Genomic DNA, 288,358 nt, shown 5'->3' on the forward strand with positions numbered 1-288,358 from the left:
TTTTTAGATGTGACTGACATTTAAATCTCTGAGTAAAGCAGATGACCCTCCCTAGTGTGAGTGGCCTCATCTAATCAGTTGAAGCCTTTCATAGAAAAACCGAGGTTCCCCTCACTCCTAAGAGGAAGGAACTCTGCCTCCAGACTGCCTTCTGGCTCAAGACAACATCAGCTCTTGCTGGAATTTCCAGTCTGCCCTGCAAGCTGCCGGTTCCCACTATTGTGTGAGCCAATTCCTGAAAGTAAATCTTTATCTCTATTTCTATTTCTGTCTCTGTCTCTATTGTCTCTATCCCTATCTCTATCTCTATCTCTCCTCTTTGGTTCTGTTTCCTGGGAGAACCCTGACTAATACACTTGGAGGAGGTGACAGAGATGAAGGGCCAGTCTGCTAGCTCTACCGCGGTGGAGATGGAAGTAACAATACTGGGTAACAATAGCCTTCATATAGAAGGAGAGAAGGAAGAGGCTAAGTCGGTTCCCAGGTTCCTATGTGGGTGACCGCAATAAGGACGACAGATACAGTACCAGATATCTCCATGAGAAAACAGAGCACGTGCTCGTCGTCTTTGGAAGATGCCATTCCCTGATCTCCCACGTGCAGCTCTGTTCCAGTGCATGAGATCCACCCCGTGTATTTCACACATTGGTTGCCTGGGACAAGTAATTTGGTTATTTGCTGGCTTAGTCATTCATTAAATGCATGCTTATTAAGTGTGTACTGTGTTAGGTACTATCACAGGCTTGGGAGAAACAATGGTGAATGAAAGCTGAGATGGCTTCTTTCATGATGTTTTCAATCTAATTCAGAGAGATGTGACAAACAAACACAACACAAACAAAGGGAACAGTCCCAGGTAGTGATATGTGCAGCCCAAACAGTGAAACAGGGCAGTGTGATGGAGGTGCAGGGAGTAGGTGCTGCCTGACATGGCCACTCACATTGAATATGCCAGGACCCCCATTCCAGCATCACATATGGTCTAAGTGTGGGGGAACATTGACCTGTCCTGTGTGTGACCAGCTGGAATGAAAGGAAAGAGCCCCAGGTTTATATGACAAGTTACTAAAGGGGAACCTGAGCCCAGGACAAATGTCTGTGATGAACACCTTCTTCCTCTCTTAGTCTATTCAGGCTAAAATACCACAGGCTGGGCAACTTAGAAATACAAACTTTTTTTCTTACCCATTCTGGAAGCTGGGTGCCGGCAGATTTGTTGTTTGGTGAGGGCCTGCTTCCTGGTTCCTAGACGGTGTCTTCTAATGGTGTACAAATGTGGTGGAAGGAGTGAGGGTTCTCTCTTGAGCCTCTTTTATAAGGGCACTCATCCCATTCATGGGAGCTCCACCCTTATGACCTAATCACCTCCCAAAGACCCTGCTCCCTAATATCATCGCCCTGGGGGTTAGGATTTCAACATGTGAATCTGCAGGGGACATAAACATGCAGGCCATAGCTGTTCTCCATGTTGATGGGTAATGGGCAGTCACTGAATGAGTCTCTGTGAGGCAGTGGAGGGGGAGCTGGATGGCAAGGCCCAGGCCCGGGCTGAGTCTACAAAGAGCAGCATAGGGATCTGCCAGGAGACAGAAGCTCTTTGGGGTGAAGGTGATGCCTATTCGTTGTTGTGTTTCCAGCAGCGACACAGCATTTGGCACATGGCAAGTCCTCTGTAAATACTGGTTGATGAATTAAGGAATCCCTTGGCTGAAGGTGGAGGGGGCCGGCTACTGCAGGACCAGGGAGCCTTTGCATTTTGGATGATTTCTTCATACTTGGGAGAAGTATTTTCCTCCTTCCATAAGACAAGTCCCAGAGCCTCCCAGGTAGGAAGGACTGTCTGGCCAAATGACTCTGACTTTGTCTTTTTTATTTCAACACTTGCTACTTGCTGTCCCCTGGAGGACTACAATTCACTTTAATGCTCCCACTGAAGTGAGGCCAGCCAGTCCTTCCCATCTGGGAGGCTTTCCTTAGGTTTGCCACCTTAGCACAGCTGAGATGGCCTGGGAATTTAGGAAGACTTCTTTAACTGCGAAGGGAGTGGAAAAGACGACTAAGCCAAGAGCATGCATGAGGAATAAAAGCTGTCAGGTTTCTGCTGTCTGGTTTTCTCATCTTTCTATAATTTTCTGGCTTTGGTGCACCACGCTATGCAGAAAGAACCCCAAAAGATGAGTACAGTTTTCCAGACAACCTGACTCAGCCCTAGGCCCATCTTCACAAATAGGGAACAAATCTTACTTCCCTTCCACACTGAAACGGGTATTTGCCATTAAGAAAAGATCACCGGATTCAACAAATCAAAGTATAGGGCACTCAGTTAAATTTGAATTTCATGTAAATAACACAAAATTCTTTGATATAAGTATGTCCCAAATATTGCAAGTTCCAAATGTGGCATGAGGCATACGTATCTTAAAAATGATTTGCTGTTTATCTGAAATTCAAATTTGACTGGGAGTCTTGTATTTTATCTGGCAACCCAAGGAAAAGATTTGAACCCTGCCACTAGGATAGGGCCTTTCCACTCAGGGCTCATCCCGGGTTCCTGCCTGAGGCCTCCACATCTCCCTCCAGGGTTTGGTGGAACTTTTATAACTGTTCCAATAAGCGACTTCTCCCTTGACTGGACACCCTACCCACCTCCATGCCTACACGCGCAGGGGTCCTCGCCTGTCTGGACAGAATCTCAATATCTGAATCATGCATGGAGCATACCGGCCACACAACAGGAATTACACACTTTGCCACAGTTTATCTGGTCAGCGTAGAAGAGCTTCGTATTTTTCTTTGGGAACACAAAGCTCAGTTCCCCCAGTGACCATGCTGAAAAATCCCAAGGACAGTAAGCTTCATGACAGATACAGTGGCTATTCAGAGGAGAACACGTCAATTTCTCTTACATATCAGAGGATTAAATAGTCAGCCAACCCTAAGACATGCCCAGGAGCTATTTTCAGCTCTGTTTTAACCTGTTGAGCTCCAAATAGAAACTTCTATATTTTTATCTTATGTTACGCTTCCTTTGAGGGAGTCAGTCTAAAGGGTAGTGAGGTTAAAAAGGAATAACTAACAACTTTCAAAAAAACAATCTAAAATAAGCACCTGTGTGGCGATTATAAAAATACACAAATTTCCTTTGCCTCTAGTGGTCATGTTGAAGCCCACACATTTGTGATGTGCATTGAGCCACACAGTTCTTTTCCATTTGCCCTTTTAGGTCAGATCTGCTAGATTTCCTCCCTCCGCCTCACATGATCAATGCAGGATTTCTTGCTTTCTCTTGTTGAAGCAGAGTGATAATACTGTTTAACCCTTGATTCAAATATCCTGGGTAATGGCCACATGCCCCGTAAGAAAATACGTCCAAAGATTAGCTGGAAGTCCCGGGCCTGCTTCTCTTACTAACTCTGGCTGTCTCAGTAGTGTTTCCAAGTGTCTCTAGTTACCTCCCTTTCTCCTTTGCTTAAGTGGGCACGAGATTTTGAATTCCTTAATAGATTTTAAGTTCAGCAAGAACAAGGACCTTGCCTTGTTCACTGTTCTATTGGTTTGCTAGGGCTACCATATGAAATATCACACACTAAGTGGCCTAAGCAACAGAAATTTATTTTCTCCTAGTTCTCATAGTTCTGGGGGCTGGAAGGCCAAGATCAAGGTGTTGGCAGGTTTGGTTTGTGCTGAGGCCTCTCTCCTTGGCTTGCAGGTGGCCACCTTCTTTCTGTGTCCTCACGTGGTCTTTCCTCAGTGCACGAGCCCTTGAGTGTTTTGTCTGTAAAATTTCCTCTTCTTAAAAGGACACCAGTCAGTTGGATTAGGGCCCATGCTAACAATCTTATTTAACTTAATCGCCTTAAAATTTTATTATTATTATTATTATTATTATTATTTTAGAGACATGGCCTTGCTCTGTCACCCAGACTGGAGTGCAGTGGTGCAATTATGGCTCACTGCAACCTTGAACTCCTGGGCGCAAGTGATCTTCCCACTCCAACCTCCGGAGTAGCTGGGACTACAGGTGTGCATCACCACATCTGGCTAATTTATAAATTTTTTGCAGAGACAGGGTCTCACTGTGTTGTCTAGGCTGGTTTTAAACTCCTGGCCTCAAGTGATCCTCTTGCTTTGGCCTCCCTAAGTGCTGAGCCACTGCACCCAGGCCTTAGTCACGTTTCCAAAGGTCCTACTCCAGATATGGTCACATTTTGAGGTTCTAAGGGTTAGGGCTTCAATATATGAATTTCAGAGGACATGTAATTCAGCCCATAACAGTCACCATTAGTCCAATAACTAATGTAGTGCCTGGTACATGATAGATGATACATCTTTTTGTACTCATTTGTTGAATGAGTTCAAAAACTTTGATAATGTCATTGGTGAGGCACATTTACTTAGAGTTTCTTGTTAAGCCAGAGCATCGGGTTTTTAAGCTTCTTTCCTTCCTACACAGCTTAGTGGTCATCCGTTGTGTCGTGGAAAGTCATCTGGCCATGTATATAACTTGTATGACACCCTCCCTTCCACAGAGGATGCTGCATAGTAAGTGTGTGCCTCACACTCGCAGGCAGAGAGCCTGTCCTGTCCACGTCGTTGCCACCTGCCCTATATGCAGCAGGCTGCGATGGCGACCCAGGCTCCCAGCTGTCATTCTCCAGCCCTCCTTTTGGCAAATGCTTGACATGCATCTCCACATTTCCTTTATTTCCTTCAAATTGGGAAGAAAAAAAAATAGAATCTGTCAAAGATCTCCTGCTACTTGTGTGGGGAGAAGGGGAGCCTCAACAACTTACCCATTGTCTAGGCGTTGCTCTACCAGTCTTTCAGGAAAAAGAAAAAAAAAAGCCCCAAAACTTTGATCCCTGGGGAGGTGAAGCGGAAGTTGATCTTCACCATTAAATTTTTTTATAGATAGCAAAGTCCATGCTTCCACCTGCATCCAAAGCACAGAGGCAGCTGGCAGAACAAAGCACCAGAGAAAAATAGCTGACCAGAATCTCTTAAATTGCCTGTGTACAGGTGCAGCTTGTTTTTCATCTTGGTGGCAGCCACTAGTGATTGACAATGTTTTACCCAGAGGACTTAACCCTTTTTTTGCCTAGAAGAGCCAAAGAGACAAGTCTCATGGTTTAGAAAACAGTTCATACCCCTCTGTAGGTTCTAAGCAATTCAGCCCAAAGGCATGGGAACTGTACTTCGAACTAATGCCACCTGCAACAAAAGAAGGAATGACACGATGTCAAAGTTTAAAAAAATATGTTGCTAGGTCTCTCCAGCTTTGAAGCCAAGGCTGGGGCATGTCTTATTTTTTTAATCAATAGATAGATGGAGACGGCATGTGATGAATGCGCCTCTGGAATGGGATGCGTTACAAGTTGAACTCTCTGGGTGTTGAGTAAGTCTTAAGCTGCCTGTCCCAGAAAACCAATCCCTTTATGCCCTCAGCTTTTTTTTTTTTTTTTTTGGATTACCATTAAACAAGTTATTTTAGATGATAGACAAGCAGTAGAGAGGAGACAACATCGTGCAGCCTAGTTTAAAAACCTCCAAAGACAGAGAACTGGGCAGCTTCACTGGTCCTGAGCTGGTTTGGTTGTGTTTCCCACAGGACTCCCATTGCATCTCACCTGGGTTACTTTTCATAGTTGTGTGCAAGGACATTTGCCATGGGGGAGTCCCCCACCCAAGTGGTTGCATTTGTGTGGAGACCAGACAGACAGGACTATAGGTAGAATGCTCTCTGGCAGTTTTGAGGGAGCGTTCATGGAGGAATGAATTGGGAGATTACACTGGGATGTGGGCAATCTTTATCAAAGGAAGAAGCAAAAACTGTGAGTACTGCAGGAATAGCTCTCAGGACCATCACAAGAGTTAACCATTTGGAAAGAAGCTAAGCGCAAGGGAGGAATAACCTCCTAAACTCTGAGCCCTCCTAGGGAGAGAAGGGAAGTTGGTAACTGGTGATTATAAGCTAGCACTTCAAGGGAAGGCCTCAGAGCTGTTGGGGGGTGGGGGGTGGGGTGCTCCTCAGCAGGGTCCTGAGGCAAGGCAAAGAGCTTGCTTTAAAAATATATATATTACTTTTTTTAGAGACAGGGTCTTGCTGTGTTGCCCAGGCTAGACTGCAGTAATGCAATCAGGGCTTGACTTCTCTTTATTTACATCAAAATTCAAGTCTGCAGCCCTGACCTCCCGAGCTCAAGTGACCCTCCCACCTCAGCCCCCCTGAGTAGCTGGGACTACAGGCATGTACCACCATGCCCAGCTAATTTACTTTATTTGTAATTTAATTTTTGTAGGGATGGAGGGGGGGAGGTCTCTGTATATTGCCCAGGCTGGCTTCGAACTCCTGACCTCAAGCGATCCTCCTGTCTTGGCTTCTCAATGTGTTGGGATTACAGGTGTGAGCCGCAGTGCCCAACCAAGAGCTTGTTAATGAAGTGTTAGTATTGTGGATCCCACGGCTTCTCATTCTGGTAGCTGCATTGTAAATCACCTTCTCTCAGCACAAGGAACACTACAGATGACCATTCTTGGTGATGAACATGCCCGAAACATACCGTAATACAAGCACAGAGCATGAGCTCAATAACTCACAGCCATGGAGCAGTGTTTTGGCTTCTGAATGGAAAAAATGACATGTACACAACTCTGATACTTCCTTAGAGAGGCTTAGTAAAATCACCACACTTGCCCAGCCAGGGAGCTCCCCACTCTGTGTCTTTGGCTTTGACATGGCCTTTGAAATGAGTCCATGCTAGGTTGAAGGCATCTGTCTAGATGTTCAGGTCTCCATACTCACACCTGTTAACCTGGCAGTAAAATAATCAGAGGAACTCTGTGGCCTGGAAAGCAATCCATCTCATTGATAAATCAAACCTTTTGTATGAATCTTGATGAAACTGTGTGGTCAAAAGTGATTGAATTTAAACATTTTGAATTTTCATGAATTGTTTTGATCTTAGACATAGATCACAACTGTTAGTGATTGTGCATGAAATAAACTACCAGGATTATGTGGGAATCATAGCCTTGGCACCATGGTGGTAATCCACATGAGGCAGACGCTTGGATGCAGGTCAACTTCATCAGAACAATAGGTGCTGTCAACCAGACAGAGATACTGTAAGGAGGAGCCTCAGACATGCTACAAGCCGAGGTCAGGAGATGCACCTCCTCCCCGTCGGAGTCGAGGGTAGGCATATCTGCACCATGCCTGTGCGTCCATCCAATTCACAGAAGCTGCATGAATGGTAAGAAGATCTCTTTAAGTTCTGCTTCAATATTTATCCCCTTCACTTGTACTGCTGTCACCACTACAAGCTGGAAGCAGAGAACTCCCAGGCCCAGAGAGGCCCATGGGGACACTGAGAGCTGCTGATTTTCTTTTCCCTTTGGCCATTTTATGAGGGAGACACCACGCACATTCTAACAGATTTGTGCACAAGGGATTATAGCATGCTCTATATTCTTGGCCTTGAAAATTTTTTTTTTAAGTTTGTAAAGGTAATTATGATTGTTTACAGTACTGAGGGCAAACCCCACCCTGGGCTCCAGGCCAGGGGCTCTGGGAGTTGAGTGTAGTGGGGTGAGCCAAGTCCAAGACAAAAGCACAATTATGCTCATCTAAAAACCCACACTGGTGGTAGGGGGATGAAGGAAACACCCACACAAATGGGAGGTGTGTGGAGGGAGGGGCTTCCTTTGAAGTTTTGCATAAATCGTGTAAATGTTTTTCCTATAGAGCTGGGAATGAAGATTCTTGGTTTTCATCCTGGATCTCTTATTGAGTATTGAGCTGTGCCATAAGGAAATGGGCTTCCTTCTTACTTGATTTGCCAATGTTTAAAACTGAACTTTAAAGAAAATAATTCTGGAAGACTTAAGAGGAAAACAGGACACCTTGTACAAGGTTTCATAAGGCTTTCTTAATTTTTTTGGCAGAAAGAAACTGAAGTCAGCCCTGGTGCAGTGGCTGACACCTGTAATCCCAGCACTTTGGGAGGCCGAGGTGGGCAGATCACCTGAGGTCAGGAGTTTGAGACCAGCCTGACCAACATAGTGAAACCCCGTCTCTACTAAAAATACAAAACAAAAACAAGACAAAAACAATTAGCTGGGCGTGGTGGTGCGCACCTGTAATCCCAGCTACTCAGGAGGCTGAGGCAGGAGAATTGCTCACACCCAGGAGGCGGAGGTTGCAGTGAGCGGAGATCGCACCACTGTACTGCAGCCTGGGCAACAGAGTGAGACTCTGACTCAGAAAAAAAAAAGTACTCAAGTCAGACACCAAAAGACTCTCTTTTTTAAGCCCATCTCCCTTCTTTCTGATCCAGGTCCATTTTCTACTTATGAAAGTTTAAACACCACGGGGTGAAAAATTGTTACTACAGTCTATTGGGTTCTCTGGGTCAGGAAATAGTTAGCAAATACTCAACTACTTGCATACGTTACCTTCCTGTTAACTCTGCTGTACTTTTTCTGCCTGCCAGGATTAAGGCCAGATGATTATTTGTCCTAATGTTATGAATCATTGACAAGAAAAGCTTGTAATGGCAGTGTTGACATGACTTTACATCCATTGGCACCACAAGGTAACCAGGAGCAATCAGTGACAGGGAAAACTGGAACATATTGTGGGGGAAGCCGGGGCGGGGCCCCCTCCCTGGCCTCAGAATGGCTGGAGCAGGAATTCCTCGCTACCTGCTTCAGTTCCCAAAAGGCAGGCTCTAGAGATTTGGTACCATAGTTCAGGAGAACAACCACAGGGAGAAGAATTTTCCCCTTTAGTCCAGGAGGAATACGATTTTTAGGAAACAGATGCAGAAACCTGGCGTTGGCTCACAGCGGCCTTCGTGAAGCCAAGGGCCAGGTTTCGGGGCATTGGCCTGCCCTTCATTGCTGCACACACCCAGATGCACACACCTGAGAGAACCTGAGCAATTGGCTCTGTACGCCCAGCTCTCCACTGCCTGGCAGCAAAGAGGAAAGGGGAATTACAGGCAGGCTTGACTCGAAACACTGCTCTGGCCCCACCTGAATTCCAGGTGCCCCAGGGAGTCCCTTCAACCACCTGGAATTTAGGCTGTTTCAAGGTACAGATGCAGTGTGTGTTTGTCTTGCTTTTGTTTGCACCTTCTACCAGCTGGAAGCCAGAAGGTGTGGGGCTCTGCAAACAATTTTGATGTAAATAAAGAGAATGTAAGAATTAAAAAGACACCTTGCAGCTGAGCCCAGGGCGGAGGGGCGGGGGTACAGGCTGAGAGAGGAGGGAGGTGGAAAGCGGGGAGGAGTGGAAATAGATTTCCTCTAGGAAATAGAAATAGACACAGGGCCAATGTGGGATGATGTGATCCTGTTGCATATTTTCCATATGTTAATATCCCTCCATACGATTCCTCCTCAGACTGGTTATTGATAGATAGAAAATAAGCCTGTGGGCCTAGATCTGCCTCTGCTCTTTATTTATTGAATGTGCCTACTATGTGCCAGCACTAAGGTAAGCACTGGGAATAAATGTGAAAACACATTATCATGCGACAGACAGCAAATTAACACCTACAATGACGCTGATTATGGTGCAACAAGGGCTGCGAGTGACAAAGGGCCATCTCTGTCTCCTTAGGACAGTGTAGGAACATGCCAAGAAGGAAGATCTTTCACAAGGACCTCTCCTTTCATCCCAAAGCAACCCTAATAGTCATAATTCTCACAAGGGTGTGGAACGCATTGGGGATGGTCTTCTATTCATCATTCTTTTTGGACTAGGATAACTTCTCTGTATCACACACATTTTGGGAAAAAAAAGTTTACTCAAATGTTAAAGGTTTTTTTGTTTTTGTTTTTTTCTTTGTTACCCAGGCTGGAGTACAGTAGCACAATCACAGCTCACGGCAGCCTCGACCTTCTAGGCTCCAAGCGATCCTCCCATTTCAGCCTCCCAAGTAGCTGGGACCACAGGCACATGCCACTATGCCTGGCTAATTTTTTTGTATTTTTTTGTAGAGACGGGGTTTCACCATGTTGCCCAGGCTGGTCTCAAACTCCTGGGCTTAAGCGATCAGCCCGCTTTGGCCTCCCAAACTGTTAAGATTACAGGCGTGAGCCACTGTGCCTGGCCTAAATGTTAAAGGTTGATGTAAATATGTAAATATTTCCGAGCAATATGCAACCTTAAGATCATTTTGATCAACCTATTTTGTTGAAGATTGTTTTGTAAAAGGTATTAGAAATTTGGAAAATATTAAATGTTTAGCTTTCCTCACTTTTTTTCTTTTTCTTTTTCTTCCTTTTTTCTTTTTTTTTTTTTTTTTTTAGAGACAGGGTCTCACTGTTACCCAGGCTGGGGTGCAGTGGTGCGATCATGGTTCACTTCAGCCTCATTCTCCTGGGCTCAAGCAATCCTCCCACCTCAGCCTCCCGAGAATCTGGAACTACAGGCGTGTGCCACCACGCCTGGCTATTTTATTTCTTATTTTTTGTGGAGACGAGGTCTCACTGTGTTGTGTAGGCTGGTCTGGATCTTACTCATTTTTTAATAATAAAAAGTTACTTTTTGTCAACTGTGAGTGGAAGAAGCATTTAAAAGAAGCTAGTTCATTTTAAAAGAAATACAGTGTATAGTTTGGCACACTCAAGGGCAGTAACCTAATGATTAAGAGGGAAATTTTGGAGTCAGACATCCCAGAAATCTGATCCTGACACCCCAACTTAAAAGCTGTGTGATCTCAGACATATTGTTTAACCTTTCTGAGCTTTAGGGTTTCTGTTTTGTTTTTAAATGGAAGTAGTAATATCTACCTTGTAAGTTTATTCTGAATATTAAATGAGATAGTGCATATAACTTTCCTAACAAGAATCCTAGTTTACCTAGTGTGTGCTCAGCAGATGCTAGCTATTATTAAAATTAGTCTATAATTATGAATAATTTAACAATAAACACTTTTTCTTTTCCTGATAAATTATGACTCTGTACATAGAACAAAGTAAATTGGAATAATGGCAATTATTTTGTGAACTTAATAGCTGCAGCCTACTAAAGTGGTTAAATAAATTTTTGAGCAGAGTGATGTGGTATCACTAAGAGTAATTTATTTATTTTATTTTATTTTATTATATATATTTTTTGAGACAGAGTCTCCCTCTGTTGCCCAGGCTGGAATGCAGTGGTGCGGTCTCGGCTCACTGCAACCTCCACCTCCTGGGTTTAAGCAATTCTCCTGCCTCAGCCTCCCGAGTAGCTGGGATGACAGATGCTCACCACTGCAACTGGCTGATTTTTGTATTTTTAGTAGAGACAGGGTTTTGCCATGTTGGCCAGGCTGGTCTCGAATTCCTAGCCTCAAGTAATCTGCCTGCCTCGGCCTCCCAAAGTGCTGGGATTACAGGCGAGAGCCACCACACTTGGCTAAGAGTGACTTATTTAATATGATAAATGCCAAAATTACATTTCTCTGGCTGTGTAGACACAGTGGGTGCCATAGTGAGGTTACCCACAATGGCCTCCATTCTTAAGGAGCTGACCAGACTAACATTTATACTTAGAAGTGTAGTTACACAAATCCTCGAAGGAGTATAAACTCAAAAGTTGAAGGCACATCAAGAGTAAATTAAAGGTGTTCAGCAGCATTGCTGTCAGTCGCATAGAAACCCGAGTGACAGTGCCCTGACCATGCGCAGATGCAGCTGAACCAAACCAGTGCCAGAGGACGCTGAGCTCCATGTCTTTCCTCCAGCCAGTCAGTGTGAGCGTGACTTCTATACCTCTGCCTCGTGGTCGTCAGGGTGCTCTTGAAACTTTTTTTTTTTTTCCTTTAGATGGAGTCTCGCTCTGTCGCCCAGGCTGGAAGTTCAGTGGCGTGATCTCACTGTAACTTCCGCCTCCTGGGTTCAAGTGATTCTTCTGCCTCAGCCTCCTGAGTAGCTGGGACTACAGGTGCACGCCACCACGCCTGGCTAATTTTTGTATTTTTGGTAGAGATGGGGTTTCACCATGTTGGTCAGGCTGGTCTCGAACTCCTGACCTCGTGATCTGCCTGCCTCTGCCTCCCAAAGTGTTGGGATTACAGGCGTGAGCCACTACATCTGGCCAAAACTTTTATTGTCAACACTGCTGGGCTGGATATTGGGCTTGCATGTTGAACAAAGAGTTGTTTGAAGCTTTTAGATTTTTTTTTTTAAGATTATAAAAATATGGGTGATGCAAAGGACTAGGTTCACTTAATGGCACAAAGACTAACCTGAGGAATCCTTATCGTTGTGAATCCTTATCGTTGGATGATCAGACTGAGCCACAGTGATGCTCTGGACTTTTGTTTATGAATCTAGGAATTTTTTCTCTCAGATAACTATTGAAATTGTAAAGAAAAAAGTGACCAAGATATCAGATTCACAGGCAACAAGGTTTAGATATACAAATTTTTAGAAGTCTTTCGAAGGCTATTTACCCACAGATGAATGAGAATGCAAAATATGATGCAAAGCAGATTTAACCTTCTGGCTAATTTGCCTCAATAAAAAAAGTTAAAGACATAAAAGGAAGATTACATCCACATTTTAAGATTGTGTCTTTATGTAAATAAAAAGTTACTCAGCATGCACTTCAGGCATGAGTAAAGGTCTCCAAGTTCACAGCGTGGAAGGGACTTCCATCTGGGATTCCCCAGCATCAGGAGCAGACTGAGACGGTGATCAGTAGTCGTGTTAATGGTTAAATTTTGAGTTCAGTGAGTGCTACTGGCTGAAGTCAGGCAGAGAAGAAGAAAAAAGGGAGCCAGAAATGAGAAAAAAAGAGAGTGTGATATAGGGAAGAGAGAATGAAAAAGGAAAGAAGACAGCTGTGACCACGGGAAGCTATGGTAGAATGACTAATGAAATATTTTTAGATTTCTCCATAAATTCCCTATTCTTGCTGGGCATTTAGAATTTTAAAAAGATTATATTCCATTTGAGAACATTCTGTGATACTGAGCAATTATAAGAATTGTCTCAGGCAGAAAAGATATATTGAATAATACATGTTGATTGACAGATGGAGAATATTAGTAGATTGTTATTTCAGCCTTTCTATTGTGATCCACACCCAGGTCCGAACAGCATTTTCAGCCTCCTACTGTGTGCCAAGTCAGTGGCTGGTGTCATGCATACAAAGATGTGCATGATAGCATTTCTAACTTTTGTGAGCTTACAATCTATAGGTATGTCAGTTTCAATGTTCTGTGCTAATGTCTTGATAGGCATTAGGTGTAGGGCATAATGAGAACACTGGGAGGTAACTCACCCAACGTTAACAGATCAGGAAAGGAATCTTAGTGCCTGTGACATTTGAGATGAAACCAGCATGGCAATACCCAGGAAAGGCACTGGGAAAAAACTGTTTTCAAGTAGCAAGAACTCAAGGGCTTGGAGTGTCAATGGTCATCGAAGGGAAGTAGTATGGTCCTGCTGCCATGTGAGCAGAGGACTTCCACAGCAAGCCAATGAACCTGGAAAAGCCACAGGAGCGGATCCTGGAGGCTTTTGTCCGCTCTGCCGAGCTGCTTGCGCTTTTTCAGCTGAGATTGGGCGCGTTCAGGGTGGTATGGCTGTAAACGATACTTGGACTTTTACAGGTATCAACCAAGTTTCTTAATTTTTCTGTCACTTCCAAGGTGACTGAATTTCATTTGTGGTATCAGAGGGCACAAAAATAGATGTATAGGAATTATTCTAGGCAAACAGGAAGATCTCAATGGATTTAGGATAATGGATGGGGCTTCAGTGTGGAGTTTTAAGGAGGCTGTGGTGTGGTCAGGCTTGCATTTCATGAAGTGGTCTGTGGTACTTCCAAGCTGGTGAGTTGATCTAATGAAGCTTTAGGTCAAATGGAAATATATTACCCCTTAATAGAAAACACAATTTATTTGCATTTGAACAATAACTATTGGATTTGAATATACAATGCATTAAATGATTTTTGTTTGGCTCATAAAAAGGTTTTGAAAAAGGAATTCTGGTCTTTTCTGCATATCTCTTTTTCCCATCTACAAAACATAATTAAAAAAAAACCTCAAATGCTCTTATTTGATACAAAAACATAAACTGTGGAAAGGACACCCTATTTCATAAATGGTGCTGGAAAAACTGGATAGCCACGTGTAGAAGAATGAAACTGGATCCATATCTCTCACCTTATACAAAAATCTACTCAAGGTGGATCAAAGATTTAAATCTAAGACCTGAAACCATAAAAATTATAGAAGATAATCTTGGAAAAACTCTTCTGGACATTGGCCTAGGTAAAGAATTCATGACTCAAACCCCGAAAGCAAATGCAGCAAAACAAAAATAAATAGGACCTGATTAAATTAAAAAGCTTCTGCACAGCAAAAGAAATAATCATCAGAGTAAACAAACAATGCACAGAATGGGAGGAAATATTTGCAAATTATGCACCTAACAAAGGACTAGTATCCAGAATCTACAAGGAATTCAAACAAATCAGCAAGAAAAAAAAATCCCGTCAAAAAGTAGGCAAATGACCTACATAGACATTTCTCAAAAGAAGATATACAAATTGCCAGCAAACATAAATAAATGCTCAACATCACTAAACATCAGGGAAATGTAAGTTAAAACCACAATGAGATATCACCTTACTCCTGCAAGAATGGCCATTATTACACTTGATCTTAGCCAAAAGGCTGAGAAGCGATAAGAATGGCCATCATTAAAGTCAGAAAACAATAGACGTTGCCGTGGATGTGGTGAAAAGGTAACAGTTTTACACTGTTGGTGGGAATGTAAATTAGTACAACCTCTATGGATAACAATATGGAGATTCCTTAAAGAACTAAACGTAGATCTACCAGCAACCCCACTACTGGCTATCTACCCAAAGGAAAATAAGTCACTAAATGAAAAAACACACGTACACACGTTTATTGCAGCACAATTCACAGCTTCAAAGATATAGAACCAACCTAAGTGGCCATCAACCAATGAGTGGATAAAGAAAATGTGGCATGTTGGGCTGGGTGTGGTGGCTCACACCTGTAATCTCAGCACTTTGGGAGGCCAAGGTGGGTGATTCACCTGAGGTCAAGAGTTCGAGACCAGCCTGGCCAACATGGTGAAACCTCATCTCTATTAAAAATACAAAAAAAAAAAAAAAAAAATTAGCCAGGCATGGTGGCAGGCGCCTGTAATCCCAGCTGCTCTGGAGGCTGAGGTAGAAGAATCGCTTGAATCAGGGAGGCGGAGGTTGCAGTGAGCCGAGATCGTGCCACTGCATTCCAGCTTGGGCAACAAGAGCGAAACTCTGTCTCAAAAACAAAACAAAACAAAACAACACAAACAACAAAAAAAGGAAATGTGGCATATATACACCATGGAATACTAGTCAGTCATAAACAGGGACAAAATAATGTCTTTTGCAGCAACTTGGATAGTGCTGAAGGCCATGATTCTAAGTGAAGTAACTCAGGGATGGAAAACCAAATACCATACGTTCTCACTTATAAGTGGGAGCTAAGCTATGAGGACATAAGGACATATAGTGATATATTGTCTTTGGAGGCTCAGAAGGCGGAAGGTGGGAGGAGGGGTGTGGGATAAAAAACTATATACGGGGTACAACATACACTACTTGGGTGATGGGTACACTAAAATCTCAGACTTCATCGCTATATAATTAATCCATGTAACCAAAAACCACTTGTACTCTAAAAGCTATTGAAATAAAAAATATTTTTAAAAATCCTCTTATTTGATCTGTGTTGGGATTTCATATTTTAGGTTCTTGCATAAAAATAAAATACACAAACAGAGAATTGCAGCAAAAACACAAACATAAATGACTACAGGAAGAGACCGTAAGTTGATTCCAAAAAACATGTATCTAAATTAGCCTTACTAATTCATAGTTGTGTCTTACACAGGGAACACAGATTGGCTTGTCTTATAATTTATTTCCACATTTCTCAGATGTCAGTAAAGAATTTTCCTGTTTGGAAAAACACAGCACTGGGCAGAGGGCACCTGGGTTCTGATCAATGGTTGTTGGTCTAGTCATTTGACTTCTTTGTAACTGGTTTTTAAAAGTGGGAGAATAATGCTTTTTTTGTCTACTAAAGATTGTTAACGAGGCTCAAGTTTGGTACAGTATGGAGTTCCTCTGACAGCCACTGCAGGGTGACAGCAGCCAAAATAAATATGTGACAATTTCAAGGTGAAACAGAGTAAAAGAGCCAAGGCTCCTGGTTCAAGTGTCAACAAACGGGCATTCAGCAATTAAGCTGTTGAGTAAGTGAATGTGTACACATTCACATTTTGACATACACATACATTAAAACACATATTTAAGTGTTAAAATTATTGAGGATCCTAAATTATAAAAATATATTTGGGAAAGTAGTCCTTAATTCCAGCTACTGGTAGGTAAATAGAATTAGTCACACTATCTGTATCCAGTTGTCAATATAGTCAAAAAATGAAAATAAATGGTGGGGAGGGTAAGAGGAGGGAGAGCATCAGGGCAAATAGCTAATGCATGCAGGGCTTAAAACCTAGATGACGGGTTGATAGGTGCAGCAAACCACCATGGCACACGTATAGCTATGTAACAAACCTACATGTTCTGCACATGCATCCTGGAACTTAAAGTAAAATAAAAAACCTAACATCCTCCCGCCATGTGTGCATAGAAATGTCATTTCTCCTGACTCTGTGATGCCACCTTGCTTACATTTTTTACCTACTTTTACCCTCATTTATTCAAACTCATCATTTGTAATAACCTGGTTTTATTTTTTATTTTTTTAAATTTTCTTTTTTTCTTTCTTTTGAGATGGAGTCTCATTCTGTCACCCAGGCTGGAGTGCAGTGGTGCGATCTTGGCTCACTGCAACCTCCGCCTCCTGGGTTCACGCGATTCTCCTGCCTCAGCCTCCTGAGTAGCTGGGATTACAGGCACACACCACCACGCCCGGCTGATTTTTTGTGTATTTTTGGTAGAGACAGGGTTTCACTATGTTGACCAGACTGGTCTTGAACTCCTGACCTCGTGATCCACCCGCGTCGGCCTCCCAAAGTGCTGAGATTACAGGCGTGAGCCATCGTGCCCGGCCTATAATAACCTGGTTTTAAATGGGGATTTATCAGAACATAGACCATGTTCTATGAGGGATATTCAGTTTTAGTTGTGTAGAAGGTTGAGCAAATACAGGACTTTTCAGCATTAGGATTTGATGATGCCGCTTTAGGTGAGAATGTTCCCTAAACAGCAGTAGTTGGCAGGAGGAGGCAGGGTGCTGCCACTGGTGTCTGTGGTCCTGGACAAGTCACTTTTGTGAAAGAAGGGTCTTCGTTCTCATGTTTTTGGGCACACCCTCCACCTGATTTCCCAACTGTGACATGGAATAGCTCTGGAGGGGGACCTTCTGCTGGAGGAAGCGGGAGGGCACACAAGCTTCTCCTCCATGGTCTCTCATTCAGGTTTCCCTTGAGTCACTCAGTTTGGGGATCTGCTGGATGCTTTTCTTTTAAAACTTAAGCCCAAGCAACAAACCTCTTAGGTCTTCCGAGACAGGATCCATTTCCAATAGTAAGCATAAAGAAAGAAAATACAAAACACACAACTAGTCAAGTGTTTACGATTAACCTGCAGTAAGCAGGCTGGGACCACTTGAGGCCCCTTGCCCAGCTTCTCACCTCTTTCCCACTGAGCAGGACTCATTCTCCATCACCTGGGACCTTTCCCCAACATTTTTTCCCTCTCACTGAAATGTCCAGATTTAAGGTTCTCAGACCCCCTTGACTCCACTTATTTGTAGACTGAGAAAGTGATCTTCCCTAGGAAATGGGCAAGGCTGTGGACCGTCGTACAATATAGGTCTTACTTTTCATGGAAGTATCTTCACTTCACTCCTGGAGCAAGAAGCCTCGTTTACTACACAGCTCCATCCTTAGCGTCAGTCACTATCTCACCTGCATCAAATTACACACATCAAGTCAAGAGCGGCTCTTTCTTTCACACCGATATGAACCAACAAATAACATATTGTTAGATAGGATCTATTTTGGCCAAAAACCCCATAAGCTTTACATTTTCTTCTTTCTCTGGATTGGATGGGGTTGGAGCAGGAATAATTTCTGTATTATTTGTACTTTTAAGTTTGCAAATGGCAGGACTGCAGCTTCCAGAAGAGGCTGGCACACAGAAGCTGGTCTTGTGAGCTTGGCTTACAGGAAAAGAATGTGTTCGAGAGACAACCAAGAGAGAACGGATCTTCAAATCTTCCAGGAAAGAATCCATCCTATCTAGCCCGAGGGACACATGCATGGGAAGCGCTGATCAAACTGTATCGTTCCCCTTCCCAGGACTGTCCCTCTTCAGGAAAAGACCACACATGGCAGAGAAAAGACTGAACTCATGATTTCAGTCTGGGATATTTTCCATATTCTATATATTGTTATTTTGAAATTCAAAAATTACAATCTGTCCTTGGCTACAGGGTACTCTAAATTTAACAGCCCTATATTCATGTATGAAAGCAAAAAAAAAAAAATCTACCTTCACTTTAACTTGACTACAGGATCTCTAACAACTATAGTATAACAGTCTGTCGCAAGTGTATTGGATGTTTCAGTTTGCCAGACCTGTCATGATAAATTAATTACAGGATGTTGCAGAAATGGCAAAGCTCCAGCAGCATCTTGCATAGTTTAATATAGACCCATTTCCCCATTTCAATGTATTTGTGGTTAGATAAATCCTCAGAAATTTACAGCTGCTATAGACTAGTTTATTATGTACTCTGCCTGCACACATGATAAGTATAAGAATTCGATGTGCTTAAAGTGCATAGATTTTACTGATATTTCTTTACCACCATGGAAATATTTAGTTGCTAAAAGTAGCTTCAGTAGACACTACTGAACATTAACTTTTGTATAATAGGCAGGGATGGTTAAACACATTATTGTGCTTAACTTTTATTAAAGAATCATAGTTCAGGAAAAGTTATGTGGAGCATTTATACAGAATGGCCCTGTGAACAAATTTAAGACCAAAAAAACCTTAACTACTGATTCTCAGCTGAAAACATCGAAAAACCAAACTGAAGCTACCAAACTTTTCTCCAGGGAACCTTCTTCCTTTAGTCTTGTGACCTCTTTGCGCAAGCTTCAGTTGCTTATTTTTGCTCTGGCAGCAAGTTATGTTCCTCAACTTCTTGCTTTTTCCTCCTTTCAGACTATTTTTTTCTTATCTTCACTAACATCTCCACTCCAAGCAATGTTAAGAAATCATCCTTTGATTGGCAATATTTGAGTTTACTTATATAAATGTTTTATAAGGAAACCATTCTTAAATTTTCTTCTATTCTTTCATTGGGCTCAAATGATTTTTATGAAGAAATGAACTACAATGAGTAAAAATCATATTGTTTAGTACTTTTAGAAATAACACTGAAGTATATATTGGAGCATTTTGACCTAAGCGATAAGAGGTAGAACATGAATTATGTGTGGTGTACATATCCCTTTTTTTTAGACTGAGGAGAAACTAAAATTGTTGATTCTTAGCAAGCACTAGCCTCCCTGGCTTTTTGAGATGAAAATAACCCATCTATAATCAGTATGAATTTGAGGTGTTAGAAGAGCAACTTTAGAAAACACACTGCTCACAACATATGCTTGATGTAGATTTGAAGGGGATCATTAGAAAAATAGCATTCTTTGTGTTTACAAAACAAATGTTTTTGTTATCCAGTTCCCGCCTTAGCTTAAAGTATTTCCTATTCACCTTAATAATTAGAGCAGAAGGATATGAAGAATGAAGTGCCTCATTACCAAGTTTGCTTCCTGGGCCTCGGCAGAGAGTAGCTGTCTGCTTTTGCCTAGTTAGTCCATTGTTAACCCTAAATGATGCTGACATTCAATTCTCCTGCATATAATTGTGTCCATCCATAGAATGAGTTCTCCAGTCAACACAGCCTTTTGATTGACATGCTTCTTGATGTTTTTATTATCTCATATATGACTGGAATGGCGCCTTTTCGGTTTCTTGAATAAAATGTTACTGTACATGTAATTAGTTTGATTCTATAGAATCTGTTTCTTAAGGAAACATAATTATAGTATGGAGTAAAGATTTACTAAAATAATTATCTGATAAACAAATGATCAGTTTTTTTTAAAAAAAGTTCACTCAGATATATTTTATTTTATTTAGGTCACTGTTGAATGACAAACATTTGAGATGTTTCTAGTCCCTGAGTGTGGTCATAGGCACATGCCAACTGCTTCCTTACTCTTGTGTGTGCTGTCATGTCCAAATAGCAGCATTTTCCTCTCCACAGCAACTGAGATCCAGTACTTTACAGATCACCCAGTGGAGTCTGATATCTCCATTTGCAACTAGCAGTGGCTGGAGTTGTGCAGTTGGAGAAGTTACTTAACCTTCAGAACTTGGTTTCCTTAGTTGTAGAGTAGGGAAGATTTTATCCATCTCATGGATTTGATGTGAAGAGTAAATGAGGTCATGTACATAATAAAGTGAAGATTTGGGGACTATTTTCGGTACAGTTCAATTAAATAGAAACGAACAAATATATAGCTTAAAACATTTGGATTGCTTGAAAGTGTTTCCATAATTCACTAAACAGATATGGCCATCAGATGGAAATCATTTGAATACATATAAAAGTGTAAGGTCACAAACTTTTGTTATAGTTTCTAGAACTTCCTAACTCTTAAAAATATTTGTGGCTAAATATATGACTAAAGTGACAACATGTCACATGAAGTTATAAAATGGTAAGTTATTTCTCAAATACGGTCTTGCTGAGCCTCCTAAAGAAAAGATATCTTTCTTTAATTAAATTCTTCTATAATTTAAAGATAATATTAAGGTCAAGTATTCATTTGTATGTGACAGAAACCCTGCACAATATTTCAGAAGTACCAAGTGTTAGCCATTTAAAAGCACTGATTTCATTTAAAATATGCATTTTAAACATAAATTTGCATTCACTGTGTAAAATACTTCATGTTTTAAATCTTTTAAAAACTTGATTTTTATTCTAGCTTTCCAAGTCCTATACATAGTATCATTTCAATACTGAAGAAACATTAATCTTCAAGACAGAGTTGGATCAATAATTGGGCAATGCATTTCTAACAATAGTATAAAAATATTATTTAGATATAGAAGAAGATAGTGTCAAATTGTTACTTGTTTGGAGAAAAGAGATGACACGGGATAAAAGTCAATACTTTCAGAATAAAGATAAAACTAACCCAATTTGTTATAAGGAAATGTTTAATGCTGTACATCATGAAATGGATTCTGGTGTCTGATTTTCTGCTTGATTATCAGCTGGATCTATTGCTTGGAGGGCACTGTCATGATCTCCCCCACCTCATCTCATCTCAGATTGTGTGGTAAAGACCTTTTATTAATCTATTCATGAACATAACCCTAGTCTTACTTTGTCAGCAAGACAAAGGGGAAAAGGACTGGGCTTTCAGTAGAGCCAAATTTTCCTGGTGTTTGCTTCAACTGCTATTTTTGTCTTTAGTAGTTGCAATATAAAAATAACCCTTTATTTTTCATATAAACATCAAGATCTTAGCAAATGCTTAGCTCCCCCTATTTTTCATTCATCTTAAATTATTTCTAAACCTGTTGAAATTCTTGGTGATTCAATCAGAAAATCAACACATATCTGAAAATTATTAGCTGAAACTGCAGAGAAACAGATATTTTTATTTTTAAATTATCAAGTGCATTCACAAGACAGAAAAAAACAAGCTTGTACAAGAGTGACTCAAGCTGGCTGGGCCCAGCTGTACCTGACGCACAGACTTATGCATCCAGAACAATGAAAACTCAGTGCCATCAGAACAGACTTTTGGGCGGATGGCTGTAGGCTTCACCAGTTATCGGTGCCACTCAACACTTTCAAAAATGCCTTTTTTTAAAGTTCTACACAGCGGGACATGTTTACCAATTTTTATGCCTCTACATGTGCAGGGATAAGAGCCAAATATATTTTTATCAGAAGATATTTCACACTGGGTATACATCTGGGCAAAATTTACACCTCAGTGCCCAACATTGTTTTTCTCACTTCTTATTTTAATGGAATTGACTGTCTAATTTGGATAAGTCTTTCTAATTTTATATTAGTTTTCACTTTCTTGGGGTTAAATATTTTATCAGCAGATCTTATCACACAGTTGAGAAAGGAGTCAAGAAAAGAACAAAAAATGAATATCCCATTATAATATCAAACTTCAAAACATATAGTCTATAATAATGACACTATTATTCTGGAACTTAGAAATAAATAATGCAATATAATAATGTAAAAATATTAAGATTAAAATAAATATTAAACAATGTAAGTCTACAAAATAGGTATGTGCTTAAATATGAAATGCCTTTTTTAAAAAGTAAAGACATTTGGAACACTGTTGCCAGTGCAGCCAAAAATCACTTTTAGTTTAGGTCTATGAAGTTACCTATATGATTTGTTTTTAAGAAACACAAAATTTTAATTAGAAAGTAAATTGTTTTCTTTTAATGCCTTTGTTACTGAGACCGTTTTGAATATGCCATATTCTAAAGCTGCTTATCTTTTTTGTTTTTTGGAGACAGAGTCTTGCTCTGTCCCCCAGGCTGGAGTGCAATGGCGTGATCTTGGCTCACTGCAACCTCTGCCTCCCGGGTCAAGCGATTCTCCTGCCTCAGTAGATGGGATTACAGGGTGCCTGCCATGACACCTGGCTGATTTTTGTATTTTTAGTAGAGATGGGGTTTCACCATGTTGGCCAGGCTGGTGTTGAACTCCTGACCTTAGGTGATCCACCTGCCTCAGCCTCCCAAAGTGCTAGGATTACAGGCGTGAGGCACCGTGCCCAGTCAGCTGCTTATCTTTTAAATAAAGTGAATTTCAAAAACAGATACTTCATATTCTGGGCATAACATCACACATATAACCACATTACCAATATAATAATATTAAATGATTACTTAACAGACATCCTAACAATGCAAACACCTTTTATTCACATTTGCTGAGTAGCAGTTACAGTGTTTTCTTCATTAGTTTTCCAACACTGGTAATGTAATTATGATGCAATTACTAACAATATAAGTACCAATACTTTGACCAACAACAATCACAATGGTTTATAACAACTGAACTCAAAGGCCACATTGATTTTTCCACCCACAACTTGATTCTGATTTTTCTAGAGTCATTCATAAGAACAAGAAGTAGTGGATCCTTTCTTCCTTCTTAGTATCTGAAAATTCTGAACTCCGAAGAGAAATTCCATTTGGCTTAATTTGTCATTTTCACCTCTGTGCATTTGGGCATCTCTTAACTTTTCTTCAATTCTTTACTGGAAAGAAAAATACACAAAATGTACTAAATAAACTTGAATAATGTCTTCTGACTACAACCAAATCTTAGTGTGCTCAGGCAACAGCACAGGTAATAAAGGACACTGTGTAAAACACAAACACATACAAACACAATCAAAAAAGACCAAAATACTAATTTCCTATCTTCTAGTTTGCCTCTCAAACATTGTTAGCATCTTTTTGTATCATTAGCAATTGTTTAAGGCCTGCTCCTGCATTGACAGGTTAATGTAAGCAAGAAAGAAATAAAATTCCCAAATATAGACACTAAAAACTCCAAACCATAAGTAACTTCCAGAAATGAAGAGCAGGCAATCAGAGTATATGAAATTCTTCATTCAATGGGAAAAAAGGTCCTCATGGATGATGTTCAGGGTTAGTGATTCAGAAGGACATAGATAATTTTATTAAATAGCGTTCTTTCATTTAGTCTATGGCTATGCCTACTTTTATATAATTAGGTTACTACATTTTTCAAATCAATTAAAAAATGGGTTGTCTCATTTTTTATCAAGATAGCAACAATTAAGCATCTAGATGTGGCTTTGATGTAAAACAAATTATACAATTCATAAAAATCAAGAACCAATATGCAGATGAAACAAGAAGTTGCTTCCTTAGAGAGCATGTAGTATTTGCACTACAACCAGTGTGAGATAAACTAGTGGGGCTAAACCTATCATTTTTTAATGCAATCATTCATACAGCGTTGATAAGGACTTACACAAAAAGGTTACTGTCCTTCTTCTAAAGAGAAAGGCTTAACACCTGGTTGTCCTTAGAAAACACACAGTAGTTTCAGAACGATGGCAAATCTGGTTAAGGTAGCAGTCAACTCCATCGACCACTCCTGAGAAAAGTGACAGCTGGCACACTGTGGCAAGAAAGGGCTACGGCTAACCATTCCTGAAGGGCTTTCCCTGGGGGCACAGGAGGTGTAGGGGACACCTGTGCTTTAAGGAACAGGCCCAATCTTAAATCAATGGTCACACTATCTTTTCATATAAAACACATTTACACATGAGGGGCAAAAAATTCTTTATCACTTGATGTTTCTTGATTTTAAATTTGTTAAACAGAGCTACTCCAGGTAAGCTTGTATCATATATAGAAGCCCAAACATACGTTCCAGTGAAGCTCATGAAGTTGAGTATAAAAATGGTACGGATACGGCATGCCAAGGTATAATACCACTAGGGGCAAAAAAAAGTCTCCCTGTACATATACAGAAAAAGTACGTAAAACTCTCACCAAATTAGGATCTGATAAAAATGGAAAAGAAAGTAGTTTCAATGAAGGCTGGGCTAAAGTCACAGAGAGACATATAAACTTCTGCAAAAGGCAGTGAGGAGGGTAAAGGATCTTACAGGAAGAATAAGGCAAAACAACGTGAGAGGAAGAGTTCACGGTAGTGGGAGGACAAAAAAGAAGAAGAAAAACAAAAAAGGGAAGGGGGAGAAGGGGAGAAGAACAGCTGGAAATTAGTGAGATGGACCCTGCACGTGCAGAAGATGTAGGACAAGTGAAATCAATCAGGTGGTGACTGCACTGTGAGAAGTAAACAGAGAAGCCAGAAGGACCTTCAGGAGAAGAACCCAAAGAGAAATTCAACTCGAAAAATCTAAAGTAGGCAGCAAAGATAACATCTTTGAGGGAAATGATTCAGACTCAGAAGAGGAAGAAACACACTGGATAGAGAATGACAAAGATGGCGCATAAAAGGGAGAAAAGAGACAGAATAAAGATGGTCAAGTGCACCCTTTGGACATCGGCAGCTCCCTCCTGACGATGGGAAGAAAATCAAGAGTGGCACACTGGCTTGATGAACGCTAACAGCAAAGGGACCTGAAAGCTAGGAGACAGCAGGGATGTGCTGAAAGAGGGAGGAGAAGACATCTAACCAAAAGACAAGAATAAATGCAAAGCCATTCCTTCTCTACCTTCTCATAAAGTATCTCTGTAATCTAACAGAGGAGGAAAGTAACAAACCAAAGGCCTTTTTAAAGGCTCTTGTGATGAAAAGAGAAAGAAACATTCTTCTTAGCAAGCTTATGAAAACAAGTATGAAACTAGGTTAGGGTTTGTGTGCATGTTATATCTGGGGAATAAGATTCATAAAAATACTGGGCCATGGCTGGGCATGGTGGCTCATGCCTGTCATCCCAGCATTTTCGGAGGCTGAGGCGGGCGATCACTTGAGGTCAGGAGTTCGAGACCAGCCTGGCCAACTGGTGAAACCCGATCTCTACTAAAATACAAAAATTAGCCAGGTGTGGTGGTGGGTGCCTGTAATCTCAGCTACTCAGGAGGCTGAGGCAGGAGAATCACTTGAATCCAGGAGGTGGAGGTTACAGTGAGCCAAGATCGCACCACTGCAGTCCAGCCTGGGCAACACAGCAAGACTCCCTCTCAAAAAAACAAAAACAAAACACAACAAAAAACCTGGACCTTACCCCACAAGACATTCAATCCAATAGATCTTTCCTGAAGGTTTACTTCTGTGGCAAGACACCAGGCTAAGTGCAGGGGAGGAAAAAAATGTGAGTATGTATTAAATAATAGCCCCTGACTGGAAGCACTGGCCCTCTAATCAGAGTTAATATACAAAGCAATGTGTAAGAGAAACAGCCCTGAACTTGGGGCAAGAAGATTAATTCCTAGTTCAGGTACTTTGTAGCTGTAACTTTGAAACCTTGGTTTCTTTAAATGTAGAAACAACAGGCTGTATTAGAAAATTTCTAAAAATTACATTCATTTTGAAAGAAATGATCAAGTAGGAAATATACAGTAAGTAGATAAATTAGAAAACACACAAAGTTAAAATAGAAGAAAAAAATTACCATAATCTTACTACTCAGATAATTATTGATGTCTTTTGATGTATATTATATAAACTATCTTATAATCATTTTTTAGTTAAAAATCCTAAACATCTTTTCACATCCATAAAAATACTTCCATAATATGATGAATAACCATATGATATTGTTATATAAATATTTCATATTTTAATCAACCCTTTATTTTAAAAACACTGCTCGAAGGAGTAGCCTTTTAACTAAATCTCTCCATGTATACTTGAATACTTTCCTATAAGAGATTCCTTGAAGTTGAACTGTCAGGTCAAAGAGATGCACATTTTGAAAACAAAACAAAACAAAACAAAAAAACAAACGCCAACATATTACCTAATTATACTTCACAAAGAATGGATCAATCTTATAGCATTACCAGCAGTGTAAGTGGGAATCCACATCCCATTTTCTCATCAATACTAGTTATGTATCATAAGTTTGAAACTTGTCATTTTGAAAGGGTAAAATACCATCTCATTTTATTGTTTTAATTTTCATTAATTTGATCAATGGATGGTAAACATTTTTCATATGTCTGTTGCCATTTATATTTATCCCTTTAAGAATCCTTTAAGAATGTCTTGTGTATATCTTTGTCCCGTTTTTCTACTGGTGTATTTTTTTTTCTTGTTGAAAAAGCTCCTCTTAGAGCTTTTGATTTGTTAAGGGTATTACTCCTGGCCAGGCACGGTGGCTCACGCCTGTAATCTCAGCACTTTGGGAGGCTGAGACAGGTGGATGGCTTGAGGTCAGGAGTTCAAGACTAGCCTGGGCAACATGGCAAAACCCTGACTCTACTAAAATATAAAAATTAGCTGGGTGTGGTGACACGTGCCTGTAGTCCCAGCTACTCGGGAGGCTGAGGCAGGAGAATCACTTGAACCCAGGAGGTGGAGATTGCAGTGAGCTGAGATTGCACCACTGCATTCAAGGCTGGGTGACAGAGCAAGAGGTCTCAAAAAAAAAAAAAAAAAAAAAAAAAAAGAGTATTGCTCTTCTATGGGTAAATCTCTTCCATCCCAGGTTATTGTTCATTTAAAAATTCTATGACTTTTTTCCTTTTTGACCTGCATAATTTTAAAGTTTCCATTATTTAAAAATCTGTTTTATAATGTTTTCCAATTCTGGTATCAAGGTTAAAAATCATTCCTTAGCCCATGATTATATAACTATGCATCTATATGCTTCTGTACAATTAGATTTTAGTTTTCCACAATGGAAAAATAAAAATATGAAAATTTTGAATCTAGTTCCTACAAAATGACAAATTCATAAACGTGGACATGAACAGCTTTGTAACATTTCACTTTCAACAGAAACTTAACTTCTACTTAATAGAGAAAAAGCCTTCTGGCAGGCCTTTCCTATACCCCAACCCCTACCATCCAAACACATTTTCCCACTGGCGTGTCTCGGTGGAAAAAGTGGCCCACTCTTGAGCTGTAATCCTCTGGAGTGCCTTAGGCCCCCAGGGACTATCACTCTGCTCCGACACTGCAGATGGCTCCTTCTCAAGTGGCTCTTTCCTCTCAGTTTGTAAATATTCTTGTCATTCCCCTCTTTATAAAGATCTTGTCTATACCCTGTGTTTTCCACTAGTTACTGCCTAGCTTTTTCTTTCCTTTAAATTCCAGCTTCTAAAGAGAATAAGACTATTCTTACAGTCTTTTTCCCTTTGGGCTGGACACAATCTGATTTATGCTTCCGAGTTTCTCCATCAAAACTATCTTCTCCAAGGTCGCAAATGGCCTCCCGGTTACAGATCCCAAATGGGACTTGTCAGTCCTTATTTTACTTGCCTCTCTCTGGTATTTGTCCTTGCTGACCATGCTTTCCTAAATCTTTTCCTGTTGACAACATAGCGCAACTTTCTATTGGTTTTCCCCTTACCTCTATTAGAGTGACTTTTCGGCCTGCTTGCTTGTTCTTCCTCATCTGTGTATCCATTATGTGTCCTTGGTCCTCATGGCTCTGTTGTTTGCTCATTTCAGAACTATAGGAGGGAAAGATCAGAAACAAGGAGCCAGTAAAAGAGAGCTGAGCTAAAAGCTCAGATGAGGCTTAGATCTAGGGACGTGGCAGTGGAAATAAAAACGGGGATAAATGTGAGGATATGACAGAGAAAAACATCCGGCAGAACTAATGAGTATACACGGGGTTGAGAGACAGGGAATTGCTTAAAATAACGTAAACAGACAAACCTTTGGCTGGCTGGGCTCCTTCTTAGCCATGATAAAGGGACAAGAATAAAATAAATGTCAAAATATTAAACTATTATCTGTGGACTTACAGAATAAAATAAATTTCATCTGTCTCAGAAAAATATTAGTTGCCTGGGAAAAATCAGAAAGTTCTATCAACTTAGGTGGAAACACACACACACACACACACACACACACACACACACACAAAAGTATAGGACATTCATTCATGACAAGAAAAGAAATGAAGGAAGTTTATATATAAGAAAGCTGTAACATCCTGATCTGTGGAATGAGCAATGTAGCTTTCCAAATGATTCAATGGCAATAGCAAAATATAAAACACATGTTTTGTGGATGAGTGTGTAGTAATGCACTTTACATTAGGAGAAAGAAAACACAAAAACAATGAAAAAAAAAGGAAAATTGAAGAATGGAACAGAGTATCTTCTCTCTAAGTTGTCTAGGAATGGTGAGAAACACCACAGAGGAGCTTGAAAAAGATGCAAGAATTTCAAAATCAGGTATTACATAGGACTGAATAGAGATTCTTGTGAACCAAATGATATTTCCCCAAAATTCACATGTTGACACCTGAACTCCTAACGTAACTGTATTTGGAGACAGGGGCTTCTAGGGAGATAACTAAGGTTAAATGGGGTCAGAAGAGTGGGGTTCTAATCTAATAAGGCTAGAGGTCTTAGAAGATGGAAAGATGAAACCAGAGCGTGCTCTTTTCACACAGAGAAGAGGCCATGTGAGGACAAAACGAGAAGGCAGCCATCTCCAAGCCAGGGAGAGAGGCCTCACGGGAAACCAATCCTGCTGGCACCTTGATCTTGGGACTTCTAGCCTCCAGAACTGTGTGAAAATAAGTTTCTGTAGTTTAAGCAATGAAGTCTGTGGTATTCTCTGTGGCACCCTGAATAGACTAATAAAGAAATGTGTAAGTAAGTGAAATGAAGTCAGATGACTGAGAATGAAAAGGTCAGAAATTACAAAGAAGAAAGGACAGTAAATTTAGATAGAATGATAAAAGAACAAAGGAAAGGTTAAGTTCTGAAAAAAAGCACTGATAACACACAATCTTAATCTTTCTGAAGTGTACCCTTTTGGCCTTATTTCCAAGGAATCTACATTCTAGACTGATAAGGTGAATAAGGGAAGCAAGCCAAAGATAATACAGCAGAGAGTGATACAATGGACTGTGGCAAACTGGAGAATGGACAACTCATCTAAAGGAGGCAGTCCATCTCAGCTCATTGATGGATGTCATCAAAGAGTGTAGAGCTGTGGTCCAGAACTCTGGATTATTTTCAAGAAGTCAGAAATTTGTATTTCTTTTAGGTGAAATATTTAAATATCTGGGCAGCTAATTACACACACACACACACACACACACACACAAACATACACATGAGACCCCATGGATACTTGCTGGTCTGAGGGTACCCCAGGCACTGCCATACTTTTGTGCCTCAGCTCCTGACTTCTAGGCCCTATTCTTCTTGTTTACCCCTTCGTGTCTATATGGTCTTAAATTCTGTCTTCATCTTTGGCTTTCTCTGACCACTAAAGCCCACTCTAGGAAGATCAGATTGCAGTGATCCTCTTTCTTCTTTTATCTCTCACAGTCTATACACAATCTATCAAAGAGCTACCTTGAAAATACATAGAACATCTAGACCTGTGCTTGTAGCCCAGATAGAGTAGGAGGAACCACATTTACCTCTTGTCTAAAACAACAACAACAACAACAACAACAAACCTGAACAAAATACATGAAACAACAATTTTCAAGATACTGAGCCACAGACGATGAAGATCTGCAAAAGGTCCCCCTCAAGTATCCAGCAGTGAACTGATGAGTGCACACATCTGGGAAAATTACTTGAGGCCCGTAACAGTGTTTATTCCCACTAGCAATGAACAGAACTGTTCCTGAGGAAGCCCAGACATTGGCCTTACTAGACAAAGACTTAAAATCCATAATTAAAAATGTGTTCAAAGAACTAAAGGAAACATGTATAAAGAACTAACGTATGAGCAATGTCTCACTAAATAGAGAATATGAATAAAGAAATAGAAATTACACAAGGAGGAAGTAATACTAAATCTACACAAACTATTCTAGAAAATTGAAGAGGTGGGAATTCTTCCCAACTTGTTCCATGAAGCCAGCATTATCTCCTTACCAAAATCCGCTTAAGATGTTACAAAAAAAATTACACACCCATATTTCTCATGAACGAAATGCAAGAAGTTCTAAAGGAAATTTTAGCAAATCAAATTCAACAAGCGTTATCTTTTATAAAAAAGATAACACGCCACTAAGTAGGGTTTATCCGAGGAACGCGAAGTTGGTTTAACATTTGAATATCAATGTAACTCACCATATTAAGAAATTTAAAAACAAAAACCATAGATTACTTAACCAATGCAAAAACATGTTTGAGAAATCAAACATCTATTCCTGACAAAAACTCTTAGGAAAGGGAAACTACCTAATAAAGGGCATTTATAAAAAACCTAGAATAACATCATACTTCATGGTAAAAGATCAAATGCTCCTATTCATTTCCCACATGATCAGGAACAAGACAAGAGTGTCTATTCTGACTAGTTTTATTCAACATTGTATTAGAGGTTCTACCCAGTGCAACAGGGCAAAAAAAAAAAAAAAAAAAAAAAAAAAAAAAAAAGACAGAAAGAAAAGGCACCCAGATTGTGAAGAAAGAAAACTGTCTTTTATTTGCATGATTGTCTGTCTACATAGAATATCTCGTGGAATCTACTAAAAGCTATTACAACTAACATGTGAGTTTAGCAGGTTGGCATAAAACAAGATTGACATACAATAATCAGTAGTATTTCTATAAACTAGCAACAAATACCTGTAAATTGAAACTTAAAAACAATACCATTTACATATGAAATATGTAGGAATAAATCAACCAAAGACCTATACACTGTATGTCCAAGACCTATACATTGAAAACTAAAAAACGTTACCAAGAGAAATTAAAGAAGTTGTAAATAAATGCAAAGATATATCATGTTAATGACTCAGATGATTGAATATTGTTAAAATGTCAATTCTCCCCAAATTAGTATCTGGATTAAATGCAATATCAATTGGAATATGCTATAGAAATTGATAAGCTAATTCTAAAATTCACGTGGAAATGGAAAGAACCCTAAATATTAAATAGCCAAACCAACTTTGAAAAGGACAAAGTTGGAGGACTAATACTACCTGATTTCAAGACATACTACAAAACTACTCAGTAATTAAAATAATGTGGTAGTAGCATAAAGATAGAGGAATAGAAAAATAATTGGCTGGGTGCCTTGGCTCACACCTGTAATCCCAGCACTTGGGGAGGCTGAGGCGGGTGGATCACTTGAGGCCAGGAGTTTGAGACCAGCCTGGCCAACACAGGGAAACCCCATCTCTACTAAAAATACAATAAATTAGCTGGGTGTGGTGGTGTGCACCTGTAATCCCAGCTACTCAGGAGGCTGAGGCAGAAGAATCACCTGAACCCGGGAGGCGGAGGTTGCAGCGAGCCGAGATCGTGCCATTGCACTCCAGCCCAGGTGACAGTGCAAGACTCCATCTCAAAAAAACAAAACAAAACAAAACAAAACAAAACAAAAAACCCAACATTAGCTTGTGTAGTGGTGTACACTACTTGGGTGGCTGAGGCAGGAGAACTGCTTGAACCCTGGAGGCAGAGGTTGCAGTGAGCCAAGATCACGCCATTGCACTCCAGCCTGGATGACAAAGGGAGATTCTGCCTCAAAATGAACAAACAAACAACCCTCCCCAAAAAACACCCAAAAGAGAAATAGAAAAATAATAGACCATAAACTGACCCACATATATATTAAGAGCTGATTTCAACAAAGGTGCAAAGGCCATTCAGTTGAGACAGAGTTGTTTTTCAACAAATGATGCTGGAACAACAGGATATCCAAATGTAAGAAAAAAAAAGAAAAAAATAAACTCTGATCCAAAACTCACATCACATATCACACATACAAACTAACTGAAAACAGTTCATAGTCTTAAATAAAAAATTATAAAACTTCTACAAGAAAATATAAGAGAAAACTTTAGTGGCTTTGGGTTGGCAGAGGTTTCTTAGATATTATACTAAAGCATCATTTGTAAAAGAAAAATTTGATAAATGGGACTTCAACAAAGTAAAAAACAGTTTGCTCTTCAAAAGTCACTGCTAAAAGAATAAAAAGGCAAAACACAGATTAGGAAAAATATTTGAAAATCACATAGTTGATAAAGAACATATTTAGAATATATAAATGACTCTTAAAATTTAATAAAACAAATAACCTATTACAAATGAGCAAAAGATTTGAACAGAAATTTCACCAAAGAAGATGCATGCATGGAAGGTAAGCACATCAAAGGATGCTTAACATCATTAGTTGTTGGGGATATGCAAAATCAAACCACAATGATATATCTCTACATGTATTGGAATGGCTAAATTAGAAGGACTGACCATATCAAGTATTGGTGAGGAAGCAGAACTCATACATGTTGGTAGGACTGTAAAAAGATACAATCATATGGAAAACAATTTGGCAGTTTCTTAAAAAGTTAACCATAAACCAACTATATAATCCAGCCATTCTACTCCAAGGTGTCACCCAAGAAAAATGAAAGCATAACCTTCTTCAATGTCTCTTTCAGTGATACGATGTTAAACAAACAAAAAAACCCCATGTTCATACAAAGACTTGTATATAAATGTTGATATTAGCTTTATTTGTACTAGCCACAAAAACTTGTACATAAATGTTGACATTAACTTTATTTGTAGTAGCCACAAAGTGGAAATGATTCAAAGGTCCATCAACAAAGGTACATGAATAAACAAACTGTGGTATTTAAAACTCTAGACAGTGAGAGAAAGTAGATCAGTGATTATCAGGGGATGCGGCTCAGGGAAGGGAAGAAAGATGTAGGAGGGCAAAATTACAAAAGAGCATCAGAAGTCTTGGAGAGATGGGTATGCTCATTACCTTAATTGTGGTGATGGTTCATGGGTATTTACCCATGTCGAAACTTAAACTGTTTATTTTATTTTATTTTATTCTTTTATTTTTTTGAGATGGAGTCTCACTCTGTCTCCTGGGCTGGAGTGCAGTGGCACGATCTCGGCTCACTGCAATCTCCACCTCCCGGGTTCAAGCGATTCTCCTGCCTCAGCCTCCTGAGGAGCTGGGATTACAGGCGCCTGCCACCACGTCCGGCTAATTTTTTTGTATTTTTAGTAGAGACAAGGTTTCACCATGTTGGCCAGGCTCGTCTCGAACTCCTGACCTCAGATGATCCGTTTGCCTCGGCCTCCCAAAGGATTACAGGCATGAGCCACCGCGCCCGGCCGCAATTTATTTTTTATCAAGTGTATCTCTTTGTAAGTTAGAAATATATATGCATACATAAAATCTGACCTCTTTTCACTAACTTCATTGCTCCCACTTTTTTCCAAGGCACCACCACCAACTCTCACCTGGATAATTTCAATATTATTTTAACTGGTCTCTCTGATTCAACCCTTGTCCATTAATGTCTATTCTTATCTTAAATGTCAGAGGGATTCTGTTAAATTGTTAGGTCACTTCCTGTGTTTAATAGCTTCCTACTTCACTTGGTGTAAAAGCCAGAAGTCTTATAATAGTATATAAGGTCTTGTTACTGTCTCTGATTTTATCCAATCTCTCCCACTTGCTTACTCTACTCTAAAAAGCCTAATTTCCTTACTTTTCTTTGAGGGTAACAGGTATGCTTCTGCTTCAGGGCCCACTGCACTTGTCTTCTACATACTCACATTACTCAATTCCCTGCCTCCTTCCACTTTTCTCAGGCCTTCTCTCATGCCCCGATTTACAACTGCAACCTTCATGTCTCCTTTCCTTTCCCCTACCCATGCTTTATTTTTCTCCATAGTGTAGCATACATCTGGTATAATTAGACATTTTACTTATTTTGCATATAGGTAAATAAAATGTTAGCTCCTTATAGCAGGGATTTTTATCTGTTTACTGCTGTATCCTCAGTGCCTAGAATACTATGTGTGACATTGTAGGTGCTCAGCAAATCTATATTTAGCAAATGACTATTATGTGTCTGTCTTCCTTGCCACAATGGGCACTTCCACAATGTACAAGTTGTGTATCATATCATTCATCACTGCATTTCAGTGCCTAGTATAGCACCTACAACAGAGAGCAGATGATCACATTTTCCCAATTGGACTGATGCTCACAAATGAACTACTGACACCTTGAAAGGCTAATCCTGATCCTTCCTCTTTATGGCAGTAGCATCGAGGTCTAGGACAAGACCAAATTCTTGATACAGACAAATAATGTTTGCTCAGGCTCATGTAAAATGCTGGGCAAATACAGCAAGACATGTCTCCTAGCCCCACCTTCCAATCATCAGATGCCCTCAAAATACTCACATTGCATTCTTCTAGAGCCACAATCTCTATCCTGTTTTTTTCTCCCACGGCAATTCCCCAACTCCAAGACACTAATCAGTCAGTCTCCTCCCACTCTCTCCCCTCTCTTCATAGCTGTATGCTCCTTTAGACTAGTTCTTTCCCACATCACATCCAAATGCCCTCCCCATGAGGCAGACAAAAGCTCAAGCCTTACCTTCATCTAAAGGCCTTCTCTAGCTATGCATATTCCTCCTGCCTTCTCATTCAGCTCTCTTCTGTAATTACAATTTGCATCACATCATTTTGCACCTAATTATATAATTGGTTGCCTTCTAAATGCTTCTTATTTCTATTTCCTCATCTGACCTGTAATGCTTCTTTAATCTCTCAATGCATCTAGCTCACTGCTGAGCACACTGAGGTCACACACATGACAACAAATGCCTTTAATTTTAGAAATTGGGGGTGGGATGAGGGTTAAAAAGAGGCAGAAAACGGATAATAAAAGTAAAAATTTAGAAGAAAAGTGGCAAGTAGCAGGATTATTTTAGAAAAAAAATGTGGACTATAAACTACCTCCTCATAAAGAGAAATGAAAGAGCCTGGAATGGTTATTATAAAGATGGAAAAAAATATACAGTGGAGTGACAGGATGCTTGGAATTGACATTTATAGCTGCACCATATTAAGAAGAGATTTCATTCATTTAGTTCAGATTTCAGGGTTTATAAGTAGAAGACTTTAATATGATTAACTATATGAATTAACCTCTCTCTGAACAAAGCTGTTAATGAAATAAAGGATGCTATGTTAAAAAAAAACCCAACAAAATTCAATACAGGCTATATTAGTAACTATGGAACATTAATACTACTTGTCAAGGATGACAGCATATCTATAGCAGCCTCATTATCAACTCTGACTTAGGCAGCAGATAATATATGAAGAACATCACGGGACATGCGGTACAAAATGTAGAAGTTTAAGATTTTCAGGAAAATACCTTTGTTAAATTAACTGATAGAAGTTTCTTCTAGATACCTTAAAAAAGAGAATGTAACTTTACTAAAATGTGTATAAGTTGCTTGCACAGAAGCGACTGACATTTCTCAAAAAAAAAAACAACAAAAAAACAAGACAAGAAATTCAAGTGGAAAGTAATAAGAGGCTGTCTATGTGGCTCATTTACATATACTGGTCAACCAACTAATAAGCAAAAGTTACAAACTGAAAGGCAGGGCTGCAACGAAACAAAAAATTAGCCTCTGTCCATTTACTTGGGTGGTACAAGAAACTCATTTAGGTAAATCAAAGAAATGACTTCTTTGTACGTGCTGGGCTCTAGTGTTTCCACCATCAACTCGCCTACAGTTTTCAAGTCATGAGAAATCTATCTTAATTCATCCTTACTTCTAAGAAATTGTAAGTAGGGAAAGTCCAAAAGCTTTAGATGAACTTGGGCATTTAGACATATCTGAACTTCTCATGAAAATTTTTATTTTCAGAAGCATCTTCAAAAAGAGAAGCTGAGCTATACTGACATCCTTTAGAAGCTGAGATGTTTGTGAGGTTTTATCGAGCTTTAATCTGGAGGGCATGACATGGATCTTTGCATCTCGTGAAAACTGGTATGAAATGTAGACCGAGTGAGGAGTATGTAGGAGACATTTTTTCATTTGCATAATATTAAGTAAACAGTTCTAAAAATTTTTATGAAATATGTTCAAAGACACCAAGATGTTCAAAGACATCTCATGATGTGTTAAACATGGTCATTTTTTTTTGGTTGTTGAAACAGTCTGTCCTTATTGTTTCTAGTGTATTTTGTTGTTGAGTATACGCTCCTTAGGGTCAGTGACTGTTTATCTACTATTATGTAAAATTTTAAATGTCCAGAGACTGAAACAAAAAACATATCTGACTGATAACAGTAAAACAAGAAACTATAAAACCTGGAGAGATTATAGAAAGAATTTCTAAGGTATCTTCTAGATCATGATTCTGTGACTCTTAAAAATTACATTTGTCTTTCATCTGTACAATGAACTACTGTCTTGTTAGATGCTGCATGATTTTATTAGACAATTCCTATAAATAACTGTCATCTGAATCAGAATTTTTGTACTGGAAGAGACATATTAATTCTTCAAATTGCCAAAGCATATAGCAGGGTTAACTTGAACAAATATTTTCCCCAAGGAAGCTCAGCAGGGATTGTCTGTGTGCATGTGTGAGTAAGCAAGCACCCAGCAATGTATGTGGGGGTGGTGGTGATGGGATGGGAGGGTATGATAGCTAAGCTGTTCAAGGCTGTCACACTTCTGTTATATTTTGTTAATAATGTAATTTGAATATAAAGTTTGGACATAGGTCCAAAAGATAATCTAAAATGATAAAAATTGAGAAATATTTTGGGAATGTTTTGATGTAAAATTTTTTTTTGAGGCAAAAGAGTGACTTTTGATGGGTACATTAAGTGACATGGCAAGTACTAATTAAAAATATAAAAACTTTCCAGAGTTCTTTTAAAATAAATACTTCAAAATAAATTACCCAAATACATTAAGCATTTATAGAAAATATATAATGACAATGTTCTGCTTATTAGCTTTTTTCTTAATGCTTCAAAAAAGGCATTCATAATTTTACTTTTAACACATCATTCACTTGTTTTCAGTTAACGTTATTTCAAAATAGTACTCAAATAAAAATAAATGACAAAATAGGTCCTCTAAAGTTTTGTGTGATACTAGTTTAATAGGATTTCTTATAACTTTGTAATAATACACATTCTCAGAGTCCAACTATTAAAATATTAATAGTTTAAACAGCCGGGCACGGTGGCTCATGCCTGTAATTCCAGTACTTTGGGAGGCCGAGGCAGATGGATCACCTGAGGTCAGGAGTTCAAGATCAGCCTGGCCAACATGGTGAAACCCTGTCTCTACTAAAAATACAAAAATTAGCTGGGTGCGGAGGTGCGTGCCTGTAATCCCAGCTACTTGGGAGGCTGAGGCAGGAGAATTGCTTGAGCCCAGGAGGTGGAGGTTGCAGTGAGCTGAGATTGTGCCACTGCACTCCAGCCTGGGTGACAGAGCAAGACTCCGTCTTCAAAAAAAAAAAAAAAAAAAAAAAAATTCGTAAGCTAAACTCCTTTAAAATCAACTATCTGAAATTTAACTTATAGTTTGATAATGTTGTAAAAATAAGAAATGGAGAAATTATCCTTAAAAGAAAACCCCAACCATTTATCACTGCAAATTATTTTGAAGAAGTTGCTTACTGTGTCATAGATTCTGAGCCTAGTCTGAAGTCCTGGGACTTGTTCTTATTGATTGATTGCTGTGGAAGAAGAGGAAAAACAAGTAGTAAGTAAAAAATTAGAAAAGACAACACAGTCAATATTCACATGCTGAAAACCCACCAACTTCCTGAATGGGGAGAGAATATGCCTGTTCTGAACAGGAATATCTATGCCCGTCCTGAACATATATTGTCTATCAGGACAATATATTTGCTCCCATGAAAAACCAAGGAAGTAGTTCTCCAGAGAGTTTAAGCACTCTTTATAAGTAAAGTCAGCTTTCAGGTATGTGACCAAAAAAAAAAAAAAAAAAAAAAAATCAGTTGTGAATCAGTTTAAATTAATCTCCCAATACAATGTGGTGTATTACTTAAGCTCTAAATATATCTTTTAGCCTGCATCTTTCCTTCATATTCTTTATAGTATACTCTATATTTTCATAGTAATACGCATTGATCTGTATGCAAGAGTTTGAATTTGAAAGCTCTTTAAATCTACAAAATGTGTTCAGTATATCTTGTTTTATTAATGGCACCTTCGTGAGAAAAACAATAAGCACTTTCAAGGGTACCAAATTATACCCTGAGCATTGGATACTTCCTTTAGAATCTGAAACATTAACTTCATATTAAAGTATACTGTGGGAAATTGAGTTTGATATGATATATAATATTCTATAAATCAACCTAATGTTGCTATAAAATGAATTGCAATTTTTTTGAGATAATCACATTATGGAAAGGATCCATTTAACACTCACAAAGAAAGTGTGAATTGTTACTATGTTGAAGTTCAATAATATACAAATGAAAGAGATATACCATATGTTCCTAATTATTTCAGTAATCCAGAAAACATAAAAACAAAATGAAATGAAAGAAAAGGAATACAACCTTCTCTTTCAGTCTTGTTTGAGTAACTGCTTTCCCAGTGTTATCTCTACTGAAGCTTGTTTGGCCTTTTTAGATTTCCTTCTTCACAATCAGATTTCTGCAAGATCATTCTTCAGCAAGATTTGGCACTATCTTTAAACAAGCATTACTTTTCTTATAGATTTAAAGAGGATATTATGCTTTTCTGGACCATAATTATATGATTATTACTGCTAGCTGTAGAGCTTTAAGTCAAGCATAATAAAAACAAGAATTAAAGAGCAAGGAGACTTTGTGGTGAAAGGTGAATGTTGCAACAGGTGACCCATTTGGTAGAACAACAAAAGAACCCATGACATCTTAATTTTTCTCCACCAGTGGAATTGCTCTGACTCAGTTAAAACGTGTTTGGGAAAAAAGTACATACACACGGGAAATTTCAGATTCAACTACTAATTCAGACTGCCCTCATCCAATAGAGCAATAAGCAAAGAAAATCATCAAAACCTCAGAAAGCACCATCATAACAGAAATTATCCTGTTTCTTTCCAGACTTGTGAAATAAATTCTAAACACAGCAATCAAATTAAATGTGAAATGTTTTATTCTTTTATTTTTTTTTAAGAGATTGGGTCATGCTTTGTTGCTCAGGCTGGAGTACAGTGGCATGATCATAGCTCACTGCAGGCTTGAACTCCTGGGCTCAAGCAATCCTCCCGCCTCAGCCTTCTGAGTTGCTGGGATTACAGGTGTGCGCCTCCATGTCCAGCTATTCTTTACAAGGTCTCGGTATCATTTTTCTCTCTTTGCCCATGGCAAGACCAGCATCTTACCATCAATATAGGTATATATGAAACTTGATAAAACTTTTCAAAAAATAACTCAACATAAGGGCTCTAATCAGAAATTCTCATCAATTTGAACCTATTCCAGAGGTTGAGGGGAGAGAAGTCATACTGAACTATATACCAGTGTTAAGCCAATGTTACTTTTAATTATTTTTTGTTATCCTGAAAAATGAATAACAATATGTTGCCATGTGCAGGTCTTGCCAATTCTGCTAAGTCTGTTCATGTGAAATGGATGCTGTGATATCCTCAGAAAGTTTGTCTTAGGTATGTTAAACATGGTCCCTGCCATCTTTTCTACCGTGTATTCCTATCACTGGCATACCCAAATCCTTTTTAATGATGCAGAGGCAGCTTAGCCTGTGTTCAAATTATATGACTCCTAAGTTAATAGGGGGTCCACATTACAAAGTTTACCACTTACTTGAAAAGGACACTTACTTAACTAAGACCAATATTTGACTTCTAAACACCTTTACTCACTCATTCCTTGGTCTCAGCAGCAGCATGTCATATAGGTAGTTACTCATGGAGGCAGAAGCAGGGGGAAGAAGGAGGTGTCTCTGTGAGCTGTTTTGTTTTATTTTACCTTTAAACAAAAACGCCCCCAAGGCTGGTGTGCAATCAGCCTGCAAATACCCTCCACCATCGACAAGGCCAAAGAACATGACTGCCCTTCTTTCCACACACACTTGTCAGAAAGTTGTTTTATGACTTTGTTTCCTCTTCATGGATGTCATTGATTTAGAGAGGAGGGGATGAAGAGAGGAAAAACGAGCAAAGCAAAAGTGATGAGTGAAAGGACCAGAATCTACGGACTTGTGCTTTCCAAACCCTCACAACTTGTTAGTGATGCTTTTAAATTTAAATGCAATGATAGTTAACATAAAATAAATGATTAATGGAATGATTAAATGCTTCCAACTGATTATGTGGAAATTTATAGGGAAGAAAACAACTCATAGACAGCTTTGTAAAAGAGAAAGGGGCTATGCAAACAATTCCCCCAAATATTTTTATAAACTTGAAGAATGAATATAAAATTAGGTTAATGTTCAATTAATGTATGTTACATCTAGCACACAATATTTAAATAAGGCAAATTTATGATATAGTATAGTTCTATTTTTACATGCGGCTTATATACCTCATGATAGATATACCTTTTCCATATAATTTCATAGTTTGTTTATATCTACTTTGTAGGAGTTTTTAAAAAAGGGATGCAAAAGAGGAAAAACTACTAAGGTTGGTGGTTCAATTCTTGTCTTGGTTCTGTCATTAACTCTATGTGGCCTGAGTAAACCACTTACCCTCTCTTGGGGTCTTTTTTTTTTTCTCACTTGAAAAGTAGATGAGGGTTCAAAATAAAAACATAAGCATCATAGCACCATTCTCTTATTTTACAGACCAGGAATTGGAGGCCCAGAGTTACCAAGGTTATAGAAGTAGTCTGAAGGTTATACTAGTGTTTTTCAAACTGATTTTCAATACAATTTTATTCAAAAGGCTCATGTATAAATATGTGAAAGAAGAATTACTCTGGGTGAAACTAGGTTTGCATGGCCTGGCATCCTCTGCTTCCCAACCCTATGCCCCCAGATCCCTGAGGAATAGGGCTCTGTAAATGATAGTTTACAAACTACTGGAGTATACAAGCTCTAAACAAGACTAGAAAGGTTTCTTTTATTGCTACAACTCTATTTCCAGGAGCACAATTTTAGGATTTTAAATATTCACATAAGTTTGAAGTTTTCTTTGACTGTAGAATGTATGTATGTATATATTTGTTTATTCACTTACTTTCTAATTTGAGACAGGATCTCGCTCTGTCACTCAGGCTGGAGTGCAGTGGCGTGATCATAGCTCACTATGGCCTTGACCTCCTGGGCTCAGGCCAACCTGTGGGCTCAGGCCAACCTGTGGCCTCAGTCTCTTGAGTAGCTGGGACTACAGGTGTATGCCATCATGTCTGACTAATTTTTTTGATTTTTTAGTAGAGATGAGGTTTCACTATATTGTCCAGGTTAGCTTTAAACTCCTGGCCTCAAGCAATCCTCCTGCCCCAGCTTCCCAAAGTGCTAGAATTATGGGCATGAGCCACCGAGCCCGGCCTGATTTCAGAATTACTGATAATGTATCTGGTTTACTTGATGTTAAATCCTCCAATTATAATGCTCTTCCTTAAGGGAAAAAATTCTTCTGTATTAAGATGCAGTTTCTAGAAGCATACTGTAACAAAAAGTGAAGACCACCAGGTGTGGTGGCTCACACCTGTAATCCCAGCACTTTGGGAGGCCAAGGCAGGCAGATCACAAGGTCAGGAGTCCAAGACCAGCCTGGCCAACATAGTGAAACCTCGGTCTCTACTAAAAATGCAAAAATTAGCTGGGTGTGGTGGCGGGCACCTGTAATCCCAGTTACTCGGGAGGCTGAGGCAGGAGAATTGCTTGAACCCAGGAGGCGGAGGTTGCAGAGAGTCAAGATTGTGCCACGGCACTCCAACCTGTGAGACAGAGCGAGATTCCATCTCCAAAAAGTGAAGGCCATCCTGATCACGATTTGTAGTTTTGGATACTAATTGTGCCAATTAAAAACAATAACAAATACTTATCTATGGGGCAGCATAATTAGGAGGGTGTTTTGGAAGATAAGGCAAAGAGGTGAGAATGTCTATTTAATCTTTGAGGGGTGAGACCTAGATAAAAACTTATGAGATTTGGACTTTACAGACAAATATGGAGCCAACTAAGATTTATGCACTGGTAAGTCACATGATTTGTTTTCTATTTTAGGAAAGTATCCTCAGGAGGCAGGTAAAAGGTGCAATGAAGACTGAAGAATGGGAGAATGGATACTGTTATCAGCAGAGACCAGAAGGCTGTATACCAGGCAGTGGCTGTTACACAGAAATATCCTTCCCAAGTTCGTTCCCTTCAATTCACTCTAAAAAAAAATGGCATTCCTTAAGGCCCCGTCTTCTACCCTTTGTCATTTTCATTCTTGACACTCCTCTATTCCCGTGGATTCAGATATCAAGTCTTCTTCAAATGTAACAACTTAGCAATGGTTAGTTTTCAGCAAAGCAAGTTTAAATATAGCAATTTTTCTGAAAATATACTTGGATTCATAAATTTTAATCAAAACTATCTTGCAAATATGAGTTTTCAGCAAATCTCTCTTGAGCCTCATAGATGCCTGCAAGGTATCTGCAATTGGCTGTTGCAGGTGCTATGAACTTTACATGTCTCAAATTGAAGTCCTTCCTATATTCTTACACACTGAGATATTTCAATTAGAAAGTCAGATTTCTTTTCCTTCACATGGATTTAGTCATCAATTCCTAGCTCCTTATTATTTTTGGCTTGAATTATTGCAACAGCCCCTTCTGGTCTTATTTCTTTCAGTAGGCTTTTCCCAGTCTTTCAGAGCTTCTAGAAGGAGCTTTTGAAACAACCAATATGATCATGTCATCCCCTTGCTTTAAATACTTTGATGGCTCCTTACTACCTTCAGGATAAAATTCACCTCCTTAACATGCCAGCCAAGGACCTCCTCAATCCTGTCCACTTGTTCAGGTCCAGCTTTTTCTGCTTTCAACCTTGCTTCCTAAGCTGCAGCCATGATGAAACATTTCTGGCCACAGTAGGCTTTTGCACATGCTGTTTCTAATGCCTCAAATGAATCCTCCCACCCACCCAGCTCCTCTTAAAACCTAATTCATCCACTTCTCACCACATGGTCTCATAGTTTCCCTTTACTGTCCTTTTATTGCTTTTATGTTTCATTTTGTGACTCTCTGATTAAAGTTACTTTCACCTGTTAGACTGTAAGTTCCATAAGTGCAAGGACTATTTTTGTTTTATTGACCATTATACCATCCAGACTGTCTTCTACTACAGTGCACAGAAAACCAGCAGGCACTCAAAGTATGTGTTAAATGAATAAATAAAAATGCCAATGCTGGTAGGTGAGTGGGGATGGGGATCACTGATTGAATAAGAACCAGAAGAATGTGAGAAAGGAAAATGACCAAAAGCACTACTAGAGAGGTCTGCCATAGAAAGGAAAAGCAGTTCCTTTTCTGATACCCGAAAACAGCTGCAGGAGGGTAAAATTACAGAAACATAGAGAAAGTAGGGATGAAAACGTGAGGGGATTCATATTATATGGCTCTTCAAGAAAGCAGACGACCAAGTCAACTTGGAGTAAGAAATCAGCAGCTTGAGTGAGAAATGTGGACATCCTTTTCTGACCTGCTGCTGTAGAGAATGGGGTAGAGTCAGTAGGGAAGAACAAAAAAGATGGCCAAGACCACGGGCCTCGCTGAGGAAAGTAATCACAAATCTCATGAAGAGACAGTGACAATACAATACTATAATTTTTACAAAAGCTATGATTAAATACCAGATTAGAAGTGAGAAAAATGGGCAACTTGTTGTGCCCCCACCAATCCTGGGCACTAGTGAAAGAAATGGACAACTAAATGTCCCCCCACCAGGCCTGGGGATTGGTGAGACAAGTGAAACACTCCAAGTGCTACTGATGCATCTGGCATCATATTGCTAAATAATCCTGCTTTTATTTCCTACTGGTCTGAGAGGCCAGGTTTGAGAAGAATGAAAACTGATTGCAGACAACCACGGAGGCAAGAAGCACCAGAATGCACTCCCTTTCTTAGAATTCCTGCAAACTGAAGGGTCATTTGGGTTACCCACTTCCTCTTTTGGGACTAAACTATTTCCTAATCTCTTATCACTAGGGAATAGTTCTTCCCAAACCAGGTCACCCAAATACAGTGGTGTGTAAGAGGTGGCTGCTTAAAAATGCCTATAGCAATGGGGAAGCAGTAAGAGAGGTAAAAAGAGAACAGACTCATTAAGTACAAAAAAATTCAAATAAAAGAGTAATAAAAGCAAATTTGTTCCAACATGTTGAAACATCTTTTATTGTATGCATGGCTTGTCTGAATAAAAGACACACTTAAATAAGAAAAAGTTCTTCCCTTTTTATGTACCTAAAGGGGAACCATATTAAAATGTGAGAGCAATATGACCCATTATTGTGACTGCTAAGTAATTATAAAAATAATAGCATACAGTTGATTTTCCATAGTTTATGAAAAGATTAGCGTATGGTTAACTTCTGAAGCAAAGGAAATTAACATTAGTCAATAGATATCTAAATTTAATTATTAGACATTTTATATATACTCATCACTTTGAGTCTCACAAAGCTAGATATACCTTTATGTAAAATTCTTGTTTTTAAGTAGGGTAGTCTACAGCTTATATACCACTACTCATACACTGGCAGTTAATGGAATAATGTAAGCAAAATTTCATTACAGGATCTTACAATGAAAAGCTTTTTATTTTACACTTATAAGTGTTTTTTCCTTTAATTACAATATTTATATTGTAATTTACATATATTATACATAAACATTAAAATAGAGCAGTGGTTCTCAACTGGAGAGTGAGGGGTGATTTTGACCCCTGGGGAAATCTGGCCGTGTCTGAAAGACATTTTTGATTGTCACAAGTGGGAAGAGGTGCATCTAGTGGACAGAGACCAACAATGGCACTAACCATGTTACAATGCACAGCATATTCCCAACAACAAAGAATTATCCAGCCCCAAATGCCGACAGTGCCGAGGTTGAGAAACCCTGGAATAGAATGGTTGACAAAACAAGAGGACAGCAGAGTTAGGGTGACGAAGAACTTCCAAAAAAAGGTCATGCTGCTTGTCAAGTCAGAAGACACAACGACTGGTACTAGTCAATTTGGCCACTGTCTAAAGGACAATTTATGACTAGGAATGATTGGTGGGAAGTTCTCTCAGTAACATCTTTCACATTTTAGATCTGTAACAGACTTTTAGAGGGATATTACTGATATTTAGGTTAATCCTCCGCTTTTTCTTTGTGACACAGAGTCTTGCTCTGTTGCCCAGACTTGAGTGCAGTAGCACGATCACTGTTCACTGCAGCCTCATCCTCTCAGGTTGAAGCGATCCTCCCACCTCAGCCTCCCAAGCAGCTGGGACTACAGATGCACACTACCATGCCTGGATAATTTTTGTATGTTTTATAGAGATGGGGTTTCACCATGTTGCCCAGGCTGGTCTCAAACTCCTGAGCTCAAGTGATCCATCCACCTTGGCCTCCCAAAATGCTGGGATTAAAAGCATGAGCCACTGTGCCCTGCTGAACCTTTGAAAAAACATCATGAAGAGCAAATATGTTACCTGATAAAAACAAGCCTTAGAATTTGAGAATTTATAGTATTCTCTAAACTAAGTTTTAATGGAAGATCTGTGTAAGAAAATGAGATGTGGCAGAGGCTAAGCTCAGAGACTCAAATCAGCTAAATAAGGAGTGGGTTGCTCAACAGAAAAGCAATTCATCCCTAGGTTATTCTGTGAAACTTTTAATTAACGAGAATTTAGGAAGATATCGAGGAAATGACACATTCCCTAAACCTTGTTTTGAAGTTAAACCACAGGGGGATTTTCTCATGTTCCTTTCATTTCAGAACCACTGGCAATTATCTAGGTCCTACCTTCAGGCTGGATAAACTGAGAGGATAAGCAGCCTGCAGGGTCTCACCTTGTAGAGAGTTAAGAGGGTCCTGGAAACGTGGAGAGCATTTGCCTAAAGTGGCAAGAAACAGGGCTGTTGTGGGAGAAGAGACAAAGCAGGGGCTGAGGTACATATATCAAATACAATGGCAGAGGCACAGGTGGAAAAGAAGCAGTCAAACGAGTTGCCAGACCGTCAAGAGAATCAAGGCCTTATAAGTTCCTTTCGGAGTAGGAGAGAGTCCCTATTAATTTCTCCAGGCTTTGAGATTCCTCTGCGTAGGTCATTTCAGGACTCTGTTGTTGGGAGTGGAATCTATGGGTGTGAGGTAAAGGTAACTCACACAGGCTTTGCTGTTACATCACTGGGATACCACCTACCTTCTTTATGGGACACTTATCTCTCTAGACTCCAGAATAACACATATTTTTCAAATGTAAATAACGTTTATATGAAATTAATACTTTTTTTCTCAAAATAGGTGTTATAAGTTATTGAAACAAATTATGGGGAAAGAAAAAACATATTAGTGCTATCTGCATTGAAATTCTTCATGGGACACAAATAAGCACTTTAGTTTTTTTTTTTTTTTGAGACGGAGTTTCACTCTTGTTGCCCAGCCTGGAGTGCAATGGCGTGATCTCAGCTCACTGCAACCTATGCCTCCTGAGATCAAGCAATTCTCCTGCCTCAGCCTCCCGAGTAGCTGGGATTACAGGCATGTGCCACCACACCCAGCTAATTTTGTATTTTTAGTAGAAACGGGGGTTTCTCCATGTTGGTCAGGCTGGTCTCGAACTCCCGACCTCAGGTGATCCACCTGCCTTGGCCTCCCAAAGTGCTGGGATTACAGACGTGAGCCACCGGGCCCACCCGCATGTTAGTTTTAACTTACTCATAAGGTAAGACTTCAGGTCAGTTTCATCACTATCCTTGATATATACAAAGTTAGTTTTGATTCAGTTCTCTTCAGATAAAGAAAGAAAACTTCAAATATTACAAAAAGTTTAAAGCAAATCCAAGCATACATTAATTTTATTAAATATAATAGAAATAAATCACTGTATTTTCTTTGATGAATAGAATTACTAAAGTAAAAAAATACCAATTGATATTATTCTTTAGCAATAGAAAAGAAGCAACAATTATGACCATATTTCCAATGATTTAGTGTATATTAACTAACTACTGGCTACTTGGAAAACCTGTTTCATCATAACAAAAATCTGCACTGTCTATTATAAATTTGTTGTTGGACTTAACATAATAATAAATCATATTATTTCTATGATTAACAATAATTCAGATTCGTTCCTGGTACAGGGATCAGTAAATGGAAAAAAATTTTCTCTCTAAAGTGATATTTGAAAATAGTGTTATACAGCACAATTATTAGATACCTTGAAGACTAAGAAAAACACATGCACATTGAGGGCAATGTATTTATTGCCTACCATTTTTCTGAGAGGCTGACAGTTTACCAATGTAAAATTTTGCGTGTGTGTGTGTTTGGCTGGAAGAGGAACTACCATGAAGTTATCTAATGCTTTTGGGTTCTCTGTTCTTGTTTTGAACTAGGCAAGAAAGCAGCTGTTCCTGAAAATAACTAGAGTGTACACTTTGGTTTAGAATAGTCTGTCCTTTGGAATTAAGCCAGCATGCTCTTATTGACTCTACATGCTTAATAAAATAATGAAAATTATTAAGACATTCGTCTGCTCATGTGAAGATTAGCTATAATAGATATTTTTATAATTATCTTGAATAGCAAAACCAATAACTATTATTATTTAATGAATTTTTAGAGAAGAATATAAGCAAAAATAACAGTAGTTTCTCCACATCTTCAAAAATAATCTAACATTTCTGTGCATACTTATTACTGTACATCTAGCATTTATATAAAAACATACTTGACTGTATTAATGTTGAAACACTAATAGAAGGTAAATAGTACTTTCCTACTTTGGGTTTTGTTTTTTAGAAATAAAGAAAAAAGAAAACAGCATTTTCAGGAATTAAAAAAACAGATTTTAGGAATTAAAAAAACAGATTTTAGGAATTAAAAAAAGAAAACTGGGTATTTTGGTACCTAAAAATGGTTAAAAAATAGGATTGTCTCTGCTAATAAGAAAAGAGGCCAGGAGTGGTGGCTCACACTTGTAATCACAGCACTTTGGGAGGCTGAGGCGCTCAGATCACTTGAGGCTAGGAGTTTGAGATCAGCCTGGCCAACATGGTGAAACCCCATCTCTACTAAAAGTACAAACATTAGCAGGGCGTGGTGGCCCACACATGTAGTCCGAGCTACTCGGGAGACTGAGGCAGGAGAATCACTTGAACTGGGGAGGCAGAGGTTGCAGTGAGCTGGGATCCCATCACTGCACTCCAACCTGGGTGACAGGGCAAGACCCCGCCTCAAAAAAAAAAAAAAAAAAGATGTCAAAGATATACTGAAAAAAGAAAAAGCAGAATCTTAAGTATGATCGTAGTTTCATAAACATAAAAAACAGACAAAGATGCGTATTTATATATGCAAGAACATTTTTGTAAGCATATGCAAGAAACAGAACGAGCATAAATATTAGCAGGACAGAAGACTCATTTTTCGTTTTATACTATTCTTTACTGGTTATAATTTTAAAACTATGAACATATGTTATTTTTTATAGTAGAACAACTCTAGTAATTAAAAAAATTTTAGTAATAACTTTCCTCCCCAAATAAATGGATCATAAAGGTTAATGCTTAGGCTAGCAAAAATAAAAAGGCTAAAAAGCAAAAAAAAGTCCAAAATACAAAAAAATAGAACAAATTTTGTCAGCACTACTCGTTTTCAAAGCTTCTGAGTTTCTCTCCTTCCTGATAATACTTATATTCTCTTTTCTGTTAGATGCAATTTGTAGCACACCTTGGTAAAAATGTTCTGGAATGAACTTGGAGGAAAACATTTTCCTGCTCCCACTCCCCTGTGGTATAAGTTGTTACTGATTTGTTTCGGGATGATTAACTCATCTCGTCCCCTCCTCCTCCAGTGAAGAGCCAGCAACAAATGCTGCCATCACCCACTAACATTTCAATGAACCAGATGAAATGCTGGAAGGTACCTGGCACAATTAGCAACAGAGCAGGTGTGTTCCACTTGGAAGAATATGTAAGATGCAGCAGCTGCCAAGCTATTAAGAGGTATAATTTTACTTCTTATTCTATAGCTTGAAAAGAAATAATTTTAAAAAGGAAAGAAAATGATTGAGGTTTGTTTCCTTTTTTCATTAAAAATATAGAGTACAATTCTTAAAACTTACACATGAAGAAGGGTACAATGAAACAAACACCAAACAGGGATGTGGGCTGGGCACGGTGGCTCATGCCTATAATCCCAGCAGTTTGGGAGGCTGAGGCAGGCAGATCACTTGAGGTCAGGAGTTAGAGGCCAGCCTGGCCAAACTAGTGAAACCCTGTCTCTACTACAAATACAAAAATTAGCCAGGCATGGTGGTGCACACGTGTAATCTCAGCTACTCGGGAGGCTGAGGCATGAGAATTGCTTGAACTTGGGAGGTGGAGGTTGCTGTGAGCTGAGATCTCACCACTGTACTTCAGCTTGGCAATAGAGTGAGACTGTTTCAAAAAAAAAACAAAAACAAAAACAAACAAACAAACAAAAAACCAACCAACCAACCAACCAAAGAAAACAGAAACAAACAAACCAAAAACAACCAGGGATGTAAAAAACCAGTGTGATACAGAACCTGGCTAACTGTGCAGGTACCAACTGTATGTGTGTGTTGCTAACTAGGTGGTGGAGGAAAATGGGCAATGGCCTGAGAATATGGAGGCCATGCTCCTAATTAGCAGCATCATTTTAAATGAACTTCTTATAGCTTCCTGGATCTCAATTTCCTGTAGAATGAAGGAGTTGATTAGAATCACCAAGGATGATCTCTAAGGTCCTTTCCATGTCACTAGTTCTGTAATTCTATGAACTTAGATGCCCCACAATTTTAGTCACTTTATCAGAGACTACTTTTCATGTTCTTTCTTAAAAAAAAAGTATGTGATAATAAAAATAAAAATTTGCACATGAAATTAAATATCTGATAGACTCTGTGGGAGGTTTATAAGGTAAGGTCTTGATAAAATCAAACCATATATATTTTAATAAAGGAGCTAAATTTAAGAAATGCAACCAGCCAGCTGCTAAGAAGCTCAGTTACACATTTCTCAAAAGTTGGCTGTTAGTTCCATGACTCAGAGTGCACCCAAATCATTTTAATTACTCGAGGCAACATTATATTTCTTAGGGGCTTCTTTTTACATAAACATAGATCATTTGTTATACCTTCTCTCACTGGGAAGTAAAATACTGTCTTACACACATAGCACATTCCTAAGAGAAAAAAATATATGCAGGATTCTATTCTAACACGTGGATTCAGATAGAGAAGATCAAATCATGTTCTTCAACAAAAGAAATCCATGCATCTTAAGCTTTAAGGCCTAATTTGAGTTCCATATCCTCCATGAGAACATTCCTACTCCCTTGCCCAAATGGAGTTTTATACTCTGCAACTCCTTTACATGACTGTAAATTCCTTAAATCTATTAGAATTAAGGTTTGGGCATCAGTGGGATTAGCCTGAAGTAGACCTCAAGGGTGACGATGGTATCTGAAGAACTGGTCTGCTGCAATATGAATATGAAGGTATGTTTGAAGCATGGAGATCAGTCTGTGAGGGGCAAAAGTCACAGGAAATTTGAAAAATCAACTACAGTCTAAACTAAGACTATGATGCAGTGAGTCCACCTAAGTAGAGGAGTGGCACAGGCAGTGAGAACTGGGAAGTTTTGGAAACAAGTAGGAGGTCCCTATCCATAAGAACACAGGCACATCAGGAAGAGGAAGGGGCAATACCAACTTCACAGGTAAGACACTGACAGAGTTCTTTATATTTCCTCTGGCAGAGTCAATGTTAATTCAAGGGTACTAGAAACATACTAAGGGGGGGGGGGTCAGGTCACCTCAGTTTCAAAGGTTAGCATGTTGCAGGTCAGGGACATGAGAAAATCACAAAAAGTAAAGGCTGTATCTTTCATAGCATCACGCAGTTTTTAATATAGACTAAAAGTATTGTTAGCTGTCACAGCAACCCTTTATACCAATGTTGTAAATGCTTCCACTGCATTAAAGGTTTTTATGTTGTAAATTTAGACCTCAGGTTTGTGTTATGTCTGTGTTAACCTCATGTTTATGTTATGGACCTCATGTTTGTGTAACCCCCAAATTCATGTGTTAAAATCCTAACTCTCAACAAGATGGTTATTAGGAGGTATTTGGAAGGTAATTAGGTCTTGAGGGCAGAGCCCTCATAAATGGTATTGGTGCTTTTATAATGAGAGACACAAAAAAGCTTGCTTCCTCTCTCTGCTCTCTGCCCAGTGAGGATAAGTGAGGTTGCAAACCAGGGAGGAGACTTTCACCAGACCCTGGATCTGCCAGCACAGTGATCATGAGCTTCCCAGCTTCCAGAAGTGTGAGAAAAAAATTTTGTTATTTAAGCCACCCAGTCTACATTTGTTACAGCAGACACAACTAAGACAAGCATTTTCCTAAATTCTTAAGTCTGCTGCTGAATTACAAACAATGGGTAATATTACACATGTAACATTTGCCCATAATCAAATGCCTGCCAATCCTCTTGACTGTATCCCTTACGGTCCTTACATTGTTGTAGACAACCATCACCATATATCGTTGCTTATTTGAAACTGATGTTTTACCAAGAAACCATTTTTCTTTCAGTTCCTTACAGCACAGGCTACTCATTCTCACATACCCATTCTCACATAGTTCATGGTTCTCTCATGAACCATGAGAGCCGGGAGTTAACAATGGCCTCCTCTTAGTTCCCTACTGCTGATTTTAGGGTATTGCAATGCCAAAGCACTTTTCCTTGGGTGCTCTGACACCTGGCTATTACATCTCCTGCTTATTTTTGCATCTGTGATCGGCAGACCTTGTGGTCACTCTAACACAATGGCTGTCAACATTGGTTGCACATTAAAATTACCTGGAAAGCTTTTGAAATCTGCCCTTGCCTACGTCCTATTTCACCAACTAAACGTATTTGAAGGGGTGGAGATTGTTATCCATATCTAGTTTTTTAACTGGTTTGGTGATTTCAATGTGAAGCCAAAGTTGAGACCTTTGTTTTAACCTAAGAATTAAGGATGTCAGCTCTTTGTTCATCAGTTTCCTCTTCATCCTAACTCTTGCTATCATCCTGGAATCTTAATGTTCAAGAGTACAACCTGTCCAACACTCTGGGTCCTAGTTCCTTGACCAGTTCAACTCTAATAACATGTTCCTCAATTTCACTTCAGCTTTTATACATACTTTATGAATTTATCATAACCTGAGCTGCTTGACATCTGAGACACTAAATAAGCAAAAGAGTTTATGGCCTTGAACACTATAGTTCCAGCTTGTTGACTCCTTTTCCGTGTGACACTATGCCTCTACCTGGGCCCCAGTAGCTTGCTGTAACCTTGTAGAGGAGAACGTGCTTTCTAACTCTGCCTATCTTCTGATTCTACGTCCTTTCCAACTGGATAATCCTCTATGGTGCATCACTCTGGTAATTCTTACCAATGCTATCAAGTCTCTTAACCTCTTGTGTTCCTTTCACATTCACAACTCCAATTATATATTAAACCAAATCTGCCTTCTCTACTGCTATGCCCTAGATGCTGAGAAGAGACTACTGAAGAAAAAAAATCCAACTGTACAGATTTATGCCACCTCCATTCTTACGGTATCCAAAACAGCAGCTCCCAGAACTACTAAGAAATCTTTTTATATGTCCTAAATGAGCCCCTATTTTCCTTACTCAGATGGTTATTATTCTTCTTGTGCTCCTATCTCACTCCTTTGCCACTCAAATTAGAAATGAACCTTGCTTTTTGTTTTGGAGAACATAAAAATATCTTTAATTTCTAGACTTCAACCCTTTATTAACTTATCTGCATCCCTATCCACACTTACCTGTTTAGAGGGGCACTGCTCTAAGCTCCATACTGTTGACATTTTTGGCCAGAGAATTCTTTGTTGAGGGCAGCTGTCCTCTGCATTCTAGGATACTGAGCAACATCCATGACCTCTGCCCACCAGTATTATCCCCCACCTTGTAGTTGAGAAAACAAAAAACATCTCCAAACATTGCTAAATGACTCCTGGAAGGCACAATCACTTTCAGTTGAGAACCCTCTGCTTGGAGCAAGACTAATCTGTCAACCTGTCTTTCCAATAAAGTACTTCCTGCTTCCTCCAAGATCCACTGTGTCCTTGGTGTCCTTTCTTTATCTATCTTCAGCCTGAACCTGTCTATTGGCTTTGTCTCCTTAATATATAATTTTACGTCTGTCCATTATTTAAAAAATCATTCATGGACACCAGACCTCCCTTCAGCCACTGAGGAATCTTTTTTTATTCTTCAAAGTGAAACTTTGAGAATGGCTTCCATGAGAGTTCACATGCTGAGGCCTCATTCCACCTTTACTCTGCTCTTCAATTCTTGCCACTCTATTGATACTGGTACAAAGCTACCAGGGTCCTCTTGATGACCAAATGCTTTGATAACCTAACTGCTTGGCTGTTTCCAACTATACTCTTCTTGAACCTCTCTACCTCTTTTGGATTCCAGGGCACTTTTTTTCTGTTTATTATTTTTTCTTTTTTTCCTTTTCCTTTACTCTTTCTTAATCTTCTCTTCCTTTGACTGTCCCTTAATACTAGTGTTTAATTAGGTTCTGTCCTTGGCCTTTTCCTCTTATAGCTCTATGACATACTTTCTGGGCTCTGCCTTCATTACAAGCTTTCACTTACTGATATAATAGAACTAACACACTAATTCTCATTTGATTTTTAAGCTCTACATTCTCTCAAATTCCAATCCTGCATTTCTGGCTCCCAGTGAATATTTCTATCTGGGAGCACTACAGATACTACTAACAAATTGAGATATCTAAAACTGAGCTTATCATATCTTACTCTGCAAGGAATGGTGATTCCTTTTCCCTGTCTTCCCAAATCTTTATTTATTTCATTACTTCTATGGCACCACTATTTATTCAGTTGTATAAGTCAAGACCCTTAGCAAAATCCTAGATTCCAACTTCACTAATAAAATCCAATCAATCATAAAATCCTGTCAATTACAGCTTATATCCCCTGACCTCCATCCTCACTAGTTCAGGTTTTTGTATTTTATTTCCACAGATTCCTAATTTCCTTGTGCTAGGTCCTTAGCTACCTCAAATTCAGCAACTATTCTGCTGCACTAGAATGGCCTTACTAACATGCAAATTTGTTCATGTCATTCCCTGAATTATGTCCTTCAGGGGATCTCCTTCGTCAGGAGCATAAAATTTAAGTGTTTTAGCAGAGTATGCTACGGCTTCTGTGGCCTGGTTCCTGCATTTCTCCTGTCCTTCTCTCTATTAGAACTTATGCCCAGACATAATCATACCATCCCATAACTTACTCATGTTATTCCCTCTGCTGGAAAGTTTTTTTCTAACTTCACTGACCTAACACATATTTTTGCATCCTAGATGCCTCAGGTCAAGTATTTCCTCCTTGGGAACTCTTCATGGACTCCCCCAGGGTATATTTAAGAGAGTTTCTTTGTATGTGTTCCCAATATACTGTGTACATATCTGCATTATAGTTTCTACCAGAGTCTACTGGACTTGCTTGCTTGCAGGTGTGTGCACCAGCTTGTAAGCAACTTAAGAGCAAGTGCCTTGCCTACTCCTGAAACTCCTGTTTCAGTGGGGATTAATAGAGTGCATGGATGAAGGCATTCAATAAAACATGCTGACTGACTGAACGATATATGTCAGGTTCAACTGTCAAAAAACTTTGACACTGTAATGATATGTACATGAAATGTATTTGTAAAAAAAAATCTATGTTGGTTCATGGAATCAAGAAGCAGTGAGGTTATTCAGTGTAAGGGAAGAGCTAATGTAATACAATAAAACAAGTTTAGTAAGCAATATACATGATAGTACAGTGCTTATTAAACCTTTCTACCAAAGTACTGCTAACATCAGAAGAATACTGATTAATATCCCTGAAGGGTCTGATGACACAGACTAAAATACATGACATTTCTCTGGCTGCTCTGGCTGATAATACATCCACATTCATTTTAATGTAAAAACATTTTAAATTATTTGCAAATAAAAGGAATGCTCCAGAAAGATAGAACTTCTTAATTTTGTGAACTCCAGGGAGCTCCAGCATAAATGTTTACCTCCCAGGTGGGGCTGATGACACTGTCAGTATCACAGTTAAAGAAATAAGTGCAGAGTAGAAACAGCACACCTAAAGCCACAAATTCTACTTTGGGTCCTTGTCCCATCACTTAGGCTGTGACTTGAAGTCTACTTTAACCTTTCTGGGCCTCCTCAGTTTCCTTATCTGGAAAATGGCTATAATATTTGCCTTATGTATTTCATAATGATGTTTGTACCAAGACATAAAAAATAATGTGAACAATGAAGGATAATAAGCATAAAAAATAAAGTAATATTTTATCCAGAAAGAGTGAAAATCAAAGTACATATGCAATACATATGCTTAAAAACATTTACCTTTTGAGGAGCTGGAGATTTTTCTATTTTAGTTTTTTCCTCAGGGCTTAAAGGAGGGGATCGCTCCTTTATCTCAGGAGGCAGTTCCTGATACAGTGCTGAAATTGGAAAAAGGAATTCATGTAATCAAATTGAGGAGCACTGCTCCATGGGGGAAAAACAACGATGGTAGCGGCAAATATGAAATTAAAGAAATCAATATTCAATTCCTTGGTGTACCAATAAGATACCTAAAACTTACTTGTTATGGCAATTTGCAATTTTACTCATTAGTTATCAAAAGAACTATGATTGGAAAATTTTAATCATCTGGATTTCAGAAATGCAGAAGGTGTCATTTTCACTTATTATCTGGTCAGACAGATGCTTATTTTATTTTATCTCAATACACATTTACCAGGGACCTGCTAAATGCCAGGATATCTGCTAGAAACTGCTGGAGAACATATGGAGATCATCAAAAGACAGTCTTCATTAGGAAGGAGCTTACAATCTGGTCAGAGAAAGACATGTTTACAAGTAACCATAAAATAAATGTGACATTATTTGAAAGTGAAATAATTACAAAGACAAACTCTGATGTGGGGATGGAAAATACTTAATGGAAGAAGTGGTAGGTGTATCAGACTCTGAAGACTAGGTAGGATTTTACCAGTCAGAGGTATGCAAAAAAAAAATAATTTGGGGGCAGGGCGCGGTGGCTCATGCCAGCACTTTGGGAGGCTGAGGTGGGCGGATCCCTTGAGGCCAAGAGTTTGAGACCAGCCTGGCCAACATGGTGAAACCCCATCCCTACCCAAAAATATAATAATTAGCTGGGCATGGTGGCAAGCACCTGTAGTCCCAGCTTTGGGAGGCTGAGGCATGGGAATTGCTTGAACCTGAGAGGTGGAGGTTGCAGTGAGCCAAGACAGTGCCACTGCACTCCAGCCTGGGAGACAGGGTGAGACTCTGTCTCAAAAAAAAGGAAAGGATAATTTGGGAAGATGATATGAAATCAATAAGCATGGAGTTAGGACTATATATGATATTGAATCTATATACAGTGTTGAATTTAAGATTCTTATAATCCAATATTCTATATAATCTATTGAATCTATATAGGATATTGAATCTAAAGAGCTATGTGCAAATTTTAAAGGGTTAAAACAAAAATATATTTTGGTTAACAACATCTCTGAATTGAAAGAAACTGCTGAAATATACTTGATCAAAACTGTACAACTCAGATTATGAGATATACTAATTGTCTTTGTATGTGGAGTGATTTTATTATTGGGTTTATCTCATATTTTAAGGGTGTTAGATGTGATGGGGGGAAGCTGATCATGTTGTTCTTCTCAGTGCCTTAAGATACAAAGAGTAAGTTCTTTATAACAGTGGGAGTATGAACTTCTTTCATTGTGTTGTTCTCTTAAAGGACAGGCTCTCTTAGAGTATCTGCTCGTATACTTCCTTAGATTCTGCTCTGATACTCCCTTAGATAATTTACTTTGCATAGTTGGCTTCAGATAAAGATCAAGGACAATTCTTCCTACTATTTTTAGACTAGAATATGCTACTGACAGTCATTTTTTTCTCTAATGTTAAAACTGGGCAATTGAGTTTTTTGTTAAATTCAGGTAAAAAAAGGATAAAAGGGAAAGGGAAATAACCCCTAATGAAGTGTGAGAGTTCAATCATCACAGTCGCAGATTTTTCTAAGTTTTTTGTTGTTGTTGTTCTGGTCTCTACAAGGCTTTTTAAAGAAGCAGTGACTGATGCCAAAAGAAGACATAAATTATTCTGGGATACAATAAGGAATTATGGCAGTTGAAGGATGGTCATTATTGAGACAAAGAATTTATTTCTGTATGTAGCCATCAACTCATCACTGCCATATGCTTCAGAGGTCTGGCTTTGATCATCATGGAAGAAGAACAAATTTTATTAGCTTTTAAAAAAAAATTATTTTTTGTGGAGATGGAGTCTTGTTATATTGTCCAGGCTGGTCTCAAACTCTTGGCATCAAGTAATCCTCCCTCTTCAGCCTCCTGAAGTGTTGGGATTACAGGCATGAGCTGCTGCATCTGGCCTCATTAGCTTTTTAATTCACTGTAGCTCAAATATCTATATCCTCTCAAGATCTGCAAGCCTAAGAGGTTAATTTTGTAAACTAGATTCTCAAATTAAAGCACTTAATCCCACCCTGCCTAGAGATATGCAAGTGAGAAAATTTAAAAAATATTTCCATTTGTATATAAGAAGAGTAATGGATTGTAATATTTCATTAAAATGAGGCATACTCCAGAGTGACCACCATTGTGCCAGCAGCTCTTGATTTAAAAAGCTTGATTTAAACAGAAGTTACCCCTGTCTAACCTCAGCTGTTGACCCTGTGGGAGACCCAACGATAAGAAGAAGGAACTTGGCTATTTTAGATGATCTGGAAGTTAGAAGTGCTGAGCTTATGGAACTTATATGCTGTCTTATACCTACATGGGAATTAACTTGCCCTAAAATTTCTTCCTTTCATACGGCCTTATGTTTTTTCCATTACACAACCTCTTCTAAACACAAAAATATACCTCTAACAGAGTTTAAGAGTTATATGTCAAAATTAGCTGGGCATGGTAGCATGTGCCTGTAGTTCCAGCTACTCAGGAGGCTCAGATGGGAGGACTGATTGAGCCCGGGAGGTCAAGGCTGCAGTGAGCCGTGACTGCATCACTGCACTCTAGCCTGGGTGACAAAGTGAGGCCCCGTCTCAGAAAAAAAAAAAAAAAGAAAGAAAAAAAAAAAGAGTTGTATGTCATTTACTACTTACAAGAAGGTAACTAAAACAGCTACACAGAAGAAATTAAGAATTTTATGAGAGTGAGAAGTGGTACAATTTTTGAGACATATAGCACTTTTTAGGGGAGGAGTCTGCTGACTGTGGCAGATAAGCTGAAGAAGGGAGCTGCAATGGGACTTAGGGCACTTGAGAGACTGGGGAGGGGAGCAATGGGAAGGACCTGGCTGAAGACAAGGTCGTAGGAAGGTGCCAAAGACAGATAATTTTATCTAGGCTTAGCCCAGCATCTGGTAATCACGAAGGAAATTCTTCTTCCATTCCTTCATCTCTTTGGCTGTCAAAATTGAAAACTTAAGTTAGAATCAATAATATTTTTGTTTAGTCGTAGTTTTGGGTTAAACAGTTTCATGGACTAGCCTGAAAACCAATTATTATTTATAATAATTATTTCTTTGCAGAAACAAAAGACTTAAATATTCAAAACACAGATTGTTCTCAATTTCAAGGCTGCCTATACTACAATTTTTTTTTTTTTTTTTTTTTTTTTTTTTTTTTTTTTTTTTGAGACAGAGTTTTGCTCTGTTGCTAGGCTGGAGTGCAGTGGCACGATCTTGGCTCACTGCAACCTCCGCCTCCCGGGTTCAAGCGATTCTCCCGCCTCAGCCTCCCAAGTAGCTGGGATTATAGGTGCCCACCACCATGCCTGGCTGATTTTTTGTACTGTTAGTAGAGACAAGGTTTTGCCATGTTGGCCAGGCTGGTCTCGAACTCCTGACCTCAAGTGATCTGCCTGCCTCGGCCTCTCAAAGTGGTGGGATTACAGGCGTGAGCCACAGTGCCTGGCCTGCCTATACTACATTTTGAATCAGAACCAGAATTTTTGTGCTTACAGAAGAAAAGCTTACAGATGATATCATTTAATTCCTTCATTTTACAGAAGGTAACTGGGGCATATGAGTGTAAGATGTTGAGCTGAGGTTAGAAGTCAGTTTTCCTGACCCCTGAGTGTTGTGCTTTTCCTAGCATGCTATCAAGTTAATTGTAGATAGAATGCATTCTTCTGAAGAAGCACTACTATACTTCTCCCCTTTAATGATAGTTTTAAAGTTATTATTGTTTTCAGGCTCTCTGCGTTAGTTCTGTTTTCACCTCTCAAGGCCTAGTGGTGAATCTACAGCTTTCAGAAACTCATATTTAGATTTTCTTCTCTAGCTCTTTTTTTTTCATTTTAAGCTATTATTTATTGAACAAAAACCATTATTAAAACACGAAGTAGAAATTAAAATACAAGAAAGGTTCATACAGTCTTGTCATATCACATGGTAAGTTCTAGGCTTTGTCAACACGTGCACATAACTTTTAAATAATTGTCATTTATCAACTTTGTGCTTACATATTTTCAGCTCTAGCTCATTTTTTCCCCCATAAATGAGGGCTAAATTTACTTGAGAATGAAACAACTTACTGTAGTTTTGTTTTCACAGGTAACCAGCTAGGACTGAGGTATACAAAGTAAAAGAATGCAGTTGGGGAACTAGAAGCTCTTAAGATGCCAGTCAGCTGAGGAGTCACTGTGGCAAGAGAAGAACTGACCGAACTGTGCAGAAGGCAGGTGGCAGGGTCAAATGAGTTGAATAAGAAAGCTGGTAGCTAGAGGGGCAGGGTCCCCGAGGATAAGAAGTCCATGAAACCAACATTCCAATCTCAGAATGTAGCAGTTGCTAACGTACTAGTGCCTCCTCTTTTTATTCTTTTACATCATGAGAATGAAAAGCAATACCATTGGTAAACATATGCAAAGGTTACAAAGACAGTAAATTAAAGACTAGAAAATGATACAATCTTGGACTATCAGTTATACCATACTAGTAAACCAGGAAGGGAGCATAAAACTTACTTTCACTAGCCACATGATTAGCTGGAAAATAACCTTCCTGTCCCTTTCCTATGCTGCCATACCACCAGTCTTCATTATCTTTGAAAAACACTCGGATAATGTCTCCGCGATGGATGGTTAGTTCATCTGATCGATTCGCTGTGTAGTCATAAAGAGCCACTACCTAAGAGAGAGATAAGACCACCACAGCTTTATCACAACTGTACCACAGAGAAAACCCCCAACATTCACTTCCTCTTGCAGAAGAGCAGCTGAAACCAAAGCAGTACTTTGGTAAGTGTGAGGCTGTCTCAAGGTTTGCTAATGGGATGAGGGGTGGTGGGAACACAGCAGGAGAAGCAAGATAAAAGACTGTGGGATTGAGAAATGGTTATGAGCATTCAATACACTAAGATTAGCTTCAAAACAGCAGATGTTAATTTTTTAAAGCAAATTACTTGTGAAGCAAATAAACAAAAGCTCACACACCATTTACTTTTTTAGAATTGTTTTATACTACCTTTATGTCTCATTCTCTGTGCTAAGCAGATGCATCTGAAAAAAATTCTTCAGAAGTTCTACAGTTTTACCAAAAGGAAAAACTCAATGGAACAATCTGATTGCATTGCTTGGTTTACTGTTAATGTCTTTTTTTGAGATAAATTTCTCTACACACATACATATTTTTTGATGTTTTATATCAACAACTTAAGCCTTCTATCTTTAAAAAGTATCCTTATAAGTTATTTTTACTTGATACAAATTTAAGAGGAAAAGCCTTTTCATGAAAATCCTCTTCTTTGTGTTACAGTAATCATTATATTTGATTTCCTTTTGTTTTGAAAACCCAAGTCAAAATGATATGGCAGTGGCTGCACAGGCATTTAAAAATCCTTGGCTGGGCATGGTGGCTCATGCCTGTAATCTCAGCACTTTGGGAGGCCAAGGCAGGAGGACTGCTTGAAGCCAAGAGTTCAGATCAACCTGAGCAACAAAGCCAGACCTCCATCTCTACACGAAAAAATAAAAAAAAATTAGTTGGCTGTGGTAGTGTGTGCCTGCAGTCCTAGCACTCAGGAGGCTGAGGTGGGAGGATCACTTGAGCCCTGGGGTTTGGAGGCTGCAGTGAGCTATGCCTGCACCACTACACTTCAGCCTGGGTGACGCAGAAAGACCTTGTCTCTAAAAAAAAAGAAGAAGAAGAAGAAAAAAATCCCTTATAGTAGTTAAAGGCAGGAAGACCTCAATAAATTTTAGATTTAGATCTGATACACTGTATAAAGTAGGACATAATAACATCTATACTGAATAATACATTTATGCTGTTTTCCCCTCTACTTAAACAGTATCTGAAAATGTATAGGTTATACAACTACATATGTAATGGAAAATTACATATATAGTTATATATATATATTTATAGCATGTCTCAGTGTGCACAGCACGTGAGAGTCCAGGGAAGAGAAACCTAAGAGTCCCATGTGGTGGGAACCCGGCATTAGACGTGAGAGCTGAGATAGAAGGCTAGGAGAAGCTGAGGCTCATGGAGTAAGCGGGGCTCAGACCATGCAAGTTGAAAAAGTTCAGACTCAATAATATGGCCAATGGAAAGGCACAGAAGGGTTTTAACCAGAGGATTCCATTACAGTTCACATAACTGTTTCTGATACCTTTTAATCCATTTAACAATATTTATTAACACATCAGGCAATTCTAACGAATGAGTTTGGACTTAACTGCTGTCACCATATAAGGGTTTAATTCAACTAGCTCAAATGCAATGCCTATTGTACAGCTTAGCATAGTATCTAATTTACAACATGAGATGCAGGGTGTTATTTAAGGTTTACAAGTTATAAGTTTTTTTTTGAGATGGAGTCTGGCTCTGTCGCCCAGGCTGGAGCACACTGGTGTGATCTAGGCTCACTGCAACCTCCGCCACCAGGGTTCAAGTGATTCTCCTGCCTCAGCCTCCTGAGTAGTTGGGATTACAGGTGCCCACCACCACGCCTGGCTAATTTTTGTATTTTTAGTAGAGACGGGGTTTCGCCATGTTGGTCAGGCTGGTTTCGAACTCCTGACCTCAGGTGATCCGCTCGCCTTGGCCTCCCAAAGTGTTGGGATTACAGGCATGAGCCACTGCGTCCGGCCACAAGTTATAACTTTAGTATACTGATGTTAAGTCACTTAAATACAAGTGGAACTTTTAACTTTTCTCTTTGTTCTCCAAATTTCTCTTTCAGTCTCTTACCTGGTACTATCATAGGAGAGGAAAGCTAATTAAAATGTGCTGAGTGATCACCATGTTCTCGATACCATGCTAGTTGTTTAGGTGTTATTCTGCTTAATCCTTATGACAACTTGGTCAGGCCATGTATCCTTATTTCCATTTTACAAAAGAGAAATTTGATGTCCAGAGAAATTTAGGAACTTCTCTAAAGTCAAGTAAACTAGTAAGTGATAGAATCAAGACTTAAACCCAGTCTCAATCTCTTTCCTTCCTTCCCTTCTTTCTTTCTTTTCCCCTAGTTCCAGGAAACTCTGTGATGGTTTGTTCCTTATCCTGGCTGTGGTACAAAACACCACAACTTTAATGAGTCTCATGCAAAGATGAGGTTAATGTATGCTTATTTGTCTGGAGCCCTAGGTGGCTGTTGGGAAGGATTCAGCTTAGGCAACAAAATCACTTACGAAACCCTACATCAGGCTGTGTCACTGTATGAACCTCGGGAAGTCTGAAGCTTATCAAGTGAAGTCTGAAAAATTTTCCTGAATTTTACACACAGGGGTGTCTTGATAAAAGAATCCCTTCAGAGGCACAGGGGTCCAAAAAGCCTATGAGAGCCCACATTACACCTTTTCTATTACAGTACCTACTGATTATTCTCTTCTTACAGAACCAAATACACACATCAATTTTGCATGGCCCACTAGTACCTGTAAACATGTTCTGCACTCTGTGACTGTTATGGACTGAATTGTGTCACTCAAAATTCATAGGTTGAAGCCCTAGCTCCCAGTGTGAATGTATTTGGAGACATGGCCTTTACGGAGGTAATTCATGTTAAATGAAATCATAGAGGTGGGGCCTGGATTAACAGGACTGGCATTTTTATAAGAGGAAGATACAGTGAGAAAGTGGCCATGTGCAAGCCAACAGGAGAGGTAGTAGGAGAAACTGACTGTGCTAGCACCTTGGTCTTCTAGCCTCCAGAATTGTGAGAAAATAAATTTCTTCTTCTTCTTCTTTCTTTAAAAAATTATTTCAATAGCTTTAGGGGTACAAGGGGTTTCTGGTTACATGGATGAATTGCACAGTGGTGAAGTCTGGGCTTTCAGTGTACCTGTCATGTAAATAGTATACACTGTACCCCACAGGTAATTTTTTTTTTTTTTTTTGAGACAGAGTCTTGCTCTCTTGCCCAGGCTGGAGTGCAGTGGCGCCATCTTGGCTCACTGTAACCTCTGCCTCCTGGGTTCAAGCTATTCTCCTGCCTTGGCCTCCCGAGTAGCTGGGATTACGGGCACCCGCCACCATGCTCAGCCAATTTTTGTATTTGTAGTAGAGATGGGGTTTCACCACCACGTTGGCCAGGCTGGTCTCAAACTCCTGACCTCAGGTGATCCGTCTGCCTTGGCCTCCCAAAGTGTTGGGATGACAGACGTGAACCACTGCACCTGGCCCCGACAGGTAATGTTTCATTCTTCATCCCTCTCCCACCCTCCTTCCACTCTTCTGACTCTCCAATGTCCATTATACCTCTCTGTATGCCTTTGTGTAGCTTAGCTCCTACTTTTAAGTGAGAACATGCAGTATTTGGTTTTTTGTTCGTGAGTTACTTCACTTAGGATAATGGTCCCATTCCCATACAAGTTGCTGCAAAATACATTATTTCATACTTTTTAAAATGGATGAGTAGCAGTCAACATACATATACATATCACACTGAGAAAATAAATTTCTGCAAAACCACCCAGTCTGTGGTATTTTGTTAGGGCAGCCCTAGCAGGCTAGTACACTTTTAAACCTGATGGTGTCAGATGAACCACTTACTACCACCCCAGCCTAAAACTACAAATGTGTAATGCCTCACTTGTATCCATTTCAGGTCCTCAGCAACTTACAGAACTGTGTTCCACACTATTAAGCTGTCATCTCTGGATGTAGAAATGTCTTTGTCATAAAACTCTACAACCAGCATCCTTGGGAGGGTGATTACTGGTGAGGCTACGTTCTCTAAAGCAAAGAAATTGGAGCATGTCATCGTAATACCACTGTTGACATTCAAGTACAGGCAGACCTCATTTTGTTGTATTTCACAGTGTGGTATTATAATATGTATTATGTTTCTATTTGCAGGTCCTGGTTCATAACTCCCATATCCCTTGTTACAGTTTTTTGGTTTAATGGTTGGTGTGTTAGGCCTTAGGGGCAGGCCTCAGAAAACAGAATGTCTCTGATCTCCTTCTGCTCTCCTTTTACCTGCCCCAAGGTAGGACTCTAATCACCACCCCCTACCTTTCTGACTGTAGGAGCTTCTGAGCAATCAGAAGGGCCCTTCCTCCCTCTACCCTGGAGGAAGGAATGCTGATGTCACCGAGCTTCCACAAAAACCTAAGAGGACTGAGTTAGCAGAGCTTCCAGATAGCTGAACAAATGGAGGTTCCAGGAGAGTCGTGCCCCAGGGAGGTCATAGAAGCTTCCCCTCCTTCCCTCATAGGTCGCTCTACATATCTCTTCAGCTGTTTCCTCTGTAACATGCCTTGTAATAAACCAGCAAATGTAAGTGTTTCCCTGAGTTCCATGAGTTACTCCAGCAAATTAAGTGAACTGGAAGAGGGGGTTGTGGGAACCCCAACTTGAAGCCAGTTGGTCAAAAGTTCTGGAAGCCTGTACCTGTGAATGATGCCTGGGGTGGGGGGCAGTCTTGGGGACTGAGCCCTCAACCTGTGGGATCTGACACTGTCTTCAAGTAGAGAGTACTAGAATTGAATTGGAGTACATCTAGCTGGTCATGGAAGTCTTCTGTGTTAATTGTGGTGTGAGGGCACAGTGAAAACATGGTTGCAAAGTTTTTCCCAAACATGCAGATACTGCAATTTTTTTGCCAACTGAAGGTTTGTGGCAACCCTGCATTGAGCAAGTCTATCAAGGCCATTTTTTTCCAACAGCATGTGCTTACTTGTATCTGTGTGTCATATTCTGGTAATTCTTACAATAGTTCAAACTTTTCCATTATTATTATATCTGTTATGGTGATCTATGATAGGTGATCTTTGATGTTACCAATGTAATTGTTCTGGGGTGCCATAAACCATAGCCATAGAAGACAATAACTTAATTGATAAATGTTGTGTTTGTTTTGATTGCTTCACCAACCAACCTCCACCCTCTTACCCCCTACCACCAGGTCTCTCTCCCCTTCTCCTTGGGCTTCCTATTCCCTGAGATATAACAGTATTGAAATTAGGCCAGTTAATAACTCTATAATGGCCCCTAAGTGTTCAAATGAAAAAAGAGTTGCAAGTCCTTCATTTTAAATAAAAAACTAGAACTGATTAAGTTTAGTGAGGAAGGGATGTAGAAAGCTGATAGAAGCAAAAAACTGGTCTTTTGTGCCAAACAGTCAAGTTATGAATACAAAGGAAAAGTTCTTGAAGGAAATTAAAAGTGCTACTCCAGTGAACACATGAATGATAAGAAAGCAAAACAGCCTTATTGCTGACATGGAAGTTTTAGTGGTCTGGATAGAAGATCAAACAAGCCACAACATTCTCTTAAGCCAAAGTCCAATTCAGAGCAAAGCCTTAACTCTCTTCAATTCTATGAAGGCTGAGAAAGGTGAGGACGCTACAGAATAAAAATTGGAAGCTAGCAGAGGTTGCTTCATGAAGTGTGAAGAAAGAAGCCATCTCCGTAACATAAAAGTGCAAGGTGAAGCTGCAAGTGCTGAGGTACAAGCTGCAGCAAGTTATCCAGCTCTAGGTAAGATCACTAATGAAGGTGGCTATACTAAATAATAGATTTTCTCAATGGAGATTTAAACAGACTTATATTGGAAGAAGAGGCCATCTAGGACTTTCATAGCTAGAGAGGAGAAGTCAATGACTGGCTTAAAAGCTTCAAAGAACAGGCTGACTCTCCTGTTAGGAACTAATACAGCTGGTGACTTCAAGTTGAAGCCAGTGTCCATTTGCCATTTCAAAAATCCCAGAGCCCTTAAGAATTATGTTAAATCTACTCTGTCTCTCCTCTATAAATGGAAGAACAAATCTAGATGATAGCCCATCCATCTACAGCACAGTTTACTGAATATTTTAAGCCCTACTGCTTTGTGACCTTCTGCTCAGAAAAAAAGATTCCTTTCAAAATATTACTTCTCACTGGTCTACCAAAGAGCTCTGATGGAGATGCACAAGGAGATAAATGTTGTTTTCATGCCAGCTACCACGACATCCATTCTGCAGCCCATGAATCAAGGAGTAGTTTTGACTTTCAAGTTTTGTTATTTAAGAAATATATTTCTTAAGTCCATAGCTGATATAGACAGTGATTCCTCTGATGAATATGAGCAAGTAAGTTGAAAACCTTCTGGAAAGGATGCACTATTCTAGATGACATTAAGAAGATTTGTGATTCATAGGAGGACATCCAATTGTCAACATTAACAGGAGTGTGGAAGGCTTATTCTGACCCTCATGGATGACTCTGAGGGTTTTAAGACTTCAGTGGAGGAAGTAACTGGAGATTTGGTGGAAACAGCAAGAAAACTAGAATTAGAAGTGGAGCCTGAACACGTGATTGAATTGCTGCAATCTCATGACAAAACGAATGGATATAGAGTTGTTTCTTATGGATGAACAAAGTGGTTTCTTCAGATGGAATCTACTCTTCGTGAAGATGCCGTGACTCTTGCTGAAATAACAGAGGATTTAGAATATCACATAAATTTAGTTGATAAAGCAGCAGCAGGGTTTGAGAGTACTGAATCCAATTCTCAAAGTTTTACTTTGGGTAAAATGCTATCAGACAGCACTACATGCTACAGAGAAATCTTTTGTGAAAGGAAGAGTCAATCAATGTGGCAAATTTCATTTTTGTCTTATTTTAAGAAATTGCCACAGTCACCACAACCTTCAGCAACCACCAGTCTGGTCAGTCAGCTGCCATCAACACTGAGGCAAGACCTGCCTCCAGTAAAAAGATGACTTGCTGAAGGCTGAGATGATCATTGGTATTTTTTAGCAATCAGGTATTTTTTTCATTAACGTATGTACACTGATCATTTAGACATGGCGCTACTACATACTTAATAGACTACAGTAAACATATTTTTAAACATAGTTTTCTATGTACTGAGAAACCCCCAAATTTGTGTGACTTGTTTCACTGTGATATTCACCTTATTGCAGTGGTCTGGAACCAAACCGGCAATATCTTCAAGGTATGACTGTACAGAATTGCTATGCAATGAGGAATCAGGGTGGTTTCACATGCTATCATCTGTCCACATGCCGGCAGCCGAATCTAACCATTCAGTTAGGATTATTCCCTTAACATACTGAAGGACAAAAACAACGTGGCTCATGGGAATTTGCTTGTATTTCAGCGTTTTTATCCAATGTGCTGTGAACTTCTCATATGAAGATCGCTTACTGTCTTCTGATCATCATATTGTATGCAGTAAACTTCTTTGCTTGTTTTAATTTGGCAGTGGATTCTGAGTAAATCATAACTTCCCTATGTCCAATTAGATTTTATTATTTCAATATTTTATAATAAATTAAAGTTCTATAAAGAAGTTAGGTGGCACAGTCCTATCCAGAAGTTTGTTCTGAAGTAACAGTCTATTTTCTCCTTGTTCAGTCAGGCATCACTAGGGAAATATCTTTCTTGACCATTCTTTTGATGAGTGTCTTTTATAACATACCATTTCTTGCACCCTGTGGTTTGGCATGTAGGAGAATAACTTCAGCAATATGACTCAAATCTTGAGCTGACAGAGTAATTAAGAAATCTTTCTGTGACAGAAGTTTAAAGACACGAGCTAATATGTCCATCTTGGTAATGACAGGACTAGAAAAAGAGATGTTTCACAAAATCCACGTGGTCAAATTTTGACCACTGTTCACATATTTGAAAGAGTTCTTCTTTTTCTCAAAGCTTGAGGGGTTGCTTGGGCATAATCATGGTCTCAGTGTCACTGGACTGGCAAGTTTTGTTTTTTTGACATACTATTTTCAGTCTTTTCCAGCACTGCTGGAAAGCAGTGCTTTCCAAACACCATTTCTTGATTTAGGCAGAGTCTGCCAGGCTGTTGTAAGACATTAGGAGAATTCCCTTCTGTATTATCTTTCAAGGGATTAAATATTATTATAGTGGTCTCTGAAGAATTCTCAGTGACGCCTGGTCAATGAAACCAATGTACTGAGGGAACACCAACCAGTAGAGTTCAGCAGCATAGCTGTTCCTTACAGTTTTATCCACAATGCAATCCAATAATTGATGTTCGTAATACCTCCAAGTCATTCGACAAGCTAAGCACTGAATAAATTCACACGCTTGAGCACTTTTTCCTTTAGCACTACTTCAACTGGGCTCATAATCATTTGGGAACTTCTCTGTGCCAGTCTAATAAGGCAACGTGGCATCTGGATCCCACCACCTTCTTTATGCTTTCTCCTTGACTAACCTGATTTCAGACTTTGGGTTTCCAGAACTGTGAGTGAATAAATGTCTTAGGTTTTAAGCCACCAAGTTTGTGGTAGTTTGCTACAACAGTCCTAGGAAACTAATAGACATGATTTTTACTTTGGTGAGTGCAGGATTTTCTTCTATTTCTTTAAAGAGTGTTGGACCTTGTTCTGGCATGCAATTACTTGATATCCGTTTTCAGGTTTAGGTTTGTTTTTTTTTTTTGAGACGGAGTCTCACTCTGTCACCCAGGCTGGAGTGCAGTGGTGCAGTCTTGGCTCACTGCAACCTCTGTCTCCCGGGTTCAAGTGATTTTCCTGCCTCAGCCTCCTGAGTAGCTGGGATTACAGGCGTGCGCCACTATGCCCAGCTAATTTTTGTATTTTTAGTACAGATGGGGTTTCACCATGTTGGTCAGGCTGGTCTTGATCTCCTGACCTCGTGATCTGCCTGCCTCAGCTTCCAAAGTGTTGGGATTACAGGTGTAAGCCACCGCTCCTGGCCCAGGTTTAGGTTTTGATAGAGCATATTCAGAGAAGACTTTCCTCTAGGGCTAAATTAACCCCACTACCAAGGTGTGACCTTCCTGATGATTCTACCTGATGCCCCAGTTATATTGAATATTGAATAAAAATTACAAGCCATTGGACTAAGCTCCTGAACTAGGCCCCAACAGACCAGACTAACAATCAAAATGAAGTCACTCGTGCTGAAGTTCTATGTCATCAAACCAAAACTAACTTGTTAATTCACCTTCCAAGAAATTGGGAGAGAAAGAGAGCCAATTTCCCAAACAGGCCAGTTTAAATTTCCAACCAGTATGGTAATGAAGCTCCCTCTGTTTTAATCTTGACAACAAAAAGTAACCTGAAGTTAACCAGTTATTTTTCTGTTATTCTGTTTTCCTTTTCCTGATATACAAGGAAAGTAACTTTAAAAAACCAATCTGCTCTTTATTCTTTGTTTCTCCCCCCATTCCTTCTCTGTCTATAAAACCAACTTCTTTTGCTCAGCTCATTGGAACATATATTCTATTTTATGGAATGAAATGCTGCCCCATTCTGGCAAATAAGCCAATTAAGATCTTTAAATTTATTATAATTTTGTCTTCTGACAGAAGGTTTATCATTCTGGCTATCAGAAATGCGAATTTTTGCCATCCTGTTGTTGTGTCTTCTACTCTCTGATGGTCCTTTTCTTACGAAGTTTTGCTCCGCACCTGTGCAGATCAGCAACCAGCCAAAGACTTCAGGGTACTCCTTAGGATTACTGGTACAATTATTACCATTTAATATAGAACCAATTATAAAGTAACATTTTAGTAATTATTTAAAAAGTGAAATAAAATATGCTTTAAGCAAGTCTCATTTCTCAATAATGTCAAAGATAAAAAATATTTGTAGAAAACCAAATTTAACAATAAATCCTGAATTGTACAGAAGCACATTATTAAATATTCAAATGATTCCTTTACTAATAGTGACACTAGGACTATATTTTATTTCATAAGAGGAATAAAGAAAAATATAGCCTTATTTCTAGCATCATGTGGTAGAAACATACAGTCCCTTACCATTATATCCAGGGACAACCCTAAAGATATTTATAAAAAAGAAATCAAGGTCCTATTATTTTTAACTGATCTTATCTGGATAATAATAGATTAAGAAAACAGAGATAAAGAAAGTAAATAATTGCACACAGTTTATTGCCTCTGTATCAGATAAATGATCTATTCCTATCTTGCTGTATAATGCAACGATACGTGAAACTTAAACACTTCAAACAAGCATTTGAAAGTATTTAATTCCAAATATCTTCTGATAAAATAATGACTAAAGGTATTGGAAAGAATACCAAACTAGAAATCAAGAGAATGAGTGTCCAGTCCTGTGTAGGCCTCCAAGGTTTAAGCACTCAGATTATATATCTGTAAAATAAGAGGTCTAGACAAGATGATATGTGGCATACCTTCCAGCTTTAAAATTTTACCAAACTAAGTACTCAAATAATTATATCAAAAGAACAGCATTCGTAGATTTTAAGGTAAATTGAAAATATTAATTTACTGGATAACATAGCTTTATTGTTTGTGATCATACATTAACTGGAAAAGCTTTTGTCTGATTGCTGCAATAGTATATAGGAAAAGCCTCTTAGTAATATTAGACAACAATAACGATAAAGCATTTCCTCTGAATTCACCATTTGGAAATACTTTTCTTATTCTTTGACAAATAGGGATGACTTTCCAAGTTAGACTGAACTTGACCTTTGGGCTTCAAAAATAAAGCTACTTTACTTGTGAAAGCTCATTTTTATATGATGGTGCTATCATCTGAATGTTTGTGCCCCTCAAATTCATATGTTGAAACTTAATCATCGATGTGATGATGGGGCCTTTGGGAGGTGATTAGGTCATGAAGGCAGGAATGGAATTAAAGCCCTTACAAAAGAAACCCCAGAGAGCTTCCCTGCCCTTTCCACTTGTGAAGACACAGCATGACGACGTCATCTATGAACCAGGAAATGAGCCCTCATCAGACATCAAATCTGCCAGTCCCTTGAGCTTGGACTTACCAGTCTCCAGAAATGTGAGAAATAAACTTCAGTCATTTATAAGTCACTCAGTCTATGGTATTTTGTTACAGCAGCCCAAACAGACTAAGACAATTGGTATGAATTAAACCTTTTCTTACTGTGAATCACAATTCACATACTTTATTATAAGAAATAATCGGTGTTACATTGAAAAAGTTTCTAAAATACATCTTTTTATTGGCTATTCCCTAAAAATAAATCAAAAGAATTCTGCAGACCTTTATACATTGGACTACAGATTTGTTAAGAGAAGAACAAATCATACTGTATTTTCATTTTCTTTCTTGGGAGGGATAATCTGCTCACTATAAAAAGAAAATTATGAATCACTGATTTAGATTAGGGTTCTCAAAATGTACTCCCCTGCAGCAGCAACATCACCTGGAAACTTGTTAGAAATGTAAATTCTTGGGCCCTATTCCAAATCAAGTGCATCATAAATCCTGGGGATGGCCCAGTAATCTGTGTTTTAGCAAGTCTTTCAGCAATTCTGATGTACCTAATGTTTAGTTAATACTTTATTTTACTGGTCTACTTTATAAAACATATATACTTATTTCTGCACATATCAAGTAGTAATTGAATGGGTAAGAAAGATAATTTAAAATATAAAGTCGAATCTTAGAATGTTACTGGCCAAAACTTAAGAAATTAACCTACTCTTGCTTTCTGAGTTATTAGCTTTACTTATCTTGCTTAGTTTCCCACATGTCACACTGAAATGCTCACTAGCTCCAGATTTGTTCAATTTAACATCTACTTTGTCATTTTTTTTCAACAAGCTTATGCTCAGACTGCAACTAGGAGTATAGTATATAATTTTTAGGTTTCCTTAAAATCTCTTAAAGATTAGCCAAATTTTAAAATAGAAAAATATGCAAACTTTAAAAATTGAATCTGTTCATCCAACAACAATCATCAGTTACTTATTATCAAATACTCTTACAGGCTAAGGAGAAAATAATGAATAAAAGAAATAAAAAAAAAAAAAACCGCTCTCAGAGAACTTCCATTTCTTGGGATGTTACATTGTATTTGGTTTGGTATTCCTTTTCAAAAAAAAGGGTACCTCTAACATTTGTACAAGTTACTCTTGTACAAAAAGTACAACAAAAAGTTCTACTTTTATGTTGCTAATAAATAGTACCAAGGTGCATGCAGATATATAATATTAAAATAATAATTTGTGCATGAATTATTTCCGAGAAGTATAATGAATTGCTTTAAATTCTCTTAATGAACTGTAAGCTGTAAGTAAATGTAAAATTACTAGTAATAGACACAGACAATATTTTTAAATGAGAATAAATCCAAGTATTTGTAAATAACATCCTACTCATGATTTACAGATACAGTTTCAGTAGTTATAAAACATTTTAGAAATATATAAACAGGACCGGGCGTGGTGGCTCACGCCTGTAATCCCAACCTAGGTAGGTGGATCACCTGAGGTCAGGAGTTCAAGACCAGCCTGGCCAACATGGTGAAACCCCGTCTCTACTAAAAATAGAAAAACTAGCTGGGCGTGGTGGAGCACGCCTGTAGTCCCAGCTACTCAGGAGGCTGAGGCAGGAGAATCGCTTGAACCCAGGAGGCAGAGGTTGTAGTGAGCCAAGATCGCACCACTGCACTGCACCCTGGGTGACTACAGCGAAACTCCGTCTAAAAAAAAATAATAAATAAATAAATAAACATCCATATTTATAAATACAGACATACACTACATAATGACATTTCAGTCAATGACGTAGTGCATATATGACAGTGGTCCCATATGATAATGGAGCTGAAAAATTCCTATTGCCTTCTTACATTATAGCTGTCATAATGTCACAGCACAATTAATTTTTAAATAAATTTAGTGTAGCCTGGGCTGGGGGCGGTGGCTCACACTTGTAAATCCCAGCACTCTGGGAGGCTGAGGTGGGTGGATCGCTTGAGTCCAGGAGTTCGAGACAAGCCTAGACAACATGGTGAAACCCTGTCTCTACTAAAAATACAAAAATTAACCAGGCATGGTGATGCATGCCTGTAGTCCCAGCTACTTGGGAGGCTGAGGCAGCAGGATAGCTTGAGCCCTGGAAGTCGAGGCTGCAAGTGAGCTGAGATCATGCCACTGCACTCCAGCCTGGATGACAAAGTGAGACCCTGCCTTTATAATAATCTCCTGTATCTTATGAGGTATTCTGTTTTTTAAGCATCTCATTTAGATGCTTTAATTATTTCAACCAAGGTTTTAGAACTCATTAGCTCTAAAACAATCATACAGACCTCAGTTGGGTTTTCTGTCAGCATTGATGTTCATTTACTGTTACTATTAATCATCTGATACATTATAGACATGCCTGTGTATCTGTCTAGATATATTTAGGAATATAGGTATCTACCATTTACTTAATGCTTGCTATGTGTCAGGAAGGTGTTAACCATTTTATACTATACATATATGTGTGTACACATATACACACACACATACACATATATTCATAACTACCCCATTTAGTATTTATCATGCCTTAGTTTCCTTAACTATAAACTAAAAGAATTGTTATTTTTAAGTTACACAGTTTAGCAGAATAGAGATGTAAGCAAGTCTGCTTTTCTCCCACGTCTATGCTCTTCTTAATCACTAGACTTATATTATAAGCCCTCATGGAACCATGGGAACACATACCTGCTTGGTTCACTGCTTGTCACTTTCCTTAAAATTATGCCCAAAAAAAGGGTCTTAAAGACTTGGTATTTCTTTATTAATAATGAAGACACTTGAAGAAGATCAACAAAGTACTTTTCTTCATACTCATTTCTCATTCACAATTTGTTGAGGCCACCAAACAAGCAAGCTACATGGGAAATTGAAATTAGACCAAGGTGGCAGCATACATGTACCACATACACATATATGTATACATTAACATACATACATATGTATACATTAACATTTCTGTCCATTTGGTTACTGAAGTTGGTATTTAGGGGTGCAGGAAATTACTAAAATGACTAGAAGAAAGTTACTGTGGAAAGGCTGTGAAGAGGCCAAGTGCAGTGGCTCATGCCTGTAATCTCAGCACTTTGGGAGGTCAAGGAGGGACGATCACCTGAGCCCAGGAGTTCGAGACCAACCTGGGCAACAGAGTGAGACCCCTATCTCTACAAAAAAATAAAAAAAATCAGCTGGGTGTGGTGGTGTGCATCTGCAGTCCCAGCTACTCAGGAGGCTGAGGTAGGAGGACTGCTTGAACCCGGGAGGTCAAGGCTGCAGTGAGCCATGATGATGTTGCTACTGCACTCCAGCCTGGGTTACAGAGTGAGATTCTGTCTCAAAAAAAAAAAAAAAAAGGCTGTGAAGAAATCTTGAGTACTAAAATTAAATGAGAAAGAGGATAGCCAGACATCAGTAATTAACTGCTTATTTTACTAAAATACTGAGGCTTATCTAATTCCAACATCAATCCAAATATTCTAGGAGAAGCTTGTGTACATGCATATGAGCATTTGGCTTATGGGGAAGAAGATAAGGATATAATAAGAGAAAGGATAATGAAGAAGCATAGTAGAAAACATCCCTGGCTGGGCGCAGTGGCTCACGCCTGTAATCCCAGCACTTTGGGAGGCCGAGGTGGGTGGATCACCTGAGGTCAGGAGTTCAAGACCAGCCTGGCCAACGTGGTGAAGCCCCGTCTCTACTAATAATACAAAAAAAATTAGCCGGGCATGGTGGCGCACACCTGTAATCCCAGCTACTCAGGAAGCTGAAGCAGGAGAATCACTTGAACCTGGGAGGTGGAGGTTGCAGTGAGCTGAGATCGCACCACTGAACTCCAGCCTGGGCGACAAGGGCGAAACTCCATCTCAAAAAAAAAAGAAAAAAGAAATATCCCTATGTTAGCATATAATTCTAATTGTGATACATAAGGAAATGTAGACAGTTGATTAGGGGACTCTAAAACTTAACAAAAAGCATTTTCAATGGCTAAATAGAAAGTAGCAAATAGAATCTTCAGAAACAAATGGAAAACTCTGAGCTTAAGGATAAATGAGAAAAGGGGAATCACTTCCAGAACAGTGAAGAAGTGAAATGGGCTCCTCCATCAATGCAAGAACACTGGGATTAACTGTCAAAATCAACTTTATCAGAACTCTGAAAACTAACTAAAGGTTTGCAATAATCTCAAGAGTGTGAATTTAAGAATAACAGCCAAATATCAGTAAAAACAGCAAGCTCTGTGGAATTTTAATTTTCTCTATTCTTATCATCCCCTTGCCAACTCCGTGGTAGCCTTACAAGTCAACAATCTCACAACTATGGCCGCTGTGAAAACTAGCAGCCTAGCAGTTACTAGACAGGGCAGAATGGGTCTGGAGCACCTCCAAAACCCAATCGCAAAGAAATGTCACTTTATGACCTGTGTAGCAGCTCCCTGAAAAGCTCCGTTCCCAGAGCTCATCTTTCCTTTTTCTTTTTTTGAGACCCAGAGTCTCACTCTGTCGCCCAGACTGAAGTGCAGTGGTGCAATCTCAGCTCACTGCAACCTCTGCCTACTGGGTTCAAGTGATTCTCCTGCCTCAGCCTCCCAAATAGCTGGGATTACAGGTGCCCACCACCACGTCCCAGGGCTCATCTTTTTAAGATGTGACTCACAGCATGCTGTGTGAATGATTATATCCCTAGGGCATTTGTCAAAAGCAATTAATGGTAACTGTTTAACACTGCACCTGCCTTAGGTGATGATATGAGTTAGGACTAGAGAAATTAATTTCCAGTTTGCCACATTATATAATCTCAAATATCCTCTTATCAAAAATTACAAAAGATGCAAGGAAAGAGGAAAGTATGTCTCCATATGGGAGGCAAAATAGTTAACAGAATTGCTTCTGAGAAAGCCCAGATGTTGGACTTACTAGACAAATATTTTAAATACTATTATAAGTATGTTCGAAGACCTAAAGGAAAACTTGTCTAAAGAATTAAGAGAAAGTATACATGATACCTCACCAAACAAACAAGCAAAAAATCAATATAGAGATATAATTTTAAAAAACAAGTGAAATTCTGCAGTTGAAAAGAACAATATTCACTAGAGGGACTCAATAGTAGGTATAAACTGGCAGAAGAATCAGTAAACTTGAAGATAAGTAAATTGAGATGATTTAGTCTGAGGAACAGAAGGAAAATAGAATGAACAAAAATGAACAGAGCCTCAGAAAATTATAGGATGCCATCAAATGTACCAACATATGCATAACGGGACTCCCAGAAGAAGAGTCAGAGAAAGGGGAAAAAATGACCCCAAACTTCCCAAATTTGATGGAAAACATTAATCTGCACATTGACAAGCTAAATCAACTCCAAGTAGAATAGATTAAAAAAGATCCATATCTAGACAAATCATGGTCAAATGACTGAAGGCCAAAGATAGGATCTCAAAAGCAACAAGAATAAAACAACTCATCACACAGAAGTGATTCTCAATAAGATTAACAGTAGATATCTCATAAAAAAATGTGAAGGCCAGAAGTTAGTGGGATGATGCTTTTGATATTGTGTTGAAAGCAGACTCAACCAAGAGTTCAAACTACCCAACAAAACAATCCTTTAAAAAAAGAAAAAAGGAAGGGGGCCAGGTGCGGTGGCTCACACCTGTAATCCCAGAACTTTGGGAGGCTGAGGCGGGTGGATCATGAGGTCAGGAGTTCAAGACCAGCCTGACCAACACGGTGAAACCCTGTCTCTACTAAAAATACAACAAAATTAGCTGGGCGTGGTGGCACGCACCTCAGCTACTGAGGAGGCTGAGGCAGGAGAACTGCCTGAACCTGGGAGGTGGAGGTTGCGGTAAACTGAGATCGCACCGTGCACTCCATCCTGGGTGACAGAGCGAGACTCTGTCTCAAAAAACAAAAACCAAAACCAAAACAAACAAAATAAAGGAAGGATAAGCAGTGTCCTGGGTTACTGAAAAAATAAATTAAAAAAAAAAGGTGAAATAAATACATTGCAAGATAACTGATAATTCAGAGAGTTTGTTGCTCGTGGACCTGCCCTTCAAGAAAAACAGAAGTCCTTCAGACTGAAATGAAAGAGCACTGACAGTAACTAAAATCCATTTAAAGAAATAAAGAACACTGATAAAGGTAACTACACAAAATATAAAAACCAGTACATATATATATATGTTTTTGTTTGTAATTCTTTTCTCTCCATCTAATTAAAAAAAAACTTTGTAAAGAAATAGTTATAAAAATAAGTTGGTGGGCTTAAAATGTATAAAGATGTAATTTGTATAAGAACAGCACAAAGGAGGCAGAAGGGAAATGAACTGTCTTGGAGCAAAGTTTTTATATACTACTGAAATTAACTTGGTATTAATCCAAACTAGATTGTTTTGAGATGTTAATTGTAATTCTAAGGGTAAACACTGAAAAAACTCAAGAAAATATACTAAAGGGAAAAGAAAATTAAAATTATATAGTAAAAAAATACTAATTTAATGCCCAAAAGTGAGTAATGGTGAAACAAAGGAAAAACAACAACGATAATATATCAGACATATAAAACTCCAAAACCAAATTGTAGACATCATCCTATCTTATCAGTAATTTCACTAAGTGTAAATAGATTAAACACTCCAAATAAAAAGCAGAGATTATCAGAATGGATAAAATAAATAATCCAATTACAAGCTATGTACAAGAACACTTCAGATTTAAGGACACAAGACTGTTGAAAAATGGAAAAAGACATACCATGCAAATGGAAATCAAAAGAGAACTGGAGTGGCTATTCTAGTATCAGGCAAAATAGACTTTAAGATAAAAACTCACTCACTAGAGACAAAGAAGGACATTTTATAATAATAAAAGGGTCAACCAATCAGGAAGACTTACAAAGTATAAACATATAAGTACATGATACAGTCTCAAAATAAAGATCAACATAAAAATAGAAGATTTAATCAATGCTGTAATAGATGTCTATAGGATGCTTCACTTAACAAAAGCAGAATACATGTTCTTCTTGAGTGTCCATAGAACATTCTCTAGGAGACAATATGTTAGGCCCAAAAATAAAACTTATTTAAATAAATAAATTTTAAAAACCTGAAAGCACAGAAAGTATGTTCTCCAACCATGATACAATGAAAAAGAAATCATTCACAGAAAATTTCACAATGTGTGGAATGTAAACAACATACTCCAAATAACCATTGGGTCCAAAAATAAAACCCCAGGGAAATTACAAGAGACTAAATGAAAAGAAAAACACGATACCAATATGTATGGGGTGTAGAAAAAGCAGTAATTTGATGAAATTTTATAGCTGTAAATGTTTTTATTAAGAGAAAAAAGATATCAAGTGAATATTTTTACTCTATACCTTAAAATTGTTAAATAAAAATTAAACCCAAAGGAAGCAGAGGGAAAAAAATTTAGAGTGGAAATAAATAAAACAACAAATAGAAAAAGAGTAGAGAAAATTAATGAAATAAAAATTGGTTCTTCGAAAGATCAAGAAAATTGACAGAACTTCAAATAGACTGGCCAGGGTAGAAAAAACAAAAGGTAAGATCCAAATTAATAAAATCAGGAATGAAAGAAGGAGTATCATTAACTACTTTAGGGAAATGAAGTGGATTATAAGGAAATGAACTATCAATTGTATGTTTACAAATTAAATAGCTTATATGAAAGGGACCAAAAAATCCTAGAAAGATGCAACTTAAAACTGACTGAAGAAGAGAGAAAATGTGAATAGGCCAATAAAGAGATTAAACCAGTAATCAAAAAACTGCCCAGAATGCATCATTGGTGAATTGTACCAAATGTTTAAAGAAATGCCAATCCTTCACAAACGTCCCTAAAATAAGAGAGAAATGAACATTTTCTAATTCATTCCATGGGATCGGTATTACCATGATCCCAAAACCAGACAAGAAAATTACAGATCAATGGCCCTTATGAATACTGATGCAAAACTCTCAACAATATACCAATAAACAGAATCAACAACATATGAAAAAGATTATACATCATAACAAGTGGGATTTGTCAAGGGAATGACAGGTTGGCATAACATATGAAAATCTATCAATGTAATAGAACATATTAATAGTATTAAAGGTAAGATCCACAGAATAAACTCAGTAGACATGGAAAAGCATTTAACAAAATTTAACATCATTTCCTAAGAAAAACACTCAACAAAGTAAGAACGCAAGGAAATGTCCTCAACCTGATAATATATAATAACCTGATATATAGCCTATAAAGGCTATATATAAGCTACACACACACACACACAGACACATACATAACAGCACAGCTAATTTCATAATTAATGGTGAAAGACTGACAGTTTACCTTCTAAGATTAGGAAAAAGACGGACATTCATTCATACCACTTCAACATTGTACTGGAGGTTCTAACTGGAAAAATTAGGCAAGAAAAAAAAAAGGGCACCCGGATCGGAAAGAAGTGAAACTATCTCTATTAGCAGAGTACGCAGACAATCTCAAAGAACTGATCCCCCCAACAAGAAAATCTAAAAAAAAAAAAACCCCAGAAAAACCTGTTAGAATATACAAATTCAAAAAGGTCTCAGGATACATGACCAATATACAAAAAACCACTTATCTTTCTATACCTAAGCAACAAACATCTTTCCCTGAGTAATGAACAGTCTGAACATAACACCAATTCCATTTGCAATGGCATACAAATAAATTTAGCAAAAAAACGCTGAGAACCACAAAACACCATTGAAAAAATTTAAACAGACCTAAATAAATGGACCCATGCTAAAAGACTGGGAAGACTTAATGTTTTCACAATTTAATCTATGAATTCAATGCAATTGCCATAAAAAATTTTGCAAAGGCTGAGAAGGTGATCATAAGATTCCTATGGAAATGCAAGGGATCTAAAATAGCCAAAACAATCTCAAAAAAGAACAAGGTTGAAGGACACACCCTGATTTTAAAACTTCTACAGAGGTACAGTAATTGAAACAGTGTAATGCTGACCATAGAATAGGTGTGTGTATGGATCAATGCAAAAAAATTCAGACTCTAGATATAAACTCTTGCATTTTTGGTCAACTGATTTTCAACAAGGGTGCCAAGACCATTAAAAGGAAAAAAAAAAAAACCACCAAAAAACTAACAAAAAAACCCCACTTTTTTCAACAGCTAAATGCAAAAGAATAAAGTTGGATCCTTAACTCACATCCACAAAAATAAAGTAAAACTGGATTATAGACCTTAAAGGTAACAGCTACATATATAAAACCCTCATAAGAAAATCTGAGAGTCAATGTTCAGATCAGGCAATGGTTTCTTAGATATAACATCATAGGTACAAGTGACAAAATAAAAAAGTAAACTAAACTTTATCAAAATCTAAAAAATTTTGTGTGTCAAAGGATATGATCAAGAAAGAGAAAAGACAACCTACAGAATGGAAGAAAATATTTGCAAATCATATACAGTCAACCTTCGGTACTCTTGGAGGATTGGTTCCAGGATCCCCCTTGGATAACAAAATCTGTGGATGTTCAAGTCCCTTATATAAAATAGTATTTGCATACAACTTACACAATCCTCCCATACATTTTAATCTCCAGATTTATAATACCTAATACAATGTAAATGCTATATAAATAGTTGTTATACTATTTTTTGTTTATACTATTTTTATTTTCATATTGTTATTTTTTTTCAAATGTTTTCCATTTGTAGTTGGTTGAATCTGTGAATGCAGAACCTACAGACACGGAGGGCTGAATGTATCTAATAAGAGATGTGTATCCAAACTATACAAATAACTCTTACAAGTCAATAATAAACAGGTTAACTTAATTAGCTACAAATAATATAAATATATTTACATTAAAAATTTATATATATTTTAAAAATTTTACAGTTTATTTTTATATACTATATAGGTATACTTATATACTATATGCCTCGTACATATTAAGTACTCAATAAGAGTTAGGTATAATTATTATTAAATTCCTAAGTTATTTGAGTATTAACAAGGAATGATGTTTTCTGCAGAATGCCTATAGCTATGTGACCATATCTTCCAAACCAAATATAGACTTGTTAACTTCAAACCCTCCCTCCCTCCCCTCCTCCCTCCCTTCCTTTCTTCCTTCTTTTCCTTTTCTTTCTTTTTCTTTCTCTCTCTCTCTTTCCTTTTCTTTCTTTCCCTTCCTTTCTCCTTTCCTTTCTCTCTCTCTCTCTTTTTTAGAATTACAGGAGAATCCATAAAGTGAAAGCAAGTTTATTAGGAAAGTGAAGGAATAAGGAATGACTACTCCATAGGCAGAGCAAGCCTTCTTCAACTCCATTTCTGAAAACCAAAAATTATTTCTCAGTTTAGTGAAATAAGCTCTTATTCACACACACACACACACACACACACACACACACACACACAGTATATTAAAAAATCTAGTATACATAATTATATAACAAAACATAATTATAATCTCCCCAATTAGAAAATGAGCAAATAATCTGAATTAGACATTTCTCCAAAGAAAACATGCAAATGTCATTTCAGAAGATGCTCACATTATTGTCATTGGGAAATGCAAATGAAAATCATGAGGTGTCACTTCCCATCCATTAGGACAGCTATAATACAAAATCAGTAACAAGTTAGGATATGGGGACATTGCAACACTCATTCACGTCTGGTGTGATTGTAAAGTGCTTCAGTTGCTTTGGAAAACATTTTGACAGTTCCTCAAAAGGTTAAACAGAGTTACCATATGATGCGGCAATTCTACTCCTAAATATATACCCAACAGAATGGAAAACTTACGTCCATGCAAAAACCTGTACGTGAATGCTCACAGAGTAATATTCATGGTAGCTAAAAATGGAAGCAACCCAAATGTCCATCAGTGAATTAATGGATAAAAAATGTGGCATATCCATATACTTGATAATATTTTTGGTCATCAAAAGGAATGAAATTCTGATACATGCCACAACATGGATGAACCTTGAAAACATTATGGTAAGTGAAAAAAGCCAGACACAAAAGGCTACACAGTGCGTTTATATAAAATATCCAGAATAGGCAAACCCATAGAGATGGAAAGTTGATTAGTAGTTGTTAGGGGTGAAGAAATGGAAAGGATCATTGCTAATGAGTACAGGATTTCTTCTGGGGGGGGCAACGAATGTTTTAAAATTAGACAGAGGTGATGGCTGCAAAACTCTATAAATATATTAAACCCACTGAATGGTACACTTTAAAAGGGTGCATTTTATGCCATGTGAATTATATCCAAATAAAGCTGTTATAAAAACAGAACATCATGGAAATGATTGTTAAAGGAAGTGTAGTTGGTTATGATGAAGAAAGCAACAGTGCAAGAAAAAATACACATAAGGAGACCATATTTCTCCATGTCAGAGAAGACAACCTTGATCCTGGCCATGGAAATGGACAAAAGAGGTGAGACTGTGGAAATATAATCAAAGGAGAAAGCAACATCTGTGGGATAAGAGAACTAGCTAAGCTTAACATATTACACCAAAGTATTGCTCATAAGACCAAACAGCTGGTAGTATCAATGACAGAAAACTAAAGTGGAAAGGCCCAGTGAAGGTCCTGGGGAAGACAGGAGTTTTATTGAGCTGTGCTTATTTTTATTTTTATTTTATTTTTATTTATTTATTTATTTTTTGAGACAGAGTCTCACTTTGTCGCCCAGGCTGGAGTGCAGTGGCACGATCTTGGCTCACTGCAAGCTCCACCTCCTGGGTTCACGCCATTCTCCTGCCTTACCCTCCCGAGTAGCTGGGACTACAGGTGCCCGCCACCATGCCCGGCTAATTTTTTTTATTTTTATTTTTAGTAGAGACGGGGTCTCAGTGTGTTGGCCAGGCTGGTCTCGATCTCCTGACCTCGTGATCTGCCCACCTCGGCATCCCAAAGTGCTGGGATTACAGGTGTGAGCCACCATGACTGGCCGAGCTGTGCTTATTTTTAGGTTCTTTAAATTACCAAGTGGTAACAGTCTAAGTATGGATTACAAAGATTTTTTTTCTAGTAAAAGAGAAAGAAAAGAAGAATTAAGATTAGAATATCAGCTGGACAGTCATTCATGCTTGAACATGAGCTGAAACTTAAGTGTATACAGTGAGCTTACCAAGTAGGTCTCAAGGAAGAGACGAAGCAGCCCCATCACCTCATTCTTGGGTGATACAAATAATCACCTCCTCATTCCTTCACTCCTTTTCTTCAAGCAGCTGTCTGTGGCATGTGGGTAGCCTAGTTTGAAGTATAGCAGGTGTTTGTAATTTCCTTTCTCAAGGTCACAGGTGACTCTGCCAGTGCACTTCAAAAACCACAGCTTCTGGGCCCCTTTCTTCCCACCAAACCCCAAGATCCCCTTCTCACATCCAGATTACTCTGTTACTTACACATCTTTAACCCACTCCACAGCTATTAGAACTGAAGTGGCCCTCTTCCCAGGAAATGGACTAAGGTTCTATCCACTAGCCTCAGATCGTTATCTGTTTGAAACTTCTTTGTGGGTTGATGGAATGTTTTCCAATAAATGTTTTAGAAATTGGCTTTCTTAGATAATTTCCATGGTGGATTTATTAAGAAGGAGGAAATCAAGGTCATCATGTTCTTTTTAGCTGCCATTCTGGTCAGCCTTTCCAGTGGTGCCTGTTGTCTCTAACCTTCATTATCACACTCCCTGCCTAATCCCATTGAAAGTTACAGTTATATTACAAAGACCAGATGAGATAATATATAGTATGTAGCAGGGCTTTTAAAAATATACTGCTGTTAATACTACCTAAACTGCTCTCAATTTTCACAAAATTTGCCTTGTGCTACTAAATGACATTAGAGTTTAATGGTTTATTCACATAAACTGATTCTGCTTTTAGAGAGTTAATATTTTTGGCTCATTTATCGTAATGAATTAACACATTAAATCTAAATGGTTCTAGAGGACGCTTGAAGACCTTTTTTCTGTTTTCCCTTTGGCAAATGGTGATGATAATAATAATTTATCTCATAGAATTATTATGACATTCAAGTGAGATTATCTACTTTGCACAGTGCATAGTAGGTGCCCAATAAATGTTAGGTACAATTATTATTCAATTCCTGAAGTTCTTCAAATTATCATAGAGGAAAGGTGTTTTGTAGTGAAATATTTCTGTAGAACACCCACAGCTATAAATGTGATCATATTTTCTAAATCAAATGCAGGTCGACTAACTGGAATTCCTCTGCTGAAAACCAGGATTTATTTTCAGATTTGGTAAAATAAGCTCTGAAGCCAAAAAGTGCTCCCAGAGAAGTCTGCATATGTTGCCATAAGATAGTACCAGCCAGAGAGATGCTGACAAGAAAACTTTATGAAGTTTGATTTAAAATACAGAATAAGAAGGGTTTTTTCCCCCTCTAGGGATTTATTTTACTTAATCTTTATGCATCTAGCTAATCTGTGACCCAATTATGTAGTTATACCAAGGGTGTCTGTGTTAGTGACTGCCGTGCGGCTATCTCTGTCAAAGACTAATTTCACTGCTGGGGACACTGAGATGACAGGATAGAGTATCACAAGAAGATGAAACTTGGTGAACTCACATGTTTATCATGGCAAAAAAGCAATCTATGGAATATTAGTAGTGGCAGATGGTAGATGTCCATCTAGGCAGGAAAACCAGGGTACTAGCAGTTTGATAACCTTTGATTAAATTTCTCCCCAAATGGAAAGTAATGCTCCATAATAATGTGTGTTAAATTTTTTCTTTTCCACATAATTGTTTCCTTCATTTCATAGCCTGTTAACTCAAGGTTTGCTTCCTGCTAGTGACTATATTACTGCTTCCTTAGAGTGGTCAAATTTTATTTTCCTTTTGGTAAAGGAGAATTTTAAGTAACCACTATATCTTATTTTAAAGGCATGCAGTAAATGCTTTGTTAAAGCACAATAAACACTGAAATTACTATTAAGTAGTAACACTCCTCACGCAAAATTACTTAAAAATAAAAACTTAAATTGCCTACAGGAAAAAAAATTGTTGCCATTTTGATTTTGTGCACTGTTTAATATTTTTCTAATGTTTCTGAATAAAGAAAACTTGTATGAGGCATTATAAAAATTGTCAATGCTACAAAGTCTGTAAGGCAGCTATTAACACAGTTGAAAAAAATCAAGATTCAAAAGAATTTTGACAAGCAGGGTAGCGAGTCAAAAATGAATCTATGAAATTCAGTAAAAAGAAATGGACAACATTGCAGTTAGGGTTAAACAGTAATAGCTAATGGCCAAGAGATTACTGTGTGTTAGACACAGTATTTAGTACTTGAAACAATAGAATAATATTAATAAGGCAGACACTATTATCATCTTCTTTCCAGATATAAGGATGGTATGAGGCACAAATATATAAATAATGAGATTTGTCTCAACAGCATATCTTTAAAACATCAAGGAGTTATGGTAGGTCACAATTCAACAACAAACAAAAAATCCAGATAATAGAAACCAATAATACCTAGTCTTGAACTCCTGGGCTCAAGTGATCCTTCTGCCTCAGCCTCCAGAGTGGCTGGGACAACAGGTGTGTAGCACTGCACCTAGCTAATTTAAAAAAAAATTGTTTTTAAGAGATGGGTTCTTGCTATGTTGTCCAGGCCAGTCTTGAACTCTTGGCCTCAAGCAATCCTCCTGCCTCAGCCTCTCAAAGTGCTGGCAGCCATGCGCCACCGCACCTGCCCCTTTTCTTATATTAGAAAAAATAGTGAGAATTTATGAAACGAAGAAAAAATATTACTGGGTGTTCATTCAACAGAACACTAGGCAGCCTGACCAATGCCCGCCCTCTTTCACGCTATATACTACACGTGTTCTCCAACCCATCTGCTGGCTAAATTGCACAGATATCTGGATCCCACATCCCACAGCTTAGCATTGTTTATCAAGCACTGAGTTTATGAAGGTGGAGAGACTGGGCCCTATAGTGAAGAAACTTAGATTCTGATCTACCGACAACAACTAACGTATGCCCACTTATTAAGCAGCATGAAGTTTTCAACAAAAATGGTGGTGGGCGTTAACTGCCACATTATAAGGAAGTGAATTCTAACTGAATCCTAAGAATGAATAAAATGATAAGTGAGCATTCAAAGGATGACCACTAGAGATGTGCTTCATTTTTTTGCTCTAATATATTGTCTTTGAGCAATAAGAGCAGCTGAAAGATTCATAGAACTTTAGACCCAAAAGTTGACTTTAAGATCAATTTTTTCAACTTTCCTCATTTTAGCGATTAGAAAAGTAAGTCCCTTGGCAAGAGACCTTGCCACAACTGACCTACTCTACTCCTTTATCAAATGCTAAAACCCAGTTTGCATCTTTTTCCTGCCTCATTCATACTGCTGGATCTTCCCTTCCATCTGAGAAATACTTATTTTGAATGGAATACTGTTGTATAATTACCCAAACTGTACATTTCACTTTCACAGAACAAGGAAAAAGAAATCTTTATTTCACATTCTATATAGGTTTATCTCATGGCAGTCCTTTTGGCGAAATGATTTCTTTTCGGAAATAAGTCAGTAACATATCCACAGGGCTAAATTAATTGCTATTCTATTTTCCATCTCCTCTCATGACGAGCCTCTTCAATTGCTTCTGATTAATCATGCCTCCTAGTGTGACCATCCAGCTTCCTTTCTGGGCCCTGTTCTCATTCTCCCAGAGATAGCATAAAAACACACTCCATTTCCATACTTGCATTGGTTTCCGAGATGCTACATTATCCCTGATCTCCTGCCTCCCTTTCTACCATTTGTCTTCTTTGAGGGCTCTTCCTCTAGCTTTCAAAATATGAACATACATCCAGGCCAGCTCTCTGTTCTTTCTTATTCTTATAGTTTCATCATATATATATTTATTCATTTAAGCGGTATCTACTGAAGGCCTATAAGTAGTGGTGAGTAAGATGGACATGGTCCATGCTGTTATGGAACTTACATCCAGTTGAGGAAGACCAGATAAGAAAATAAATAAAAAATTCCAAATTGGGATAACTGCTAAGAAAAAAAAAGAAGGTGTAATAATAAAGACTAATGGGGGTGAAGGAAGGTCTTTTGAAAAAACATTTACCTGGGATCTCAAGAAAAGGCCTATTATGCAAAACGTTGTGTATATTCAGGGGCAGAGAGATCAAATGTTCGAGGTCTTTGGGTGAGTGGGAGAAAGGTTGGTTGTGTTCAAGACACTCAGAAGAGAGTGCCACAGGATGATGCTGGAGACAGACAGAGAGCAGATCATGCAAAGCCCTACAGGCCCTAGGAAAGGGTTTGGGTTTTATCCTAAACATAAGGAGAAGTTATTGAGGGTGTAAAGCAGGAGGTTATCCCATTCTGACTTATAGATCACTTTGGCTATCATGACTTACTGAACTGATGAATAAGGTGATCACATATTTAGGGTTGCCCCAGATAGTCCCAGTTCATGCCTATTGTCCTGGCGTAACTGAACTTCTGCATTGATTCCAGGGAAGAGTCACGATATGCAATAAACAAATACATACATAAATAAAACAAAAAACAAAAAAACAAAAAAATAAGAAAGAAAATTGACTAAGACACAAACAAGCTGTGGGAGGCAACATTCATCAGGTTTCCTTGTTCCTGATCTCCTTGACCTAACTGCGACCCTTAGGTCCTCCCTTTGATTCTTGACCTAGTTTTACTTCTCAAGCTTGAAATATGTTCTTGTCCTTAATATCTGGCTATCTCCTGTAATTAAATAATATTCAGCAGCTGGTATACAGAAATATATTGAGTGAGGTCCCATTTGCATAAACTCATTTATTCCTCATAACAGTCCATGAAGTAGGTATTATCCCCATTTATAGATGAGCGAACTGAAGCACAGAGAGGTAAAGAAACATGACTAAAGACAAACATAGCCAAAGAACCAGGACTTGACACCAGGTAATTTGGTTCTGGAATCAGTGTTCTTTACTTCTAACATTGCTTCTCAATGTGAGAAACCGTAGGCATATTTAGGAACTGCAAATAGCTCAGAGCGGCCAGAGTGAGCACTGGGACAAACTGGAGGTAAGTTTAGAAAAGTAGCAGAAGGGTTTCAAATGACATGCAAAACAACTAAGTTTTCATCTGACAGGTGATGGGGTACACCACAGGATCTTAAATACATGATCATATTTGTGCTTTGGATAAACAGCTCTGTGGAATAGGTGGAACAGGAGGTGGGTAGGAGGAGAATGGTTCCTGACTCAGCTTTTTCTAAAGACTGGACCTGCGCCTCCTTCCTGGATGGGGCCTTTGGATACCCATTGTGAAGAACCTGCATGCAATTATAATACATGACTTCCCACAACCTAGGCCTGGGCCTTCCAATGATGGGATCTCCCTTTTGAACTACAACTTTTCCTTTGAGTCCCTTTCATCAGCTCTCATCTCCAAGTCTTTTTATAAGCACACCTCTATTTCCACATTGATCCTGATAGTCTCCTTATTCAAATCCTTATCACCACAAATGTAGATTTCTGTAGCTTCACAGCTCAGTTACCTTCTTCCTATCGCCACCACCTGCAATTTCATGAGCTGCTTTTATTTTAATCCTTTTAAAACATTATTCCCTTGATCATATTATTCTCATGATCAAATACCTTACTATTGCTTATACAGATAGTCTTAACTGTTAACCTAACATTCAATGATCTTTATAAATCATGCCCAAATCACATTTTCTAATCTTCTACTATCTCATCTATGCTGCTGCAGTCAAATTTTCTACCCATCTATAAACCGTATGTACACAGTGTGTCTTTCTATAATCTTTGGTCATACTGTTACTCTGGTCTAGCAAATTGCATTCTTTTAAAAATCCCATCCTTTCAAGATCTGGTTTAGCACTTCCTAAACCACTCCAGTGCTGGGAATTCCTACAGCACTCAAAGCCTTACACCATATTCCTATATTTGGGCACAAACTGCCTCAGTAACATGACATCCCTTCTGTTATTGCTCTGAATTTTTTATTCATTTCATATATTAGCATTTAGCTGTTTACAGGTCACTTTTCTAATGACATCAAGAACTACTCAAAGACACAATGTGTATATATATATATATCTAAAGACCTATAAAACCATGTTTTATGGTTTTTTTTTTTTGGTATTTCTACTTTTCCCATAGTATTTCCATACCTCACCAGTGCTTGGTATGGTACTATCCTATGTATATTGTATACCTCATGTTTCTTGATAATTTAGAAAATTCAATTTATGCTGCTGTTGTATCTTCCAGTAATATTAAATTTTCAGAATTTTAAGAATTTTTCAGGTAGAAAAATTTAGCAAAACCAAAAGAGAAATGGAGGAAAAAAAGTCTAAGAAAAACATAAATGCAAGTGGAGTATGCTAATGGAAAAAAAATCAACATAAGCTTCATAATTTACAATGTCTGGAGAAATAAACTGATGTGCCTTATACTTAAAAATTTATATTATGGAAGACTACAAGTGGCTGTTAAAGAGAACCTATTTTGCATTTATATTTGAATTTCAATAGAACTGCTTTGAATTGCTACTTTATTGATAAGTGAAAACAAGTTCTTTTATGACAAGTTATAAAAGCTTATAGTTTATCAGTTCCCTCTCCACCCTGCAATTACCTACAGGAAGAGATTGGCCACGGGTTCTATTTTATGAGTTTTATAGGGGCCCATTCACCCCAGTTTACATACTATGAATTCTTGGAAAATGCAATAGATTGTAGAAAATAAAGTGCTTCCTTTGAATAAAGGACATTTCACTTGAACTCATACATGTATCTACATACAAGCTGTCCCAAATATTATGTTAAAATATGAAACAGCCATATTTTACATGGATATATGTATTAGGTATACAAAAGTATAATACTGCAATAGGTAGCAATCTTGTGAATCTACAGAATGAGCTAAACAATGATAACAATCTAACAACAATAACAACTCAACAGTTGTTGAGTAAGTACAGATATTATATAATCCAAGAGACTCAGGATAAAATTTAATTTATATGATTCAGATCAGTAAATTTATGAATAAGTTTAGTGTTAATGGCAAACAACATTACAAACATCTCAGAAATATTTCAGAATAACAAAGTAAGTCTAACGCCTATTAAAGTTTACTACTGATGAAATACCATGTGACAAAAATTCATTCAGCCCTTAGAAAACTTTGAAGAAGGGTAATTGCAGAAGGAATAAATTAATAGCTTTTAAAATTGGTCTTATAAATATGAAGAATAATGAATCAACATTTAAATTTCCAATCAGGTTAGAATGCTTTAAATTCTAATAATTAAAGGAATACTTAAGACACATGGCAAGTGTTTCATAGTTGGTATAATCCTGATGAGACAGTCTGAATTTTATTTCAACCTGTTGTGATAGATGTGTAGGCCTCTGTGAAAATGCAAGCTGTAATTTTATATACTGCCCAAAATCCATTTGCTAAAAGAAGCTTTGTTCTCTCTACCAGGGGTTACAGGGTCACTGAATAAAAACTAAAAATATTAATATTAGTGTTACAAGTTTGGAATGTAGGAGCTTCACAAAAATTTAAGTTATTCATTTGAATAGGCCATACTGATGTCATTTGAATTTTATCATATTAGTTTTCACTGGAAGAGATTCAAAAACAATACTCCTCAAGACACTAGAAATTATATATTCAGTATGGCTTATCATGTTTCAATGTATTTTACATGTATATTAATTCTGCCAGAAAATATGAAAAGCTATGGGATTTGCCACGCATATGACTGTACACTGAAAGGTAGATATGTTTTAACTATGTTCCTGGGGGAATACTTCCTTATGCTAGTTGCCATTTCCCTTTGATTTGCAAATAAGTCCTTCATTTAAAGTAAATACAGGACTCAAACTTGTGCTGACTTAACAATTAACTAACTTTTACACCTGCCTTTTAGGGTTCAGACAATAACCTCTGATTAATCTGGGCTGATATTATCCTTAACTTACTATAGGCGATAAGCAGGTGCAGAGGGACTAATTTTTAAAGTGGCATGATGTAAGTCTTTTCATACAATCTAACATCATGATTATCTCATGTCTTATTTACTTTTTCTACTATCAATAGTACAGTGTCTGAATGAATATCATTCAGGACAAAAATTAGTGAAAAGAAAGCCACACATTTAACCATCAAATCTGACCTAGGACATTAGGTATAAAGAAAATAAAACAGTATCTATAATATACGAGCAGGCCACATAGGTCCCTTACACAAGAGAATGACGAGCAGTCTGATGTCCAATGTCTCTTCTGCAATACTAAATGCCAGAATGCAAAGATAATCAATTTCCACAATGTTTTGAGGGGAAAAGGTTAAGTTCAAGTAATTAAAAATCTTGGCAAGCTGTCTAATAGTAAAGGCAACTGACAAGTATTTAAAAATATGCAGACTCAGATAATTCACTTCCCATTTTCTAATTCTTGAAGAACAACTAGAAAATGTACTCTGAGGTATAAACAAAATGAAGAGCTCAGCATGCCAAAAAAATTAAGCGATTATAGACAGTTAAAAATAGAGGTGTTATTCTTTTTGATGGAGGGGGTGTCATGTCATGTGGAGATTTTTTTCACTTTCTATTAAAGGTATCTCAAAAAAAACAAATATGGTACTATTTGTAAGAAAGAAAAAAAAAAACCCAAACAAAAAAATCAAAGTTCATGTAGTAAATGAAAAACAAAAAGGAAACAAATGAATTAAAAAGAGAGTGAGAGGTGACATGGAACAAAGGGACAGAGGTGGTTTTGTTCTCAGGCTGATCTTTATTTACTGAAGGGACACTGGATTGTATTATAGTACTATAGAATTAAACTCAAGTTTGATTGACCATAACCATATATTTACTGAAAACTTCATTTAGAATTCCAACTTGGAATGTTAAGAAACATATCGGCCAGGCGCGGTGGCTTATGCCTGTAATCCCAGCCCTTTGGGAGGCCAAGGTGGGCGGATCACGAGGTCAGGAATTTGAGGCCAGCCTAAACAACACGGTGAAACCCCATCTCTACTAAAAATACAAAAATTAGCTGGGCGTGGTGGTGGACGTCTGTAATCCCAGCTACTTAGGAGGCTGAGGCAGGAGAACTGCTTGAACTCGGGAGACGGAGATTGCAGTGAGCCGAGATTGTGCCACGGCACTCCAGCCTGGGCGACAGAGCGAGACTGTCTCAAAAAAAAAAAAAAAAAAAAAGAAACATATCTTTCCTTTGAAAAGAGGTCTGATAAATTCTCATTTGCTCATTTCCCTCACCCATTTAATGGCTGCAACTAGCATATACCACTCTCCTAGAACTGCCATTCATGGCAGTACTTGGAGCAAGGGGGACGTGGGCGTGAAAATGGGTAAAGAAGTAAGCTGGGAATTGAGGGTTAGGTCTAGGGTCGAGAAGTCACTCAGGGTCCCAGCCTCAGCTATTCTAAAATCCTGGCCCACTCCCTTTCTGTTTTTTTCTCAGGCTCTAACAGATACTTAAATCATGGTATCTCTTCTTTTTGGGTCAGTAGAATACAAAATTTGGGGCTACAAATATCCCACTTTGATAAATTTTTAGACTCCTTTTTTTCCTCCCTATCCTAAACATTTTCTTCTCCTAAGCCCTTTAAAGAAAATAAGAGAATATAGGTTCAAGGATGGAAATTAGGTAAAATTACATTTCTGTGAAAATCAGACTTTACTTGTCCTGGTCTGGGACCAGAGGGCACTGGGTAATAATAATGAACCGACTTATGATTCTATTTAGAGGTTATGGAGAAAGGGCAAAGATGAAGTGTTGGCAAGCCAGGGAGCTGTCAGGGAAAGAGGTAGTAACATCCTTAGTTTGTAGCAGAGACACAGAAGGAGAAGAGCAGTCAATCCTTCCTCAGAAAAATACATCAAAAAGGACTGAATATATTATTCAAATACATTAAAATAATAAATTTTTCTTAATTGCCATTCTTTAACTTTTTAATACTAAAGAATAAAATTTATATCATGTTATGGCTACTCTTTCAGCATACTTACTAAAGGATAACTGAAACATACATACTACAGTCAAGTACTTTTTAATGATTATGCTAATTCCTCATGTACTGGTCTTTTCTGAAGTCCCACATATTAAGTTATCAAATATGTTAAATCAATCATAGGGATTTATAACAAATAAAAAATAGAGTCAATTTGCTACTGAGGCATATATTAATCATCAACACAATTCAAATAGTTTAATATTATCTTTATTCATTTATTTTTGAGATGGAGTCTTGCTCTGATGCCAGGCTGAAGTGCAGTGGTGCAATCTCGGCTCACAGCAACCTTCACCTCCCGGGTTCAAGTGATCCCCTGCCTCAGCCTCCCGAGTAGCTGGGACTACAGGCATGCACCACCACGCCCAGATAATTTTTTGTATTTTAGTAGAGATGGGGTTTCACCATGTTGGCCAGGATGGTCTCAATCTCCTGACCTTGTGATCCGCCCGCCTTGGCCTCCCAAAGTGCTGGGATTACAGGCGTGAGTCACTGTGTCCGGCCATCTTTATTTTCTTAATTGGTACAGTTTGACTATCCCTAATCCAAAAACCTGAAATATGAAACCCTCCAAAAGCTGAAACTTAATGAACATTGACATGACTTTCAAAGAAAATGTTCATTGGGACATTTTGGATTTCTAATTTTTGGCTCAGGGATGCAGGAAGTGTAACACGAATGTTCCAAAATTTGAAAAAGACCAAAATCCAAAACACTTCTGGTCCCAAGCATTTTGGATAAGGGATACTCAACCTATATTACCAAATCTTTCTCACAATAGGAAATGGAGAATCACAGGAAGTACTTGGAAGACTTATGAATACAAAGGATAAGAAATAAGAGTAGGATTATGGAATGTACAGTGTACTCTATATCATCTTGTGAGTCTTTCAATTGCAAACTAGCAACTAATATATGTTTCACACAAATATTATATTCAGAGACTAAAAGGGAAATCTAATAATTATCTTCCTTCTATTAATACAACTTTTTAAATATAGTGAATAGATGCTATAATTGTTAAATGCCTTTTGTTGAGAAGAGGGATAACAGATAAGACTTCAGTTCTATAATAATAAACGAAAGTAACCTATAAGAGAAATGAAGCATAATGGCCTTTTTTCACCATTATAAAACATTCACTTTAAACAATGAAACTAGTGCACAAAATAACATTCATTTTTAGAAGGGTAAAAATCAATTTGCACAAATATTTACATTACATTATCAAAACTATAAATTATTTCTAAGTTAACAACATTAATATGGACAAATCTTGCAGGGATATAACTTTTGGCAAAAGGGAGGTTGTAAGAGTTTTCTACAATGGCACTGTAACTATAACCGGTATAATTTTGTAGTTTCTTAACACTTTTAACAACGCAGCAACAGACTGTCTTACCATTGGTGCTGTATCTACCGGATGGTTACAAGGCTTTCTTTCTATGCTGATAATACCTGTGGAAAGAAAACATTGTGAGTATTTGGTTATTAAGCCTGTCCATTTTATGTTGAAAATATTCATGCCATTTTATTAGAAAAACATTTATTATGACTCACACAGCTTCCAAGAAAAAAGTCTCACTTGGAAGGTAGGATCCTTTTAAGATGTATCATGAATTCTTTGGTCAGAAACAGTTGGTCTAAACTGACTCAAAGTTAGCTAAGCCTTTTTTCTCATTCAAGTGATGTCTAGCAACAGCGCAAGATGTGTCCATATCCTGCTCTCAGCTCAAAAATTACACAATTATCTGGGCTCTGCTGCTTTTCTTCCATGAAAGTTTTATTTGATTCAAGGATATGAAGTTTTTAAAAAGAAGTATCACAAGGGCTATGAAGTGAATCACCACTGTCTTATTTTCTCAAAAGAATAAATAAATCCATCTGAATTTCTCTTTGATCATCTGACTTCTACTATGACATACTCTATTTATTCAATCACCATGAGTATCTGAAGAAAAATGTTCCCCTGATTCCCTCCTTTAAAATGATAACACAGATGGCTAATCTTGAGAAATATTCTTTTATCATGTGTGGATTTATCTTTTTCTTCCCAATGTTCTCTACTGCATTTCTTTGTAATAAACACCCTTTCAGGACATGACACAGGGGATCTCATCTGTAAAGATACTGGTTCAAAGTCTAACTCAAGTTAAAAATGAACACAAGTGTGGGTCTTGTTTAATTCCTAATTTCTGTCCACCAGGAAACTAACATATAATTTAGGATATTAACATAGTTTGTTCAAACAATGCTAAAGGCTGTCATATGCAGGACTAGAGGCAAGAACTACAATGTCTGTTACAGCAATTAGTAAAATTCCTAGTTTAAATGTTAGTTTCTCTTCTACAAGCATATGACTCATTTTTCTTAAAGTACGGTAAAGGATTAAGTGAGATCAACACAAACAATCACTTTTTATCGCTTTGCAAGAGTATTTTCAAAATGAATCATGAAACATGCAGTTTTTGTTTCATTAATTTTTTTTTTAACATTTATTGTTAGCCAGTGAAGTATAAAGCACTATACTACCTTCATTCAATTGACTAATATTTTTGAGTGGTTATTCTTGGTACTCAGTGATAAAAGATGAATATATTACAGTTTCTGACTAGAAGAGTCTAGTAAAACATGGATATCCTTTTTTGAAAAACAACCACAGAGCAAATGAACAGAGTTTCATCTTAAGTGTAATAAAATCTTTAAGGTAATTTTGATGGAAAGACACTCTTATTCATAGAGTAACACCAGTTTTGGGTTAATTTTTTTTTCAAAGGGTACAACATGCAGGCAAATAAGTAATGTAGATTCCTATTGTAGGATTTTAACAATATAGAAATATAGAGAGAATAAATTGAGAAATCCCAACTTTGTCAGCCCCTACAGTCTCACAATCCTAGCTGCAACCACTGAGAATAGTGTGGCATGGCAACTGGCTTTCAAATGAGAGTGGTCATGCCAGAGTTCAGCAATTAACAACATCTTACACACGTCTTCTCACTATTGTAATCTGACTGCTATAAAATTGACCTAGGCTGATCACTGATTTTTAAATTCTTATCTAAATAGAAAGTAATTTTAATTGGAGAAAAGGAACTTTAAAATAATAAAAACCAAAGCAAACCAGGCAAAAATCTATATATACAGTTTACACAATACCAAGAAAAAACCAAAAAAATCTCTATAGATTTTAGTGTTTCAATTTTAGGATAAGAATGTGTTGAAAATTAGAATTTCAAAAAGTGGATTATCCAAAGTTATAATCTTAGTTTTAAATTTAGATTACATATATAAATAATATCATTTGGAAATACAATCATGCATGTTTGTTCAAGCTTGCAGTAAAAAATATACAGAAAGGAATAAACTTTAGAAAAAATATATCAAAATAACTTCCTATTTTAGGTAAATTTTACTTAAAAATCTGCATTTGTATCTCATTTCACTTTTATTAAGGTATAACAATAATTGAAAGCTCATGACAAGTAGCATGCTATAATGGTTAGTATTATTATGTCTACTTAGCTAGGCCATGGTACCCAGATACTTGATCAAACATTATTCTAGATATTTCTTTGAAGGTTTTGGATGGAATTAACATTTAAATCAACAGGCTTTGAGTAAAGCACACTGCCCTCCATGATGTTAAGTGGGCCTCATCCAATCAGATGAAGGCCTTAAGAAAATGAAAACTCACCTGAGAGCGACGGGATTCTGCCAACAGGCTGCCTTCAGACTGGAACTGCAACTCTTTCTTACGTCTCCCTCCTGTTGGCCTAGCCTGCAGATTTTGGTCTTGCCAGCCCCCACAATGTTTGAGACAATTCCTTAAAGTAAACCTTTCTCTCTCTATGGTCCTCCTACTGGTTCTATTTCTCTGGAGAACCCTGACTAATAATATACTTACTTTCTGGGACATATGAAATAAATAAAAATACTATTGTTTATACTCTAAATTATAAATGTTATGTTCATTCAACATAATTGTGTAGGAATATAGTTAAAATGTTGATGTTATTATGAAATATTTTAAAATCTGCATATATCCGAATGAACTCAGGAATATAGAGTATAGGTAGAATAAATCGACCTATCAACAAATAAAAATGAAAAAAATTATAAAAGCAGTCTGTCAGCAGAATAAAGAATCAATCCATCCATAAATATTACTGCTAGGTTGTGCAGTCTAACAATATCTGCCTTTCAATGATTTGACTATTTACATTTAATGCAATTACTCATATGGCTTTGTTGAAGTTTAGCATTTTGTTATCTTATTGCATTTCTTTTTGTTCTTTTCTTCCTCTTTTTCTATATTCTTTTGGAATAGTCAAATAGTTTTACTCTTCCATTTTATGTCCTCTGATGGCTTTTTAGCTACATCTCTTCATATTTTTTAATGGCTAATGTAGAGATTACAACGTACAACTTTACTACACCTTGAATTAGGATTTCTTCTACTTCAAGAATAATATAAGCAACTTAAAACAGTGTTAACCCCATTTATCCAACCACCCTTTATGCTTTTGCTGCCTTATATTTAACTTCTATGTTATAAACACCACAATATATTGTCAGTATTGTTGTTTTAAACCGATATATTTATCTTTATTCCTTCTTACAGATTCAGGCTTTCACGAGATCATTAACCCCCCGTTATTTCGTAGTGTAAGTCTGCTGGTGACTATATGTTGTTTTTTCCTGAAAAATCTTTAGTAGGGATTCATTTACAAAGAATGTTTTGCTGGGTATTGAAATCTAGGTTAATAGCCATTTTCTTTTAGAAAATGATTTCATTCCATTATTTCTTATGAGAAGGAAGTCATCATTCTTACTATGATTTCCCTGAACGTAACACTTTTCCCCTCTGGCTGCTTTTGTAATTTTCTTTTTAGTTTAATCAGGAGGTACCTAGGTATGGTTTCATACACACACACACGTGTGTATATTTATACTCTAAAGGAATATAAATTTTTCATTTTCTTCAGTTTAATTAGGAGGTAGCTATGGTTTCATTTATATATATGTATATGTGTATGTGTGTATCCTTGGATTTTGCTAAGCTTTTACATTTTATTTATTTTTTTAAATTTTATTTTTTATTTCAATAGGTCTTTGAGGAACAAGTGGTGTTTGGTTACATGGGTAAGTTCTTTAGTGGTGATTTCTGAGATTTTGTGTATCTGTCACCCAAGCAGCGTACACTGTACCCAATGTGTACTCTTCTATCCCTCACCCCTGTTCCACCCTTTCCCCCAAGTCCCCAAAGTCCTTAGAATAAGAGTCTCCAATTCTATCCAGGTTGCTGTGAATGCCATTATTCCATTCCTTTTTATGACTAAGTAGTATTCCATGGTGTGTGTGTGTAGGTGTGAGTGTGTGTATATATATATGTATAAAGAAAATGTGGTGTATATACATATATATACTTGTTGATTGATGGGCATTTGGGATGGTTCCATATTTTTGCAATTGCAAATTGTGCTGCTATGAACGTGTGTGCAAGTACCTTTTTTGTACAATGACTTTTTTTCCCCTCTGGGTAGATGGTAGTGGGATTGCTGGACCAAAACAGCTACTTTTATTAGGTTGGTGCAAAAGTAATTGCGGATTTTGCTAATTGAAACTAATGGCAAAAACTGCAGTAACTTTTGCACCAACCTAATAGTTCTTTAAGGAATCTCCACACTGTTTTCCATAGTGGTTGTACTAGTTCATGTTCCCACCAGCAATGCAGGGATGTTCCCTATTCACCACATTTACACCAACATCTATTATTTTTTGATTATGGCCATTACTACAGGAGTAAGGTGGCATCACATTGCAGTTTTGATTTGCAGTTCCCTGATCATTAGTGATGCTGAGAATTTTTTCATATGCTTGTTGGCCATTTGTATATCTTCTTCTGACAACTGTCAATTGTCTATGCATGTCCTTAGCCCACTTTCTGATGGGATTTTTTTTTCTTATTTGTTTGAGTTCCTTGTAGATTCTGGATAGTAGTCCTTTGTCAGATGCATACTTTGAGAAGATTTTCTCCCACTGTAGTTCTCTGTTTACTCTGCTGATTCTTTTGCTGTGCAGAAGCCTTTTAGTTTAACTAAGTTCCATCTATTTATCTTTCTTTTTGTTGCAATTGCTTTTGGGTTCTTGGTCATAAAGTATTTGCCTAAGCCAATGTCTAGTAGTGTTTTTCTGATATTATCTTCCAGAATTTTTATGATTCTGGGTCTTAGATTTAAGTCTTTCATCCATCTTGAGTTGATTTTTGTATAAAGTGAGAGATGAGGATCCAGTTTCATTCTTCTACATGTGGCTTGCCAATTATCCCAGCACCATTTGTTGAATAGGGTGTCATCTTGAGTTGATTTTTGTATAAAGTGAGAGATGAGGATCCAGTTTCATTCTTCTACATGTGGCTTGCCAATTATCCCAGCACCATTTGTTGAATAGGGTGTCCTTTCCTCACTCTATGTTTTGTTTGCTTTGTCGAAGATCAGTTGGCTGTCAGGTATGTGGGTTTATTTCTGGGTTCTCTATTCTGTTCCATTGGTCTAATATCAGTACTATGCTGTTTTGGTGACTATAGCCTTATAATATGGTTTGAAGTTGGGTAATGTGATGCCTCCAGATTTGTTCTTTTTGCTTAGTCTTGCTTTCGCTACATGGGCTCTTTTTTGGTTCCATATTAATTTTAGGATTGTTTTCTAGTTCTGCGAAGAATGATGGTGGTATTTTGATGGAAATTGCATTGACTTTTTTATTGCTTTTGGCAGTACGGTCATTTTCACAATATTGATTTTACCCATCCATGAGCATAGGATGTGTTTCCATCTTTTTTTGGTGTCATCTGTGATTTCTTTCAGCACTGTTTTGTACTTTTCCTTGTAGAGATCTTTCACCTCCTTGGTTAGGTACATTCCTAAGTATTTTATTTTATTTTTTGCAGCTACTGTAAAGGGGGTTCAGTTCTTGGTTTGATTCTCAGCTTGGTCACTGTTGGTATTTAGCAGTGCTACTGATTTGTGTACATTGATTTTGCATCCAGAAATTTTACTGAATTAATTTATCAGATCTAGGAGCTTTTTGGATGAGTCTTTAGGGTTTTCTAGGTATACAATCATATCATTGGCAAACAGCGACAGTTTGACTTCTTTACTGATTTGAATGTCCTTTATTTCTTTCCCTTGTCTGATTGCTATGGCTAGGACTTCCAGTATTACGTTGAACAGAAGTGGTGAACGTGGGCATCCTTGTCTTGTTCCAGTTCTCAGGGGGAGTGCTTTCAACTTTTCCCTGTTCAGTATAATGTTGGCTGTGGATTTGTCACAGATGGCTCTTATTACCTTAAGGTATGTCCCTTCTACATCAATTTTGCTGAGGGTTTTAATCATAAAGGACGCTGGATTTTGTCAAATGCTTTTTCTATTGAGATGACCATATGACTTTTATTTTTAATTCTAAGTTGTGTATCACACTTATTGACTTGCATATGTTAAACCATCCCTGCTTGATCATGGTACATTATCTTTTTGATACACTACTGGATTTGGTTAGCTAGTATTTTGTTGAGGATTTTTGCATTTATGTTCATCAGGGATATTGGTCTGTGGTTTTCTTTTTTTTGTTATGTCCTTTCCTGGCTTTGGTATTACGGCGATATGGGCTTCACAGAATGATTTAGGAAAGATTCCCTTGTTCTCTATCTTTTGGAATAGTGTCAAGAGGACTGGTAACAATTCTTCTTTGAATGTCTGACAGAATTCAGCTGTGAATCCATCTAGTCCTGGACTTATTTTTGATGGCAATTTTTTTATTACCATTTCAATCTTTGTGCTTGTTATTGGTCTGTTCAGAGTTTCTATTTCTATGCAGTTTTATCTAGGATAGTATATTTCCAGCAATTTATTGATCTCCTCTAGGTTTTCTGATTTGTATGCATAAAGGCTTTCACAGTAGCCTTGAACAATCTTTTGTATTTCTGTGGTTTGGTTGTAATATCCCCCATTTTGTTTCTAATTGAGCTTATTTGGATCTTCTCTCTTCTTTTCTTGGTTAATCTCACTAATGGTCTATCGATTTTGTTAATCTTTTCAAAGAACCAGCTTTTCATTTCATTCATCTTTTGTATTTTTTTGTTGTTTCATTTAGGTCTGCTCTGATCTTTGTTATTTTTTCTCTTCTGCTGGGTTTGGGTTTGGTTTGTTCTTGTTTCTCTAGTTCCTTGAGGTGTGACCTTAGTTTGTCTGCCTGTGCTCTTTCAGATGATTGTAGGCATTTACGGCTATGAACTTTCCTCTTAGCACTGCTTTTGCTGTATTGCAGCAGTTTTGACAAGTTGTATCACTATTATTATCCAGTTCAAAGAATTTTTAAATTTCCATCTTGATTTCATTGTTGATCCAATGATCATTTGGGATCAGTTTATTTAACTTCCATGTATTTACATAGTTTTGACGGTTCCTTTTGGAGTTCCTTCATTTATGAAGCTTAGTTCCTCTGGATACAAAATTCTTGGCTGATGACTGTTTTGTTTAAGGAGGCTAAAGATAGGACCGCAATCCCTTCTAGCTTCTAGGATTTCTGCTAAGAAATCTGCTATTAATCTGACAGATTTTCCTTTATAGGTTACCTGATGCTTTTGCCTCACAGCTCTTAAGATTCTTTCCTTCATCTTGACTTTAGATAACCTGATGATGTGATTAGGTGATGATCTTTTTGTGATGAATTTCCCAAGTGTTCTTTGAGCTTCTTGTATTTGGATGTCTGTATCTCTGGTAACACCAGGGAAGTTTCCCTAGATTATTCCCTCAAGTATGTGTTCCAAACTTTTGGATTTCTCTCCTTCCAGGAACACCAATTATTCTTAGATTTGGTCATTTAACATAATACCAAACTTCCAAGAGGCTTTGTTCATTAAAAAAATTTTTTCTTTGTCTTTGTCGGATGGGGTCAATTAGAAAGCCTTGTCTTTCAGCTCTTATGTTCTTTCTTTTACTTGTTTGAGTCTAAGACTTTCCAGTGTATTTTGCATTTCCCTAAGTGTGTCCTTCATTTCCAGAAGTTGTGATTGTTTTTTATTTATTCTATCTGTTTCTCTGGAGATTTTTCCATCCATATCCTGTATCATTTAAAAAATTTCTTTAAGTTGGTATTCACCTTTCTCTGGTGCCTCCTTGAGTAGCTAAATAATTGACCTTCAGAATTCTTTTTCTGGCAATTCAGAGATTTCTTCTTGGTTTGGATCCATTGCTGGTGAGCTAGTGTGATCTTTTGGGGGTGTTAAAGAACCTTGTTTTGCCATATTACCAGAATTGTTTTTCTGGCTCCTTCTCATTTGGGTAGATTATGTCAGAGGGAAGATCTGTGGCTCAAGGACTATTGTTCAGATTCTTCTGTCCCATGGGATGCTCCTGATGTGGTGCTTTCCCCATTCCCCTAAGGATGGGGCTTCCTGGGAGCTGTGATTGTTGTTTCTCTTCTGGGCCCAGCCACCCAGCAGAGCCACCAGGCTCCGTGTTGGTACTGGGGAGTTTCTGCAGAGTCTGGTGATGTGATCCGTCTTCAGGTCTCTCAGCCATGGACACCAGCACCTGTGCTGGTGGAGGTAGCAGGGGAGTGAAGTGGATTCTGTGATGGTCCTTGGTTGTAGTTTTGTTTAGTGTGCTGGTTTTGTGTTGGTTGGTTTCCAGCCAGAAGGTGGTGCTTTCAAGAGAACATAAGCTGTGGTAGAATAGGGAGGATACAAGCTTGCCCTAGGGTCACCTGGATAAGTATTCAGGTTTCTTAGGTGGTGGGCAGGGCCACAGAGCTCCCAAGAGATTACATCCTTTGTCTTAAGGTACCAGGACAGGTAGAGAAAGACCATGGTGGTGGTGGGGGGCGTCCGCAGGATTAGGTATGTCTGAACTCAGACTCTCCTTGGGCAGGGCTTGCTGCAACTGCTGTGTGGGATGGGGATGTGGTTCTCAGGCTGATGGAGTTACTTTCCCAGGAGGATTATGGCTGCCTCTGCTGGGTCATATAGGTCACCAGGGAAGTAAAGGAAAGGCAGTAGTGACAGGCCTGACCCACTTCCCATGCATCCCAAAATGCCACTCTCGTTCCCACTCTACCCCTCAGTAGCAAGGAGTTTATTTCCAGGCAGCCAGTGAGCAGGGTTGAGAACTTGCCCCCAGGCTACAAGCCTCCCTTCTGAGAAAGCAAGCAGGGCTTTCAGGTTTTGCACCTTCCCACCTGCTGTGGATTCTGTGCTCGTATCTGCACTCCTCATTTGCTCTCTCCTTTGGATTCTGTCCAGGAAACTTTGCCTTCAGTTGAAATTGTTACAAACTTCAGCTAGAAGTTTCCTTCTCCTTGTGGTCTTTCTCCAATTCCACTGGCAGCCCTCCCCAAGGACTCCTGCAAGACAGTCAGGAATGCAGGAATGGCTTCCCTGAGGACCAAGAGTGCCCACAGGGCTCTTCCCACTGCTTCCTCTACCCCTATATTTCACTCGGCTCTCTAAATTCGTCTCAGCTCCAGGTAAGGTCAAATCCTTTTCTGGTGATCTGGACCTTCAGGTTCCCCAATGAGGATGTGTGTTCAGGGGTGGACATTCCCTCTCTCACACTTTGGGCACTCAGTTTTTCAGCTGTCTCACAGAGCACGTAGCAGCAAGCTGCCTCCTCTAACAGGTCTGTGGATTCTCTCGGCTTTTCTGGTGGTAGTTCTTGGAGCAAAAGTTCACAATGTGATTCTCTGTGCACTGCTCTGTCCGTCCGAGTGGGAGCTGCAAGTTAGGCCCGCCTCCTATCTGCCATTTTGAGACAGCATCAACAGTTATGGAAACAAGCTTTAAATGCTGATGACTACTTCTCCTTGCTAAGCTTTTTATGTCTATAGGTTGTCTTTAATTAGAGGAAAACTACTAGCCCATTATTTCTTCAAATATTTCTTCACCCATATTTTCTGTTTTCCTTCTGCAATTCCAGTTGCATGTTTAATCCATTTCACGGGGTCACACAGATCTGACTCTTTCTTCTTCCCATGCCTCCTCTTCATCTTTGTTTCAATTTGAATAATCAGTATAATTTTTATTGTTTTGCCCTCCAGTTCAGTGGTCCTTTCTTTTAAGGTGTCCTATCTGTTGTTATCTGCTGTTATCTGTTGTTAGGTCCATCTAATGAATTTTCATTTTATCTGTTATACTCTTCAGGTCTAGACTATAATTCATTTATTTTTTAGAATTTCCATTTCTTTTAAATGGAAATCCTGACTTCCATGAAATTCTCCATCTTTGCACTCCTTTTGCTCATGGTTCCTCATAAGTTATTTAACATATGTGTAACAGATATTTTAAAATTCTTGCCTGCTAATTCCAACATTTTGATTATCTGTAGGATTCCTTTTATTCATTTTCTTTTTGTTATGGGTCATCTATTTCTGCTAATTCACATGCCTCAGAATTTGATTATAGGTTAGAACTGCCAGACATGTAATCAGCAGACTGAAATAGCAAACGTCTTCCCTCAGAAAAGGCTCACCATTTCCTTTTTCAGAAAGCTAGGGTGAGGGGTAGATCTCTTTTCAAATCAGGAGTTGACCTGGGTTGGGACTGGGCTGTTGCTTAGTTAATTTCAATACATCTATTATAACTCTCCCCAAAATGAGATGAGTTATTCCTTCTAGGGGGAGTTTGGGATTTAAACTTCTAGAGATTATGGGAACTCTCTCTGCCTTACTCCCAGTTTCCTGTCAGTGCTTAAGCTTCAAAAGTCCTCTTGGGGAGAAGTGATAGGCGGAGAGGACTCAGTGACATTTGGGATCTTTCAGATTCTAATCTATCATGCCAGTCCACATAGTCCTTAGAAGTTCAGCTAATCTCTCCTTGCCTCAGCAGTAGCTCTGCTTATAGAAGGCTTGCTCCTCTGCTTGCCTGGTTTCTATCTCAATAAATGTTCCCATGTATTTAAGGGACTGCTTATCTTTACTTCTTTATGCAGTAGGGTTCATTTCTCTTTGCAATTTATTTTATTTAGAATTCTCTGTGACCACATCTCTTTGATGGCTTTTTAGTTTATGTGAGGTCTTCTCAATAATATGCTAAGAGTGATGATCATTACAATGTACATATTAATTAGAAGCAAAACTCTACTTCCAATTATTTATATTGTTGCTTTTTAAAATTTTCTTGTTTTTGGTCTATTTCAGTGGATACTCCTTTTTTTTCTTGCCTGTTGATCTTGAATTCTTGTTTTCAATTTTACCAACACTTAAAATCTGCTATTAGTTCCCTTCTGGATTCTAACAGTAATAAATACATTTATTATTTATCCAAATAAATTTATGTCTAAACCTCTCTCTAACCAAGATACTATACATACCAATATCTCCTTGCTCCACATCAAGATTAAACTTTTGGAAGGCTTTTATTTCTCTATTCTTTTTATATAGTTAAGTTTAAAGAGATAAAAATGCATGGGAATTTGTAGAAGTGCTAAGTGTGAATTTATGAAACAAAATGATATAGTGTAAGAAAACACCTAATCTTTTCCTCTATGCCTAACAGAAAAATCTAATGTTTCCCTCTGTCTTGAAATTTCTTTTTCATTCAATTGTCATTTGGTTACAGTACTCTCTAAATCCTTGTATATCCAAATATGCCTTCCTTTGGATAAGAAACCCTTTATCTTGGTTGCCTATATGTTATTCCACTATCAGCCAGCTTCTAGTGTTTTAGATATGTCAGGTGCTCATGTGATTTTCTTTCCTATGTAAAGAACCTGTTCCTCCTCTATAGAAGCTTGTGATATTTTTCCTTTACCTAGGAAATCAGGAATTTCACTAGAGTACGGCTGAGTGCCTTTGTTATCATTAATCTTTTCCTGGGACTTGATAAACCCTTTGACCTGTAGAGTCTTATCATTGTTATGCTCAGGGAAATTTTATCCCATTATTTAATTTTATAGCTCATCTTTACCTTCACAACTTTTATCTTCATGATAATCTTTTCAACTAATCTTCTATGTGAACATCCTTTCTACTCTAGAGATTTTAACATTTGAAGTCATATAGTTTAGTTTCTTTCTAAAGATCTATGAAGACTAAGACAAGAAGGCTGGCAAACCCTGGAGTATATATCAGAATGAAGTTTTCCTGGGATCTCAGTGCCAATATGTCAAGTCAAAGGGTTGGGGTGGGAGGACTTTGTTCTACTCGGTGTTGAGCAAGGATCTGTGCAGGGTAAGCAGACTTTTTCCAAAGGTGTGAGTAGAAAATTAAGTTTTCAGAGTTCACTGAGGGCTTTCAGCCAGCAGAAGCTATAAATCCCCTTGGAAACGGGCAATATCTGTAAGTTTAATGTTTGTAGTACATTAAGGGCCTAGCAGATCCTATGAATCATAATAACCCTAAAAAGGGTCTATACACCTGGAAGAAATGGCTTCTGGAAGAACTGGCATTCAGTCCCAGTCATTGGGAGATGGCTGTAACTTGCAACTGATGAGACTTGAGAAGACAGCCTTACTCCTGTGCCCCAGCAGAGGGGTATCAGTTGGGCAGGTTTGATTTTGCCACAACTCAGACTTCCATCAGTATAGCTGGGGCAACAGACGATGAAGAGGCAAAGAAAAAATTTTCTTCAAGAGCCTCAGTAGCCTGAAGAAGAAGAAATAAACTAGAACTGGTAGTGACACTGATGCCAATGGAAGAATTAGAGAGTCTTTTAAATTAAACCAAAACAAACAAAAAACAAGTATTAAGATTTCTTGCCAGGTGCAGTGGCTCATGCCTGTAATTCCAGCACTTTGGGAGGCTGAGGCAGAATTGTTTAAGCCCAGGAGTTTGAGATTAGCCCTGGCAACATAGCGAGACCCTGTCTCTACTAAAAAAAAAAAAAAAAAAAGAAAAAAAAATTAGCTGGATGTGGGTGTGCATGTGTAGTCCAGCTACTTGGGAGGATGGCTTGAGTTGAGCCTGGGAGGTCAAGGCTTCAGTGAGCTATGGTTGCACCATTGCACTCCAGCCCAGGTGACAGGGTGAGACTTTGTCAAATACACACAAAAGAAGTTTAAGTTAATTACTACATAACAAGATAACCCTATTTTAAAGGAAGGAAACAGTGGCTTTCAGAAAGTAAATTAGAAGGTAGGTAACATTCCTAAGGTCATATAACTAAAAGCAGCAGTACCTGGACTGACGCCCACACCTCTAAGCCACAAACCCTTCAGACCCATTTATGTGTTTGTTTAACCCCTGTGGTTGGGACCTGATTTTTTTCATCTTCATATCCACAGTGCTTAACCCAAATGCTTAAAATATAGAAGGTCTTCAAGAATTGACTCAAATATTAACTGAATGAATCTATTCTCCTATGCCACATTCACCAGATTCATATGCTACAATGCAGTGTTAGATGTATTAGTCATCAGAATGCCTGAGTTAACGTTCTAGGACTGTTTTAAAAAACGTTAATTTACCCTTTGGTAATGTTCCTAAACTTAGTGCAAAACTGAAATGTATTACAGTCATGTGCTGAGTAATGATGTTTTAGTCAATGACAGATCGCATATACAATGAGGGTCCCATAAGATTATAATACTGCATTTTGCTGTACCTTTTCTATGTTTAGATACACAATTATTTACCATTGTGTTACAACTGCCTACAGCATTAGGTATGGTCACATGCTGTACAGGTTTGTAGTGTAGGAACAGTTGGCCATACCATATAGCTTAGGTGTAGTAGGCTATACTATCCAGGTTTGTGTAAGTACACTCTATGATATTTGCATAATGAAAAAAATCACCTAACTATGCATTTCTTAAAATGTATCCCCACTGTTAAGCGATGCATGACTATACTTAAACATTTCCCTAATTTCCCAGATACTAATACATTCTAGAGAAGCTAATAAAAGAAATTTTATGTTTCTTGGGAGACACTTTTAGTATTTATTTTGTAGAAAATCAGATCATGACATTTTACTCCACTGTACCTAATCTGAACAGCTGAAAGCATACATTTTTTAGTTTTCCTAAACCCTACCAACCTTTAACTCAGGACTACGATCAAAGAAAGAAGAACAAAGACAAACAGATATGCTGCAAAACAAAAACAGACAGGAACATGTGCCAAGTGTTGAAGACAGAACATATATCCAGCAATCTTATGTATCATTACCAAATGGTTACAAGCTACTTGCTAAGCACAAGGCACTGTTCTGGGAACAGGAGAAGCTCTAACCTTCCTTTCATGACATCTTAAGAATTACTTGTTTCGAGCAATATGATACCTATGCATCCTATGTCAGTTTTGGCAATCCCCGGGGATCTTTCTATATAGAACAAAGATAGAATTATGCTTTGATTATCTGTGCCTATGAAAACATGAAATTTATTACATTCCAGTAGAATACAGTTACAGAAGGCAGAGATCTTTTCTGCTAGTTTATATATATATATATATATATATATATATATATTTTTTTTTTTTTGGAGATGGAGTCTTGCTCTGTTGCCTAGGCTGGAGTGCAGTGGCGCCATCTCGGCTTACTGCAAGCTCCACCTCCAGGTTCACGCCATTCTCCTGCCTCAGCCTCCTGAGTAGCTGGGACTACAGGTGCCCGCCATCACGCCTGGCTAATTTTTTGTATTTTTAGTAGAGACGGGGTTTCACCATGTTAGCCAGGACGGTCTCGATCTCCTGACCTCGTGATCTGCCCGCCTCAGCCTCCCAAAGTGCTGGGATTACAGGCGTGAGCCACCGCGCTTGGCCCTTTTCTGCTAGTTTAATGTGAAGAAGTTATCTGTACTGAGACTGCAAGCCTTTCTTAAGAATTGGAAAAGAAGGTAAACTACGTTTTGCAGATAATATCATTTTATATCTAGTAAGTCCGGAAGAATCAATGCTAAAATTAACACAATCAGTACCAGAACTAATAAACTGGAAAGTCAGCATCATATAAAATTTAATATACAAAAGTCAATTTCTCTTACATATTCAAACAAATTAGAAGATATAATGAAAGAGAATATTTCACTTATAAGGGCAATATAAATAATAATATGAATAAATACAACAAAAAATGTGTAAAACAGTATGAAGAACACCTTAAAATACTTCTGAAAAACACAAAAGTCCAGGTGGTCCTTGACTTATGAAGGTCTGACTTAACAATTTTTCAACTTTACCATACTTTGAAAGTAACATGCTTTCAGTGGAAAGCATACTTTGAGTACCCATACAACTACTCAGTTTTTCACTTTCAGTGAAATATTCAATAAATTACATGAGACATTCAACACTTAATTATAAAATAGGCTTTGTCTTAGATGATGTGGCCCAACTGTATGCTAATGTAAGTGTTCTGAGCATGTTTAAGGCAGGCTAGGCTAAAGTATGATGCTTGGTAGGTTTGGATGCTTTTCTGACATATTATGGGTTTACTGGGCTATAACTCTATTGTAAGTCGAGGAGTATCTAGTTGGAATATCCCATGTTGTGTGACAAGACAATGTAGCATCATATAAATGTGAGCTCTCCCAAGACAATATATAAATTTAATATGATTTTAATTTTTAAAAAGTTTTTTTTTTCCAGCACTAGACAAGTTGATTCTAAAAAACATATAGAAGAACATGTAAGAATACCTTAAAAAAATCCTGAGGGGAAAAAAACGAGCAACCACTGGAAATAAACACTACTCAATATTAGTATATATCATAAAAAGCCTCTGTAGCTAAAATAATGCAGTATTAACACATGAGTAGCCATGTAGATGAACAGATTAAAATGTTTAGAAAAAGATTCAAGTACATATGGTTTATGAAGAAGAAGAGATGTTTTCAAACACATGGTGTTGGGACAATATGTTGGGGACAAGTGGATGGACATTTTGAAAAATAAATTGAATCCATACTTTGCAACATTTGTACTGCAAAGTCAAAAGCCAAATGACAAAATGGGAAAAATATTTGTAGCCTTTATTATTGATAAATGACAAGGCTCCCTATTATGTCAAACGAAAGCATACAAATATACAATAAAGATAACTGGGAATATCAATATAAACTTGATTTCGTAAAAATATATTTTCAAGTTATGTTCACTGAAAGGATCTAGAAGGAATGATTCCCCAATAGCAATGAGTGTACTTAGTCCCAGATTTTAGTTTCTAAATTGCATTACCTACTAATAGTATCAGAGTTCTTTGGAGAAATGACTGATTCCAGCTCTGGGGTAGGGATAGTACCAGACGAACTTAGGACATTATAAGCACAGAAGTGCTCAAAGGCTAACTGGTTCATATCAAAGGACATAAGAGCAGGAATGAATGGGCTCTCCTTCGCCAAATTAGGGGACAATTTGAGCCACGCTCAAAAAATGTTAGAAAAGTAGTACAACAAATTGAATGAAAAAAACCCATAGTACTCATATAGAAAGAAAGACAGGAACGGGGGGTGGGGGGGGGGCAGTGGTGGCGGCGAAGAAAATGCTCGACTGAAGAATAAGGTGATAACAGCACTAGAAAACACCATTTTGTATCCTCAGACCACTACAATAATTATTTCAGGCCAGGATCATCAATGGACACTGAAACCACTAACTAGGGTTACTAAGCCCACTAAGGAAGGAACGTACACAAAGAACAAAGGAAGGCTGGGAACAAGATACTCACATCGCCTTAAAGTATCATTCCACAGATTATTCAACAGTTACAAAGAAAAAAAATTAATTTTTACAATGAAGAGATCTGGTGTTCACCACCTTAATTAAGGACTAAATTTGACAACACCAAAAGTGGGACAAGCTGACATGATATGCACCTGATATGATGCAAACCATTTACATGTACTTTTAGATTTTTTTAATAGTATTTTTGCCAGAAAAGTTTAGCCTGAATATAATCAGGATGAAATACATTCAAAATGTCGGACATTTTATAAGACAGTGGGTCCAAGGCCAGGTGCGGTGGCTCACGCCTATAATCCCAGCACTTTGGGAGGCCAAGGTGGGCGGATCACGAGGTCAGGAGTTCGAGACCAGCCTGACCAACATGGTGAAACCCCATCTCTACTAAAAATACAAAAATTAGCTGGGCGTGGTGACGCACGCCTGTAATCCCAGCTACTCGGGAGGCTGAGGCAGGAGAATCACTTGAACCCGGGAGGTGAAGGTTGCAGTGAGCTGAGATCGCATCATTGCAATCCAGCCTGGGTGACAGAGCGAGACTCCATCTCAAAAAAAAAAAAAAAAAAAAAAAAGTTGGTCCAGTTTGACTCAAAAGTCAATGTCATAACAACCAAAGGAAGATTCTAGATTAACTGATATTAATGACATGACAAGCAATTTAAGTATGAATCCAGACTGGATGCTGAATAAAATAAGCAAGTAAACAAAAAACTGCTTGAGACTTATTTGACACAATTAGGGAGATCTGAATACAAACTGTTTATTAGATTAGAATCTTGGTTATTTTTCTTAGGTATGATAATGGTACTGTGGTTAGACAGTAAAATATCCTTACTTTAGCAGATGTATGATGAAGTTTTGGGAAGGAAGAAGCAAATGCAAATTTAGGGGTTTTATTTTACATTTTTCCAATTTTTTGTGGTTAAAAAAAATTTCAAAATAAAGTTGGGGAATAATAGGCCCTGAATAGACATTTAATTATCTTACAGTAGGCAAACCGAATCTTCAACAGTTTTGCCTGAATAGACGATTATCTTATAGTAGGCAACCGAATTTTTAACAGTTTTGAACACTGTAAAATATTCCACATAAGCAGAGTAATCTGGTTTTGAGTTATTTATTTATTTATTTATTTATTTATTTATTTATTTATTTATGATACAGGGTCTTGCTTGGTTGCCCAGGATGGAGTGCAGTGGCATAATCATGGCTCCCCGCAGCCTTGATCTCCTGGGCTCAAGTGATCCTCGCAACTCAGCCACCCGAGTAGTGGGACTACAGGCATGTACCACCACACTCAGCTAATTTTTTAATTTTTTTGCAGTAACGGGGTCTCACTATGTTGCCCAGGCTTGTCTTGAATTCCTGGCCTCAAGCAAACTTCCTGCCCCAACCTCCCAAAGTACCAGGTGCTTATGAACCACTGAGCCTAGCCTGAGTTCTTATTTTAAAAATGTCTCAGCATTATTAAAAGCAATTAGAAAACAAACAGAGCACTCCTTCTCAACTCTGGATTTATCAGATCACCTTCCTAAAAATAAGAGAAAGCTAAAAAATTAATGCATGAATGAATAAATATTATATATTTATATTCTACATGTTGATTGCTCTATTCAATACATTTACTATGTTTATTGAAAAATAATGTTTTCTGGGAAAATTACTGTCCCAATCAGAGATGTCAGTTATCTATAATTCTCCATGATTAGTATTTGTTCCTTTACAATTAGAAAAAAACACACTTCAAGGGATAATTTATTAGTATAATATGCCCTGACTCTGGGGCCATTCTGCATGTATTAGAAGACTGGCTCTGACAATTGTTAGATATGTGATCTTGGACTAGTTATTTGCAACTCATATCTCTGGGAAGACCTTCTTGGGCTATGCCAGTCTTTAATAATCTGTATTATTTATTCCCAAATATTAGTCAAAAATAAAATTCACTGATAAAATGAATACATAAAGTTAGCAGAGATTTAATAGACTTCTAAACTAATGCCCAAATAATTTAATTCTGCTAACCAATAATCAAATACCAACTATACTAATTTCTACCTAAAACCATAAAGAGTTGCCTACAATTTTTAGTATTTGACAAATTTCCTCAGTAAACTCTAATATGGATTGAAGTCTGTTCAAATCGTATCCTTTGTGACATGCTCTATATATTCTACCTGAGGCTAGCAGGATGTGTTCCTAATAAAGTCTGCCACATATTTATTACACTGGCAAAGCCAACAAACTTCAATTCTGTGTGTTCAATCCTTAAAATATAATTTAATATCTGTCTTTAACATTAATATTAATTATTTTAACAACGTTATAGATGGAAAGTAGATTAACAATAGATTAACATAGATTTAAAAATATATTATGGACTGAAAATCAAAAGTAAAAATATAACAAGGATAAGAAAGGTAAATTTATAATTTCAGTATTTCCTTTTTACTGACTTATTACAATGCAGAATTAAAAAAAAAATACAACACCAAAAGAAGCTTCTTGTATTTTCTTGTTTCCTCCTTTTTTTCCTTACTGTCTTTTTGGGTAACAAACATCCAAGTTATCCACCTCATAGTCACCCCTAATAGTTCTTAGTTTCTTTTCACTAAATAGCCTCTTCCAGTTTATCTCATTAACTCCCATGGGCTCAAATACCACACATATACCAATGACTCTTTCATCTATGCTTACACTCTAAGACTATATTCCAAAATACACTGTATAGTTCCTAGCACAGGGCTTGACTCATAGTTGGATATTTAATAAACGAGGTTCAAATGAATGAGCAAGCTATTAGATACCGTGTTTCAGAAATGCCATAATATCTTGTAGGCATTTCAAACTCAATATATCTAAAATACAATTCATTATCTTCCTCTCAATATTCCTGTATTTCCTGTTTTCACTTATGGATTGCTATCCACTCATTCACCTAAATTAGAAGCCTCTGGCACCCTCAAATTCTACTTCTCTATCTTCGCTCACATTCTAGACCTCCACGTTAATGATTTAACATCTCCACTCTCTTACTTCAACCCCCTTCTCCTATCTCAATTATTAAATCACCTAACTGGCCTTCCTAGCTGTAATGCCCTAACACCTTTTATGATTCTTCTCATCTTACAATTAGTTCACATACTGTCTTCTCTATGAGGCCTTATTGTCTTCTTTAACACAGAATTTGTTACTACATCATCTGCATTCTCTAGTACACTTTGTTCATTCCTCTTACAGCAAATATCAAACTATGCAATCCCATCTACCTACCTTTTTAAAAATAGGTTTCCAGTGAATACTAGCAGTGCTAGGGATGGGGCTGAGTTCTGCACTTCATTCCTACAAGGTTCTGTACAATTTGGGCCCGCTGCTACCTCTCTGAACTTACTGTCTTCTACTCTCCTCCTTGTTCCCTCCAATCTAGCTGTACTGACCTCTTTGCTGTTCAAAATGCATACCAAGTACATTCCTGTTTCAGGATCTTGGATGGGGATGCTATTCTCCCAAACAACTTACAGCTTCCTAGCTTCCTTCCTTCCTAGCTTCCTTTTTTCCAAGCTCCCTTCCCTTTCCTTCCTTCTTTCCTTCCTCCCTCCCTCCCTCCCCCTACTCCTTCCTCCTCTCCCTCCCTCCTTCCCCTTCTCCCTCCCTCCCCTTCCCCCTCTCCCTCCCTCCCCTTCCCCTCTTCCTCCCCCCTTCCTTCCTCCCTCTCTCCCTTCTTCTTTGTCATCATCTGAATTTTGCTTAATTCTCAGCTACTTTGTGAAGCTTTCCTTGACCACTCCATTTAAACAGCAACCTAACCCTACTCCTCAGGTGCAACTCCCTTCCCTGTTTTGTTGTTATAATGTTTTTATTTAACAGCCCTCTGCATCCATGGGTTCTGCATCCATGCATTCAACCAACCATGGATTGAAACTATTCAGAAAAGAAATGCATCTGTAATGAACACATAGACTTTTTTCTTGCCATTATTCCCTATACAATACGGGACAACAACTATTTATACAGCTCATTTACATTGTATTAGGTATTATAAGTAATCTAGAGATTATTTAAAGTATATAGGAGGACGTACACAGGCAATATCCAAATACTGTCCATTTTATATTAGGGACTTGAGCATCCAAGGACCTTGCTATCTATAAAGGGTCCTGAAACCAACTACCCAGATACCAAGGGATAACCAGACTACATTTGCTTAATGTCATTCTCCACTAGAAGGTAAGCTACACAAAGATGTGGAGTTTTACCAATTTTGTTCACTGATACATTCAGAGCACGTATAAAAGTGCCTGGGACACTGTAAGTATGCACTGGGTACTTAATGTATAAATGATCTTGCATTCTCAGTACCTGCATGTGTACAAATTAAACATCTTTTTAAGTAAAATAACCTCCCCCGCCAAAAAAAAAGTACAAAGTTAAAACAAGAAGGGATTTAATGATGGAAAACATTTTTTGGTCTATTACATTGGTATGGTATTGAGCATGTGAGATGGTGTGAACCAATTTTTTCCAGGTCTTTCCATAAAAGAGACATTTTAAGGTCTAGGGAAAACTTTTAAATTTAAACTTTGAACAAAAGCAAGATGATTTAGAAAAAGATTTTAATATCCAAAGCAAAGAGAAGTCATTTTTAAAAATATGCTTATTATGTTTTTTCCCTGTAGTAGTTCAGTGAACATGAAGTACATTAATTTGCCTGTTATATGTGCATTTATATCTGCCTTTTACATTAGCTTTTAAAGTGTTTTACTTTCAACTCTTCATTAAATCTTCACTTCAAAATCAGACTAAAAAGACTGAGATAACATTATGACTCATAATGTCACTACTGAAGGAGGGGAAAAAAAAGGAAAAGTGGACTCCCACAAAAAACAAGCTTCACTGATTCTAAGTTGGCCAAAACAAAACACCTGTTCATGCCCTATATTTCTCAGACAAATTTAACAGCAATGAGATGTGAAAGACTTGATTCCTTTTAAAAAAGTGGCAAGTATATACAATAACACATATACATACAAACACCCATATAGACATTAATATGAAATACAAACACACCCACATAGACATTAATATGAAATAAACTGGAGTCCTACTAAGTATAAACTCACTTATTCTCAGAGTACTGTAAGATCCTTGGGAGGCAGATTTGAAGAAAGCACACTAAGATCATTATATGACTTGTGACACATGAGCCTTACAAAAGGCCAGCAACAAAATCCAGATTCTGAGTTCTAAGCTATCATTTAGAGAACTCCAAAATAGATGATATTGATGTATATTGCATGGGCAAGATAAACTTCTAAACAAGGCCATAAAACTAAGTGCACTTTATAAGGATGCTACATGTAATCGGAATTACTCTCCCCTCTGTGCTGCCACAGTGTTTTATACGCATGCCCTGTTGAATTTACCACCATCATATTATAACTATTTCTTTGCCTGCTGGACTCCCCAGATAGACTGGAAAGCCTCTGAGGGCTTTCATCTTCCATTTCTCGCAGTGCTTGGCAGAGTCTCTGTCACATAGTAGGCTCTCCATAAACAATGCCTGATGAACTGCTTCAATTAATTTTTGAAAATATTAAAAATGTTTTTATTTTTTAAACTGAATAACAGTTTTCATTAGAGTACTTCTATTAAAATGTGGTACTTCTGGTTCTTCTCAAAAAAAGGATGGAAATCAGTTAGAAATCATTCTTAACTTTTATTCCTTACAAATTACAGTTGAATGTTTTCTTAGAGAAAGTTGAGGAAAAAAGTAAATTGTCTGAAATAAGAACAATGTTCCACTTTTTACTTATTAACCATTTATAACACAAAAATCTCTTACATTGTTTAAAAAAAAATGACCAGTCACGCATATAGTCATTTGTCACTTTCCATATTTCTCAATAACTTTGCTCTCACACTGGTAGGCAAGTTGCTGACTAAGAACAACACAGTGATTCTTTACATTTTCATTCACTTTTCATTCAAAGAAAAGGCTTCTTAAAAATGTGCATTTAAAATTCTAGAAAATACAAATCAACATTATCTCTAAGTCTCTATCATTACCAGAAGGTCTGGTTCCTAAACCTAATTTCCATTGTTAGTTAACATCTTCAATAAGTGATGGATATTCATTTCCAGAAAACATTACCAGTAAATTCTATGATATCACATCACAGACTGTTCACTATCCAGACCAAACTGACTAAACCACAAAATGCAAAAGTATGCACTTCACTTCTCTAAGGGAAACCTTAGGGCTATTCTGAGTATAGTTTTAGCAGATTATGACCTAAGGGTAAATGAGAGCTTAATTAGATAGCCTCCTCCTGCATTTCCAGAGCTTTCAGTAGACACAAACTAAAATGTTTAAAAACTAAAAATTTCTTGTCACAGATTTAATTTTTTAAAAAGTTACTTTGAGACATAAGGATTTACAAAGGAAATAAAAAAAACTGTTATTTTTGTGATACAAGTGCTATTTCATTTTTCCCCCAGAGGAGGAAACATGAAGAGCTGCTTGCTTGGTTCCAGGTGGTGCCCATCCTAAACAAAATTAGTCAAAAAAAAAAAAAATAAAAAAATAAATAAATAATAATAATAATTTTTTAAAAATTGGATCGCTTACCACAGAATCACAGAATATAATGGCTGAAATGAACACCGATGTGAAATATGCGAAAACAAGTATATATGATTAATTCGCAGAAAAAGACCTTTTATTTTAATTGTGAATTAAAATATTTTTCATTGTCAGAAATGTGTCCAACATTTTGTATATATAAATATATACACTGTAATAGTGAAGAACTAAAGATGGCTTAAAATTATGATTGATTGATTCCTTCCTTCCTTCCCTTTTCTTTTTTTTTTTTTTTTGAGACAGGGTCTTGCTCTGTCACCCAGGCTGGAATGGAGTGGCACGATCATGGTTCACTGCAGCCTCAACCTCCTGGGTTCAATCGATTCCCCTCTGCCTCAGCCTTCTGAGTAGCTGGGACCACAAGCATGTGCCACCACTCCTGGATAATTAAAAAAAATTTTTTTTTAAAGAGACAGGGTCCCACTATGTGGCCCAGGTTGGTCATGAACTCCTAGGCTCAAGCGATCACCTGACGGGATTACATTGGTATGGTATAGAGTATATGAGATGGTGTGAACCCATTTTTCATACCCAAAGCAAAGTGTTGGGATTACAGGTGTGAGCCATCTTGCTCAGCCAGAACGGAATACTCATTTTCTTCAAAGGCATGTATTAAGTGTATTATCAGAAAAAAAAAAGTTATAGAAAAACCTATTTTAAAATCTATGTATTTGGAAATATATTTTATAACAACATCATTTCGTATGCCCAATTATCTTAAAAATTGAATTGTCCATTTTGATTTGAGATTACAAAATTATAAAATGCATTTTATGGTTGATAGTAAACTATATTAATGTAGTCATATCCTCAAACTATAAAAAAATGAAGTTATGCCTGGTCAAAATAATTTAGCTACTTTATAACCAACACTCTCATCTCACCTGTTGCAGCCATATGGCATTGTTGTAATTCTTCCTTCAATTCTCACCTTTGAGTAAACTGATTACTGAGTTTCCTTTACCCTAGAGGCAAAGCAGTGAGTTGCAAAACATTTACTACTTTCACCACGGTATAAATTATGTTCCGATAAAGTAGCTGAAACCTTTCAAGTCTTCTACTTTATATAATAAAAACCACTTATTGAAATGTTTTCAACAGTATGCCTGAAAGTTATATTTAGAAATAATACATATGTACCACAGGAATATAGATTTTAACATAAGACATTTACTAGGTTTAGTTCTAAGAACATAGTGCTTTCCCTTTCTAAAATTTAGTGGGAAGTTAGATAAATTTAAAATAAAAACGTTCAATGATTAAAGTAGTTCTGAATATAGTTATAAAGATACAATCTATTATTCCTATTGCACTGTAAGACAAACAAATTTTGGTATTTAAAAACTTTCACTTGTAGTAAACATTTTCCTGTCCTCTATTTTCAAACGACAGGTCACTGAAACGAAATAATAACTTGCTCAAGTCATAGCATTAAGCAACAGAATAGGGATCTAAATACAAATGCCTCTGACCTCTGGCTAAGTGCTACCAGAATCTCATGTATTTATTTAAATAGGAAAAATAAGACACTTCTAGAGTCCCTATTCAAGCTAATCAAAATTGCTTATTAATAACATCTTCAAAATCAAGACGACGAAATGCCACCACAAAATCTTCAACATTTAGGCAAGTTTTATTATTAAACGTGTTACTTGTATTCAGTTTTTTAAAAAACTGGTAATCTATTCTTTATATTGTAACACCTGATTTGTTGGGAGTCAGATAATGAAGTGGATTTTATACACTTGCACTGGCCCATATGGTACCTACTGGCCAGATGTGGTTTTTAAAATGTAAATTGGCCAGGCATGGTAGCTCATGCCTATAATCCCAGCACTTTGGGAGGTTGAGGTGGGCGGATCACCTGAGGTCAGGAGTTCAACACCAGCCTGCCCACCATGGTGAAATCTCGTCTCTACTAAAAATAAGAAAATTAGCCGGGCATGGTGGCAGGTACTTGTAGTACCAGCTACTTGGGAGGCTGAGGCAGGAGAATCACTTGAACCTGGGGGGCAGAGGTTGCAGTGATCCGAGATCACGCCACTGCACTCCTGCCTGGGCGACAGAGCAAGACTCCATCCCCTCCACCTCCCAAAAAAGTAAATTAATTAAAATGAAATAAAATTAAAAATTTAGTTCCTATGTTATACCAGCCTGTAGCTACCATAATGGATTGTGTACATCTAGAGTTCAGAAAAGAGGTATGGGTTGAAGATAAATATTTGAAAATCACTGGCATATGAGTTTTATTTAAAGTCATGGGATCACTAAGGAAGTGGGCATATACAGGGAATAAAACAGGGTCAAATTGCAGTGAAACCACCTTATGAGACATGGAAGAGGAAAAATTAGCAAAGGAGAATGAAGAGTGCCTAATGAGATAAGAGGAAAACCAAGAGAATGTGGTATCCCAGAAACCACGTATTTAGAAGTGATCCAATGTGTCAAATGCTGCTGATAGGTTAAGTAAGACAAGAACAAAGAATTGACCACTGGAATTAACAATAAAAAGGTCACTTTTGAGCTTGAAAAGAAGAGATTAGAGATTTCAACAAATTTATAGAAGACGGAAAATGATTAGAAACATCTGTCTGAAAACATTATTGGAGGGCTGTAGTAGATATAGAAGCTATCTGACTATGAAAACTGTGAATTTGGAATCAGCATATTTGTATGGGGAAAAACCTTAGTGAAAACCAGGAGAAGTAACAGAAGATTCATTTGTACAATACCTAAGCTAAACAGGCTGTGAAATCCCTGGGAAATGAAGGATGCCCAGCATTAACAGCCCGCCACAAAACAAAAACAAAAACAAAACAAAACAAGGAAACATTGATTGATTTAGGAAGGCGTAATGGCAGAAATCAGTGTCTTTAAATTCTTTCTTAACTTACCCCAGACACATAAGTCTGAGGCTTTAATATATTCACAACATTTTTACCATTTTTATGATGTTACAGCATTTACCAACGGGAGAACACTGATCACACTGTAGTGAATAATTGTCTACTTCTAACAAAAAACTGTTGACTCTTGAAGGCAGGGTCTCTAATTTTTAATCTGAACAACTAGCACTAAACATATCGTCTGGCCTACTATAAGCAGTTCAGAAGCTGAATACATCAAGTGGTTTCTGAGTGATAAAGGCTGAATTAGAAATTTGGTGTTAATTCCTAATCTGAAGTTCATTCCTCCATATATCAGTGCTTCTGTCAATAAACAATTTTAACAAAACATTTTTGGTAAAAAAAAAAAAAAAAAAAGCACCTTTTCTTCCATTTTGATGTTATCTACTATAGAAAAGTGTGTGTTTTCTTCTTTTTTTTTTTTTTTGAGACGGAGTCTCGCTCTTTCGTCCAGGCTGGAGTGCAGTGGCATGATTTTGGCTCACTGCAAGCTCCGCCTCCCGGGTTCACGCCATTCTCCTGCCTCGGCCTCCCAAGTAGCTGGGACTACAGGCACCCGCCACCGCGCCCAGCTTATTTTTTATATTTTTAGTAGAGATGGGGTTTCACTGTGTTAGCCAGATGGTCTCGATCTCCTGACCTTGTGATCCGCCTGCCTCAGCCTTCCAAAGTGCTGGGATTACAGGCGTGAGCCACCGCGCCTGGCCTAGAAAAGCGTTTTTTCTTTCCTTTTTTTGTTTTTTTTGTTTTGAGATGGAGTTTTGCTCTTGTCATCCAGGCTGAAGTGCAATGGCGTGGTCTCAGCCCACTGCAACCTCCACCTCCCAGGTTCAAGCGATTCTCCTGTCTAAGCCTCCTGAGTAGCTGGGATTATAGGCGCCCACCACCACGCCTGGCTAATTTTTGTAATTTTAGTAGAGACAGGGTTTCATCATGTTGGCCAGGCTGATTTTGAACTCCTGACCTCAGGTGATTGGCCCACCTTGGCCTCCCAAGGGGATCATAAGGCGTGAGCCACCTCACCTGGCCTTTTTTCTTTTTGAGACAGGGTCTTGCTCTGTCTCGACCTCCAGGCTCAAGTGATCCTCCCATTTCAGCCTCTTGAGCAGCTGGGACTATAGGCACATGCCACTACACCTGGCTATTTTGTATTTTTTGTAGACAGAGCTTCGTCATGTTGCCCAAGTTGGTCTCAAACTCCTGCGCTCAAGTGATCTTCCACCTCAGCCTCCCAAAAGTGCTGGGATCACAGGCATGAGACACAGCGCCTCGCTGAAAAGCATTTTCTTAAGAGAAGAAAAACTACAGGTTGCAACATGGAATTATATGATGTACCTCAAGATTTTTTGATGCCTCTGGGGATTATGTTCTTAGAGATGGTCAAATTCTAAGAGAAACAGAGGCTAGCAAATGGAGTTCAGTTGTTGCTTTTGTTCTATTTTAATGTCTGTGGAATAAAGGATTGTCCCCCAACCGAACCCATGCCCTATAGATTTTGGCCAGATTACACAGATGAGAGAGTACTTTGATTTTAATCATCTTAAAATCTCAATGTTATCTCATTACATGCCAAAGATGGCTTAAGGGTGGTACTCGTGTAAAAAGCTAAAGTTTGGAAAGTTAAGTGTTCTAGTGGATTATTCAAGTTTAAGATGCTTGACAATTTTCTTCTTGAAATTACTTCATCTTAATGTCTTTTTTGGCATGCTTCTAAAAATGCTATATCCATTATTTGTCTCTTTGACATGTTCCTTTTCCTATAATCATCACTTAACAAATTTTATTAAGTTATACCTTAAAATAAGATATCTTCCACTCTTTTGGCAACAAAACAAACTGCATAATTTCAAACTAAAAAAAAAAATCAAAAAAGCCTCCCATAACCTCATACTGTTTATTCTCCCAATATTTTATGAGTTTCAAAGTATTAAATGTATTGTGTTGATTCTGACAATTCTATGAAGTAGGAAACGTGGAGACATTTATCCGAAGAGAGAAAGTAAACTACCTAACAAAACAGTTAGGAAGTGGCAGGATCCCAGGTCAGGCTCAGTTCTTCTGGCTGACTGACCCAGAGTCTAGTGCTTTTTTCACCATAATATACATGTGTTGAATTCAGCAAAGTGACTGTTTGGAAAAGAAATTCTTGTCGTTGAAAGCTGCATAATAAAAACATTTTTGATTCTTTTTAGTACCAAAAAAGACATTTAAGGGCATCTGCCTATAGAAATCAGTTAATTTTGTAGATTACCTATTAATCCACAATAGTGAATTAATGCCTTTCACCTATTGTACCACCTGAAATACTGGAATTTTGAAAGTTTGAAACCAGAATTAAATCAAACATTCTTTTTCAATTAACAGTTTAAAGTTCATGAAGCAATACTAACAGAAAGCTCTGCCAATTCTGATGAGATGAGAAAGTCTTTGAAGCTCATTTTACCTTCCTTAAAATGGAAACCCCCTTATACCATCAGCTGTGTTTATTGAGAGTCATTCTAATTATTAATTTTTGCCAAAATGTTTTTTCTTTGAAATACTAGAATCATCATGCTTCCAGCTTAGATGTAATCTACCTTCTACAATGGCTTATACAAGAATATAACAGAATCTCTGGTTAAATTATGATCCAGGATTCATTTCACATTTCAGTTGCCTAAAAAGTTTTACATTTCTCTATAAAAAATTAAAACTTCAATATACTAAAATCTTAAAAACAATAAAAAATTTAACTGGAACAATAACTCAATTTTAACAGCTGGTCAAGGGAATGTAAGTATATACTTCCAAAGACACACAAAATGAATGAAAAAATGCAGTTCTTCGACCAGATGCAGTGGCTCATGCCTGTAATCCCAGCACTTTGTGAAGCTGAGATGGGCGGATCACTTGAGGTCAGGAGTTCAAGACCAGCCTAGTCAACATGGTGAAACCCCGTCTCTACTAAAAATACAAAAATTAGCTAGGCATGGTGGCAGGCGCCTGCAATCCTAGCTACTCAGGAGGCTGAGGCACGAGAATCACTGGAATCCAGGAGGTGGAGGTTACAGTGAGCTGAGACTGCGCTACTGCACTCCAGCCTGGGTGACAAGAGCGTGGTTCCGTGTTAAAAAACAAAAGATACGGCCAGGTGCAGTGGCTCATGCCTGTAATCCCAGCACTTTGGGAGGCCAAGGTGGGCGGATCACGAGGTCAGGATATCGAGACCATCCTGGCTAACATGGTGAAACCCTGTCTCTACTAAAAAACACAAAAAATTAGCCAGGCATGGTGGCGGGCGCCTGTAGTCCCAGCTACTCGGGAGGCTGAGGCAGGAGAATGGAGTGAACCCGGGAGGCGGAGCTTGCAGTGAGCTGAGATCGTGCCACTGCACCAGCCTGGGTGACAGAGCGAGACTCTGTCTAAAAAAAAAAAAAAAAAAAAATACAGTTCTTCAAATATTATTCAACATGCAGAAGCACAAGAGTTAGCTTGACAGATCTCTTAACCAATACCACAGTCACTGAATAATTTTATGATCTTGTTTAAATAAAATATTTTCACTGTGAAGGAAAATAGGATATGGCAAAACATTAGATTAAATGGTTGGTTATCAAGTTTAACATAGTTTTACAAGGTCTAATGGAGAACACAAATAAAATTTGGAGAAGGCAGAAGCTATTGATAGTTTTAAAAAATCATGTCATCCCTATCACCACACTATAAGTTTATAATTAATAAAGATAATATGAAGAGTGCATGAATAAAGTCATATTAATAAAATGATTCATTTTCTTTTGTTTGACTCGACTTATCGATTTAATATGAATTAAATTTAATTTAGAGCAATGCTGTGAAAATATATACAAAGTCCATAAAAATGAAATATGCTGTCCTTCAAATATAAACATGCAAACATGATACAACTACCCCATTGCCAGTAGTAACACTTCCTGCTAATTTCTCTCCCCTACCTACCCATAACAGTGATTTTTATTACTGAATAATCCACATGTTAAAACTTAGTTTTACAGCAAGCTTGTCCAACCCATGGGCCGCATGATGACTTTGAATGTGGCTCAACATAAATTCATAAACTTTCTTTAAATATTATGAGCTTTTTTTTGCGTTTTTTTTTTTTTAAACTCATCAGCAATCGTTAGTATTAGCGTATCTTATGTGCAGCCCAAGACAAGTCTTCTTCCAGTGTGGCCCTGAGAAGCCAAAAGATTGGACACCCCTGTTCTATAGTAGGGACTCTTGAGATGGTTGAGTGTGATCTTGATTCAGATAAAATAACATAGAATAAAACTTCTCTGTACAGAGCCTGTTGTTTTGACTGGAGACTACATACCATAATTACTGGAAATCAAGCCTTAAAAAAGTCTAACAACTGACAAACAGAATTATATTTAATGGCCACAGAAAGATGTAAGTTCACTAATCCTCAGGAAATAGGATGTCCTCCTTGACACCTCAGTCTCAAAAACCACACCTTTTCCAAAGAGTTATACTGTTTATATTATTACTTTGCAATATATCTTAGAACTCTAAAGCTAGTAAAAAAAAGAAGGTAATACTCATAGCCAGAGGGCCCACTTAGCAATGTGGCAGGACAACGAATGAAGGAGTGGCTCTAGACACAGTCTCCCTGAGGGCTGTGAGCAGGGAGCCCACTTCATCTCCCTAAACAGGTACCACCGTCTAGGAATAGGCAGTTTGGTATGGTGAGGATGAGAAGTACTGAGCTAGACATGACTGCCACTAGCTACGTGAATTCTAACATGTCAGCCTCTCTGATTCTCGGTTTCACTGTACAGAAATTGAGTAATAAAAGTTTTAAGGTCCCAGAAGCTCTAAAATGATTTCACTCCCTATGATTTTCATGTTTACTCTACTTTTCAGAGAGTTTTGTAGAGGATCAAATGAGGATATATATGAAAGCACTTTATAAATTTTCATACAAATGCAAGTTGCTGTTATTGTTTTATAGATTTTCTTCATTACACTAGAAAAGTATGGAAACAGTTTTGAGATACAATATAAGATGTTTACTACATGGTGAGGCATTTAGATGGGCTATGCCCTAAAATTTAGCAAAAAATGTTAAAATTATAATTTTTTTTCTATAAAAATTACTCAGGGAAGATGCTATAGTTTTAATTTTTATAGGATTATCTGATTTGCTAAGAACTTAGACTAATAGCTTAATGAACAGTTCCTAAAATAAGCATCTCATAGGAGCTGTATCCAGCTTTTCTGGATACAAGTAACCTATTCCTCACATAGATGTCAGCTGTATTCAAAGAAAAAAATACATTTTAGAATATCCCTTTCATATTAATTCCTTGGATAATTCTTTTACCTAGAGCAGCAGTACCCAACCTTTTTGGCACCAGGGACCAGGTTCATGGAAGACAATTTTTCCATGGACTAGGGGGCAGGGGATGAGGAAAGGTGAATGGTTTTGGGATGAAACTATTCCACCTCAGATCAGGCATTAGATTCTCATAAGGAGCTCACAACCTAAATCCTTACATGCGCCGTTCACAGTACAATCTAATGATGTCGCTGATCTGACAGGAGGCGGAGTTCATGCAGTAATGCTCCCAGCTCCACCACTCACCTCCTGCTGTGCACCTGGGGGTGTGGGTCAGGCGTCAGGACACCTGATCTAGAGAATAAAATGTGAATTCCTCAGTGCAGATGATTTGACCCAATCTACCTCTGCAAACTTAGTTCACCTTAAACACATTCATCTCACCTTTTCCAGTTAAACCAAGACTCAAACCACTCCCCAGCCATACCAAGCTCTCTTCTAATCATTGTTAAAAAAAAAAAATTATTCAATGATACTTGTTAAAGCACAGTAAGAAAGACTTTATTCAGGGCTACTGCAGTAGGTACAGGGACTACTGCAACGGGATTTTGTAGTTGGGGAGAAAGATTCGCTGAACTCCAAATACAGCATGGGCAAGTGGGAAAGAGGGAAGTTGAGAGAAAAGGAGTAATCATGAGTGGCTCCTAGTTATCTCTAAACAACTGGGTGAATGGTGCTGTGGAATACTGGGATTAGGAAAACTTGGTAGTAGGGGAAGTGGAGGTGGAGAGAAGGGTTTTTCGGGCAAAAAAACCAAGAGTTCCATTGGAACACATAAAGTTTGAGAATATTTTAGCTCTCCTATCCCTCTTTATTCTGGTGACACTTTGTTTACACTGTGATTTCAGAATTTGTCACATTCTGACTTAATTTGGTGCATACTTATTTGTCTCCCTAGCCAGACTAGAGGTTCCTGAAGGCAGAGACTGTAACATTTACTCCACATGCTAAATAGAGGGCCTTAAACAAAGTGGTCGCTTAAAATGATTTTAGAATGAATAAATGAAGCATTCTAGAAATTGTGAGGAATACAAATCAAAGAAGAGAGAAATGCTTACTTTTCTAGTAGTCTCCGTTACCTAGAATTCGCCTTGAATAAGATCAATAAAAGTTACAACAGAACATAAACTCACTTCAGAGTTTAGCACTCTAGCATGTAAACCCACTTACATATATATAAAATCAACCCCTACTCTTAAGTCTCCTAGCACAAGCGCTAATGGGCTCATACTTACTAGCTCTGTGTAAATAGCTTTCTTTTATACTGTCCAAAGGCAAATATCGACAGATGTGACTTGTATATTTCAGATAGGTTTTCAGTGAGGTTTTCATTTTTAAACATTCTATTTACATGATTTGTTTTTGTAGTCACGTGTTTCAGATTCTAATAGATTATTCATACAATCAACACTTAATTATTTATCCATTTTACAAACTGATTTGAACACTGAATAGAATCACAGAATTTTTAAAGCAGAAACTCACCAAAGCCAGAGCCCTCATTTATTTGGAGGGATGAGAAAACTCTGGCCTGAAGAAACTGCTCAAGATTCCACATTTAGAAATCGAGTTAGGTCTGAAAACTAGCTCACCTGGTTCCTAAGGCAGGACTTTTTTTCATAAACACTGGCTTCTTAATAAAATAGATTAATTTGGCCATTTTGAGATGGACCACATACTATGCTTTTGCAATTTTTCTGTTCAGTGATATCTCAATGACATTTCTAAGAAAGATACGCCTTAAAATGTGGTTAGGCATATTAGTAACCAAATGGTTTAATGGTCATGCTTCTGAGATAGTATGTGCAGGGATATAAATATCCCTCTTATGGCCTACATGGCCATGGAAACTGAAGCGAAATGGAGCCAATCCTATATATAATTGTGAAGTCTGAAAGGCTTGCCTTTATCATATCCCTCTTTCCCTTTAATCTGTCTCAGTGGTAATCCTTCTTCCCATTTCAAAGGCCTTCCTACCTATTCCCTCTGCTCTTTCCCTTTACAAAAAATGAAAAAAAAATTTGTATTTATTATCTATACCTTGTTGGCAGACAGACATAAGATACTGCTTAAATGAATTTTAAACAATATATTAACTCAACCAGATATTTACCTTCTAAGCTCTTAATCCTGAATTGTGGAATGAAAAGTTTGTTCCCAGACAGTTGGTAGGGATAGAGTGGTGGAGAGAGATTCCCTCCCTCCTAGTTATAAAAATGACAAGGTCTGAAGCCAAGCCCAGTATCTATTTAGGGCGAAAAGAATAATCTAAAGAGGTAGTACATGATGCAGCTCCACTGGAAATAACAATAGCCAACACTATTACTTTAGTTTCTGGCAGATATCTGGAACACTAGAAATTAAACATTTCTAAGGTTTGAGATAACTGTTATTAATTATTATAGTGACTTGAAATTAGATTTCAAAGTAGTTCAAAGTTAGCTTACACATATTCATCATGTTTACAATATAAATATGTTATATTCCTATAGCACCTTATGCTTACAGTGTTTTCATATGTGCAATCTCATTTAAACTTCAACAATATATAATGTAAATATCATTTTCAGTTTTCAAATGAAGAGCCTAAGGTTTGCAGGTAATAGGGGTTATAAAAGGCACAGCCAGGGTTGAGCATAAGAGTTGTGAATCCAAGTATTTTCTCACTATAACATGTAACCTACACAGCAATATTAAAATAACTTGTATATGTAAGTTCCAAATACTTTCAAGGTAAAAAAGTGGTATATATTGTCCTCAAATTTCTAAGTAAATTATGTTGATCTTCTCATACTCAAATTTTCTTTTTCATATAATTTTTATAAAAGATAATTGTTATTTTCAGCTTTCTTACCTTTCTAAAAGAATTCAGTAATAGAAAAAATACCGTCAAAAACATATAGCTAATGAACAGAAAAAGTCATCTTTCAATACCACAAACATTTCTCACTTAGATGTTTTTCCTTTGATATCCTTTAAAAACCTTATTGAAACTCATTTAAAACATTAGCCAAAACAATTGTATAGTTCACTTCAGTGACTCAGTATAGTTATGTAACAAGCTTTTTTGCATATTTTGTTAATTTGCCCTTTAATGGGATGTGATATCACTACAGGTTACATCCTATTTCTGCCAAAATGTATTTTACCTTGGCTTTCCTTGAAATGAATTATAACACGGGATTATCCATCTATGATGGGTTCTTTATCTAATTGGGAAACTGAATCAGATTTAACATCATACAGGTTTAAAACTCACGTGTTTTGCTAGTTTTAAATTATCTGTTAATAGCACAAGGTTCAGTGTATCTACTGTTACCAATTCCAAACTAACTTTTGAAATAATCTTGGTGATTTTAAGGACAAAAGAGATGCTAGAATATAATTTGTCAAGTGTAAAAACTGACCATTATGAGCTTTATTTCTAAAGAAATAAGTGATATTCATCAACATAACAAGCATCTGAACATTTAAAAGAATTGTCAAAGTAAGAAAGGGGCTCACCGGTCTGAGTGAAACCAAACTGATGTAGAATCTCTTGAGCGGTCAGCATGTTTGACTGCTTTAACTTAGACTGTTGTGAGGAGACTGCTTGTGGTGAAGTAAATGAGAGGTTTTTGTTGACCTGTATTAGGAAAACAAATCAGAAACTACAGTGTAATTTCCTGGATTACTGATGCAAAAACTGGATGAGAAATATTTGCTTATTATACAAACCAGGACACATGATAGGTCAAAAGGAGTGGTAATGATGTACACAGTTAGTTTGTAAAGTTTACAAAAGAGAATCATTTTCATCAAGAAAAAAATATAATAGTAATTAGAACATAGCTATATGAAAATAAATCAGCCTTACTAAAGTTTAGCATGGACTTGATATTATTAATAACTTAGAGTAGTCTTAAGTTATGCAAAGAAATGCAAGAAATAAAAATGACTCCTTGACTGGTTCAATTAAGGAAGAGTAAAAATGTTTCATATTCACATTTCCCTAGCATTTTAGTGAAATAGCAAGTACTTCCTTTTCAGAGATACACAGAAAACACCTGTACTCCTCATGTTTATATACATCATGGTGACACAGATAACACAGCTGTAACCTAGCTTGCCATGTGAAATAGTTTCCATTGCGTCAAAACACCTTACTCTTAGGATGCTGTTTAAAAGTATCATTAAAATAACACGGAAAATTTCTGTAAGTAAATACAATGTTCTATAACATAGAAAACCTAGTATGATTACCTGAGTGCACACTAGCCTCACAGAAATGAAATGCATAATAAACACAACATTTTAACTGTAGCTCTTGTAGGAAAATAAATAGTACACTGAAAAAGCTTGAAATGTTTATAGGCAAATTCACCTTGTAAATCAGAATTCGTTTCAGAAAAAAAATCTATCTTTTTTTCATTATTAACAAATCAATCATTTAATCTTTTTCATTACTTTCAAAAAGCACAATAAAATGTGATCTATTTTGGAGAAATTGACAGTCTGATTCCTAATTAACTTCAAAAATGTAATCTGTAAATTAACAAAACGATAATTTATGGCATATAAATATTACTATATTAAAACAGCCCCTTTCCCATTTTTTTGTTAAATAATGAAAACCATACAGAGGACTTCTACTGTGCAAGTATTTAAAATTTTCCTTTTGATGTTCTGTATAAGACAATACTGGGCTCTCGTTACATGCCCTTTATCTGATTCATTATTTACATGTTTGTAAATTTTTTTTCTATTTTTTGCTTTTAAACAGTGATGATAAACAGTGTATCTTAGTTTAGGTTTTTCTCTTAGAGCAGTTAGCAAATTCAGTGAAAAAGTCAATTAAGACCATATGTTAATATAGTTTTAAAGTAACTAAACTATTATGTCATCTCATTAAAAAATGAAAGTATTTTCCGAAGTAGTTGGAGGGGTCAAATACCACATCAGTTCTAAAATATCGCCCAGCTTTAAAAATTCTATCAAAATCCATTAAATACAGATCAAAATTGACCAGTTATAGTGATACAATACCTAAAACAACAAACTCATTTAATATCTTTGAGCTTCACTTTCCATCTTTAAATGGAGATAAGAAAAATAATATCTATACTTCAATGGGAATGTGCCAGGAAAGCAATAATGATGAACTGGTATCATAAAGTGCTATTCATATGTTAACCATAAAGCACTAATGAACATTAAATAAGAAATAGATTAAATAGAATATATTGGCAAGGGCAAACCATAAAGTAGTATACAAATAAGGTGTTATATTAGTTATTATTAACATCACTAGAAGTAAGGGTAATTAGTTATTTATGATGTAATATGATGATGTAGCCAATTTTTCAGAGTTCTGTGCTTTCAAATGGAAAAGAACATATTTATCACTTAACTATTTAATTCACTTCTTTTTGGAATCATTTCTCAGTTTCACTTCCTGAAAATTTTTATCTTAAAATCAAGTAATGCATTTAAAAATCTGGTGCAAACAAACAAGTGTATGCTGGAGAAATGAAGATATATCCATATACACACACATCTTTGCACACACACACACCTACATATATCCATATCTATAGATATATCTATAGATATATCTGTATCTATACACACAATAGCCATTTATAGTCTTCTTCTTCAGAAATTTGTGTTAAAAACAAAAAATACCAGGAAAGTTAAAATAGGATACTTAAATGCCTCTGTTCAAACAGAAAGACTTGCCATTCTTTTAAAACAAAATGTTTTCTTTTTTTAAAAAAAAACCTGTAATCTATAATTATATGTTCTTCCTAAACATTTTTATAATTCTGATCTTTCTTGACATATTTTTTTACAGACTATTCAAATGTCCATAAAGTGATGAGAGTAGCAACATAACAGAGCAGATAATTTCTAAAGTTTGGGGTAACTGTTAATTATTACTGTTATTATTAGATATTTGTTTTGAAATTAGAACTCAAATCATTTTCAAAGCAAGCTCGTATATATTTATTATTCCATTTAGAGGAAGAAAAATAATAATAACCATTAAATAGAGTGAAGCAATATCTATTTTTGAAATATGTGCTGTGGAAAAGAATTGCTTAATAATTTTACAACAACAGAAAGGTTGGTTAAGATAGTCTACCCTACACCAATCTACCCTCTTTTCACAACACCCTTTTCTGTTTGCTTCATGCAAAAACCACAGTCTGCCAAAGTCAGTTTAATACCTCCATATTGGAGAAAACTAAAAGCATAAAAATTTAATGAAATTCATAATAAAGAAAAAAAATCATCTGGAACTTCTACCAAGTTAATCATGAAACTGTTTTGCCTACTCTTTTAGGGTATAAGCAGACAAGCAAAATATGCAAATACTAATTCTCTAGACGGGGGTTAATTTTCATGTTAAAAAACTTGCTGCTCTGAACATGAAATTGAATGCACAATATTAAGCAAGCTGACAATTAGTTTCTCTTTTAGCGATTAAAATTTAAAACCTTTGGGAGATATATAGTACTCATTTCCATGTATACTTACAAGTCTACCCTTTTAGCTAATTTTAGATAACATGCTACATTCACCTGAAGAATTGTTTATGAAGTTTCAAGCTGTGATGATATCTCAAGTTGGTTTTAAATTATAACCGAAAGAATGTTAATGCTGTCTGTACACTTAAAAGTTCACAAATTCATCTCTCTCTCCCAGACAGCTGTCATATTTTTCCACCAATATGAACAATAATGCAGATAATATTTTAATCTGATGGCAGTTCTGGTGGCATTAGAAAAAAAGAAACCAATAATACCCAGGATTTTTTTTTTTTTTTTTTTGCAAATCATATATATGTTGTAAAAATTAAAATACCAGTATTAAATAAAAAGTTAAACAGAAAACTTGAGCCAAAGTGAGGTTCAATATATTTGAAGTCAGGTATCTTTTACATTCTCATAATATAAATTTTAAGAGTAGCTTATGCTCTTGTGATTTCTAGCTTAGTAAAGTCTAAGCAATGAGTAGCCTATGGTATTATAAAGAGCAATTCAAATACGACCTCTCAGTCCTCAGATGTTTTCTTTACAAGCCAGGACACAGAAGTGAGGGATTTGGAAGAAAACACTGTAACTGTTAAGGAAAAATTTCTACAGCAATAAGATACCAGAAAAATCTTACCCCCAAACCAGTTCATTACTACTACATTAGCTAGAACCAGTATTCAAATTTGAATCAGTCACTATAAAGTTTTTTAGTTATATTTAATCATGATTGTTGAGCCTCTGATAGGTACCAAGGACTGGTGGTTCATAGATTACTGATACGATACCTTCATGTCAATTTCAAAATTATGATCTAGTCCTGGCTCAAACCAATTATCCAGCAATATTCCTTAGGGTAAAGCAATTTACCTCAATGCATCTTGGTTTTCTCAAAACCTTTACCTCCTTTTCTCTCTTAGTTCACTGCCTTGCTTCACAGAGAAAATTTGGTCTTGAACCCCTGAACTTCTCATTTCCAAACTTATGAAAGAATGGACCTCTCGCACCGATCCTTATGTCTTTACTTCCAGGGTTAGAGGAAGAGCAGCATTCTGTTCAAGATTCATCCCTCAGTCCCCTTAGGGTTATCCTTAAAGCTCTTCCAAATTCTACTTTCAGAAGCCAGGCCCAACGACTAATGCTTATAATCCCAGCAATTTGGGAGGCTGAGGCAGGAGGATCGCTTGAGTCCAAGAGTTCAAGACCAGCCTGGGCAACACAGTGAGACCTCATCACTACAAAAAAATAAAAAATTAGCTGGGCGTGGCAGTACACACCTGTGGTCTCAGCTACCCAGGAGGCTGAGGCAGGAGAACTGCTTAAGCCCAGAAGGTCGAGGCTGCATTGAGCTGTGATGACGCTACTGCACTCAGCTTGGGTGACAGGGAAGACCCTGCTTCAAAACGAAAAACAAATTCTACTTTCAAATTCCTACTGGCTATTTCCCTGCAGGCTAGAAGCATAGACCCTTCTATTTTAGTACAAGAGCAAAGAGTAAACAAACCAACTAAAACTCTCCCTCTGATTCTATTACTTCCTTAAGCTTCGTTAAAAGCTAAACTCCTTGAACAACAGCACACAACTGCAATCCATATATCTGAATCCTTCAGTCTTCAACTGGGTACAACAAAGCTTGTCTCCACGATAAAACTAAATTGGACTTATGGTAACCCTGGACTTCAAATGATCAAATTCAGCAGATTCACTTAGGCCTCCATCCTTCTATCTTTGTTTCTGGGGAGGCATCTTCTCTTGGTTATCCTGCTATGTCCAGCCATTCCTCATCAGTGCTATTTGTTAGATCTGCTGAGCTCCTCGTCTTCCTTCACATCACATAATTACACTGGGCAGAAACATTTGTTTTCATCAATTCATCTGCCTTCTAATGTTGATGTTTCTTAAATCTAAAACACATCTCCTGATCACTAAGTTCAGAACTAAACTAACTTTTGCCCCACTGTTTACTTTCTTAGAGAAAGCCATCATTCTCCACCTACTTGCCAAGGCCAGAAAGCCGGGACTCATACTAGATTGCTCACCACGTTCCACATATAGATTACTATAGTTTGTACTACTCTTCCAGTTAAGCCAGTCTTCCAAATAGTGCCAAAATAATAAATCTTTTTAAAAAAACTTTTCTTTTAGGTCCGGGGGTGCATGTGAAGCTTGCACAGGTAAACTCGTGTCACAGGGACTTGTATGGATTATTACATCATGCAGGTATTAAGTCCAGTCCCCAATAGTTATCTTTTCTGCTCCCCTCTCTCCTCCCACCCTTCGCCCTCAAGTAGAACTCAGTGTCTGTTGTTTCCTTTTTGTGTTTGTAAGTTCTCATCTTAATTTGCAGTTATCCAGTTTTGGAATGCCATGAAAAAATAATTATGTTTTTAAAATTTATTTTTTTTGAAAACCTTTTCGAATAATTGAAAAACACTATTCTACTCAAATCTCAAAAATATCCAAATATACGTTTTAAACAGAAAAATTAAAAAAAATTTTCCCTGGATTCTCTATTTTTTGAACCTTTAAAAAAATGTTTTCAGTGAATAATATGTTCTGAGGTGGATTCGACTACAATATACATTACCACTTTACCTTTACAGCATTCTTCTCTAAACATAACTCAATAAACTTCAACTTGGCTGAATTTATATTCATCTAGGGTAGGTGATGTAATACTTCAAAAAAAAAAAAAAAAAGATGAAGTTTCCTGGCTTCAAGAAGCTTACAGAGGTGTGTGGAGGGACAGATACATAAAGATAAGAAGCGAAAGCAGTATTATGTAAAATTTAAAGAGACAGAAAAAGAGAGTGTGTGTTATTCCTCCCTGAGGTAATTTATAATCTAATGCCAAAAAGAAAAAAAATAAGCTGAAAGCTGAGTCACTCAAGGAGTTCCTTTTCTTTTTATTCATAAGCAGATAGCTACAGATAAAAGGTTAAATATCTCCACAGGTAGCTTTCATGTTCACCTCATCTTTTGAAAAGTGTCAATTTACTGAGTGTGAGATGAATACATAATTGACTATCCCCCTACATGCGCCTTTTCTCTTGCAACTTGAGGATTCAGTAATGTGACCATACCCTTCTTTTCTCCTCCAGCCTGTTTTTTTCCCTTTAAATATTGAAGCCCCCAAAATCATCTTTGGAGAAAGGCAGACCCACAGACTGTGTCTGTGATTCGTGTTTTTTCTTCTGGGTCCTGTCCTTAACCTCAGCAAAATAAACTTCTAAATTGATTGAGACCTGTCTCAGATACTTTATGGTTTACAATTGTTTCCCCTTGCTTGCTCACTACACTACTTAAGCAAAGTGGTCTTCTTTCTGCTCTTTGAGCATGCCAGTTTTCTTCCTAGATGAGGATTTTTGCAGGACATGACTAGCTCCTTGTTAAGTGTTTCTCTCAGCAAGGCCTTCTATGACCATCCTCTTGAGAGTAGCTTCCCCTCCCAATATCTGCTAAGAGATATGGGGCTTCATTCAGGGGTGATGAAAAACTCTAAAATCAGACAGTAGGGATGGTTGCAAAACTTTGTGAATATGGTAAAAACCAGTGAACTGTATATTTTAAAAGAGTGAACATTATGGTATGTAAATTATAGCTCAATAAAACTATTATAAAAAAAGAATAACTGAGATACTAGTAAGGTTAATTTTTCCAGACACTGATTCCTTTCCAAATTAATCATTTTTTCAATGAGTATTTATTCTACCTTTATTAAATACTAGGGTTATGAAGATGAATGGCATGATCCTTCACCCTTGGGGAGTTTCCACATTAGTAGAAGCTGTTCTCCATAAAGCCTTGCTCAATCTGTGCAGGACACTTTATTCTTTGGACATTCAGACAGCATTCCAAAAGAAGAGTATGCAGTACATTTGTTAAATAAAGAGAAATAGCTTTGAATTGCTAGTCAGAAAATAAATTGTATTTTTGCCTCCGATTTTATACACAATGAGTACTTCAGAAGGTTTAGTAATCTTGGAGCTACAATCATTACACCAATCATTGCTATCAGGAACGTTTCCTGAACATCTGCAGCCCAAGTCAGAATATAGCTTGTTCTCTTTTACCCCCTCGTCTTCCTTCCCCTTGTCTATATTCCATATCCTGTTGACTTGTGATAATTAGGTATAAAAGTGATGGGTTCTGTGACTGATGCTGGACAGCTCAGTGATGGGGTAAGTCTTGTATTTTCTGACACGTTCCTCCCTCCCTAACATGCCCCATCAGGAAAGAGACAATAGCCTATTGCATTCCAAGTGCCTACTACCAAATGGTAGTAGGTGCCCACGGAATTAAAAAAAAAAATTCCATTGCACTATTATATGAAGCAGTCTCTAAATATACTAACACCATTCTAATTCTTTCCTTCTGGATGTTTTACCTTCTCTTTGTGATATATAATTATATTTGTTAAATGAATAGATGTCTAATTATTCAACTGAATGTTGGGAGTGGACAGAAGAGGGAAGGATGAACACATGTTGCCATTCCAACTCCTTATTTTCCCAACACCTAAGTTAAAAGTTATACATAAAATAACCTTGCTTGTAAAAGGAGGAAAGCTGCTATGTTGAAAGCATATAAGATACAATTTAGTTGAAATTGTTTACTAATCGAGAGCCTTTTTGTACACTACCATTTTTAGACTAACTTGGGACCTTGGGCAAATCACTCAACCTGAATAAACCTCAGTTTCCTCCTTTCTAAAATTGGAATAACTATTATATCGAATCTATCTCTCAGGATTATTATACAGTATAGTTAAACGAGAAAAGAAATGTGAAAGGCTTATAAATGAAGAAGAGCATTATCAGTACAATAAATCATTTATGTACAGCTTGCATGCATTTCAATGTTTATACAGTTTACTCAGCATATACCTACTGGAACTATATTGACTAGTGTCTTATACAAATTAAATATCATATAAAATTTTTCTCAGGGTATGACATGACCTTGTTGATCCTTTACTGAAAGTATCTCAATCACTTAGTATTCTTAAATCTTTAAAAATGTGAAGCTACTTGCTAAATGATCACCCTTACTAAATTATCAGGTTCCAGTATTGTAATTCTTTGATAAACCTGAGCTCCAATAATGAAAGTACACATCAGATTAACTTTTATAAAGGTTCCAGACTCTATGAATGGTGCATTCCAGTTCTTTGGAGCATCACTATACCTTTAAAGTTATCTTCTTGGTAATAAAAACTACTTACTTTTGCAGCACAGGATCGTATCACCTCCTAAAAGAAATACAGTAAAATAAGGAAGTATTCATAATTTCATTAAATATTGACTTTTCAAAACACTCAGATGTTAATCTTCTAATAACCTAAATCAGCATTTGGAAGTTTCTTTATCCATTATCCTGCCATTGTCACTATGCATTGTTTCCAATGAAAGAGACCTAATGACATGTTCAAGGTAAATCTAACTTGCCCAAACAAATGGCACTGTGAAACTCCTGAGGGCTCAAAGGTTATCTGCCTCAAGAAAAATGTGCTCTTCAATCAATAGAATAATAAAATTCTATACTAGAACACTAACAGGTGTAAAAGACACATGCTGAGTTAACTGCAATATATAATTATCTCTATAAATAATAATAGCTATAACTATCATTCCCATATTATTTGTATTGGATGAAATCTAATATTAAATAGTAAATAGTACTAAATGATGAAATATATGACTATTATTGAAAGAGCTACAGAAAGGAACTCTGTACAATTCATGGGACAAGGCCAAGAAAAGATCATTTTGAAAGAGAAACTAGTAAAAGTCGATGTATTATGGACAATTTGAAAATCTGCTGCTAAGGAGACAGTAAAAATACTCAAGTCTGACCGGGTGCGGTGGCTCACGCCTTGTAATCCCAGCACTTTGGGAGGCCGAGGCAGGCAGATCACGAGGTCAAGAGATCGAGACCATCCTGGGCCAACGTGGTGAAACCCCCTCTCTACTAAAAATACAGAAATCAGCTAGGCGTGGTGGCGTGCACCTGTAGTCCCAGCTACTCTGGAGGCTGAGGCAGGAGAATCACTTGAATCCGGGGGGTGGAGGTTGTAGTGAGCCAAGATCGCGCCACTGCACTCCAGCCTGGGCGACAGAGTGAGACTCCATCTCAAAAAGAAAAAGAAAAAGAAAAAAAAATACTCAAGTCCAGTCCAATTAGGAGTTAGCCAGCATATAGCATCAGCCTAGTACAGAGCTAGTGAAAAATGGTCATAATCAACATGGAGTTTAGAAAAAAAAAGATAGTTCTCAGTTATTGGGAGCATTACCATTTAGTCACAATATAAATCATTTAATTATTTATCAGCATACTTGACTGCATGTTGCTGCCACAGCAATACCTAAAAGCATTCTGCAACCTAGGTAAGACCTCACAGGTGGACAGTACCTTGAGAACATTGGTATATCTCATTCTAAGTTTTTAGATCCAGAAATATGATTTTATCAGTGCATCCACAGTTGCTCAAAATCTGGAATATCTATTAATTTTTTCATTTAGAAATTTCTAAGAGCCAGATACTGTGTCTAAAGCATATCAGTAATTCAGTCACTAAAAGGAGACAGTTAAACTGACTGTGGACATGGGAGTCCAACTACCTGGGCTGAATCCCAGCTCTAGTGTTTACTACTTGTGTGATCTTGGTTATGTGGCTTGATCTCTGTAAGCCTCAAAATCCTCTTCTGGAAAATGGGAATAATACTCACCCCTATAGGACGGTTTGAGAATTAAATACAATAAAATGTAAAGCCTTTAGCACAGTGCCAGAAATATATCAATTATTACTAATAATTAAACAGATGTTAGTTATCATTAATCAATATATACGGTGGTATCTCCTGTGGGGTAGAGAAAATTAATCTTTTTTCAAAATTGGCATAAAACATTTTCAAACCCATTCAATCCATACTCCTATGGCTCTACTTAGCAATCAACTCTGTGATCATTAGCCTAGGCTTCAGGTTAAATTTAGATAGGATGAGATCTTGAGTGTTCAGGCTGCCAGAATAGTCTACCTTTTATTATATTATAAGATGTATTTTCATGGATTCTCATTTATTAATCAACTTTTTGTAGGATTGATTAATCTTAATAGATACTACAGATTCTGAGCAACCCTGGATGCACTGATAAAATCAAATTTCTGGATCTGAAAACTTAGAATGAGATTTACCAATGCTCTCAAGATACTGTCCACCCGCGAAGTCTTACCTGGGTTGCAGAATGCTGTTAGGTATTGCTGTGGCAGCAACATGTAGTCAAGTATGATAATTATGAAATAATTAAGTGATTTATATTATGACTAAATGGTAATGCTCCCAATAACCGACAATTATCTATTTTTTGTATCTTTTACTCATTAATGCCTGAACACCTACTATATACCTGCTGAACTGAATTTATTATGCAGTTCACTCACACATACCCCACAAAAATTACACCCTAAACCTGTACCATAATTTATTAGAAAAACATTCCTATTGTAATAACAAATAAATAAAAAAAGGAATTTGGGGTCTACTGAAATACAATGGCAAGAAACAAGAGAAAAGGCATAATGACAAAAGGTGGGAATTCAGTCAACCTAAATGTTTGCAAAATATAGAATGAGGCTGCCATGGAATAAAGACGACACTTTGTTTTTATTCCCATACATACTATGTACATTCTGAAAGAAAATACATTGCAGATATCATCAGAAAAATAAATTCAGTGAATTCTCTCAACAATGGAAAAATAATGGTTTTTTAAAACCAAAGCAAAACTTTCATTTCCAAAGGCAGCTTCTATCTACCTCAATACCAAAGCAGACATATTCTCTAAATAATTTTAAAAAGAAAAGATACGGTAAAAGCCAAATAAAGTAATAATTCGAAGTAAATTTTTTTATAATAAATTATCAATTTGCTTCTCTCTTGCCTTTGATTTCATTTCTTAAAAAACATTCTTCTGCCGGGCACAGTGGCTCATGCCTGTAATCCCAGCACTTTGGGAGGCCGAGGTGGGCGAATCACAAGGTCAGGAGATCGAGACCATCCTGGCTAACACGGTGAAACCCCGTCTCTAATAAAAATACAAAAAATTAGCCTACTAAAAATACAAAAAAAAATTAGCCGGGCATGGTGGCAGGCGCCTGTAGTCCCAGCTACTTGGGAGGCTGAGGCAGGAGAATGGCGTGAACCCAGGAGGCAGAGCTTGCAGTGAACTGAGATCGCGCCACTGCACCCCAGTCTGGGCGACAGAGTGAGACTCCATCTCAAAAAAAAAAAAAACATTTTTCTGATTTTATTTTTCCTTTACATCTACTTTCTTTAGTTCTTACATCCTTTCATTTATCTGAGGATGACAGGTATATAAAATGAAATCAGAAAAAAGCTACAAGACTTAGGTGATTCCAGGATGTTAAGTTTTACAGAATAAAGATGGATAGACTGTAGGAAACTTGTTTTTATAAATCTGTTGGTGAGTTGTTTTTATGCCTGTAGATGAAGTTACTTTGCCATGCAAGTTTTTAGACAAGGAACACATTTTCTTTTTTTTCCTGGTGAAGAAACATGTTTCTCTTCATCTTTAAAGCTCAATGTATCTATTCAGACTTCCTTTTAAAATCTGGAACAGCATGCATTATTTGATTATATTAAAAAAGTTAAAATACAAAGAACTGCAATATTGAAATAAATTTATTAATTTATAGTTACATATTCTAAAAGTTAACTAAGAAATATATATATTTTTCTATATTCCTACATTTATTCTGGGTTTAGGTTAAAATCTAAACCCAGAGATGGAATGTAATCTGCATCCTGGGACACCTTCAAGTCTCTAACTTTATAAAGAAAAGGACAGAGGAAGAGAGCACAGTCAGAACTAAAACCGTCTCAATGTAGTTCCTTGTATAGTTTAAAACTAATCAAGATCTCTATCAAGGAAGCAAGAAAAAGGATAATATTTATTAAAGAAGGTAAGAATAAAACAATGAACAAGGCTGCACAGCCCCTGTCTTCAAGGAGCTCAAAGTAATTCTAATAAAAGGACTTCCACTTAATTCTACTAAAAGTATGGTCAAAGATATTTCTCAGGATGCTTAGGCTTCTTACTACATTTGACCATTTAATCTTTGAGAAAAATTTTCTAGGAATTTTCACTAACAGAATGCTACACTACCTTTAACAAAGCATCTTCCTCCTCATCATTTTCACGATCTATTTTCCAATTTTACGGGCAATACCTGGTTTATGTGGTACTTTTCTTATGAGTAGTGAGATAGAACTTTTAAAATATGCTTATGAAACGTTTCTATCTCCTCCTTTTAGAAGAACAGTTTATTTCTTTTACCCATTTCTTTAAGATTTACTATTTTTCTTTACTGTTTAATTTTTTGCATGTTAAAAGGGCTGTTTCTTTAATACATTTTATGTAAACATTTCCCCAGGCTGGTGTTTGTTGCACATATATGTGTGTGTGTATGTTTTGTATATACACACAAATATACACATCCTTATATTTTTAAACAGAGAAATTTAAAATTCTATGTCAATAATCTATCAATATTTTGGGAGAGGATTTTCCACTGCTTTTAAAATTAGTATGTTTTCATTCATTTGAGAAATATTTGCAAGCGTATTTCCCTAGTTTTTAAAAAGATCTGGATTTTCATATTTAACTCCTTGGTAAATGAGAATTTGACTTAGGTGAGTGACCTAAGATATAGAAGTAAACGGACTGTATTTTTCAGTTAACTCATAGTTAACAAGGTTTCCCAACACCATACAAGGGAACAATTCTTCCTTTCCCCACTGATTTATCTTTCTATCTTAGTGAATTTCAATTATACTACTAGTATTATTTCAGCTTCATTATTACTTCAGCTCTTATGGAGAAGTTCAAAGATAGCTTAGTTCCTATGTAGATAACCAGTCTTTTTTTTCCCCCCATTATATCTATGATTTTTCTTTAAAAATCAAACGATTTCACTAGGATATTTCTAAGATACTGGCATCTTTTCATCAATTGGTCTGGTAATAGATACTTTCATTTTATAGATTTGGGACTTTAGCACAGGAAGGCCTTTTGTATTTGATCTTTGTTATCTCTTTTCACACATGCTGGTCTCTTTTCACACATGCTGGTCTCTAACAACACTGATCAACCATGTGCACAATCTATCTCATATTCATCTCTTCTCTCATTATCAATAATAATAACTAACATTTATCAGTGGCACTATGTATCAGACACCCTGTTAAGAGGTTTACTTTTAGGGTCTTACTGAATCTTAAAAATCCTGTAAGGTAAGAAATACTACAATCCCCATAATGGCTCATGCCTAAAATCCCAATACTCTGGGAGGCTGAGGCAAGAGGACTGCTGACTGCTTGAGGCTAGGAGTTGGAGACCAGCCTGGGCAACATACCAAGATCCTGTCTCTACAAAAAAAAATTTTTTTAATTAGCCAGGCCTGGTGGTGTGTGCCTACAGTCCCAGCTACTCAAGAGTCAGACGCGGGAGAATTGCTTGAGCCCAGGAGTTCAAGACTGCAGTGAGCAATGATCACACCACTGCATTCCAACCTGGGCCACAAAGTGAGATCCTGTCTCTAAATTAAAACAAAACAAAACAACCATAAACCACCTCATTTTATAGATGAGGAAAACTAGGTTTACTTAAACTTCTCCAGTCAAAAAGCTGGCACAGGTTGGAGCCTATGCCATTCCTATACCTAAGCAGCTGGACCCCAGAGCTACACTCTTAACCATAGTTTTCACCCATCTCTTTTTTTCTGTATTCTTGTGTGCTTCTGAAATTAGTTCTCTACGCTACACTACTGATCTGGTATTTTAAAATGTCAACTTTCTCTTTTACCATTTGCAATGAGGAATTAATTGAAGCTTACCTTTTGTTTTTCTTTAAATTCATTTTATCTTAGATGTCTTTTTAAAATCAAAATCTTGGGACTCTCATTTCTTCATTAATAGAAATTCTGTTTTCTTCTATTTTATTGAGAACACACTCTAAATATTCTGTTTCTTATAGCAAAGCATTTTAAGATATGCTTTGCCTTTACTTACTTTCCTTTTTTGGGGAAGCGGGGACACAGTCTCATTTTGTCACCCAGGCTGGAGTGCAGTGGCAGGATCTCGCCTCACTGCAACCTCTGCCTGTCGGGTTCAAGTGATTCTTGTGCCTCAGCCACCTGAGTGGCTGAGATTACAGATGTACGCCACCATGCTGGGCTGATAAAGTCACAGTTTCTCTTTCTTTCCTAGGAGATGGAGTCATACCTGCATGCTAAGTCCTAGGTGTGGTCATCTGGTTCAGAGCCCTCCCTTATCACTAGGTGCTGGGCTAGTCTTTACAGAGATATCAAGTCAGAACAGCATGATAGATTATCCTAAATTCAGGTTGTCTGTTGCAATTAAGGATTTAGGAATAAGTACCTGAAAGGAACCATAAAAGTATAGGAAGGTCTAATTTTAAGTAATTAACTTACTTCATTAAATGAATATTTATTGGCATGGCAATGTAAAACAGGATAGAAATAGTTTTAAAGTTTCAACTGCATAAAATAAACTTACTGTGACAGTTTCAAGCCTCTGTTTTACTAGCTGCATCTTTGTTGAAGAATTTTCATTGTGGACAAATTCATCAATCTGAAAAGAGCCTTGATGGGGTAGTTTTGGACAGGTACATAGGGCATCTTGACTTTGATGTATTCCAGATAATGGAAATGTTCCATTGTAGCGTTTGAACATTTCAGCCTCCTGCTGGGCAACTGAAGAAATGAATCCATAATTAGTTAAATCATCATAGCAAAAGCATAATCAAGCCCTAAAACTGTAGCATTCAACAAATAATCAGAAACTGCATAACACATCTTAAAAACTGGGTAATAATAAGACACCATGACTAGCAAAATTTGAAATTATTCGATGCTATAAAATCATAAGGCAGGAAATAGAATTTCATGTCAGGCAGCATTATAATTGAGCTGTGAAGGCCATGTAAATTGGGATGGAAGACTAAATATATGTATATAGAAAAATAATACTAAAAAATCAAAGGCATAACAGAACTAAGGGAAATGCTAAAATAATATTTATTCACAAGCCTCTCTAAAACAACTATTTTCATATTTCTGTACCCTTCTTAATTTTTACACATACATTCTATGTAAGATATCATAATGTAAATACAATTTAACATTTCTCAATTTAAATGCAAGTATTTCTTATATTTCTACAATGACGTAATTTTCATTATTAAATGTTTTTACAGTGTCTCATTTAATGAAGCGCCGTAATTTTTTTTACACATTCTCTTATACTGAATACAGTTGGCCCTCTGTATCTGTGGCTTCCCTATCCATGAATTCAACCAACTATGGATAAAAAATATTCAGAAAAAAACAATAATACTATAAAAAATACAGTAATGATAACTATTTACATAGCATTTATACTATATTAGGTATTATAAGTAATCTATAGATGATTCCAAGTATGAGAGAAGATGTCCACAGACTATATGCAAAAACTATGACATTTTATATAAGTGACTTTAGCATCCATAGATTTTTGGTATCCCCAGGGGTTCTGGAACCAGTCCTCTATAGATAACAAGAGATAACTCTACTTATAGTGTTTTCTGTTCTCCCTTATAGATCATGCAAGAATAATTACTTTCATAGCTGACTTTGTTTCTTAACATAATTCTTGTTTTGGATTTAATTCTCTAGAGTGACGAAGATGGCTCAAAGGGTGAATGTTTTGATGATGATTGATGATGATGATGATAACGAGCATGGTAGCATCTGTGCTGCACTTTGTATTTTTTGGGGTGCTATCACATACATTACCGCATTTGATCATTTAAAACACATGAACTTGAAAAATTTTAAATGTCTGTCTATATACACAAAGGAGAAAAAATATATAAACTCATCATTTAAAAAAGTATTTCCTTAATTATATAATCTTGAAATGGAAAGCCTTCCTAAACATGACATGAAAGAAAGAAATCTCAAAACAGGGATTCATAATATGGAATCAATGGATGAACCTTCAGGGAGTCTATGGACTACTGAAATTACTATGGAAATGTGAGTGTGTTTATATAAGCGTTTCTGGAAAGCAGATTCATAATTTTTATCAGGTTATCCATCGAAGGATTACATGAGTCAGAAAAGGTTAATAATTGTCAACATTCTTATGGACCAATGAACAGATTTTGTAACATGAACATTTAAAGAGTCTTCATTAAAATAAAAAAACTGGCCAGGCACAGTGTCTCATGCCTTAATCCTGGCACTCTGGGAGGCTGAGGTGGGAGGATCACCTGAGCCTAGAAGTTTGAGACCAGCCCTGGCAAGACAATGAGACCCTGTCGCTATAAAAAATTGAAAAATTAACCGGGCAGGGTGCCATGTGCCTGTAGTTTCCAGCTACTGAGGAGGCTGAGGTGGGTGGGAGGATTGCTTGAGACTGGAAGTCAAGGCTGCCACTGCACTCCAGTGAAGACTGGATGACAGAGCTAATGTGATTTTTAAATCATATTTAAGACTTAAATATATAAATAAACTACCACAACAAAAATCAAAAAGGAAATAATGTAATAGGGTTCTTCCATTTCTGACCAAAATGGAGTAGGGACTAGATTTACTCTGCTGCTCGAAACTACCAAAAAATGGACAAACTGTATAAAAGAAAAAAAAAAACAGTTTTTGCAGACATGATTGTCTAGGTAGAGCTAAAGTGGAGCAAGGCAAGTGAGGCACACAGGCAGCAAAATTTAAGGAGGTTCTCACTCTGAGGTCCTGGCTCCATATCTGTGTAAAAATTCTAAATGGAATCTAAAAAAACAAGGCACTAGAATTGACTTTAGCAATGTTTGTAGGATTGAGATCAAAACACAAAAATTATCTATATGTCTATATACAAGCAATTAAGAACCAAAAATGGAAATTAAAAAAATATATATGCCATTTACTATGGCATTAAAAAACGTGACAAACTTTGGGGAAAAAAAGGAGAAAGATGTGAAAGACCTGTATACTGAAAACCAAAAATACTGCTGAGAGAAACTGACAAAGCAATTTGTCATTGTGTTCATGGGGTGGCATACTCAATATTGGTAAGATGTAAATTCTCCCCAAATGATCTGTAGATTCAATGCAGTCCCACTCAAAATTCCAGCAGGTTATTTTTGGAGAAATTGTAAAATAAATTCTAAAATCGACATGGAAATTAATATTACGTAGAACAGCCAAAACAACTTTGAAAAAGAAAAGAATACCTGACTTCAAATCTTATAAAGCTACAGTAATCCACACAGTTTGCTACTGGCATAAAGATAAACAAACAGATCAAAAGAATAGTATAGAGTGCCCAGGGTGTATAGACGAAGTACAAAGGCCATTCAGTGGAGAAAAGACAGTTTTTCCAACAAATGGTGTTAGAATAGTTGGATATTCATATGTGAAAAAGATGAACTTTGATCCATACTTTACAACATGTACAAAAGTAACTCAAAATGGACCACAATCTAAACGTAAAACCCAAAGCTATAAGACTTCTAGAAAAAAACAGAGAACACCTTTGTGAGCTTGGGTTAGGCAAAGATTTCTTAGATACAACACTAAAATGCATAAAAGAACAAGCTGATAATTTGAACTTCATCAAAATCTCAAACTTCTGTTCTTTAAACTGTCAAGACAATTAGAAAACAAACCAGACTGGGGGGAAATACCTGCAAATCATATGCCTGATAAAATACTTGTATACACAAAACACAAAGAAATCTCAAAACTCAATAATCAGAAAACAAACAGGACAATTTAAAAAATGGACAAAAGATTTGAAAAGACAATTTACTGAAGAAGTTATATGGATGACAAATAAGCATGCAAAAAAAGGTGCTCAGTATCATTAGTCATTAGGGAAAAGCAAATTAAAACCACAATAAAATAGCACTGCATGTATATTAGAATGGCTAAAATTCAAAAGATTGGCCATTTCAAAGTTGGCAAGTACACTGATACACTAATGGTGGGAATGTTAAATGTTAAATGGCGCAACCACTTTAGAAAATAGTCTGGCAGCTTCTTAAGAAGTCAAACATACATCTGCAATATGATCCAGCCCTTCTGCTCCTAGAAATTTGTCCAAGAGAAATGAAAGCATATGTCCATACAAAGACTTGTATGTGAATATTTGGAGCAGCTTTATTTGTAATAGCTAAAAGCTGGTTACAACCCCAATGTCCATTGACAGGTGAATGGATAAACAAACTGTGGCACAGCCATACAATTAAACAACACCCAACAATATAAAGAATAAACTATTGATAAATGCTAAAACACAGATTTATCAAAGTAATTATAAGTGAAAGGAGCCAGATAAAAAAAGAGTACATGGTATATACAGTTTCACTTATATACAATTCTGGAAAATGCAAACTAATTTATAGTGGTTGCCTGGGATAAGGGTGAGGAAGGAACAGAACACAAAAGGGCACAAAGTAACTTCTGGGGATGAAATATGTTCATTATCTTGATTGAGGCAATAGTCTCCCAGGTTTATAAATGCCTAAACTTATCAGATAGTACATTTAAATATGTTCAGTTTATAATATGTCAATTATACCTCAATAAAGCCATTCACCAAAAAAGGCAAATGACAAAATTGTAACGAAAGGGGTAATTAATCTTACTATGCAGAGTTCTCATGAAATCCATTAAAAATTAATAATCAAACAGAAAAATAGGCAAAGAACCATTAAAGAAAATTCACAAAAGAACTATGTGTCCAATAAAAATATATTTAACTTCACTAAAAATTAAAGCAATTAGTAATAAAAATGCAAATTAGAAAGTGCCTTTTTTTTTTTTTTGCCTGTTTAACTGACCCATTGTACCTCAAGACATTATTTCCTGAGGAATGTAAGGGTAGCTAGTGTGTACTGAAGCACTATCTAAATGTTGAAAAAGATATAACGGTATAATTGTGCAACAACAGTTGTTTAAACTACGGTGTATTCATTTAATGAAAGGGAATTTAGCCACTAAAATTATGTATAGAAATGTAATTATCACAATGGAAAACTGCTCATAATATATTACTCACTGGAAAAAATAATTTATAAAACAATATAGACAGTATATACAAAAGGACGACCACTTTTTCAAGTTATCGGCCTTGGTTTCACGAACTATGAGTCTGAGATGACGCATATAAACAATATTAGGTATTTGATCTTTATATTCATGCACTATTTCATTCAGGCACTCTAAATGAAGAACAGCTCAATAATAATTGGTGTTCTCTCCCTGCTAGTGAGTACCAAAGGATATTATCAAGAGAGAAGACCTGCTTACACTCCACTCTTTTAGTGATGTACATTCCTCAATACTAATTACTGTTTTTAAACAGAAGTGTAGCCATTTCTCTGTAGATTGTTGTGGATTTGACTATTATTTTTCATTACACATTTTGAACTTTTCTCCAAAACAATCAGAACACTTATGACCCTCAACTATTCAAAGACTGCTTACAGAACAAGAGAAACTTTAAAGCTGTAAAAGAAAATAAGTGCTCCATGAACTGGAATTTGGAACATTTAACATTAGTAGGTGGGTTTCAGGAATAAATAAATAAACAAATGCATATCATGTTTCATGATCTTGGTCTTATTTGCTTTTTAAAATTGTCCTTTCAACATTTAATTGTGTTTTGCTGCTATGAATGGAAAATAAAACTGGGTTTAATTATTTAATGACATTTTTTAACTCCCTATATTTTCTCTGAGATTGTGTACCTACCAACCATGATTTCATTTTAATTTGAGTGAGCGAACATGCATAGAAATGGCCCAGAAGCACATACACCTATGTAAGCAACAGTTACATAGGTTAGTAAGATTTCAGTATTTTTCATTTTACTCTTTTTGTCAAACTATTTTCTAAGTATTATAATATGCTAAACATGTATTATTTTTCTTTCTTAAAAATGACATTTTTAACTGGAAAAAAAAGTAACAAAAAGCAGAGCCTAATTATTACTCTTTCTTATTTTTCCAGGTATTAATATGCCTTTCAGAAGGATTAAAATGGCCCAGATGGAAGCCGATAACACAAATAAATACAAACAATTATGAATACTTGTTCTTGTCATCTAAAGGAAATTTTCTATATAAAAGCCAACTGACTGGTATTCAAGGGGTCAAATTAAACACCCTATTTTATCTTTAACACCTTTAGTTCTGTGAAGGCAGCCACAAAAAAATCTGCAGAAATATTCATAAAGACTTAGTTTCTCAGATACTAGAAACAGAAGCTGTTCACAAGTTCTTGTGCTCTTCCCCCTCCTCCAGCCTCCACAAATACATACATCAACTTGTATCAGACTATATAGATTTCATTGTAAAATATTAATAGGATTTAATAATGACTTCTGATATTCCTTCAAGCTCTATGCTTTTAATATTTCAGGGGTTTCTAAAACACTTTGACATAGGCCACGGTTAGAGTATAATTTTGCAATTAAATAACTCTATTTCTTCACTTTGTCATTACTTTTTGTGTTAATTTAACTTTGCATATTTAAAATTTAGCTCTCATCTAACCTGATATGTTTAAAACTCATAATTTTAACAGTCTCACTCCCATCTTTTCCTCACTTTTTGAAGAGCTGTCATGTACCATGCACTAAGCAGATTCTGGGAATACAGACACTGGCCCCACTTGAGGTTTCGACCTTCTGAAGGAGAATAAATTACTGCAAGGTGCTAAGTGGTACAGCAGAGGAATGCACAGATGATGAGAGCACAGAGATGGCAACTACATTTGCTTAAAGAAATGTTATATCCATCAAAATCCTTCTAAATTTACTTCTAATAGGTTATCATTTGGGATTCAAAATTTTACAAAATTAAAAAATTCTTAGAATGTTTTTATGATGGAAAATCCTTTGATTTATATAATAAGCTTGGTGCTTTTGTGTATGTTCTTGAGTTAAACAATTATGAAAAAATAATGTGGTTTTCTCAAGAGATTTTTATCTTTATAGGAGGAAGGATGGAGGAAATAAGATATTTTAATCCACTGCCCTTTGCATTTGAAGCAAATGCAAACTTTGCTATTATTACAATCTATGTACTTACATTATTGACTTTATAATAAAGTCAACCTGGAATCACAACATATTCTTTCTCTTACATTATATTAACAATAAGGTTCCCCTTTGGTTCACCATTTAATTCCTTTGTTCAAGACATTTCATTATATATAGCCCTGTTACTTTATATGGTCATCTTACTGGATACCTAATTTCTTTAGCTATAAACTATTATATTTCCAGTTATAATATCATCCCTATAAGCTGGTAGTTCTACTTATTTAGTTTCCCAGCATTTAGCAGTTATATAGCATTCTCCTTCTCTAACATCTGCAGTGAATGTTCAAGACTTATGATTTTTTTTTTTTGTATTTTATCTGGCCTGACTTGTTCTTCCTTCAGCTATCTTGAGATACTGAGTTGATGGATCCAAGAAGTTCTATAGACTTAACACTTCAATTCTGGTAGCCTGTGTTTCAGGGCCTGTTGGCAATTCTATATTTCCTTGACATACCTTGTAAATCAATTAGAACTTTGAAGTATTACTAACAAAACTGTTCAAAATCTATACAGTAATGTGTAGCAGATTCAAGTCTCACAGTCAAACAAATGAGACAGCATCTACCAACATCTGGCAAATTGATTAGCTGGATATCAAAATTGAATCAACTATCTGCAAATCCCCTGCAGTACATGCTATTCTGCTCTTGTTGGTTCCTATTCCATTATCAATCATCACACAGAATGTTATCCAACTGAAAATGTGTCATACATACCCTGCTATAGAGAATAGCTACAATTTCCCGACTGCAGCCTAGTTCATGAACTCTAATAACACAGGCATTACTCAGAGATATGGCAGGTTTGGTTTCAGACTACTGCAATAAAGCATATATCTCAATAAAGAAAGTCATATGTTTTTAATTTTCTAGTGCTTATAAAAGTTATGTTTACACTATACTGTAGTCTATTAAGTACACAATAGCATTATGTTTAAAATATCAATGCATTTACCTTAAAAACTACTTTATTGCTAAAAAATGCTAACAATCATCTATGTCTTCAGTTAATCGTAATCTTTTTGCTGATGGAGGGTCTTGCTTTAATGTTAATCAAGGGTCTGCTGACTGATAAATGGGGTGGTTGCTGAAGGCTGGGGTGGCTGTGGCATTTTACACAACAATGAAATTTGCTGCACTGATTGGCTCTTACTTTCACGAAAGATTTCTCTGTAGCATGTGATGCTATTTGATAGCATTTTACCCACAGAAATTGTGTCCTCTCAAACCTTGCCATTGCTCTACCAACTAAATATATGGAATTTCCTAAATCCTTTGTTGTCATCTCAACAATGTTCACAGCATCTTCACCAGGAGTAGATTCTGTCTGAAGAAACTACTTTCTTTGCTCATCTATAAAAAACAACTCATCCATTCTAGTTTGATCATGAGATTGCAGTAATTCATTCGTATCTTCAGGCTCTACTTCTAATTCTAGTTCTCTTGCTATTTTCACCAAATCTGCAGTCACTTCCCTCATTGAAGTCTTGAAGCCCTCAGAGTCATCCATGGGAGCTGGAATACACTTCTTCCAAACTTCTGTTAGTGTCCATATTTTGACTTCCTCTTATGAATCATGAATGTTCTTACTGGCATTTAGAAAGGTGAATCCTTTCCAGGTTTTCAATGTACTTTGCCCAGCTTCATCAGAGGAATCACTATCTATGTCAGCTATGGACTTATGAAATGTATTCCTTAAATACTAAGACGTGAAAGTCAAAATTACTCCTTGATCCATGTCTTCTCCTCTCTAGCTGTGAAACTACTGGAAGGCATCTTCCTCCAATAGAAAGCTGCTTCATCTCCATTGAAAATCTGTGGTTTACTGTAGCCACCTTCATCAATGATCTCAGCTAGATCTTCTGGATAACTTGCTACAGCTTCTAGATCATCACTTGTTGCTTCACCTTGCACTTTAATGTTATGGAGATGGTTACCTTCCTTAAACCTCATGAATGAGCCGCTGCTAGTTTCAAACTTTTCTCCTGCAGCTACCTCACCTCTCGCAGCCTTCATAGACTTTAAGAGAGTTAGAGGCCTTGCTCTAGATTAGGCTCTGGCATAAGAGGGTACGGTGGCTGGTTTGAACTTCTATCCAGATCACTAAAACTTTGTCCATATCAGCAATAAGGCTGTTTTACTTTCCTGTCATTTGTGTGTTCACTGATGAAGAACTTTTACTTTGCATTCACAACTTGGCTAACTATATGGCACAAAAGTCGTAGCTTTTGCCCTATCTCAGCTTTCCCCATGCCTTCTTCACTGAGCTCAATCACTTCTACCTTTCTATTTATAATGAGAAATGTACAATTCTTCCTTTCACTTGAATACTTAAAAGGCCACTGCAGGGTTATTAACTGGCCTAATTTCAATATGTGTCTCAGAGAATAGGGAGGCCTGAAGAGAGGGAGAGAAACGGGAGAATGGCTGGTGGGTGGGGCAGTCAGAACACTTACAACATTTATCAATTAAGTTTGCCATCTTACATGGGTATAGTTTGTAGTGCCCCAAAGCAATTACAATTGTAACATCAAAAAGCACTCACCACAGATCACCATAACAGACATAACAATGAAAAGGTTTGAAATATTTTGAGAGCTACGAAAATGTGACAGAGAGACACAAAGTGAGCACACAATGTTGGAAAAATGGCACCAATAGACTGGCTTAACATAGAATTGCCACAAACCTTCAATTTGTAGAAAACGCAATATCTATGAAGCATAATAAAGCAAACATCAGTAAAACAAGGTATGCCTGTATTTATGCTTCATGCCTCATTTTATAGTTTCATTTTATCCTTTGATAAAAATATTGACATAAAATAGAATATATGCTATTCTAATTTTACAAGCGGAACAAAACAAGTGCAGAAAGGTAAATTATTTGATCAGGGTCAAATAGAGAGTGGTAGTATTTTGTCTAGAATGCCAGTGCTCTCTTACTCCAGTCTTTATTGTTGTCTATTTTACATCATATCATTCATGCATTAGTGCAATTAAAAACACCACTGTAAACATTTAAAAAAAAAGTCTTAAAGAGGAATTCAGGGCTCTGGTTTATGCTCAAAACTATCAAGTTGACTAAGTTTTCCATATGTCTTGAGTTCTTGAATGATACAAACTTTCCTATCAAAGTACCTATTATGTGAATAATATTAAAATAGGTACTTCAGCATATAACCAAGAAACAGGTAGTTTTGGCATGTCTTAAAATGTGGCATTTCTATCTTTTAATTTCTCCTACCAGGCTAAAAATAAATATTTAAAATTCTGCCCTACTATTAGGTATATTTTAATGACATAATCTTGTATGAGAATTATGTTATCTGAATGTGCTTTTGAATTATTCATAAGTATTACAAATGAATGCCATATAGAACATAGAAAACAAATGTATTTCTATATTTGTAGATGTATTGTATGTACATGGTATTGCAAATGAATACATACAAACAGCTATCTCCAATATAGAAAACCACTACATTTTACCTATATTGTACATAAAACTGTGGATATTAAATTTATTTTTACTAGACATTATCTGATTTCAAAAATATTGTAAAAGGAGTTATATTAAAATGTAATGAGGCCAGGCATGGTGGCTCACGCCTGTAATCCCAGCACTTTGGGAGGCCAAGGTGGGCAGATCACTTGAGACCAGGCCTAGGGTTGTCTCAAACATAGCAAAACCCTGTTTCTACAAAAAATACACACACGAAATTAGTCGAGTATCCTGTGGTCCCAGCTACTCAGGAGGCTGAGGTGGGAGGACTGCTTGAACCCAGGAGGTTGAGGCCGCAGTGAGCTGTGATTGTGCTACTGCACTCCAGCTTGGGTGACAGAGCAGAGACCGTGTCTCAAGAAAAAAAAAAAATTAATGCTATAAACTAAAGAATATTTGTATTTTAAACTATATTGAGAACATAATGGCTTATTACATCATAATTATGTTACTCCTCAAAGTTTTATTTTTATGTACGTATGTATGTATGTATGTTTGTATGTATATATGTATGTATGTAGAGATGAGGTCTCACTATGTTGCTCAGGCTGGTCTCAAACTCCTGGCCTCAAGCGATCCTCCTGCCTCAGCCTCCCAAAGTGCTGAGATTACAGGTGTGAGCCACCACACCCAGCCACCCCCCACATTTTTAAGGGAGTGAACTATTAATAATACTAGATAAGCAAACTTCCTTTCTTAAGGGGTTCTCCTAAATGTTGAAATTGAAAACCAACAACACATTTTACCATAGGAATATTTAGCTACTTTTTAAATTTACTTCTTGATCAGGAAATGCAAGGACTAAATAAGTGCCTAAGACAGATAGCTTAATGCATTGAGAACATGGACTCTGGAGTCAGCTTAGAACAAAATGGTGGCTTTACACCAACTGTGTTACTTTAGGAAAATTATTGTTCTCTCTGTGCCTCCATTTCATCATCTGCAAAATGAGGATAATAATGGGATCTACAATGAAGAGTTTTAGAAGGATGGTATGAGATAATATATGTAAAATGCTCATAAGATTGGTAGACATATTAAATGCTTGATAAATGTTAGCTACTACTACCACTGTTATTAGCCCCAAATTTACTGATGATGCCTCTCAGCATATATTTTTATAAAATTTAAGGAAAAAATGCTATTCTACAGGATTTGTAATTGTTAATGCCAACATTTATTCATTTATTGCATATTAGTAACATGCCAGGTACTATGTTAGACATATGGCATTCTAAATATCACATGCTTCTAGGCAATGAGCAAGTTAAATAACAAATTTTATAGGAAACTAAAGGTACATGTTGCCCTGAACTCTGGTAAAGTGTGCCACAATATAAAAAATAAGTTTGTCAACAATGACAATGTAAGCTATCATTAATTAATATGAATTGTATTAATAAAATCATGTCAGTAGTAGAAACTGCTTTTTGGTTTAAATTTCTTTGAGAGATGTGAACAACTACTTAGGAAGTACAAAGGACTAGAAAAAAGAATGGTAATCTGAGTCTGATTCCTGCGTTTCATAACACAGCTCAAATTGACACACAATAGGTGCTTAATAAAGATTTGTCTTGTCTAAGATACTACAACTATGTCTCCTCTGAACCAGAGTTAATACTCTGTTATTAACTCGGGTTAATATACTCTGGTTAATATACTCAGTATTAACTCTGGTTCAGAGGAGACATTGCCACCTAGTGAAAAATCAGCCTCATTACCTAGAATTATCAAACAATGCTGAGAACTTCTCAAATTAGACTTGACTCCACTGAAAACACTACATGCATATTTATTATGTGTCAGTATTCAGGGTAGGTACTAGTAGGAAAAAGATGAACAAGCTTCCATCTTTGCTTCTTACAAAGTATAGAAAATACAAGGAAACCACATACTCCACAGAGAAACATAGAAAAACCTGTACTGTAGAAAAAACAAGGTTTGATTATTAGACATTTAGAAACTAGTATTTCAAGAAATTTGCTGAAAAGGAAATTTAGTGTAGCAAATAAGAGCATGGACTCCAGGAGCAAACTGCATTGATTTAACGCCATGGCTCCTGTAAAGCGAGGATAACAGCCCCTATGTCATAAGATTATTGCAGAAACTTAAATATATGTAAAATGCTTAAAACAGAACCAGGAACAACGAAAATGCTATGTAAGTATTTACTAAAATTATTATTAAATTTAGAACAATATCCTAGAGACTCAGATGAATATTGATTAATAACAAAACATTAACTGAAGTCTAGCTTCATAAATTTAATTCAGTAGAAGCCGTTTCTCTGACTAGTACTCTGTTATTATGGGAATCCTAAAAGTACATTATTTGTGGTACTCTGTGACTAAATTTTGTATTACTGGATGATTAACCCTTTCAACATCAGGCAAATAAAACTGCCTTCTGAAAGTAAAAATCGTATTTCTTACCAAAAAAAGCAAAAAGTCAGTAGAATGAAAGACCCAAAAGACCACAACCTGAACATATGTTTACCAGGGAAAGATGCTTGCTAACTCTTCACAGATTTTGCTAGAACTGAAAGATGGATGATACATTTAGTTACCACTGTGGTCTCATTCACAACTTGTTTAGCTTATAAAAAAATTAAGCTTGCTCCATTTTCCTGGAAAATTATCTGATAATTTTTTTTAAACACCACTTAAAAATCTCTTAAATCTTTTGTGTTTTTTGAATTTTATGCCATTAAAATATTTATGTAAAGCCATATGTAAACTTTATTTTCAAACAAAAAATTATGAGCAAAGTATTCCTGTATTAAAAAATAAAACATAAGACAAAACTCTAATAGGTCAGTAATAAATATTACACTTTTCTTATGGATCTATACCATTCACAAGAACTCTGCTAAATCTTAGATGGCTTAAGATTACTTAACTTCTTCCTAAGCTTCCTCTTTTTAAAAATAGACAGCAACGAGTTGGGAAAATGTGTTGAAACATTTTTTAGTTTTAATTTGTTTGTAAAGGTGTGTTTGCATATCAAAAATTGTGTTTGTGATATATTGCACAAATAATTTTAATTTAATGTGCCTATTATTTGAATATTTAGATTTCTAAAATGCTCATGGAAATCCTTCCTCTTGCACATTAAGATAGTGTGGAAACAACATTATGTTTTTAATTTTATGCATTTATATTCTAATAAATTGACCTGGAAAGAAACATACTTTAATAAATAAAAGAGTGACCAACAGAGTAAAAGAGAGGAGAAAAAACTCAACTCCTTTCCATATAGAGATGCCTATCAGCATATTAAAACAGAAATTCTTATATATAGTCAAGTGTCTACTGGTTGGATGGGCATACAACCCATTTTATCTTTTGTTTTAATATTGTGCTTCTCAATTTACCTAGTACTTTCACAGTCGTGGTCTCATAGTATCTTCACAAATACCTCTCTTAGGTAGGACAGGTATTAGTACTGTAGTACCTTTTCATAGATAAGAAAATGGAGCTTCAGGAAGGCAAGAAGCTTGTGCAAGGTCACTAGAGTAACAGAATGGAGCCGAAACCCCATTTTTTTGGACTCCTAAAATGCTTAGCTCTTCCTCCTACTAGGCCTCTAGAATGGACTTCTATGCTTACTGCCTAAAAACCAAACTGGCAAACCTAACTATCCTGGGCTACTCTGATGATAAAATCCTGTCAGTGACAAAAAATAAATTGCTTTAAGAAAAGATAGAGTGGAACTTTAATGTGTATGTGTAGTGAAAATTTCAAAGGCATAAAAAACAAATTAGAAATTGAATGAAGACTATTGTAAACCTCTTAAGAGTCTGAGGAAATAACTGTGCTGCCTATTTCCTGTATAACAGTTCCAAATATAGAGTACTTTGGTATAACTCTTCATTTATGTGAAGATTTAGAGTGGGTACAAAGAGAGAACTGTTTCAGGATACTTGCTGAAACTAGACACCAGATTTGGACATTGAATGATTTGAGGAATCCATCTATTTTTTCCTATAATCAGGCAGTGTTTATTTTTGCTAATGTCTGCTTGTAATAGTAAATGGTACTGTGTTGCTTGGCAATTCTACCATTAGTAATAGAGTTCTATAAATCTGAGTATGTGTTGCAGAAATGATTTCTTCTCTATAAAATTCTTTAAAATAAGATTAAATTTTGATTTTACACATTATTTTCTAGCATAATTTACCCTGGAAGGCATAATATAATTCACGCTGTGATCAAGAACTTCAGATTTCTAACTTAATTGCCTAATGACTTAGTATTTATCACAACCATTAATCAATTCAATCTATATTAACTTAATACACTTAACTTTCCATAAGCAAATCAAAGAAACTAACAAAGACTTTTCATTTTTGTACAAGAATATATGAAGAAAATAGAAATGCAATTTTGAGAATGACAGCACTAATAGTATAATATAGAAGAGTGGAATCCTAATTTCAAGATAGAAATTAAAGAAATATATGAAAACCAGCATACATCCAAAGAATTCTTAGAATACCATACTGTCCCTGAAAAATAATGTATCCAAACTTTTTATTTCCTTATTATTTCTCAGAATGATAGAATAGCGTAATTGCGGACATGGAAGACATTAGATTTCTAATTCCAGGTGATGTTTTCACTGACGTGATTTTCCCCCTACTTTTTATGTTAAGAAACTCTCAAAACTACAATTTATTTAAACTATGTGCTTTAGTAACAACATAGGATAAAATATTAACTCAATAGTCAACTGAAAACATTAAAGATCTGTATTCCCTAAGTTTTATTTACCTTTTAAATTTAGTTAACATATTCCAAATAATTTTTAGGTGAATTCTACTTACTTAAATTGATTTACAAAGAAACTTGTGGCTAGCTTTCTGTGATTCCAACATAAGGGCACAATTGTTATGTGTACTTTTGTCAACATTTAAATTCCAGACAGATTCCCAGTTCAGTCTAAATGTAAAGGTTACTCTAAAAATTCTTTACTTATCAAGTGGTAGACTTACCATGGAAATCATAAATATACAGAAGAATTGGCTCATTTTGCCCAAATGCACAGAATGCAACCATATTTTCAAATGGATGATAAGAAATGTCTCGAATGGGTGACTTGAATGGCAAGTCAGAATACATGGCTACTTGTTCTCCTAAATAAAAAGACAGATTCAAAAATGTATATCAGAGCATATCTGTATTGATAAATCTTGTTACAAGATTATTCTGCCATTTATTAGAAAATATTTACAGCAATGATGCTCACATTATTTATGTGAAAACCTCAAATATTTAAAAATGTTTGAGTAACAATGTATTAAATTATCTTTATTTTACATTCCACTGACCCTCCTCTTTCTACTTTCTACCTCTTCATTGAGGCTTCCAAGGCACAAAATAAAGACAAAGGGCACAGATGGAAGTAGAGAGGTATATGACTCTGAGATTGGAGATTGGACAGAGCTAAGCAAACTCCAAATGACAGAGAACTCTGGGTAGAACTACGGGAGAAATTACAGGACTCTAAAACTAAAGAAACTCTAGTTGGTTGAGCTTTGGTGAAGGATTAACTTTTCCATTTTTTTTTTTTTTTTTCTCCCCAGATGCTGTTTGAGGTACCCATTTGCTTGAAAGATACCTATGACTATGGCCTAAAAGATGTCTAAAGCAGAGATCTGTGGAATCCAGGAAAATCAGTCAGGAGTCAAAAAGCAAAGAATCTAGATTCATTTATTGAAGGTGAGACTTAATGCTACTGAATTGATGCTAAAGCATCAAAACACGGTACAGGAAACAATCAAACAAAAACCTTAGTTACCTGACTAGTCAAAATGCCTAACAGAAAGAATAAAAAAAAAACAAGGAAAAAATCAAATACTGTTCATTAAAGAAATTTTAAAGTTAGTTTTACGAAATTCTCTCAATTTCTTATTAAAAACATTCATGTAGCTTTAGCTTTTCTTTTGAAAAGCAAAGGTGAGGCACAAGTGAGCTTCCCAATGTAATTGTTTATTGGAAAAAAACTGAATTGCAGTAATTCAGGCAACTTGCTATTTAAGTTTCAGACATCAAAACTTTCACAGGTATGTTTCTGTTACTAATGAAAATATAGATGTTTAACAATTTGTCTACCTAATCATATTCCAAATTCAGCTTGTAACATTTTGTGCTTTGTGTTAGTCTCCATTAAATGCTTTTCTAAGATCAGCAATGTCTCATTATAGGCCATGAGAGAACAAACCTTGAATTATAATGTGAAATTCTAAATCCATAAAGATATTAAAGCAATAGAGAACAAAATTTAATACATGTTTAGACTGTAGCTGAGTTCCTTTAAAGGCTTTCTAATCTTAAAAAACATAATTGAAAACCTGAAATCAGAATTTCCTTGAAAACTATTCCATAAAATGGTAGAATTTTCACACTTCTTCAAACCCCTGTACCTCCCCAGATGATTTTTAAAGTTCAATAAATATTCACCTGTTTCTGGGTTCCAAACATACACTATACCATCCTCACTTCCAGCAAACAGAAAAGTCCCACATGGAGTCAAAGTACTATGAATCTTCTCCCGATAATTTGCTGCTCCTACAAACTTCCTTGCTACTAATCTACAAGCAAAAAAGATTTTACAAATGTAACTGTCTTAATCATGTAAATGACTGGTGGTATAAAATCTTTTCTCTTAAATACTTAATTTCCATTCAACAAACATTTTTTGAGAATCTGTCATATGGGAGACATTCTATAATATAATGGATGCAGAATAAAGGAGAGCTAGTCCCAAGAGCCCAGGGAGTTTATAATTTAGCAAGAGAGGAGAAACATGTCAACGTAAAATAGAAGGTGGATGTAGAACGTACTGCAAAAGAAAAACAGAAGAGTTCTTTTCAAACTTGGACAAGAGAAATTAATTCTAGCTATAGAGCAAGAGAGATTACTTTATGGAAGTAGCATTTGAGCTGGTTACTAAACTAATGGATAGAATTTTTATACTCATATATTTTTCTACCTGATGAATTTTTAAAATAATACAAGGAATATTTGATCTCTGAAAAAAAATTAGATAAAACATATTATTAAACCATCTGCTAAATATGGTACATAGCCTTCCATATTTTTTCACTCACGAAAAAACAGTAAACACCATTTCAGCACACACTTTGTGCCAGGTTAGGTATTATTATCATCTCTAACATCAAACAAAAGTGCACTAGAAGTCCATGTTGATTTTCCCAGAACGCTGCTTCCACCTTTTACAGGAAGGATATTTCCCTACATTTGCCATTATTTGGAAATAAAGAAAAAAACAAGGACATATAAATCAAAAGCCCTCTCCTGTAGTTATATTATACTAATGCTGTAACAGTATCATAGTGATAATATCAGTATCAATCAATATCATCGTTGAAGGTAGAAGTTTCTTTTTTTTAGTTGTGAAAATAAAAGCAACTAACTACATTTCAGTCTCAGAACTACTCACATTTTGGGCTGGATAATTGTTTTAGGGGGGCCATCCTATGGGCTGTAGGATGCTTAGCAATATTTTTTATCTCGACTCATTAGATACTAGAAGCAACATAAAAAAAAAAAAATCTCCAGATACTGCCAGATGTTCCTTGGTGAGTGTGGGGACACTGCTTAGTTGAGAACTACTACCGAATTTTATAAATATAATTTAATTCATTACTTACTCTGTGAGTACTTATCTTGTCAACATTGAAATATACTTACATCCGGAGATCCATAATTCTCAAAGTACTGTCTTTGGTATGGATTAACAAACGTTTTCCATTGGGATGAATCTCCAAATAACTTATTGGAATTCCCTTAAACTCAGTTTCTTTAATTTCCTAAAATGACAAAAAAAAAAAATACTACTACTGAAAAGTTTGTCTAACGTTAAACTTTTTTGGGGGTACAAAATTAATCTTAAAATATCATTTCCAATTCCACTGTATAGGATGCTTTAAAATTGTTAGCAAAAGGATTCTGAGTAACTTCAGTTTAGGGCTGAAAACAAAGCTGATGAATTGTATTTTTGTGTTGTTATGCAATGTGCAAACGCACATTTAATTAGTATGTGTTTTTGTAGTATGTTCACTTTCCCAAAATTTAGTCAGTCCCAAACAAGAAGCACTTCCAACAAACACATCTTGTAACATTAAATTTTTTGTTTAAAATCATATAAGCTTCCAATTTTTATAAATTCAAAACCACATGTAGAATTAATTTTCAAGTTTCTATTCTTATTTAGATAAGAATTTCTAACAACAGAATGAACTGCTTTTTCAACAGATCTGATAGACTCAACAGATTTAACTAAAATTCATGGAAATTATTTTTCACTTAGGGTGTCTTTTTTCAACTACTATCATAATTATATTATGAAAAATTGAAGAAAAAGGTATGTTAGGCAGAAACTGAATCAATTTATATAGAACAAATTCAAGTTTAATGATTCATTTGTATTTTTAAATAAAAAGTAAAAAATGTACACTAACAAAATTGCTTAACATACAATCTGTCTTAAAAACACTCCAGCCCCCAAATGAAAGAACTTATTCATTTGTTTCTATTCAGCAAATTTCAAATGAAACAATTATTGTGATTAAATGATAGATCTTCATAATAATTGCGTAACTCTGAAAGACACCAGTGTTGATAAAATACTGACAACACTGCTTTTAGAGATATAATTGGACCAAGGAAAAAGGATATAATAGAAAATATAAATTATTACTTATCGATGGTAATATAACATACATCTCATTTTAGTATAAATGTCACCCAATGGATTACTGAATGCCACAGTGCAAATGGGGTATAAAAAAGTGAAATTAACACCTGGCCAAAATTTTAAATCTTCAATAAGTCATTATATCATCAGTCAGCCATCAGGAGGGTGTGCTAATTAATTATTGATAACTAAGAAAAACTGTTAATTTTTTGAAATGAGAGAAGAGAATGTCCTGACGTCCTATCTTAAAGTCATGTGATTGGATTTTTCCAACTTCTTTAATTAAATCCCAAAATATAAAATATGATTTTATACCTTATTTATAGTCCAGTGGCGCACTGAATGTTCCAAATCATTAACCTTGACATAGGTATTCCAAACGACAATCACCCCTGTAAAGTCTCCTGAATACATATGATGACCTATTTAAAAAAATAAGATCACTCAATGTCACACAGAGTTAGAAACAAATAATAGGAAATTGGGGGAAACCATACCCCAGTAAAACAGTCAAAGAACTGAAGGGCTATTAAAAGGTATTTCAGTTTAAAAAAGCCAAAAATCAAAATGCAACTCACAAACAAACCCCAATTATCTTTAAATGAATTCTTTACTCTTTTAAATTATTTTTGATGACTTCTTTCCCTTCTTCACTTACCTGAATTTAACTATAAAAAGAAATGAGCCTCTCAGTACATGTGTACATGGCTCATATTCCAAAGCCAAATAATTTGAACCATTCGACATGTAACATTATTTCTCATCTTTATTAACCTGCAAATCTGTTTTGGATTCCTAGAAAAATACCTATATTCTAATATGCAGTGTCAGTATAATACCCGAGACTCAATAGAAACTCATTAAATGATCAAGAAATGAATAAAATAATAAATAACAGGTATTCCAGTTTAACATCAATTCTTTGGAGTCAAATAATCTTGAAGTTGACAGACCTCAGAGACCATTAAGTTCAACTTCATACCCACTCAGGAATATCTCAAACACCACCACTAACAACAGATGGCTGTTCAGCAACTGTGAATTCAGTATTTTATAAAACAGCTATTCAACTGGTGAACTGCTCCCTGTATTAAAATATTCTTTCTAATTCTGAACAAAGAAAATCTATCTTCTACAGCTTTGGCCCACCTCTACCCACTGGAGTAACATGAACCAATTTCCTTTTTTTTTTTTTTTTTTTGCACATTTGGATATCTTATGGCCAAATAGTTGAAGAAAGTCTTTATGTCTTTTTTATAATCTGAACTACTGCTATTATGACAGAGTTAGTTTTCAGATACCTTTCTATTCAGAGTCTTTCCTGAATATGTTCCAAATTTATTAACATCCCTACAGGTGAACTGAGTAAATCAGCAGTATTATCCTTTTGATCTGGATCCCATACCAATTAATTATAGCACTAGCCTACATGCCTAGTCTCTGAAATTATGTAAAAAGTGACTATTTAATAGATACAATAAATTTCTTCATTCTTTCAGATAATAAAATGATTTAGGTTTTGCATCTTTAAAACATACTATTCTTTTTTTTGAGATGGAGTCTCACTCTGTCGCCCAGGCTGGAGTGCAGTGGCGCGATCTCAGCTCACTGCAACCTCTACCTCCAGGGTTCAAGCGATTCTCCTGCCCCAGACTCCCAAGTAGCTGGGACTACAGGCGCATGCCACCACACCCGGCTAATTTTTTGTATTTTTCATAGAGATGGTGTTTCACCGTGTTAGCCAGGATGGTCTTGATCTCCTGACCTTGTGATCAACCCAACTCGGCCTCCCAAAGTGCTGGGATTACAGGCACGAGCCACCGTGCCCAGCTACTATATTATTCTTATATCAAGATAAAACTTTAAATAATTGCAAATTTCCCTTCTATATGTTTGCAAATTTTAAGGTTCTTGAAAAAAAAGTAAGAATGATAATCACCAGTTCAAAGAAATATATTTATGCAATTTGGCAGATGACTGGTTGTTATAGCAAAGATTAATTGAATCTAAATGTTTAAGAATTTAAAAACTTAAAAATTACACCAGAAGTCCCTCAGTGTCAAATCTATCATATGACCTGCAAAATAAGCATAAACCTAAATATGTGCAATCATCAGTATATAACCCTCTCAAGCCTAAATAACTATTATTCTGGTAAAAAAAAATTCTTCACATAGCTGGTCTTCATTCATAGTCTCTGACATACCTTCAGTATCAAAACAAAGTGAGTTGATAAAACTTTTGTGAACGTCAAACTGTCGGACCAATATGGCAGAATCTTCTCTCATCTCAACTTTCCATATCCGTATCATGGAATCATAGCATCCTGTAACTACCAGCTCTCTTACAGCTGGATGGAATTTAGCCGTGTAAACAAAAGAAGGATGAGGTAAAACTTTGAAAGTATTTGTATTGTTTATTTCATTTTTCCATATCCTGGAAAAGGATAAGAAGTTACATATTGCTTCTGAAAAGCAGAAGTTTCTTTTAACAGTTTTTCTAAGAACCAACATAGCCAATGAAACTTAAGCAAGCAAGTGACAACGACCAATGTGTAAACCAAGTTTTAAAACAATGAAAAATATAATGATGATCTCGTATTTGATGACTGGAATTTTCACATGTGACAAAGTTATTTGTTATAGTTATTATCCAGCATATTATATCCACTAATTGTAATCTATACTATAAAATTAATAACTTTTTTAAACCTACCTATTTTGCCATTGGTTAAACACACATTGAACAGTTGGCAAAATATTGCATTTAGTACAATATACATAAAAAATATATAGGGAGAAACTTTAATGATTTCCCATTTAGGTTGTGTACACCACTTTTACAAAATGTTTATTAATGGGGGTTTAGAGAATAGAATAGTCTATTAACTTTTATATTTGTAATTTCAAAGCCTAGATAGTAAAAATGAAGATCTCAAAGATTTAAGAGAAACTAAAATTATTATATTTTGAATTTTCAAGTAAAATAAGATTAAAATAATTATGACATTTTGATAGAAAAGACTATCCTACATTAAGCACGTTCTTTTTGTTTAACACTCATTATCCTGTCCTCTAAATAATGGCTAACTGAAAAAAATTAAGATTGTTATCACTGCTACAGTCTTAACAAATGAGTAAACCCTTAAGGGTTAACCTCTTAGATACTCTGCATTTCTAGCAATGTATAAAACTAGGTGAAATCTACCAATATACAGGTGCTATATAAGTGTGAAGCATTGGATTTTTAAATATATTTTGTTAAATGATCAAAATTAGAAGAACATATTAATTTTAAATATGGGATTTGTATTCATCCTTTTAATTACTGCTTGAAAACTAAGGCAAATTAAGTCTGTTACAAGATTACTGATAAGAGAAAAAAAACAGTTTCTATTCAAGAAAAATATTCTATGAGTTTCCTCGCAGCTGCTTACAATATAGGATATGATCTTCAATTACTAAGAATCCAAACTAATAATAGAGGAAGTGAAACAACATGTTTTCGAGTAAAAATAAAGCCCATGAATCAATTGCACAAACATTTTTACCACAGTATATTTTCAATAAGCATATTTGTATGAAATATGATGCCTATTAGAAGAAAAAAACCACTAATTTTGGGAAAATATTAAAAAGATAAAAGATAAAAAACTCAGTTGTTTGGTAATAAATCTTAGTAGCATTATTTAAAATACTATATAACAGGCAGAAATGAAGCAAATACATCTTCAAAACAGCTCAATATAATTAAAACAGACATAATATTAAAAAAATAAAAGTAAAGCTTTTTGTGTAAAAACTGAACTGGAATCAATGATGGTTGCTGTTACCCAGGCCATGGTAGGAAGCTGAGATTAAAAGAAATATATAAATGGGTTTGGGGAAAAAAAAATCAGACTAGATCATAGAGAACAAAGAAACACAAATTTGTAAAGACTGAATGAACACACACAAAAATTACTAGATTTGGGAAAGAAAAAACATAAAGTTAAACCGTATGTTCGAGAAGAGGGAATAGTGGGGACATATAGGCCTGTGTGGGAGCCATTATATATGGAAAATCTTTCTGACTGTATTAGAAGTTGCTGATTTGAGAAAAACACAGATTATTCTAGGGATAACTAATGAAGGGTATTTAGGATAAATCCATATGGCAGAAAGCTAATCTAGTGGGAAATACTTAGGAGACACTAACAATAATATGTGTCAGGAATCTTCAGGAATAAAGAAGGAGAAGACATGGACAGAAATTCATACTTCTGCCACTTGTGAGCATTTGCAATTTTAATTCTCTTTCTTTGGACAACAGCTCCTTTATTACAAGTATTCCTTACCTCTTTCAAAACTCTCCTTGTCATTTTGATGCTAGCCACAATGCTTCTCTTTTCACTCAGTTAATGCTTTCACAATACTATTTTAATGATGTGAAGAGTCCTAAATTAATATCAGTTTTAAAGATAAATATGGAAAAAATGTGTGCTTTAGTATAATATACTACATATTATGTGCAGAAACCCAAGACAGCTTTAAGAAATAATAGAATTTGGGCTGGATTTTAAATAATAACTACAAACCTATGAGAGCTCACAAAAGGCACTTAATTTTTGTTGAATGAATAAGTTATTCAGGAAGGGTAGGAGAAGGTCATTTAAGTATAGGAAAAGTAGGTAAGTTTCAAAGGGCAGGAAGATGCCAAAGAAGACAAGATGCTAGGGTGTTTCAAAAGATTACCTGGGTAAAGCAAAGGGTACAAGGGAAGCACATGAGAAAAGAATGTTGGGTTAATGAGGAACATGCCTGTTAGGCCATGCTAAGGGACTGGAAAACTTTTCAAAAGGCAATGGGTAAAGTCTTTTAAAAAATTAAGGCATTATGAAAGATAGTTATGGAAAGATAATTTCAGCACAGCAGAGACAGAGGACTTAAGAGACTGAACACTGAGGTCAATAGCAACAATTTAAGCAAAGAGTAATAGGGCTTGAATTAAAGCAAACGCAATAGAGAGGATGTGACAAAACTGTGAGCCTTTTAGGAGGGAGAATTGGCAGACTTTAGTGCTGGTTAGATGTGAAAGAAGTGATGGGAAAGAAAGAAGAGATTAACACTACTCTGAGTTTTCAGCTTGGGAGATGGTGGATAAGGATGCCATTAAAATATATGTAAGAGAATTAATGGAGGAAAACAAAATTTAAGCAGGTGGGTAAGTTTGGTTTTGGATTTGAGGTGGCAATGGGCCATTCAAATGGAAACGTGTAATAGGAAGTCAAATTCATAAAAAGGTGTGCGCTAGAAGTCATTAGCATATCAGCAAGAGTCAAAGCTGGGAAAGGTAAGAGAAACCAGGATAAGCATATAAAACCAGGAGATGATCAACTAAAGGATCCTGGGGATAAAACACATAGAAAATCAGCAGAGGAAAATAAATCAGAGAAAGACAATGGATAGAACTGGTCAGAGTAATAAAAAGAGAAGAGAAGAGGTTGTCAATGAAAACCATGAATTCAAAATATTTCAAGACTGGTCAATAATCAATTACTACAGTGAAGGCAAGCATAGCAGGAGTTAAACTGTCCAAATGGATTTAAAAATAGCAAGAAACTGCCAACCTCTTGAAGAAAGAAGTTTATGTAGCATGGTGGGAAAGAAAGCCAGAATGACTGGGCTGAAGTAAAGACAGTATGTATAGAATACTCCTGATGGTGTAGAAAAAGAAAAATAATGGGCTAGTCTAGAAGGCAGGAAGAACTGAAAATGATGTTTTTAAGATAAGGCAATTTGAGCATATTTCTTTTTTTTTTTTTTTGAGGTGGAGTCTCAATCTGTCACCCAGGCTGGAGTGCAATGGCACAATCTCGGCTCACTGCAACCTCCACCTCCCAGTTCAAGTGATTATCTTGCCTCAGCCTCCAAAGTAGCTGGAACTACAGATGCACACCATCACACCCGGCTTATTTTTGTATTTTTAGTAGAGACAGGGTTTCGCCATGTTGGCCAGGCTGATCTCGAATTCCTGACCTCCAGTGATCTGCCCACTTGGGCTTCCCAAAGTGCTGGGATTACAGGCATAAGCCACTGTGCCCAGCCCATTTGAGCATATTTCTAAGATGACAGGACACAATCAATAAAGAGAAAGATATTAATCAGACTAGTAGATGTAATACAAATTTTCAGGGACTGAGATTAAAAGTACAGGTCAAATAGCCTTTAAAAAGTCAGTCACATGCCTCTTTGTTAAAAGAGATGGACAGAGATTAAAAATGGACATATCTATGGATATTAGGAGGGAAATCAGAGGGAAATATATGAAGTTCATGTCTGACTAAATTTCATCTAAATTGAAGAAAGTCATCTAATGAAGTGAGAAGACTGTGATTTACTGTAGAGAATGTTCATGGTAAGTTTGGATCTGCTGCCAGAGGAAAAAGAAAAGGAAGCTAAGTAAAGTAAAAGGATTCCTCAGTAGAGATGACAGCTTAGGTGACATTAAGACTTACAAATCCAAAGTCACCCCTCAGCAAAGTTACATATTTTTCTCTAGTATGGCCTGGCATTGGACAGAATGGCTGTGCTAAAAGAACAGATCAGATAGTTTCTTGAGGATAATGTCAAAAAGGAGTAATAGTAGGTTCCCAGCATGACCATGAAGGAAGTCAATTGTTACTAATTCTCATCTTTTTCATTTAAATAAAAACTAACGAATAATGATAACATCTTGATTAGATATTTTATACAGAAAAGGAGGTTGGCAAGATCAGTAGAAGTGGTCTGAACACTAAAAGTAACACGAAGTCACGAAGTGTTAAGAGAGTAGAAGGCAGAAGTAAATGACAATGAATTCAACATGGATCTCAACTGTTTACATGGCAGTTTCTTAGTGTGTGGAGAGAATAATGTCTGTCTACCTAATAGCTGTAAGAATCAAATTAAGTGATGTATTTAAAAGCAACTTGAAAACTAATAGTATTTTTAGAACATATTCAAGGTAGAACAAGCAACTAAAAAAAGTATAAATGAAACTTTAAAAGTTAGCTTTTAAAATGTTTTACTGTGATACTCATTAAATTGAAAAGGGATAAATTATTTTTCAGATTGACATTCTGAAAAATGTAAATGTTTAACCAATCTATAAAACTCTTAAAATATAAGGTACATATTTATTTCCTCTACTGTGATGTACTGAGCACCACTGGATTCTACCCTCTGCAAATCCAGCCAACAGTGAAGACAGTATCCCTGCCACCAAGATCTTACGCTCTAGGAAAAATCTCAGGTGTTTAATAACCCCTAACCCCATCTCAAAGCATTAATCAGTTTACATAATGATCATTTAAAGATAGTGAGGACTAGAAATATTATATACTACATAAATAAAAGACATTTAAGAAAAATGTCTTTAAAAAGTGTTACTATAATTTATGGAATCAGTCTGCATGATGCATATTTATGACAGTCCCTTCTTGGGAAAATATGACTGGAGCATAAGAGTAGTTACATCAGTTTATATTCTCTTTGCCTTCCTTGATGGCAAACAGCATGCACATAAGTACTTCTCAAGGATACTAACCTGGCAGTGCCATCAGATGATGAAGTAAGGATGTAGCGATCATCTTTCGACCAGGAAAGATCATAAATGATATTGAGGTGGCCACACAATTCTCTCATGAAACGTCCAGAAGGAATTTCATATACTAATGAAAATATTTAGAAATTAGGTTTCCAGACAGACGATCCTTAATCCAATAATATACAAATACAAAATTTAATATTATTTAGACATAAGCAGTCTATAACAAAATTATAACCAAAGACATTTGCAGCATAAAGAAAATTTAAAAATTTACTTAAGAATAGTTTTTCATTTGCTTTACACAAAAATTCACATGCAAAATTATCAGTTAAAATTTTGCTATAATTATCAATTATTTTCATCTCTTTAAAGAAATCCCCTAAGAATCTTTAATAATAAATTTATATCAGTTGAATAATAACATTTACATTGCAATTCACTTAATATATTCTATAATTTGGGCTTTCATTATTATTTCACCTGAAAATCAACTAAATGCCAACCAAAAATTTAATTATTTGAAGTAATGAGAAATTTAAATTGTTCTATTGTCAAAAGTAAATTTTAATACTAAAATGAACAGAGATAGTAATCAGGGATAGTATGGGAATTAACAATGACTCAATCAGACACACAAAGCACTGTGGTATTTTACTATATGTTTAAACATACAAGGAAATATAAGATAGTAGCACGGAAAAACAAAGTTTCCAAGTCTATGCTTCCATCTAGTGGTAAAAATCAATTGCCCTTTAAAATACTTAGCAGTTCAGAAATAACAGCAGTCCCCCCTTATGTGCAGTTTCACTTTCTGTGGTTTCAGTTACCCGCAGTCAACCATGGTCTGAAAATATTAAATGGAAAATTCCAGAAATAAGTAATTCCTAAGTTTTAAAATGCACATCATTCTGAGTAGTGTTATGAAATCTCATGCCATTTAGCTCCATCTCTCCAGCATGTGAATTATCCTGTGTTCAATGTATCCATGCTATAGATGCTAACTGTCTATCAGAAACTTAGTAGCTGTCTCAGTTATCAGACTGGTTGTCACCCAGTGCTTTTGTTCAAGTAACCTTTATTTTACTTAACGGTCCCAAAGTGCAAGAGTAATAATGTTGGCAATTGGCATATGCCAAAGGGAAACCATAAAGTACTTCCTTTGACTGAAAAGGTGAAAGTTCTTGATTTAAAAGATTTAAAAGATTTAAAAAGGAAAGAAAAAAAAATCATATGTTGAGGTTGCTAGGATCTACAGTAAAAATCTTCTATCCGTGAAATTGTGAAGAATGAAAAAGAGGTTTGTGCTAGTTTTGCTGTCACACCTCAAAAAACAAAAGTAATGTCCTTTAGTGCATGGTGTTTTGTTAAGATGGAAAAGATATAAATCTGTGGGTGGAAAGCATGAGCACACATGTGTTTCTACTGATGGCAATCGGGTTCAGTACTACTTGAGGTTTCAGGCTTCCACTGAGGGTCTTAGAACATATCCCCTATGGAAAAAGAGGGACTACTGTACTTGTGGAATAGCAAAGTAAGAGTCTTAGAAAAAAATCTCCTCCCCACAGAAGCAACAAGAACACTGGCAAAAACTGTCAAAAATCAACATTCTCAGAACTCTGAAAATTAAGCAAAGCTTACAAAAATTTGAAGAGTATTTAAGAAAAATGGCTGAATTTGGTAAGAACATTGAGCTTTATGGTGTTTTAACTTGCTGTGTTCTCATTCCTGTCTCAAACTTTAAAGGAGCCTTAAAAACCAATAAAAATCAGGAGACTAGTAGCCACTGGATGGGGCAGAACAGGTCTGATGCTCCCTAAAAGCCCCATCCCCAAAGACTTCTCACTATTTGACAGTCTGGCCCTCCAGGAAAGATCCACTGTCAGGGCCTGACTTTATTTGATCTGGCTCACAGCATGCTCTGGGAGGACAGCCCTAACCCTAAGGTGCATGTCAAAACAACCCGTGGCATCATTTAGTATCACAGCTGCAAGTGAGGCTAAGAGGAGGCTCACCAAAGAACTTAAAATAAAAACAAAAAACAAAATAAAACACAACAAAAAACCGGGCATGAGATGTCCATAGGGGACACGGATAAACTCCAAAATATTCCTGGGTATCTAGAAGGATTCCCATCCATGTATGTGAAGGGAATATGCACAACCAAGAAAGACCTGACAGGCTTTACCTCTCACTCGGGCTGAGGTGAGGAGGCTCAGAACAAACAGAAAGTAAAGCTAAGGCAGAGTTGTAGATTGTGTACCGAAGCATTGAAGGTATACCGCAACACAGACAGAGTCCCTTGGCAAAGACCAGTAGACCTATCCACTCAAGTGTTTAAAAATCTCTGTCCAACCACAACAGTGGTCTCTGTCTGACCACTAACTTAACCGAGCACAGACATCAATGGCAACACATGACAGACAGTAAAGACTACAGAATTAGTCCAAAATCACAAAGCTAACTGCAAAAATAATAAATCTTGGGTGGGCGTGAGGGGAGAAAGGGGGGCATCTGATTTCCAGAGCTGCCACACTGTATTATTAGAACATCCAATTTTCAATACAAAATTATGAGAAATGGAAAAAACAGGAAAGAGTGGCCCATACACAGGGGAAAAAAGTCATCCACATAGAAACTGAGGAAGCCCAGACGCTGGGCTTTCTCAACAAAGACTTTCAATCCACTATTATAAATATATTCAAAGATCTAAAGAAAACTATATCTAAAGAATTAAAGTGTGAAAAGGATTTCCCACCAAAAAAGAGAGTATCAATAAAGAAACAGACATGATTAAAAAAAAAGTCCAACTAGAAATTTTACAGTTGAAAAGTACAATAAGTGAAATAAATAATTCACTAGAGGGGCTCAAAAGCAGATCTAAACTGAAAGAATTACTAAATTTGACAATAGGTCAACTGAGATTATCCAGTCTGAAAAAAGCAGAAAAAGAATGAAGAAAAATAGAAAAGTTTCAGAGACTTGTGGGACACCACCAAGAGTACCAACACAGGCATAATGGGACTCCCAGAAGAAGAAAGATAAAAGGGCCAAACAGAACATTTCAAGAAATAATGACTGAACACATCTCTAATTTGTGAAAAACATTGATCTGCATATTCAACAAGTTAAAGAAATTCCAAGTAGACACATCATAATCAAATAGTCAAAAACCAAAGACAAAGATTCCTCTCCCTCCTCTATTTTTGAGATTTAAGCAATATCTCAATCTACACAGCATTTTAAGCAAGTTTATTTAAGCATAAAGTAACATATTTATCACAGAAGCTTTTAAAACATAAAATCAGAATAAAATAATTCTTTCACTATCCAAAAGAAATAAATTACTATTAATAACAGGAGCATTTCCTAAGAACCTTTTTTCTCTCTACATATAGGTTTTTGGTGAATTTTAAAAATAGCATAGTGGTAATCAAACGACACAAGTGATTTTTTATTTTTAAAATTTATTACTATTTCATGGGGAGCAATATCTACTTAATAAATGCCAATCAAGTCAATTATGAGTCCCTGATGAAAAAAAAGGGAATCAACCAAGTAATAATAGCAAACTGTGTTAAGCTGAGGAAAGTTCAATAAGATCTAGTGTTTAGGGCAGATGCCCACAAGGAGCTGGCTACTTCTGCAGAGGAGAGCTGGTTTTATTATTGAGTCAGAAGTAAAGGAGAGAGTATTTAATGTTTCTAAGTCTGGAACAGTATGATAATGCTCACTTTAGAATGTCTCTAAAGCAACAGAAATAATTGCTTGGCCTCTCTGCTGACTTCTCTATCATAATGAGAAGTTTTCATCTAGGTACTCTTGAGTCAGTTATTGGTATTCCACTACACAGCAAATCTGGAGGCTTTTGTAACTCAAATCATCACTGCTATCAACTAGCCACATTGAACTAATGTTCCCCATGAGATTTATTAATCCTTGTTTCCAAATTTCTATATTTAAAATATAAAATGTTTACAAAAATCCTCCTGCATGTTTTAAAAACAAATTTACCATCTTTCATTTGATCATTCTCATTCTACTTCTGAACAGTTACTGTATAGAAAAGTGTAAAATTATTATAAAAGAACTTTCTTTACTTGAAGAAATCCATTTTCTTTAATTTAGTAGTACAGGGGATTACTCAAGTTACGATTTCCATGAATTTAAAAAAACTAAAGAATGTCCTCCACGTGGACTACAATCAGATGAAACAGGTGGGATTATTACTCACAAATAATTGGATATCCATCCCGGCTGGCACAAGCTGCTGCTAATATTCTTCCATTGTGGGAGAAATCAAGACAAAAACATCCTCGTTCTCCTGCATTTAGTGAGAAGAGATGTTTGTTTGGGATACGACAAGCCTAAAAAACATACATTTAAAAAATATAAATTAGCAAACATTAAAAATCAAAGGCTAGTTTTTAATTTCAATTACTGTAGTTCTTTTAAGTCCTTTTATGACACAGAGAAAGAGAAAAACAAGCATGCAGAATGCTGAAAAACCACAGTAAATTACTTTGTAAAAAGAGAATGAGTGCCCATGAAATTTTTAAAGTTCTTCATGTAGTACTTAATTCACCTAAATATGAATAGAAAAATTTCAATATCTGATACTCTAAAGCCATCACTGCCACACTGCTTCTGTATAGCTACTAATAGAATGTATGTCACAGCCTTATTCTATGACAGCACTAGTAAGTAACTTTTGTTAAAGTCACAAGCTTTTTTTAAGACCACAAGTACCTATGGGGCCTAGCTTAAGCCAGAATGTATGAATGCTTATTCTCTTTGCCTATCTTAAAATAATTACCCCTTGTGGCTGCCTTCCAAAATGTATTTTCAAAGTAATCAATTGGCCTTTATTGGTCTCTCATTCATTATTACAATTTCTTCAAAATTTTAATGTTTTCACCCTCTTCTACCAGATGAAGCCCCAATTTTCTGGGTATTAATATCTACTGTAGAAAATACCAGTTACGTTTATTTATCCTAATTCTAACTCTTCCAACCTTCAGTGAGCCTTAGTTCTTCTGTTTCTTATAATTCAAAAAGTTGAATTAAACGTATATTGGGCTCTTACTATATGCCATGAAAGTTGCACTTTATTACAAATGTCTTTGAATATATTCATCACAGCCACCCTATGAGTAGCTATCACTAGCTAAGAGTAACCATTATTAGCTCTATATGGCTAAGAGGGATTATTCAAAGGGTCAAGCCTAGCTTAATGGACCTACTCAAAGACTGTTACTTCAAGGGCATGCTTTCTAGACAGGTACCAGGTTTTTCACAAATAGTACCAAGATCTAGCAGTTCCTCCAGAGACAGCATTATGACCAGCTACTAGGAATGTGAAAAATTCAAAAGAATTTGTTAAGTGTCAATCATGTACCAGACTCCATGCTACCCATTCTTTCTCTGCATTCTCCAGACTCCACGCTACCCATCTTTTCTCTGCATCCTCCATCAACATAATTAAGAAAAGGGAGAGGAGGGTAACAAGGGAACAAAAACTGAAAGAAATGTCAGGAGGCTTTATAACCACTTGCTGCTGCTCCTAGAGTAGGAAGTGTAGTTAAGGAAAACTCTGTGCCCAATCACCTAGGCTGAAAATGAAAACATTGAAGCCACTATCAAGTTCTTTGTATTCTCAGGGTTTGACACTGTGCCCTATCCAGAACAGACACTCAATGAAAGTCTGATAATAACAATGAAGGTCCTCAAAAGCCTTGACTCTTTCCCCTCCTTTACTACCTTGTCAGTCACTAAATCATGCTGGTTTTTACTTTCTGTCTCTCATATTCATTAGACACTCATCACCTCACACATCAATGACTGCCATCTAATTCTAATGTTACTACTTCAAGATCTCCCCATGCCACTGCCTGCGTTAATTCATCCTCAAATACAATTGTTATTTTTCTCACTCGCCCGAAAACCTTCCATTATTCCTCACATCCCTCACAATCAAGTATTAGGCTACCATTTGAGACACTCCACAATGTGGGCCTCATCCAGTACACTACTTTATCTCCTCTTTTACAAACTCTGGTTTCCAACCAGCTAAGCTTTCAAGTGCCTAATGAATACAACAGGTCCTTTCCCACTTATTTGCAACTTTGCCTTCATATGAAATACCCGTCCTTGTCCCTCCTTCACTCACTCCTACCTTGGGCATCCTAGTCTATCTCAAGCTCCACTGTTGAATGAGCCCTTCTTCCACCACTGTAGTTCAGTCTTCATATCTGCAATTCTCAAATGCTTTTAGTTTCGAGATGCTTTACATTCTTGAACATTTTTTTGGAGGCTATTTTGAGTTTTCATAAAAATAAAATAAAAATAACTTGCTAACTTTAAATGTCTAGCTGAATAAAATCTAGATTTTTGTAAGTGCCTCTACTCTCTTGTGAAATCACGTTATTTAGCCTCTAGAAAACGCTAGTACATACTTGTAAGAGAATGAATCTGAATGAGACTAGTAACACCTTAGAATCATTATGAAAAGAAGTTGACTTCAAGAACCCCCTGAAAGGGACTCAGAACTCCCAGAGGCCTCCAAACTACATTTTGAGAACTGCTGATCTGTACAATCATCTTTATACCTACATTTCCTCATTTCATCAAGACTTCCCTGAAGCATATCTGAAAATAAACAACACTGTAACTGCTTTCTTTTCCCACCTAACCTGGAAGTTCCCCAAGGGCATAATCTAAGTGTTATTCTCTCCATATTATGCTTAAAATATTCTAACTCAAAGTGATTTTAAAATGTATCTGTAAAATCAGCCTCAAAAAGAAAGTCAAATGTGATGTAAAATATAGAAAATGAAGATGAATAAATAAGAATAGTAAGTTCTTATTTCTACATTAGATGTTTGAATAAATTAAGATTTTGGATAAATTTCATCTGGTAGCAGCTCATATGCATAAAATAAACCACTCCATTCTTTATAAAAACAAGTAAAACATTGCAAAATTGTATCAGCAATGCTTCTTGCCACTGCATAAAATGCTAATCTAGTAAGAACACTTTAGTAAAAGCTTAAATTCTGCTCAGCTTGTGGTAGAAGTATACACATGTACATATCTCTATCAAAGTGCAATTCAGGAAGAAGCCAGGTGCTGTAAAGAATTTCATGAATCCATAAACATTAGGAGATGAACGTCTTACAGACATCAAAAATTTGTTTTTTTTTTAAATTTTTAATTATTTTTTGTAAAGAGATGGGATCTCACTCTGTCATCCAGGCTTGAGTGCAGTGGCACAATCATAGCTCACTGCAGCCTTGAATTCCTGGGTTCAATCAATCTTCCTCCCTCAGCCTCCAGAGTAGCTGGGACTACAGGTGCATGCCACCATGCCCACCTAATTAAAAAAAATTTTTTTAAGCGAATGGGTCTTGCTGGCCGGGCACGGTGGCTCACGCCTGTAATCCCAGCAGTTTGGGAGGCCGAGGCGGGCGGATCACGAGGTCAGGAGATCGAGACCATCCTGGCAAACATGGTGAAACCCTGTCTCTACTAAAAATACAAAAAATTAGCCAGGCGTGGTGGCGGACGCCTGTAGTCCCAGCTACTCCGGAGGCTGAGGCAGGAGAATGGCATGAACCCGGGAGGCGGAGCTTGCAGTGAGCCGAAATTGCACCACTGCACTCCAGCCTGGGTGACAGAGCAAGTCTCCGTCTCAAAAAACAAAACAAAACAAAACAAACAAACAAAAAAGAGAATGGGTCTTGCTACATTGCCCAGGCTAAAAATCTATGTTATCTGACTGCTGTTATAGGCTGAATTGTGTCCTCTCTCCTCCCACTCACACCCCCACCCCTTGTCACCCAAATGAATATGCTAAAGCTCTAACCCCTAACACCTCAGAATGTAACAGTATTTGGAGATATGGTCTTTAAAGAGGTAATTACATTAAAATGAAATAATTATGGAAGGGTCCTAATCCAATAGGGGGAGAGACAACAGGGGCGTGCATGCACAAAGATCATGTGAAGAGGCAGCAAGAGGGCAGCCAACTGTAAGCCAAGGAGAAGCCTCAGAAGAAATCAACCCAGTCAGCACCTTGATCTTTGCTATGGACTGAATGCTATGTCCTCTCAAAAACCGTATGTTAAAGCTGTAATCCCCTATGTGATAGTATTTAGACGTGGGGGTCTTTGGGAGGTAATTTGGTCCTGAGAGTGAGAAGCTCATGAATCAGATTCGCGCCCTTGTAAGAAAAGACGCGAGAAAGGTGATCTCTCTCTCCACCATGTGAGAATATAGCGAAGAGGAGGCGGGCTCCAAGTCAAAAAGCGGACCCTCACCAGGAACTAGGCTGGCTAGCATCTTGATCTTGGACTTCTCAGCCTCCAGAACTGTGAGAAATAAATGTCTGCTGTTTAAGCCACCCAGTCAGTGGTATTTTGTTATAGCAGCCCAAGCTAATACAATTGCCCAAGTGCCCAAACAAAGAATGTAAGATAGTGCTTATATACACATGCTAGGCACTCTATTATTATTTGTCAAATTAATTAATGGAAAGGCAAAATTGTGGTTAAAAACAAGGATAAATAGCAAGCATTTTAAGTAGTAAGCTAGATATCCTAGGAGTTATTGGAGTTTTTCAGGTAATAAGTAAACATCTAAATAAATCCGCTATCATCAAACACTTCACCTGCCCAGGGAGTCGTTTCCACTTGATTACTTCCTTTGACTCTTCTAATCCAGGTTCCGTGTCTACCGAGCTTGACTCATGGTGATGTTCACAATGCACTGGTTTACCTTTTTCCTCCTGAAGAGCCATCATAGAGCGGTAAGATGGCTTTATCTAAATATGCATTAAAATATGAAAATTTACATACCATGTTCACCTTTTTCTTTTTCTAGCATATAGTTTTTAAAATACTGAAACAAATAATATGAAAATATTTTCAAAATGTAATCCAGAAAAAAATTCTACTTTTATTTGTACATTATTCTAAATAAAATAAAAAAGCTGCTTAAAACTACAGTCCTATAACCAAAAAGCCATAAAAATTTTGGAGGAAAAAATATGACTACAAAGGTCACATGAAATGATTTTAATAACTCTATCCTTTGTTTCTGCTTCTTCACCAATACTTATGAGTTATGCCATGGCTCTGATATACTATCATATCTCTGGCTTTAATATCACAAAACTAGTATCATAAAAATCTCAAGTTTTAAAAATCCTCATTTCTCAAATAATAGATTTAACTCCATCCAAACCAATGCCAATCAGCCCTGTGGTGACAGTACATATCAGCTACAGAACGTGCAAATGACCTGAAAAATTAATGTCTTATAAGAAATTAGACAAAAGCAAAACTTTTTTATTTTAGGGCCAATTCTTTGCTAAGATTATTTATAATATTAATCTATGGAAAACAGCAGCAGTAGAAACATTACATACTGATTATTTGAATAATATTGTGAAAAATGTGCCCAGAAATCAGGAGTCTGCAAACTGCAGCCCACACACCAAATCTGGCCTGCTACCTGTTTTTGTAAATAAACTTTTATTGGAACACATCACATCCATTTGTTTAGTTATGGCCTACATATGTCTATGTAGCTATTTTCACACTATAAAGGCAAAATTGACTGAAACTACAGGGCCAAAGCCTAAAATATTTACTATCTGGCCCTTTACAGAAACTATTTTTCAACTCCTGCTTTAAATCAACCTTTTATCTTTAATTTTTGAAAATCAAATTATAACAAAACATTTTTCCTAATACTAAAAGCCACATTTCACATTTAAAATTCATTTAAGCATCTTTTAAATATCAGCTATTACAGGCTTAATATATAACCCCAGAAATCTATTAAAATTATTATTAGAGGCCTTATCTTTTTAGAAACGAAAAACATGCTATGTCACCACTTAATTTCAACAGTAGATGATATACCCTTAATATGTACTATTAACTTACACAGTCTGGAACTTTCATTCCTCTTACAGTTACGTACAATGTTGATGGGTAACGATTTCTTGGACATTTTGACCACCATTCAAATGCCTCAACAACATTTAAATGGGATCGAGGCTTAGTAGGTGGGTAATATAGCTGCAAGCGAAGTTTTGAGTTGATGTTTGCATTTCCATTGGCTCCCAGAAGCTTAAAATAAGAATTCATATAAAATGTTACCTTCATTGAAAGTAAATATATCCAATAAAGCAATAGCATAAAGTCAGAAACATTTTTAAAAGATTAATATGGTATGCTGAAATTTCTTAGTTTTACAAAGCAAAGAACATTAGTTAGTTAAGCACCGTTCCAGATCATTTTTGACAAAAGGTAACCCAAATGGCTTTTAAAATATTTTCCTGATAGCTCTCTTTTCATGTGTACAACAATTTCAGACTGTTGGTACAGCATTTACATTACTGTGCCAGATTTCACACTGAACAAAGTGATCAATACACGTTTGAAATAATTATGATAATGACTAAACTGTATATTTACACGACACAAATTTTCCATTTGTTTAGTATCAGTATTTTTAATGGTTAAAATTTTATGTTTTAAATTTTTAAAAAGTTAAAATATCATTTCAGGATAATTAAACTCATTCAAGCCATTCGTTACATTTTTTTCAGTATTTTAGTGTACCTTCTTTCAAAGGTCTATTTTTAAAACCCTATTAAACAAAACTTATGTTTAAGCTAACTAAACGGAGGTTTTTGTCTTTTTTTTTTTTTTGGCAGAGTCTCGCTCTGTTATCCAGGCTGGAGTGCAGTGGCAAAATCTCGGCTCACTGCAACTTCCACCTCCTCTGGGTTCAAGTGATTCTTGTGCCTCAGCCTCTCCAGTAGCTAGGATTACAGGTGCATGCCACCACACCTGGCTGATTTTTGTGTTTTTAGTATAGTCAGAGGTTTTGCCATGTTGGTCAGGCTGGTCTTGAACTCTTGGCCTCAGGTGATCTGCCCACCTTGGCCTCCCAAAGTGTTGGGATTACAGGTGTGAGCCACCACACCTGGCCCTAAATGGAGATTTTTATGAGAAAAATTAAAATCTTACCAACTCAGAATATGTTCTTTTTCATTAGACCATGACTCAAAATAGGAAATGAAACGTCTTTCTAACCTTTATGTCCTCTACAAATTAGAAGCAGAAAGATAGTTTGAACCCTTTGCAACAGTTCACACAAAACATGAAGTATCTTAAATTAGAAGAATAAGCACTGAGTGCCCGGAAGGTATTTAACAACTGTTACTTGTAGACTCATGTAACTTAATATCTTAAATTAGAAGAATAGGCACTGAGTGCAGGGAACACATTTAACAACTGTTACTTGTAGACTTATGTAACTCGGAAAGTAAAAAAAACAAACAGTCAAGAAAGACTCTAAGATAGTATTGTCCAAGAGAGCTTTCTATAATGATGGGAATACTCTAACCAATTTGTGCTAACCAATACGGAATCCACATGTGGCTACCCTGCACCTGAAGTATGGCTAGCACAAATGTGAAAGTAAATTTTTAATTATATTTAATTTGAATTCAAACAGCCATGTGACTTGTAGCTACCAAAACAGTGTAACTTCAAGTTCGTAAATCTGGGAGAGTGAACAGATGGTGGTACCACCAATTGAAGTGGCAGAGAGAGTAGCAAGGATACTCAGTTTGGGGGAATCTGACATACCTATAAGTCATCTAAGCTGAAATGTCCAGAGGTGACTGAATTTACAAATCTGAAGCACAGGTGAGAAAAGTGGTTCCAAGAAAGGTGGGCTAAAGATGAAACCATAAGTAGGACTGATATTAAGGAGGTAGGTAGAAGACCATGAAGGAAACTGAAAGAATGGTATAAGAAAAATTAGGAGAGGATGGTGTCAAGAAAACCAAGGTAACAGAGTTTCAAGAGTGTGATATGTTAAATGCATAGATGTGACAAAATAACTAAAAAATGTTCAATACATGTGGCAAACAGAAATCACTAGTGATTTGGTTGGAAAAGCTTTAGTGGCAGAGGCAAAATTCAGAACGTTGTTCATGAATGGTAAGTTCAGGAATGATGCATCAACAAGGAAAAAGAGATGGCAAAATATAGCCCATATTTTCCCCTACCCCTTTAGGAAAGAATGTAAAGACAATGGAGGTTATAAGCTGAGCGGGTGACATTGTGATTAGTGTCAAATGACACACAGGGGTAAAGAACCGTTCCAAATTGAGTAATAGATATGTTCAGTCATTAAATCATAAGCACTCGAGACTCCCTTCATAAACTCTCCTACAGCTCCCCAAAGCTTATCACGGTGATTTTAAAAAGATATTCCCCAGCTTCTAAATCATACTTTCTATAGATTGTTTTAATTTAAACAGGCAATTTAGTTTACATTAATATGTTGTTTAGCATGAGTAAACAACTAAGATTCAGCCAAGACCCTGCCATTATGGTTATAAATTATATAATGTAGAGCTCAAATAAATAAGACTTTATTACTTTTTAGTTTAAAAGAATAGCCACATATATGTACTAAAGAACTGAAAGTACCTGAGAATCTGAGGCATAGCTGAGAATTAGGATAAAGTCTCATTTGAACTACTGTAATAACAATTATCCAAGACATCCCTCGTACCAACAGGATAGGTAATAAAAGATTTAAATTTTAATTGTCTTCATGCCACTTCCTTTTTTTTTTTTTTTTTTTTTTTGAGATGGAGTCTCACTCTGTCACCCAGGCTGGAGTGCAGTGGTGCAATCACGGGTCACTACAACTTCCATTCCCCATGTCCAAGCAATCTTCCCTGCTCAGCCTCCTGAGTAGCTGGGATTACAGGCGCACACCACCACACCTGGCAAATTTTTGTATTTTTAGTAGAGACAGGGTTTCACCATATTGGCCAGGCTGGTCTCAAACTCCTGACCTCAAGTGATTGACCCACCTCACCTCCCAGCAGGAGTCAGCTACTGCGTCCGTCATGCCACTTTCTTGAAGATGAATTTTATCCTTGCCACTCTATCATCAATGATTAATTCCCTCAATATATATTCACCAAACACTTTCTATGTGACATTAATATGCTGGAAGCTGGTGATATTATAGCATGGAGTTTCAAGAGAGTGATACACTAAATGCAAAAAGATCTAGTAAAATAAGGACTAAAAATGTTCAATATATTTACCCAAAAGAAGTCACTGGTGACTCTAAAAATCTTACAGTCTAATGAAAAAGACAGGTAAGTGTTAGAAGACGTGAAGCACATAGAACACCTTACTCTTTCTGGGGGGTGGGGATGGGATAAGAATTCTTGACTGCCATTTTTGCCAATGGCATAAGATGAATAAATAAATAAAAATCCATATAGTACTTAGAGGTAAAAATGTCCTGAAATATGTTACTGCTTCCCAAGTGCAACTTACAGTAAATTCTGCAGGTCTGCACAAATCTTAGCATAAAAGAAATGCAGTTTCTAATAAAACCACATGATGGCACTGTTTACTATGTGAAAGTGAATTTTTTGCTTTTTTTTTTTAATGGCTTTTTTTCTTTGCTGTAAATCAGTATGGAAGGTGGTATGGAAAAAGGCATAACAGATTTATATAAGGGTGATCATAGATAGTACACTGGACCAGGTGATTCCTAAGGCCACTCTCAATTACTTACTCACCACAGCCAACCTGGCGGCTGTTCAGCTGTTTGACTATAATACTTCTAAAATCTCTCTCTAACCTCCAATATGTATTAAATGTCTCAACTGGATTTTCACAGCATCTGTTCTATAGCACATAATAATACAGGTAACAGGTTTGTATAGAAATTAAATTGGAGGGCAGCTATATACAATGTCTAATTTATCTATAAATGTACTGAATTTAGCAGACTGTCTCACATTTTATAGATCCTATCTGTTGAAGGAATGGATTCACAAATGAAAACGTTTTTATAAGATGGTATGAAATAATTACTCAAGACTTTTCATAATTTAAATTGATGTTTGAAGGAATAAAAGATAATTACAAAATTAAAATATCCTTTTTTAAACATCAATCTACGTCTTTCATCTTTGCTGAAACATCTCGTCAAAGACACCCTAGTCAGAGACACCTAGTCAAAGACAAATGTACAAAGACATTTTTTACCTAGACTACTGTAAGAATTTCCTAATGTGATTTTCAAGTATCTACATTTGCTCCCTCTAGAATCTGTTCTCCACATAACAGAGTATATATCTTTCTAAAACACAAATCAGATTATTTTATTGTTTTGTTTAAAATCCCATAGTGGCTTCCCATTGCTCTTTAAATTCTATAATGGCTTCCTCTTGCTATAATGACTGATAAGATCTCATCATAATTAACATCCTGTTGACCTTAGCAACCTCTTCATGCACTATTCTTCTCCCCTTAGTCTCTGTCCTCCAATCTTGGTGGCCTTCTTTTGATTTTGTGAATTAACCCTGCTCCTTCAAATATCAGGGTTTTTGCATATATTGTACCCTCTACCATGGACCATTTCTTCCCCACTGGTGGCAGTGTGCCTCTTCCTCAGGAATGTTTTCCCTGACCCCACAGTTCATCATCCATCCCATACCTCTTTATGATATTTATAAAAATTTATAATTAAATGATAAATTGTGAAATCAATTGTTTTATGTTTGTGTTGCTGGAATACGAAGTCCAGGAGTTCAAGGAATTTGTCATCTTTGTCCACTGACAAGAACAGTAGCTGGCACATAGAAAAGTCTTAATATTTGTTGAACTGAATAAATAATGGCATGGCTGTTTGTGTCTTTTTTAATGCTACATCCTCAGAACCAACTAGTGTAACTGGCACATATTGGGCCATCAATAAATATTTAAGAATCTGAATGAGCATAACCTGAGCTTGAATTAGTAACTCTTCATCCCTACAACCTTACCTTAGATTCTAATTCCTTATATGAGACCAAACTGATTTGGGAGAAAGCAGCCAACTAAATTTGAAGACTATTTTAAAAGTGTTTAAAATGGATGAAAAACATACCTTAAGAAATGCCCAGGCAATTTTCCGAAAGCCACATTCTTGGTTTTGAACCTCAGAATTATTCTTAATTTCATCCATGCTTAAGAAATCAAGAATCTGCAAATAAATTCACAGAAGACTAAGCTACCTAAAATTTAATATTTTCTAATGGTACATTATTAAAACTTTAAAAAATCATCTGTATAGTACTTAAAAACATTAACCTTTACAGGGAATAAAAACATTTTTATCTCATTTCATTCACCTTAAAGTTAACTCATTCAGTTAGGGAGGGTCCATTTTCTGACTATTTTATCTTTCATTAATAAATACTAAGATTTATTTCAAATCCAAAGCAAAGTGTTAATCACCTCAAATATAACCTAGGTACAAATATACTAGGCATAGAATTCTTAAGCTTTCATTGTTTTTTATGTATCACAGCAGACTTTAAAGGATTGTTTGTTTAAAAAACTCACAACCTTATTTCTGGGTCTTTGTCTTGGATCACCTTCCTGAAGTTGGGGTTTTTCTCTTTGGATGTATGTTATAATTAGGCTTCTCAAGAGGATTTCTTCCATTCCTCTATCCTGTCTGGACATTAAAGCTCATGAATTTGCAACCAACCTGCCAGAGATCGTATTCTAGATATTTATCAGAGGCTATCACTTCAAACTTACTGGTGCTTATTAAAAGCTCAGCTGCGAAAATGAGATCTTTATAGAAAGAAGACTGCTTAAGAAATGATACAGACTCCAATCATCCATGCTTTTTGGATACCTAAATCTTTTTTACAGATATAATACATGCTCAGTGAAAACATAATGTAAAAAATATATATATGCAAAGTAAAAACAACTTGTAATCCAGACCCATAGATGGTCACCATTAACATCTAGTTTGCAGGCCAAATCTTTTTCTGTGCATTCCTAAACATATGTGTGGAACTACAAATCTAATAATGCTATTTCACAAATTATTTTCATATAGTATGTAGTGAATATCTCTTCATGTGAATACATACACATGAATACCGTAATGTTAATGACTGCCTACTATTCTTCTGTCACAAATACCATAAATTTAACAAAAATTATAACTTATTTAACCAAATCTCTTACTGATCTAAATGTAGGTTATTTTATCTCCCTAAAATTTTTGCTATTATAAACAGTGCTGAAATAAATATCCTTGCACACACATCTTCATGGACTTGTCATTTTTTTCCTTAAGATAAATACCTAAGAGTAAAATAACGGTTTTAAAGACTTGTGAGACATTATCAAGTTGTCCTCAACACTTAAAAAACTGAGATCAAAAAGCAATTGCATAGGCAATAACATATTACATGAAAACTTAAGAAGCAACCAAAAGCGTTTATAATACAACAATCTATCCTTCTTCATCTCTTAATACTAAAATGAATACAGAAGAAAATTTTAAAAATGACAAATTTTGAAGACAAAGAAAAAATTCCTTAAGATACAAATTATATCCATTTTTCAACAATAACAGCTTTATGTAAATCACACACAACATAATCACAAATGTAAATATTGGAATATTTGTACCATAAATACACATAGACAACCTGAAAGTCAAGGATCATAAAAACAAGTAATTCTACAAAATGAATCTTTGACACTGGTTATGCCAAGTCCCTTGCTGTTCCCATGCTAAACTTCTCCATCTAGCTTACACTGGAAGGGGGCTTTCTCTATTTTCCTTTGCTTATGGAGACAGAACACATGATAGAGAAAAGAAATGTGGTATTCTAGGTTCAAACTATCTCCAAACACATTTTCTTAAACTTAAAATTTGAGTAACTTTGGGGAAATCACTTTTATTCCAAACCTTGTTATCATTTTCAGTAAGAAAATTATATAATAACAACTAGTCAGCTCAAAAGCCATCTATTCCATAAAGCTTTCCCTGACTCCCCTGACCCGCCACTAACCCTTCACATATCATAAGTTCTACATCATTTTTGTATATATTAAATTGCATTAACTGATCTGTGTACATTTATCTTTATTTATCCAGGTGGTACACATATTCTTAGGGTGTCTGACGGTTAAATGAGTTTATGCTTTGTGAAATGGGTTTAAAATGGAGAAATGCATTCATATCGAGTGGATTCATCACTTCACTACAGTTAACAGTCACAGGGCTGTTGTAATTATTAAATGATACAAAGTAGGCCAAATGGCTAAATAGTAAACACTCAGCAAATATGCTATCACTGTTTATAAAAGGGCGTCTCACTTGTATTCCACAGCATTCTACAAACACTAAATCCTAGAGATTAAATTCTCACACAACTTTTTTTTTTTGCATTATTGGACTACTAAAAATAATAGCTTACATTTGTGCTATTAAATATTAACTATCATTTAATTTGAATTGGTCCATTCAATTCATACCTCAAAGAACAGGATGACTTTAGGACTCTCATCAGAGCCTCGAAGCAAATAGGGAAAATTTTCATTAAATACAATTTGTTCTTCCCACTCTGGAAGTCTTGATTTTAACTGTTTAAAATCATATGGCTGGGTCATAATAGGAAGAATATAATCCACATTCTCTTTTTCATAGTAAGATGAAACAGGCCGTTCACTGTACAAAAAAATACTTCCATTAACACAATTTTTATAATTTTGAGGTGAGAAAAAATATATAGTGTACAAGGTGAGGCAACCAGAAATAATGAATAGTCATAATAATACAAAAGGAAAAATTATTTTGAGTGTCCATCTAGAAACTTACAAATTTTATAAGACTTAAAAGTAACAGTACCTCTTACATTTGTATACTATCAATCGGCTTCACATGATTATTTTATTATAAAGTGAGAAGTATGATTACACCTTTGCCATATAAAGCTGGGATAAACTAACTCCTTCAGAATTTTATAAGCGTTTATAATAAAATAGACATTGCCAGGCACAGCAGCTCATGCCTGTAACCCCAGCACTTTGGGAGGCTGAGGCAGGTGGACTGCTTGAGCTCAGGAGTTTGGGACCAGCCTGGGTAACATGGTGAAACCTCGTTTCTACAAAAAATAGAAAAAAAGTTGGCTGGGCATGGTGGCACATGTCTGCAGTCCCAGCTACTTGGGAGTCTGAGGTGGGAGGATCACCTGAGCCCAGGGAGGTTGAGGCTGTAGTAAGCTGTGATTGCACCACTGCACTCCAGCCAGTGAGACAGAGTGAGATATTGTCTCAAAAAAAAAAAAAAAAAGACATAAAATTGATTTTACATAAAAAAGGCACAAGACTGTAAACCCTTTGAGTTGTCATATTTTCTTTGTGTGCCCTAAGGCAAATGAATAAGTGAATGGGTTTTTTTTGGACAATCTTCCTGTTTCCATTCCCCACTGGCTTTCCAAACAATTTTTTAAAAAATTCTAGAATAAATGTGTATTTCATTGTACTTTTCATTTGGGATTTCAAGCATGCATTAGCTATAGAAGTACTCTTAGAAAAAACATTCAAGATTCATTTACCTTACCTGAAGCCCAGATAACATTACTTTCAAAAGAAAAATATGAGGTTAGACAATTAGCATTTACAATGCAATATAAAATATTTACAATGCAACTTTATGTCATAAATTATGTCTACTAAGCTGGCAGAAGCTCTCTACCACTTAAAATGAATTATTCCCTTCCATTTAAAGGTAATTACTGAGCCAGGCGCGGTGGGTCATGCCTGTAATCCCAGCACTTTGGGAGGCTGAGGCAGGTAGATCGCCTGAGGTCAGGAGTTCGAGATCAGCCTGGCCAAACCCTGCCTCCACTAAAAATACAAAAATTAGCCAGGAGTGGTGGCGGGTGCCTGTAATCCCAGCTACTTGGGAGGCTGAGGCAGTAGAATCGCTTGAACCCGGGAGGCAGAGGTTGCAGTGAGCCGAGATTGAGCACTGCATTTCAGCCTGGGCGACAAAGCGAGACTCCATCTCAGAAAAAAAGTAATTACTGAATTAGATGTTCTCCATTTCTTCTACAACATTCTGATCAATGTTAATGATTGATGAACACCTACAACTAGTAGGCTATTCTCTAATACAAATCCATAACTCTATTCCCACTGACTTTCAACTAGCAATGGCAGAAAAAAGACTTCGACTAGTTTCAGTTTCAAGAATTAGCTGTGCAATTAAAAAAAATTACCTATCATCTTTCTTGACATATTGACCAGTATGCTCATCAACCACATGAATTTTTACCATTGGGTGAGAAATCATAAAATCTGACTTAAGTCTATCAGTTCGGTGAATGTAAACTCCCAGGACAAGGTCATCATCAAGCAAACATTTGGGATAAACCGGGCTATCTCGGCTTGTTATTTCATGAACACCATCACCATCAACATCTTCGTTATTATCTGCAACTACACCTATGGAAAAAAAAATCAATGTTATAATTAGTTGTTCCCATAGTAGTATTTACATATAACCTAATCTTTAAGATCTATGATGAGTTCACTGTGTTCAAAGGAACTTCAAGGGGAAAGAAAGAAAAAGCCACACAACAGCAAACCATAGTGTGAAAGTAAAATACTACATTTGCTAATGCATTACAAATAAGGTGAAAATTCCTTGTTTATATTTTTCCTAATAAGTAGGAGAAACATAAAAAGAAAAAAAAAGAGAGTCAAAGTCAGAAAAGTAACTTTATCTAGGTATTTTCTAAGTAGAATATATATGACTCAACTAGAATTTCTAATTCTGAGTAGGATGCAGCAGGTAAACACTTTGGGTAACAACTGGAAAGAGCCAAATAAATTACAAATATCTTATTTTAAATTTTAGAGGTATCAGAAAAGTACAGAAAGAAGGTATAGTAGACAGATTAAAATTCCAGAAAGGGAGAATCAGTCAGAGGTCAGCTGATGGACTGGCAGCTGTTTTTGTCTCTGGGGACATTTGCTGATTCAGAGTGTGAGCTGAAGATCAGAGTTTGGCTTAGGCAGAAAGTCACTGCCAGGAGAATGAGAAATAAACAAAACTTTTAGTGATTCCACAGGACTAAAATGATAAAACTGGAGATCTGAGAAGCCTCAAACACATGACCAATTCTTCTCACAAAACTGAATTCTGATGCTACAGAGAAGCTAGAGAGGTAGTGAAATCTCCCAGGCTTGTGGTGCTAGCAGACCATGATCTGCCAGGGGAAGGGGACCGAAACAAAACAGGCAAAGGTGAAGCCCTGGAGGGTGTGGTCTATTTACATTGACGACCAAGAGCAACTTTTCATCTGGGGTCATCTACCAATTCTGGTCACAGTTCTAGGTTGATAATCCAGGTGTGATTTCTGGCAGAAGGTTGCTACTGAGGGACAGAGAAACCAGCAGAGATTTTGGCATGCTGGGGGGGCTAGAGTGACAAAAATGGATACCTGAAGGATGTCTAACATATAGCCAGTCTCCTGCTCAAAGAATTTGCCAAATTTTGAAGCGGCATGAGACAGAAGACTAAATGGCTAAGTGGAAAAGTACTGAAGGGCTAAACTGGATCTCCCATTGTATTTAGGGCTAAAAAATCATTTAGGGCTATGAATTATTAGAGATAAAGAAGGGCGCTGCACTATGATAAAAGTGATAACTTGACAAGAGATACAAGAAAAATAAACTCAAAATCGGAATGGAAATGTTAATACCTCTCTCAACAGCTGATAGACTAAGTAGACCAAAAAAATTGATAAGAACTGAGCACAATTAAACTTGACCTAACTGACATACATAGGACATTGCACTCAACCTTAGAAATTGCATTCTTTTCAAATGAGCATGGACTATTTACCAAATCTGACCATAAAAATGGTCATAAAAAAGACCTCAATAAACTCAGAGGATTGAAATCATTCATATTATGTTATCTGACAACAATGGAGGACAGAAACCAATAAAAGATAACTAGAAAAGCATCTGCTGCCTGAAACTAAGCAACATACTTATAAATAATGATCAATTAAAATGGAAATTGGAAAATATTTTGTGTTAAATAATAAAAATACACAATATTAAAAATTTTGGAGATGCAGGTAAAGTAGTACTTAAATGGAAATTTAGTCTTAAATGCATATAAAAGAAGCCTGAAATCTTTCTTATAAAACCCAATTTTAAAGCTAGAAATAAGTAGCAAATCAAACCCAAATAAGTACAAAGAAGGAAAATAATACAGTTACAAGAAAAAAATCACTAAAATAGTATATAAATGTACAATAGAGAAAATCAAAGCTAAAGGTTGGTTTTTGAAAAGACTCATAAATTTAAAATCCTAAGGCTGATCAAGAAATTGAGAGAAAACAAACTGCCAATACCATGAATGAAAAAATGGGACAGCCTTTCAGATGCTATAGAAATCCAAAATTTGGATTAAATAGACACATCCCTCAAAAACTACAGTCTATCAAACAGCTGAAAGAAGTAAAAAAAAAAAAAAAAAGATTGATAATAAAGAAATTAAATCTTGATTTATATCAAGGCAAGCAAAATGATAAGGCATAAGGACTGAAAAAGAAGCGATAAAACTATCGTTATTAACATATTACATGATTGCATATGTAGAAAAATCAAAACAATATAAGAATAAACTCTGTGGGCAGCGATAGCTCACACCTGTAATCCCAGCACTCTGGGAGGCTGAGGTGGGAGAACTGCTTGAGCCCAGGAGTTTGAGACTAGCCTGGAAAATGTAGTGAGACCTTGTCTCTATAAAAAATTGCCAAGAATGGTGGTGCATGCCTGTAGTCCCAGCTACTTGGAAGACTGAGGTAGGAAGATCGCTTGAGCCTGGGAAGTATAAGTTGCAGTGAGCCGAGATCACGCCACTGCACTCCAGCCTGAGTGACAGGGCAAGACCCTCTTTCAAAAATAAATAAATAAACTCTTGCAATACGTGAATTTAGCAAATCAATGGATACAATGTTAAAAAATTTTAAATACATTTCTACATATATGTACCAGCAACAAATAAAACACAAAAATTTTTAAAATGCCATTTACAATATCATTAAGAAACATCAAATCCTAGGAATAAATCTAAGGAGAGATTCTGCTGAAATGTATATTGCTGGGATATATTAAATAAGATGCAAATAAATGGAAGTGCATACCAAATTCATAGCCTGAGAATCAATACTTTGTAAAAATGTCAAGTCTCTTTAGAGAGTTGTTATGCTGTGACTCTTTAGATTCACCCAGTCTAGATCAAAATCACAGCTTGCAAGACAGAATGAGGGTAAAAAGGAAGAGGGAAGACGGAGAAGCTCTTCTAAAATCCATACAGAAATGCAAAGTAAAGAATAGCCTAGACAATGCAGATGAAGAAGGAAAAAGCTAGAGTATAATACTAAATAGCAAGACCTATTAAAAAGCTACAGTATTTAGACACGGTAGTGTTGGTACAAACTGTCTAATGTAAAAGAATAGAGACTACAAAAACTGATCCACACGTAACACAGTCATGTTATTTATGGGAAAAGTGACACTGCAACACAGAGGGAAAAAGACACTCTCTTCAGTAAATGGTACTGAGTCAATTGTAATATATATTCACATGGGTATCTTGATCACTGCTTCCTATCATAAACATAAACCAATTCCAGATGAACTGCATATCTAAATGTGAAAAGTAAAACAGAAACAGTAAAACTTTTAAAATAAAACTTTTAGAATAAAACTTTTAGAAAAATATCTTCAGAACTTGGGAAAGATTTCTTAAATCACAGCACTTACCATCAAAGGAAAAAAATGGATAAACAGGACAATACAAAAATTTCTGTTTATCAAAAGACACCAATGAGAGAGAAATAATCAAACCAGAGTAGGACGACATTTGCGATATGAATGTGGGTAGGTATTTATATCTGAGAATAATCTCATATTGAGGTATATAAACCTATCACTACAAATCAATTAGAAAAAGACAATTCTGTGTTTTAAAAAATGCACAGACAACTTGAATATATTTACAAATGTCAAAATCTAAGTAGTTGATAAACATGAAAACACTCAACTTCACTAGTTACCATGGAAATAAAATTAAAACCAAAATGAATATCACTATACATTCCTGAAGAACGAGGAATTTAGTCACTCCTAAGAATGACTAAAATGTTAAAAAACAGTATTACATGTTGTTAAAGATGTGGAGTGACTGGAACTCTCAAACACTGCTAGCGTCAACTGGTAAACCAACTTTGAAAAACTGGACGTAATTATGAAAGCAAAAAATATACATAATCTATGACAGCAATTCCACTCCTAACAATATGCCCAAGATAAAGGTATGCATGTGCTTACCAAATACATGACTGCGATGTGAATTACCGCTTTACTTATAATTGCCTAAAACTAGAAACAACTCAAATGACCATCAATAAAATAGGCAAATTAATTGTGGTATAGTCACACAATGGATATCTAAATAATACAAAAACAGAATTAAGAATGAATAAGCTCAACTGTATGCAAGCAACAGTAGTATAAATCTTACAAAATTAACATTGAGTAAAAAAAGTCAGGCACAAGGAGCACAGTATTTATCATTCTATTCATATTAAAGTATAAAAATAAGTAAAAATAAACTCTGTTAGATGGCAAGGTAGTGGTTACTCACACAGGGCAACTAATGTGAAGGTGATTTTTCTGGGTGCTAATGATGTTCTGTTTCCTAATTTAGGTAATGATTTTATAGGTATGTTCAGTTTGTGAAAAAACTTTAAAAATATGTATATGAGTATACTGCTTAGTGCTTTATATATATAGAAACACATAAAACAAGTATACTGCTTAGTGCTTTTCTATATATATCTATATACACATTATGCTTTAACAAAAGATTTTAAAATTTTAATTATAGAAACCACAAAACATCATCACTTACATCTTCTAATGAATAAGTACCATAAAATCTAAAATTGCCCATTTTAATACCAATTTTTGGCCAATCAAATGGAAACTGAAAGACTAAAAAAGGATGTATGAGTAGAAAAGAACATGTAAAGAAAAATAAGAGAAAACAAACAAGAAAAGGAGAAGACAGAAATCAACAAGGCAAAGAGAAAGTTGAGAAAGGAAAGAGAAGTGGTATTAGGCTGAGGAACTGGGAGGATACCATGTTGGACAGGATGCAGCCTTAACATCAGAAATGTTTATTGGCTGCTGACCATTTATAGCTTTCAACAACTGAGTTCTAACCATTTAGAGGATGTAAACTCAATGGTTTAAAGAAGAAATCCTCTATGCCACAATAGCAACTACAAAGTCAGTATCATTTTAGAGTTGAATTTAAAGTATGTCAAGAATCAGAGAAGGTCAGGCATGGTGGCTCATGCCTGTAATCCCAGCATTTTGGGAGGCTGAGGCAGGTGGATCACTTGAGGTCATGAGTTCGAGACCAGCTTGGCCAACATGGTGAAACCCCGTCTCTACTAAAAATACAAAAATTAGCCAGGTATGGTGGCGTGCATCTGTAATCCCAGCTACTCAGGAGGCTGAGGCAGGAGAATCGCTTTAACCTGGGAGGTGGAGGTTACAATGAGCCAAGATCGTGCCACTGCATTCCAGCCTGGGAGACAGAGTAAGACACCATCGCAAAAAAAAAAAAAAAAAAAAAAAAAAAAAATCAGAGAAGACTCAAGTGATACAAACTCATCAGAGACCTACAGCTACAAATACATGTGTGCTTTAATCTAGATGAATTCAAGAACAAGTACCAAATATCCTATATTGAATTATTTTCAAGTATACCCATCAGTTTTAAAGGGCTAAAATTCCTAGAATCAAGTTATTTCTACCAACGTACACAATTTTTCATTTAATTTGTAGAGCAAACCTGCTTTAGTCTTCTTTTTTGTTTTTTTTGGTTTAGGTTTTGTATCATCTTGCATGCTGCCTTCTGTGCTTTGTTCCATTGAGCTTATTTCATCATCTTGATGAGAATCTGAAGAAACTGGTCTAACTGAAGATTCTTTCTTTTGTTCACCTTCAACTGTGTCACCAGAGATGGTCAATGTACTACAAATATAATCCAAGTATCAGCCATTACAGATATATTATTATTATAATTATTATTATTCATGATGCAACACAGTGAACAGTAAATAGGAGCAAAGATAATCCTAAAATCACTATTATTGTCTCTTGAGAGATGCATATATTTTCTTATACACTAAAATGGTTAGCTGTCAAATAGGTATCATAGGTGGTATTTTATACTTCGTGAGGAGTTACACGATTCAACTAAAACTGAGCTCTAAACCCCCGGGGAAAGGGAAATTGTATTAATATTTTATGAGCAATTGATCTCTCTTTACATAGGACTTATCAAAGCATGCCCACCCTGCTGCCAAGTAAATGATGTATCAACCAATTTTTAAATTACCTTATTTAAAGGTATAAGAAGTATTCTAGGTTTGTTCTGTCTTCAAGAGGCTTCACATGCACAACTTTTGATTTCTCTTTTTTCTTTTCTTTTTTTTTAAGACTGGGTTTCGCTCTGTTGCCCAAGTTGGAGTGCAGTGGTACAATCATAGCTCACTGCTGCCTCAACCTCCCAGGCTCCAGCAATCCTCCCACTTCTGCCTCTCAAATAGCTGAGACTACAGGCACATGCCACCATACCTGGCTAATTTTTGTACTTTTTGTAGAGGTGGAGTTTCACTATGTTGCTCAGGCAGGGATTTCTAGGTAAAAATTAATTCCTTTTATTTTCTAGTGGTTGGTGAGTCACTACATTTTCAGAAGGCTATTACTAAAATTAAAATCTATATCACATGAACTAGTAAATGGTAAGAAGTAGCAACCCAGAAGCATACTGAGTTTAAAGAAAAACCAGCCTACTAACATTTTAATGATCAAGTAAAAAATCTGCATGTAAATAATAAAAAATTAATTTCCAATATTTTTAGTCATGTTTCAAAAACAAATGGGTTGAGGAAAATAAGACTAGAGAAATATTTCAAATTAGTCATTCCAGAAAGCCATTCTATTTGATCACATCACCAAACTCAGTTCTTTAAGCACAGCTACCCTTTGCGTGCCACTGTCACGTGTTACTTAAAATTCACAAGCTAACCCTATTTCATATTGACTATGGCTTACCAGTCTACCACAGAGGTGGCAGCTATGAGAAGGAAGACTTATAGTATACTATGGTAGGAAGCCTCTAAGATGGACCTTACTGATCCCCACCTCTTCATATTCATGTCTTTGTGTAATCCCCTTTTGCATGTGGGCTGGACTAGTGACTTACTTCTAACAGACAGAATATGATAAAAGTAATGAATGCCACTTATAAGATTAGGTTCCAAAAAGACTGTGACTTCTGTCTTGCTCTCACTCTCTCAGAGCCCTTGGTCTGGGGAAGCAAGTGGCCATGTTGTGTGTAGACCATATGGAGACAGTCCATGTGGCAAGGAACTGGTATACCTGGCCCAAAGCTAGTCAGGACCTGAGGCCTACCAACAACCACATGAATGAGCTTAGAACTGGATCTTCTAAGGCCTTCTAACAGCTATGTCACTTGACAGATCCTCCCCCAGTCAAGGCTTGAGGTGACTTCAGTCCCGGCTAACATCCTGATTGCAACCTGTGATTGACAGAGACACCCAGTGAAGTCACTCCCAGATTGCTGGCCTACAGAAACTCCGAGACAATAAATGCTTGTTGTCTTAAGCTGCTAAATTCTGGGATCATCTTTTTAATGGAGCAACAGATAACTAATATATACTATCATGTCCCTGCAGCAACTTGGTTTGCCATATCTTTATCACCACCAGTCACCTAGCTTTTGAAAAGAGGGGAATTATTTTTGGCTGAGGGCTTTAGGGGAAATTGATCCTGAATGCCAAGGAATAGTCACATATAGAATATTCCCACCTCAAGTTGTTTCTCTAGAGGAGAACTGCAGGGGGGAACAAAGTTAATTATAGCAGTTAAAAAGCATTTTTACCTTATTGTTTTCTCCAAATAGAAAACATATAAATATGTGTATGTTCAGTTAACCTCACACTCTGTATACAAGTACATACATATATAAGCATCATATAAAGAAAAAGATTAGAATACCAAATTGCCAATAGTGATTATCTTTGAATAGTTTTTCTACAATGAGCTAATGTTATTTGTATAAGAAAAAAAGTTATATTTATATATCCAAACAGGTATTTGTAACTCAAAAAAGGGGAAGTAATTAGGTTTCTATTACTTTGAAAGCAGATGTAAATGAGTAGTTCAGGGTAGGGACAAGGATCTGGCTCAGCCTCTTACTAGTTCTGTACTTCCGTTTCCTCATCAGCAAGATAGGAAGAATATTACTTTTCCTCATAAGATTGTCATAAGAAATAAATGAGTTAATTCTTGTAAAGCACCTAGTACATAGTAAGGTGTTATGTAAACGTTAGCTGTTCTTACCTTAGTGGCAATGTCTCCAAATAAAAGCCTAAGAATTTTCTTTGTTAAACCACAGATAATATTTAAAACCTGAAAATAATAGAGTGTTTTTCTAAGAGGATATTTTACATTTATCAATGTAAAAATACCTTGTTTCAGCTTTAGAGAAGACTGGAACTTCCTTTTTCTTTTTCCTTTTTTCACTGCTCAATTTGTCATCATGGAATAAAGTATCTGAGGGAAAGTAAGTCAACTGTTCTTTCAGTTTCTTTCTTATTTTCTTCTTAATCTCCTTTGCCATTTCTTCAGTTACATGGCACTGATATGCTTGCATCAATTCTTCATCCTCTTCTAAATCATTCTCTTCTCTTCCCTCATTTGCCTTCTCACTTTTCTGATGATCAACACCTGGCTGTGGCTTTGCATGCATTTTCTGGTGTGTAGAATCAACCTTCTTCTCAGGAGTTTCCAGTTTCAGGTCTTGTGTAGTCAACTGGGGCACCGTCTTTATCACCTTTTTATTTGGCTTTCCTTGTTTGTCTTCCTCTACACTAGCATCACCATTAGGATTTTCAGTTGCTGACTGTGTGTTCCTCAATTTGTTTTTAGTGACTCTCATGCTCTTCTTCAGGTTGTTAGTGTTAGCAGCACTTACATCATCACTTGTAGTTTCTTTAATATGGGGAAGATTGCTTCTAATAGTGTCAGGCTAGGAAAAGAAGACATGATAACAAAGTTTCAGTTACACATAGATTAGTTATATAAAGAAAAACCTAACATTTAATATTTGACAATGTGGAATTATTGGGAGGATTATTTAGTTTTTCACCTGGACATAGTGACACTATTTTAGAGCATGAGTACTCTCATAATTTATGCTTCCAGAATTTGATTAGTAATCTCTGAATGTAACTTCAGATTAAATGAGTTAATTGACATGGGAAAAAAGTACTTAAGGACCTATAAGAAGTGAATTAATTGCTCAAATCTCAAATGCTGTTTTCCTCATACATATTTTCCTCATGATCTACACTCTAATGTAATAGATATTTGAGAAATTGCTAAAAGAGCCACTGAATGTGACATTTCAGGTTACCCAATAGGAAATATACATGGGTCATTTATTTTGCTTCATAATTACACTCTAAAACCAAAAGTCTACAGCTCTAAGATTACCCTGCAGTAAATCAAAGTGTACCACTAAAATGCTGCTAAATATTACACATTAAGTTACATTCAATGACAGACTAAGCACAATCTTGTACCTCTTTCCCCAATTAAAATTATTTAAAATGAGATATATTTTTAATAGAAAAAAATAAATAAGGATAAGAGTCAAGTAATACAAGGAGGAGGAGGAGGGGATAAACCAGAGGATGACCAATCGAGGAGCTGGAATGAACAGCTCTGTTTCCCACCTCCATTTGTATTGACTTTCACCCATGGGATTAAGCATCCCAGCATAGAGAGAAAGGGCAGTATGCTTCAGGTAGGTATAATTCCCATAAACTGCAGAGGCAGACCATGTTAAAAACAACTAACAAGGAAGAGAAGAGAGATTCTCAAATGTAAAGATGGCTTGACAACTGAAAATTAAACACTAAAGGAAGGTAGCACAATGAAGGAAAGCCACCAAATCAAATACAATAAATAAATGAACACCAAAGGAAAACACATATCATATATAAGAATTTAAAATAAGTATAATTAATATTAATAAAGAAATGCAAAAGCATACTGGGGCAAGAAAACCCAACTGCTGATATTAAAATAAAATTCTGAATGACAGAAATAAAAGTTTAACTGATGTGTTGAAAAACAGAATGGACAAAAACCATTGCTGACTGTGTATTCCTCAATTTGTTTTTAGTGACTCTCATGCTCTTCTTCAGGCTGTTAGTGTTAGCAGTACTTACATCATCACGTGTAGTTTCTTTAATATAGTGAGGATTGCTTCTAATAGTGTCAGGCTAAAAAAGAAGACATAATAACAAAGTTTCAGCTAAGTGTAGATTAGTTGTATCAAGAAAAACCCAATAATTAATGTTCAACTATGTGGAATTATTGGGAAGATTATTTAGTTTTTTTACCTGGATATAGTGAAACTATTTTAGAGCATTTGATGAGTACTCTCATAATTTATGCTTCCAGAATTTCATTAATAATCTCTGAATGTAACTTCAGATTAACATTTTGGATTAACACTTTGGATTCATTTTGTCATGCAGAATGTCACATTGTAATGTATGAACCTTACATGTTAACATTCGGTGCTACAAGATGAATCTAAAATCAAAATGAAGAAATGTGCCAGAAATGAATAAACTCAACAATACATACTGGAGTTTGAGCTTTGAAACTCCCCATATTTTAAAAGTAGTTAAAAAATATCCAATGTATATAAAAAGGTGATTTAAAAAATGCTGAAAGAACTAGTATCCCAATACATATCTAAGATTTTACCATCTCTAAGACTCTTTTGCTCACCTAAAATATATTTCCAAATTCTATCTGTTCTTTGAGGGTAAATTATGGTGCCATAGCCTCCAAAAAAACTTCACTAATCAAATCTAATTATTTTCACATGTTCTGTTTTACAAGCATATTTAATTTAAAACAGTAAAAATAAATAAATAAGGAAAAAAACCCAGAAAATACACATACACACAAAACCCAAAGCTAGCAGAAGACAAGAAATAACCAAGATCAGAGCAGAAATAAAGGATATAGAGACACAAAAAACCCTTCAAAAAATCAATGAGGCTGGGTATGGTGGCTCATGCCTGTAATCCCAACAGTTTGGGAGGCCGAGGTGGGCAGATCACATGAGGTCAGGAGTTCGAGATCAGCCTGGCCAACATGGTGAAACCCTATCTCTATCAAAAATACAAAAATTAGCCAGGTGTGATGGTGCACACCTGTAATCTCAGCTACTTGGGAGGCTGAGGCACAAGAATCACTTAAGAGAAGAATCAAATAGACACAATAAAAAATGATAAAGGGGATATCCCCATTGACCCCACAGAAATGCAGACAACCATCAGAGAATACTATAAACACCTCTATGCAAATAAACTAGAAAATCTAGAAAAGATGGATAAATTGATGGACACATACACCCTCCCAAGACTGAACCAGGAAGAAGTTGAATCCCTGAAGAGATTAACAACAAGTTCTGAAATTGAGGCAGTAATAAACAGCCTAGAAACAAACAAGCAAAAAAAGCCCAGGACCAGATGGATTTACAGCTGAACTCTACCAGAGGTACACAACAGAACTGGAACCATTTCTACTGAAACTATTTCAAATAATTGAAAAGGAGGGACTACTTCCTAACTCATTTTATGAGGCCAGCATCATCCTGGTACCAAAACCTGGCAGAGACGCAACAAAGAAAGAAAAAGTTAAGGCCAATATCCCTGACGAACACTGATGCAAAAATCCTCAATAAAATACTTGCAACCAAATCCAGCAGCACATCAAAAAGCTTATCCACCACCATCAAGCCGGCTTCATCCACGGGATGGAAGGCTGGTTCAACTAACGCAAATCAATAAACATAATTCATCACATGAACAGAACTAAAGACAAAAACCATATGATTATCTGAATAGACACAGGAAAGGCCCTCGATAAAATTCAACACTGCTTCATGTTAAAAACTCTCAATAAACAAGGTACTTATGGAACATACCTCAAAATAAGAGCCATTTATGACAAATCCACAGCCATATTGCCCAAAGTAATTTATAAATTCTATGCTATTCTTATTAAACTACCATTGACATTCTTCACAGAATTAGAAAAAAACTACTTTAAAATTCATATGGAACCAAAAAAGAGCCTGTATAGCCAAGACAATCCTAAACAAAAAGAACAAAGCTGGAGGCATCACACTACCTGACTTCGAACTATACTGGAGTAACCAAAACAGCATGGTACAGGAACAAAAACAGACATACAGACCAATGGAACAGAAATAAGATCTCAGAAATAAGACTACACATCAACCATCTTATATTTGACAAACCTGACAAAAACAACCAATAGGGAAAGGACTCCCTACTTAATAAATGGTGCTGGGAAAACTGGCTAGCCATATGCAGAAAACTGAAACTGGACCCCTTCCTTATACCTTATACAAAAATTAACTCAAGATAACTTAAACACTTAAATGTAAAACCCAAAACTATGAAAACCCTAGAAGAAAATCTAGGCAATACCATTCAGGACATAGGCACAGGCAAAGATTCCATAACAAAAATGTCAATAGCAACTGCAATAAAAACAAAAATTCACAAATGGGATCTAACTAAAATACAGAGCTTCTGCACAGCAAAAGAAACTATCATCAGAATGAACAGACAACCTACAGAATGGGAGAAAATTTTTGTAATCTATCCATTTGACAAAGGTCTAATATCCAGAATCTATAAGGAAGTTAAACAAATTTTTGTAAGAAAAAACTAAACAACCTCACAAAAAAGTGGGCAAAGGATATGAACACACACTTCTTAAAAGAAGACATTTATGGGGCCAACAAACATGATAAAAAGGTCAACATCACTGATGGTTAGAGAATGCAAATCAAAACCACAATGAGATACCATCTCACACCAGTCAGAATGGCAATTATTAAAAAGTCAAGAAACAACAGATGCTGGTGAAGCTATAGAGAAACAGGAACGCTTTTACACTGTTGGTGGGAATGTAAATTAGTTCAACCATTGTGGAAGACACTGTGGCGATTCCACAAAGACCTAGAACCAGAATTGCTATTTGACCAAGCAATCCCATTACTGGGTATATACCCAAATGAATATATATCATTCTATTATAAAGATACATGCATGCGTATGTTCACTGCAGCACTACTCACAATAGCAAAGACATGGAATCAACCCAAATGCCCATCGATGATAGACTGGATAAAGAAAATGTGGTCCATATACACCAATGAATACCAGGCAGCCATAAAAAGGAACGAGATCATGTCCTTTGCAGGGACATGGATAAAACGCAGGAACAGAAAATCAAACACTGCATGTTATTACTTATACGTGGGAGCTGAACACTGAGAACACATGGACACAGGGAGAGGAACGACAAACACTGGGGCCTGTCAGGGAGTTTGGGGGAGGGAGAGCATCAGGATAAATAGCTAATGCATGTGTGGCTTAATACCTAGGTGATGGGTGGATAGGTTTGTTACCTATGTAACAAACTTCCAAGTCCCACACATGTATCCCGGAACATAAAATAACATTTTAAAAAATTGCTATTTGTTTCAGAATCTTCTTTTTGTTTTTTATGACTTTTATTCATACCTCAATAACCTTGAATTTCCATTATGTTAAAATGGGGCATACGCAAATTTTTGTTTCTACTTTTTCAGTGAGTACCAATAATGTAGCACCAATATATACAAATTGTGAGGATACTCCTGAAGGAAATAATTAGAAAAAGAGCTAATCAAGAATTAGAAAGAGAAGAAAGATTTGTGGTCTCAAGGAAAAAATTTTAAAATTGAAACTCCAGGCAAGCTAATCAGAAAAGGCTGTTTTTTGTTTATTTACCACTGATCTGTCAGCCTTTGCACTAATAACATTAATTTTATGACTTTATTATTAATTTATCTTTTTCTTTAGTTCTGTTTTTTAAATATAGCAGTGAATGAAGTTTCCAGAGTATCTTCAGTAGCATCTCTACCTTTCATAGCATTATACTGACATTTTCATTACTTTTTAAATAGCCTGATTTTGTGGTTTTGATTTCCTTTTTCCCTCTAACGGCTTTATGGGATAAATTCCCAAGTAGTTTGTAAATTATAAACTTTTGTTAACTTCTAGTTGTACTGTACTATTGTTTTTTTAAAAAAAGTCTCCTTTGTGGAATTCAACAGTTTCATGGATCAAATTATGTTTGAATTTTGAAACGTCCCAAATACATTTGTTCATTCATGTTCCTATTATATCTTTGCCAATTTTTTTACCTCTTTAAATGATTCAGGTTTTTTTGCATTGGTTTGTCTGCTATTAAAATCAGCTTTATTAAGATATAGCTTACATCGATAAAATTTGCCAATTTTAATTGTATAATTAAATGAATTTTGGCAAATGTATACAGTCATGTGACCACCACCATAATCATGACATTGAACATTTCCATCATTCTACATGTCCTGTTACAGAGTCAACACCTTCCCTCCATGCTCTGTCCCTACTCAACCACTGATCTGGTATCACAATAGCTTTGCCTTGTCTAGACTTTCACATAAATGAAATTATACCATCTATAGCCTTTTGTGTCTAGTTTCCTTCATTCAGCACAAAGCTTTTAGGATTCATCCATGTTGCTGTATTTATAGCAGTTAATTCCTTTTTTGTGGAGTAGTATTCAATTGTACAGTTATATGCCACATTTTGTTTCTCCATACACCAATTAATAGATGTGAATTACTTCCAGTTTTGTGCTGGTATTAGATATGTTTTCATTTCTGTTGGGTAAATACCCAGAAGTGGAACTGCTGTGCTACATGGTAAGCAGATATTTAACTTATTAAACAATTGCCAAACAGCTTCTCAAACTGGCTGTACTATTTTGCATTTTTATCAGCAATTTCTAAGAGTTCCAGTTACTTACCATCCTTGTCTGCACTTAATACTGTCAATTTTTGTTTTGTAGCTGTTGTATTAGGTGTGCAACGGTACCTCAGTATTGTTTTAAACTGCATTTTCCTAATTACTATGACAGCAAGACTCTTTACATGTGCCTATTTGCTATCTATAGCTGTCCTTTCGTTAAGTGTCCAAATCTTTTGCTCTTTTTAATTAGGCTGTTTGTTTTCATATCAGTGAGCTGTAAGAGCTCTTAAAATATTCTAGATACAACATTTTATCAGATAGTGCTTTAAAAATATTTTATCCAAACCTATAGCTATAAAACATTTTCATTTTTGTAGCAATGCTTTCAATTTTCAAAGTCCAATTTAGCCCTTTTTTCTTTTATGGTTCATGTTTTTGTATCCTGAGAAATCTTTGCTTAACCCAAGGTTACAATTATCCTATGTTTCTCTTATAAGTTCTACAGTTTTAGCTCTTAAATATGTCTTTGATCCACTTCTAGTTAATTTTTAAACATGACATGATCCCAAGTTTATTATATATGAATATGTGATTGTTCCAGGACCATTTATTGAAAAGATTATCCTTTCCTTTAGTGAATTACCTTGGCAACTTTGTTAAGAGTCAATTGAACATATATATTTGAATCTATTTCTATACCCTATTCTGCTCTACTGATTTATATGCCTATCTTTATGACAATTCCAGATTGTATTCATCACTATTGCTTTATAATGAGTTTTGAATCAGAAAGTGTAATTCCAACTTTGTTCTTCTTTTTCAAAATTGTTGTGGCTATTCTAGGTCTGTTGTTTACAGTTCCCAATAAATTTCGGATTTTTTGACTACTTCTTCTATTAATTTCTGAGACAGGATACTGACATATCTAACTGTAATTGCTGATTTGTCTATTTCTCATTTAGATTTTAAAGAAAAAAAGTCTCCTGGCATTGATTAGGATTGAATTAAGTCAACAGATCATTTGTCAGAGAACGGACATTTGACTATGTTGATTCTTCTGATCCATGAACACGAATATCTATTTACTTAGGTCTTTATATTCAGCACTTTGAGGGGTTCAGTGCACATTTTTGATAAATTTATCCCTGAATGCTACACATTTTTTCTATTATAAATTATTTTAAAATTTAATTTTAAATTTCCCTGAATGCTACACATTTTTTCTATTATAAATTATTTTAAAATTTAATTTCAAGTGATTCATTACTGGTATAGAAATACAATTGGTTTTTACACATTGACCATATATTCTGCTAAGCTCCCTAATACAGATGGTCCCTGAATCACAATGGTTCTACTTATGACGGTTCGACATATGATTTTTTTTACTTTATGATGGTGCATAAACACGCATTCAGTAGAAACCATAGTTCCAAGTATCTATACAATTATTCTGTTATTCACTTTCAGTACAGTATCTAATAAATTATGTGAGATATTCAACACTTTATTACAAAATAGGCTTGGTATTAATTTTGCACAACTGCAGGCTAATGTAAATGTTCTGAGCACACTTAAGATAGGCTAGGCCAAGCTCTGATGTTTGGTTGCTTAGGCGTATTAAATATATTTTCAACTTACGATACTTTCAGTTTACAAACGACATAATCCCATCATAAGAACCACCTGTAACTTCTACTAGCACTTTTTTGTAGATTTTTTTGGGATATTAACATAGACGATTATGTTATTTGTGAATACACAGTTTACTTCTTCCTTTACAATCTGTATGCCTTTAAAAATTGCATTACCGCATTCGTCAGGGTCTCCAATACAATTGTGAATACACACAGTGACTGACACATGCTCAGCTTAGAGCAAAAGCATTCAGTTTTGTGCCATTAAGCATGATGCTAGCTGCAGATTTTTTAGATGCCCTTTATTAGGTTGAGAAAGTTACTGTCTATTCTTTTTTTTTTTTTTTAGACTAGTCAAATGCTGTACTGAGAGTATGAGTAGAACAAGGAGTTCAATCTGTAACTGACTGTGAAAAATCCATTGAGATAACTCATTACCTTAGACAAGTCTCATCTATTGCTGGTTTAAGAATGAGTAATAGGGGGGAGGGGGGAGGGATAGCATTAGGAGATATACCTAATGCCAAATGGCGAGTTAATGGGTGCAGCACACCAGCATGGCACATGTATACATATGTAACTAACCTGCACATTGTGCACATGTACCCTAAAACTTAAAGTATAATAATAAAAAAAAAATAATGAGTAATAAATGTTGTCAAGTCTTTTTTCTCCATTTATTGAGATGATCTCATGGTTTTCTAATTCAATCTTTGGATATTGTGAATTACATTGGAGGCTTTTTCTAACGCTGAACTGACAGTATATTCCTGACATAAACTCCACCTAGACATGGGGTATTATCCTTTTTATAAGATTGATTTTCTAATATTTTGTTGAAGATGTTTGCCATCTATATTTAAAAGGGATTTTGGTATGTATTTTTCTTGCAATCTTTGTCTGGTTTGGCAGCTGTGTAATTATTGCCCACAAAAAGGGCACAAAATTAAGTGTCCCTTGTCCACAAAAACAAGTGGACAAGGATCCCCTCTTATTTTACAGTCTGGAAGAGTCTGTATAGAATTGGCATTATTTTTTCATCAAATGTTTGAGAAAAGTTACTAATGAAGCCACCTGGGAGTAGTTTCCTTTGACAAAAGATTTTTAACTACAGATTCCGTTTTTTAAAAAGATATATAATGTTCAAGTTATCTATTTCTTTTTGAGTGAGCTTCAGTAGTTTGTGTCCTTCACGTTATTTACACATTTCATCTAAACTGCTAAATTTATTGTCATAAAGTTACTCATAATACTCTTATTATCCTTTTAAGGTCTGTAGCATCTAAAGTGAATACCCTCTTACAATCCTGATATTGGCAATTTGCGTCTTCTTTCCTTGTTTCCCAATCAGCCTGGTTACAGGTAGTACAGAAAACAGTTAACTCATGACCCTGGGTTGCTAAAAAGCTGCAAATCCCAAGAAGGGCATATTTTTAGGACCAGTCCTTGAAATGTTGTGCTTGATAAGAGTGTTTCTAAATGCCTGAAGCCTTGGGCCACACTGTAACAGTTTCACCAGAAAGCTTATATTAGCAATGTGATTTATGGTGAACATGTGTTTTTGCTTTGGGGGTTTGGAGTCTGAGCAGCTGAGGTCAGTGACACAGGCACTGAATGCTCTGCCTCTACACAAAACCATGAATATCAAGGCTTGGGTTGAGCTTCCCTGGGGTGCAACACTTTGCACATTTTGTCACATGTTGTTGGAGGAATTAAGTGAGTCCCTTGCAACTCTACTAGGGGGGTGCACCTGAAAGCTTGCACCTGGTTTCTCCTGGGCTGTGTCCCATGCACCTTTTCCCTTTGCTGATTTTAATCTGTATCCTTTTGCAGTAATAAATGGTGTGGGTATAACAGCTTTTGAGTCCTGTGAGTCTCTCTAGTGAATTATCAAGCCTGGGGGTGGCCATGGAATCCCCCAACACATATGATAACCAATTTTATTACTCTTTTAAAAAGTTGCATTTGGATTTACTGAGGTTTTCTATTTCACTGATTTATACTCTTCTTACTTCTATCCTGTGTTTATTTTGTCTAATTTGTTCTTCATACTTTTTTAAGGTGAAAGCTTCAATGATGGATCTCAGACCATTCCTCATTTTTAATGTAATGCTACAAGTTTCCTTCTAAGTAATGCTTCAGCAGCATTCCATAAATTTTGATATGCTGTAATTTCATTTTTAGTTAGTTCAAAATATGTTCTAATTCTTTTGTGTTTTCTTCTTCAATATATTGATATGGGGTCTTATTGAACTTCCAAATATTCGGTGACACTGCAGATAACTTTTGGTTAACTATTTCTAATTTGATTCTGTTGTGGCCTAAGAAAACATTTTGTATTATTTTAAAATTTTCTTTTACATTTAAAATTTTTATTTAATTTTTATATATAAAATAAAGCTATGTAGACTTGTTTTACGGGCCAGAATGATGTCTGTCTCGGTGAATATTCCATATGCACTAGAAAACAATGAGTATTCTGTTTGTTGGGCACAATGTTCCCATAAAACTCAACTCAAATTTGTCAGTTACTGAAATCTACATTCTTATTGATTTTTTGACTACTTGTTATATCAGTTTCTGAGAGAGGATACTAACATATCTATCTGTAATTGCTGATTTATCTATTTCTCATTTCATTTCTATTGGTTTTTGCTTTGCATATTTTGAAGCTTTGTTATGAGTTTCATACACAGTCAGTTATATCCTTGATACTGACACCTTTATCATTAAAAAGATTCCTTTTCACCTTTGGCAATATTCTTTATTCTAAAATATACTTTCTCTGATATCAATGTAACAACTCCAGTTTTCTTTTTACTAGTGTTAGCATGGTATATGTTTCCATTCTTTAAATATTAACCTACCTGTGCCCTTATATTGAAAGTTTCTTATAGTCAACATATAGTTGGGTCTTATTTGCCAATCTGACACTTTCTACTTTTTATTTGGACCATCCACATTTAAATTATTCTTGATATTGCTGAGTTTAAATATACTATTCTATTATTTCCTTTCTGTTTGTCCTATTTGTTCTTTGTCTCTTTGTCCTCTTTTTTTTTTTTTCTTTTTTTTTTTGAGACAGAGTCTCGCTCTGTCACCCAGGCTGGAGTGCAGTGGTGTGATCTCGGCTCACTGCAAGCTCCACCTCCCGGGTTCATGCCATTCTCCTGCCTCAGCCTCCCGAGTAGCTGGGACTATAGGCGCTCAACACCATGCCCAGCTAATTTTTTGTATTTTTAGTAGAGACGGGGTTTCATCGTGTTAGCCAGGATGGTCTCTATCTCCTGACCTCGTGATCCACTTGCCTTGGCCTCCCAAAGTGCTGGGATTACAGGCGTGAGCCACCATGCCCGGCCCTCTTTGCCCTCTTTTCCAGCTATCTTTCTCAACAGATTTGTGATTCCATTGTATCATTATTGGCTTTTTAGCTATCCTTTTAAAACAAATTTATGAAGACTCTAGGTTTTATAATACACATATTTAGCTTCTCATTGTCGATATGGTTTGGCTCTGTGTCTCCACCCAAATCTCATGTTGAATTGTAATTTCCACGTGTTGAAGGAGGGGCCTGGTGGGAGGTGATTGAATCATGGGGACGGATATCCCCTTGCTGTTCTCATGATGGAGTTCTTGCAAGATCTGATTGTTTGAAAGTGTGTAGCATGTCCTCCTTCGCACTCTCTCTCTCTCTCCTGCTCTGGCCATGTGAAGTCCATGCCCGCTTCCCCTTCACCTTCCACCATGAATATAAATTTCCTGAGGTCTCCCCAGCTATGCCTCCTGTATAGCCTGTTGAACTGTGAGTAATTAAACCTCTTTTCTCATAAATTACCCAGTCTCCGCTCCGTTGACCAGGCTGGAATGCAGTGGTGTGATCTTGGCTCACTGCAGTCTCCGCCTCCCAGGTTCAAGTTGTTCTCCTGACTCAGCCTCCTGAGTAGCTGGGACTACAGGCATGTGCCACCACACTGGCTAATTTTTTTTTATTTTTAGTACAGAGAGGGTTTCCACCATGTTGGCCAGACTAGTCTCAAACACCTGACCTCAGCTGATCTGCCTACCTTGGCCTCCCAAAGTGCTGGGATCACAGGCATGAGCCACAGTGCCCAGCCTCAGGTAGTTCTTTAGAGCAGTGTGAGAACAGACTAATATGAAAATTGGTACCAGAGAAGTGGGGCATTGCTATAAAGATACCTGAAAATGTGGAAGTGACTTTGGAACTGGGTAACAGGCAAAAGTTGGAACAGTTTGAAGGGCTCAGAAGACAGGAAGGTTTGGAACTTCATAGAGACTTGTTGAATGGTTATGACCAAAATGCAGATACTGATATGAACAGAGATGGCCAGGCTGACGAGGTCTCAGATGGAGATGAAGAACTTATCAGGAACTGGAGTAAAGGCCACTCTTGCTATGCTTTAGCACAGACTGGCGGCATTGTGCCCCTGCTCTAGAGATATGCGGAGCACTGAACTTGAGAGAGATGATTTAGGGTATCTGGTGAAAGCAATGTCTAAGCAGCAAAGTGTTCAGATGTGGCCTAGTTGCTGCTAAAAAACTATGCTCATTTGTATAAAGAAAGAAATGACTTGAAGCAGGAATTTATACTTAAAAGGGAAGCAGAGTACGAAAGTTTGGAAAACTTGCAGCCTGATCAAGAGGTTAAAAAGAAAAACCAGTTTTCTGAGGAGGAATTCCAGGCTGCAGAAATGTGCATAAATAAAGAAAAGCCAAATGTTAATAGCACAGACAACGGAGAAAATGTCTCCAGGTCATTTCAGAGACCTCCACAGCAGCCCTTCCTATCACAGGCCTGGAAGCCTAGGAGGAAAAAATGGTTTCATGGGCCAGGCCCAGGGCCTTGCTGCTCTGTGTAGCCTTGAGACATGGGGCCCTGTGTCCCAGCTGCTCTGGCTCCAGCTGTGGCTAAAAGGGGCCAAGATACAGCTCAGGCTATTAATGCAGAGGGTGAAAACCCCAAGTCTTGGCAGCTTCCATGTGGTATTGAGCCTGTGGGTGTGCAGAAGGCAAGAGTTGAGGTTTAGAAACCTCTGCCTAGATTACAGAGGATGTATAGAAATGCTTGCATGTCCAGGTAGAAGTCCACTGCAGGGGTGGAACCCTCATGGAGAACCTCTACTAGGGCAGTGCAGAAGGGAAATGTGGGGTTACAGCCCCCACACAGTCTCCACTGGGGCACTGCCTAGTAGATCTGTGAGAAGAGGGCCACTGTCCTCCAGACCTCAGAATTATAGATCTAGATAGTTTGCACCATGCACCCAGAAAAGCCACAGGCACTCAATGCCAGCCAGTGAAAGCAGCTGCAGGGGCTGTACCCTGCAGAGCCACAGGGTAGAGCTGCCCAAGGCCTTGGGAGCCTACCCCTTGTGTCAAGTGTCGTCTAGATGTGAGACATGGAGTCAAAGGAGATTATTTTGGAGCTTTAAAATTTAATGACTGCCCTGCTGGGTTCTGGACTTGCATGGGGCCTATAGCCCCTTTGTTTTGGCCAATCTCTCACTTTTGGAATGGGAGCATTTACCCAATCCCTGTCCCCACATCGTATCTTGGAAGTAACTTTTTTTTTATTTTACAGGCTCATAGATGGAAGAGACTTGCCTTGTGTCAGATGAGATTTTGGACTGTGGAATTTTGGGTTAATGTTGAAATAAGTTAAGACTTGGGGAACTGTTGAGGAAGCACGATTGTGTTTCGAAATGTGAGAAGGACATGATATTTGGGAGGGGCCAGGGGTGGAATGATATGGTTTGGCTCTGTGTATCCATCCAAATCTCATGATGAATTACCACATGTTGAAAGAGGCACCAGGTGGGAGGTGACTGAATCATGGGTGTCAACTTCCCTCTTGCTGTTCTCATGAGTTCTCCTGAGATCCTGTTGTTTGAAAGTGTGTAGCACTTCTCCCTTCGCTCACTCTCTCTCCAGCTCTGGCCATGTGAAGACTGTGCCTGCTTCCCATTCCACCATGACTGTAGTGTCTGGAAGCCTCCCCAGCCATGCCCCTCCAATACAGCATGCTGAACTGTGAGGTGACTAAATCTCTTTTCTTCATAAATTACCCAGTCTCAGTTAGCTCTTTATAGCAGTGAGAGCAGACTAATACAATTTTCTACCATTAAATAATGCCACTTCACATACATTTTAAGAAATTTAGCCAGGTGTGGTGGCTCACGCCTGTAATTGCAGCACTTTGGGAACACAAGGCAGGAGGATCACATGGACCCAGAAGTTCAAGACCAGCCTGGGCAATACAGTGAGACCCTGTCTCTACAGAAAAAAACAAAAATTAGCCAGATGTGGTGGTGTGCACCTGTAGTCCAAGCTACTGAGGGTGTGGAGGTGGGAGAATTGCTTAAGCCCAGAAGGTCAAGGCTGCAGTGAGCTGTACTCTCACCACTGCACTCCAGCCTGGGTGACAGAGCAAGACCCTGTCTTAAAAAAAAAAAATGAAGAAAGAAACTCACAAAAGTATACTTCTATTTATTTCCTCCCATACTTTGTGCTATGTTGGTCTTGTGGTCTGAACATTTGTCCTCTCAAAAACTCATGTTAAAATTTAGTCCTTAATTTGGCAGTATTGAAAGCTGGGGCCTTTTAGTGGTGATTGAGTCATGAGGACTTTGCCCTTGAGTGGACTAATCCATCAATGGATTAACCAATTTATGGATTAATGGGCTAATGGATTAGGGCAGCGGTCCTCATGCCCCAGGCCTCAGACCAGTACTGATCCATGGCCTTTTACAAATCAGGCCGCACAGCAGGAAGTGAGTGGTGGGTGAGAGCTTTATTGGCTGAGCTCCACCTCCTGTCAGATCAGCAGCAGCATTAGATTCTCATAGAAGCAACAACCCTATTATAAACGACGCATGCAAGAGACCTAGGTTGCACATTCCTTATGAGAATCTAACTAATACCTGATGATCTGAGATGGAACACTTTCATCCTGAAACCATCCCCCCCGGCCCACTCCATGGAAAAATTGTCTTCCACAAAACTGGCCCCTGGTGCCAAAAAGGTTGGGGACTGCTGGATTAGAGGATCATCATAACGGTGGGGCTGGAGGCTTTATAAGAAGCAGACTTGAGCTAACACATTCAGCCCCCTTGGCATATGATGCTCTGCACTGCCTTGGGACTGTAGAGTCCTCACCAGCAAAAAGGCTCTCATCAGATGTGAATCCTTGACCTTGGACTTCTCAGCCTTAAAACCTGTAAGAAATAAATTCCTTTTCTTTATAAATTACGTTTCTGGTATTCTGTTATAAGCAACAGAAAACTAAGACAGTTGTTAAATCACTTACTTCTACAAATAAAGGTTGAATATCCCTTATACAAAATGCTTGAGACAAAAAGCATTTCAGATTTCTTTGGATTTTGTATATCTGCATTATATTTACTGGTTCAACATCCCTAATTTAAAATTCAAAATCCAAAATGCTCAAATGAGCATTTCCTTTGAGCATATTCATGCTCAAAATGTTTCGGATTCTTGACCATTTCGGATTTCAGATTAGGGACACTCAATGTTTATTATAAATCCTACAAAAAAACAACTAATTATTCTTGCTTTTAAAAAATATCTTTTAAAGAGTTTTTTTAGTAAGAGAAAAATCCTTCTATATCATGCTTACTATTTGTTGTGCTCTTCTTTTTTGTAAATCAAATTTTCCACTTGGTATTGTTGTCTTTTTTTTTTTTTAACACTTTTTTGTACTATAGGTTTACTGACAAATTCTTTCAGCTTTTGTACACCTCAAAAAGTTTTTATTTCACCTTCATTTTTGCAAGGAGACATATCTTGCAAAAATGAAGGTGAAATAACTTTTTGAGGACTGAAAATTTTAGGTTGACAATTTTTTTTTCATTCAGTATTTTAAAATATTGTTCCATTGTCTTTTAGCTAGAATAGTTTCTGATGAGAAGTCTGCTGTCATTATTCTCCTATATAAAATGTCTTTATTTTCTCTGGCTACTTTTAAGATTTCCAATTTATCCTTCATTTTCAGAAACTGTAGTATGATTTTTTCATATTTCTTCTGTTTATGACCTGTTGAGCTTCTCTGATCTGTGGGTGTATTGTTTCCACACAGTCTACAAAGTTTTTAGTCATTATTTCTTCCAATGTATTCTGTCCCCACTCCTCAGGTTTCAAGTACACATAAGTTAAAATGCCTAATATTGTCCTATAGGTCATTGGTGTTCTCTTCTTCCTTCTCTCCAACTCTTATTCCAAAGGCCTTTTTTAGTGGTATGCTGTTAAACTCTCCAGTAAGGATAAGGCAGTATAAACAAAAAGCCTAGTCTAGTGTTTACCAACTTCCATGATGTAAGTATTCACATAAATAGCCAATTTCGAGTTACTAATGGTTTAATAACCAGTTTATAAAATTCCCTAATATTTAACAACCAGCTCTCATAAACCTGGACAGGCCATGCCAGCCCACCACTGTTTTTTTTTTGTGTTTGATTTGAGTAATTTATATTGTTATTTCTTGACATTTACTGATCATTTTAATGCATTGTCCAGTATGCTAACTACATAGTCAATTTAAAATTTTGAATACTGTTATTTTTTTAATCTGTAGAAGCATAATTTTGTCTTTGAAAATATGTTCTATTTCTTTCTTTTACATCTTTTTTATGTTTTCCTATTCCTCTCCTAGAGTCTGTTTCTATTGATTGACTTACCTTTTGGTAATGGGTCGGGTTATCTTTCTTTTTTTAAATGCCTGGTAGATTTGATTGAATATCTGACATTATCAATTTTATATTGTTGGTGCTGGATTTTGTTGGGAATCCTTTAAATACTGCTGGGCTTTGCTCTGGGATACAGTTAAATTACTTCAAGCAGTATAATCCATTTAAGACTTTTTTTTTTTGTTTTTTTGAGACAGAGTCTCACTCTGTCACCTGAGCTGGAGTGCAGTGGTGAGATCTCAGCTCACTGCAACCTCCACCTCCCAGCTTCAAGTGATTCTTCTGCCTTGGCCTCCCAAGTAGCTGGGACTACAGGTGCCTGCCACCACACCTGGCTAATTTTTTTTTTTTGTATTTTTAGTAGAGACAGAGTTTCACTATGTTGGCCAGGCTGGTCTTGAACTCCTGACCTTGTGATTCGCCCACCTTGGCCTCCCAAAGTGCTGGGATTACAGGCGTGAGCCACCACACCCAGGCCATTTAAGACTTTTTTAAATTTAGTTACCCCCTGAAAACACTGGGGTTCTAAATTTGTTTTTGACACAGCCAAGGTAATTACAGATTTATAAGCTAAATCCCAGCCAGCACTTATATAGGTGAATGAACACATGAAAGATTAATACCTAGGAAACCATGAAGATTTTCTACCCTTTTAAAATCAATTCACTGCACAAAACAAAAAGTTTTAGAGAATGTAATTCATAAGATGAAGAAGCTATCACCTCTACAAAAGAACTATTATAAAAATAAAGTGAGAGAGGATAAAATCAAGATAATATGGTATACACAATAAAAGTGAGGAAATTTTGGCTTAACTATCCACTTTTAAAAGAATGTATATGCAACTTCCTAAATAATTATAGCTACAATTTGAGTGCTTACTCTTAACAATTTATATTTGTTCCAGTTACTATTGCTGAGTATCAAACCACTCCAGACTTAGCAGTGTAAAATAATAAGCAGTTTATTATGCTCTGAGCCCAGTATATTCTCTTTATTTATCAAGCCCCTCTTATCTAATTCCTGATGCTTTGATCCCACAATCCATCACTTCAATCATCACCCGCCATTTTCATGTACTTCCTGTCCACACACTTGTCTGGTAAAACTGCAGGCACTATTCAAATTTAGTGAACTTTATTTCCATAATTATAACCAGGCTATTGAATACTGCTGGAAAAACCTGAACCACTTCAAAGACAGTGTATTAGTCCATTTTCACACCGCTGATAAAGACATAACTGAGACCAGGCAATTTACAAATGAAAGAGGTTTAATGGACTTAAAGTTCCACATGGCTGTGGCCTCACAATCATGGTGGAAGGCAAGGTGGAGCAAGTTACATCTTACATGGATGGTGGCAGACAAAGAGAGAGCTTGTGCAGGGAAACTCCCATTTTTAAAACCATCAGATCTCGTGAGACTTATTCACTATGATGAGAACAGCATGGGAAAGACCTGCTCCCATGATTCAATTACCTCCCACTGAGTTCCTCCCACGACGCATGGGAATTGTCAGAGTTACAATTCAAGATGAGATTTGGGTGGGGACACAGCCAAACCGTGTCACATGTTGTACTGTTACCTTTCTACTAGCATTCTACCAAAAAGCCTTGCTTGCTACCTTACTACTAATAAACTTTTAAATACCTTTTTGATAAGCAAAAATATGTTGGTATTCCAATCTGAATCTCTTTTAAAATATTACTACATTTTATTAGTCAATGTTATTTTCTCTTGTATCTGGTTTTATTTTTTCATTCCTTTTGCTCACTTAGCTATTATCTTAATATTTATGACATCAATTTATGCAACTTCTTTACAAGTTAACAAAAGGGATGAAACTTACTCATAATTTTGTTCCAAGGATTATAGGATAATTATAAAATACTCAGAAGGTCCTTCTTATTCCACATTGTATAGTTGCTCAGTAAGTATTAGCAATTATTATCATTAGCTATATGTAAGAGTATTAATGCTATGACTATAAAAACATTACATATTTTTCTCAGTGAGTTGGTTTTTGACCAAAAAAAAAAATCTTATACATTAGATTTATTCATTCATTCAACAAATACTTATTGAGTCTTCCTGTGTGCAGGCAGAAAATGCTGTCTTTATTTGGGAGGTCTTTCATCCCTTTTAAGAAGAGAATATCTTTCCACACTGGAATGTTAAACCAGCCAGCCATTTTTAATTTCTTATGGAAATATCTGCCTATTAGATTTTTACATTTAAGTTTTTTAGTTATCTGAAATGTAATTTTTAGTTTGTGAGATAAAATTCCTTCCCTCAAAAGCTAAAGCAATCTAACAATACTATTTATTAATTATATTTACAATTTCTTTTTTTTTTTTTTTTTTGAGACAGTTTCGCTCTTGTAGCCCAGGCTGGAGTGAGGTGGCATGATCTAGGCTCACTGAAACCTCCACCTCCCGGGTTCAAGCAATTCTCGTGAATCAGCCACCCAAGTAGCTGGGATTACAGGTACACAACATCATGCCTGGCTAATTTTTTGTATTTTTAGTAGAGACTGGGTTTCAACATGTTGGCCAGGCTGGTCTTGAACTGCTGGCCTCAAGTGATCTGCCTGCCTTGGCCTCCCAAAATGCTAGGACTACAAGTGTGAGCCACTGTGCCTGGCCTTTTGTTTTAAATATTTAAATATTTCAGTTAATCTTCCTTTTGTATTTTTCTGCATTAACTTTAGCCTAATTTTGCAACTAAAGAAATCATCCACTGGAAACTATTACAATTGGATTAAACCCAAAAATTAATCTGGAAACAACTGGTATATATAAAGTGCAACCTATGTGTAATATCTGCTAATAAATTTTTTCTATTTGAATCTGTACTTTTGGAAAATTTACTTTTAAGATCTTTCAGGACTTTTGTAGTTTCTATGTAGGTGATATCTGTCTGTTAATTTTTGTATTTTTCTCCAATATTTTCTTATTGTTTCTAGCTATAATCTTTAATTTTGTATACTTATTTTGTTCACACAGGTTGATTCACATAGGTTTTCTAATATTAGCATTCAAACCATCAATAATGATCATTTGTTCTCCTAAGTGTCACATTATTTGCCCACACTGTACACTATACACTGGCATAACAGGCAGCCTGTTATAGCTCACACCTGTAGTCCTAGCATTTTGGGAGGCCAAGGCAGGCACATCCCTATAGAATCAGTAGGACCTGGATTCACTATTATTAGTTATATGATCCTGGGTACGTTTCTTAACCTCTGTGCCTCAGTTCTTCAGTTTATACTGACTTTATAGGATGCATGTGAGAATTAGATGAGTTAATACATGTAAAGCACTTATTATGGTGCCTGCTATGCAACAAATATGGACAAATACCTATTGAAAAAAAGCTATCATATCTTTATGTTTCATGCCTTAACATATTTACTTCAAGATTATTAAACAGTTATGATGAAAAGACATCTTCCCTTGCAGGTCCTGATTTTAAAGGAAGAACCTGTAGGCTAGGTGTCTCCCTTTCCAAAGGGACCCATGGAAAACTATCGAAATCATATATAATATACCATGTATATGTGTGGATTTGAATTTTCCTAGAACCCCACAGCATGCTCTAGGTTTGTTGCTCACATGTATGGTTTTCACACACATGAACACCAAAATGTTCTAAAAAATCCATTACTATCCTATTTCCAATTAAAATATGATAGCTTTTTTCCTTGTTATTTTTATATTATATGGTTTTATTCAATTTATTTGCACTAACATCTTAATATTGACTGATATCCAATTATTAAGCTATTCTTGAGTTCTTGAGGGGAACTATCTGGCTGAGATAGATTATTCTTTTAACATGATTAATTTCAATGTGTTCATCTATTTATATAGGGTTTTTTGTTCTCTTAACACACATTCATAAATGAGACAGCTATAAGTTTCTTTTCAGGAAGAAAAACATAGACAACTGTCTATATTTTTTGCACACTTTTACTTTTAAACTTTATGTCATTTTGTTTAATGTGTGAATTTTGCAAGTAAAATACCTGATATTTTATTTTATTTATTATTAGTATTATTTTTGAGATAGGGTCTCGCTCTATCACTCTGGTTGGAATGTAGTGGCATGATTATGGCTCACTGCAGCCTCAACTTCCCAGGCTCAAGCAATCCTCCCACCTCAGCCTCCCGAGTAGCTAGGACTACAGGCGCATGCCACCATGCCCAGGTAAGTTTTTATTTTTTGAGAGACGGGATCTTATTATGTTGCCCAGGCTAGTCTTGAACTCCTGCACTCAAGCAATTCTCCCGCCTTGGATTTCCAGAGTGTTGGGATTATAGGCATGAGCTACCATGCCTGGTCCTGATATTTTAAAAATCTATTTTTGAATCCACTTTTTAAAATAGGAAGCTTAAACTATTTACATTTATTGTCATGACTGAGTTTGCTCTTACTTAAATTTCTTATTTCATTACATTCTTTTAAAAAAATCTCAATTTTTTTAACTCTGACAACTTGGAAAGTGTAATAATCTATTTTATATGTATCACTTGTTTTATTTATTTCAAACTCTAGGATGAAATAATAACTTTTAACTATATGCTAGGGATAAGAATAATGGTTACATGACTTTTTCTTCCTAAGCTAGGGTGCTTTGCTCAATCTTTGAAAACAATTTGGTTCTGTTCTCTCACATTATCATATACACTATCTAATGTAAAATCTTCAGGAATTATTCTGGACATATATAATAATTAAGAAAGTTCTATATATTTAACTGATTTCAAAGTTCATCCAATGGTATTTTTGGTTCATAAATTTCCCATTAAAAATTTTTTTAATTGATATATAATAGTTGTACATATTTTGGGGATACATGTGATATTCTGACACTGTATACAGTGTATAATAATTAAAGCAGAGCATCTGAGACACCCATTACTCCAAGCATTTATCTTTTATGTTGGGAACATAAATCTTCTCTTCTGGCTATTTTGAAATATACAATAAATTATTAACTGTAATTTCCCTACTGTAATACTGACTACTAGAACTTATTCCTTCTAACTATATTTTTGTACTCCTTAACCAACTTCTCTTCATCTCTTTCTCTAAGATCTTAAGATGTTCTATTCTTAAATTCTTAACTTTGATTCATATCTATAAATGGTACTACATCTTTAATAAATCTTAAATCTTTTTTTTTTTTCTTCCAGGGAGGGAACACTTATATTTCTCTAATAATGCATGTATGTTTACAATTACCATCACAAATGACTGACAACTTAGGTGACTAGATTCCTCGGGCTACAATTTTTCTCTTAGTGCTCTAAATATTTCTCCATTGTCTTTTGGATTTAGTGTTTTTACAGAGAAGTCTCAAATGTACTATATATTTTTCTGTTTAGGTGTTTGTAATATTTATTTGACTCTTAAGATAAAAACAAAAGAATTTTCTAGATATAGTTCTCATCTCATAAATTTTGCCTGGAATGCAGGATGACTCATCTCTTCAGAAATCTCAGGAAGGTTTCTTCATCATGCTCATTATTGTTTCTGCTCCACTAGTACTGTCTGGGAATACTTATTTGTGGGTCAAATATCTTTCTATGTCCTCATCATTTATTTTTTTCATTTTAGTTTTGGTCATTTCCTCCCGCCTTGAATTTGTCTCCCACTTCACTGATTAGATTTTTCTGTAGTGTCAATTCCATCATTTTAGGCCTGAGATATAGTTTTAAGGAAGCAACTGAAGAAAGAACATGCACTTTAAAATTCCAGAGACTGTGGTCTTAAATCCCAGTTATCCTATTTTAGATTAAATGACCTAAGGAAATCACTTAACATGTCTGTTTATAAAATTTCTCATGTGCAAAGAAAGAGTCCCAATATCTATCTTGCATGATTAACGTGAAATTTAGAAATAATATTTGTAAAACTCTTATTATTGTGCCTTATATATAACTAGAACATAAGATGAACCTGCCATTATTATGAATCCCTATTTTGACTTTTTTCCTCGCTTAATTTTATTTCAGACTGCTCCATTTCTCATCTCAGCCTGTTCTGTACATAGGATTCCCTGTTCTTCTTTCAAGAAGAAGTCCTATCTTTTCAAATTTCATTAAAATAGGTAATACTGAGTTGTGGTTAAGGTAGTGGATTCTGCACTCCCACTCTCAGTGTTTGAATCCTGGTTCTACCATTTACTATGTAACTTTCAGCAAGTTACTTAACTTCTGATGTAGTTTTCTCCTGTACAGAAATAAAACCCTGTAATTTCGTCATTTGTATTAAAAGACTAAATATATATAAAGTGTTTAGAAGAGTGCCTAAAGATAGAAAGCATTCAGGCATCTAGCAAATGAAAGCAGCTATTTCTCTTTTACTTCCTAAAGTTAATCATGTCAAAAATATTTTGTTCTCCTTTAAGTCCTCTAGAAATATTCCCGTTCTTTTGAGCTGCGAAATCTCTTCCCAAATATTTGTTCCTAGTGTACTTATTTCTGAAAGAAAAGAAGCCTATTCAGTCCTGGTGTTTGCAAAAAGAGGCTGGATAAATTATGCTTAGTCACCTCACACCTATGTGCCCCTCAACATTTAAACTGGACCTTAGGTAAATGGACATAGCCTCTGCCTATTCTGATTATCCATTTAATTTAAACCTTGGTCTAAATTGCATTTTGTTCATGGCTCACAACTCCCAGTTCTCTAATACTGAGAGACAGTATGAGGTTCTTCTCTGAGCATAAAACATCTCTGCAGACAACTGTTTCCAGGGTTCTTTTTGCTTTTGCCCAACATAAACCACTCCATCTGAGGGGAGTGCATATACCAATAAGCAATGTTTTATCCTCCACGTCACTATTCCCTACCATATTGTGCACTAGTACCACCAGAAAAAGCACATGCTTATTTCAGAGCAGCAATCACTATGGGAGTGCTAATCTGTCCCATTCTGTCAGTAGTTCGAAATTTTTGTGCAGTCGTACACCAGTGTATATACTATGAACCCTCACATGTGTGCAGCTGGATTCTGGTCAATGTTACTACTTATTTTTGCCTCACTTCAGAATTTATATCGTTACATTGACAGCTACCAAACAGAATACTAAAATGAACAGGTCTGAAGAAAAAATGGGGTAAATCTTACTACAAGCAAAATGTAGGATTATAACTCATTGTAACACTCCTGCCAAAAAAAAAAAAAAAACTATGTACCATTTACACAAGAGCCTATTTTTTTTTTTCTGTGAGGACAGAAGAGATAATGGTCAAAGTAGTAAACAGCGCAACTGAAGTAGTGAGATAGGTATAAAGATGGCATAGTGCATTAACTGTGGATGCCAATACAGACTCTTTATGATTCCAAGGGGATCAGGTTGTAGTTAGTTGCTGATTTGTTTAGTCTTTGAGCACTGTATTTTTAATTCCTTCAAGTGTGTTGCCAAAAATTCTATCATTTGAAGGTGTGCCTCAAACATAAAAGGATAATTATTACCATAGGGCCACTGATTTCTCCTGGTTCTGTTGGGTAGAATCACACAGAAATAGTTTAAATAAGCACAAGCTATTCAATATCTGAAGTTAAGATACTACTTCCTAAGTTCTTCACAATTCTGGGTTAAAAATATTTTCTTCAAAAATGTTATCATGGCTAGTTTTGAGTTTCCCCACTATCTCTGGTCATTTTCCCCACTGTGTGTGTGTTCTTCCTGTAGGACAGCACTCAAGAATGAACTCAATATTCCCACAGTGATGTTGATTCTAATGTAAACTTTGTTTTTACCATGTGTTATTGACCATGACATAGTGTTACTGTTTTTAATTTTCAAAATTCCTTAGAATTTTAACATAAAATGCAGCCATATCTGCATTTTATGCGCATATGTAAATCCCCTTATCCAATGATCATTTACTTACTGAGATGTTTTCTTCAGACTTGACAAGTTTTTTCTTCAGTTTTTTCTTTTCACGCATTAGATCACTGTGGGTCTTAAGCAATTCTTCAAAGCGAACTTTGGTTTTTACTTTTGCTTCACTCTCAGCTACAAAAGATACAGCCATGTGACTTTGTAAACGACTCTATCATAACACACAATCTACACTACTAGGATGTTAAGAAATAAGTTCTTGTAAATATCAGCATGAGTTCTCTTGCTACATTAGAAAAACTCACCTATATTTCCTTCTTAAAATATTTTTTATTTTGACTTTAGTGACACAACATTCACCTGTATCCCTCTGACCTTTTTGGCCACTCACTCTAAAAGTCTCCTTTGCTAAGTTAACTTTTTATTTCTGATAAACAGTAGCATCTACCACTGTTAGTTACGTGTTATGTGGCTTTAGACAAGTTACTTAACATCTCTAAACTTCATTTTCCTTATCTGTAAAATCACAATTATCTTATGCCAAAGATCATTTTGCATGAAAAATGGCTAAGGTCTGCCTAGCCTGTAATCAGTATTCCACAAATATTAACAGGTTTTTCCTTTAAAACACGAAGAAGATAATGCTTAAGCCCCTGAAAATTTCCCATTTCATTTAGGATAAAATAAGTCTTTATATGCCCTACAGGGTTCCATACCTCCTGATCTATCTCCAGGGCTTCAAATCAAGACAAATATCCCTTTAGATGCCTATGTTCTAGCTATAATACCCTTCCTTTAGCTCCTCCGTCACAGCAAGTTCCTTCCCACAGAAAGGTGTTTCTGAGGCAAGCTTCCTCTAATTCCTCACCTGGCTGGTGTTAACCTGTCTGTTGCTGCCTGTAAGTAAAACATCTCCTGACAAACTCATCTAAATTTTCCCTTTTCTCACACAGCAGGCTGTTCTCTTCCTTCACAGCACTCAACCCAAATGGAAATTGTATAATTATTTTTATATCTATATAAAGAAATATATTTTCTGTTTCCCCCATAACTACATCCCCAGCTACTATTATGAGGTCTGACATAGTGTACACAGTCATTACGTTTTAAATTAATAAATGCTGAATGAATGGGTGCTCTAGAGCAAGTGTCGGCAAACTATGGCCTGCAGGCTAGTCACTTGTTTTTGTAAAGATTTATTGAAATCAGACATGCCCATTTGATTAAGAATTGTTATAACTGCTTTCATGCTTTAAAAGAGACAGAGACACAGAGCTGAGCAGTTATAGCAGAGATTAAGCCTAAAATATTTACTAGCTGGCCCTTTTAGAAAAGATTGCCAATGCTTGTGGTGAAATAAAGCTTTCAATTTTGATGATAAAGAATAAAAACTAACCCTATGTTGTAATCATTATTTACCTTGTCCATCTGAGTCCCAAACTACCATCCATTAAATATATACTAACCTTAATCACAACATTAAATAGAAAACTGAATACAAAACCAATAAGTATCTCTAAATGTAGTATATTTGGTCAATGACATCTACTGTATTCATTAATCTGTTCGAGAATCACTTAAAATAAACCAAACTTAAAAGTAAATGTATAAAATATAAATTTTATACATAAATTTCATAGAAGTCTTACCAGTAGGCATCTCTCAGCTTTATGCAGAGGACTGAGAATGTAAAGCATTGACTCAATCAGGATCCTATCGAAACAAAGGAGATGTATTTGTAATATGGAACTTCCAAATAAAAATTATAAAACATTCTTCACACAAGATCATGCCATTGTATGTCCACTACTTCATTAAGTTTATACCAATAAAGCTATGTTCCCTTAACCCAATCTTATGCAAATTACTTGGGTACATGTGAATCAGTTTAGGGCCTTGAAATCAAGGGAAACAAACTAGATCATATCTGAATAAAGTATTTATATATTTGAAACAAAAAAAAACATTTTGAAGGCAGTGTACATCTAATGTGGTATGTTAATAAACTTTTTAAAGTGTTTTAATACATTAATGAACATTTCAACACACTTTTAAGAAACCAAACTCCAACTCAGGATTGACTTTCCTAACAGCATTCAATATTACATTAAAGCATGCTTGTGGGTAGCACACTCACAGTGAATTTAAATACCTCTGTGTCTGCCCCTGAAAATTCTGCTACAATAGAGAAGGATAGTACAAGTATTTGCACCATCTTTAATAAAACCTGGATGTGTATTACTGTGTGTCAGAACTACTCAAAACCATGGTTAAACTCAGTATGTATATTACTAAATTGCCCATTTTATTAAAAAATCGGGGTGTATGTCTAAAATGAACATATTAATTCTCACATTAGAACATTTAGAACGTAATATGCATGTTTTTGAGACTAAAACTGAAGAGTGTTAAAAAAAAAAGCTGGTTCAGGAATTATTGATTTGTTTGTTTCTGAGATGGAGTCTCCCTTTGTCTAGTGCAGTGGCGTGATCTCGGCTCACTGCAACCTCCGCCTCCCAGGTTCAAGCGATTCTCCTGCCTCAGCCTCCCGAGTAGCTGGGATTACAGGTGTGTGCCCCCACACTCAGCTAATTTTTGTATTTTTAGTAGAGACAGGGTTTCATCATGTTGGCCAGGCTGGTCTTGAACTCCTGACCTCATATGATCTGCCCGACTCAGCCTCCCAAAGTGTTGGGATTACAGGCGTGAGCCACCACACTGGGCCCAAGGCATTATTGGTTAATGCTCCAATTCCCTGGACATCCACATTCATGTTCCTCTTGCAGAAATGTCTAAGAAATTCTAAAAAGAAAGGAATGATTATGTAAACATACCTAACCATGTCAGTTAACTTAGGAAACAACTACGTGGCACCCAGTCAAAACAGACATCACTAAATCCATGGAGTAAAAACTCCTATACTTTAGTGATAGGAGCCTGTATTTACTCCTTCTAGCAGTTATAAATCTAATAAATCTAGTCTTCTACTTTATGGTCTATATTAAATTAGAAAAGAGAAGCTGCAAAGGCAAGTGCAATGACAGCATCAGTAATTGAAACCTGAGAGCACGGAAGTAGAAAAATCATAAAACAAATAAAAATTTAATATTTATACTACTTGACGGTCATCTAATAGGCAAGGAAAAAGCTGACCTATATTATGACTATGATTCATCAGAAAAAAAGCCTGCTGGGCGTGGTGGCTCATGTCTGTAATCCCAATACTTGGGAAGGATAAGGCGGGGCAGATCACTTGAGGTCAGGAATTTGAGTCCTGTCTGGCCAACATGGTAAAATCCCATCTCTACTAAAAATACAAAACTTAGTCAGGCGTGGTGGTGGGTGCCTGTAACCCCAGCTACTGGGGAGGCTGAAGCAGGAAAATCGCTTGAACCTGGGATGTGGAGGTTGCAATGAGCCAAGACTGCACCAGTGCGCTCCAGATGATAGAGTGAGGTAATATTTTAGAAAGATTAAATAACTAATGAAGAGGCAGGAGAAAGAATCGGAGATGATTCCCATGTTTCTAGAACTAGAATAAGTAGATTAGTAGTCTCATTACACTGTAATATAATGCAGTACAGGGCAGTAGTTTAAAACCCATGTCCTAGAATTAGTTTCCATAGTCACTTGCGTGACTTTTGTTTCCTCATCTATAAAAACACCCTACCAGTGCCGACTCAAAGGGTTGTTGTAAGGGTTAAATGATTTAGAACAGTACCGTAGACAGAAGAAGCAACAATAAATGTTAGCTATAATTGTGACAGGTTGTTAGGGTGCAGCCACTGAGCTTGGTATGGGTCATGTTGAGTTGGGTATCTGAAGGGCACTGAGCAGCTACAAGCATCAGCTCCATTTTCAGATCCTTGGATCCAGATACCAGTTCTACCTGCCAGCAGATTCATCTCTATGGACATCAACTTCCTAATCTTTCACAATAATAAGAGTAAATCACTCACAGTGTTTTTATAAAGATTAAATGAGAATATGCAAGTAAAATACTAGGCACAATGCCTAGCACATGGCAAGCCCTTCAAAAATAACAACTGTTATTACTGTCACGTGTGTGTGTGTGTTCATGTATATAATCATATTATGTTTGTTAGGCAATCTATTAATCCAGCAGGGAGACCATAGGCTGAAGATTTGGGAGTTATTTATAAATATGATAGTTCCGAGAAAATAAAAAGCCAATGAGAATCCTGTGAGCCTACAATATAAAGAAAAATCAGGGAGATAGGTGAAAAACTGGGAGATAGAAGCATTACAGAAGCAAACCCGAGTTTTAAAGGAGATGTTGCCTATATACTGTGTGGCATCAAAAGAGGCTGGAGGTTTTGAAGAAAGTCCACTGAATCTGCAAGTAGGAAGTCACATGTGTCAAAGCTGTTTATGGAAGGGCAGAAACTTAGCAGGCTGGGGCTAAGGAATGAATGGAAGATGACACCTGTAGAAGGGACATGTAGACAATTCTTTACAGAATTCTTCCAACTGTCTTCCCATCACCCCCAAAGGCAGTGACATGAGACAGTAACTCTGAGGGACAAAAACACTGTGGAAGGATTATGCTTTTTGTTTTAAGATTGTTTCCACGCCGCTATCACCTTTCCCTTAAAAAAAAAAATCATCATCTACACAGCAACTAGTGTAATTTTCTAAAATTCAAATGTGATGGTGTCTTTTCTTCGCTTAAAATTCTTCACTAGCTCCCAATCGCACACTGAAAAAAATATCAAGTCCTTACCATTGAGGTCCAAGGCCATTTATGAAATGTCCCCTTCACACATACACTGTGTTCCAGCCATGTGAAACTACCTGCAGGCCTTCACATGTGCCAAGTTCTCTCTTGCTTTTGTATCATTACACACACATCCCCTCCCCTGAAAAATGTTCTTCCTCCTTTGTCTCTCTAACAAACTCCTCACTATCCTTTAAAGGCAAATGATATCTTCTCTAGAGAGCATTCTCACCTTGAAGGGCATTTAAGAACTTCTCTTCTGTGCTTCCAGGGTGCCTTAATCTTTGTAGCTCCCTCTACCTCAACTTTGAATTTTCACCCTGGTAAAATGTTCTGTAACTCTCACCAAACTGCTAGCTTTGGAGGGCCAGGCCAATGCTCTCTTATAGTTATGTATCTGCCACTATGAAAGAAAAGAGAAGAGAGGAGAAGAGAAGCGAAGTGAAGAGAAGCAAAAGCAAAGCCAGTAAAAAAGGCTGAGGCTTGAGCTCTAGTGTCACCACTTACTGATGTGTGGCCTTGGGCAAGCTACTTAATTTCTAATCCTTGGTTTTTCCTTGTCTGGGAATTTAAAATGGCACCTATTTTCGTACTGTAAGGAGAAGAGAAAATACCAAAAAGCAAAGTAATCAGTACATTGCGATAAAATTACTTTATGTCCATTATGATATTAAAAATAAGTAAATAATTATAAATACATAAATCATATACTTATTTACTATTAATAGCTTAATACACAACTGAACTAATAAATACTAATATTATTTAATGATACAGCAAATACAGTACAGAAATCATCTCTAATTTTTTTTTTTTTGGAGACAGAGTCTGGCTCTGTTGCCCAAGTCGGAGTGCAGTGGCACAATCTCAGCTCACTGCTGCCTCCGCCTCCTGGGTTCAAGCAATTCCCCTGCCTCAGCCTCCCTGGTAGCTGGGACTACAGGTGTGGGCCATCACACCCAGCTAATTTTTGTATTTTTAGTAGAGATGGGGTTTCACCAACATTGGCCAGGCTGATACTGAACTCCTGACCTCAAGTGATCCACCCACTTTGGCCTCCCAAAGTGCTAGGATTACAGGCGTGACCCACTGCGCTCAGCCATCTCTAAATCTTAATATGTACTACAGCAAACACATGATAGAATTAATGGCTAATATTTGATTAGTAACCTCTGCAAAAAATCAGATAGGACTTTAAAAGACACCTCTGAATCTTATATATTCCATTATTTTACAACTTCTCCCTCACAAACCCTTTCACAGGAGCGTCTAAGAGATATTACACAGGAAAATTAAATGCATTACATTTCATCTCATTTTATTTTACAGACAACCTGATTATCAGCCAATATGTGGCTCAATATCAATGGGAGAAAAAACTGAGAAATTCGCTCCTTAACCAAATGTTATCGCAAGGGAAAAAAAGACAAACAAAAATCCTGTATACAAAATTCAATGAATAAATCAACAAGATTCTTCATAAGTAAACAAGATTCTAACTTCATAAATATGATTCTTCATAAACAACATTCTCGGTATGGTTTAAAAACCCTTTTGGTATTTGAATTTCTTTCAAGCATTCTTTAAAAAATTTCCCAGAGTACTCATAAGAAGCAATCTTCTTCCTAACGCCCAAGCAGTAACAGCAACTGTTAATGCAACAGGTGAAAAAACTGTTGGCATCTCTTTCTCAAAAGAAAAGGAAAAGCTTTATTTTCACAATAGATGTTTTCACAGGAATGCTAAACGCAGCACAATCTTTGATAAGGATTCTTAAATGGTCTACATTTTTGTTCTATTTTTATGCATCTCGAAACAACCCTATTAATACAATTTGGCTCTTATAACAAATTGATCACCTTTTCTCAGACGTAATTAAGAAGGCTTTGACAGGTTGAAGATTCAGCCCCAGGTTGACACTCTGAAAGGAAATAAACACACTCAGTACGCATCTGATTTAAAAGCATTTAAATAAGAATCGGGAGTAGGAAAGGCAAAGATTGAATTCCCTATCAGAGCACCATGCTCAACTCTCCGGAGACACGGAGACCAGTGAAAGAAGCGCAAAAGTACGGTGAGGACGCTCAGAAATCGCATTCCCCCGGGACACCCGGCCCACGCTCGTCGGTCACTACGCTATCAGCCTCCGCGCTCTCCGACTCCAGCAGCCCCGACACGCCGCCCCTGAGAAGGCCGGGCAGGCCGAGCACCCCGGCCCGCGCTCCCGCCACCAGCGCACCCATGGTGTACTCACAGAGAGGGGACGCAGAACCGCCCGTCCCGCCCGAGCCGACACCCGGAGCAGTGCAAATCGACTCCTCCAGCCTAGCGGCGCGGGCGCGAAGTGAGGCCGCCGCGCAGCCAGCTAACCTGCCAGCGACCCGTGTCCTGAGAGCAAGCCGCGGCTCTGTGCCGCAGTGCAGACAGCGCGCCGCCTGCTGACGTCAGCGCCTGCCTACGCCGCCGTTCCCATGGCGACCGATGCGTCCCGCGCTCTGGGCGAAGACCGCGGCCCCGCCCCCGCGCCTCCACAGCCTTCTCCCAGGAGGAGGGGCCGTGCGGCGCCTGCCCGGGGGCTCTCAGGCCGCAGGCGGGCGCGAACTTCGGGGAACTTAGGGGGCTCCTGCCCTCCGGCCGTGCGAGCGGGAACAGTCTCCTCCACTCGGAGCGGTAAGGGACCCGGAAATGCGCGGGTGCCCCTACAGAGTCAGAGTTTTCCCCGCCCTCACCTCCGAAAATGCTCTTTCCGCGTTAGAATTGTAGCTAGCGCAGGGAAAAACTGACTGGGCAAAGGAAAACTGGGGAGGCTGTCATGGAAGCCCCCCAGAATAAGAAAATGAATGAATGAATGAGGCAAAGAAACAGATTTGTCACTCCCCACGCGATCGTTCCCACAAAAGAAGACATGGTTTTAAAGCCTGGAAAATGAAGTTGTACTACAGACAAAATTTTAAGAAAAAATTATCCACTGTTCCTTTAGAGCTATCTCCCTGTGTGTGGAAAACAAAACAGAAGTTAAAACGCCATCCTTTTCTACACCTAATGCTCCCTCCCACTTTTCTGATTTCTGCCACAGGCGCCATCTTCAGCTCTGAGTCACCAGGGCTGGAAAAATACTAGATGCGCTACTCGCGGACTCGTGAATACAGGCCATTTCCTGTACCTACAGCCACGCGCTGTAACCTGTTGCTTCATTTGTACAGTGAGAGTTTATGGAGGCCAGCTTTTCCATTCTTACTGACATCGCCACACCTTAACAAACTATAGGTCTTGTGCTTCCCTAAATCCTGTGAGGAAGCAACGAGAAAGATTACTAATCCAATGCGTACCAAACTGAGCTGTTCAACTTTCCATTCTAAACATACTCTTCTAGATTTTTATCTTGCTGTAAGCCACCACAATCCTCCCAGTGTTTTAGTAAGAACTGTAGAGTATCCTAAATGCATCTTATATCAAAGCATATCCATTCTCTCTTTTTAACTTCCTCAGATGGGCCCTTTACCCGTCCTCTGACTCCAGTTTGACTCTTAAATTCTCCACACTGCTATCAGAATGACCTGACTAAAAATGTAAATCGGATAATGGCACTCTCCTGCTGAAAATTTTTGAAAGGCAATCTGTAAGAGAAAATGATTACTTTGCCTAGGATACAAGATGCTCCATCTCCCTGACTAGTTTGATCTCTCGTTAGCTTCTTGTTCCAATTTTATGCAATATTGAATCATGTGTACCATGCAGTTTTATGCAACATTGAATTATGTGTACCATGAAAAACAATCCATAGCCTTTCACGCCCCGTCTTTACACATATTGTCCTCTCTTCCTGAAAATTCCTCCTTTTACACTCCTGCGTGTCACAGCCGAATGTTGTCTATCCTTTGAATCTTAAGCAGGTTGACTGACTCCTTCAAACATTCCTACTCCCTATTAGACTTCGGATACTCATTCTATATATTAGACTTTGGATACTCATTCTGTAGTTTCATAGTTTACTTTGTATTTTCTCTATCCCCAGCATCCACCACAGTGTCTATGAAATAGTTGGCATTTCATGAACATTTGTTGAATGGATAATGGATAACATATTGAGCTCCTTCTAGGAGGTATGCATTGTAGGTGTTTTATGTACTTTTCATCTGTCCTCACAACTGCATTTAAGTACCTGCTTTTCCAAAGGGAAGTTATAACTCTGACTGCTCATTCTTAGTAGGGTGTTAGTTTCAGAATACAATCCCCAGACTAGCAGATGTGTAACCCTGTTATCATCTCTTGCTTCTCCCTTTACAGTAGCATGCAGAGGTGTAGTGGGGTGGGGGAGGTCAGGGAATATTTCGTAGCAGAAGTGACATTTAAGTAAAGACCAAAATAATGTGTAGAGTTGTCCAGGTTAGGAAGCGTTTCCAGGTAGAAGAAGGTGGCATATAGTGTTCACTACAAGAACGTTTGGTATAATACAAGAACTAGAAGAAAAAAAAAAGTTCAAGTTGGCTAACTAAAAGGTAGAGAATGAGACTAGGGGCTTTTGGAGGAGACAAAACAAGAGAGTTAAACAAGCTATGAAGAGACCCAGACAGTATTGGTCAATGCCATACCATTGTAGAATTTTATGGAGTGAAATTTTCAAATTTTAATATCATAAAGATAACTGGCTGCAGGGTGGAGAACAGACAGGAAGGAAGCAAATCTAGATCCGGGAATACCATTTAAGATGCCGTTGCTGTAAGCCGTGTAAGAGACAAAGGTTGTATGGTCAAGGCTAAGAAAAATCAGAATGGAGAGAAATGGACCAATTTGAGAAATTTTTAGGAGGTAAAAATGTCAGGACTTAGTGATTGATTGGATGGAAGAGTGAATGATAAGAAATAATAAAAAACGATGACCAGCTGTTTTGCCTTCCCCTTGGCAAGTAAAGAGGTGGCAAGCATGAAAGTGGAGTGAGGAAATAAATATGTTGGGTCTAATGGGAGCCAGGTTTCTCACTGACAGAGAAGGAAGTTAGAAATTGAGAGAGGAAGAATTCCACAGTGACCTTTGTGGTGATGTTGGATTGGAATTGAATATGTCAGTGTGAATTCATAGTTTTCAATATATACATAAACATATGTAAAAATAAATATAGAGGAAAGTATGTCTGTATATGTGTTTGCATATCTATCTATTATGCTCTTCCTAGCTCTATCTGCTGAAAGGGTTTCGGAGTAATGGTATGCTAGAAGCAATGAGCACATGTGCCTAGATCTTGGTTTCTGAACAGTATTATTCACTAAAAGTAACTGGGTCCCTTGGAGAAATGGTTGATTTTAGAACAGGAGCCTGGAAAATCTTGTTGCACCAGAAGTTAAGGAAGTTAATACAGAATGAAGAAACATATCAAAAGGTCACAGAAGCCAGCTTGAAGGAGCCGCCATTGGCCACATCTGGGTCAATCTGAGCACCAATATAATGTTAATGGATTATAGTCCGCTAAATAAAATAGGAATATTTGAGCCCATACTAAAATGAATAAATGATTTTTTTTGAAAAATCAAGACAAAGAAAAGCTCTTCCTTACATAAAAATGCCAACTAAATGTAATGAATGTAGATAGTGTTATATGTAGAAACATCATTATTTGGCAGTCATGATAGTAACAGTTGATTCAGACTAGAATCATCAGTGTATGCTAAAACTAGAGGGTGAGAGTATTAAGAGGCATATAATATTTATATAGTCTCAAAGTATCTCTCCAGCAAATACTTATTAATTACACAGAGAAAAATTAGAAAACTTGACAGTGTAGAAATCTGGCACTGGTGAGCGAAGTTACCATCAGCAGTCATGAGACAAATCAGCATTGTGTATCTCCTGGTTAGAGGCACTTAGAACACACTTCTGTGACATTCCTGCCAAAAATGTGTAATCCGAATCAATCGTGAGGAAAAAATCAGACAACCCAAATGTCCCAAATTGAGGGACATTCTACAAAATAATAGACCTGTACTCTTCAAAGATCAAAGTCATGAAAGACAAAGGAACAACTAAAGAACTTTTTTAAATTGAAGGAGAATTAAGATACATGACAATTAAGTGGAATACATGATTCTGAATTGAATCCTTTTGCTATAAAGATATTATTGGTACAACTAACAGTTTGAATGGGTCTCTGTATTAGATGGTAGTATTTTAACAATATTAATTTCCTGATTTTGATGACTGTAGTGACATAGGTATTTTTGGTTTTAGAAAATACATATTGAAGTATTAAAGGTGATGAGGCTTCATATCTGCAACCTATTCAAATGGTTCAGGAAAAAAGTATATATAAATACTGTAAATAAATATAAAGGTAAATAATATACATAAAGAAAATGATAAAGCAAATGTTAACAGGGAATTTGGGCGAAAGCAGAAGTTCTTTGTACTATTCTTGCAATTTTTCTGTAAGTTTATAATTATTTTAAAACTATAAAAGAAGTTTGAAAGGTGCCGAGGTTTCTGGCTCAAGTGACTGAGTGGAGAATGGCTAATCAGTTAACAACAGACAGTCAGGAAGAGCAAGCATGGAGGAAAAGATGTTTAGTTTCAATGGGATGTATGGAGTGGGATGTTCAGCAGGCAGTTGAGTATATACTAAACATTTTAATGAGCTCCATTCAAACTGAATAAAGCAAATATGTTGCTTTAGCTCTCATTACTCAAGAGTGCAAGACCGAGGGCACTCCGCTATCCTAGGAGAGGCAAACAATTAAGAGTGGTAGTATGGTAATAATTACAAAAATTGGCTGAGTATCCATGAAAAAAATTGTGTGTGTGTATATATATATATATATACACACACATATATGTGTATATATATATACACATATATATGTATGTATGTGTGTATATATATATATATATGTATGTATATAAATTGAACCGTTTAGGAATAAAATAGATTTAGGGTATTTGACACATTTAATACATAATGAATAGTGAATTTCTTGAATAATATAATACATAAATGTGACTGATATGCAAAATATTTAAACCCCTGTACAGGATGTGCATTTACCAATCAGAACAGATGTTGGCTTTACTGCTTGTATTAGTTTGCTGTATTAGTTTGCTTGTATTAGTTTGCTGGGGCAGCCATAACAAAGTACCACAGAAATTTATTTTCTCACAATTCTGGAGGCTAGAAGACTGAGATAAAGATGTCTGCAGGGTTGGTTTCTTCTAAGGACTCTCTTGTTGGCTTGTAGATGGTTGTTGTCTCCCTGTGTCTTCACTTGCACTTCCCTCGGTACCTGCCCGTATCTTAATCTCTTCTTATAAGGACAGTCATATTGGATTAGGGCTCACCCTAATGACCTCCTTTTAACTTAATTACCTCTTTAGAGACTCTGTCTTCAAATACAGGCACATTCTGAGGTACTTTAAGGTTAGAACTTCAACATATGCATTTGGAACTGGGGCATAACTTGAGTCCATAACACTATTGGAGAGGGTTCTGGAGCCATAACAGATGGAATGAATGGGCCTTGTTTGGATTCTGATTTAAATAAACCAACTATAGAAAAACATGTTTTAGGCAATCAGATTTTTTGTTATGGGCTAAATATTTAGAAGATATTAAGAAATGTTTATTAATTTCATTAGGTAAAATAATGTTGGTGTGGTTATGTAGAGTATGACTTACGTGCACAGAACAGAATGATAAGGTGTCCAGGATTTGCTTTAAAATATTCCAGATTTTTTTAAAAGGTGAGAGGAAATAACACATGTATATCTAAATTTTGATGGTTGTTGAAGCTGGCTGGTAGGTACCTAGTATTTCATTATACTTTTTCCTTTGTGTGTTTGGAAATTTTTATAATAAGCAGGAAAAATAAAAGTAAGAATATATGTATTATAGATAATTTGAAATACATAGAATCATGAAAAAAAGGAAAAAATACTCAATACCACTACCCAAGAGAATCTAAATTAACTTTTTTGACAAATTTCGTTTCAGTCTGTTTTTCATGCGTATTTTAATTTTGGTCGTGTTGTGTGTAAAATATTTATTTCTGCTTACTTGAATGAACATTATGTTGTAATTTCATTTCCATGCTATTACAGTAGTTCCGCCTTAACCATGGTTTTGCTTTCTGAGGTTTCACTCAACAAGCTTGGTTTGAAAATTTTTAGAGAGAAAATGAGAGATTACATTCACATAATAACTATTAATACAGTATATTGTTATAAAAACTTTATATTGTTATTAGTTATTGCTGTTAATCTCTTACTAGGCCTAATTTATAAATTAAACTTTATGAGAGGTGTGAAAGTTGATTATAGAAATTGGGTCATTCTTGTCATACCCAACTAAATCAGAGTGAAGGGCCCAGGGGAAAAAGCATTTGGGGCACATAGCATCTGCTCCAAGAATTAAATTTTCCACAAGCACAGCTACTGAAACTGCCTGTTGTAATCTGAAATCAGTTTTATCTGATAGCTAATGAAATAACCTGCTGTGACACTAAGATTAGTTTTACCCACTGCCATCACTTGCCAATCAGAGCTCGCCAGCTCCCCAAATGTTACCCATTGTTTCTTTCCAAAACAATGGGTAACATTTTTCCTTTTTATAAAACCTCCAATCTGATCTTTGTTTTTCAGACATACTGAAGACCACCCATTCTGTGTGTTTGCCTGGAAATGCAATTCTCATTTCCCAAATAAAATGTTTGAAATGTAGAAATTTGACTCTATGTTTTATTTGACTTTGAGAAAGGCATGCAAGTATAGTAAATACAGGCTTTGCTACTACCTGCAGTTTCAGACATCCACTGGGGATCTTGGAACATATCCCATGCAGATAAGAAGGAGATGCTGTATATATCACCACTTGATCATCACTGGAAATTCTAACTTTGTTAGTAATGTTCTTATGTGCACATGGAAAAATTTCAAACAATCGTTCAGATATTTATAATGTGGTAACCAAAAGTCAGCCGTGTTTTTAATCACTGATCAGTCTTCTATACATTCTTTCATACTTCTATTCATGCATATACTAAATATACTAAATTATAAAGATAACTTCTTCCTATAGATTTTGTCCTGTCACCTTGTTTTTGTCCTTTATCAAGTATTATTATTCTAAAAGCCTTTTTAGGTCAGTAACATACATCTACCCCATTCATTTTAATGGCTTTATGCTATATCACTTCTAATCCAAAGTGTTTTTTAGCCATTATAGTAAAAGTGTCAAAAGGTGATATGGTGGATTTTAAAAAATAAGATACTTTTCTTATAAGTCTCTCATATTATTATTTATTCCTCAGCATTTTATAGATTTTTGGTGCTATTTTGAATGCATCCAATTCTTATTACATTTTCTAACCGGTGATTGCACATTTTCCTGCTTTTCCTCTTTCTAGGGCTCCTTTACTAGTTCATGCTTATCACCTTGACCTCTTGATATTGGCATGTCCCAGAGGTACGTTCCTGGACTTCTCTATCTACATGTACTCACTCAGCGATTTCTTACAGTTCTATAGTCCCACTGTCATGTAGACTACTTCCAAATATATCCCTTCTGCCCATTATTCTTCCTTGAACTTCAGACTCATAAATCTAACTGTATATTACATGTCTCCACTTAGATGTCTGACATATTCTCAAACTTAACTTTTCTAACACTGAATTCCTCATCTGCCTCCTCAAATCCCCACTTTCTCCATCTCAAGTAATGACAACTCCATTTTTCCAGTTACTCAAGCCAAACACCAAATGCCTTGGAGTAACTGTTAAATCAAGCTTAGCCTAAAACTACCTCCTTACATATTTTAAATTCAGCTTTAATGTTTCTTTGTACATCTTAAACTATAACAAGTAGAAGTGTAACCAGATGTAGCCTACCCTTGGGTCAGTCACCAAGTTTTGGCCAATCAAATGTCGTCAACTATTCGAACCATGTTTAAATAAGGCAAACACAAAGCTGTAGCCAATCCAGCTGGTTCTGTACCTCACTTCCATTTTCTGTGCCTCAGTTTCCTTTTTCTGTCCATAAATCTTCTTCTACCACATGGCTGTGCTGGAGTCTCCGGGCCTACTCTGGCTGGGAAGGCTGCCTGATTTGCAAATCATTTACTGCTCAATTAAATTCCTTTAAATTTAATTTGGTTAAAGTTTTTCTTTTATCATAACCTTTGACCTTTCTCCTTTTCTTATACCCCATATCCAACCTATCAGCTTGGTATAGGTTCGAACCCAAATCCTATGAAACAGAGGACATGGTTATAATTTTGAGGGAAGATTTTTTTTTTCTCTACCTGAACTTTAGCACCTACAAATAAACTTCCTTGTTTCTCTTTGCTGCTGTAATCTTTTAAGGGTTCCACTTTTATGCAAACAACTTAGTTCTCAAGCAAGGCCTTGAATCCTATGCTTTGGGAGACCATTGCATTCTAAGACTACATTCCTGGCATCAGCAAATGCCCCTCTAGTAAAAATACCCTCAGCCCCTACTTTCCACTCTTGTTTTAGTTCTTTCTTCTCTTTGGCCCCTCGAGGAATTCAATGATGCAATTTAGTCAGCATTTCTAGCTGGTTTTCAGTTTTTTTTTTTTTTTTCAGAGTATCTTTGTGACATATTGGGAAAAGAGGAATTCCTTCTCTCTCAACTTAATACATGTTGAAAGGAATTTTATGAGTAATAGTAATGGCTTTGTAATAGTGATTGTTACTCAAATTTAGCAGATGACTTACTGAAGTAATTAAACCTTCCTTATACCCTTTCTGTGGGTGGCATGCCATGAAAACTCGATCAACCTGTATACATGGGTTAGGTAGAACCCACTGAGCTTTCCATTGTGTATATAAGCTGTGTGTAGATTTGTTGTCTGTGTATAAATACCATTTTATTAGGAAAATGTTTTGGTTTAGGTCTCAGGAGGCCCCATGCAAAACAGGAACTGCTGCAGAGACTAAGAGGAAGAGTTAAAAAATAGTAATAATTTAAACATCCATTTCCACATATGATTAATTCAGTTGTCTAAAGCAGAGAGCACTAGATGGCAGCATATCAATGTGTATCGTTACCTGTGCCTGAAAGACCTCGTTTTAAGGGTGTGTAAGGTCTTATTGTTGTTTTACCATGCACCGGTTTGCTATCCTGAACTATTTACTTTACTGTTTAATCTGTTGGTTTGAACTTATAATAGTTGATGAGATGCATTTGACACCAGGTTTGAAAACAGAGTTTCTAGATTAATAAATATACAGGATGGTGCCGGTACCACCAGTCTGTCTAGCAAAATATGCAAGAATTCAGAGCTCTTTCCTGTCATTAAAGGCCACCCTCCAGAGAGCTTATCTTTCATCTATGATAAGAGGTCTTCTGGTTGGACAAAAAGCACATTTTGGACACTCATTCCTGTCTTGAGTTTCAAACCTTTTGTGGCTGCTAATGTTTAACTTTTCATCTTACTATTCAAATGGCATCTCTTTACTAGATTGGAAACCACTTTCGTATCTCTTACCAAGTGTGAAAATAGGGGCCTCCCAAACCCTGTTGTGGGTAGTTACCAGGTCTTCTTTTTTAAAGGACTCAGGTCAGATATCTCTATCACAGATGAGAAGAGAATTTCCTTCTTATCACATTTGATTGTATAATTAGTATTTAAAATGTAAAAAAGAAAAAATGACATAACTTTAATGTATAATTTAACTGGATGGCTCCATTTTTCTCTTGTTAACTCAGATCATTTATAATTTTATTTCTTTTAAAATGTTTAGAATAAATTATTAAAGTACATGTTAATAATACAGGAGGGGGCTGGGCACAGTGGCTCATGCCTGTAATCCAAGCACTTTGGGAGGCTGAAGCGGGCGGATCACTTGAGGCCAGGAGTTCGAGACCAGCCTGGCCAACATGGTGAAACCCCGTCTCTACAAAAATACAAAAAGTTAGCTGGGCGTGGTGGTGTGCGTCTGTAATCCCAGCTACTCGGGAGGCTGAGGTGGGAGGATCGTTTGAACCCAGGAGGCAGAGGTTGCAGTGAGCCAAGATTGTGCCACTGTACTCTAGCCTGGGTGACAGAGCAAGACCCTGTCTCAAAATAATAATAATAATAATAATAATAATAATAATAATAATAAATAGATAAATAAGGGCTTACAAGGGAAAATTCCAAATCCCTGCTTCACCTATTCCTTGCCACAGTCCTGTTCCTGAGACCAAATTGTCTTAAATAGCTTCTCTTTTTTTTTTCTTCTGGTGATTACCCATCTCTTACCACTATTTCTTGATTCATCAGTTTTAAATTTTGTCTTAATCTATTGTGGAGAGAGATGGGCAATGATTTAACTCATTAGCATTGCCTTCTACTGTCCCTATCCATCTCTTCCCAATAAAGTCATAGAAAGAGGCAGAGCAGTATAATAGATAAGAGCACAGACTGCAGTCCTACTTGCACCACTTGCTGGCTGTATAATCTTAGGCAAGTTACTCAAGCTCTCTGAGCCTCTTTTTTTTCTCATGTGTAAAATGGGGATAATAATAGTCAATTCCTTGGAGGATTATTGTGAGGATAAATGTGTCAATAAATTTAAAGCACTAAACAAGTGTTACTATTACTATTACTACATTTAATTTCTCTTTGCATGTTTAAATAACATACTTGCCCCTTTGTTTTTGAGCCCTGTATATATTATCTCTTGATACCTCCCATCGTAAGAAGATATTGACAACTTTATTCTTCCTTCACTCCCCCCCTCTTCTGCGTCTTAATCTCACCTTTCTTATTTTCCATCTCTAACTGCTTTTCTATTCTCTGGGAGATTTTTTTAAACTTAATCTTCTAACCATATGTTGAAAATTTTACTTTAGCAATAACATTTATAATTTCTGAGAGTTTTGTCTTATTTCTAATGTTTAATTTTATAGAATTTAAAGATTCAGTATTTTCTTGACTATTGTGTTAGAGTTCAGTCAAAAAGCAAAAATGACCACACCCATAATTTGGATAGGGAAGACAACTGTGAACTAAGTAAAGGATGTATTAACTACTAAGAGAGAACTCTAAAATATACTGAGGTAGTAGCTGCAAAAAGTACCTGCTACTCCTAGGATTGAGGAAAAATTGAATAAGGAAGGAACCTGGAATCTCCAGAGGCAGAGATTCAGGCCTGAGTGGGCATGGTTGCCACAGGAATGCCCCTCTGCTGCTGTGAGAAACACTGGAGGGACCCTTGCATGCCTGACAAGAGGAAAAGAGCACTAGAACAAAAATCGCCTCTTGATCATGGCGTATGATCCTTTAGATGTGCTGTGGAATTTGGTTTGCTCGTCTTTGGTTGAGGATTTTTGCATCTATGTTCAACAGGGATTTGGGCCTTGTCATTTCTTTTCTTGTAATGTCCTTGTTTGGCTTTGCTATCATGCTAATGCTAGCTTTGTAAATGAGTTTGCAAGTGTTCCCTCAGCTTCAGTTTTCTGGAAGAGTTTGACAAGTGTTGCTGTTACAGTAATTACCAGTGAAGTGAAAGAGCTTTGCGCTTTTTGTTGTTGTTGTTAGGACACTCTTGATTACTGATTCAATTCCCATACTCATTATTGGTCTGTCAGATTTTCTATTTCTTCATAATTCAGTCTAGGTAGGTTGTATGTTTCTAGGAATTTATCTCTGTCTTCCAGTTTATCCAATTTGTTGGCATTTAATTGTTCATAGTAGTCTCTTAGAATCCTTTGTATTTCTGTGTTGTTAAGTTTTAATATCTCTCCTTTCATTTACAATTTTATGTATCTGAGTTTTCTCACTTTTTCCCTCAGTTTAAGTCTTGTCAATTTTGTTTATCTTTTCAAAACATAAGCAACTCTGAGTTTTGTTAATAATTTCTATTTCTTTTCTAGTGTCTATTTTACTTGTGTCTGCTCTAATCTTTATTGTTTCCTAATTTCTAGTGATTTGGGGCTTGGTTTGTTCTTTTTCTAGTTTCTTGAGGTGTAAAGTCAGATTGCTTATTTGAGATCTTTCTTTTTTCTAAATTATGTTTAAAGCAGGCATTTATCTCTATAAACTTCTTTCCTAAAACTGATTTTGCAGCATCTCATAAGTTGGTATGTTGTGTTTTCATTTTCATTTGTCTCAAGTTTTTTAAATTTCTTTTTTGATGTCTTCTTTGACCTATTGGTTGTTCAAGGGTTTGTTGTTAACCTAAATGTCTACTGACAGATGAATGGATAAAGAAAATGTGGTCTATACATACGATGGAATATTACTCAGCCTTAAAAAGAAGGAAATCCTGCCATTTGTGACAACATGGATAGACCTAGAGGTCATTATGCTGTGAAATAAGCCAGACACAGAAAGACAAATATGATCTCATTTATGTATGGAATTTAAAATAGTCAAACTCATAAAAGCAAAGATTAGAACAGTGGTTTCCAGGGACTGGGGGAAGGGGGAAGTGGGGAGGTGGTGATTAAAGAACATAAAGTTTCAGTTATGCAAAATAAATAAGTTCTGAAGATCTACTGTGCAGCGTACTGCCTGTAGCTAAAAACACTGTATTATATACTACAAATTTGCCAAGGGGGTAGATCTTATGTTAAGTGTCCTTATAACAACAAAAAAAAGGAGTGGAGGGCAGAAGAAATTTTCCGAGGTGATGAATATATTTATGGCCTTGATGGTGGTGATGGTTTCAAAAGTATATATTTATTCTCAGACTCACTGAGTTTTATACATTATATATGTATAGCTTTTTATATATCAATCATACCTCAATAAAGTAGTTTGAAATAAAATTAAAAACACCCCCTCCACTTCTGACCTCACAGTGTCCAACCTTGCAGTTTCTTCTCCCAGTGACCTCTATTAACAGAGCCTACATGGAACCAGCCGGCAAAGACAAGTTCCACTGTCACAACTAGAGAAAAGAGGATGGGTTTGGAATTGAAAGGTAATAGATTATTAACTGTCATAACTATCTGTGAAAATATTCAATAGACTGTTTCCTTCAAATCTTTGAATCATTTCAACTTTCTCTGTGGACTTTTTAATCTTGGTTTATCTTTACTGGCCTCTCTTTAATTCTGGAGCCTTTAAAAAGTGTCCAGGGTTCCTTAGTTACTTGTTAAAAATAAGGGAATGAAAAGTTGATTGGTTGCGGGCTGGGCTTGTCCATTGATCAACTTTCCTTTAGGGTGTTTGGATGGGAAACAAACATACTGACTGCCCAGCTTTTGTCCGTAACATGCAGTTTCTATAGAGAAGAATCTCCCCGCTTTTTGCTAGAGTGGTAAATCCCTGGGTTCCCACTTCTTGGGGTAAGGGAGTTGGGGGGCAATTTTAACGAACACTAATTTTCAATTAATACCTTCATTTTCTACTATATGCTTCCAATTGGTGTTTTCTGAGCTTCTCTGTATTTCTGCAAGGCCAATTTACTCAGCTTCCATAGAAACCATTTACATTAATTTCTTGTGGCTACCTGTAACACATTGCCACAAACTTAGCAGCCTTTGGAACAATAGAAATGTATTCTTTCACAGGTCTGGAGGCCAGAAGTCAAAAAAATCAAGGTGTCAGCAGCCTAGAGTTTTTGACTTCTGGCCTCCACACCTGTGCAGCCCTCCCTTCAGAGGCTCTGCAGGGAATATGTTCCTTGACTTGACCAGCTTTTGGCAGCCATTGACATTCCTTAGCTGGCAGCTGTGTCACTCCAAATCTCCACCTTTGTCTTCACAGGCCCTTCTCCTTGTCTATGTAATCTGCTCCCTGCCTCACTGTTAGTAAGGACAGTTATTGTTGAATTTAGGGCTGCCCAGAAAATCCAGAGTGATCTTCTCACCTCAAGACCCTTAACTTAATGATATCTGCAAGACTCTCCAAATAAGGTAACATTCACAGGCTGAGGAATGAAGACATGGACATATCTCTTTGATTACCACCATTCAACTCACTACACCACGCTTCTAACTGCTTAATCTCTTTAGGAAATTTGATGACCTTTCTTGTTTGCTAATGGCTGCTTTCTGTCCTTTTTATTCTTTATTGATTTTGTGTATTTCTCTCTCTTGCTCTTTCCCTCTCTCTTTCTCCATATATATGGAGAAACACACACACACATATACATATAAAGTATATATAACAACAAATATATATACACACATACACACATATATATAAAATATATATAACAACAAATATAAAAATGTGTGTATATATGTAAATATATATAATAATTGTGTATGTGAATGTGTGTGTGTGTGTGTATGTATCCTTTATAACCACTTACTGGGTTATTAGGAATAAAATAATATAAATGTGTGTGGTTAGTCCATAATCTTGACTTTCACATATATAGTTTATTTCAAGAGAATTTTTACTAGGTAGTCTCTGAATAAAATCAAATTAAGCTAAAGTCTGGGAAAGTACAGAACAAATAAGCTAGGTTATGTAAAAGAGCTTAATTTAATTAGTGGTTTATGTATCTCTCTCTCCTCTCTCTCTCTTGCTCTCTCTCTCTCTAGCTCTTGCCTCTTAATATTTTTCAACCTGTTCTGTCATGATTCCACAAATATTCAAGTCCTTCATGTTTCCAGGGTAACAGTAAGCATTCGGCAGTTTATCTGACACCTTCCATTTAAGATAGGAAAAAAATAATAGAAAGAAAATGTCATTAATGTATGCAAGGCTGACCATTATGACATTTGGCTGTCTGTTATCTTTACAAATACGTTCTCTTCTTTCCCGTGGTTCTGGCTGCAATTTTCTGACCAGTGATAGCAATAGGTGGCATATATGCTGCCCACTTCTCCAACTTGCTCTTGTCCGTGATTACTAATTGGTTATATAATTCATTTTCGGTAAGCCTGGATATAGGTTCAAAATTATTTTCTATACAATATTAAGCAGGCATAACAATTTATTGGAGCTGGCATGTAAATTGAAAATTGCTTGCTGTATATGCTCCAAACTTTCTACCTCACAGATCTCATGACTCGAATATATTTTACCACTATAGTTTTCTCCCATAGTTATAATTTTGTCATTGCTTCTGCTCTAACCAAGCAGTTAGAGAAGGCAGTACAATATAGTCAAAAGAGCACTAGATTGGGTGCAAAAAAGCTTGAGTTTTTGTTCTATATTAATTACTTGTGTTATAGTAGATAAATTATTTATCCTTCTAGATCTCAGTTTTCTTGCTAAGGCAATAAGGCAATTGGACTATGGTAATTCCTAAGATACTTAACAACTCTAAAAACTTTTAATATCCAGCAGCCAACTAGATATTTCCACTTAAATGTTACATCATTACCAAAAATTCAACCCATCAAAAAATCTTAATTCAATGCCCTAAAAACATCTTTGCCCCTTAGGTTTGGTATTTCTTGTACTTTGCACTCTAAATTCAAAATCTTTTAGTCATGTTTGCTTCTTGTCTTTTATTTACCTTCTATAGTTTATCTATTACCAAGTACTATAAATTCTTCCTTAAAAAGGCCTTTGGCTCTATCCATTACTTTATATATCAGCTGTCACTACTCTGACTCAAGAATTTATGTTCCCAATGAACTTGACCTTTCACTTCCCTTGTTAGCCTTATTTCTAGATATTTTATCTGTTTTTGTGGCAATTGTGAATGGGATTGCCTCTCTGATTTGTCTCTAGGCTTGGCTGTTGTTGGTATAAAGGAATGCAACTAACCAGGGAGATGGAAAATCTCTACAATGAGAGCCACAAAACACTTCTCAAAGAAATCAGAGATGACACAGACAAATGGAAAAACATTACATGCTTATGGATAGGAAGAATCAATATCATTAAAATGGCCATACTGCCCAAAGCAATTTACAGATTGAATGTTATTTCTATCACACTACCAATGGCATTTTGCACAGAACTAGAAAGAACTATTTTAAAATTCATATGGAACCAAAAAAGAGCCTGAATAGCCAAGGTAACCCTAAGCAAAAAGAACAAAGCTGGAGACATCCCAGTACTTGACTTCAAACTATACTACAGGACTACAGTAACCAAAACAACATGGTACTTTTTTACAAAAAGAGACACATAGACCAATGGAACAGAATAGAGAGCCCAGAAATAATGCCAGACACCTACAACCGCGTGATCTTTGACAAAGCTGACAAATACTAGCAATGGGGAAAAAGCTCCCTCTCCAGTAGATGGTGCTGTGATAACTGGCTAGCCATATACAGAAGATTAAAACTGGACCCCTTCTTTACACCATGTAAAAAACTCAGCCCATGATGAATCAAATACTTAAATGTAAAACCCAAAACTATAAAAACCCTGGAAGATATCCTAGGCAATACCACTCTGCTCAGAGCAACAAGCAAAAATTTCATGAAGACACCAAAAGCAATTGCAACACAAGCAAAAATTGACAAATAGGATCTAGTTAAGCTTAAGAGATTCTGCATAGCCAAAAAAAAAAAAAACAAAAACCAAAAACTGTCAGCAGAGTGAACAGACAGCCTACAGAATGGGAGAAAATATTTGCAAACTATGCATATTACAAAGGTCTAATATCCAGCATCTATAAGGAACTTAAATAAAATTACAAGAGAAAAACAAACAACCCCATTAAAAAGTGAGCAAAGGACATGACTAGACACTTTGAAAAAGAAGACATACTTGCGGCCAACAAGCATATGAAAAAAGCTTGATATCACCGATAGTTAGAGAAGTGCAAATGAAAACCACAATATCATCTCATACCAGTCAGAATGGCTATTATTAAAAAATAAAAAAAAAAAACAGATGCTGGCAAGGTTGTGGAGGAAAAGGAACACTTATACACTGTTGATGAGAGTGTAAATTAGTTCAATGATTGTGGAAACCAGTATGGTGATTCCTCAAAATCCTAAAAGCAGAACTACCATTCTGCCCAGCGATCCCATTATTGAATATCTACCCAGAGGAATATAAATTATTCTGCCATAAAGACACATGCATGCAAATGTTTATTCACAATAGCAAAGACATGGAATCAACCTAAATGCCCATCAATGGTAGACTGGATAAAGAAAATATGGTGCATACATATACAGGAATATTATGCAGTCATAAAAAAGAACAAGATCATGTATTTTGTGGGAATACTGAATAATCCTCACTGTCCCATGAAGTAGGTTCTAATTACAGATAAGAAAACTGAGATACAGGGAAACTGAGCAAGTTGCCCATGATGGCTAGTAATGGATGGAGACATAATGTTTGAACTGAGGCAGTTGGATTCAGAGCCTGGATTCCTAGTCACTGCACAGTGTCAATGCCTGACGGATAGATCTTACAAACGTTAATTGTTATATTGATTGCTGTACATTTTATCAACTAGATATCCATTCCATTCTCTCCACAGCCACTCATCATGCCTTACCTGGATGATGCAGAAGTCCCTGGAAACAGAAGGTCTCACCCTTCTTTATCTTTCTCATGGCTTTCCAAGGCTCTTTATCATGTTACTTTCCTGCTCAGAATTCTTTAATGACTTGCCTCAATGACCAGATATATGTGATCTACAGTCAGCCTTCCAGCCTCATCATTCCTCTTCCATTTCCTCCCCAGAAACACTGTACTTTATGAAGCTCCTCCAAGATGTCAGTTTCTCTCATATTTAAAGGAGAGTTATGCCATATGCTGTCATAATCATGCATATTTCCTTGTCCACTTGCCAAAATCCTATTTCTCCTTCAAGTCTCCTTGTAAATACCATTTCTCCTTTGAAGGAGATTCAGTTCTCGATTCCCCGGGGTAGACTAGGTATTAATACTTATGCTATGCTCTAATGGCCTTTGAACACACATGCCACAATACATTTATATATACAATGAATGCTGGTATTTTATATCCCTTTTTTATGATAAGCACCTTAAGGACACTGCTGATGGGTATCTGTCTTAGTTGTTTTGTGCTGTTGTAACAGAATATCTGAGACTGGATAATTTATAACAAACAGAAATTTATTTCTCATGGTTCTGGAGGCTGGAAAGTCCAAGGTCAAGGTGCCAGCAGGTTTGGTGTCTGGTAAGGACCTGGTCTTCATTTCCAAGATGGCACCTTAAACTCTGTATCCATGCCAGAAGAGCAGAAGAGAGTGAACCCATTCCCCAAAGTCTTTTTTATAGTGGCATTAATTCATTCATGAAGGCAGAGTCCTCATGACCCAAACACCTTCCATTAGGCTCCACCTCCCAACACTGTTGCATTAGGGATTAGGTTTTAATGTGAGTTTTGGAGGGAACAAAAACATTCAAAGCATAGCACCGTCCATCTTTGTATTTTCAGTATTTGTCACAGCACTCTGCACAGAGTAGGCACTAACTACTTACTGTATACCTTAACTGACTTTCATTCTTTCTATACCACTCAGAAAACATCAAAGCCGTAGAAACTCAAAGCCTCCCTCCCACTAGGTTTTTATTTTAATCAGCAGTTCTCAAAATTTTAAGAAATGGGATTTCTTGGAAAAATTCAAAATATTTTGGGGAGAAACCACAACTGGGTCTACTAATAAATGCTGATATCTAAGTACTGAGCTAATTCTAACAAAATTAAGATTTGATTAAACTGACCTAGACCAACTGTGAGACTTGGCTGGGATGGCAGAGAATAACAAGAGAGAACAGAAGAAGGTGCTCTTGGGCTGACCACTGGTTCAATATTCCTAGGGTGCCCTTGCTGCCCAAGAATAATGAACATGTTCTGGGCTTTGTTCTATGAGTTATAGCTACTCCTTTTTTCCCACTTGAGTTTCTCGCATCTGAATCTCCCTCCTTTAAGCCGTATTTACCCTGTTTATAAAGCTAAACTTCTGTTTTATCTCCAATCTCTTGTTTTTTATTTATTTATTTTAGTAATCTCAGACCTCTTATAGAATTGAGCCCCTGTTGTGTTCTTTCTAGCCTCTTTTCTGTAAAACTACAGAAATTCTCCCAATCGTAGCTTAGTTGCCAAGTTCCTGCCTTTAATGGACACACTAACTAGAAAAAGAACTTCAAACTGCCTGCATTGATAATAGCATAGTGTGTGTGTGTGTGTGTGTGTGTGTGTGTGTGTTTTCTGCCCAGCATCCGTTTTCTCTAGTTTGATAAAAAATACATTCATTTTAATATGAAAAATAATCCCCTCACCCTCTTCCATTGCATGTGGTCTTACAGGGGATGTCAGTGAAAGAGCCCTACCCAAGGCATTGACACTTGGCCTAAGCAAGAACAATCCATTATTTCTCTGCAAACTAAATTTGGAATTAAACAGTTAAGATGTTAGTGATGGTTAACCATCTTTAGGGAGCTGCCATCACACTAACCATCACTAATGATCTTAACTGTTTAAGAAATGGGATTTCTTAAATATAGAACCTAGCCCAGAACATGGTGATTAACTGTTTAAGATGGTTAGTGATGGTTGGCGTGTGCTGGCAGCTCTTTAAAGAAACTATTCATTAGTCCTGAATACCAGATTATTGGGGTTGTCCTGTTTCCTGTAGTACCCCTCTACTTAATGCTTGATTGTTTAGCTTTTTATTTAGTTCTGTGAAAGACCCCATACCTTTCCAATAAATTGTTTTTTGTGCCCTTAAATTAGATAGGGTTGGTTTACATTTTAAAACCCAAATTGACAAATGTAAATTCCCTGCAGTGCTCTCTCAGCAGCTGGGACCCGGTCTTGGAATCTTAGTGTCAACTATGATGAATCACCAACACTAACAAAAACATTATCTTTTATTGGGTTAAATAGTTTCTGCTCTTCCCAAGACTGGGAACTGATGTAACAGGCTTCGTGCTTTCTTCCAACAAATTGATTCTGTGTGGTCAGCTCCTGTCATGATGATAGAACCCCCTGTATTGATTTATACTTAGGGGTATATCAATGTCAGTCTAAACTTGTCCTACCTACTTCTACTGCCTGATGAATCTTTTTATTTTAATCTTTACTAAGGTAAAACTTACATATTACAAGAGTCACCAATTCTAAGTGTATAGTTCAATGATTTTTAGTACGTTTATACATTACATAACCGTCACCACAATCCAGTCTTAGATTGCATGCCCAGTCTTGTTGTGTGTATTTTCCATGGCCATTGATGGATCCTAGTATCATGTACTGCACGGGCTATACCAATGTCAGGCCCGAGATGTGTAGCAGTCAGTCCTGGAGGTCAAGGGGAGAGTGGCAGTGTGGTAGATTCAGAGGCAATTACTATGCTATTGAAGAAGCACTGCCAAGAGTCAAATAGAAAAGACACTGGGCTCAAACAGTAAAAATCAGCAAGGCAGACAAGACCACAGGAAACAGGGCACTTGGAAGAAATGCCATAGAGTCCAGTCAGCTACTGCTGGACAGATCTGACTGCTTTTCGTAGAGGTAGCACACATCTGCTTGATGACATCACCTGATTACTTCTATGCCAGATGTTTCAACTTCATTTAATACAAATTTTTTCACAAATTAGAATTAACATTTTAAATAAAAGGGGTTGAAAATATTAACAGATATAAGACTTGTCTTGGGCTAGGATTGAATTTTTTTTATTCCTCCTTTCACCATTCATTTTAATGTGAACCCATCTGTGAGAAAAGTGGATAATTTATGTGAATAATGTAATGATGCTGTGTTCTCCTAGATAATATTATACTGTTTTTGAAATTATCTCCTGCCCCCATTCCAAACTTACTGATGAATGGCACTATATAGGAGTATCAAAAAACTAAGTTTGCAGATTCCTGAGACTGACTATAGAGGGCTGATGTTAATCATAAGAAGATCTCATATTGAAACAAAACAACTGCAGTAAACTTGGAAGAGAATAAAGATTTTTTTTTTTTTTTGAGACAGTCTTGCTCTGTCGCCCAGGCTGGAGTGCAGTGGCACAATCTCGGCCCACTGCAACCTCTGCCTCCTGGGTTCAAGCGATTCTCCTGCCTCAGCCTCCTGAGTAGCTGGGATTACAGGCGCACGTCACCACGCCTGGCTAATTTTTGTATATTTAGTAGAGATGATATTTCACCATGTTGGTCAGGCTGGTCTCGAACTCCTGACCTCATGATCCACCCCCTTCAGCCTCCCAATTTATCACTTCTTTGGAGGCCAACAAAGTGCTGGGATTACAGGCATGAGCCCCCACGCCTGGCTGAGAATAAAGCTTTTAATCCTTCCCCTCCCCTGATCTCTTTGCTTTCTGAAATAATCTCCTCACAAGGAGGTGAAACATTGAGTGGCCAGCCTGGCCTTGCTGTTCCTTCTGTGTATCCCAGCCTGTTACTCTTAGGAGCACGATGAAGATCTATAAGTATCTCTACTTTGGTCCAGCTACACCTCCCCTTGAAGAATATAGATTGGAAAATGTACAGAATATGTTTCCTCATTGGTAATGTTAACCTTTTATTTCTTCTGAATAATTTAAAATTTGATGTGAAAGGCTATTTTTTGAAGTATCACATAATGAAACAACAGCCCTGAACAATATAGACATTAGAAGCATTTTTTTCTTTTACCTTACTACATGAGTTACCAAGGAAACAAAAGAAATTGGAAAACTGAAAGAAAACCAAAGGAGATGTAGCAATATTGGGGGTTATAATAACTTTGTGAAAAATTTCCTTGCAGAGATAAGTTCAATTAAGGCACCTAAAAGCATCTTGACAACTGATAACTCACACCGCATGGTGGATACAAAATGTCCAATGAAATTCCCAAGATTTTTTAAAGCAAATGGTGTCTGTTTCTCACCAAGGATGGAAATCCAAACTGTTATGCAAGTCTTGTTCATAGTGCTTTCTAAATATCTCCAGAATGCATTGATCTTTATTATTTCTTGGTCTCTGTTGCTCTTTCTCAAGCCTTCACGACAGTGTGTGTCTTCCCTGGATTACCGTGATGATCTCCTACTAGACTCCCTGCCCTCAATCATGCCTCTGTAATCTATAGTGTGCATGGTTGTCAGCAACTCTGATCATGGCCACCATACTTAAATTTTTAAATTTCTCATGTTTCAGAATAAGGAACACTTTAACTTGACATATTAGGAAGACGCTTCATGACCTAATTCCTGTGTAATCTTTCCAACATCATCTCTCACAGCTGTCCTGCCTTATACTAGATGTGTCAAATGATGCAATTACTTCATTTGTTCATCTACTTAGCAAATATTGACTAAACATTCAACATTGTCAGGCACTGTTTTAAGTGTTGCAATATAATGGTAATACTTTCAGTTTCTAGAATAAGTCCTGGGCCTTATCTCTTATCTCTGGGCCTATGCATATGTTTTTCTCTCTTCCGGGAACTCTCCTCTTCCTAAAGTATAAATTCTGCTAAGTGCGCTACTGCCTTACTTCTGGTAAACCTTCTCTATTACCTAGGCTGAATTAGGTGACATGCTGGGTCCCCTCGATATACCCTTCTCTCTCATGCATTTATCATACTACACCTTTCACTTCTCTGTCTGCTCCACTAGAGTGTAAACTTCTTAAGACAATACACCTTTTTCATTTTTGTATTTCCAAGACTGTGCCTTGCATAGTATAGATGTTATTTATGGGATATCCTCTGAAAAATCTCCAAGTGGGTCCTAAGATCCTAGACATTGCCTAGTAATAATTTTTCCTTCATGTGGTAGCAGATGGATCTAATCTATTTTTTATTTTTTTATTATTATTATTATTTTTTGAGACAGAGTCTCACTCTGTCACCCAGGCTGGAGTGCAGTGGTACGATCTCTGCTCACTGCAAGCTCCGCCTCCCGGGTTCACGCCATTCTCCTGCCTCAGCCTCCCAAGTAGCTGGGACTACAGGCGCCTGCTACCACACCCGACTAATTTTTTGTATTTTTAGTAGAGATGGGGTTTCATCATGTTAGCTAGGATGGTCTCGATCTCCTGACCTCATGATCCGCCCACCTTGGCCTCCCAAAGTGCTGGGATTACAGGCGTGAGACACCGCGCCCGGTATTTTTTATTGTTTTAAAAGTGACTTATGCAAAGGTGGCTATGCCTTTTTTATAAAAGATTAGCACAAAGGGAGAATAATAACATTTGCAAATTATTTGCTTGAAGCTTTTATTTAGAAATCTGTTACATGTCCTTTTTTGATATATATATATATCTGTAGCTAGATTAGGGAGAAATTTGGGCCTAAATTTGAACTTTTATACACCAATTAAAGCAAATAGAATTTGTAATATATTTCACCACAGGCCACAATTTCTGCCCTGGAGAAGGGGTCAGATCATGGTCTCCATCTAGGGGAGTAGTTACCTGATAGTCACATAAACTGCAGGTCAGGCCCCTCTGTGGTCTGCTCCTGTTCAGGTTGGATTTCCAAGAAAATGGGCTCTAAGGAGAAGGTTTGAATATGGAGATTTATTTAGGAAGGCTCTTGAGATCCATCTTTGGGGTGGGAGTGAACAGATGGGGATAGAGCGGAGTAAAAAAATACAGAATTGGGTGGAGGGAGAGAATGAATAACAACGCTGCCATAATAAACACCTCAACTAATCCTATGGGGAAGACTGGGGCTGGGATGACCCCAGCATTGAGAGGCAAAGGGGGCTGTGCCTTTATGCTCCTGCACATACCAGTCTCCCAACCCCACCCAACTGCAGCTTGATGAATGAGGGCCGTTTCATCAACTGTGGTCAATTCCCAAGAAGGGAATCAGATGAGTACTGGGGGAGTGCTATAGTTTGAGTGTATGTGTCCCTCCAAAATTCATATGTTGAAACCTAATCACCAAGGTGATGGTATTAGGAGATGGGGACTCTGGGAGGAGATTAGGTCACGGGGGCTCCAGGTTTGTGAATGGAATTAATGCCCTTACACAAGAGACTTCAGAGATCTGCCTCCCCTTACATCTGCTTCATCCCTTCCATCCCTTCCACCATATGGGGAAACAGAGTTCATCCAGTCCTCCATGTGAGGATGCAGCAACCAGGTGTAATCTTGGAAGCAGAGACAGACCCTCACCAGACACAGTCTCCTGGGACCTTGATCTTGGACCTTCCAGCCTCTAAAACTGTCAGCAATAATTTTCTGTTATTTATAAATTACCCAGTGTAAAGTATTTTGTTACAGTAGCAGGAATGGCCTAAGACAGGTAGTGAGTGTTTCAGTTCTGAAACTGCAAGTAGAGATCCTGGTTGTGGACTCTGAGATCCTAAACCTCCTCATCACTTATTGGGAAAGTCAGTTTTGGGGCTCAGGACCATTAGGAAAATTCAAGATTCCTGCCTCATGGAAATGGAGGGCTAAATGCAGGATAGGAATAGCAAGAAGGTATTTGCTTTCAAGCCCATTTCCCTCTTCTTTCAAGCTGTTAAAACATGTTCAGTTGTTCACCTGCTAGTGGCCATTGGCTCAGGAAAAGTGAATCAGATCCCTCGTTCAAGGGGATAAATTTAGTTACTCTTAGCCAGTCGTGGTGATTCTATTCTGCTTTTCAGAGACTGATTTAACAAGAGTCATGTGATCTTTCTGGTCGATGAAAGATAAGGGGAAGCCAGCTTGGAGTTGCTTCAGAAAGGCTGCTCTTAAACAGAAACATATTTGAAGAAACAGTAACTTTATTCTGACTCTTTATGTGTGTGGCAGAGGAAGTGATGCCTAGAGCTACTACAGGCACTTAGGCCATGAGGAGAACCAGTATAAGTCAGCAAGCCAAGATGCTAAAGACAGCAGAATAAGAAAATGTCAAGAATCTTGTCCTTGATGCTGCTGAGCTACTGAATTAACCAGGGCTGCAACTCCCTGTATTAGTAAGGGTTCTCCAGAGGAACAGAACCAATAGAATGTATATATAAGTATATAATAAGGAATTAGCTCGTGCAATTACAGAGGCTGACAAGTTCCAATATCTGCAATTGGCAAGCTGGAGACTCAGAAGAACTGATGGTGTAGTTCCAGTCTAAAGGCTAGCAGGCCCAAGAACCAGGAAAAGTTGATTAAAGTTCAAAGGCAGGAAAAAAAACCCAATGTCCCAACTTGAAGGCATTTAGGCAGGAGGAATTCCCTCCTATTCATGAGACAGTCAGCTTTTTTGTCCTATTTAGGCTATCAATTGTTTGGATGAGGCCCACTACATTAGAAAGGGCAGTGTGCTTTGCTCAGTCTATCAATTTCAACGTTAAACTCATCCAGTATAATGTTTGACCAAATATCTGGGTATGCCATGGTTCAGTCAACTTGACACATAAAGTTAACCAACAGTCAAAATCCCCTACTTTTGGTTTCTTGATAAATAAAATAATATTTCTCTTCTGTTTTAGTGGAATAAAGGTATGGAAAACCCGTTGATCAGTTTCTGTCTTTTGTTGATCTGGAATTGCAGTATCATTGTGATTAAAGAAACTAAAATACAGTGTAATTAGAAAGGGGATTCACATCCAAATTTTGCAAACCCTTTGGTAATGTTTAGAATATATTTGATTAATTCATTTTCAATTCAACAAACACCTGTTAAATACTAACTATATGTCAGCTAGGTACATGTTATATGTCAATGGAAAAAAAAAAGAAAAAATTCCCCTTGTGGGGCTGACATTCTAGTATATAAACAAATGGTCAATTTTAATTTAGTTTTGGGTTTATTTAAGCTTATTACAGAATAAAAAAATAGTGCCCCAAACTGACCATTCTTGCATACCATGCCCAGCAGCCAATACTACATAATGTCAACCTACAACACAGCACCATCAAGTTGTTACTCAAATGAGACCTAGGCTTGACGGGATGTTAGGAGGTCCATTTCTATCAATAAACAGAGTCTGGAGTTCATCCATCTCCCTAAGCCTGCTATTGAGGGAGCCCTATGTAAACATTTCTGTGGCCACCAATAAATAGTAAGCCCCTCAATCCCAACCCTAACCTCACTGTGTTTCTAGATTCTTGCCTCTGTTCTTTGTTTGCACTTTATTCTTTGCTGGTAACGGATTCTAGCTCTGAACTCCAGCCAAATTGTCTGGGCCTACAAATTGACTAGTCTTGCCAACCTCTTCTCTCTGGGGGATCTGGATCCTATCCCAATTTTCTCCCCTCTGCAGCCCACTGGCTAAGGCCCTATTACAACCCAGACAACCTCTCCCATTCCGAACATAAAACTGTCATCTGTTGGATAATAACATTTCCCACATAACCAGTTCCTGGTGCCATGCTCCCACCTGGCTTGAGATGGTGACTGTCACCATTAATCTGGTTTGGATTCAGGTTTGGTATGTCCTGCTAGATGCTGAGACTTGGGGGAGCTTATAGTCATATCCCTCAGACCTCCCCTATCCCCACCAGTCTTGGCTTACTTCTCTCTCTCCTACAGATCTACAGCTGGGGTTCTCTTCTGGCTCTCCTGCCAAGGCCAATCAGATCGCAATACAAAAAAGTAACACTTTCCAGCATTCTGTAGAGTCGATTTTCTAAACAGTTCTTTAGATTTTAATGCATCTCAATAATAGTTATAAGTAGCATTTTATTTTTTCTGTAGCAGATTAGGCCTCCTGCAAAATAGTCATTTTCAAAAATTGTCTAAGATTCGGATTCTGCACCCAATGTTTATGCTTTTTGCAGCAATATGGTCCTAATTCAACATCATGCAGAGTGCAAATCAGTGTTTCTTCTAACTTCAACAGTGATAAATATTTATTAAGCCTCCATTATGTTCATGGAACTATACCAGGTGCTGCTATAACTATTTTTCCTTTCCAGGAAAAATAAATTCAAATATGGAATAAAAAGCCCAAACTCATGAAACTGGACTGACTTTCTTCTTAAAAATTCAACATGCTGCAGCTGCATGCTTAAACCTGGTTCAAACAGGATGATGAAATAAAACATTATTATTGTGGGAATATAATACTGTCTGAATAAATAGCCAACATGAAAACTGTCTCTAAAACCCATAGCATCTGTATGTGCAGACTGTAAGTAAGTTATATAATTCCTCCACTATTCTGTAACATGGCCAATTCAGAATGTCTTACCATTAATCTTGAAGACATTTAAAGATGTTCACTTTTCTAACTCTTCCCTTTGAAAATATATTTGAACCTTATTTGCAATAAAAATCTCATAATATTGTATTACTTTTTGATGTGTCATTTCTTTTAAATGATGCCTGGAATAAATCAGGTTTGACTTTTCAGATTACATGTGTTGTTCCAGAGTTTTAGTAGTTACAACATACATTTACATTTTCTAATGTCCTCACTATAATGAAGATAAACACAGGGGTAATTTTTCTCATGTCATGTGTATATAGGATAAGATTACCAGGCCAACAGTGTCACTATCAGATTTCTTTCAGAAAGCTTTTAATGTTGAATTTTAATCACATGCTTGAACAACTAGGACTTTTTGGGTTTTATTTTTCAAATATGTGTTAGTAAGAAAACAGACTGAAATGTGGAATGTACCAGATAAATCTCTGGTGATTTTACATATCTGTATAATCATGTTTGACTTAGAAATACCAATCTTTTGATCTTACACTTCAAATGTTACATCTGTGAACCTAAAAATCTATATGGCTGTAACTTTCCAGGAAGAAATCTTGCTCAAGTAACTAATAAATGATTGAAGTTTTAGATAATTCTGACATAATTCCAACGTATTTCCTACAGTATTTTGCTTTACAAGACTTTCTGACCCAGATATTTATGGCTAAAGTCCATATTTTAATAGATCAAATGATAATTACCTTGTAGAGGAAAGCATTTGTTTTTGAATAGTGCCAGGAGCAAGTAAGTGTAACTAATATTACACGATAGATATTTCTGCAGATAAGTGAGCTAAACTCTCGTGGTTAAAACTTATGGTTAAATTTCCACAGATTAGTAAAAGTTCTCAGTTTTATTAACAATTCTCCATTTTCATTAAAACCCCTACTTTCCTGATAGTTAGGCTGATGAGAAGTTAGTTCAGAGGGCTGCTCATTCCCATATTCATCACTTTTTATTCAATAATGTTATTTTATGAATAATAATTTTCTTATTTGTTGAGGCATATATCATGACGTTTAGATGTACATTACTATTTGTCCAATACAACTAATTAGTTAAATAGGAATGAGTTGTATGATCAGAGGTAATCCCAGAAAATATTTTTTCAAGTTTACAAACTTATAACTTTATAACTTTACAAGTTATAAAGAGACCTTCGTAACAGTTAATTAAATCAAAGAATCCTTTAGTTGGACCATAAGCACTAACAGTCGGCATTCTGTGAATCCTTGTTATATGTTTGGTATTTTGCTAAGCACTTCATTTTTTTTAAATGTCATTTAATTTTCACATGAACCCTATGAAATATGTATCATTATTAGTCTTATTTAAATGTTGCTGAAGCTGATGCTTCGAGGAAAAGTATCACGCTTAAGGACAAACAGCTACCAGGCGGGGAACCGGGGACCTGAACTGGGTAATCTAACTTAACTTCTGCTTCAGTATCATTTTAGTTGTATCTTTCTTGTACGTCTCATCTTCCCTGTTAACTCTTCATTGATAGGAAAGACCATTTTTAAAAATCTTTATGTTCCATTACTTGCCTTGGGCACAGTAGAGACCTATAACTGTTTGGTGCTCACATTTAATAAAAATGTAGTAATAATAGCACTATGATATATAGCAATAATTTTTTTTTTTTTTTTACTTTTTAAGGGTTAAATAGGGTCAACGTGATTGACTCACTTGTTTTTTGCTTATTGTACTTAAACGTCTAATATGTTAGATTAACTCTATTATTAATGATTTGGCCACGTAAAGTCAACTGCTATTCTGAAATAAACAAAATGGTCCATAAATCCCTTGGTATATTTTTGCTGCCAAAGAGTACAAACATTCATTCAATAAATATTTATTGAGTAGAATGAAGTGAAATCCAAGTGCAAGAAAACAGCAAAGAAGTAACAGAGGTGATTGAGAAAATAGAAAACAGTAGTGAGATTCAGAATGACAGCAGTGGCTTCCACTTTAGTGTAGGTAGTTGAAAAAAGCCCTACCACAAAGTTAAACTTCAGCTGAGACTAGACGGGTGAGGAGGACATGAACTTGGCCAGTTTGAAGGTAAAGATGGATGATGTGGCTGGATTATAGTGAAATTGTAATTTCCACCAATCTAAAATCCAAGGCAAGCTTTGCCTGAGCCATTCCAGACTTCCCTGATGGATATGAATTAGTTCATTCCAAGTCAAATGTTCATGTGTTGAAATCTAATACTAAAGTTCCCTTAAAAAAATTTTAGACTAATTTCAATGACCTTCCATTCTGGTCACTTAGGATAATGGGCTAAAATAGAAATCCCTCTGAAACATTATTCTCTCTTACTCTTATGGTTTTCTGCCTTCTCTGGATCAACACGAATGGTACTCCCTCCACTGCCCCAAATATTTCAGCCGCACCTTGGAAGCCCATGGCACATCCTATGTGTATTTAAAAAGGGCTCCATTGACTACCTGGTAATGACAGATGCTTGGTTCTCCTTGGAAGACAATTCTTCTAGGTCACTCACTTTATCCATTCAAGACTCTGACACCTGGGTCACAATTTCATCCTCTGCTAAATCCTGTTATTATTTTCCCTGACTTCAACGTTCTTCCACCTCTCCAACTTCAGTGATTTTCACATACCTTTGCCACCCCACAAAATCCTGGCAACTGTGGATATACTCTGAACTTTGTTATTCCCTACAATTGTCCTGCCCTCTTACTTCCAGCTCTCTCCTCAGACCTTACTCTCCATAGACGTCTCTCTGACACCACAGACATCTCTTATCTCGTGGCTCTGTTACCCCAGTTTATCTACCACATTGTTCTTGTTTATATCCCTCCCCAGCTTGAACCCTATAACTTATTGCTGGAACCACGTTTTTGTACCAACACCCCCAAATCTCTGAAACCTTGGACTTTCCTATGCATGTACCTTGGCTGTTGAACAGTCTCAGAAAAAGGTCACTTGGTATTTGCTAGGGGCCAGTATAATATTCAGCTTAGCTGGAATCTAATCAATGCTTGACTGTCCTATGCTTTGTTCTTGGTTAGTAACTCTTGCCACCCTTCCCAAGAACTTCTTTAGATTCCTGCCATTCCCCCTTAAGATCTTTTTTAACTTTTTATTGGTGCCTTGGCCTTTTATTCTACTGACAATATTGAGATGTTGAAGAATGAAAACTTTCAAACACCCATACCTTCCCTCAAATTTTGAACCAGAATCATCCTTGACTCTCTCCCACCAATCTCAGTGAAAGCTCTCTTGCCTTCTTCCCAAGGCCAGGCCTTCCAGTTAGGATCTTGATTAGGATACTATTCTGTCTGTTCTCCAATTTTCTTATATGCCTTCAGCTTTTCTGCTTCTCTTCATCTGTCTTTTCTTCAGGCTTATGGATCTCCCATTTAAAAAATCTTTGAATTTTTTGCCCCTTTAATGTTAGCCATGTCTGTATCAGCTAACCTTTATCAGCTGTTTTCAGAAAGAATAGTCTGTACTTGACCACCACCACTTCTTTACTTCCCCATTTATTCACCTATTAAAATCGGGCTTCCTCCTCTATCCTCTGCCCTGACAATATCTGGCTAATCATAATTGATCTTCCTATTTTTAAATCCATTTATTTTATTTATTTAGCATACTAACCCACTTCTTGAAACCACCTCTTTATTTCATTAATGCCCTCTTCTGTCATCGAAACTCTCTGCCTATTGCTTCCTTGTCCCCTTTTTCTATCTTTTTTCTTTGCATAATTCAAAATGCTGGTACTCTTCGAGGTCTTTTTTCAGCCCATTGCTCTTATTACTCTGCATTTGCTTCTTCAGATGGGGGCAGACAGGATGTGGTTCTCATTTAATTTCACAGTATGTATTATCACCTATAAGTTGATGCCTCAGATCTGCCCAGCAACTTAGGCTTCCACTTGGAAGGACCATAACTTAGTGAAATAAACATACCCCAGTTACTGAAAATCTTCTACACCAGGTTCCCCTGCCACTACACATACTTCCTCACATGATGGTACCAGCATGCATTAGAAACCAAAGCCAGACCGCTTGGAGTCACTTGAAATGCCTTCCCTCATGCTCACCTCATTTAATCACTACATCTTGCTGATTTCACTTCTAAATATTGCTCCTCTGCTTTTCCTCCTACTTTTTAGCTTTGCTGTTATTCCTCTAGTTCAGGCATTCATCTTCACTCATGTTGATTATTGTTTTGGCCTCCTTTGTCTACCTCATCTTTTCTGGCTTTGCACTCACAGTCCATCCTCCTTTCTTCCATCATGGCTGTCCATTTAAAGGGCACATCCTCCTGTAGCAGAGGGATGATTAAAAAAAAAGGAGAAGAAGAAGATGAAGAAGGATAAGAAGCAGAAGAAGCAGAAGCAGCAGCTGAAGAAGCAGAAGCAGAAGAAGCAGCAGCAGAAGAAAGAAGAAGAAGAGGAGGAAGAGGAAGAGAAGGAAGAAGAGGAAGAGGAGAAAGAAGAAGAGGAAGAGGAGGAAGAGGAAGAAGAAGAGGAAGAGGAAGAAGAAGAAGGAAGAAGAAGAAGAGGAAGAGGAGGAAGAGGAAGAAGGGGAAGAAGAAGAAGAATAGGAAGAAGAAGAAAGAAGAAGAAAGAAGACGAGGCAAATCCCATAACATCACTCCCAATTGAATCCTTAATGGGTATACCTTCACCTGCCCACTGCTAGATGCTGCCCACTGCCAGGTGCCCCATGCTTCTCTTCACAACACTTACCACATTGATTGCAGTCCTGTTGCCCAGATGTAGCCAGAAGCACCTCAGTGGCCAACACCTTGCCTCACTCATTCTGCAGCCTTGGTACCTGGGATACTGCCCAGCACACCGTAGGCATTCAACAAATGTTAAACTAAACAGAATAGAGTTAAATGGAATATATAACCAAAGTTAATTCCATATTGGAGAAAAACAAACATCATGTCAAGTAATTATTTGGGGAACACCTAATGTATACCAGCACTGTGTTGGAACTTCACACATTTTATGCTGATTTACTAGACTTCTGTGTTACACAGCAGGGTGGAGTTGTGTAAGGAACATGATTTTTAAAAGAGAAAGATCTTGGGTTACATCCTGGCTGTGCCACTTCATAGCTGTGACCTCGAGAGAACTACTTAACATCTAATTTTTAATATCGCACTATTCAAGGGATAGCAATGCATTTCTCACAGGGTAGTTGTGCAGACCAAAAGAGATTAAAAGGACCTAGAAAATGTGTGGAGGTTAGACATGAATGCCACTGGGGCTTGAACCTTTCTCATAATTAGACAACTGCTGAGAAGGGCAGGACTTTTTGGCTTGTTAAGGTCTCTGAGTTCAGGAATGAAGGGGCCCCCATGAGTCCTAAGTGAGACTTGCTCTGAGGTCCAGTGATTTTGTGTGAAACAGGATTTAAGAGTTTTTACTTTCCAGAAACCAAGGGTAACAGAAGTCTCTGTATTGTAATAGGAGGTTGTACATGCTTAAATACATAGATAGTAATTTAGTATTTGCTGGTGTAAATAGTACAGTACTATTGGGGATACAGTAGAAACCTTAGGAACATTTATTAAATGAAATCATAATAGACAAAACCCTTCAGAGTGTGCCATCTCTTTTTTTTGCTGTGACCCTGACAGCTCTTACACTATTTCAAAGAGATTTGGAACAAATTATTGGTAACAATAAAGCCCCTCTAAAACTTTTATATGGAGATGTTTATTGTAGCATTATATTCAATAGCAAATAATTACAAATAACTTATGTGATCATAAAGTAAATGATTAGTGATGTTATACCAATATGATAAATAAAATATTATTTATCTCTACAGTAAGACTTATGAAGACTGTAGGAAATAGAAATAAAGTGCCCAATGTGGCATGCATCTAATTCCATAATTATAGCTAAGAAAATGTAAGACTATCTTCGGATAAGGGCTAATCAAAAAAAAAAAATAGGTATAAGGTAGTATGCAAATAGGAATATAATTAGGTTTGGGCAGTAAAATCTACCGATTTTTTTTAATTTTGGAAGTTTACATAATTAAAAATTTTATATTATTTTAAATGCTTTATGAGCATCATTATCAGAATATTAAAAATATATAAACCAAGATAAATGCTCCAAGCAAGAGAAAAGCAATTACTAACTAACCAAATTATTCTTCTGACATCTTAATTATAAAACCTAGCCATAATTTATTACCAGACCCTAGCTTCTCATTCTTATAACACAGAAAATATTATTTTATGACTTATAATCAAGGCACAATCTCTTAAACAATCTACTTTAGAATCAACTATAAGCAAAAGAAAATTTATCTACAGAGCTATATTATTAGATAACCTGGTTTGTAGCCTTGCAATGTGTATTCAATAGCCTTTATGTCTATTTGCCTATCTCCTAAAATACTCAAATTTTGGATTTTAGCCTAATATACTCACAATTGTGAGACTGATTACATAACTGGATTTCAAGGGGAAAAAATAACAAAGAAGAATGAATTAATTATCTGAACTTTAGTTACATATTAGATTTCCTAAACAAGAATTACAGACAAATTTGTTTGTTAAGAAAACACTGTTGAGAGGAACATGTCTTTGGAACTATGAAAAATGATCTTCCGGAGTATATGGAAAGTAAAGACATTCTGAGGAAATGTCCATGATGAAAGTCCAAGTGACTATGCTTAAACCACTATAACCATAGATCTGATTGCTTGATGCTATAATTCAATTATCTTCTCACTACTTTACCTCTCATCTGATAGTGAAATACAGCCCTATTTTTTCTCTAGTATTTATTCAAATATTTTTCCAAGTATGACACAATGACTTTATCTCCTCAGTCAGTTGTCATTCTTGAGGTATGTAGACTCATCAACCACTAAACCACTGTGGCAAGGACCCTGGTCCATTTGGCCAAAAATTCTGCCCTTGTTCTTCATCCTATTAACTGTAAATATATTAGGAATCTAGCTAGAAGATGTCCCAATTTATTATTCATTATAGCTCTAACAATATTAGTGTTAACTATTAAGTGTGAAGATGATTTTTTTATTTTCCGTTAAGTCATTTATTGAGTCACTTACATTATGCCTGTAGTTTAGGTAGGATTAATCCATAATTTCTTCCCAAATTCCCCTGTGATTGTACTCCTTGCAGAGGACCATTAAATATATGATGAGTGGTTGGAAGGTTCCTTCTTATCCTATGGATAAAAGGCTCTAAATGTCTTAATATATTCAATTCTTCATTTAAATCACTTCTGATGTGTGTTTATTATGTAGGTAGGCTCTCTTGAACATACAGTCCAGTGCAACTATTAATGCTTTATTTATTTTTTATTTATTTTTCGAGACCAGGTCTCACTGTCGCCAAGCCTTGAGTGCAGTGGCAGGATCACAGCTCATGGCAGCCTCTATCCCCCAGGATGAAGTGATCCCCCTTCTTCAGCCTCCCAAGTACCTGGGACTACAGGTATATGCCACCATACCCTGCTAATTTTTGTATTTTAGTAGAGACAGGGTTTCACCTTGCCCAGGCTGGTCTTGAACTTCTGAGCTCAAGCCATCTTCCCGCCTCTGCCTCCCAAAGTGCTGCAATTGCAGGCATGGGCCACCACATCTGGCCAACACTTTATTGATAACTGTATGTATGTATAAGCATTTCTAGGTTGTAACAATCCATTGGCTCTCAGTAGGCCCACCAGAGTACTCCTGCACCTGCAATGAAAACCTGTCTCAGATTTCAATCTGCAAGTGTTTTATTATGGGCTGCTAGTAAATTATCCCACAAGAGGTCACTAAAGCTCCAGTTTTTTTGATTTGTGATTTTTCTGACTTTTTCTCCTTCCTGCAAAGGAATTGCAAAAAATTTTCTGTTTCCCGGTTTTCTATTTCCCAGTCTGTTTCAACTTGACATGAAGGTAATCAAGAATTAGGGCTTAGTCATGGGGCAAGGCAGCTTACTTATGGAAGTTTGTAGCCATCTAGGGTTGCTCAAATCCATCACGTGAACTTCAGAGCAATTCTTACCACAATTTATACTTGAAAAGAAAAGGAAATACAACCAGGCACCTTCTGACTTCAATAACTAAACTCCTTGAGCCATAATTTAGACCCCTTTAAAGGCACATTACCACTTTTCAGGCCCTGGGTCGACATTCCAGTTTCCTGCACATACCAGAATGATAGAATAGACATCCAAAAGAGGCCTGCACTCAGTAAATATCTCCTTAGAGAAGATCTAATAAATAAATGCTAGAGGTACTCTCAGTAATGGAAAATTGCTGCTACATCTATTTCTTTGGAGGATTTTTAGACTCAGGCAGGCAGATTCCTATAAAGAATTTGGTTTAAAACAAAGCTGATCTTTTAGAAACAATCTCTATTTTCTCCACAGAAAACATAAATATTTTTAAACAAGACATTTAAAATTATGTTTTAGAGAAAAATCGGCTGAAAATTTGAGAATATTTTCACCTATCCTTAGAAGAATTTTCTCTTCCCCTTAGAAAAATATTGCCTGAATATAAAAAGGGAATCTTACCTTGATTTCTCTATCTCTCAAGTCTCAGAAGAAACAATGCCACTTTTAGTATTCTTGGCTAGTAAGATTATTGGCTGTATATTTTCTTAGCAAGGGTCACATGTTACATTTTTAATAGGTTCTATTACATAGGGCAGAGGTTATAAGCAGAGACTTCTCTAATGATCTTTCCACTTCCCTTCTCTAAGGGGAATATTTAACTTAAAATATTGTGATTTAATCATATATAAAAAGAGAAGTGTTATTGTGAATCAAGCATTTGAACAATTTTATGTTTTCATATGAATAAAGAGTGTTAAAATTATAAATAACATTTGAATTATACGGATAGAAAAACCTGGAAAGATCTCAACCCTATGAACATGAAGGATTTATACAAGATGATTTTGGAATCATCCCTTCTAGTCCTAAAATGTAATGACTTGACTTAAATTCTTATGCTTTTGGACTATAAAAGCCCATTTCCATTTTAATGAGATAACTGTAAGTGGAGGGCTTTTCTTATTTGAATAGCTGTCCTGTTACGATTTGGGAGTTAAATATCAGATAATTAAAATTTAGTTGTTTACAGTTACTGAGATTTTTGCATTATTTCCTCAGCAATAATTTTTTATATTTACAACTTCTATGTTAATGAACACACTATTTCATGAAGTGCTTTTGTAAAATGCTAACATAATTCTTTCCTCATGTCTTTTTGGAGGTAGGAGACTCATATACTTTTTATCAGAGATGCTTATGAACTTAAAGGCCCAAATGAATAATAATATACAGATAATGAATTTCTACTTGACTTGAGCCATCACACAATAAAGCAGGAAAAATGAAACAGGCTAGCCAGGAGGGTGGGAATAGACCAGTCACAATGCATCAAAAGGCAAATGATAGTAACCAGAATCTCAAAGAATCATACAATGAGTCTTTTTAAAATACCACCACCACCTACTCCACTACTCTGGGCTTGTGTTAGCTGACAAGGCACATTGGTTTTCCCGTTTACTCACATTAAGCCCTGGGTAGGCACAGCCAGAGAACATTTCAAATATGTATGGGTTACGAATAAGTGTGAGTCACCGACTTTTAGTCCAGCTGAAACTACATTGTCAGAAGAGTATTAAGCTGGCATTTGCAACCCACATACTTACCTTGTGCCTGACACTGTGTTCTGTATTTAGGACAAAGGCTTTTCTAGTCCATGCACTCAGGTAACTCACAATACAATTGAAGAAAAGAGATAAGAACACAGACAACTACAGTATTGCATCAGTACTAAGGCATGCATAGCACCCCCACCCCCAGCTGTCTTACCTCTTGGAAATCAGGTTGCATCTTACAATTGATGGTATCTTGCAAATGCCATGTCTAGGCTGCTGTCATAAGCAGTCTTGGTTTGTGTGGTGCGAACTTGGTCATAGCTGTTGATCTTGTCTTCCCTTCATTGAGGTATGTGCGCTGTCGATAATGCATGAGTTGAGTGAATTGCCATTTAAAATGCTTTAAATGTTACATTATAATTCAGTATTAGAAAAAAAAAATTGTGGTATGTGCAAGAAGGGCTAGAAACAGTGCAGTGGGGTGTATATTTAATGTCAGTGAGGTAAATATTTACCATTGGAAGGATGATTCTCATTTCTTATTTTCTTGCAAATTAATAAATGCTTTATGGATTCTAAGAAAGGAAAATACATGTTGAATAAATTGTGTAAAATGTGGTGACTATGCTATGTGTCAAAGGATTGTTTATCACCTTGCTACAACCAAGTGTGGTCTCTGGATCAGGTACAGTCTCTGCATCAACATTACCTGAGTTGTTAGATTTGGAGCATCTCAGGCCCCACGCCAGACTTACAAAATCAGAATCTGCATTTTAAGGTCTTTAAATGGTTCATATGACATAAAAGTCTGAGAAATAATTATGTCACATGCCAAGCAATTCAATGAAAGTCAGGAGAAATTGCCTTTGAAGAGATGAAAGAAATTTCAAAACAGCAAGGAGTTGATGTGACCAATTCACTCATGCAGGACTATCATTAACGTGTCAAACTTCAATATCAGAAACTTGCTGCTGAGTTTGAACAGCAGTTGCCTAACTTCATGTGACATGTATTTTGATTGAAGAAAAATGGAAATGATCAGTTTATTGAATAAAAAATGCTAACAAACCATGGGCTCTTTGATATGTCTCAGAATCACACTAAAAGAACCCTTTCAATACGTATAAAATAAAAATTCTAAGTGATAAGCTTGTGTAATAATTTTACTGGCAGCTTTTTTTGTTCCTTGATGTGACATAAACTAATAGTGTGTTTTATAATTTATGGTGGCATAGACTTGATGAAAAACAGTATAATACAGTGTGATAGGTGCTATAATAGGAAGAAGTGGGAGATGCTATGGAGTAAATAGGTGGTGGTCATATCTCATAATCAAGGTTTGTTACCTTGAGCAAAAGTTAGTCAGGTGGAGATGGGAATGAATTGAGGTGGGATGCAGGGAAGGTATTATTCCAAGAAGAGGGAATTACACATGCAAAGCCATCAAGGCTGTTTGTCAAGAAGCAGATAGAGGGATTGAATCAGTTTTTAGGGGATGGGGGAGTTGGGATGCTGGATTGTGTTTTGCCTTAGCTTTGGTGTTACAGAGCAAAAGCAAAGGGAAGTAGTACCTCCACATGTCAAAGGAAAATTTGGTGTCCAAAAGCTCCCATTCCCGCTAGAAGAACTGACCTTGTGTATTAATTAGGGTTCTCTAGAGGGACAGAACAAATAGGATAGATGTGTATGTGTGTGTGTGTGTGTGTATATATATATATATATATATATATATACATATATAGGGGAGTTTATTGAGGAGTTTTAACTCACACAATCACAAGGTGAGGTCCCACAACAGGCTGTCTGAAAACTGAGGAGCAAGAAAGCCAGTCCAAATCCCAAAGCTGAAGAAATTGGACTCTGATATTTGAGGGCAGGAAGAAGCATCCAGCACAGGAGAAAGATGGAGGCTGGGAGGCTAGGCCAGTCTAGTCTCTTCACGTTCTTCTGTCTGCTTTTATTCTAGCTGCACTGGCAGCTGATTAGATTGTGCCCACCCAGATTGTGGGTGGGTCTGCCTTTCCCAGTCCACTGACTCAAATGTTAATCTCCTTTGGCAACAACCTCACAGACACACCCAGGAACAATACTTCAATACTTTGCATCCCTCAATCCAATCAAGTTGACACTCAATATTAACCATCACACCTTGTCTGGGATCAGTTTTGTGTAGAATTAGGTTCAGGGATAAAGTTAGCTCTGTTCTCTTCCAGGATTTTCTTGAATGAGGATGGTTTCCACTTGAGGAATAAAGACATTAGTTTTGATGGCTAAGAATGAAGTTTTCACTCAATCCTGTCTGCACATTGCCATAACCCCAAGTAATGCCTCAGCCACACTCACAGAAATTTGATTAACTTGCTATGGAGAAGCATGAGCATTGATATTTTTTATCCATTGTCTCCATGATACTACTGTGCAGTTTATTTTTAAAAAATGGGCTTATTATCAGGGAGAGTTAGGGTAGGTGAACAGCTAGTCAGCAGAAAACAGGAACTGCAGCACTTATAAGGCTACAAATGAAGCAAAGCATCAGTCAAACACTTGGCCTCTTAGGGGAAACCATTTGTTTGGACAGATATGATAGGGAAATGTGGGATAAATTTCTGCCATCATATGGTAAGCCCTAGGATTTACCAAACACCTTGGATCATCTTGGAATCCTCTCATTCTAAGATAACAGATCTCTCTTCTGGCTTCCTACGGGTGTTTGGATATAAAAGACAGATACACAACTTTCACTTCCAGGCCCTCAGATACACATTTCCCAGGGTAGCCCTGAGGTGGTGCTGCTGTACTTCTGGTCACATCTTGGTTTGAAAACGCTGGTAGAGAGAGTGGAACTTTTCCCTTCTTTTCACAAAGAGTATGGGGCTTTTGCAAGGCCAAAAATAAAAAAAAAAAAGCCTAAAGTTGGTGCTTACATGTTTGTGTAGAGCATTTAAGCTCAAACAGGGCATATATATGTTGGGTAAGAAACTGGACATTCATCCATAATGACAGTATACTGGTGATATCTCTGCTACGTCTTGACATAAATAGGATTCCTATAGTTTTACCTTGCTCAGTTGCAGGAGTGGGAAAGGCAGCTGAGTGGGGAAACTGAGTCAATATATACAATGTTAACAGTAGACTTTTGAGCCAAAGTGTGGGGTGGACATATTCAAGAATGAAAGGAGTAGTGGGTTTGCAACCGCAAAGGCTGAGAGCAACATTAAGTAACAAGTCACAGACAGCACTGTTCTCTCAACTCCCTCTGTGCAGTGCTAGTGTATACCAGTGGGGGTCCCTGATAATGTCTACTCACACAGGAGCCAGCTTGAGTCAGTGGACAGCTGGGCTGACCCTACCTGCATTTGTACTTCAAAGCTATGTGATACTTTAGTGTATTATAGGCTGCACTTGGAGGTGTGTTTTTTTGAAGACAGATTTATGGCTCAACCAGTGGATTATCCTCTGCTCAAGAGTGGCAGCTGAGGCATCTAGCTTATTAAAAAGGCCTCCAAACTGGTCTCCCTGCCTCTACCCTTGCCCCTCAAAACTCTACTCTCAACAAAACAATAGAAATGATCACTTGAGAATCAAACTCTGTCTTCTCTACTCAAAAACCCTTCTGTGGCTCCTCTACTCAGGCTGAAAGTCAAAGTCAGTACCATGGCCTCTAAGACCCTTTGTGATTTGTGTCCCCTCCCCTACTCCTCTCTGACTTCATCTCTTACTGGCCCACACACTTACCCTGCCACACTTCTGCCCCAGGGCCTTTGCATTTGCTTGTCTTTCTGCTTAAAATACTCTTCCCTAGATATTTTGGGGAGCTCATTCTTCTTCTCCTTTAAATCTTTGTTTGAGTGTCATCTTTGCAGAAAGGCTTTCCTTGACCACCGATTTCGATTTAAAGTGACATCTGACTGAGCCAGAAAGAAATTGATTGCCTGAATAGATCAATAATGAGCTCTGAAATTGAATCAGTAATAAATAGCCTACCGACTAAAAAAGCCCCAGGACCTCATGGATTCATAGCAGCATTCTACCAGATACATAAAGAAGAGCTGGTATTATTCTTACAGAAACTATTCCAAAAAATTGAGGAGGGGGGACTTCTTCCCAACTCATTCTATGAGGCCAGCGTCATCTTGATGCCAAAATTTGGCAGAGACACAACAAAAAAGAAAACTTCAAGCCAATATCCTTGATGAACATTGATGGAAAAATTCTCAACAAAATATTTGCAAACCTAATCCCACAGCACATGAAAAGGTTAATCCACCATGATCAAGTAGGCTTCATCTCTGGGAGACAATGTTGGTTCATGAATAAATGTGATTCATCACATAAGCAGAACTAAAGACAAAAACTACATGATTATCTCAATAGATGTGGAAAAGACTTTTGATATAATTCAACATCCCTTCAAGTTAACAAGTCTCAAAAACTAGGTATTGAAGGAACATGCTTCAAAATAATAAGAGCCATCTATGACAAACCCACAACAAACATCATAGTGAATAGGCAAAAGCTAGAAGCATTCCCCTTGAAAACTGGCACAAGACAAGGATGCCTTTTCTCACCACTGCTATTCAACATAGTATTGGAAGTCCTAGTCAGAGCAATCAGGCAAGAGAAAGAAATGAAGGGCATTTGAATAGAAAGAGAAGTCAAAGTATCTCTGTTTGCAGAAGGTATGATTCTATATCTAGAAAACTCCATAGTCTCAGCCCAAAAGCTCCTTCAGCTGAAAAACAACTTCAACAAAGTTGCAGGATACAAAATCAATGTACAAGAATCACTAGCATTCCTACACACCAACATCAACCAAACTGAAACTCAAATCAGAAAGGCAATCCCATTCACAATTGCCACACACACAAAATAAAATACCTAGAAACACAGATAAGCAGGGAAGTAAAAGATCTCTACAATGAGAATTACAAAACACTGCTCAAATAAATCAGAGAAGACACAAACAAATGTAAAAACATCCCATGCTCATGGGTAGGAAGAAGCAATATTTCTAAAATGGCTATACTGCCCAAAGCAATTTCCAGATTCAATGTTATTCCTATCAAACTACCAACTTCATTTTTCACAGAGCTAAACAAAATTATTTAAAAATTTATATGGAACCAAAAAAAGAGCCCGAATAGTCAAGGCAGTCCTAGGCAAAAAGAACAAAGCAGGAGGCATGATGTTACCCGACTTCAAACTATTCTACAAGGCTATGGTGACCAAAACAGCGTGGTACTGGTACAAAAGCAGGCAAATAGACCAATGGAACAGAATGGAGAGCCCAGAAATAAGGCTGCATATCTATGACTAACTGATCTTCGACAAAACTGATAAAAATAAGCAATGGGGAAAAGACTCCCTTTTCAATAAATGGTGCTGGGATAACTGGCTAGCCATATGCAGAAGATTGAAGCTGGACCCCTTCCTTACACCCTAAAATCAATTCAAAATGGATTAAAGACTTCAATGTAAAACCTCAAACTATAAAAACCCTGGAAGGCAAACTAGACAGTACTATCCTGGACCTAGGAATGGGCAAAGATTTCACGACAAAGACACCAAAAGCAATTGCAACAAAAGCAAATGTTGACAAGTGGGATCTAATTAGGTTAAAGAACTTCTGCACAGCAAAAGAAACTATCATCAAAGTAAACAGACAACCTACAGAATGGGAGAAAATATTTACAAACTACGCATCTGAGAAAGGTCTAATATCCAGCATCTATAAGGAACTTAAACACATTTACAAGAGAAAAAACAACCCTATTAAAAAGCGGGCAAAGGACGTGACCACTTTTAAAAAGAAGACATACATGTGGGCAAGAAGCATATGAGAAAAAGCTCAATATCACTGATTATTAGAGAAAAGCAATGAAAACCACAATAAGATACCATCTCACACCAGTCAGAATGGCTATTATTAAAAAGTCAAAAAATAACAGATGCTGGGGAGGTTGTGGAGAAAAGGGAACACTTTATTACACTGTTGGTAGGAGTGTAAATTAGTTCAACCATTGTGGAAAGCAGTATGGCATTTCCTCAAAGAGCTAAATGCAGAACTACCATTTGACTCAGTAATCCCATTACTGGGTATATACCCAGAGGAATATAAATCATTCCACCATAAAGACACATGCACGCAAATGTTTATTGTCTCACTGTTCACAATACCAAAGACATGGAATAAACCTACGTGCCCATCAATGACTGACTGGATAAAGGAAATGTGGCACATACGCACCATGGAATATTATGCAGCTGTAAAAAAGAATGAGATCATGTCTTTTGTGGGAACATGGATGTAGCTGGAGACTGTCGTCCTTAGCAAACTAACACAGGAACAGGAAACCAAATACTGCATGTTCTCACTTGTAACTGGGAGCTATATGATAAGAACTTATGAACACACAGAAGGAAACAACAGACACTGGGGTCTACTTGAAGGGGGAGGGTAGAAGGAGGAAGAGAAGAAGAAAAGATAACTATTGGGTACTCAGTTTAATACCTGGGTGGTGTAATAATATGTACAATGAACCCCTATGACATATGTATATCTGTGTAACAAACCTTCACATATACCCCAAAACTAAAATAAAAATTAAAAAAATTAAAACTCATGAAAAAATAGTGACACCCAACACTTCCTAACCCATGTGACTGCTTTATTTTTCTATTTTCTTCATTCATTCATTCATTCATTCATTCCTTCATAAGTTCCATGAGAGCAGGGCTTTTTCTCTTTTGTTTTCTGCTACAGGAACAGTAAGTGCCTAGAACAATAAGTGGTGATTAAGAACTAGCTCCTTGCTGAATAAATGAAAGAATATGTGTATTATCCCAAACCATAATGTTTCTTGGTGTCAGTAACACTGGGAGTGGGCACTGACCATGTGGTCCACATGCAGAATGTGCACAGCTATCCTCGCTGGTGACCTTCTTGCTTTGTGGATGTCAAAGAAAGTAGACAGCTATATGGACTCTGCCACCTGGATAACTCTAGAGGTGAGTGGTAGGGGTTATGAATAGCACTGAGGAGCTGGGGGTGGCTGTTTGTTGGGTTTCTAGCTTCAGGACAAGTTCTATGAGTTTCCTGAGCCCTCATGATCTAAAATTATGAAGCATGGTGGTGCTGGGGTGAACACTCATTGTGTTGCTTGCTCAGTACTCACTATCCTAACTTTGTTCTGAAGGACGCATTTCTCCCTCACTCTGTTGGTTTCAAGTAAAATGTGTACTGAAGAAAATGCCACCTATTTTTATAAATACTGTGAACTAAGAATGATTTTTATATTTTTAAGTGGCTTCAACAAAAATCAAAATAATAATATCTAAATTTCAGTGCCCATAAATAAAGTTTTATTGTAACTTAGCCATGCTAATCCATTTATGCATGGCTGCTTTTGCTCTACAATGGTGGAGGTCAGTAGTTGTGACAGAGACCATGTGGCCTGCAAAGCCATAAATATTTACTATCTGGCCCTCTATGGCAAAAGTTTACCAGCCTCCACCTCAGACTATTGCTGTGGTTAGAGTCCTATGATCACAGTGAGTGGTTCAGCACAAGACCCAGGTTTAAACGTCTGGTCTTTTCTTTGAACTACTTGGGAAGCTAGCTCTAGCTAGCTAGCTAGCTAGCTAGCTCTTCTGCTGCTCAGGTGAGAAACTGAGGATGTCAGGAAGCATCAGGCAGCCCCTAAGGATGAGGTCGTAATCAAGCTTGATTGAAACCATTCCAACTCCGGAATTTTCAGCTGTGCCAATCAATACATTTTCTTTAATCTTAAATTAGCTAGCATTTTAAGATCTTTGTTGTTTACAGCCAAAGAAACTTAACTGATAAAGTCATTTGGAAGAAATCCTACTCCAGGTATACAGGGAACAGAATTAATGAATTCCCAAGATCATTGCCTTATGGTGGCAACAGCAGTTGCCTGGCAGAAGATAGGAAATCTGTCTTAATAGTGCCTTCTAGGACCCATATTTGTCCTGCTCTGGTAGAAATCCTAGAAGATCAGGAATACAGGAGATGCAATTAGTGTTTAGGACCTTCATTTAATAGCACACATCTGTGTCTTCCCTTGGCATAAATACTGGGAGAATTCAGGACTCAGAATTTTTATATCCTCTTATTGGAATTACCCATATAATATATGATTTACTGCCTATAGACTTCTCAATTTCTATGTACACAATAGCAGCACTACTGTATTTTTTAATTCAAATGAAATGCGTGAAGGTGTTTGGGTAGAAGTAATAGAAAAGTTTAGTAATGAATAATGTTTCATTATTCTGCCTGAATTGTATTTTCAGAATATCAGTCATTATCAAATATAGACTCATAATCAAATAATACATATACATACAATATTTTGATTATGATGTTTTTAGAAACATACATCTCTTTTCCCTCCTACTGATTAATCTCACTCCCTGCTGTTGAAGCAGCAAAGTTGCTTTCCATCCAGTATCTCAGGGAAAGGATATGACATGGTAGACAACAGAAAACAAATGAAACAACTCCCCCACACTCCCCAAATTCAGGAAACTTCCTGGCAAAAAGCTCACTCCTTTAGGAAAATAGAGAGTCTCTGGGTAGAGCCAAATTGTATAAAAGAAACATCAAGGGTGACTGTTGCTTTCGCCTTCTGGAGAGGAAAAGATTGCCAGGGGTTTATATAGAAAAGGAAGGGGAAAAGAGGGGACAGGGAGGATGTGGTGGCAGTGCGTTTGGATGGGTTTCAAAGAGGGAGCCCCAGTTCCCTCAAGGACATTGGAGCCCCTTGAGGCTTCTCCCTCGGGTTCTGTGGGGCCAAGGAGAGGCGTCCCCTCAATCCCACCTGGATTCCCTGCTGGATCAACCCTAGAAGGAAGCTTCCTGGGGCTGCTCCCACTTCTGCCTAAGTGTGGCTACACCATGGAGGGTGGGTCCTGAGGAATGTGGCAAGGGCAGCAAGATTGAGGGGGCCACAGTGGTGCAGGCATGTGGAGGGGGCACAGGCTTTGGCCCGCGGGCCTTTGTTCCTATCCCTCCCTCTGTCGTTCCCTGTGACCAATGGGCGGAGGGCCCATTCTTGGCAGAAACCCAGGGAAGTGGCAAAATTCCCAGTGTTGTGAGAGCAGTAGAATGTTCACAACCTCCTACCCTTGCCCTAGCATCAGGGTTTGACAGAAAAATTAGATTGAGTCAAATAAAAATATTTCTCACCCACTTGCGTTCATGGATGGAGATTGATGACCTTCTAGGTCAGACACATTTGTTTCCATTAGTGTGGAAAATCAAGAGTTGACTTCACTCCTCAGTTCTTCCAAGGGTGACAGTTAAATTTTGGCTGCACACCAGCAGCCAATGGCACGCAAGTGTTAGAGCAGGTTATCTGCATTTCATGTGCTGGATTTTGCTTCACTGCAATGCACTATTGTTCATTTTGAAGAACTGCTTTTTCTTCATTTGATTAAGAAGTCCATTCTTCACTGAGAAAGGGTGAATCACTGGGTTTCATTATGGAGCTCTTGAAGTTCAGGGAGAGCGATTTGCATACTAAGTTCATTTTCTTTAACATATAACCAGTGAAATAATAGAACAAAAATACATTTATCTTTTATAATTGTTTCCCTCCTCTAAGACATAACAGTATTAACATAACAGCTATACTGCATAATTCTTCCTCAACCAAAGAACAAGACGATTAATCTATTCTATTTATTTATAAAATCTCCTTGATATTTCTGATACTGCTTTTTCCCATCATTCACCTGGTGGAAAAAGCAAGGTGAGGAAATAAACTATGGTGACAGCTTTTTGCTGGCAATGCAGAATGAGGCCCTTGATGTTATTATGGCCCAAGGGGAAGTGTGAGTACTATATTCATCAGCAGTTCTCAATCAGGGGCTATTTTGCACATTAGGGGATATTTGGCAATTTGGGGAGATATTTTTGATTGTCAAAACTGGTGAGGTGGGTAAGGTGGAAGGTATGCTACTGGCCTCTAGTGAGAAGCGAGATGAAGCTAAACATCCTACAATGCAGAAGATAGCCCCAGCCCCTGGCAAATAGTTATCTGGCCCAAAATGTCAATAATAATTCCAAGGTTGAGAGACTCTGATATAAAGTAATCAGGAAAGGAGGAAAGATCTGAGTACATTAGGATGATTGGCAGGGTTTTTGCAGACTGAGCGGAGCCATATGGACATTTGTTGAAAAAGGGGGAAAGAGAGATACCTGAAGAGTGGGATAATTCTTTTATACTATGTAAGGCGTAGTTTAAAGGGCCACCATTTTTAGAGGGTACGTTCTTACCAACTTTTTAAGGAGAGGATAAAATTCTGTGAAATCAATATTATGGTTATTAAAAGCACAAAAGGACCATGATTGTTTCATGACTTGTCTTGCTAATTTCACATACTATGATGTTTTATGTGCTGAGTGGAGATAAATGTGTAAACAAAAATACGAAGGTGACAAAGCATGGTATATTTCTACCTGGCTAGATTGTATAGGCCAGTGAATGTCTAGGGAAAGGGTGGTCCTGGAGCCAGGTGAGAGAGATCTTGAATGGAAAGTTACAGAGTTTGAATCCATTCATTAGAAATGGAGGCAGGTGTATTATAGGGTTCTCCAGGTAAACAGAATCAATGGGGTGGGGAGGGAGGGAAGGAGAGAGAGAGAGAGAGAGTGAGATGAGAGAGATGATTTAGTTTTCAACTGAGGGAGCTGGCAAGTCCTAGATTTGTATGACGGGCAAGCTGGAGATTCAGGTCAGAGTTGATGTTGCAATCTTAAGTCTGAAGTCTGGAAACTCTTCTGCATCTGGAGGAAGAATTCTTTCTGAGGGCAGTGAGAGGCAATCTGTTCTATATTTCTCACCTAGCTTCTTGTTGTTTACTGATCATTTTTGGCGTTCCTTGTAGAAACATCACTCTTATCTCTGCCTTCATCTCATGTGATGTTTTTCCTCCGTGGTTGTCTGTGTATAAATTTCCCCATTTTTTTCTATAGACACCAGTTGTATTGGATTAGGGCTCACCCCAGTGACCTCATGTTAACTAATTATAGCTCCCACAGCCTTATTTCCAAATAAGGTCACATTATGAAATACTGAGGGTAAGGACTTCAACATATGAATATGTTGGAGGCACACAGTTTCACCTGTAACAGGGGTTTGCATAGAGCAGTGACATTTTCTGAATTGTTCCATGCTGGCAACATTGCCCAGTTTTCTTCTCAGGGACATCAGTTATAGGAAAATGCTATAGTGAAGGCAAATGGGACAGAATCTTAAAACATTTGTGAATCTTTATTTTTTCTTCTTCTAATGATAATGTAAATGTAGAAAACACTAACACATTGTAAAACACAGAAAGCAAAATAGTTATTATACTGCTCAGTTATTATACTGCTCATAACCCAATTTATCAGTAATAGGTATGTCTGTATTTAAATATCTAAAAGGACTATTTTTTTAAAAATATGGGTCTTGCTACGTTGCCCAGGCTAGAGTGCAGTTTGGCTATTCACAGGTGCAATCATAGTTCACTGCAGCCTTGAACTCCTGGCCTCAAACAATCCCCCCACCTCACCCTCTCAGCCTCACGAGTAGCTGGGACTACAGGTACGCTCCACTGAGCCCAGCTATGGAATATCTATTTTTAATAAAAATGTGAATCATAGCATACATACTGTTCTGTGATTATCCCTTGTTTTCTTTTTTTTTTTTTTTTTTACTTCAAAGTACATTTTGGACACCTTTTCGTGTCAGAACATAAAGACCTACTAATTCTTTTTTATTTACTGCCTAGTATTTTATTGAATGAATGTGCTATATCTGTTTAACCAATCCCTTAATGAGTGCCATTTGGGTTATTTCTAAATTTTTACTTTTACAAGAAATATTACAGTGAATGTCATTGAACATACATCTTTGTACAGTAAGTATTTTTTTTTGCTGGGTATTTTTTTTTTTTTGCTGGGTATATTTTAAGGGATAGAATTGTTGAGCCAAAAGGTATGATCATTTTAAACTATAACAGACATTTCAAATGCAAAAATGCTGCATCAAATTTTTTCCCTCCCATTAAAAATATATGAATTAGATTAGTAATTCCTACATAGAAAGAAGTAAATAGACTACACTGATAGTGTATTTAATGACAGTATGCCAGCACAATAATTCCTGTAATGATCAAAGAATAGTTACCATTGCTTTATTAATATACACTTATTTGTCCTCCATAGAGCTCTTGTCAATAAATCTTAGCTTATTGCTAAGATTTGGGACTTCTTCCAGATGGAGTTTATGATTAAATGCTAATCACATTGTTACCGAAGTGTTCAGCTTTATTCATTATTTGTTTGATGTTTGCCATAAAAATTACAGCCCTTATAGCCCATTATTTTAGTTTCAACTTCTCAAAATGAATAGAAATATATGTTAAAAACTTAATGTTTGATTACTGTTTAAAATACAAAAAATATGATCCAAAGTATCAGTGCTTAGAACTAGAAAACCCAAATAGCTTTTATCCTTTTGGGGGGCTTTCTTTTCACCCCCGTGATGTGTGGGTGTGTCAAACATGGATTCCTTCCTGTTGTTCTGTTTGCTGGAGGCAAGAATCATGTCTTGGTAAATTCACAAGACTAGTGAATTTCATCTAGTGTAATACTGAGGAGTCCAGATCATGGAGAAGGTGTGGCTAGGACTGGTACCCCCCAAATACTGTAATCTCCAATCACAATTCTGGAAAACAGTTTGATATAAGAACATCAATGAAATGGTAATTTATTACACCAGTAGAGTGGAGCTCAGCTATGGAGACACAAAACCTGGTGAGACTTGGAAATCCTGGGCTTAGGCCGTCAGTTTCTGGGGTCTGTTAAGAGGATGCAGAGTGCCAGCCACAGAGCTGAGTCTCAGAGAAGGGCTATAGAATAGGGGAGGAGGAATGGAAGAGCCACTTGGTGTTCTTGTTGTAGGAGGCACATTAACACATCAGAAACGTTCCAACAGAGACCAAGCTAACAAACGAGACCATGGAATGCAGATAGTCTCTGGAGACTTCACATCCAATGTCTGACTTTTCTAACTTACTTTTCAAGGCAAAGTTATTGATATCATGTTTTTCTCCACAATATTCTTGCCTGTACCAACCAAGAGATAGTATACAGCACTTCCTAAAACGATACTATTGCCTTCTGGATTTTCTTCCAAATCGTTGATACCTGTTCTCCAAGTTTTGATGATGACACTGTCTTTAGCTTATCAGAAGGTGGCCATGGAAGATGCTCGGTCAACAAGCAGGATTCATATTTCTTCCTGAAATGGTTTTGAAATAGTTGTTGAGGGAAATGTGAAGGGATTGTGGTCATGCAGTCATGTCACCAGAAATAACAACCAAATTTATCCACAGCTGTTGTCGGATACAATCAATAGCAAGATAAGCCTCAATTTCAAAGATATTAAAATGTGAAACTTAGAATTGAATGAATTATTAAAATGTGAATCTTAGAACTGAATGAAATATAATAATGTGAAAAAATTTAAAATCGAATAGAACTATTTTTTTAAAAACATGGATCTCGCTATGTTGCCCAGGCTGGAGTGCAGTGGCTATTCACAGGTGCAATTATAGTTCACTGCAGCCTTGAGGTGGCTTCATTAATTATTTCCTTTAATCATTCAGCAAATATTCACTGAACATCTTTATGTACAAGACCTTGTGGTAAAACTTGCCACGCATTTTTATTTGTTGTTTATGCCTTCTTCTAGGTTTCTTAATTAGCTTAGCTAATAGTTTATGAAATGTATTTTTTATTCCAAAGACTGAACTCTTCTATTTCTCTATTAGTTCTGGTATTTTCTATTTCATTATTTTTGTTTTAATTCTTGTTTCCTTTCGTTTATGTTTTTTACAACTTTTTAATTTAAATGTCTTACAAACTTATTTGTAATCTTAATTATTTAGATATATAAGTATTTAAATACATACATTTCTCTCTGCTCTAGCCATATCCTATTATTTCTATTATGTGGTATTTGAACTATTGGTATTTCCTAGATGCCTTACTGTTTTGATTTAGAGTTTTTCCTTTGATGCAAAAGTTGTGTTACAGAGAAATTGAAACTTACATGTAGCAGTGTATTTTGTTTTTCTAATTTTGTGATTAATTTCTATATTTATTGTAGTAGAGGATGTTATCTACATTATTTTTACTTTCAGGAATTTATTCTTTTTTGTGGTTTGACATATGGTCAATTTTGAATACGTTTAATATGTACTTGAAAAGTGCATTGAGTTTGATTTAAATTAATGTATCTATCTTATTGATTAGGTCATTTGGCTCTTTATTTTTTCTTCTACTTAATCTGTATCATGAAGAGATGACTTCATCTCCCGTATTTACTTGTGTTTCTGTGTTTCTTTTTGTATTTCTTGTTTCTATGAATTTTTTTATTATTTGTGCACAAATACTCGTAACTGTTAGATTTTTATTGTGGGTTGTAGGAATTGTTCCAAAGTACCTCTCTTTGCCATATTTTGCACTTTTTGAGTTGAATTCCACATTGTCTGATATCACTATCTTGACCCTGCTTCATTTTGTATTTGCCAGGTAGGTCTTTGTTGATTCTTTCAACTTTCCCATGCCACTTTGTTTCAAACTTAGCTTTTCAGTACACCGTGTTTTACTCTGTGATCTTTTTCTTTTATTACCTTTCTATTTATTTTCTCTAAAAGATATAGTCTTTGGTTTCTAATAGGTATTTTTAATAGCATAACATAGCTACACAGAGCATTATTTAGACTGTACATGAGTTACTTGTTTTAAACAACAATTATCCCTTCTTCCCCTGACCCCTCACCCTCCCTCACAACCACCTTCCTATTTAGATGAGTCCTCTGTACATGGCATGGCCAATGGAGTCCACAGACTGACCTGTCACTGCCATGGCCACAGCAGTTCTACATTCAAATGGATTCATGTTCACTGCCTCCACTTTTGCCATAGCTTCTTCTTCCTTTTATTGAATGGTTGAAGTTTGTTTCTTTAAGAAGTCTTCATGGGACCATAGTTCTTAAATTCATCCATGTTTGAAAATGTCTACTGTTTGTCTCTTTATGCCTGGAGAACACTTTATGCCTGGGGAACACTTTATGCCTGGAGAACTATAAAAATCTCTGAAGTGCATAATCATTTCCCTGAAGACTTGACAGAAAGTTGAAATTTATCTGATTTTTTTCCCTCATAGATGACCAGATTCTTCCTTTATCTTTGAAATTTTATATATTCACCAGAAAAGATACATTACCAGTTTGATCGCTTTCATGCATTTTTGCTGAAACATCATGTGACATTTGAATTTGTAGATTCAAATATTTATTTCAAAATGATTTTTAAGTTATATTTTTGAGTACCTTTCTGGGTCTTATTGTTTTATGTTTCATGGACCCTAAATAAATGTATACTTCATTTCCTTTGTCTGTCTTCCTTCCATAGCTTTACTTTCCTCTCTAGTCTTTTTAAACTCTTTTGGTTTGGCACAGTATTCTCAAGCTTGTTCTTCAGGTCCTTGAATTTGTTCTATCTGTCCTCCTTTCCGTGGTATCTAAATGTGACATTCATTTTTGTGATGGTCTTATTTTCCCCTTCCATTTCTGCCTAAGTTCTAGCATTTACAGAGGTGGTTCTTTCATTAAGTTCTCCTATCCAGGAGGACAATTTAAAGTTTTCATCAGCTTCATGACAATACATTTGAGGTATGTGTTGTGGGTTTGTATCTATTTTTGGAAGAGGTTGTATTTCTTTTCTTTTTTTAAGAGTGTTTTCACTTTGATCTCATGCTTTAAAAAATATCTGATCTTTGAATGAGAGAAAGTCTTTTTCTCAGCTCTTAGTTGAACTATAGAATAGTGCTATTTTACCCTAATCTGTCTCTAATATGATTATTTACAATGGTTCAAATGCCTTTTCAGCAGAAAAATTGTTTTTTTGAATAAGTTCCAAACTTGCTTTCCTTATTAAAAGAAGCTAGTTGAAACTTGGGTCTGTGTGCTTAATTTTTAGTTTAATTTCTTTTGCTCAAAATGGAGCTTTACTGCTTTCATTGGTTATAAAATTGAACCTCATGGGAAGTGTAAACGTAAAAAGCATAAAGAAGAAAGTAAGAATCACCCATAATTTTTACCACTTAGAGATAATCACCATCATTTTGATGTATATGACTGTAATTTTTAAAGTATTTAAATTTATGTGACATATGTTTGTATATATAGTGTGTATACACACATACACAGATAAAATGGCAGATATTTGCATGTGTGTGTATACACACACATTCATACATATATGTGTACTTAGTATATATATATACACATACATGTGCTCATACTATACATACATAATAAAGTGATATAACTTTGCTTTTTCCCTAAAGGTCAGACCTGATGCTCTCAAACCTTGCACAGAGGTCAGCCCTAGGGCACAAGAGCAAATTCATAGGGTGGTGCCATGGGAATTGAAAAAAATTTTTTTCTTTATTTTCTCTGATTCTGACCCTGACCCTCACCCCAAACCCTAACTTTAACCCTAACCCTAACCCCTGGAATTTTAAAATCATTGAGAAAAATATAGTGACATTGACATATTTTAGATACTTTTTGAGATACTAAATGGAAGTAGTTCATTTTATAGTTCTGTCTTTAGATTGAGCTATGTTCCTTTCAATGATGTTGTCTTTTCAAATCTGAGTTGATGCAATTAAACGCAAGTAAATACCCTGTGAATATTATCTGGGAACAGGAAATAAGGGTGGAAGTATTCATTCTAAGTCCAAGGTTTGAGAAGTTGTGCAGTGCCTAACATTAAACAGATCCCATTAATAAGTAATTTGGTTAAGAATGACATAAAAATAATATTTCAATTTATGTGTATTATTTCTTTCAAGCATGGAAATCTGTGCCTGGCAAAACCATCAATCAAATGTATGGCATAAAAAAGATATTTTTAGACCCCTAAGATCTTAAAACAGTTACCTCTCTTCTAATTGGTCTAAAAACTTTCTTAGGAACCTGTTGGAGAATGTACTCCTTGGAAATAAGGAAGAAAGAGGATCCAGGGAACAGGAGATTCACTACAGAGGAGCAGGAAAGGGAATTCCCAGTATGATGGCAAGTTGCTAAATTAAATGTTTTGCCCATTATTTTTTACTGGGCTGTTGGTCTTTTTCTTATTGACTTAAAGAGCTCTTTGTTATAGGAGATAAACCTTTGTTATGTTGCAAATTATTTCTTGAAATGTTTTTGCCTTTTGATTTTGTCTTTGAGTTTCTTTTTTCTTTGCTCTACAGAAACTTAAAATATTTATTTAATCAAATTGATTAACATAAGGATAATTTTAACTCTCAGATCCTGTGACCCTATTAAGTTAGATATTATAACTTACAGAAACTAAGCCAGCTGTTTGACTTCTTCGGACTTTAGATTTGTTATCTGTAACATGACGAGTCTTCTGCTAGCTATTTGTCAAGTCCCTTCCAACTGTGATTGTTGATCAGTATTGACTTCATGTGATGGGAAGCTTTTGACAACAAATTTAAATTAGCTCCTGGAAAAATTCTAGAAACAATCAACAACAGGATTTTAGATAAAACCATGATATTAAACATCATAAAACCACAAAATATACAGATTGAAGTGGCAGAAAAATTCAGTGACTACTGCTGAGACGACATGGAGAAAGAACACTTCCTCATTTTGTCTGAGGCCTGGTGATTCAACAGCTGTGTGAACGGAAGGTAGGGCATCAGCAGGCCTGGAATGTCAAACTGGTCTCTACCAAGCTTCTCACTAGCAAAAAGGAAAGAGACGGGAACTTGTTGAAACTCCCCCTGCAACATGTTTTGGACACAAACATTTCTTACTGTTTTTTGTTTTTTTTTTTTTTCTGTGAGTGACAACTCATTCACAAAAGAGAAAGGTGACCAGAGAGCTTTGAAACTCACTCACAGGCTATAGGGAACTTTCCTCACTCTCTGAGCTCCTTCTTAGCTCAGGTAGGAGATGGGGAAGGAGTAGGTGATAAAAGGGAGTTCATATTGCCATGCTTTTGCAACTCTTTCCCCTTCTCCCTAAATTGCTACCCCATGGAACTTTGGTTCATCTGCTGTCCGTATGTAATGCTCTCATCTGGATGCGGCTTTCATTAGCAATATCTGCAAACAGGAATGAGACATTGCATGCATTTGTTCTGAAATGATACTAATTTTAAAAATTATCTGCAAATAAATACAAGTGCTTCTCAACCAGTGTACATCTTTCACATTTCTTTGTCCAGAACATGATCAGTGAAACTAAATCTCTAGCCTCTGCACTAAACTCTTTTTAAATTTTTCATATTTTCCATTGCTGGTTGGTATTTGTTCTCACATGTATATAGAGATAAAAGCATCACAGCTATATAGCTTGTGAAGATTTCATTTGGCCCTGTTGAAAATTACACAGTCAGAACCATTTCATTAGTATCAAGCCTCTGTCAAGATGTATGGTTAGAAATTGAGTAAGCTTGGAAATCCATTGTATTTGCACACATTTGAGACATCCAGTGGGGCACCAGACTATAAAATAGCTGGCTTAGCAGACTAAATGGAGTAAATGCATTAGGTTTTTAGAGCATTTAGAATCATCGTAGATGAGTTCCAAATGAGAAAAATAGTATATATGCATTTAAAGCAAACTAAAACGTATTAGAGAAACTCTATGTGTTAAATATTTTGATAGTCATTGTAAAGCTGTTTTAATAATGAATGATTTTATATGGCCACAAGATGCCAATTACTTAAACATGCTAGATATCTTTCATTGTAAAAATAATGCAAAAATGTTACAAACTATTCAAATATAAGGAAGAACACAGTGTGACTACCTTAACACACCATTGTGTACATTTTTCTGTCCATCCTTACAGGTATTTGCCTTGTGCAGGTTTTTTTACATACGTAGTTGTATAATTCAAGTACCTTTTTGCATTAGCTGCATTTTTACAACTTTATAAAGGTAGAAATAGCAGCAGTCTTTACATATTTGTAGTGTGACTTGCTTAAACATTACTCTTATGTTGGATATTCTTTTATTTTCTATTAAAATATCACTACTATAAATATACATTCATATATATACACATAGAAAATAATTTTTTACTCAATTTAGATTATATTAATAGGAAGCATGATTACAAAGTTAAAGTGTAACATATTTTTTATGGTTCTTGATACATACAGCTAAATTGCTTTTGGAAATGATTGTACATATTTAGAATGCAATTAGCAATGTATAAAACTGCCAGTTTCACTGCACCACCATCAAAACATGATTTCTTCAATAAACTATTTAATAGATTTAATACTTAATAATACCTTCCTGGGTTTTTCTGGTTTTCTTTTGTTTTAAATTAATGCCTTGGCAGCTGCTGTGGAAATATAGTCATGGAGCAAGAAATTCAAGACTTTTTTTGTTTTTTGGTGTAGTTTAGCAGGAAAGGTGCAGAGAATATGAGAAAGAAGCCATTTCATCTGGGTGTGCGGTGGAGTATAGAAGGGTTCCTATTTAAAAATCTAGGGTTTTTCTCCTATTTTTTGGATTCTGGTTTTAAAATTTGGCCTATTCTCCTATTTCCTTATGACTGTGTAAAGAAAAAATCCCCACCACCTGCCACTTTAATAAGAAATGTAGTATTTTTTTCCAAAGGGCACTGTTTTGTATGTGTCAGCCGAAGGCAGAGGCTCATGTGAAGCTTAATCTGGACCGACCTTTGCAGTCCCTACCCCCATCACAGCTCTAGAGCCATGGAAAGTCCAACAACTAATTTTTGGGCACAGTGTACTGAGGGGGAAACTTTTGATTCTATTATCTGTCTTTGGGGACTCCAGTAGATTTTTTTGAAGTATGTTTAATAATGTCTGGTACGTGGAAGTCCTGAGACTTCAAACAGCCTCAGACCATTTGGCTCTTGGTCAGTTAGAGCAGGTGATTCAACTGCTTCTGCAATAGGCAGCAGGCAGGACACAAAAGGAGCTGGCCAAGGACTTACTGCAGTTGGAATAAGAAGGAGAGACTGCGACAGCCTGCTACCATGAAAGGTGTATGTGTGTGTGTGTGTGTCTGCATGTGAGCTCATTGGCCGGGGTAGTAATGGTGTTTAGGACTACGTTTGTTATCTAGGTAATGTCGGGGCAAGGGAAATGAGATAGCCCTGTTTTTGTTTTCAGTGTTTTCCTTCAAGGCCTATTTTTCTCTCTGGGTTGAGAACTAGGACCATTTTCCTGGTTACTGTTTCTACTACTTAGGGAAGTGTAGGGAGAACACACCTTCCTGTGTGTGAATTAGAGCAAAGGCCAAGTCTCTATGTGTGCATGTGCCTGCACATGCCAGTGTTCTGCGGTTGAAATAGGTCTGGTGGGCCATTAAAAGGGACACAGGCTTGAGCGTTTTGGGTCTTAAAGGTAGAGGTGACTTAAGCAGTTATAGCCTTTGTAGAAAGAGTCTATAGAACCAGACACATCGAAGGTCTAAGAGAAGAAAAAATGGTTCTCCTGGGAGAACAACATTCCTGAGAGATAGTTTACCTACTAATGAAGATATGGCTGATCAGGCAATAAGAATTGAAGGAAACAACCCTTGATGGTGAAATTGGAAACCACAAGGAAGAGAAAATGATTGAAGTCATGGGGATGGTATACTTGTCATGGAAAAGCATGTTGAAGATGGGAAGAAATAGAAACAAACTTAGATGTGGAGACCTGAGTGGAAGGAGCAAGTAAAGCAGAAACTCACAAATGTAAGGTCAGTTTTACATTTGTCACTTTAGAAAATCAGAATTAAATTTATATTTTAGGAATTTTAGAATAAAATAAACAGGCATTCTTCTATATTCTTAAGAGTATTGTGAGCATTATAGTAATTCAATTTCTAGGTATATGCACTAAAGAATTAAAAGCAGGGATTTGAACAGATATTTGTGCACCCATGTTCATAGCAGCATTATTCACAATAGCCAAAATGTGGAAGCAACCCAAGTGTCCACTGATAGATGAATGGATAAACAAAGTGTGGTACATACATACAGTGGCATATAACCCAGTCTTAAAAGAGGGGAAATTCTGATACATGCTAAAACATGGATGAACCCTGAGGACATTATACTGAGTGAAATAAGCCAGTCACAAAATGATAAATACTGTATGATTCCATGTAATCATAATTATATTCCATGTGATAAATACTGTATAATTCCATGTACTCAAAGTAATCAAAATTCATAGAGATAGAAAATACAATGGTGGTTGCCAAGGTCCAGGGGAAGTGGGAATGGGAAGGTAGTAGTGTTTAGTAGATACAGAGTCTCAGGAAGATTAAAAAGCTCTAGAGATGGACGATGGTGATGGCTGCACAGTAATATGAATGTACTTAATGCCACTAAACTGTATACTTAAAAATGGTT

General features: G+C 36.7%; 1 protein-coding gene across 14 annotated transcripts; it reads right to left on the minus strand.

The window, feature by feature from the left end:
- Positions 1 to 21,728: 21,728 nt before the first annotated feature.
- On the minus strand, positions 21,729 to 230,839 carry AHI1 (Abelson helper integration site 1). 14 transcript variants are annotated; one of them, XM_024248783.3, is made up of 30 exons: positions 230,520 to 230,697; positions 230,125 to 230,186; positions 228,773 to 228,857; positions 228,498 to 228,668; positions 225,177 to 225,240; positions 223,577 to 223,701; positions 200,647 to 200,700; positions 198,880 to 199,439; positions 196,173 to 196,354; positions 190,504 to 190,723; positions 188,756 to 188,948; positions 186,354 to 186,449; positions 181,313 to 181,498; positions 180,031 to 180,183; positions 175,597 to 175,729; positions 171,363 to 171,486; positions 166,003 to 166,232; positions 164,112 to 164,218; positions 162,791 to 162,909; positions 161,537 to 161,667; positions 160,069 to 160,209; positions 144,979 to 145,175; positions 138,606 to 138,632; positions 130,371 to 130,491; positions 95,688 to 95,743; positions 60,892 to 61,054; positions 56,219 to 56,316; positions 38,232 to 38,290; positions 28,159 to 28,261; positions 21,729 to 23,391 (listed from the first exon to the last, which is right to left on the minus strand). In XM_024248783.3, exons 5-30 carry the CDS (start codon positions 225,184 to 225,186, stop codon positions 23,389 to 23,391), a joined length of 3,591 nt encoding a protein of 1,196 aa, XP_024104551.3. In that variant the 5' UTR covers positions 225,187 to 225,240; positions 228,498 to 228,668; positions 228,773 to 228,857; positions 230,125 to 230,186; positions 230,520 to 230,697; the 3' UTR covers positions 21,729 to 23,388. The 14 variants fall into 14 exon arrangements, 12 of the variants coding, with proteins under 12 accessions (XP_024104551.3, XP_063581060.1, XP_024104550.3 ...); XM_063724990.1 differs by having other exon boundaries at positions 190,504 to 190,729; XM_024248782.3 differs by lacking the exon at positions 228,498 to 228,668 and having other exon boundaries at positions 230,520 to 230,839.
- Between the last annotated feature and the right edge of the window lie 57,519 nt (positions 230,840 to 288,358).

The sequence above is a fragment of the Pongo abelii genome, chromosome 5, assembly GCF_028885655.2.
Source record: "Pongo abelii isolate AG06213 chromosome 5, NHGRI_mPonAbe1-v2.0_pri, whole genome shotgun sequence".
In the NCBI taxonomy this organism is placed as follows: domain Eukaryota; kingdom Metazoa; phylum Chordata; class Mammalia; order Primates; family Hominidae; genus Pongo; species Pongo abelii.

Excerpts from the sequence above, each read along its gene's own strand:
- AHI1 (XM_063724989.1), bottom strand. Across the intron at positions 175,730-180,030 it reads GGAAACGACTCCCTGGGCAG|GCTTGTCGTATCCCAAACAA; the intron begins GTGAAGTGTTTG and ends TATGTTTTTTAG. Across the intron at positions 28,262-38,231 it reads GGCTCAGAATCTATGACACA|TTCTGAAATGAGCAAACAAC; the intron begins GTAAGCAACTTC and ends TCCCTCCTATAG.